Source organism: Pogona vitticeps, chromosome 2 (assembly GCF_051106095.1).
Source record: "Pogona vitticeps strain Pit_001003342236 chromosome 2, PviZW2.1, whole genome shotgun sequence".
In the NCBI taxonomy this organism is placed as follows: domain Eukaryota; kingdom Metazoa; phylum Chordata; class Lepidosauria; order Squamata; family Agamidae; genus Pogona; species Pogona vitticeps.
Window position 1 is genome coordinate 110223421 of NC_135784.1, and position 245357 is coordinate 110468777.

A 245357-nucleotide genomic window follows, 5' to 3' on the forward strand; every position below is an offset into this window, starting at 1 on the left:
TTGAGAGGTGTCCTGGCACTTTATCCATTAGCTAGAATTAGTCGCAGCAAAGTACAAAAATATTATTTAAGCACCAATAGAATTCCAGCCACAGACCTTGAAATCCTTCTGTTTCTTTGTCCCAGCAAAGTACATGAGAGGCCAACCAGCAGCAGAAATGTCACCAGTAGTGTGACTCACTTACTAACTTTTTAAAAATTATTTAATTTATTTATTACAGTTACACATCACCTATCTAGTGGCAACCCACTGCTCTGGGTAATTTGCAGGATATACCCACACCACCAAGTCAAAAGACACAAAGAACATCAACAGAAAAATAAATGTAATCCCCTTGATGGACAGAAGGGACAAAGCTTGGTGTACATCAACAGGAAGCAATTTCGAAAACGTCACACCAAGAAGGCTGTGTTCCGGCCAGTCATTTCTGGGCCTCTCTCAGTGTAGCCACCTGCACAATAATAATGCCTGGAATGATTAAATGGTCCTGGTAAGACCTTCAGGTGAGATGTTCCAACAAGTACCATAATCCCAAAATATTTAGGCCCTTACAAGTTAATATCAGCACCTCGAATTTGTCATGGAAGCAGACAGGAGCCAATCCAGGTGTTCCAGAATTGTGGATATGTGTTCATATTTAGAAGCTCCCAAAATCAACTTTGGCAGCTGCCTTTTGCCCCTGCTGCAACCTCCGTATCGCCTTCAAAGGCAGCTCCACATAGAGAGCATTGCAGTAATAGATCCCTCTTTCATATCTGACTTTTTTCCACTTTAAAACATATGTATAGGCTTTTGCTCACTTTACCTAATACGTGCACTTCCCCCTGAATTACTAGAGCTAATCTGTGCACATTTTTTTTCAGTTATTTACATTTTAGCCATTTGCATTTTTTGTTTTTTTACTGCTTTGTACTTCATTTTGTGTATGTTTTATTTCTCAAAGCCTTCCTATAAGTCTTGGAAATTCTCAAGTCACATTGTATGTTTTCCTTTCCCAACAAGTGTCAGGAGATATGGAAATACTATTTTTACTGGAACCGTCTAATCCAACCAAATTCTTTTCCATCTCTCATCCAGCACCATCCAATGCAGAAAGAGCATTGATGCAACCTGGGATGCAACCCTTACAACAGATGGCCTATGATCTCAGGCTATCCGTAAAATGTCAGACAAGGCCTTACTCATTAAACTGGGTTCTTGATGCAGGAGCTGATTCTACATGTGCAGGAGGAAGTGGCTCTCCATGCCACTCCATCAGAGTGACAGCAGTCTCAACAAATTTGCTATCGCCATGTTGCATGGCTACTGACCTTTCCTAAATATACTGGAGGCACTTGGAGAATCAGTCTTCACAGAGGCTAGTTCTACATACATATTATTCACATGGTTCGAATAATGCTGCAACAGTGTTCCTGTTCCACCATTCATCATTTAACACTGAAGGGGTCATTAAAAAATCTTGTCCTGGATTGAGCAGAAAGGGTGCAATACATGCTTCCATTTGAAGGGCTGCCCATCCTTTTTCCTGAAGGCATAACTTACACCTGCACTGAGCCATCATCATTGTTTGGTGGTTATAGTTTGCATGTTATGGTTGCCTTGTAGGCCGATAAATTATCCTCATAGTTATTAAAACTAAGTTGACGTATTGAAATAGTTAGATATATTGTATACCTTGGTTCAGTCATCAATCCTAATGCAGACTGCAGCCAAGAAATCAGAAGACTCAGATTAGGAAGGGCAGCAATGAAAGAATTAGAAAAGATCATCAAGTGTAAGGATCTGTACCTGGAGACCAACACCAAGATCATCCACACTCTTGTACTTCCAATCACCATGTATTGGTGTGAAAGCTGGACAGTAAAGACAGCTGACAGGAAAAGAACTGATTTATTTGAAATGTGGTTCCTGAAGGAGAGCTTTGTGGATACCCTGGACTGCCCGAAAGACAAAGAAATGGGTCCTAGTTCAAATCAAGCCTGAACTATCTCTGGAGGCAAAAATGTTGACACTAAGGATGCCCTACTTTGGTCACATCATGAGAATAATAACCTTTGAACTGCAGGGCTCGAAGGGACCTTATGGATGATGTAATCCAGCCCCTCTCAAGGAGGCACAGTGGGGAATTGAACTCCAAACCTCTGACTCTGTAGCCAGAGACCTAAGCCACTGAGCTATCCGGCAGAATTATCTGGAAAAGATAATGATGTTGGGAAAGGTGGAAAGAAGCAGGAAAATAAGAAGCTCAAATATGAGATGGGCAAATTCCACAAAGCAGTGTTTCCCAACTTGGGGGGGTTGAGACTCCTAAGGAGGTCACAAAGTGTTTTCTGGGGGATCATGGGTTGCCTTATACATGTATAAGGCAACCCATTAAATAATTTCTTCCTTGACCTTTCAAAGTGGGATATTAAAGTTAGTGTGTATGTGTATATATAAGAAATAGGCCCTTTGTGGGAAAAAGAACCCTCTAGTTCCTGAGAAGGGATTACTTTAACCCATTAAAAATGCTTTTTATGCAAATATGGAGGGAGCTCATAAGTTACTTGGCTATTATAAAAAGAGGTTGCAACTCAGAAAAGGTTGGGAAACACTGCCCTAAAGAAAGACAGAGGATTGAATCTGCAAGAGCTGAGCAAGGACATTTTGGAGAGCACTCATCCATAGGGGTCACCATACATCGAGGCGACTTGATGGCACATAGCAACAACAACAAACCTGTTCTCTTCAGCAATTCTGTTTCTAAGCACACATAATTGGTTTAATCCCTCACATGCTAAATCCTCACATGCTATCACATGAATGCCAAGGACTGAAAGTACTAATGGCACTCGGGGCTTAATCACACCTGCCAAAAGAACCCCAGTGACATGGATTCTTTCCAAACTTCTGTGTACCAATACATTTATTTTCATGGTCATGTGGCATGTATATGAATGGGAACATTCCCACTGGCTGTAACAATATCATTTCATTTCTTCCTGTTTGAAACATTATTGTTAGATACAACGTGGGATTGATTTATTTTCTCTGATGTTTCCTGGGGCAGTGCCAAGCCTTACTTTTATTTTTTTTTAAAAGATCTCTGTTGCAATAGAGAGGTCCAAGCCATCTCTCTTCATCCTCTTTCCCTTTGCAAGGGAGCAGAATACTTTGCAAGAAGAGAGGGTTTAAAAAAAAGACAGAGGAGAAGCAACCCTCCTTTCTTTACAGTTTAAAGCAGGAAATGTCCGTGCTGAAGCCCTCATTCAAAGGGAGAAAGAAAGCACGCAGAAACTCGAGCCCTTTGTAAAGGAACACAGTACTTCGGAAGAAGTGAGTGTTTTTAAAAAAAAAGACAGAAGAGAAGCAACTTTCCTCACCTCCACCCCAAACATCTTGGACAAGCCTGTCCAGAACAGATTGCAGACAAGAGATGGAACTTGTAAGATCTGGGGCAAGGGTGGATGGGACATAAGGACAAGATTGAGATTGTGACTCCTTCTTCTCTGATTTGTGGCCTCTGGAACAGCCTGGACAAGATTCTCCCTCCCCTGGTCTCCACGACTCATCTGCCACTTTCCATCCAACAAAGGAGCAAAGGGGGTGACCAGGGAGAAGCCGGACAGTGCCTGACAGTTGTAGTGATTATACTGTGATTCACACAGGCTGTCCACATTAATCTACTCTGGTTCCCCCTCCCCACAGTGCCCAGAAACACAAGTCTTTTGCAAAAGAAATAAATTGATAGGAGCGTGCACACGTGCTAAATGTACAGTATAAGGAATGAATCAATACATAATTTGTACAATTTAAAATAATCCTCTCAGCAATTGGAAAATATACCAGAAATGAACTGCTGGCTGGGAAAATGAATCAATGTTGGCCATGCATTGTGAGCTCAGGAATTTATGAAATGTTCTTTAAAAAATGGCCAGAAAGATATAACTAGGGCTCTTTTGTGTGATCTGGCCCTCAATTATGGTGGGTGAGACTATGCATGCCTGGTCTAAGATTCTTGTCGAGTTAGGATCACTCAAGAGAAAAGGATCCCAGGGAAATTGGCTTCCCTTACCATTAGGGAACTAGCTGGTTGGATAACTAAAGCATTCATTGAAGATCAGCAAATCAAGCTGTAGGTGTTTTTAAACTCAACCCATGTGTCTTCATTGCTGTGTCTTGGGATAGACATTAATATTTTTCTTAGCATTGTTGTGACTGGTTTCTTCTAAATGTTTCCCCTGGGACCTTGGACTGCACATTTAGTTATGTAAGCTTTTAATAAATGTTCCCATTTCAAACTATCTGCTGTCAAATCTGAAAGCCAATTTGAATTTTAGAAAACATCCTTTTGGAGGAGGCTTTTAACTAACTCAGGGTCATCAAAGAAAGGCTGGTTTCACAGAAAAATGCTTAAACCCATTAGGTGTTCAATAGACCTCCCTGTAGGGGTGGATTCAAGGCCTCTTATTCTGACTAAAAAGCTCCTCTCTTCTTCTGTTTTTCCTAACAAGGGTCAACATACATCTAAATGATTTAACAAAAATGAAGTAAGCACTGTTGTGTGGGTTTTTTGGAGGACATTAAGGACATTAGGCTAGTATTGCCATATTCCAGTTCTTTAAATCACACTTGCAAATTATGCAAAGTATCAGGTAACCATATTTGCATATCATACAAGCTTGTATAATATGCACACTTGCAAGTTGTACAAATTTGCATGTTATGAAAATACAGATTTTCTCATAACGTGCAAGTTAATCACATTAACCATTGCATTGTTTTCCACCAGTATATTTCAGCCCTAGCATCATTTACATAGTAACCATTGTTCTGAGATGAGCATAATCTAATGCTTAGAATTTGGAATTTTGAACAGGACGACCCAAGTTCAAATCCTGAAATAGTCACATAGCCAACCCTACAATACAGGATTGTTTGGGGCATAAAAAAGGGAGATGGGAACCATATAAAGCAGCTATATGTATTAAAGGGGGGGGGTATTTGCCAAGTACATGAGATTCTAGTGGTATTGCCATCAGTTTTTATCTATTAAGCAGCAACAACAAAAACCTACAAATACATGAGACTACCACAGGAATGCCTAGACAGCATCTTAAAAAGCAGAGACATAACCTTACCAATAAAGGTCTGCATAGTCAAAGCTATGGTTTTTCCAATAGCGATGTATGGAAGTGAGAGCTGGACCATAAAGAAGGCTGACCTCTGAAGAATTGATGCTTTTGAATTGTGGTGCTGGAGGAGGCTCTTGAGAGTCCCCTGGACTACAAGGAGATCAAATCTGAAGGGCAGATCCTGAAGCTGAGGCTCCAGTACTTTGGCCATCTCATGAGAAGAGGAATCTCCCTGGAAAAGATGTTGGGAAAGAGTGAAGGCAAGAGGAGAAAGGGACGACAGAGGACGAGATGGTTGGACAGTGTCACCAAAGCTACCAATATGAATTTGACCAAACTCCGGGAGCAGTGAAAGACAGGAGGGCCTGGTGTGCTCTAGTCCATGGAGTCACAAAGAATTGGTTACGATGTAATGACTAAACAACAACCACAGGAATCCTCCACAAGTCACACAACTGATTTGCAGGTGAAAATGCTAGGGATACTGAAGACAAATTGCTATGGGCCATACTATAGTATGGAATGAGATTCACGGCAGAACTTGAAATTTTATTTCTTTGGACCATGGCATCCAGAATCTTGACTATACTGGGAAGAATTCTTGTTGAGAGTTCTGGGAACTTGTGTAAGTTCCAGTAACATGCACAGTGGAAGGCCAGCTACTTCAGGTTAGATGTAGGTAAATAAGTTCCCTTTGTTTATCCACCCTCACCAGAGCCTAGCACTTTTTGGAAAAACCACACTTAGGAGGCGATTTTTAAGTGTAAAATGGTTTTGTATATTTAACTCAATTGAATAGGCACTCAGTAGATTTCAGGTTGATACAGAAGGAAAAGTAGTAAAAGCAAAGGTTTCTTTCCTCAGCCCATGTAGCTGGGAGGATCTCTGGGGTTCAGAGATCCTGCCTGGAGGTCTAGCATCTTGCAAGGTGAAAAAGTATCTGTGTTACAAAATGGAGTTTCTCAAACCGCATGGTGAGAAAGGGAGTGACAGGGGGTGGAGCTTATCTAGCCCAGGAAATAACAAATCCCTCTGATTGGTTAGCATGTAAACAAGCAGGCAAAACAAGTTAGTCTGTGATGCAGGCCCCTTCCTCCCACACCTTGAAATTTGCATCTGGATTGCTGATTAGTCAAAAATTCTGGGAGTTGTCGCCCAAGGATGCAACTTTGCCAATCTCTGATTCCAAGTAAGTGCAAATAGATCAATTTCCTATGCACCTTTACCAAGGTGTAAATCCCATTTAATTTAGTAGGAAAATGAATATAAAACCTACATGTGAGTATACAGTATGAAAATCTCTACAACACCATACTCCCAAGACAAATACATGGAGAATTAGTTCTTCAAAAAGTTCATCATCATTTCTTTATCATTGTTTAAAACTCTTTTTAGTGATTTAATATTCATAGCAGCCAAGACTGAACTTCAACAAGAGCTTGTTTTGTCATCTCTGTCTTTTCTACCTAAACTCCTAGCTAAACTTCTAGAAGCCTGTAACAGATAAGATGCAATTGATGTTTCTGGAACATATTGAATCACTGATTTACAAAATGATAAAATGGTAGACCCCTAAGAATCAATGTATCCAATCCCCCTGCCAAAGCAGAAAATGTTGCTAGAGACATACTAACAAAGCTTGGGAAAGGGTTGTTGTCGTTTTTTTTTCCTGAACTTTAGCTCTTATAATTGCATAGTTAGAATCCATTGCTATAGGTTACCTACTTTCTGTAAACTGCTTGGCAGGCGGCTCTGCAAAGTCCAGGCACTCCCAGAATTGTAAAATCTACCTACTAGTCTTTGGTTCATGCATCTCTGAGCTCCTTTTAAATACTGAGTTCATTTATTGACTATTTCTTCTAGTACTTAAAAATAACCCAAATGGTGACCCATTCTATTGCCTTGCATCTCTGTTTCTATGAAGGCCAGAAATTTATTTTAATTATAACAACAAATGCAAATACAAACAAAACTTAGAATCTGGTCAACTGATCGGCTAAATGGGCACAAGGTGGCCTGTCTAAAATCTGAGCAAAACCCAGAGAAATGTACACATTTTAGCCCTTCTCAATTTTTTTTACAACATCCACATAATTTTGTGCACCTTCTGTTTCTCCAAAACTGGATGTGAGACTTATACATATCTTGCAGAAGTGCAGATTTCTGAGGGAAAGGGCAGTTTGCCTCACATGGATCCTTAGGACATGTTAAAATGGATGTTTACCTCAGTAATCTGAGCCCCAGTTGAACCGTTTTTCTTCTACAGATGAATGGCCTTGCCAGGAAACTTCCATGAAGAAAAAGTCTGTTGTTATATGATGCACCAAAACAAAAGCAGACAAGATCTGGTAAAAAAAATTTACCACTGTGCAGGTACTTTTATATAAAATTCAGTACAGTAGGTACTGGAAATACCAAAGAGAAAGAAGTTTCTCGCATTTAATAATAATTTTTAACAAAAGCTACCCTCTGACAAATCTGAAATTAGCACAAAAGGCCAGGAAGGCAGCTCTCTTAACAATCTGTATGTGGCACGAAAGTTCAGGCAGGCAAAGGGCCCTCAGGTAACCTTTTCAGTTCACTCCACCTCTGGAGCTGCCTCTTGTGGGTGGCTTTCTCTTCAGAATGCACTGGGAGGTCAAACTATCCCTGTGTTCTTCAGCCAAGCAGCTTCCCTTCTCTCTTGTAGGCGCTGTGACAGAACAATAAATTGTTAACGCTGACTTGAGCCCACAGTCATCCTTAGGCAATGCAAAGAGCAATTACGAAGGAAGGTGATGCTGATAGCCTTGTTAAAATAGAGACACAAGCGCAGAGTGGGGTAGTGGGGTGGACCCTTTTCCATCCTCCCCCCCAGGTATTGTCCTTCATTAGGGCAATCATGCATCCTGCTTTGCAGAGGGCAGCCCTTTATTTCCAAGTGTCCTCTGCATGAAGGGCTGTTTGTTCCAATTCTGGTTTAATGATAAAGAAGTAGAAGGAAGGAGAACAGTGGCTTCAGACATTAACACCTGGGCTGCAAAATGAGTAGATGTATAGGTTTCCTCCCCATTACAATGTGATGCATTTTAAATTTCTTTTTAAATTGCAGTGTTTCTCAATCTGCATTTATACCTATAAATTGGCTCAAGCACATTCTAAGCAAATCCATTTTTTTCAAGACGCACAGGTATTGCAGCAGAGCTAATCCCAGGTAATCCACTGTTCCACCAACAGTCATAATTCCACACCAATGGGATACGCAACAGAAACATTTTATGCAACATGGCATGCAGTCCTGATTACACTACTATTTTCATGGGGAGGATAATTTTTCCCTTCCCAGTCAGGCTAATTTGCATAGCATGCAACTCCAAGAGCTCATTATGCAAACCAAGCATGCTAAATCAGCATACCGCATTTCTATTACTTCCAGCAGGTGCTTCAGCTCTGCTTTTCCCAAGGACTAGAAATAGGAAGCAGGGAAGGAAAGGGGGGTGGGGTATCTAAGCCTTTTGATCTGGTATCTGGAAATCAGCTTGAGTTGCAATCTCTGGTTTGATGCAATCTGGTCATTAAGTTATTTATGACACGAGAGAGCAGTTTATTTCAAAGATTTCCTTCACACTATACAGGTTCATGAAAAAAGACAGTCAAATTCAAATTCTCCCTCCTGTCATATAAATAACATTCAAGAACTGCAACTGTGCTAGGTGCAATGGAGAGAAAGGTATTTGCTGTGCGAATTTGTACCAATATGTTTACTGTCTGCAAAGAAGGGCAGAATAATTAGCTTGCTTCAGGGCCACATCACTTTCACATGCGTACCTCTGAGGACACATCTTTCCATTTCTACAACAGCCCACATTAAAATTTGCATTTAAATATGTGTTTTAAAAATATGCTTGTAAAACATTGTTTCTCTTTTTCCTCCTTGAAAATGTGCATTTATAAACATATTTTTTTAATGTAATTTTGAGCTGGATCCCTAAGCGTTGATACATTACACTGGGGACTGGGTCAGTTCAAGGCAACATTCAGGAGGACCAAGTTCCTCAAGCCAGGTATTTCAACAAACTGGACAGTGTGCTTAAAATCAAGCATTCCGGCAAACCTATTTAGAGACTTAATTTGTGCTTCCATTGCAGATCCTCTGTATGTAAAGCCCCTATCCCTATCCCTCAAGGCTTCTGGCTAAACAAACGAGGGAAGGAATCTCCAGTCATGCCTACAACGGTTGTACAGTAAACCTTGTCAGACAAAAGGTCACAATGCATATGTCAGATCAGTGTATTCGTTACACTGAGAAAGCTTGAGGAAAAACATGCTTATCACCGGCTACTTCGGTTTCTGAGAAAAAGCAATTGCATGGAGCTTGACTCTAGGTTGGGGCCATGGGGAAAAAGGGGAGAAGAGATTTAATTGGATTTGTATCCAAGAGAGAGAAAGAGAAAGTGAGAAATGCTGATTGGGGCAATAGTCGCAAATAGGTTCAGCAGCAAAGCATGACTGAGGGGAATGGCTAAACCCCACAAGCCATAGCACCAGTCTAGACTGGATCATAATATTACAGCTGCTTATTCTTTGGAGGGGGGGAAATAGTCAGCATTAAGCACATTTTTAAAAAGCATATTTAATGTAATGTTTGATTTGACCCTTATACCCAAACATATTTGAAGGAGGCTCACCTAAGCTTAAAATAAACTAATAGATATGAACCTTTCCAAGTCTGTGTAGTTTGGGGCAATGAACAGAGACGCTATGATTTAAATTTGTGTGAAGCATTTTGTTTTGTTTTTACTATTAAGCTATTCAGTTGCACTTAAGAAAGTTGTTGGTTCCTACAATAGACACTTCTGACTGTGGAAGCAGGCATGTACATATTGTGACGCCTTCCGTTAAGGATACTTCTTTAGCAGATAAATAACTGAAGGTGGTTTCACTGGTGCTGGCTGAAGGCATTTAGGCTAAAAACAAGATGGTGGTCTTCCTTCTGTTTTCATGATCATAAATGCTTGGACTGAGCATGGAATCCTATTTAAATGCAGATGATGGTCACAGCATAGCCTGGGGAGTAAATACAGGTCATGTGACACATACACCTGTGCCCGCCCATCCAACAGCTTGCTCCGACTCTCCATTCTTCAGCATCTGTCACATGAGGCAGCTGCCTCAATATACCTAATAGTAAAGTCATTCCCAGGATAGAGATTGACAGAATTAATGACAAAATGCATCTATAGCAATCCCTCTAAAATGAGGGATTTTCTACGGAAGAATAACAAGTAGTTTTAATCCAAAACTTTTCAGAAGGCATTTTTCATTCTTAGAAACCTTGAGAGATTGTTCTTTTTCTTGTTCTCTAGCAAAACAAAACCAGCTTTCAGAACTCCCAAAACATAAGCACTATTTGGGGTGGGGGGGGATGGGGCTGCCTTCCTGCCATCTTCACCACGTTGCCCTAGAATGAGAAAAGCTCTTATGAGGAGCCACCATGGCATCTAAGCTGGCAACACAGATCCTTTTGTAACTGTTTATGGTGGCAGGGCAAAACCCAAACATCTTGGGGGGGGGGGGGAATGAACAAACCTGTACTAAAACCATAGCTAATGGTTGTAACTGACCCCACAGAGACTTTTTGTTGTTGTTACATGCCATGAAGTCACATCCAATTTGGGGGGGGGGCTAAAAATTAGTGACCTCCAAAATGTCCTGCAAACTCAAGGATGTGGCTTCCTTTATGACATCAAAGTCAACCCATCTCAAATTTGGTTTTTCTCTTTTCCTGATGCCTTCAACTTTTCTTAGCAATATTGCCATTTCCAGCCAATCTTGTCTTCTCATAGTGTGCCAAAAGTATGACAGTCTCAGCTTTGTCATTCTTATTTCTACAGAGATTTCAGTTCTGTCCCAGAACCCCCTTGTTCCTTTTATTGGCAGTCCAGGATATCCGCAAAGCTCTCCTTCAGCATCACATTTTGAACAAATTAATCTTTTTTCCTGTCATCTTTCTTCACTGACCAGGGAGACTATTACAATAATTTTAAAATCTAAGAATCTAGTAAACTAATAATCTTAAAATGGCAATGGTTCCCTTCCCCCCAAAGAAAGATTTAAAAGAAGCCAACTAGTATGGATCTAGTCAGCCTACAAATCTGGATCCCTCTTCCACTTCCCTAGCAGGTCGTTTCTCTTATTTGCAAATGTACCTGATTGAACCATGATAACCCCTGCTTGAGCTCTTGAGCTTTCAAAGGCAGGTGAAAATGCATCAACAAGCAGGAAAGAAGCCTGGATCAAGAGGTACATGTTAAATAATAAGTTCAATATGGAGCCCACATCTCTAAGAAGCCTGTTTGTGACTGTTCCTCATTACAGGCAAATGACATAAATGTTTGCCTCTGTTCTCTTGGGATGCCACCATAACTATCTGTGACATTATTTATCTTTTTCTCTTCTTTCTCTTCTTTTTTCTTTCATTTTTTCAGTGAACCCTCCCAGATAATATGTAGGCAGCTTTGACATTCACCACACCAGTATGGTGAGAGAGAGAGAGAGAGAGAGAGAGAGAGAGTTGCATTGTACAATTACAACAATATTGCCCTTTCTGTAATACATACATACATACATACATACATACATACATACATACATACATACATACATACATACATACATACATACATACATACATACATACATACATACATACATACATACATACATACATACATACATACATACATACATACATACATACATACATACATACAGGGGGGGGAGGGAGAGAGAGCACATTATGCTATACAATAACAACAAACCCAGACAGGGGCCTGAGCATTTGTATGCTTCTTCATTAACTCTCTTTACCTAAATTGCATCCCAATTTCACAGAATGCCGCTATGCTTCAAGTGTTTTTATTTTCCTCCCACACATGCTTGAAGGCACAGATTAGCAAAGGGCACAGTTTCAAAGAGATCCTGCAGTGTGCCATGGCAAGTAGACTGAGTCCCATGAAACAGGAAGCCACCAGTTGGAATCCTGCCTTTGCTAGGAGCTCAGTCACTGACCTTAGGCAAGCCTTGGCCCATCATCCCCACCTCACCAGTTTTGATAACTAGGTGAAAAGAGTTGTTGCAGCGAAAGCAACAAAACTGTATATGTTGGCACAATTTGAACCTTCAAATGCACTGCATCAATCCCAAGGCTTTTGCACTAATAAAAATCAATATCCAACTGGAGCACTTTTGCTGGGCATTCAGTAACTTTGCCAGTAGCCTCTTGCCCAACCAAAAGTGGGAGAATGGAAAGATAATCTCCCATGTGACTGAGGATGAGAACTCAGGATACGTATGGGTGTGTATGTCATTTAGCTAGCTAGTTTGGTACACTTATCTGGTATTTTACTGCATCCTAGCACAACCTCACCTCCGCAATGTGTGAAGTGTGTGATGCATAAACATGAACCTCCATTGTGGAGTCATGCTCAGTTCACTAACTTCAGACAGACCAATGAGCTGAATGCTGGAGAGGGCAAAATGCTTCACCATCCCCAAGCATTGTGGCTTACATACGGAGAGATTTGTTTTGCTGGGCAGCACAAATCCCCAAGTGTCTATGAGAGCTTTTGTAGCTCTTGGTCCGCTTTTCTGATTTCAAGGCGGATGGTGCTTTCTTTTGAATTATCACAACACATTGTTGTTTTTAATTTTATTATATTGTTTTTATTTTATCTATTATTGTTAGCCACCCAGAATAGACTTCGCTCTAGATGGGCGGGGTATAAATTTAATAAATAAATAAACACATGTCACGGTTTGCACACTCATTCATGTATTTTTATGTTTATAGGTAAAGGTAAAGGTTCCCCTTGACATTTAGTCCAGTCGTGTCTGACTCTAGGGGGTGGTGCTCATCCCTGTTTCTAAGCCATTGAACCAGCATTTGTCTGTAGACTGTTTCCATGGTCACATGGCCAGTGCGACTAGATACGGAACACCATTACCGTCCCACCGAGGTGGTACCTATTTATCTATTTGCATTTTTAAATGCTTTCGAACTGCTAGGTTGGCAGGAGCTGGGACAAGCGACGGGAGCTCACTTCGTCGCGTGGATTCAATCTAACGACTGCTGGTCTTCCAACACTGCAACACAGAGGCTTCTACGGTTTACCCCATAGTGCTGCCACATCCCATCTTTAGGTCTCCATAATTCTTGGTGATTTGCAACTATACTGCACTTTTATCTGCGAAACCAGAGACTATACAACTGCTGCTGTGGCTTGTATATGCACCCATCAGAACACTCATGGCCATTCCCTTCGTAGTTGTTAGAAGGATGCACTCACTTCCTTACAACATGAATGTCAAATAAATATACAATTCCATTCAGCACATCTCAAAGATACTGTGGTGCCTCGCAAGATGATGGTAAATTGTTCCAAAAAACCCCTCATCTTGTGAAAACATTGTCTTGTGAAACGCGGTTCCCCATTGGAATGCATTGAAATCTAATTAATGCATTCCAATGGGAAAAATCATCTTGTGAAAATCATCCATAGAAAACATCATCTTGCGAAACGCAGTTCCCCATTGAAATGCATTGAAATCTAGTTAATGCGTTCCAATGGGGAAAAATCGTTGTCTTGCAAAAATTGTCCATAGAAAACATAGTCTTGTGAAGCGCCACAGCAATCACAAAAGCCAATCATCTTGCGGATTAATCATCCCGTGAGACAATCGTCTTGTGAGGCACCACTGTATTTCTCACTCAGAACAGCAACCTCTTGATTATGAATTTAAACTGGAGAAGAATATAGGAATATGTGAAGAGATCCTTGGAGACATCTCTGACAGACTGTCTGGCCTTAGCCCAGGGCCTCAAGAAGGTGCCATATTAAGCTCTTTTAGGGGATGTTGAACAGGAAGGACCAAGGCTGCAAGACATGGTGACACAGACAGAAGCTAACCCCCAAGAGGAAAAGGAGGAGTCCCATTATTCTGCGCATATTCCTAAGGACAGTGCAACTCAAGCAGAGAATCCTCCTGTCAAAATCCAAGAGAATGTAACAGGCCCTATCCCAATGACCCAAGACAGAGCAACACAAACAGACTTCCACAACCAAACCCCAGAGATTGCAGCTGGCTTAGCCCTAACAGAATGCCAGTACAGGAGGGAGACAGGGCCAGAAGGAGTTGGGAACTTGGGAAGTTGGAAGGGAAGGGAGTCTTCAGATCTGATTGTGGAGGAGAAGGAAGCGATTTGGGAAGACACCAAGGGAAGTAGGGGAATGCTCTCCAGGCCAAAGGACTATGAGGGATAGTCACCTGAGTTTCCCAGGGAATGGGATGAGGTGGTAAAAGTGGACCCCTAGACAGGAGAACTGGTGGTTGAGGGTTCATAAGGGAAAGGGCCCCAAACATCAGCACCCTAGTCTCTTCCCCAGGTCTATTGCAGCTTTGAGGTATTTTTTGGATAGGCGAGGAAACATCCATGGTTATGCAACTATAGCTTAAACAACTTCTCCAGGGAAATTTTTTGCCCTACAAAGAATACACTATTTACATCAAGTGCAAACACCTCTCAGCCACCTGGAGGTAAGTGCAAGAACCACATACCATGGCCACAAGAAATTTACCAAAATTTTATTTTATTTCAAACATTTTAGGAAAACAATCAGTTTTCTATCAAACAAAATTAGGATTTTTTTTAAAAAAATACAGAACAACATTTTAAGACATCAGGACCATTAACAGGTTTTCAGCTAATTTGCCTTCTTTAAATATATGCTTCTAGAACTCTACCTCAACTGGATCACACAATGGAGTTAATTAACTTTCACCAAGGCCTGATTTATTGTTGTTTGGAAGCACTTTTTAACTCTCCCCCCTCCCCAAGCTGTTCCACTTCTTTTCTTTTGTCTTATTGTACAATAAAACAACAAATTGAATGGCATTGATTTCCCATTTCATATGACATGGCTGCAAATTATTACATGCACATAGTAAGGAAGACTAATAATGCTTTAAAAATCATTGTGAAGTAAACTAGCCATCTGGGAATAATGTGCTCCACCTTTTCTTCTTCCCCCATCTCTCCCTCTCTCACACAAGCACACAATCCTTAGGCAAACAAGGGCCCTCTGAGAAACATGAGCCATAATGTGACTGAAAAGGAATGAGGGTACCAAAGGGGAAGGAAGCAGTCAATCTGAGGACTCAACTCTTTCCATTGCCTTGCTTACCTCAGCTTCTGAGGAGATGAAAATAACAGAGACAATGACTGAGTCTCTGAGGAGCCAAAGCTAAGAATATTAGCAGTAGAGCTTTTTAAACCCTGATTGGTGATGTGTCAATTTGACGAAGCTGACAAAGTGAAATTAATATCCAAGGCTTTGGAGAAGAGCATGGTAGCATTCCCCCCACCCCCGTGGTACAGAACAACAACTTTAAAAGGCCATGAAAGAATGGTATTTTGCCCTCTGTATAGATTTTCCTCCCTACATTTATGCACACTTCACTGTCCATCACAGGTAAGGAACATAAATGAAAAGGTGGGATTTCCTGAGGAAGAAGGCGTAGAGTGCAATCACATGGGAATTTGTCCAATCATTTGGTCCACTTTGGGGACAGGCTGGTTTGCTTCTATTTCTGGCAACCACATGATGTGTGGACAGTTGTGAACCAGCTTGTCCCCTGCCTTTGCCCATCTGCATCTTTTGGTGTCTCCGCGTCAGGGGCTTTGTGTGTGGGGTGGTGGTGGTAGTTTGGGCAGGATAGCTTCACTTGGATTGCTGCCTCCCCTTCATGGATTGCTGCCTTGTCGTGGCGAGGGGGCTTGAGTAACTTAGAGAAGCTATGGGCTATGCCGTGCAGGGCCACCCAAGACGGACAGGTCATAGTGGAGAGTTCTGATTAAACGCAATCCACCTGGGGTAGGAACTGGCAATTCCACTCCAGTATCTTTGCCAAGAATGCCCCATGATCAGAAACAAAAGGCTAAAAGATATGACTCTGGAAGATGGGACCCTCAGGTCAAAAGGCGTCCAACATGCTACTGAGGAAGAGTGGAGGACAAGTACAAGTAGCTCCAGAGCTGATGAAGTGGATGGGCCAAAGCCGAAAGGACGCTCAGCTGTGGACGTGCCTGGAAGTGAAAGGAAAGTCCGATGCTGGAAAGAAAAATACTGCATAGGAACCTGGAATGTAAGATCTATGAACCTTGGGAAGCTGGAGGTGGTCAAACAGGAGATGGCAAGAATAAACATCGACATTCTGGGCATCAGTGAACTAAAATGGATGGGAATGGGTGATTTCAACTCAGATGATTATCATGTCTACTATTGTGGGCAAGAATCCTGTAGAAGGAATGGAGTAGCCCTCATAGTCAACAAAAGAGTGGGAAAAGCCGTAATGGGATATAATCTCAAAAATGATAGAATGATGTCAATACGTATCCAAGGCAGACCTTTCAACATCACAATAATCCAAGTTTATGCACCAACCTCCATTGCTGAGGAGACTGAAATTGAACAATTTTATGAAGATTTACAACACCTTCTAGAACTGACACCGAAGAAGGATGTTCTTCTCATTCTGGGGGACTGGAATGCTAAGGTAGGGAGTCAAGAGATAAAAGGAACAACAGGGAAGTTTGGCCTTGGACTTCAAAACGAAGCAGGGCAAAGGCTAATAGAGTTTTGTCAAGAGAACAAGCTGGTCATCACAAACACCCTTTTCCAACAACACAAGAGGCGACTCTACACATGGAAATCACCAGATGGGCAACATCGAAATCAGATTGACTATATTCTCTGCAGCCAAAGATGGAGAAGCTCCATACAGTCAGCAAAAACAAGACCTGGAGCTGATTGTGGCTCTGATCATCAGCTTCTCATAGCAAAATTCAAGCTTAAACTGAAGAGAGTAGGAAAAACCACTGGGCCACTCAGGTATAATCTAAACCAAATCCCTTACGAATACACAGTGGAAGTGAAGAACAGATTTAAGGAACTAGATTTGGTGGACAGAGTGCCTGAAGAACTTTGGATAGAGGCTCGTAACATTGTACAGGAGGCAGCAACAAAAACCATCCCGAAGAAAAGGAAATGCAAGAAAGCAAAGTGGCTGTCCAACGAGGCCTTACAAATAGCAGAAAAGAGAAGGGAAACAAAATGCAGGGGAGATAGGGAAAGTTACAGAAAATTGAATGCAGACTTCCAAAGAATAGCAAGGAGAGACAAGAGGGCCTTCTTAAATGAACAATGCAAAGAAATAGAGGAAGATAACAGAAAAGGAAAAACCAGAGATCTGTTCAGGAAAATTGGAGATATTAGAGGAAAATTTTGTGCAAAGATGGACATGATAAAAGACAAAAATGGAAGGGACCTCACAGAAGCAGAAGACATCAAGAAGAGGTGTCAAGAATACACAGAGGAATTATATCAGAAAGTTTTGGATATCCCGGACAACCCAGACAATATAGTTGCTGACCTAGAGCCAGACATCCTGGAGAGTGAGGTCAAGTGGGCCTTAGAAAGCCTGGCTAACAACCAGGCCAGTGGAGGTGATAGCATTCCAGTCGAACTATTTAAAATCCTAAAGGATGATGCTGTTAAGGTGCTACATTCAATATGCAAACAAGTTTGGAAAACTCAACAGTGGCCAGAGGACTGGAAAAGATCAGTCTACATCCCAATACCAAAGAAGGGCAGTGCCAAAGAATGCTCCGAAGGGGCAGAGGAACTCGAGACCAAATTGCCAACATGAGCTGGATTATGGAGAAAGCCAGAAAGTTCCAGAAAAACATCTACTTCTGCTTCATTGACTATGCAAAAGCCTTTGACTGTGTGGACCACAGCAAACTATGGCAAGTCCTAAAAGAAATGGGCGTGCCTGACCACCTTATCCATCTCCTGAGAAACCTATATGTGGGACAGGAAGCAACAGTTAGAACTGGATATGGAACAACGGATTGGTTCAAAATTGGGAAAGGAGTACGACAAGGCTGTATATTGTCACCCTGCTTATTTAACTTATATGCTGAATACATCATGCGGAAGGCTGGACTGGAGGAATCCCAAACTGGAATTAAGATTGCAGGAAGAAATATCAACAACCTCCGATATGCAGATGATACCACTCTGATGGCGGAAAGTGAGGAGGAACTAAAGAACCTTGTAATGAGGGTGAAAGACGAGAGTGCAAAAAACGGTCTGAAACTCAACATCAAAAAGACTAAGATCATGGCCACTGGTCCCATCACCTCCTGGGAAATAGAAGGGGAAGATATGGAGGCAGTGACAGATGTTACTTTCTTGGGCTCCATGATCACTGCAGATGGAGACAGCAGCCCCGAAATTAAAAGACGCCTGCTTCTTGAGAGGAAAGCAATGACAAACCTTGACAGCATCTTAAAAAGCAGAGACATCACCTTGCCAACAAAAGTCCGAATAGTCAAAGCTATGGTTTTTCCTGTAGTGTTGTATGGAAGTGAGAGCTGGACCATAAAGAAAGCTGACCGTCGAAGAATTGATGCCTTTGAATTGTGGTGCTGGAGGAGACTCTTGAGAGTTCCCTGGACTGCAAAGAGAACAAACCTATCAATTCTAAAGGAAATCAACCCCGAGTGCTCATTGGAAGGACAGATCCTGAAGCTGAGGCTCCAGTACTTTGGCCATCTCGTGAGAAGAGAAGACTCCTTGAAAAAGACTTTGATGTTGGGAAAGTGTGAAGGCAAGAGGAGAAGGGGATGACAGAGGATGAGATGGTTGGACAGTGTCATCGAAGCAACCAACATGAATTTGACACAACTCCGGGAGGCGGTGGAAGATAGGAGGGCCTGGCGTGCTCTGGTCCATGGGGTCACGAAGAGTCGGACACAACTAAACGACTGAACACACAGCTTCACTTGGGTCCTGTTCCAGCTTGTGTGATCAGTGAGATCAAATCAGAGCAGACGGCTGGTTGTTCTTTTCTTTCTTTCTATAGAACTCTCGTCATCCAGCACTCAATTGCTTGCTGAACAAGTTAATTCAGTGTATTCCATTTGGATTTTTTTTAATTTAGAAAATGAAAGCTTCCTCCCACTGCCTCATGAAGGGGCAGACAGGAAAGTACAAGCAGGGAAATATGTCTTTGTTTGTTTGTTTGTTTTTGCATTTGGAAAGAGCAATGGGCTAAATAGTGTTGCTTGAGGAGCATTTCTGCCCTGAAATGCAAAGATTGGCCCCAAATGACATGCCACACCTCAAGGCAACTCTTCTTAGGATGATTTAGCCTGGAACAATGTGGCCATCTAATTTGTCTAGCAGCCAATCAGAATTTCGAATTATTACTTTTGGACTGCAAAAGCTAGACTCCACCAGTCAACATGGCTGGCAATCATCCCAAAAAGCGAGTCTCCTGAAAACTGGGATCAATAATGTTTCTTTTCTGAGCAAGTGAACATTAAAGCATTGGGTTAAATGCAGTTAAAACAATATTATTTTCACACATTCTCAGTTTAAACTGAAGGTGTCAACTTGCCTTGCATGGCAGCAACTTTGTAGACACAGCAGTGATATTGGTCAATGAGATTGGCAATTGTACCAAGTTCAAAAGATAATGAGCCTAACCACTGAAAGCAAGTGCTCAGTAAATAAATATGCACTTTCTTCTTCTTCCAGTGATTTGAGACAATTAGGGACCAGGTGTTCAAAGTGATGGCATTAGAAAGCTACATAGTGGAATACGTCTACATGTTGGTAGTGCTGAAAGAAAAATGAAGCAATCTTCAGTGTTTGATTTCCACTCTAAGCATGGAAAGCAAATTCACATCAACTGAACATGATTACAAATTTATCCAGGCACTGGTCTGTGAACCTATCAGCAAAAGCACATCTCCATACTCTCCTATGACTTGGAAGAAACTTTTTAAACAATATTTTCATTAACTTTCAAACAAAAGGAAAGAACAATCCATATACAAAACACTACTAGTAAATCAACTTTTAAATAGACAAAAGCAAAATTATCAAGCTTGTGCTACCCGCCCCCCTTGGGACTAGCTTTCATCTTTATTTTTTATTATATTTTGTACCACCCCATTTCTCTCCAGAAATACATTCATTTTTCCCAACCCATTCCCTTACTGAAACACATGTATACCAAAAATGAATTCCATATTTCTTTAAAATCCTTGGTTTTCAATATTCCTTTTCTAATGTTGGTTCACAGGTTTATTTATAATGAATGGCAAAATTCCATATTTCTTTATACCAGTATAAAGTAAAAAGGCTTGGAAGAAACTACACGTAACAGAGCCTGCCCTACTTTCTGAATTATATGTAAACACAACTTGGGCTGTGTGTCTTTGAAAAATTGGTATAAACACAGTTTAGTCACCCAGGTAAATGCATACAGGAATGTGTAAATTAAGGAACTGTGTTTAAAAATGCATAGGAAACAGGTCTAAAAATTCAGGAACTTCCATGAAGTTGGGGAGAGGGACAAAGCGTTATTACCTGATGCAGAACAAGTGACAGGAAGAAAAGTCAGGTGGTGTTCAGAGAAATGCAACCAAAGCAAGACTGCAAAATTTTCACATCTGCATTCTGTACTTGTTTCCTTTTTTCATTACATCTCCACCCAGCCATTGAAAAATGACAAAGAAAAGCCACTTCTCGCCCTAGTTGCCATGGCCCTAGCTTAATATCAGAAAGGGATTTTTCCATAATTTACTTTCTGATAGCAAACTAGCGCTATTGAAGCTAGGGCATTTTTATTAAATGAAATACTTCCAGATCTACATAAAATGTACACATTCTGATGCAATCTGGTAATAATAATAACAGCAGCAACAGCAATACTGATAGCATACTGTCAAGCTGATTCCGACTGATGGCAACTCTTTCCAGAGTTTTCTAGGCAGAGAATACACAAAGTGGTTTAGAATTCCCTTCTGCTGGGGGCAGCTCTGACACTGTGCAGCATGCCCATAACTACAGAGGCTGGCTCTTTTCCTAGGAGGCACAGTGGGGAACTGAACTCCCAACCTCTGGCTCTACAACCAGATACTTAACCTACTGTGCTATCCAGTCAGCTTATAATGCTATAGTAGCTATAAAAAAGGGCATCTTTAAACTTTGAGGAGTCTCTTAGGTAAGTTTCTCAGATGTAGACTGGTAAATTAAGCTTAGGGTAAATGGGTATACTGCAGCTGCACACAGGAAGGTCTGATTTTGCCCACTGATCTCCAACTATTTGAAAAAAAAGTCCTAATACCACCTTCTGTCATCATACCTAATGATAATAGAAGGTGGAAAGTTCAATGGCACAGTTTAACAGCAATAGCATATGACAAAGAAGAGAGTTTACTGTAAATGGTGGTGGTGGTGCCAACTTGTGAACAACAGCTAGCTTTTAGCAAAAGCAATGCCACACCCCAAAGGCCAGCAAATCCAAGTACGTTGTGAAGCCATCCAAACCTATGCCTTCTCGGCTTTTGAGGGGTCAAGTATGCTGAAGAAATTTCAATAGCAGGCTCACATCTTTGGGTTGCCTTCTTCCGTACTCCATCCCACAACTTATACAGAGATGGCTGATGCTGTACAATAGTCCGACATCTACAAACCTGGAACAAAATATTTCACTTTGTATGCATGAGGAAGGTTATTGTAATCTATAAAAGCTTGCCTATATTTGTTGGCATTTAAGGTGCGATAAAGGTTCTATTTTTTCTGTTTTGTTTTTGTGAAACATATTTGAGAAAATGTTCTTCTATGAGGGTCACTGGGTTAGTGACCACCTGCTAGCTAGAGGTCTGAAAGCCAAAACTTGAAACCAAGGGGTGAGATGGGCACTTGTTATGCCATGGAAGGTGTCACTATGATATCCCAAGGGGATATCAGACCTTCCTACCACAATTACAAAATTGTGTGTGTGTGTGTGTGTGTGTGTGTGTGTGTGTGTGTGTGTGTGTGTGTGTGTGTGTGTGTGTGTGTGTGTGTGTGTGTGTGTGTGTGTGTGTGTGTGTGTGTGTGTGTGTGTGTACACTCAAGCCCAAGTGTGGCAAAGCTCTCTGCACCAAAGTAACTGCTTGTCTGGGGTGATGTTAAGATATGAATCCTCTAGGGCAGTGGTCCCCAACCATGGGCCTCCAGGTGTTCTCGGACTACAACTCCCAGAAGCCTTTACCACCACCTCTGCTGGCCAGGATTTCTGGGAGTTGAAGTCCAAGAACATCTGGAGGTCCAAGTTGGGGACCACTGCTCTAGAGCATGCAAGAGAGTGAAAAAGACAAGGGTACTTCCGAACAACATGGCCTGAGTGAAGGCCATGAAAAGGAACCACAGAATCTAGAGGTTATCTGCTCAAGTGTGTCATATACGTTGAGACTTCATGGCCAAGCCTATGACCTGAAGCAGAAATGTCAACATTTGAGTCACAGGGCCAAAGCCTGATACTTGACACCTGATACCTACTGTGCTAGCCCTTGTGAGGCATTCAGTGGAACGCATGTGAGTGTAAACTGGGGGATAACTTGCATTCAGGGCCCTACTTAGGCCCCACCCTTTTCTGTCCCACTTTCATTTCTTCTCTTTATGCATTTATTGTGACAGTCTGAAAGGAGGCTCACACCAGATTCAGCTTAATGCACTGAGAATCTCCTCTCTGATCAGGGACCATGATAAGTAAGGCTCCCATGTACAGGAACGTTTCTAAGGATATTTGGTTGAATACACAGAGGTTCTCCTTTCAGATCTTTTCACTGAGCAGGCAAACCGTTAGAACTTCCTTGCACTGGGTGAGGTCCTTGCAGGCAGGGCTAAATATATGCATGCATCGTGTTCCCTCCACTACTGTGCCTTCATTGAGACCGGCTGAAAGGCATATGATGTCTGCACGTAGAAACACAAAGGAGACATAGGTAAATATGCAAATTATACCTGAAAAAGATTGCATTATCAACTGGTGCATTTGAGACAGAGGAAGGGAAGGAGAAAGAGAGAAAGAAATATTCCCTAGCTAGTCTGTAATCTCCAATGAGAGATCACTTACAAAGCTCAGATTTTCCCTAAGTGGAGACAAGACAGCAAAGATTAATAAGCATTTGGTACATAATGTAATTGCATCATTCTTCAGTCAGACTGAAAAGTTTCCTTTTTAATTTAATTTTGTTTATTATTATAGGATCTGCAACTCCAAAGGGAGAAAGATCCAATAAAAGAGCCTGTTTCTTTGAACATCATGCAAAGAATCAATGTAGGCCTCTCTCTTTTTTTCTTTTTGTGATGTTTCTTCTCTTGCAGAAGTTATTTAAAAAAAGAATTGTTCTTCTGATTACAGTCCACCTTTCTTTCATATGTATTGTTCTTCTTGCTGAATCTATAACAAACAAGGTGACTGATGCTTGGTTTAACTATCATCCACATTATGTGAATAATCCTATTAATACAGCTTATCAAAAACCAGGAGGAAGAAAAGAGATGGAATGAGAGTCAAATCTGAAAAACAAATCAAAGGAACATGTAATAAACGTTTACAGCGTCGCAAGGACCATTCCACAGAACCAACAGGAATAACTCATACAGAGAAACTATTTGTATCTACCACTTCTAAAAAAAAGAATGTGTAATATCGACACCTATTTCTTTCTTTGCCTATGTTATACATTGCTTTGCAAATTACTCAGTTCCTGTCCCAACACTCCTGAAGGCTTCCCCAGTTCAAAAGGGTGTGCTAAGGGAGCCTTGGAACCTGAAAGTGGGGCAGGAGGAATCTTTCAATTAATTTCAATTAATTAATTCCAGTGCCAGTTTACATGGCATAACTTGACACCAACAGAATTTTGTCCATTTTGTGTGTGTACATGTGTGTGTGCAGGCAGTGTTTAAGACAGTCACACTGTACACACCTTATCCATCACCAAAATACTAACTGTGAAAAAATATATTATAGATATTATGTTACATGTTATTGAAGCTAGTATGACATTAATGTTCCAGAGATATGGTACAATTTGAGTGGCCCATCCTGTCTGAGCAAATATATTTGCAAAGTCCATGTTTACCTTTTGATGACCAATCACAAGACAAAGAAAGCTAATTTACAAGCTACAGGTGGTAGGAAAAGCTTATTCTGACAATCAGATATTTTTCATCACTAAGGAAATTCCTTCTTCTAGTGGCATGCAATAAATTGCTTGGCCTTATAGTAATGACATTTTAATGTAACACCACTATCCAGAAAGCCAAAGCACACACAACAGTCAGAGGTAGCAGAAAAGTATGAGAAAATTAGAGGAGCAGGAGAGAGCATGAGGTCGCAGAGTGAAACAGATAGCCCATGAGACATAACAGAATAAATAGGAGCGTGGGAGGAAGGAGTGTGAGAAAGCACTGTGAGCTGGATGAAAGTTTGGATTATTACACAGTGAAGTCTTATGGAAGTAATGGGGAAATGGGCAGAGCATCCGGAGGAGGAAAGCAAGCTGGATCCCAACTGATTTTTCCATCTCACCAATCCAAAAGTAAATAAATCAATCCACAAAAAGAGAGAGAGAGAGAGAGAGAGAGAGAGAGAGATTTATGGTGTTGAGAATGCACAAATATATTTGTCTGGAATTCAGCAGGCTTCATCCCTCAAACAGGGGTAACAAGTGCATCATGCCAATTCTGCTTTAAAAAAAAAACATTTATAGGCTCTGAATTTGTTGATCTTCTCATTTTGGTCAGCGCAGAAAATGTCCTCGACTTCAGGAAAAGCCTGCTTGTTGGATCAGAGATGAACTGCATTATTATTATTATTAGATTCCAAGATAAGGGATCTCTCATGTGAGCCAGTGAAATAGGTTCTGAACATGTTTTCTGCACATAGCCTATTATTATTATTATTATTATTATTATTATTATTATTATTATTATTATTATTATTATTATTATTATTATTATTATTATTATTATTATTTGGCCTGCCTCCCACTCACCCACCCTGCAGCCTTTCCTATGGCAAAATACAAACTGCAGACTGCTTGGAAGAGAGATCTGACTTAGGATTTGTTACTCCAAAAATGCCTGCCCAATGGTGCATCTATAAAATTGAATAAGGTCAATTACGGTCTTTCATAAGCTAAAGAAAATAAGCTGGTATAAGTGGTCTGTCTTGACAACACCCCTCTCAGCAGGTCCTCCACTCCATAGTTTGAGTGCATGCATGTGAAGGTGTGTGCTGCCACAGAACAGCCATGATAGAACCCTCCTGCACAGCAGCCTCTTTTCTTGACAGCCAAGTTGGACTCAAAGGTGGTGCCGAAGTTTCCTCAGTTTTATGGATTAGGATCCTTCAACATCAACACTAAGACCACCTTATGGGGAGCGGCTCAAGACTACATATCCTCCCTGATGACCACACATCTAACCCAGTCGGTATCTGGCCCATTCATGCTGCAGGGCATACCCAGGGCATGGTTTTCTTTGCTAGTGGAGTGATGGTGATCTTGGTGTGGAGAAACAATCTGCGATTTCATTGTTACATATCTATTAGGTTTTAATACTCACTGAAATTTGGGACCTCTGCAGGTATGGGGAACTGACTGATCTTGTCCACCCCAGGAAGCTGATAGATGAGAATGACTTCCTTGTGGCTTTCTCTCACTTTGTTAGGTGGTCCTATTGAAGCCCAGTTTTATTTTTGGGATGGATAAAGCACAAGGGCAGTGAGTATAAATTGCTTCTATACATCTCTCCCAAGAGATGGAGCCAAACTAGCCCCCAGTTAACTGAAGCTGCTGTAATGAAGCAAGCAAGACTCGGTACTGTTTGAACCAATCGGTACTGTGGAAACTCGGTACTGTTTGAACCAATCACAGGCAAAAGTTTCTGTTTAGGTGCCATCACCATAACCCTATAGTAATCAGTCTATACAAATGGCTACAATTCTTTTGGACTTTACGCTTACACCAGGGAATTCACTTAAGACTTGGAGGCAAATCACCTCTAATTAGTAAGCTGCTGGTTGCACAACTGGGTGTGCACCTGGCTGCATGAAGAGGTGCACGCCCAAAGAACACAATCCGCATCTCATTACTGAGCAGCACTTTGACAACATTACACAAACATAAATTGCCATTGTGATTCTGGCCAGTGTCTATAAAATTCTAGTGCTAATTTTGCAACATATTTGGTTTGTGGCGGAAGCAGAAGAGAGCTGAAGATATTCTGCTTTCATACTAATTTATTTTTTTCTGTTGTCTGTCTCTCATTAGAGATGCCAACATCTTCATTTAGTTTTGACCATTTCTTAGCTGGTTCCTGAGAAGTAATTTTTCAAAATAAAATAAAAATCTGTCCACTCTTTGCAGACATAAGCAAGATAAAACTTTATCACAAATCACCTCCAAATTTTATCATCTGATGTTAATTAGGGAGCCAAAAAATTCAGTCTGAAGGCACACATCCCTCTGTACGTACGTACATATACATACACAGAGAGAGAGAGAGAGAGAGAGAGACAGACAGACAGACAGACAGACAGACAGACACACACACACACACACACACACACACACACACACATTAAATGCATGCATACCACCATCTATGGGCAAAAGAATCTTGACATTCAGAGTGAAGAAAGCATCATCTTCCCCTTCTGCTTATCTAAAAATAGTACAAAATGGGATCTGCAATTTAATGTTAGCTTACTATAACTTACACTGTGGTTTGCAGAACACAGATTGGTTGCCTAGCAACAGGGTGCAGCTATTCCAAGCAGTCCCGGTGGAAGAAAGAGAGAAGAATAGGTAGGCAGGCAGGCCTACTTACTAAGGGGCATCTGTAAAATCACCCCCTTTGATCCTGACTTATTATTCCCCTCCCTGCTTCTAGTTTGGGTACAATTTCTTTAATAATAGAGCTCAATTCTTCCCTACACACTACTCAGAAATGCCACTCAATTCAAGATCCCCACAAGCACTATTTTTCCATCCAGTGAGTTGAACCCTGTTGTGCAAGGAAATGTTGCCCCACTGGGCGGAACTGTTTGTGCAAAGTGGTTGTGGATATCTTCTTGAACAAGCTCAGTGAAAGCTGAACTTGCTTGCACAAGAGACTGTTGTGTGACTGATTCAAACAATAAGGATTCTCCCTTTTTATTTCCCTATCAGTTCCCTGGAAATTTGCATAAACTTGCAAAAGAAAGAAAGAAAGAAAGAAAGAAAGAAAGAAAGAAAGAAAGAAAGAAAGAAAGAAAGAAAGAAAGAAAGAAAGAAAGAAAGAATGAATGAATGAATGAATGAATGAATGAATGAATGAATGAATGATGCTAGTAAATTTGAAAAGCTAATTGGAAAAGGAATGGTCACAGAAACTGTAGTCACAGACTTACTGTATTTTTTTGTGTATAAGACTACACTTTTGTCTAAAATCTTTAGACTAAAAATTGAGGGTCGTCTTATACATGAAAGTAAGGTGAGGAGAGAACAAACACAAGTGGATCCTGCACGGCTTTGATCCCTGCTTTCCTCTCCACTTGCTAAGCCTTACCAAAAGGAAAGCAGGGATCAAAGCACTGCAGGATGGCTTTGATCTCTGCTTTCCCCTCTGCTTACTAAGTCCCAATGGGGATTAGCAAAAGGAGGGGGGAAAGGATCAATGCAATCCCGTGGCTGTATAAAGGGAAAAGGGATCAAAATGATCGTGCAGTGGCAGGATTGCTTTGATTCCTTTCCCCCTCCTTTTGCTAAGCCCCACGGGCTTAACATGAAGGGAGAAAGCAGGGATCAAAGTGATCCTGCAGGGCATTGATCCCTTGCCTCCCTACACTTGCTAAGCCCCACTTAGATTTCTTAATTTGGGGTTAGAAAAGTGGGGGGCATCTTATATATGGGGGCATCTTATACATGGAAAAATACAGTATTATGACTGTATCACTGGTAATGTGGTTCATGGTTGTGGTAAGCTTATATATGAACAACTCAACCACTGTAGGTTGGGGGGAATTAACTATTTTTATACTATTGTCTTTCCTCAGTATTATTGCAGAGAATAAAATGTGTGACTAAAAGGAGACTACCATGCTGACAGGACATTTGTACAACTATGGACAGCTGACATAGGATGGCTTCACATGCATGTAGGATTCCATGGGCTCTTATTGGGAACCAAAAGAAGGACAGATGTCAACAATCTAAATGTACCTACAGTTATGTATCCACACAGACACCACAAAATCTATCCAAGCGAGACATGAGTTGTCAGCCACAATGGCAGGAATGGGCATCCATGGAGGGTCTGGAGGCCTTTTCTACCATCCCCAGAGGCCACACTTCTAGGGTTTGTTTGTTTTTAAAGTGGTTTCACAGCTAAAACAAGGTGTTGTAAGCTATCTTTTGATTTGGCTGAGAATTACTGTTAAATCTTAACAGATTCTCTGTTTTTCTCAAATATATATAGAGGGGGGGGGCGGGGGAAGTCGGACCTGGGGACACCAGTGGCTGTGGGATGCATAGGAATGGCCTCAGCAGCCTGCAGGGTGCACTGTCCCCATCTCTGATGTAAGGTCTTACTGCAGAATACTTTGAAAGGGCTGACAAGTGTATTTTTGAAGTGTTTTTCTCAAGGAGAAGAAAGAAAGAAATGCAACTGGCAAGAAGCCAAGAGCAAGAAAGCCCTAACATTTCCCTTATTCACTAATTTGGCCTGATATCTGTAAGGCTCTCTGAAATGAACTTTTACTGCCTTATTATACTGACTCTCAGAAGAAAAGGATGGGAAGAAGACTGTGCGAAAAGTATTCCCTTCCTGATGCCTAAAGGATCAGGAATGTTCCATCGTGATCAGCGGATTTATTTACTGCGGGCCTGATATGTCACTGTAATAAAATATAGAATAAAATATAAAATAAGGTGTGGGCTATTTGTTCCGGATGCACTTCCTTTGTTCTTTCATCAATTCCTCTCCATGAGTTAGTTTTTGTTGAGCTCTCAGGGCTCTTTGTCTGCCTTTGCACTAATTTAACACAATTCACTGCCTGCATCAGAGGGGGAATGATTCACTTTCGTCTTGTTTGGGGGCATGGGCAGAGGAACATAAAGACAGATTCCTAAACTTAGCTAGAATTGATCAACTTGCATGTCCATCATGCAGGCCTATAGTTCATTATTTGGTTTGCTTTTGGTATGGTTTAGTTTGCTCTGTTTTCCAGCAACCAAATATATTTTCAGTAAGAGTGATCCATCGCTTTTACAAGCTCCTTTCTGGCATAGCACTAGGACTACAGTTTATTTGGTGTGATGGGGAGTGCTTCTAATTATCTGTTTCTGTAACCCGTGTAGTTGACCAATTCACATCCAAATTGAGCTGCGGGTGGTGTTATCAGAGTTGACAATTTTGTGACATATTCAGTGGGCTGTGATTTGAAAAGGGAAGACAGAGAAACCTCCTCCTCTATTTTGTCTCTTTTTGTATTTTAATATTTCCCTAACTAACACAGCACAATTTTAATATACTGGAGATGTATTTTGGTACATTATATATAATATGTATACAGTGCTAGGCTGGTGTATTGCTGTAGTGCTATGTCACTTTATTTAAACCAAAAGAGAAAGAGAGAGAGAGAGAGAGAACATTGCTGATCCCACAGAATGATGGCCACACAAAAAGCCAGGGGAGGGGATAAGGAGGGGGGAGTCAATAATTGAAAGGGGGACAGATTGGAGCTCTCGGAAGAACTGTCAGGATCTTTCTCACAGAAGAAAAAAGTTTCCCATGTGAATGGAAGGATCACTCAAGTGTAGGATAAAACAGATCACACCAAAGATAAGAACCTTTTAAGTCCAAACTGGATTCTTCAGCTTACTGTCTAGCTGAACACTTGGATTGCCTTTTAAAGGTGAATACTGTACCTATAGGCAGATTATATTTCTCTTTGTCATAGAAGGATGAAGTCACATCCGGTCCAGAGGTTAGCAAATGAGAATACCTTTTTTAAAAACAAAATGTTATTGCTGCTTAAGCAAAAACCAGTCATAAGGCTCCTTAATGACTACAACATTTTATCTGGAATAAGCCTTCACGAACTGTTTCACAAATCATAGGAACTGAACTGCAATACTACCCATAGATTTTCCTTTGGTGGCCATTGCAGCTCTTTATAAGGATACCTCCCACATCCTAGTATTGAGCAAACATTGCTTGTCTTCTGAAGCTGGAAAAGTAGGGATTTTTTCATGATAATACGTAGAGAGGGAGAAACTACTATATCATCTACAGTGATAACTTCTTGGATGAGTTTCACAACACATAAAAAGCCTAACGAGGGTCACAACTGTTAAAAGGTGTAAAATTGGGGAAGGGGGGAAGTCCATATGTGGCTGAAATTTAATTCAGCATAGATGTCTATAAAGGCCTTAAACTCCACACTAATATGATCAGTCCATAATCTTTTTGAGGATCACTTACAGGCTGTTTTCTCATGTAAATTCTTCATAGCTCATCCTCCTTGCTATAATCTCTCCCCTCCCTCCCCAGAAGGAACATCTGTGACCCTGCCATATATTTATTATTGTGGAAACTTTCCATTTAAATCTCTTCCTTGCTTTGCAAAAAGCATACATCTCTTTGTATGATTTCTCTTTTTAATATAACTCTATAAGAGGATGTAAGAATACTTTTTCACTCTCTGAAATTTTACCCTTTCCTATCCCCCCCCTTTATCTGGTCCCTCTATTTGTACCTTAAACCCTATCCCTATGGGAAAAAAAATTAAAAAATGCTTACTGAAAGCATAAGACAATCACAACTGTATTGTGCTTTTGTAATGCAGAAATACACTGAATATGCTTTACAAAACTGCATGCTAATTCTCTGGCAAAATGTCGCTTTCTGAAGAACTGTCAGTGTGTAATTTTCTTTAAAGCAAACCTGGGTTTTTTCCACTTAAAAAAAGTCTTCTGACTGTTTCTGTGACCTTCCATTGCCCTCCAAACATCTCCCTTCTCAGTCCATGAAATTGCAACAATGTATATACTTTGCAATGCTCTTGCTGGTAAGCCTCTTCTGCACCTACTCAGCTCATAAAAAGTTGTTTTTTTCTCCCTTTGAAAGGCTTTTTTGGAAGATCAATGTTTCAGTCCCTACAGCTTGTATTCTTTCCAGATGTAATGCAGAAATACTCTGATTTACAAAATTGTTTGCTAAATCTCTGGAGATACTTGGCAAAATGTCCCTTTCTGGAGCACTTTCACTCTACTACTTGTTTTATTTTTGTTTTTTTGGTTGTTTGTGGGTTGTTGTTTTTTACTCTTCAAAGAAAACTTATCTTTTGACTGTTTTTGTGACCTTTTATTGCATCTTCCTTCCTGGGCCAAAAAACTGCAAAAAATGTATCTATTTTGGACCTGTCTTGTGGGTAAGCCTATTCCATGCATGCTCACTTTACAAGAAATTCACTGCTTTACTCTTTTTTGAAAGGTCTTTTTTGAATATCAATGTTTCAGTCCCTGCAGCTCAGATTCTTTCCAAATAAAAAAGTGGATGGGGCCAATCATTCTCTTTCAAGGTAAACAAGATTAGTCTTTTCAGTTCATTTGATCTATTTTAAATCTAAGGATATTTATGGTCACTTTTTTCTGCAAGGGGCAGGGCAAACTGTTTTACTTTCAAATAATCATATTTTGAAATCTCTATCCCCAAATCTGGCACAGAGCAAGACCAGACTATTTTGAGAGAAGTACAACATGTTGTAAATCACAAAAATTAAAGCAAGCAGCAAGATAGGGTACTGAGACAATAAAACATCCTGTGTGTGACTGGCACATGTTACACCCTACATATTTATTATTTTTATTTGTTTTACATCTTACCTTTCCACTAGAAGTAGCACTTTAAAAGGCTAACAATAAAATGCAGCTATAATGATGAAACCACAATTAAAATTTTAAAATGTATCAAGATAAGTACATTCAATATAAGCACAAATAAAAACACATCAGTAAGAAATATATAAAGGCTGGTACCAGATTAAAGCCTAGTTCAGCACCACATAATCATAGATGCCAAAAGTTATCTGAATAAAAATGCAGAAGAACATCATAGATGGTATTACTGTGGCCTCCCCTAGGATAAAGTCTGGAAGCAGCCACCCAAAAGGCCCTCTTATGTCTTCCAGCTAAATCTTCCTTTTATAAGAGTAGCCATGCAATTTGGATGCTTTATCTCATAAAGAAAGACCATGCTAAATGGAAAATCTTCCATTAAATTCTGGGGCATGCTTACCATGTAAACCAAAAGGGGGTAGGAATTCAATGCCTGCTTAATCATTGACTGGATGAGGAACTCCATTGACTTCAAATATTAAGAAGCTAATTCTGCATGTTAAGTAAGTTTAGTGTTTTGCTCTAATATCACTTTGTGGAAGACTTTAATTGCTGCTGCTCAAATCAAGGCACAGCATAAATATAACATTATCCTGCTTTACCCTGCAGTCACTGCATTAGTTCCATTCATTTTGGTCCTGCTGTTAAGAGACTATTCAGTGCCCTTGTTATGTGTTAATTTTTCTTTCAGTCATTATTGCACTGGATAAAGCCCTTTTCACATATGCACATGGTAATTCAAATCAAGTAAGTGTACTATGAAGCCAGAACTTTCACTTAGGCTACTGGAGATGAACATCTTAAATACAGGCATTCACTGAGGGAAACATTGTGCAGCAAATATCAAGGCAGTTGCCAGTTCTTGCTAACCTAATGTTGACTAGGCAATCAACTGTTACCTACTATGCTGAAGTTTGCAATAGAATTTTTCACGAACAGAATAGGGAATACTTGATTGGGTCCAGACACTCACAATGGCTGAAACCCAGTTGCCGAGTTGCACAAATGTTGTAACCTTTTGAAGAGAATTGTTAAGAAACCTCCACAGACATTGTAGCTGAAATCCAGTAATAAGTCACAGCTAGGGTAGTTCCATCGACTCAGTGGGGATTTGATGAGTCAATTTCTCCATAAATTCCATTGATTCAATGGTCGTACTCTAGCCATGAATTACTACTGGCCAATGTGTTGCCTACTGAGTTGTGCAACTGGGCATGCAAAAGGCAATACCTACAAAGATTTCTTTGTCGTCGTTGTTTAGTCGTTTAGTCGTGTCCGACTCTTCGAGACCCCATGGACAAGAGCACGTCAGGCCCTCCTATCTTCCACTGCCTCCCGGAGTTTGGTCAAATTCATGTTGGTTGCTTCGCAGACACTGTCCAGCCATCTCATCCTCTGTCATCCCCTTCTCCTCTTGCCGACACACATTCCCAACATTAAGGTCTTTTCCAAGGAGTCTTCTCTTCTCATGAGATGGCCAAAGTACTGGAGCCTCAGCTTCAGGATCTGTCCTTCCAGTGAGCACTAAGGGTTGATTTCCTTTAGAATGGATAGGTTTGTTCTCCTTGCAGTCCAGGGGACTCTCAAGAGTCGCCTCCAGCACCACAATTCAAAGGCATCAATTCTTCAGCAGTCAGCTTTCTTTATGGTCCAGCTCTTACTTCCGTACATCACTACAGGAAAAACCATAGCTTTGACTATTCGGACTTTTGTTGGCAAGGTGATGTCTCTGCTTTTTAAGATGCTGTCAATGTTTGTCATCGCTTTCCTCCCAAGAAGCAGGTGTCTTTTAATTTCGTGGCTGCTGTCACCATCTGCAGTGATCATGGAGCCCAAGAAAGTAAAATCTGTCACTGCCTCCATAGCTTCCCCTTCTATTTGCCAGGAGGAGACGGGATCAGTGGCCATGATCTTAGTTTTTTTTATGTTGAGCTTCAGACCATTTTTTGTGCTCTCCTCTTTCCCCTTCATTAAGAGGTTCTTTAATTCTCTCCACTTTCTGCCATCAGAGTGGGATCATCTGCATATCGGAGGTTGTTGCTATTTCTTCCAGCAATCTTAATTCCAGTTTGGGATTGATCCAGTCCTGCCTTTCACATGATATATTCCGCATATATGTTAAATAAGCAGGGAGACAATATACAGCCTTGTCGTACTCCTTGCCAATGAACAGTTGTGGCAAACTTCCACATGACTTTTACTTCTTCCAGCCAGCCTCCACCTCCTACTCTCTTGTGCATGATCTGCACAGACATGGGGAGGGAGGGAAAGAGGGGTAAGTTGCTAAGTAGAACGAGCCCCTTGCCTTGTTTTGCTTTCAATCTGGACTAATTTCCACTAAAAGCAGAGGGCACATAACTTTTAGCATTGTTCCCATGATTGACACAGCTGTCTGTTTTTCTTTCCATTTTGTGTCTTTTGATAACCATGATAACCTTGAGGCATACAAGAACCCATGCTCATACCCTGTTGATGCAATTCCTTTGCATCCCTTATTCCCAGGTAAGTGGGTAATAAAAGAGAAGCCTTCCTTATCCCCACCCCATGACAACTAAAAGTGTTTTTTTCTCATTAAGATAATAAAACAACCTGAAGTCCATACTTCAGTAGAAAAGGCAGTGGTGTCTACACAGGGATGAAAGTCCAAAACACATGATAATGCATGAAGATTTATAGCTGTTCCTTGAGCAGGGGATATTCTCTCCCCCTCTCCATATCCAAACTGCACCAATATGTCCATGTAAGGATTCAGATCTCTCACTTGTAACACAGTCTTTTCTCATGAGGATCCAGTAGTCATTCAGAGTGTGTGACATCTGGGGTTGGATGAGAAACACACACACACACACACACACACACACACACACACACACACACACACACACACACACACTCATCTGCTCTTCCATTTAAGCATTTTTATATGTATTTTTCTATTGATGCAGCACTATACTAGATAAATGAGTTAGATTGGCGGTATTATCTGTACCATGCCAGGTAAATGCAATGTTGTTTCGCTAAGTCACTTACTTTATTTCACCCCAAAAAAGAGGGAAACTTGATGTGGCCCAATGAATAACAACTGCAGGAAAAGGTGGGGAAGGAGAATGGAAGGAGCATTTCATTAACTGAAAGGGGGACAAGTTGGAGTGATCCAGAGACCTGTCTGGACCCTTCCACCGGGAGAAAAAATATCCATAAGTGTGAACAAAGGGATTGCTCATGTAAGAGATAAAATAGGTTGTGCTAACGATAAGAATTTTTTGAGCATGAACCAGACTGCTTCACCTTCCCCTGTCTGGATGTGCCTCCAGTGTGATAAATGTTACAGTCACAATATCCCGTGTGTTCAGCATTAAACATTGCCACAGCACTTTTCAGGGTTCAGAGAGGCTTACTTGCATTCTCTAGCGGAAATCCTCAGAGGAACCTTCTTGGTAGATCCCTCCCCATATTGTATTGCAGGGTGGAGGAGGGCTAGTACCGAGTGATGGGGCTTGCCTAATTCTAGCCAGTAAATTCACAGCAGAGGCAACATTCAGACCAGAGACATCCGGGTTTGCGGTTCCGTCTCTTAGCCACGACATCACACCAGCTCCATTATGCTACAACATCACCACTGTAATCCCTCTTCAAACATTTTACTTCTCGTCAGTATATTTAATGGGTTTTACTATGACTCATTTGAGGCAGTTCTCTGATAGTCTTGGGAGGTGAGGCCAGAGGGTACAGTAATTAGTGCTCATTCTGTGATATAATGAATGAATGTTCAGAAAGGAGAATTCTGAAAGCCAAGTATCAGTCGCTTGCTTCTGTGACTCACAAACGCTATAGTTCATTACAATGCTGGTCATTCCCTCCCCCCCCCCTTTTTTTTTCCTTTTTAAAATTTTCTTGTATGTTCCAGGATGGAGGAAAGAATACAGTTCTTCACACACCACCTTATAAACTTTGTTATGTACATAACCCTGATTCTTCCTATATTTCTTTCTTATTGTGTTTATGGCCATGGCCAAAAGGAGGTTCAGAATGGCTGGTGTAGACTATGCACATTTAGAATAGGGCCAGTGCAACCTGTTTACACACGTGAAGTCTGAAGAGATGGATATCTACACAGCATGCCTGAAAACTATCGTTCATAGGATACCACAGAAAAGAAGGAACAGTGAAGTGTACATATAGGATGAGCTCTAAGCATTTTCTACCAGGATAGAGAATGTGTTGTCCTCCAGATGTTGTTGGACTGCCGCACCCAGTCAGTATGTCCAATGGTCAGGTGATGAGCATTATAACTTGGAACATCTGCATATGACTTTTTAAATGTGCAGTGTGTTGTTGCACATACGTCGGGCAATTCAAATGAGACACTATGAGACTGGAATGATAATGGTGGGCAGAGGTTGAACTCCGTCTTTGGCTCCTTATACCCATTTTGCCACAGTGTTGTAGCTCCCTGAAGAAGAATGTGAAGAGCTGAATGGGGCTACATTCAACAGCAATGCCCAATCACGGCAGATGACCTTTAAACATGCTGTGGTGGCTGTGGTAGAACCATGAGAAATCTGCTTACATGTAGAGTCAAACTAGATAATAGTTGTGGCGATCTCCTCTGAAGCCCCTATTCCCCCAGGCCTTCACAAGGTTCTCGCTCTTCTTCCTTCTTCGCTGCCACCAGGTATTGCTGTCTCAATACAGTACCATTCACTCAAGGAGACGTGTACTTTTGAAACTTAATTTCTTTATTTGATCAGGGAGGTTAACATCTGATTAATATACAGTAGGTAAATCACAGGTTGCTAATCACTTGAATCTGAATCAGTTTTATTTTAACTTTAAAGCTCTATCAACTCTCTGTTCCAGTCAGTGTCCTCACAGATCTCTATCTCACTCTCAGTTCACTCTTAAGTTTCACACAGTCTCTCACTACCAGAATCTCTCTCACTCACAGAATCTCTCAGAATCTTCTTCTCTCACCATACACCAGCCTTTTATATCCAAACCCCTCCTCCCTTGGCACCGCCTTCCGTCCACTCATTGGCTCCTTCTCCATTGCTCAGCTGTGATAGACAGGTGAGGGCAGGGCTGTTCTCTACAATAGTTTTTTTTTCTTTTTCTGTCTCGCTGTCTTTTAAATTGAAATGCTCTTCAAGTAGTAAAAGGCATCTGATTTTCCTCACCTACATATCTTGCATTTAATGTGCTTTTCTTTGTGACTGCTCATCTGAAAGCACAAGCACGCTTTAAAAGTCTCTTCCAAGGCACACGCTTTTAAGGAAATTCTGTTGTGTGAGTGAAAATGGGTTAATTATAGGAAATACACTTTCCCCTTAGCCTCTGTGTTGGCCCTTAATAAAACTGGCTAGCACATGTTCACAAGTTCACATGAAGAGGCCCCAATGTAATTCTGAGTTAAATTGAAGTCATACTTTACTGTATGGCAAAATGAACCTTAAATCCATGTCTCCATTCAGAGCACTTTCTGGAGCAACTCTGAAATACAAAGATCTAATGTGAGAGGTTTGAAAGGTTAGGCCATCATAGTCCCTTGTTTCAAGATTTATCTTCCATCCCTGGACTCGATTTCCTGTTTGGCAGCACAAATGTCTTGTTCCTTCCTTTCAAAGCTCTTCACTCCTTCACCTGGCAAAGCCATCTCTCTCTCTCTCTCTCTCTCTCTCTCTCTCTTGACCCAGCCTCTGACATGTGGATTAGTCAATGGCTATAAATAAAAGGTCCCAAGCTTTGCTGTGCTGGAAGAGACAGGCTTGGCTTTCAAAGGACTGTCAAAACCAAGAATGGAGGAGAACCCCTTCAGTGCCTCTGCAGTTTTGGCCTTTTCTTCTTTGATTTCGGGGTCAGGGATAAAGACAAGAGCCAATTCACTAGAACAATGATAACACCACTTGCACCACTGGCTGCTGCAAGCCAGACAATGGTAATTATTTGCTCATCGAGAACGCAGAAAGGGACTGGAAAAGGTGGAAGCATCAAATTTACATGACTCACAACAATGGCCTTTAAAAGCCTTACCATGAAAAATGCATGATCAACCATGCATTATTTATTCTGCAATGAATAGAATTTTATGAAGATGAGACTCCTGGGTCACAGCTGACAAATTTGATGTATTTAAACCTCATATCTCTCTGTACACTAGCAACCATTACCAGTATAGAAAAGCATCATAGTTTGGGGTCTGTATGCTGTCTTCATGCCCTCTGTTCACTCACATGCCTTCACCAGCTTTTGTGCCTTGTCTTTATAAATCCTTGAGCATTTACAGTGAAGCTAAATTCCTCTTTCCGAAATGAAAGGCCTCTTTAAATCAAAGGTTTAGGGAAGGATGTGCCTCAACAGCCACCCCCCTTCCACCTGCCTGGATGCCTGCCCATCCCTCCCCATCATCTCTTTTGTTTCAGGATTCTTAATGCTGCGACTGAATTGGATTAGGAGCTGAGGTAGTGGATTATGAGCTAGTGGGCACAGTCCCTCAAGCAATGCTGCTGATAAATGCTCTAAAGTTCTTTCTTTCTCATTCCCTCCATCTATCGTATTGTAATTCTTATTAGAAATTAATTTGGTGCAGTCTATGCTCCAGCTGTGTTCTGAATGCTAATGAAGGACATCAACCGTGTCAGCTGTTCTCTCACATGCTGCTGTATTACTGCATGAGGCAAAAGGCTCTGTCTGCAGTGTCATGTACATCTGTTTTCTGCCTTTTCCTTCTCCCAAACACACACACACAGAGAGAGAGAGAGAGAGAGAGAGAGAGAGAGAAAGAAAGAGAGAGAGCAGTTCTGCACTTAAAACATACATCAATGCCATACAAGGGATGGGACATGAGAGGTCCTCCAGATGTTAGGTGATACCTCCCATCATCCTTGATCATTAATGTTGGTGCAGGCTGATGGAATCTAACAATACCTGGAGAGTGTTGTGTTCCCTATTCCTCTGCTAAAGGCTCAATGGCAACAGCCACATTTTCCAAGGTCATGTGAGAAACAAACTCAAACGGATCTCCAATAAGAAACGAGTGCTTATAGCCCCAAAATTCTTTGCAAACTAGTGGAAATCTAAGACAAAGGATGGCAGCTGTTTCTCACTCAGTGTCTTGCATTGTCCACATAGGAAATTGTCCCATTTTCCTTTTCGGGAAATGCCATCCTTGCCATCCCCCTGCCGAAACACCTTCAGCTGGTGTCATGCCAGAAATTCATTTACCATTAACTACACTACCTGGAGCTGATGGGAGCTGTAGTTCAGCAACACTTGGAAAGCTGCATGTTCCCTCTGTTTTTGTTCCCTCCATGTTTTAATGCAAAGCAGCCTGAGCGATTGCTATGCCTGAGTGGAAGAAAAATTGGAAGGATGTTATTCTTATTGTTATTGTTGTAGTTATTATTGCAGGGACTAGTAACTGGGTAGCCTGTGTTCATGTGAAAAAGCATTTTCTGCCTAGGATCAAAAGTGATAAAGAGAGAGGAAGAGATTGAAGCTTGGCACCAAAGGCATCTAAATAATTGGGGAGGGGGCTGAATAAGGGTTATAAACGTAAGATTCTGGGAGAACAAGCACCCACTACGTGCCTGCCCACAGATGTCCACACATGGAACTCCATTAGCATGTCACTTGCTCCTGCTTAACTCTCAGCCAGTAAATAACAGGATAATAATAAGTCAATAAAAGCAAATGGCAAGAGGACGCACGGACAGAAGGAAGGAAAGATGTTTTCTTCAAATTGCAGTCTCCAATCTCACTCCCGGACCTCTTATTTTTGTATCTGTCCCTGTGTTTTTCTCTCCTCTGATAACGTACTCACAGTTTGATCTGAAGCCTAGAGCTAAGATCTGCAACTTGGTTCAGATTTGTACTGGATGTTTGGATTAGTGTAACATTTTTGAGGACTGGCCTGAGAGGAGCAAATTAGAGAATTTACAAGCAAGGTGAGAAAAGTGTCTCAACTTAAGGGCCTCAAAGTGAGAGAAAAGCAAATGAGAACGATGCAGGGATTGTTATTCGCTTGCCCTCTGCTTAAAACTGAATGGTGGAGGGTAAGGAGCACAATGGTTGTTCTTCCTTGCTCAAGCAGACAAGATGTACGTGGGGAGCATCACCATGTGGAGGCTCCAACCCATATGGCTGCTCATCAGGACAGCAAGTGGGAATGGCTCCTGAGAGCAGCTCCTCCTCTTGAGGTTGCTGTTCTGGGCTGTCCCAGGCGTCCTGTTAGAGGTGGAGAAATGTACAGTAGCACTGGCAGAAGTGTCTGACAGAAGTGTCCAGTCTCTTTCCTGCCTTACAGAAACACACAGACACAGACAGGTACGGTCAAACTAGATATTAAGGGGAATGTTTATCCTCCTGCTATTTATTAACCTGTTTTCCCTCCTACTATCTGCAAATTACAACTTTATTTCACTTCTAATGGCCAATCACAAAATAATGCACGCTATATGCAACCTATGTAGATGAGGAAAATCACATGGGCATGGGAAACTGTATGTTACTAAGTGTGCTGTCAAAGCTGAACCTTAGCCAGGTAGTCAGTGGTATTGGAGCCCAGCTCTTCTTCCCTCTAGATACGTAGTTCACAACTCGCTTTTCACTAAAGGTGGTACTCCAAACACCAAACGCCATGCACTTTAACAACTCTTCCGCTAGGAAGTCCATTCCAGAGTGAATGAAAGGAGAGGAGCTTGTGACTATCACCACAACCTTTCCTTCCTTTCACAGTGCATTTAGTCATAAAGACTTTAGCGCTATACTTTGGAAATGAGTTTTGTCTTACAGGGCTGAAAGCCTAAATCAGACAGATTGTATTGAACTGTAGCAGTGTAAGATTACAGGAGAAGCAAATGTAACAAAATAGCACAGAAGGCAAAGATCTCATGAGTGGGGCTTGCAAAAGCTTCCGGTGGAAACTTCATGAAACATTAACATATAAGCTGAGGGGAAAATAATCATATCAGGAAATATGTATTTATTCCATTGCTATTCAAAGACAGAACTACATTAGCTAATAAAGTAGGAAATGCTCTGGGATTGGGATGGTCTGATTTGCATTATTTTTCATTGACTGCATGACATAAAAGTCAATGCTAGTCAGCCCATTTTTCCCCCTTATCTGCAGATTTTCTCTCCTCTCCTGGTACTTCTAGTTTTTTAAAAGAATCAAACGAATTTACATTGCTTCAGGCAGAGTGATCACTTGAACCAATACAACAGTTGACCAGACTCTGGCTCTCCCGTCATCTTAGTTTAATGTGGAGGAAGCAAATCAGTCACACCCTGTTATTCTAAGCATTTTATTCTATGCACTTTCAATACAATTCTGATCTTTGTTTGTTATCTCAAAGAAATGCAAACTCTTCCAGCAACATTCCCCTGGAAATGCAGAGCAGAAACTACACAGCTCTCCCTCCTGTCTGTAGGACCAAACCAATGGATGGATTCATGTATGAGATGGGATGCAGAACTCTTCCATTACAATCCAATAGAAAACCTCAGATATTACATTATGGTAACATTCTATAAAGAAAGCTCATGTGCCTCAAGAAATGAAGAAAATGGGGATTTTTAGAAAAAGCTAGCAAAGTGAGAGGAAGGTAGGTTAGACTTGATAGTAAAAAATTATACCGGAGTCTGCTGTTTAGAAGTACATCTGTGTTGCACTTAAGTAGGCATAGAAAAACTGCACTGACAATGCTCATTCTTGGCAAACATAATATTTTGTTTTCCCTTCCTCCTTCCTTGATTTCAAAAAAATAATATCATACAGTGCATGAATCTTACAACACATATTTGTCTCAGTGCTCAGTGATGCTGCAGGAGCAATCTATTCTCACAATTGTTTTGAAATTGCTGCTGTTTGGAATGAATCCACAGGAGTTCTGTGTATGAATATTTATTTAAGGCCGAGTGATTTTTTGAAGCCTCCACTTTTGTACATGCAGGTAAGTTTCCAAAATGCTACGCAGAAAATTCATTCTATGAAGTGATTGATGGGAAATTACTGTATCTCTTTCTCTTCTCTCCCACCGCCAGTAAGAAAAAGAGAGGGAGAAAGACAGATTGCACCACTAGATCAAACAAAGTGCAAGAAATGTCTGTGCAAGAGAAGAAACAATTGTTGTGTCCAGATCATGAAGAAAAGCCAACGTATTAAATCAAACTTACATTAAAACAGACAAGCTTCGTCGTATGTTTGATTGGGCTTACACAGAGACATCCATCCTTTGATATTACCAGCATCAAGAGGCAGATGACTTGCATGTGAAGAAGGTGTCACAGGTCATGTCATAGACAGATCTTTTATGTCACTTTCCATTACCTGACTTGGCCAGAATGGCTGATCTTTCCCTTTTATCTGACTGATATGATGGGAGAGGAGTGATATAACACCTGCCCTTCTTGCACACCTGATCCCCGTGTCCTGCCTCTGATATTCCTTGACATCAACCTGGCCCTGTAATTGTCACACACTTTACATGCAGAATATAACATGCATGTATACCCAGATCACGTTGCTAATTACTAGATTTTATTTGGGGAACCAAACATGCAAAATTGACCTACACAAGTTGACATAGTCCATGTTGGAACATTTATAGAAATACATGTTGACTCAACCTTCAAACATGAAATCTCTTTGAGTTCTACTAAATCATCATCCTCATGTGTTGTCAAGTCAATTCTGACCCATGGCAACCCTTTTCAATGTTTTTCAAGTATAAGATCCTTAGAAGTGACTTACTGTTCCCTTCTTCTGGGAGCACCCTGGGACTGTGCAGCCTGCCCAAGGCCACACAGGCTGACTCTGCTCACAGGAGGCACCGGGGGGGAATCTAAACTCCAGATATCTAACTCACTGAGCTATCCAGCCAGCCCCTACAAAGAGCTAAATCAATTTGCTACTCCCAACTAGAGAAGAGCCACAGAATAAATGGGGCCTGTCAACATTTATGTAAGTTTCAGTGATCCAATGAGTCTTTTCTAGTTGGAATTAACAACTGGATTTAGTTTAAAGGTAAAGGTTCCCCTTAACATTTTTTCCAGTCGTGTCCGACTCTAGGGTGCGGTGCTCATCCTCGTCTCCAAGCCGTAGAGCCAGCGTTTGTCTGTAGACAGTTTCCGTGGTCACGTGGCCAGCGCATGTAGACACAGAATGCCGTGACCTTCCCACCATGGTGGTACCTATTTATCTACTCACATTTACATGCTTTCGAACTGCTAGGTTGGCAGGAGCTGGGACAAAGCGACGGGAGCTAACTCTGCTGCATGGAATCGCTCTTACGACTGCTGGTCTTCTCACACACACACACACACACACACACACACACACACACACACACACACACACACACACACACCCTTGCTGCAGCAATTTGCTGGAGGCAGCAGCAGCAGTTCCAAATTCTATAGCAGGAGCAGATGTGGTGGTGGTGCACCTCTCTAAAAGTTCTCAAGTGCCCAGTACAGCCCTCTGTCTCCAGAAAATTTCCCACACCTGCGATGTAAAGCAGCATGCAGCATAAGCCTGCTCACTTTCACTCATATGTAAGTCCCACTGTATTCAAAGGGGGTTACTCCCTAATACATTTGTTTAGCTTTGCAGCCACATGCTTCCAATAAAGCTGATAATGTGAACTTTCTCAAATCCTGTTTTTACCACTACAGGAGTAGAAAGCTGGTAGAAGCAGTATCTTAAAATGCCAGTTCTGTCAGGGCAAACATTTCTCCTTCTAATCAACATAAACTTTTGCTTTCACGGTTCTGCTGTTTCCCCCGTTATATACAAACTGCCACCTGGCATCATTATTTCAGTGGAGGTATCCAGATATATTTACACATTGACAACATTTCTGACACACAGCTGGTTCTGTATTTCATACGTTGCCACCTGCAGTGTCGCAACTAATGTCAAGGCAACAAAGATTCCGAACTGACATGGTAATTTCTGCTCCAGGGTCCTTGTGCTCTGAACATGTCTCGGAAGCACAGAGTCCATCTCCTGGCTCAGGATGACCTGACTCTTGCCTAATGATGGTCCTATAAGAATGATCCTTATTAAAGTATCAGAAGTGTGTCGGGAAAGCTACCGAATATTCACATATCCTGCTGAACATGGACTGTAATCATGCTGTCACTTTTGTGTACATTTTTGCTTGTTGACCTACACCAGTGTTTCCCAAACTTGGGATCATGATTTTCAAGTGGGTCACAAAGTCTTTTCTAGGGAGGGGGGACGTCACTGGTCACCTTATACTGTATATGTTGTAGCCCTTAAAAAATTTATTCCTTGACCTTTTGGAGCGAGTACTGTATTAAAGTGAGTGTGTATGTGTATTTATGAGAAATAAACCCTCTGAGGGAGAAAGAAACCTTTATTTTCTGAGAAGGGATGGCTTTACCCCATTAAAATGCCTTTTTTATGCAAACGTGGTGGTAGTGGGTCTTAGCTTACTTTGTTATTATAAAAGGGGGCTGCGACTCAAAAACGGTTGGGGACCACTTATCTTCATTTTCTCTCTCTGTCTGTCTCTCTCTCTCTGTGTACGCATGTGTGTGTGCATGTGTGCATGTGCGTGTGTGCAAGACACATACAAGCATAGTGCACACAAGCATCCAAAGGGATAAAGAAGACAATACAGAAAAGAATGTCAAATGCAGTTTTTCAATGACAGTTTTCTTTATTTACTTTGGTTTTAAATGATGCATTTTTGGTGCAGTATCTCAGCTCTATTACACTATTTATATTTTGTTTCCTTTGCAGAGCGGTACTGCACCTCTGGACTTGGAAGGCGCTCTCAGTCAGGACCTATAGCAGTGCTTCCCAATCTTGGCTCCCCAAATGTTCTTGGGCTGCAACTCCCAGAAGCCCTTGCTAGCACAGCTAGTGGTGAAGGCTTCTGGAAGTTGCCACCCAAGAACATCTGGGGACTATAGCTGGTCTATAGCTGTGGTCCCCAACCTTGGGCCTCCAGATGTTTTTGGACTTTGAGAAATCCTGGCCAGCAGAGGCGGTGGTGAAGGCTTCTGGGAGTTGTAGTCCAAGAACATCTGGAGGCCCAAGGTTGGGGACCATTGGTCTATAGCATGCTGCCTCCAACTCTAGGAAGACTGTGTCACGACCAAGGCAGCATGAACTGCCGGGGGAGAGCACTGCACTGACTATGTGTCTTCCAACAGTTTTATCCCTTTTTTTCTTTAACCTTTGAGCTATGGAGGTAGGGGTGGAGGAAACTGATTCTTTGTGTGTGCAATTTGTCAGGTTTATCTGCTATGAAGAGATCACCAAGACTCCCAAATGCCATGCACTTGTGTGGAAAAACAAAAGTGATCATGGCCATTTTGATTTACCAATGAAAGCAAAGTGCAAAGATTTCTGAATTTCCATTTAGATACAGAATCCAAATCAGGGCAGGATCTGACTGGCTCAACTGAGCCTTGATTCAGATCAAAGGTCTCTTGTGCAGCCCTTCTGAATACTATCTTTTTACTGCTGTAGCAGCATATAGCAAAGTACAATGTTTTGTATTTATCAGTCATCAGACACATTTCCAAAGCTGTACAAAAGGATTAGAATCACACTCCTTGGAACAGCTCTCAGTTGGCAATGGGGGAGGAGAAATCCTGGCTATTGTTATTTCTATAAAACATTGATACATTCATTATTAGCAAAAGTGTTCCACAAAATAGCTGTGTGTGCATGCATATATATATATATAGAAAGAGAGAGCACCATTTCCATAATTCACTCCTGATATATGTCTAGACTGTTGCATTTATAGTGGACGGTTGTTTCTTGCTGTTTATCATTTTGGTCCTGTATTTCATGTCTATGCATATTCCACACTGTATTCTTGGTGAGATAGACAGGCGGTGTCTATAGTTCAGAAACTATTATGTGCTATTCCTTGATTGTTTATCCCTTTGTGTTGCGAAGCAAATGGGGATGACTTCAGACTGAGCAATAACTCCTTGGGAGGGAAAGGGACTATTTCATTATACTGGCATTTATCTGCTCGGAATTGACTGACCACTTTCTTTCTCTTTGTTTACTACTGGCCTTTCTCCAGACACATTTCGAAGTGAGGGTCATGGTAACCTACAAAGCTTGATATGGCTTGGTTCCATATTATTTGAGGACTGTGTTTTCCCATCTGAACTTGGCTGGGCTTTGAGATCTTCAGGTGAAGCCCCTCGCACATTCTTACCTCCTTCTGAGAGACATTGTGTGGATACAGGAAAGGACCTTCTTTGTGGCTGCCCCTCTTGAGGAAGGCTAGACTGGTCACCTTCCTATTGTCCTTTTGTGGGATGACAACATCCTTTTCAGTTCAGTGAGGCCTTTCAGAGCTGTTCTCACTTGCTTGAGGAAAGGAGTGCTTAACCCAAGAGTAGGCAAAATGCAACCCACAATGCCTCTCTCCAAAGCGCACACCAAAAACTGAAAATTTGTTCTGGGGCAGAAAAATACTCCTCAGGCCCGCTAAGAGGCATGAGGGCAACCTGGCATGTTTTAAGGGCCCAGGAACCCCCTGGAACAGTAGACACTGAGCAGATTCTTTCAGTTGAAACACTGTAAGAGAAATATTTTGGTATAGGGCTGGTGGGAGCAGGTACAGCCTGTCAAGGTCCAAGAATAGGCACTTGGGGCTCCCAGACTTCTGGCAATTGTCTGCCCCTATTTTAGCTGGAGGGATGCCATGTTTTCATCTATTGGTTTACTTTTAATTGGGTTTACATCTTTTCTTTGTACTTATTTGTGTTTTAAGTATATTTGTTTCAATCAATTTATTGTAAGTGTTCTTGATTCCCATTTTTGGGAGAAAGATACAATACAAATCTAATGTATAATAAAAGAAGACTATCTGTGGTCACTTGGCATGAGGATTATATAGGCACTATGCCTTCTCCAAACAGCAGTTGCTGGAGAACACCAGCAGTCAGTGTCTTGTTGCTTTAGTGTCCCTCTTGCTGTGGGCTTCCTATTGGAACATCTGGGCTGCCACGATGGGAACTGAAAGTTGGACTAGACAAGTCTCTGGTCTGATCCAGGATGGCCTCTTTATGTTCTTAATATCTGCATTAGCTCACTGTAGGAAATTCAAGAATGAGACTGGAACTCTTTCACAGTACATTTATAGTGTGACACTTTAGGAACATACTGCAGTACCTGATAATGTACTAGAGGAAGGAAATAAGTACAGAGGTTTTTTTATAGTGCATTGTTATCACTCTTCCCAGTATGTTCCCTGCTGAGAGTTTGAGCACACCAAAACTTCAGTGTTACTACAAAGGTACCATCAAGATTATATTTTCTTCCTGGATGTTCTTCTTCTTGTTGCTCTCTTCTACCAGAGGTTAGACATCATCATATTTATACTGCAGTGAATCTTCTGTCCAATATACCTAAATTCTATGACTGGGAAGCTGAGGAGCAGAGCTGTCTATTCAGGATGGTCCTCGAAACTGGCATGATAAAGAAACCACATTATAGGAATATAAAATTCTGAGAACTACAAGGAAAAGTAGATGTCTAGGAAAGAAGGACAAATGTTTGAAGATGGAAATATAACTTTGCTTATATCATTAACAACTAATGTGACTCCCCAATGTTCTGTGCAACCTGGAATTGAATATACTAATTCTATGTATCAATATAATATTTAAAGGGAAACTCAGCAGGCATACTAACTGGCTTCTAAAATAAACAAAAGAAATGAAAGACTGAATAAAACATTGAATTAAATTGAAAGAACATTTTTTAAAAGAAAGATAGTGTTTAATTTTAAGTTTATTGGATGCCACTGAATTATTTGCCTAGAGTAGCTAAACAATTTAGTAGCCCTCCCTACCAGGGAAGGCAATCATCCAGGGTGACATTTAACAGAAATTCAGGCAGATTTTAGTCACCTAAGAAATCTCTAAGGAAAGGAGAATGGTGAAAGCTGATACTTTTTATCTAACTATTAAAGGCATGTCTTATATTTCCAGCTTTTAATAACATGCTCATGGTAGTTATCGATATTAAAGTAAACCCATCAACATGAAGATATACAGAATATAACAGAAGGAGAGGGAAAGGAGGAGGAGGTGGAAGGCATCAAAAACATATTTTTGGGAAAAGATCTTCTAAGACAGAACACCCTACAGAGATAAGGTCATCTTGACTTTCCCCATAGCTAACTAGTCACCACAATGGAAGAAGCCAGGCAGCTTACCTGCCATGGGTATTATCATAAAGACAGTTCTGAACTACAAATGTTGAACTACAAACTGCCTATGACTGTCACTCAGAACTTGAGATGTAAATTTCATCCTTGCAAATGAAGACGAACTATATTTGAGAAGCCTTCTCCCTACTGGCAAGATTATGAGAGCTTTTGTGCTTTTGTGCTTGTGTTTTCCATTTCAGTATTTCTTTGTGAAAATATCTGCAAAGGGATTTCTTTTTCTTGCACAAAACACAAGGTGTTGTTGTTGGTGTTCTACACAAAATCCAAGTTTTCTGCATCGTGGTACTGCAGATAGAAGAAAGTGCTAGTCTTTTCACTCTTGTCTTTGAGTGCAAAGTTTCCTAACAGTTGCCCATTTTTGGGAGGAGAGCAACAGTGGGTTCAAGGCCACTTTTTGAATCATGGATAAGAAACCTGTGAGTATTCATTACATCCTCATTAAAAGGATAAATTACAGCATCTTCTGCTGCTCTCTTTCAGCCCATAGGGTAATATGAAAAGGAGAAAGCCCTGAGAGAACATATGAAGCTATTGTACTCCATGCCAGACCACTGACCCAGGTAGCCTAGTGTTGCCTGCTCTGACTGGCAGACACTTCCTAATGTTTCAGGTGGCGTTTCTCCCTAGCCCTACCTAAAGATGGCAGGGACTGAAGTGAGGACCTTCTCCATGCAAAGCACAAGCTCATTGAAATCTCCATTTTGATTGGTGATTGAATCAAGACATAAAAGATAAATTCAATTTCACATTTTCTGCTTTCACAGTCATCAAGAGTCATTTCAAGTCACTGCAGCTTTCTGCTCATAATATGATACCATCTGCATATTTTAAATTATTGATCTTTTCCCATAATTTTTCATCTGTTCCTCTGAATATAATCCAGCTAATCTAATCCAGTTTTCTGTACAAAATGTTCTGCGTACAGGTTGAACAGATAGAGAAATAAAATATTCTGTTGTCTGACACATTTGCCTATAGGAAATCATTGTGTTTCTCCATATTCTAACAGTAGCTTATTCTCTACAATACAGGTTATACATCAAATCAAGTAAATGTTAAGGTACACTTTATTAAAAAAAACTGTCTATAGCTTTTCATGATCCAGCCAAAGTTTCACTGTAATCTACAATGAATGGACTTATCTTTCTCGGAAATTATTTGGTACATCCCAGTTTCCAATGTATATTTGCAATATGATCTCTAGTGCTTATTTCTTTCTGGAATCCAGCTCAAACACTTTACATTTGCTGCTCCATATAGAGTAAAAGTCTGTGGTGCAACACCTGGAGAATCACTTTAATTCCATGGGAAATTAATGCAGTTCTGCTATAGATATTGCTTTCCTTAGCATCTCCTTTCTTGGAGAGTGGAATGTATATTGAACATTTGTACTCTGGGCCATTGTCTTGTTTTCACATATTCTTGTAAAGATTTTGACACATTCAGTCTCTGGGGTATGTGATAATGCTATCAGTATCCTATTTACTTTTGGTGATTCAGCTCTTCCAAGTGCTTTGAAAGCAGCTTTTATTTCACTTTCTAAAAATTCAAATTCTTCATCACAGGATTCTCCCTCAAATGAATTTGCCAGTTCTGTATCTCTCCTGAATAGTTCTTTGGTAGATTGTTTCCACCTTTATTTCATCTTCGTCAGATAATATGTTTCCCTGTTGATCTTTCAGTGCATCCAAGATAAGTCTTTTCTGATTACCCGCATTCAATTTTGCTTTGCATTCTTCTCTTTAGGCATTAACCTGTGAGTCTTGACATCACCTTGTACATAGAAAGCAGGGCCAGTCATAGAAACAAAGGACAGTTTTCAAACATGACAACTAAGACAGAAAGTCTCCTCTGAGATATTTATGGATCCCAGTTACTCTCTAATGCTCTGCCACATTTGCACTATCAAAGAATTAACTCTTATTTTGAAGGTTTTGGACATAATATGATTTGAAAGGGCAAGATAGACAATAATAATTACAATTTTTTACTTTAAAGAAGTATTCTTGAAATCATTCCTCAGCACTTGGACTGTTTGGGGACTGTTGCATATGAAAGCAGAGACCATCAATTTACCCATGAAATTTCTAAACTTCAAATGCCATGTTTTTTTAAAATTGTTGGGGAGTGGGTGACATCTCTATTGAGAAAGAGAAAGGGGAGAGGATTTAAAGGGACATCTCTTTCAAAGCTGAGACAATTTAATCTCAGGCAGAAGCCCAAATCAAGCTGCCTGGCAGCACTCAGGCAGCTCTCCGCCCATAATGAAGTGTGAGAGTTTCACAGCAGCAGCTCTTGCTTCCCTGGCGACAGAGCTCAATCTGCTAGACTCATTATATTTATGACCTCGGGATGAACTACAAGCAAGGTCTTGCTAGTCTGAAACCAGCACTTTTTAATGCATAGCAATGATGAACCCTGTGAATTACATCTCCGGGCATATGCGCCAATATATCTGCCCCTCCAAGATATAACAGATGTGCCATATGTTGGCACAAAGAAAACACAAAATGCTGTCCTGTAGCCACTGCAAGCAGGGCTGGTTGTGGACCCAGGGTGAGATAATCGGGTCACCTCCCAACCCTCTTCCACAAATAGTCATGCATGCTTTGATACCAACTAACATTGTATTACTAAAGATAAGTAGTTAGTAGTGGGTAAAGATAAGTAGAAAAAAGTGGGTTTAAAAGGCCACTGTTTGGGTTCATTGCTGCAGCACAATATTGGTGCAGAATACGAAGCAGATCCTCAGGTCGGACAACCCGCCTGTCATTCAATCTCTGCCCATCCCAGTGCATCACTGGGTAACCACGGAGTTGTTGAGCAACAATGTGCACATACGACCCGGTTGCAACTCCATTAGGGTGAAGGGAGACCCCTTGGTTTCAGTGTGGGGAATTCTGGCAGCCTGTCCAAGCTGGGCCTGCATCTGTCAGTTGCCCACCTGCCGCTGTACCCCATCATAACTGAGGATGCGGGGGTGGGGGATTCACTTGTCTGATGCAGGGCCAAATGCCCATCTCCCTTTCTGCAGATCTGCTTCTCTGTGTCAAATCATCCCTTTTAGCTACCAACCAAATAGTGACAATCATATAAGGCATGTAATGTTGCCTTTTGGTCAAGTACTTTAGGCTGCACAGCAGAAGTGCAGGGATTCACAGAGCAGAAAAAAAACTCACGTTCCCCAGAGTAGTCCATGCCTTTTCTCATTAATTCGCACTTACTGTCTGAATAACTCAGTCTGAAACATTAATAGTAAGAGAAAGAATGAAAACTATTTTCTTTACTTATGGTTGTGAGCAGACCAAGCAACAGATTAAAAACATCACTGCTTTCAACAACAGACACTAGAGATGGGGAGAAGCACTGAGCAGAAAAGTGGAGCTCTCTTTCAATGCATTAACTGTTGGCTAGTGCTAGACAGACTGACAGTTACCACAGACCAGAAAGGTCCCTCCCAGCCACAACAACTAGAGACAACCTGTGAGGTTTCAAAAAAACAAACAAACAAACAAAAAAACTCCACCACTTCTTCCCTCCTGTAGACTCCTAAGTCACTATCCTTCCAGATGAATATCTGGTCTCTTCCTTCCTTTTCCTGCTACTTTTAACTGCTATTATGTACCATCCACTGTCCTTGACAGCCCTGTTGAGCTCTTGTTAAACACAAGGCTATGGATTCCTTGATGTAATCAATCCATCTCAGATTTGGCCTTCCTCTTTTCTGATCCAAAGATCACTGAAATAATAGGCAGATTACAGTTATGTGGGATGCTATGATATCAGCCTCTTTCAAGTGAGTGTTCTCTCTCTCTCTCTCTCTCTCTCTCTCTCTCTCTCTCTCAGTCTGACATATATGTATACTGCACATTTACAGTTAATATTGACACGTGCAATGGATTCACCTGAAACATGATGCCTTGTGATAAAGTGGCCAGATTCCCTTTATATCAGTCTTTTCTGTCAAATAGGAAATGGGCAAAACTGCATTGATGAGAATAAGAAATTTACTTCTCTCCAAAGCATGTTCTCAAAGTTAGTAGAATTTGGTTGTTTTGGTTTTTTCGGGCACTTTGGCTGTGTTCTGAAGGTTGTTCTTCCTGATGTTTCGCCAGTCTCTGTGGCCGGCATCTTCAGAGGACAGCAACCTGTACTCTGGTGTAGTTGGCTTGGGAGTGCAGTATTTATGGCTGTGAGATAGGCTTTTGTCTTTTCCTGTAGATGGGTGATTAGGGTGTATTGTTGTGCTAAGTGTGACACCCGTTCCCCGGGTCGTGAAGTGATGTTAGGAGTGCTGTCTCGCCCTAGAGCCTCCGTGGGCACCCAGACCGCACCCAAGCCTTTTCCACCACGGATGCTGCACCAGGCAGTGGATACCTTTGATCTAGACAAGGGCATGAAAGGGTTAAGCATAGCGACCCAGACTCCTCTAGTCTGGGCAGGGAGGGGAACGAAAGATCCAGAAGAGGGAGCTGTGGGGGAGGTCAGTCAGAGACAGGCAGGGAAAGAAGGCGAATGGGAATGGGTCTCAATCCAGGATCCCTGGTCGGGCAAGTGGGAACAGGTGTGTATGACCAAGCAAGAAGCGGAGGAGAGAAGGAGGAATGAGGCTCGGGTCCGTCCCTCTTACTGGGGAGAAAGAGAGACCCGTGAGTGGAGGCGAAAGCTAGCTGAAGAAAAGAAACGGGTAGAGAGGGAGAGAGAGGAAAAGACCCGATGGCATCTGGAGGAGCTGAGGAGGCTGGGGTATCATCCGGACCCTGGGAGACCCTCGGGGCAACAGCATCTTCACCCTGGGGATATGCAGGGCTCGAGGAGACGACCCCATTATTGACGATGGAGCGAGATGACTTCGATCCCGAAGAACCTTCCCAGGTTCAGGCCGGTCCATGGGCATCGAAGTCCAGTAACCCTTTTGACGAAGATTGGGTGCCCCTGTATGAACCGTTACTTCAACAGGAGAAGTTTATCCCCAACCTAATTGACGTTTCTATTCCGTTACCACAGTTAAATAAAGAAGACAAGTTATTAGGTTTAAATGCGTCTGAGGCTTTATTTGGGAAGGGGGAGGCGAAGAATAACGGACCCTCACATACTGGCGCCCAGCACGTGGGGCCTCCCCCGCAACCCACAGACGCAGAAAAATGGATGCAACGTATAACAGAAGGGCAGGAGGTCTTGTTGAAACAACTAGCAGATCAGCAGCGGATGATAATCGAACAGTTAAAATCACCTCAGGGAAATCAGCCTTCAGAGAGCATAGGACTGAAACAACCCATAGCAACACGGCCCCCGGTTAAGTTACAGAAAATGGGCCCCCAGGATGACCCGGCAGCGTTCTTACACACGTTTGAGAGGATCGCCATCTCCGCGCAGTGGCCAAAGGATCAGTGGGCACTCATACTGACCCCATACCTCACTGGGTTACCTCAAGAAATAGTAGATACCCTAGACCCAGAAGACGCGGGAGATTACGACGTGGTAAGGACGGCCATTTTGAATACCCTCAACTTAAACGAGGAGGCCTACCGGAGGAAATTTCGGGGACTAAAGTTGAAGCCCGGGTTACACCCCAGGACACTAGCGCAAAAGTTGAGGGTAAACGCCACGAGATGGATACAACCAAAGGGGAAGACAGCAGAGCAGGTCTTAGAAATCGTGATTATGGAACAGTTAATATCAACGCTCAACAGCGGAGCTAGGAACTGGGTCATCAAGAACAAACCTTCCAGCCTAGAGGGCGCTGTGACGCTGCTGGAAGACTACTTAGAAGCAGAGGACACGTGGCAAACTAGAAGTGCGCCACAAGGAGAAGGAGCCAAACTGAGAGAGAAAATGGCGGACGCTAACAAACAGGCGGATTTTCGCGGAGCAGCGCAGACGGGGACCAAAAAGAACAGACCCGACCGCATTGAATACGCAAACCCAGTCGGAACGAGGGTACCCAGGCCAACGGTGACAAACGACCCGGCAGCCTCCAAACAAGCGGCGACCTGGAACCTGGGGAAGGAGAAGATGACCGCTTGCTTCGGCTGCGGCCAGTTCGGACATATCCGGAAGTATTGCCCAGTGACTGAGTGTGCGTGGGCTGAGGCTTGCACCGGGATGACCAAGGTGGGTGAGGAGAATCACCCGAGTTGGGTAGTAGAAGCGAGAGTAAATGGACATCCTAAGAAGGCTTTAGTGGACACAGGATGCAGCAAAACGCTGGTAAAAGAGCTAGAGGGAGAACTCTTACCTGAGATTACTGTAATCCGGTGTATCCATGGGGATGTGAAGGAATATGCGACTACCATGGCAGAGGTCGAGGTAGATGGCCTTAAAAGGGACATGGAAGTGGGAATAGTACCCGGTATGACCCGGGAAATGCTACTAGGGAGAGACTGGCCTGGACTGAGCAATTTGGCTAAGGAGCCCGGGGAAATAGGCTGGGCCCAGGAAGAAACAGAGGCCAGAGAGTTAGAAGTGATGAATTTGTCTAGAGACCAGATACGATGCCTCCAACAAGATGATGCGGGACTTAACAGCTGTTTACAGCAAGCGATGACTGAAGGGACTACCCCAGAAGGGGGGCAAGGCTTTGAATTGAGGGGAGGTTTGCTGTATCGCGTAACCAAGGCTGGCAACGAAGAAGAAGCCCAACTGGTAACCCCAGAGGGCCTGCAGTTCTGGGTAATGCATTGGGCTCATGACTTACCGGTAGCAGGACACCTAGCCACCCAAAAGACTCTGGATAGAGTAAAACAGCGGTTCTGGTGGCCCAGTATGGCTCACGACGTAGAAGAGTTCTGTAGATCCTGTGCCAAGTGCCAGATAACTCAACCCAAGTCGGGACCAGGGGCAGAGCTCATACCTATGCCTCTGGTAGATAGGCCCTTTGACAGAATCGCTTTGGATATTGTAGGTCCGCTAACCAAATCAGCGGGGGGGCATCAGTACATCCTGGTTGTCATTGATTATGCCACTCGGTACCCGGAGGCAGTGGCCCTGAGATCCACTACAGCTAAGGTCTTAGCCAAAGAATTGTTAGAAATGTTCTCCCGGGTGGGTTTTCCAAAAGAGGTCTTAACAGATCAGGGTTCTAATTTTATGAGCCTGACCTTCAAGCAGATGTGGGACCTATTAGGGGTTAAGCCTTTACGAACTTCGGTTTATCATCCTCAAGCCAATGGGCTGGTCGAAAGATTTAACCGAACTTTGAAGGGTATGCTCAGGAAATTATCAATAGAAAAACCCAAGATGTGGCATACATTCCTCGCCCCGTTAATGTTTGCAGTTAGGGAGGCCCCCCAAGCTTCCACGGGTTTCTCCCCCTTTGAGTTGTTATATGGTCGAAGACCCAGGGGGATACTAGATTTAATACGAGAGAAATGGGAAGAAGGGGAAGATCATTCCCAGGGGGCCCTCCAACAGATAGTTGAGATGAGGAATAGCTTACAATTGGCGTGGGAGATGGCTAAAGAGAACCTGGGGCAAACGCAGATTAAACAAAGGGGTTACTATAATAAAAAGGTTCGTCCTAGGAAATTCGAACCTCAACAAAAGGTACTAGTGCTCTTACCCACAGAGACTTCCAAGTTCTTGGCTAAGTGGCACGGGCCTTACAAAGTACTAAGAAAATTGAATGAAGTGGACTATGAAATAGAGACCCCTGATAGAAAAAAGAAAACCCAAGTGTTCCACGTAAATTTGTTAAAAGAGTGGATAGACAGAGAAGTGTTGTTTGGGACCGAGGTCGATGACGAGTTGGGCCCCGAAAGGGAAGACTTGACCTCCGGAGGAGATATAGTGGTAGGAGACCTCTTGTCAGAGGAACAAAAATTACAAGCAGGGCAGTTGAAGGAAGACTTTCCCCAAGTATTCTCCCCAGTACCTGGGTGCACCCAGTTGGTGGAACACAGTATAGAAACACCCCCTGGCAATGTTGTAAGGGTGAGTGGTAGGTCTTGGCCCAGACACATAATTGGGGTAATTAACCAAGAAGTTGATGAGATGCTTAAACTGGGGGTCATAGAACCATCCAATGGGCCTTGGAGAAGCTTCCCTGTAATGGTTCCAAAACCTGATGGGTCGCTTAGGTTCTGTATTGACTTTAGAAAGGTTAATGCCATATCCAGGTTCGATGCTTACCCCATGCCCAAAGTAGGGGACTTGTTAGATAAGCTGGGAGGGGCCAAATATCTCAGTTCGATCGATTTAACAAAGGGATATTGGCAGATCCCCTTGAGACCCCAAGATAAGGAGAAAACGGCTTTCTGTACCCCTAAGGGTTTATTCCAGTTCAAGAAGATGCCGTTTGGGCTCCATGGGGCAGCTGCTACGTTCCAACGATTAATGGACCGGGTGTTGGAACCCTTACAAGATTGCGCAGCCGCCTATATCGACGACATTATAATTTTTAGCAGTTCCTGGGAAGAACACCTAGCCCACCTTAGGAGGGTGCTAGAAAGGCTGCACGAAGCAGGTTTGACGGTTAATCCCAAGAAGTGCAAAATTGGGCTACCCAAAGTAGATTACCTGGGTTACAAAGTCGGACAAGGAGAAATCCAACCCCAGGAGGAAAAAGTGACTAAAATATCCAAGTGGTACCAACCCAGGACAAAGAAGGAAGTCCAGCAATTTTTAGGTTTAGTAGGTTATTACCGCCAGTTTGTGCCTAACTTTGCTTCTATAGCTGCGCCACTAACTGATTTAACAAGGAAAAAAGCCCCGGTAAAAGTAATATGGGGTCCTTCCCAAAAGGAAGCATTCGAGACGTTAAAAGAAATCATTTGTGAGTTACCGGTTAGGTTTGCGCCCGATTTTGATATACCCTTCACCCTTTTTACTGATGCATCAGATCGGGGTATAGGGGCTGTCTTATCACAGGTTAAAGACGGGGTAGAATACCCGGTGTTGTATTTGAGTCGTAAGCTGTCACCCCGAGAACAAAGATATGCTGTCATCGAGAGAGAAGCTTTAGCCATCAAGTGGGCCACACATAGTCTTAAATACTATTTGCTAGGAGCTCCCTTTGACCTGGTCACCGATCATGCCCCTCTACAGTGGTTGGAACGCATGAAAGAGACCAACCCACGCTTAACTCGGTGGTATTTAGCTCTACAACCGTTCTCTTTTCAAGTAAGATATAGAAAAGGCAAAGAGCATACTAATGTCGACTATTTTTCTCGGCAGGGTCCGTGGGCGCGCAGCGAGGAAGAGCGGACGGCACTCTTGGAGGGGGGGATGTGTGACACCCGTTCCCCTGGTCGTGAAGTGATGTTAGGAGTGCCGTCTCGCCCTAGAGCCTCCGTGGGCACCCAGACCGCACCCAAGCCTTTTCCACCACGGATGCTGCACCAGGCAGTGGATACCTTTGATCTAGACAAGGGCATGAAAGGGTTAAGCATAGCGACCCAGACTCCTCTAGTCTGGGCAGGGAGGGGAACGAAAGATCCAGAAGAGGGAGCTGTGGGGGAGGTCAGTCAGAGACAGGCAGGGAAAGAAGGCGAATGGGAATGGGTCTCAATCCAGGATCCCTGGTCGGGCAAGTGGGAACAGGTGTGTATGACCAAGCAAGAAGCGGAGGAGAGAAGGAGGAATGAGGCTCGGGTCCGTCCCTCTTACTGGGGAGAAAGAGAGACCCGTGAGTGGAGGCGAAAGCTAGCTGAAGAAAAGAAACGGGTAGAGAGGGAGAGAGAGGAAAAGACCCGATGGCATCTGGAGGAGCTGAGGAGGCTGGGGTATCATCCGGACCCTGGGAGACCCTCGGGGCAACAGCATCTTCACCCTGGGGATATGCAGGGCTCGAGGAGACGACCCCATTATTGACGATGGAGCGAGATGACTTCGATCCCGAAGAACCTTCCCAGGTTCAGGCCGGTCCATGGGCATCGAAGTCCAGTAACCCTTTTGACGAAGATTGGGTGCCCCTGTATGAACCGTTACTTCAACAGGAGAAGTTTATCCCCAACCTAATTGACGTTTCTATTCCGTTACCACAGTTAAATAAAGAAGACAAGTTATTAGGTTTAAATGCGTCTGAGGCTTTATTTGGGAAGGGGGAGGCGAAGAATAACGGACCCTCACACTAAGGGGAAGAGATTATCTGTTCCTGTGGTTGATGGGTGTCTTTAGCTGGTCTTTTGTGTGTAGTGATCCCCTGTCCTTGTGGGCAGGTAGAGTTCGTTGACCTTTTGCACATAGTATGTTTGATAGCTGGGAGCCAAGTTTTGTTGAGCTTCATACTTTCCTCTTTTTTGTTGAAACTGTGCTTGTGTTTGTGGATTTCAATGGCTTCCCTGTGCAGTCTGACGTAATGATTGCTGGTGTTGTCCAGTATTTCAGTATTTTGAAATAGAATTTCATGCCCAGTTTGCTTCAGGGCATATTCAGTTACTGCAGATTTTTCTGGTTGTTTTAGTCTGCAGTGTCTCTCATGTTCTTTGATTCTGGTGTGGATGCTTCGTTTTGTGGTTCCAATATATACCTGGCCACAACTGCAAGGTATCCAGTATACTCCTGTGGTGGTGAGGGGGTCACTTCTGTCCTTTGCTGACCGTAACATTTGTTGTATTTTTGTGGTGGGCTTGAATACTGTTTGTAGGTTGTGTTTTTGTAAAAGTTTCCCCATGCAGTCCGTGACCCCATTGATGTATGGCAGAAATACTTTATTTGTGGGTGGCTGTTTTTCTTCTTCAGTTCGGTGTTGTTTTCTAGGTTTGATGGCTCTTGTGATTTCATTTTTGGAGTAGCCATTTGCCTGTAGGGCCCAGTTCAGATGATTGAGTTCAGTGCCGAGAAACTGAGCTTCACAGTTCCGATTTGCCCGGTCTACCAGTGTTTTGATTATGCCTCTTTTTTGCTGTGGATGGTGGTTGGAGTTCTTGTGTAGGTACCGGTCTGTGTGGGTGGGTTTTCTGTAGACCTTGTGTCCAAGTCAGAGGTCAGTTTTGCGTAGGACCATGACATCTAAGAATGGGAGTTGGCCCTCTATTTCTTTTTCCATGGTGAATTGTATATTTGGGTGGATGCTGTTGAGATGGTTGAGAAATTCTTCCAACTTTTCTTCACCGTGACTCCAAATTGCAAAGGTGTCATCCACATATTGGAACCAGACTGTGGGTGCGAGGGGTGCCGAAGCCAGGGCAAGTTTTTCAAAATGTTCCATGTAGAGGTTTGCTATAACCGGGCTGAGGGGGCTGCCCATGGCCACTTCTTCTGTCTGTTCATAGAATTCATTATCCCACTGAAAATAGCTGGTCGTTAGGCAGTGTTGGAAGAGGGCCTTGATGTCTTCTGGAAATATCTGCTGGATGAGTGTCAGGGTGTCCTTTATCGGTACCTTAGTGAACAGGGATACTACATCAAAGCTGATCAGTCTGTCCCCAGGGTTGAGTTTTAGGGTGCTGATCTTGCTTATGAAATGTCCTGAGTCTTTGATGTAGGATGAGTTTTGTCCAATGTGGGTCTGTAGGAGGGTCGCTAGGTGTTTGGCTAATTCATATGTTGTGGAGCTGATGGCACTTACAACGGGTCTGAGTGGGATTGAGTCCTTGTGGATTTTGGGGAGTCCGTATAGTCTTGGTGGGAGAGCTTCTGTCTTGCAGATGCGTTGGAGGACATTGGGGTGCAGGGAGGAACTCCTGATCAGCATGTTTGTTCGTTTTGTAATTTTGTTGGTTGGGTCCCTTCAGTTTTCTGTAGGTGGTGGGGTCTAGAAGTTCTCTGATTTTGTCCTTGTATTTTTCTGTTTCCATGATTACTGTGGCGTTGCCTTTGTCTGCTGGCAGGATGATGATGTCCGGGTCTGAGTTCAGGGACTTGATGGCATTTCTCTCCTTTCTTGTTATGTTGCTTTTGGGGGTTTTTGCTTTCCGTAGGATCCTAGTCACTTCCCCTCTTATTTCCTCTGCTGTTTCTTCTGGAAGATGATATAATGCTGATTCCACGTTGGCAATTATGTCTTCCACAGGAATTTTACTGGGTGTGATTGCAAAATTTCCTCCTTTGCTTAAGACTGAGGTTTCTTCTGCGGAGAGGTGGCGTCCCGATAGTAGACGGGATAGTAGAATTTGTCTTTAGAAATGGCCCTATGATAAACCTCATGAAAAGTGAGGTATAGCATAATATTTAGTATGTGCATATGGTTAAAAAAAATTAAACTAGAAAATTGAATAGATTGCAAAATTCTAGATTTTTTTCTTAAGGTGCAAATGCAAGATACAGGTGTGAACACATGACACTTCATAGTATAGCAATTCTCAACAATGAGTAAATTCTGTACAGAAGGTATGGTTAATTTAAATGTTTTCCAGACATATTCTTCATATTTTGCAATTGCTGATCACACTGGTTGATTCCCTTTTTCAATAGCATCCTTTGTAAGAACTCAGACCTAAATGGAATTTACAAAAAGTTAACTGGTTTTGTACTGATAGACATGACCCACTGAAAATTGTGGATGGGCATGTTGTTGCTATTTCACTGAAGATTTGTCTTGTATACTAAATTTCCAAATCCGGAAAATAGCTACATCCAAAGAGGCTGTTAATCCTCAACTTCCACTGTCATGTTCAGACATGAGGCTAGCTGCAAGCTACAGAGAGAGAGACAATCTCTCCTTCCTGGATTTACGGAGCGCATGTGAATGTAAACTCTTGTCCATACAGAGCATACTTATGAAAGAAATGCTGATGTTATTCAAATTGCAAGTCATTTTAGCCCACTGGTACACTAACATACATTATGCACTATCATAGTACTCCCAGTTAGACCATAGGTATCATTATGGATGTTCAAGAGCATCCATAATGTTCAAGAGCATCTCTGCTGTTGCTTTTTGTCTAGTGATTTTCCTACTGAAGTGCAAGGGACATTAAGAACATAGAAAAATGCCCTACAATATGTTATATATTTATTCCATCTATTCATATATTATTGCCTACACTGTCCAGCAGCAGGTCTTCCACCACTGAGCTATATTAGTTGGCAATTACTATAATGCCTCTACAAGAACACCCCTTTCATTCATAGACCATTGGGTGGGCTGCTAAATGAATTCTGAGAGAATGGCTATATTTCTTTTTCTTTTTCTTCTTTATTTTATTTTATTTTTATATTTTTTTATTCCCCAGAGGAGAAAACCAATCTCAGCATACATGGGTCTGGAGGAAATAAAAGTTTGGTGTGTGAGCGAAATGTGTCCTTAAAGCCTGGCCATCCACCTCTAGCCATTCCTGGCAGGTCTGGGCACTCACTGGCTAAGTAGAAAAGTGTTGTGCCTGTGCAACTGTGTAAATAGTCAACAACAGGGAGAGGGGAGCAGGGAGAGCTAACAGGGTGCTAGCACTTCGGCCCATCTGATTTCACTTCTTTGATATCACTGAACCCACTCTGTGACAAGACAACAACCCATCACAAGGCCTCGATTCCTGGGCTCAGGTTTGTGCCCTGAAATCACAGAGACTAGGATGCTCTAGTATGTCCACTCTATGCTATTTGAGGCAAGGCACAAAGTGGAGGGCCCTCTCCTGTTTCCATAGTTACCTGGTCCTGAAAGTAATTCCAACAGAGATGGGAAAGTTAGTAGAAAAGAGTAAACATTTTATTGAATTGTTAGTGAGGAGATGGAGGGAGAGAAAGCCTGATTTTTGTGTGTAAAGTGTCCTTGAAGCTTGGGCACCTCTCTCCATCCATTTAGTTAATTCTTAAGGAGCTCAAAATCTCATTCAATTGTGTTCAAGTTGACTTTTTGATGAGAACATCCTGTTTAAGATTCAGGGCTACAATAAAGTCTTACCAGAAAAAAAAATTAAAAATAAAAATACCATCCATTATTTCACTTTGCTCCCCACCATCCCTGGTTTTAGCTTTGAAGAGAAGAAAATAACTACATGCATTTGTGGAGGGCCCATATCCTACCTACCACACCAAAACACTTTTTGTTTGCTCTTTCCTTCTCACTTATTATCTCCATTTCTTATCTTCTCTCAATTTACTTATTCTCAAGTCAATCCCAGAAATACTCCTAGCAAATACAAATTTAGTTTCGCAGGACAAAGGAGTCACCTAGTGTAAAACACAACACTGTCCTGATGCAAGGAAAACCATTACCTTCTTCCTATGGAATACAAGGACTGTGAGGACAAAATTATTTGGTGAACAGGTAAGTCATCCCTCTTCCCAGCAACCCATCTTAAAAGTCCAGCCACATCTAATCTCCAATTAAAAACAAATCATAATAGCACCAGATTTTAGGAAATTTACTTTTCTGAATTGTGACTTACATAACTCACCGGCAAACATAGCTAAAGGAATGTGAAATTGTGGCCCCAAAGAAATAAAATTTCCGAGCTTGGAACAGCATACTGCATGTTTCATGAGGAAATTCTGCTGCCTAAGCAGTTGTGTTTTCAGGCACCTTTGTTGTCATTGCCTGACAGCTTATCTCCTCTGGCCACATGTAGTAGAAGCTGCCTAATCTGGCCACAGTTAAGGACAGCCACTGTGAGTAGTGCTCAGTAATATTTCTTTTATTCTTAAAACAATGTCTTCTTTTTCATCGGAACAATTTTATGTGCATGAAACATTATATCTAAAGCTTCTGCTGCAATTCACTAATTATTTAATTTGTAATCATTTCAGAGATTCCCCACTGAAATCTGTGGGTACATATTAATTTGGTTTAGAACATGGACACAGAAAAGCTTGCCCTAGGTTAATGAGAACATCTCTGTACTATACTTTGACATTTAAATCACTGCCACGATTGATGTATTTTTTTATTTGTACTGTACAAAAAGGTGCACTTCAGGTGTGTCTACACATCACACAGCCCCCTTATCGCTGACTGCTCTATGCCATTCTCACCCCATTACCAACTGCTTTTCCTGGCATTCAGATCCCTCCCCTTTTTTTAAATGTTTAGCAAGTAAAATAGCACTGAAGTGAGGAGACACAGTAAGCATTTGAATTACTGCTGTATCAATTTAGTGCTAAGTTTAAAAAGCTAAAGAGCTGAACTGGAGGGAGGGATTAAAAATGCAGTTTACAAATTGCACTGCTGTTGTAGTTTATTCCAAGATGAGCAGAAGATGGCAAGAGGGGGAGGGTTCACTTCCACACCATGCCCCACTATGAGCATCAGTTTTAAAAATTCCTAATAATGGCTACCAATATAATCACACAAGGCAAAATCAGGACAAAGGAATGCAAGTGGAAAAGCTAGATAAAAACATAGTCCCTGCTGGCCTAAAAAATATACACCACATACTCATGCCAAAAGATGGAATCTGCTTGCACTTAATATTTAAGTTGCATAGTCAACAGAATAAATATCTAAAGGAATGGTGAGAAGCACAGAACAAACAGAAGGACAAACATCCATCTAGTAGCTACCTTAGTTTGAACTAAAGGTCTCTATATTGTGAGCATCAAGTGCTGCTGCTACAACCACCTTAAGATACTTGCTACACCCGGGCTATACATTAACGCTGGCAAACAAGTGATGCATTACATTGATCAGTTTAAAACACTTCAATAAGTTAGAGCTTGCCAAAAATGTGGAGTCTAAAAATTATTGAATTTAGGCATTGATTCAGCCGTTGCCTCCTTTGATGGTGGCAATGAGTTACAGGAAGAGTTGAATGGGCCCAGAAACGTTTTGTTTCTTCAGAATTAGTAAACAAAATGTTGGTACCAGGCTGCTGGAGTTCTCCCTTTTTGAATCGAATTCTCCTCCACAAGAGAAATCAGAAAAATATGAACAGAATGTTCTGAGTCAGCAAACCACTCTTTCTGAATTTTGAGGACACCTTGCAGGAAAGAGAATTGTGCTACATCACCAATTTGTATCACTGCCAAGGCATTCCTCTTTGCTCAGCATACCTCTTGTTATGATGACAAAAATCAGGACTTATTACTGTCCAATTCTACAAGTCTCTGCCCAAACAATGTTTGATTGGTTTGGCCACTTACCAGTTCCTTACCAGAGGTGTAAATTTAGCAGCTTCTTATTCTTGGTGATAGACCAAAGATAGAAAGTCCCTTCTCCTCACCCTGAGATTTCTCTCCTTGAGATTCCACCATTTCCTGCCCAGAAATCTCACAAGAAACATTGTTGTGTTTTCCAGGAGTGTGATGGTCCTTTTTATCAGAAGAAATGCCAAAGTGTGCATGATTGTTATAATCCCTGTGCAAAATGGCTTCTTTCCTGAGCAGAATTCTGCGGGATGGCAGAAGAAACAACAAAATACACAGGATTTTTTTTCAGTTCCTGCAAAGAATAGCATCTTTTTTTACACAGGATTCATGAGAATGGACTTTAAGCTTCACTGAATTTGGCAATTTTCTATGCAAGAGAGAAGCTCAAATTAGAACAAAAAAAGGAAGGGTGGGGGTGGGGTGGAGAAAAGACAAACACCAAAGTCTCATATTCACAGAAACTGGGAAAAATTGGACTTCCAGCTTGATGCTGCGATAAGACGGCAGCAGAAGGACAGGGCTCCATCTCCTGGGCTGAATTCTGACCTGTTCGGGACCCCTCAGGGAGTAAAAACTACTCCAAAGAGGTGGTGAAACAGGGTAGAAGCCTGTTGATCACGGGGAACGGCAGTTACCCACATTTAATCCAGGAAACTCCCCAATCGAGCAGCGGAGAGAAACAAGCAGCTGAACTAGCTTGCTTGCAAGTCATCGGCAACCAGGTATGAAGAAGCAATAAAGCAGCCTAATTAAGATTGTGCTACAAACGGTTGAGAAACATCTTTAAAAACTGTATCTATTTATTATCCATGGACAAGACAACTTCTACGGCAGAAATAGCATACCCTGCTTCTCCGAAAATAAGACCTAACCTGAAAATAAGCCCTAGTATGATTAAGTGAAACCCTGACCTCCACAAGAATGGTTTGAATGATCAGAAGATGTGTGGAATTTGGGGGGGACAATTGGGAAGACACCAAGATGCAAAACACAAATAATTGTAAATAACACGATGTTTGATAAGCATGAATCAAATGTAGATAGATTGACAAACCAATAAAATGTATTTTTTTAAAAAAGAAACTGGGAAAAATTGGTGCAGGGCCAAGAGTCTTTGCATGATGAGAACCAGGTCACTTAGAACAAGATTATTATTTTTTACAATCCATTATATCTTAACTTTTTACAAAGCAGGATATTGATTGTTTAAAGCAAAAACAAATAATTCTGTCCTCTGGGGAATTAGCAACCCCTGCCAATTTGGTATTATCTGCACATTTATTCAAAATACTCTCTATTTCTTCATCCAAGTCATTGATAAAGATATTGAATAACACAGGACCCAAAACAGAAGCCTGGGGTACCCCACTAGTCACCTCTTTCCAGGACGAAGGGGAGCCATTTGTGATCATCCTTTGGGTTTGGTCAGTCAACCAATTACAAATCCACCTAACAGTAGCACCATCTATTCCACATTTTACTAGCTTCTTTGCAAGAATATTGTGAGGAACCTTGTCGAAGGCCTTACTGAAATCAAGATATGCTACATCCACAGCATTCCCTTCATCTACCAGACCTGTAACTCTATCAAAAAAAAAAAGAAATCAAATTAGTCTGGCATGACTTGTTTTTGAAAAACCTGTGTTGACTTCTCGTAATGACAGCATTGCTTTCGAAGTACAGTAATTACAAACTATCTGCTTAATGATCTTCTCTAGAATCTTTCCAGGAATTGATGTAAGACTGACAGGGCGATAATTATTTGGGTCTTCTTTTTTCTTCTTTTTGAAGATAGGGACAACATTTGCTCTCCTCCAATCTGTGGGGACTTCCCCTGTTCTCCAAGAATTCTCAAAGATTATTTCCAAGTAATAATCATCAAACATTCAACTACTCATCTTAATACTGTAGCATAAAGAACGTGTCCTTAGCAGTACCATTCAAGGCTTCTGTACGGTCTTTACCACATGGGAAAATAACCAGAAAATCAACGCAGAATAAGATATATTTTGCTATCTTCCTCTGCTAGTTTCCAGAATAGATGCACTTCATTGTGTGAAAACGTGTCTTTCTGCAGGACATCTGTGACTCTATCACATACATACTTTCAGCACACACTTATCTAGAGTGATCTGAAAAGCAGCATCATTAAGAATGCAGGCAGAATGTCACATAAAGGTCTCATTTGAAGACAATATCAGATGTCATAAGCTTGGTTTCACCATAAATATGACAGAGTCCAAGATGCAGAGCCAAAGAAGGCAGCCCATTTTTATGCACTCTCCATCAAAGAAAAGGAGTCTAAAGTTATGATTTGCCAAAGGCAGCAAAAGAACACAAGTGCCAACTTTGCCCTTGGCTGTAAACTTGTGGTCACTCTGAAACACTTCAAGAAAGAGAAAGCAAGAATTCTGCGTGGCTCAAAGGCACAACCAGAGCTGAGATAGGTTCCCTTTTGCTTTCAAGCTACTGAGAATAATACAGCATGACTGCTTCTTCTAATCCTCTCTTGATGTAAAGAAACAGCCCTATAATGGGCTGTTTCCTTCTAAAGCCCTCATGACCCACTGAATCAGCCAGCTGTAGTAGGAGTCAAACATGCACATCTTTCCAATTGAATTTAATTGGGCAAGACAGTCAGTCCAAGCATAATTTGTGCCTCCTGTACTTAGTGGGGGCACAAATGCTTTATAATAGCTTGTAAACCATTTGTTGGATCCGCTGTTGAGCTTACCTTCAGCAGCGTGGGTCCCTTTTGCCTACTTCCCAGAATAACGCGAGACACTTGGAGTCTCGCAAGAGCCTCCCTGGAGGGAAGGGGGCAATGAGTGAGCTACTTAATGGATGTCCCTCCCTCACTCCATCGTCTTCCTTGCTGGCAACAGGAGGAGGACGGAGCTGGGTGGCTGGCCTGCTCCTTTCAAGCTGCGGAGCTGCTTTTCGAGGCCTGCTTGTGTTGGCTTCAAGGAAGGGAGGGTTGCATTGGCCCCCTCCCACGGTTTGCTTTGCGTTTCTACAGCTCTGCAATGTAAGAGCTGTGACCAGCAGTATAATTAATCTCTTTTACATTTATAATTTAGTTTCTTAATTTTGTCATTGGTGGGGTAATAGGAGACAGCGCAAGGCGGAGGGGGCACCACCACTCGGGCCTTGCCAGGCGGAGGCCTGCACGCCCCTTTTGCCTTGTCAACAGTACGCAGGGGGATTCCTCAATCAATTTAATATTTAATCAATAGGAGAATATGATTTAATTAAGTGTAATTAATAAATAAATAAATAAATAAATAAATAAATAAATAAATACATACATACATACATACATACATACATACATACATACATACATACATACATACATACATACATACGTTGGAAGTTAGCTCAAATGAATAAGTAAATAAATAAATAGAGAACATATATATGATATGCAAAAATTATTAATAAATAGTATAGCATATTTATATACAATAAATAAATAAATAAATAAAATTAAGTTAATACATAAATAATACATGAATAAATAAGGAGAGGTTGTAGCTGTGTATATACATTAGCCTGCATAGTGAGCACTTGTCGCCTGGCACCAATTGGGGTGGTACTAGAATTTTAGAGTTTAGTTCATGGTAAGAGTGCAGGAGGCTAGACTAACTGTTTGTATGAGTGGGGCGTGCAGAGGCTCGAACTAGGTGGTAGCAATGGCTTCCCAGAAGGGCCAAATTAACAGAAAGGACAAACAGCTTGCTAAGAAGCATTCAGCTGCTCAAGTTATGCCACAGTCAACAAGCCCAGCAGCTTAGCGGACTGCAACCACACCATTCGACTAGGGAGGCAAAGAGTCATAGAAGGGCTAAGCTCAAGGCGATGGCAGATAACCTGATCTCTCAATTTGCTGCTCTAGCAGCAGATTGGCCGGCCCCTGGGTCATCCAGGAGGGAATCAGAGGAGTCTGCAGTAACGTCATGACATCAGAGCGAGGATGAGGAGAGAGAGGCGCAGACTCCGGAGGTATCTCTACCATTGGCAGCAGCTGGGAGCTGTCAGGAGGCCATGGGAGTGGCGGTACCGGGTTGCCAGCAGGGCAGGAAGGAACACGATGCAATGCTGCCTATGTCAGGTAAGCTAGCAGTGGCACCAGACACAACATTTGCCTGCATGGCCATGGCCTGCCTATGGTGTACGTTGCTCACCATTCAATATAGCATCTGAAAGGCAGGGGTTTAGGGCTCCAAGCAACCCTTGGCCCAATACAAGTACACAGATAGGTGGCTGGTCAATGCCATATCTGCAAATTTCGTTTCCTGTTCCGATGAGCTCGACTGCAGGTGTGGGAGTGTGGCCTTACCCATCAGTACCTGATACTGGGTATGGCTCGGCCCCTTTGAAGGCTTTGCCATTTGGCGACCATGCTATGCCTTCGGGTGATCACCTCCCCCCTGCAACCAAGGAAAAAAATGAGGATATAATATGTTGGCCTTTTTGAACTTTTGAATAAAGATGTAAAAAAGAAGGACTTTGATAAAAAAAGAAGGACCTTAATAGTGAGGATGAAAAAGCTAAGAAGAGGTGTAGGAGACACAGACCTGAGAGGACATGAGCTAATTAGCTTCCTGGTTTCCTGATTTATGCTGGGGTGGTAGTGAGGGCACAGCCCTGGAGGGCACTGTCATTATTCCAGTAGCTTGATTTGTTATACAGGGTATATGTAGACTTTGTTGGGCAAGTATGGTTGATCTATGATGAATCATTTTGTAGGAGAAATGTGATTCATCTGAATTCAAGATGGGATGAGCCTTTACCACGGCTTTGGTTACAGTCTATGATGCCTGCTAGGCCAAATTTAGCTGACACGTTCAATAGTGGACATCTTATATACAAGGTGGGCCAGAATCAGGACGCCCTTGTAGGCACGGGCCAGGTGGAACAACCCTGCCTGCTCTGCTAGGACTACAATGTGAGAGGTGCATGCAGGTGAAAAGCATGCATTTTCAGGCATGAATGCTCTTTGTGCAGAGGTCAACATCCCAGCTCATCCTGTTTTAAGGCCAGAGCTCAAAGAGGCAATAAAGACCCTGGTGGTGGCAAGAAGTTCAATGGTGGAGGGGGTAATCCTAACAAAGGGCCCCAGTCCAATTAAGCTTTCTGTGTTGGAAACATGGCTGCATGAATAACCTTAAGTGGGAAGATGCTGAATACGTTTTATAGGGTTTTCAGTGTGGTTTCAGGATACCAGCGGTGGGAAATCATGAGGCGTTTTTTCGCAAACAACCTGAAATCTAAAAGGGATGGAAAATATAGTTTGGGAAAAGGTAGAGAAGGAGGTTAAGGAAGGCAGAGTGTTGGGACTTTTTCAAATATTCCCCTGAAGAATCTGAGGATTTCGCCACTGGGTGTGGTGCCCAAAAAAGAACCAAGGGGAGTTTCCGCTCATCTGTCACTTGTCATACCCGCAGGGAGAGTCGGTGAACAATGCCATCCCTCAGGAGTTGTGCACCGTGCATTACGCCTCTTTCAACGAGGAAGTATGTGTGGTCTGGATGTGCAGCATAGGGGCCCAGCTCACAAAAAGTGTTGCAGAAAAAGGGAGCCGGGGCTCCCCTTAGATGAAGAGAAGACGGAGGGACCAGTTATGTCCCTTACGTTATTGGGAATAGAATTAAAACACTAGCAGCAGACATCCAGATTGCCTGATGGTAAACTAAGCGACCTTTAGGCTAGGATTGCCTTGACATCCAAAAGGGATAGGTGTCATTGAAAGAATTGGAGGAAAAACTCAGGCTTCTGAACATGGCATGCAGGGGGGTGGTACCAGATTGTGCACTCTGGCGCAGGTTAGGTGATACATTGAAAGGTATTCTTTGTCCTTTTCATACGACAAGAGTCAAACAGGGTATGAGGCAGGACATACAAGTTTGGAGCCAGTTTCTAGATGAGTTTAGGGGAATTTCCTTTCATAGGTCCAAGACAAGTCTTAAGGTTGAGTTCCAGGTACAGACAGATGCATCTCTTTTCCTAGGTTTGGGATCTATTGTAAGGGCAAAGGGTGTGCCAAGTGTTGGCCTGAGAATTAGCTCCCACTGGGAATTACTAAGGATTGGACATTTATGGAATTTCCCCCCATAGTCGGGACCCTATGGCTGTTGGCTCATGAATGGGCTAATTCAGTGGTACGTTCTGGTGCAATACTCAGTTAGTGGTGTGCATAATAAACAGCCTCACCTCGCACTTCGAATGCGTTGTGGCATTGGTGCATGCATTTACACTGCTCACCCTGAAATACAATATTTTAGTTCAGGCGAAACACATTCCAGGCTTAGATAACACTTTAGCTGATGCACTCTCATGCCACCAGATCAACTGGTTCGGGGAGTTAGATCCAGGAGCAAATGAATTCCCAGCGACCCCAGAGGTCTGACAAATTGGTGTGATGATGCTGTAAGAGCAATAAGTTTTGCCCTTGGCTCCAAGGACATGGAAAGGGTACTCGGCAGTGAGCATAGAGTTTCAGGAATTTAGAAACTCAGTGGATTTAGAGCTGTTCTGGCCTGTCCCAGTAGAGCACCTGCAGCAGTTCATCATATACTTACAAAGGAAGGAACTTGTGCCAGGTTCCATACAAGGCTAGATGTCGGTGTTAGCATTTTTGCTAGGGTTCAAGGGTATCAGGACTATACCTCCTCTTTCTGTACACAGAAAATGCTTGAAGGTTGGGGTGAAGAGTAAGGTCGGGTTAAGACATAGGGTGCTCATATCCCCAGTATTATTAGAAAAAATTACAAACAGTGGGCTGCCACCTGCAGGGATGATTATGAGGCGGTGCTATTTAGCACGGCATCATTGTTGGCAATTTTGGCGCCTCAAGAATTAGTGAAGTAATAGCTGCAGGAAAGGGCGATGTGACTAAAGTTGCATTGCAAAGACAGGATGGGAGGATAGTGGACGAGACGATTCGGATTCATATATGCAGATCCAAGGCTTATCTCAGATATATCAGGACACTCCCTCACATCTAATCAGGCACCTGACTCTGTTTTGTCATTGCAGGTTCAGTGGCAATGGCGAAGAGGTGACACATCATGATTATCGGCCACAGTTATGTTCTGGGAAGCTCGATAGGGAGCCAGGTCAGCCTGAGGCTGTAATCTGGGTCTTTCAGGGCGAGTCTAGATAACCTCAAAGGGGATCTGATGAATTCAATGGGACCAATTTGGTAGAACTGCTGCATTCGGACTGCATTCCCCAGATGTGTTACTAATACATTTGGGTGGTAACGATCCAGCCAGACACGAGGAATGGCTTTGATCTTGGACATAATTTGTGACCTAAAATGGCTGAGGGTGGCATGCCCTGCTATTGAGCATTTTATGGACTACAATCATCCTGTGGCATGCTTGGATGGCAGTGAAATGTGTCCAGCGAGTTAACACGGCATGGAGGTGTGTTAACATGGCAGCATGCCGAGCTGTTTGAAATTGCCTTAGATTGGTGATTGGTCACCAGGAGATCCACGTGGATAGGCCTGAGCTCTTTTGGAGTATTGGCGTACTCTCTGATGGAGGCCTGGATGTCTTTATTAAAGACATCCAGGGAGGCCTGCTTTTGGAGCTTATGAAGGTGGATAGCAGGCATGGGACTTAGCATCACTAGTCCCTATGCTGTGGCGGGTAGTGTGGATAGAACAGGTTTTGGTGAGTCCTATTGCAATCACAGGTAATATATAGTTCATCTGACCTCCCAGCACTGCGGATTGTGCGATTACAGTGGTCGGGGGGAAAATGCACTGGGGCCACACCCGGACCAACAGTCAACAAGCAGAAGGTGGCTAGAGGTCTGGGGGTGGTCAAATTTGGGCTGGCCAGTTCTCACTGTCTTCATGACCACAAGAACTTTGGGCTAGAGACTCGCCCATTTGTTTTGTAGGGGGTCCGTTGAGACCTGTGTGCTTAAACCGGAATTTCGCACCATGGCAGGACCCCCTTTTACAGAGGGCAAGAATGATTATTTAATAAAGTGTGGCCCATGTTTATCCCATAATAGTCTCACATCATTATTTCGGGGTAAGGGGGCAATGTGATTAATAACTGGAAGACATTAAGAGCATGTATCACTCTCCATGTGGCCCATTGGGTGGAATGAGAAAACTGTTATTGATTCTCTTCTTAATTATGCTTTTTCTCCCTTTGCCAGAATGCTCACAATCCTAGAGAAGAGTCCACCATGTTGGACTCCTGAAGACTGGATGTATCACTCACAGTTACGGACAGATGTCAAATGGTGGTAGAACGTCTGACCACCAGATGTCCTTCTGGGACTCTCTAACTATTGGTAGTCACCAAAGTATGTTTGGCCATCTGGCTTCCCAGTGCTTTGGGTAGCAGCACAGCCTCTCCTCTTTCCCCATTTAAGATTAATTCAAGACATACACCTAAATTCATTGAATCACTTACTAAATGGCAAATCAACAATTATCTAAAATTCCACTGATTCAGTGAGTCTCTTCTATTTGGGATTACTGATAGGATTCTGGCCATCTTTTGTCTTCTTCACTGGAAATTCTAGCATTACTTAAAACACATTCTGTGGTTCACCCTATCGTATGTGTACTGATTCAAAGTTCTGTGCCATTGCATTAATGGAGAAAATGAAGCTATCAAATTGAACTGAATATTGATTTCCATTGTAAGCCACTGTTGAAGTGGAAATCCCTCAGTTATCCCTCTTGAGGTCCAGTTGTCCAAAGAGAGACTACTCCCTTGTCTTAGAGAACTGAATTGTGTGTATCACACAGATTGTCTTGCATGCTTAAATGGATGGATGGATGCATTGTCTATTATCTGAAGCAGCAAAGTTTCTTTAGCTGCCTGGCTCCACCCACCTCAAGCTATTTAATGCTTTAAAGGTTCTGATCTGCTGCTGTGTGACTTATGCTGAGAAACACAAGTTAGCTACAAATGAAAAGGGGGGTGGAATTCATATTCCTTGCATTGTATTGCAATTAATATTCCAGGATCTGAGAGCTGATTTCTGAGTCAGATGCAAGTTTTCAAATTTCTTCAAAGGCAGCCCCGCATACAGTGTATTATGCTAGTCCAATCCAAATGATACTAAACCATGAAAACATGGAAAGTTCTGTATGAGACCTTATCTCTCACATTGCCATCATGCCTTTTAATGGTGGCTCACCATCAGCACAAGAAAAATAGCTGCCATGTTTGCCATAGTATGTAAAACTTCACTGAGAGAAATAGCCTTGATTGAGAACCCACCTCAGAGAGCTCATAGTTAGGTGGGAATCTGAACCTGGGTTTTTGAACACACTACCCTAGATTTCCAACTGTAATAACTTCTGCCTCTTAACCGATATACCCTCAAGTGGTTGTTTAGTGCCTCAGTTCTCCTGAACATAGTATTAATAATACCAGTAACAATAACATCAGCAAAACGTCAATTTAATCACTAAAGCCGTTGGCTTCTTTTCCAAGCTTTTTCCCTAGAAAGTGATTCAGTCTAATAATTGCGAATTCTAATGATTGCTGCTCCCATGGGGCTAACTTTCCCCTTCACAGAAGCATCACTGGAGCAGCACCATGTAAAACCATTGCTTAGCCAAGTGTTAAATAAGCCTCTGAATTTGAGCTTGAGCCCTTTTAATGTTTAATTGGCATTATGTATGCATTTTACCCCCTTCATGGCGAAGGGGCTTGAGTAATTCAGAGACGCTATGGACTAGGCCGTAAAGGGACAGCCAAGACAGACTAGGTCATAGTGGAGAGTTCAGACTAAACGCAACCCACCTGGAGCAGGAACTGGCAAGCCACTCCAGTATCTTTCCGAAGAAATCTCCATGGACAGAAACAAAAGGCTAAAAGATATGATGCTGGAAGATGAACCCCTCAGGTTGGAAGGCGTCCAACATGCTACTGAGGAAAAGCGGAGGACAAGGACAAGTAGCTCTAGAGCTAATGAAGTGGTTGAGCCAAAGCCGAAAGGATGCTCAGCTGCAGTGAGCAGTGGAAGTGAAAGAAAAGTCTGATGCTGCAAAGAAAAATACTGCATAGGAACCTGGAATGTAAGATCTATGAACCCTGGTAAGCTGGATGTGGTTAAACAGGAGATGGCAAGAATAAACATTGACATCCTGTGCATCAGTGAACTAAAATGGACAGGAATGGGTGAATTCAAGTCAGGCAATTATCATATCTACTATTAAGGGCAAGAATCCCATAGAAGAAATTGAGTAGCCCTCATAGTCAACAAAAGAGTGGGAAAAGCTGTACTAAGATACAATCTCAAAAATAATTTCATTACTAATCCAAGGCAGACCTTTCAACATCATAGTAATCCAAGTTTATGCACCAACCACCGATGCTGAAGAGGCTGAAATTGACCACTTCTATGAAGACTTACAACACCTTCTAGAACTGACACCAAAGAAACGAAGCAGGGCAAAGGCAAATGGGGCTTTGTCAGGAGAACAAGCTTGTCATCACAAACACTCTTTTCCAACAACACAAGAAGCGATTCTACACATAGACATCACCAGATGGGCAATAACAAAATCAGATTGATTATGTTCTCTGCAGCCAAAGATGGAGAAGTTCTATACCGTCAGCAAAAACAAGACCTGGAGCTGATTGTGGCTCTGATCATCAACTTCTCATAACAAAACTCAAGCTTAAATTGAAGAAAGTAGGAAAACCCACTGGGCTAGTCAGGTATAATCTAAACCAAATCCCTTACGAATACACAGTGGAGGTGAAAAACAGATTTAAGGAACTAGATTTGGTGGACAGAGTGCCTGAAGAACTATGAATGGAGGTTTGTAACACTGTACAGAAGGCATCAACATAAACCATCCCAATGAAAAGGAAATACAAGAAAGCAAAGTGCCTGTCCAACGAGGCCTTACAAATAGCAGAGAAGAGAAGGGAAACAAAATGCAAGGGAGACAGGGAAAGTTATATAAAACTGAATGCAGACTTCCAAAGAATAGCAAGGAGAGACAAGAGGGCCTTCTTAAATGAACAATGCAAAGAAATACAGGAAAATAATAGAAAGGGAAAACCAGAGATCTGTTCAAGAAAAGTGGAGATATGAAAGGAACATTTTGTGCAAAGATGGACATGATAAAGGAAAAAATGGTAGGGACCTAACAGAAACAGAAGACATCAAGAAGACTGGCAAGAATACACAGAGGAATTATAACAGAAAGATCGGGATGTCCCAGACAACCCAGATAGTGTGGTTGTTGACCTAGAGCCAGACATCCTGGAGAGTGAACTCATGTGGGCTTTAGATAGCACGGCTAACAACAAGGCCAGTGGAGGTGATGGCATTCCAGTCGAACTATTTAAAATCTTAAAAGATGATGCTGTTAAGGTGTTACACTCAATATGCCAGCAAGTTTGGAAAACTCAGCAGTGGCCAGAGGATTGGAAAAGATCAGTCTACATCCCAATCCCAAAGAAGGGCAGTGCCAAAGAATGCTCCAACTACCGTACAGTTGCACTCATTTCCCACGCTAGCAAGGTTATGCTCAAAATCCTCCAAGGTAAGCTTCAGCAGTATGTGGATCAAGAACATACTGGCCACTGGTCCCATCACCTCCTGGCATATAGAAGGGGAAGATATGGAGGCAGTGATAGATTTTACTTTCTTGGGCTCCCTGATCACGGCAGATGGTGACAGCAGCCACAAAATCAAACGACACTTGCTTCTTGGGAGAAAAGCGATGGCAAACCTCGACAGCATCTTTAAAAACAGATATCACCTTGCCAACAAAGGTCCGCATAGTGAAAAGTGTGGTTTTCCCTGTAGTAATGTACAGAAGTGAGAGCTGGACCATAAAGAAAGCTGACCGCTGAAGAAATGATGCTTTTGAATTGTGGTGCTGGAGGAGGATTTTGAGAGTCCCCTGGACTGCAAGGAGAACAAACCTATCCATTCTAAAGGAAATCAACCCTGAGTATTCACTGGGAGGAAAGATCCTAAAGCTGAGGCTCCAATACTTTGGCCAGCTCATGAGAAAAGGAAAAGACCTTAATGTTGGGAAAGTGTGAAGGCAAAAGTAGTAGTAGACAACAGAGGATGAGATGGTTGGACAGTGTCATCGAAGCGACCAACATGAATTTGACCCAACTCCGGGAGGCAGTGGAAGACAGGAGGGACTGGTGTGCTGTGGTCCATGGGGTCGTGAAGAGTAGGGCATGACTTAACAACTGAACAACAACAAATGGATTTTACATCTTTGGGTTGAGATGGCCCCTGGAAGAAGGTATTGAGAAACACTACCCATTCAATTGACATAGAAGCTAGAAACAAATGACCGTTAAACTTCTTAGTGGCTTGGCAGTGAGTGCTGATGATCTGTAAACTCCAGCCATGCAGGAGAAGAGTGTTAGGAAGCAGCCTTAGCTTTGTGGCCCATACTTCAAATGCAAATATCCCCTGTCCCGGGATATACTGGACTCCTGAAAACCTGCTGTCAATAAATTCAGTGCACACCCTAGGGCAGACTATAGGTTCTTAGTGTTTGCTGATTTGTGCTGTCTAGTTAATTCTAACCTACGGCAAACCTAATAGGATGTTCAAGGCATGTGAGATGTTCAAGGTGTTCCCATTGCCAACACTCCCTGTGAGTTTCCGTGTCCAAGTGGGGATTTGAACCAAGGTGTCCTTGATATTAAGAACTAACCATTGGACCATCTGGTTGGGGCTTCTGGGAGTTAAAGACAAAAACACCTGAATGGCCAAAGGCTGGGAACCACTGTACAAACTATACTGAGCCAGACAGACCAAATGTTCTAATTTGATAGAAGCCAGTTCCTGTGTTCTCGAGTTTCCCCAAGTCACAGAAGAAGGAGAATGCTTGACTTATCTCCTAGCCAAAGGCTACAGAGAGTCATCTCACCAAACACCCATTATGACCATATGGGATACTGTTGAAGAAATTGCTGATCAATAATTGACTTGCTTTGTTCTGCCTGTAGAAAGGAATTTTAGGGGTGGACGTTACATTTGTAGTTTACCTGCACCACTGAGAAGAACATTCGCTGATCCAGCAGTGTACATATGTCTAGCCCATATTATTCACCTGAGTGTTTGCTACAAGCAGAAGACAGCAGGGGCTAAAGTGCATTATGCTGGAAGTGTTGCAATAAAAACTGGCCCAGATGGCTCGTGCATATGCCATTTCCATGGATGGGCAAGAAGGAAAGAAGGATAATTTAGTAAATATCCCTGTGAAGATCAAAATGCTGTAAAGGCTATGGACTGTGTTCCATAATGACTTCATTTTCCAACCTTATTAATTTCTGTTTCATATTGATTGAAAAGATAGCCTTCTGCTTTTGAAAGACAAATGGCAAAAGTAACTCCTAATTTGCATTTACAATTAAGACTACAGAAGTTTCAGAGATTGTCAAGTTACAACTGTTGGCTGAATGAACAAACAATACTAGCATTCAATTCTTCAAACAAACAAACAAACAAACCTCTCTGGTTTATGAATGTGGGATATTGTGTTTCTCTAGCCATGATTCAAAACACCAGGAAACAACCTTATATTGTTGCACAATATCGTACCCACGTTGCCAGTAGGAAAAAGAATGTCAAGGTTCACCTAGCATAGGGCAAACCAAATGTTGACAACACCAATTGCAGTTGTCAAGATAGACTACAGGATATCCTCTTATGATCATTTCAATTTGCAAAGTGATCCCAAGCAAGAGAAAACCCCAGAAACTGACTCCTTCAAACAAACCAGTTAACCACTTCTCACTCAAAAACAAAGTGATTGTTTTATTGGTTTTTCAGCAAGTGTGAATGGCTGGGGGAGGACAGAAGTAAGAACAACTGGGATGTGGCTGTAGTCTGTCTGTGTTAAAATATTTTGAAGGGCTGCTTTGGAGTTAACTTGTCAAACCTTAACAAAATCCTCTTTGCCTCTTGAGTCCCCCTGCTATGGCAACATTTCAGTGTTACAGTGTTAAACACATATTCAATTTCCAAGTAATACTGTATAACTTTACAGTTTCCTTCTGCAGAATATGTCTATTTGCCTGGTTTAGAAGTGAGTGACTTACTGAGAGGAATATCAGCATCCCCACCTCTCCACTTTCTTCAGTGAGCCTCCTCCTCCTTTGCATAAATAATTCTTCCTGTGGGGAATCCTCAAGGAACATCACATATCTGAAGAAACAAAGTCTTCACATAGGCTGAATAATCAGTGCCTTATTGATGGAGACAGGCATACTCCTTTATGATAATTTCCCTTGCTGATTGCTGATTAGATGGTGATCAGTGGTGACATTTGGTGATAGACTCAATATGGTTGGTTACCTACAACTGTTCTTTTAAAAAAAAGCACCAATCCAATTATATTTTCACGCATTGACAGAATCTGAAGGATAACACCGAGGTGAAGTAACAGTCTCTACACAGAAGCATCTAAACTCCTGTGGCAGATGAAGGTGTTATCTGCAATTTCTCAAATTGTTTGTGTATTTGTCACCTTACTTCATCTAAAGTAGCATTGGTGGGAAGTAGGAGCTGAAGATTTATTACCCCAAGGTAGCGCTCCCTTAAAAGGTAAAAGCTGTACATTTATCCTACCAGTAGCTTTCAATTCATAACCCTGCAGCTTGCAAATTAGCTTGCACTTGCTTTGTGATTGATTCCAGAGAGTTAATGTGAGTTTCCATTTCTGCTTGCTTTGGTATGGAGTTTTGAAGAAACTGTGTGCCAGGAGGGATAATGTTGTACAGTAATTGGTTTTGGTACTCTCTCTCTCTTTATGCCCCTCGAACTCAATTGTGTTGCTCTTTAGGAGCATCTTATTACTATTAATGAGGGAAAACTGGTAGTCCCTTTACCTCTGATTTAGTAGCTCAGGGAAGACTCTGCTAAAGCCCTGTTTCATTTCTATTCACAGTGGGAACTGGGGCTGAGAGGAACCTTCCTCTCACCCTTAGCTTGCATGGGAGAAAGCTACCGGATGGCGACAACAATGCATGATAAGCCTTTAAGTATTCCCTCAGTTCAAAATGTGTCCATTGTCAGGGGAGCATCCACAGTGCCACTGTTTCCTGCACAAAATGCAAAGATATTGCAGAAACAAGATTTTGTGCATTTTTCAGAGAAAAAGTGCTGAAATGGAAAAACAACAACAACCCCAAACTCTCCCAGTCTTGCCAGTAGGGAGATCCGTGCAGGACAAGCTTCTCTGTGTTCACATTGTCTCTTGGACTACTTGTTGCAGTCCAGAGATCCCCCACGCTTGCTTTCTAGGTCTGACCATTCTGTTTCACAGAATCAGAGTCTAAAACACCATTTTGTCTTCCTTCAAAGGGTTTTAGTACAAAATTTTAGACTACAAATGGGATGCCAGAGACCTGCAACGTGTGCATTATTTTAGAAGAAAGGGGGTCTCGTGCTTTTCTACCATTGCTGTCTAGTTAGTGATTTGTCCACCAAACAATACTCTATTATGTAAGCAAATATGTTTGTTTGTTTACTGAAATGCCTTGTATGTATTTATAAAGGAAGAAGCTGAAGCAACAGTTGAACCTGATATGTTGATTGGACTGTTGGTTTGGTTCAAGTCTTTTTGTATTTGTCAGGACTCCTTTACTTCCACAAAAGGCAACTCAAAACTGCATAACCTAATGCTCAGCATTTGTTTCTACACCCAAATGATGTGAAATGAAGGGTTTTTCTGAAGGAAAAAAAAAAGGAAAAGAGTATCCTCAGGAACTGGTAACAAATGACCCATTCATTGGTTTGCATCCTGACTGACCATTTAGATAGCTACTGATCTATATGAGTTTTGAGAGTATCAGAGAAACAGCTATAATCAAGAAGCTATGATCCAAAAATCTGTTAGGCAGCTGAGGCTGCAATCTTAGACTCATTTCACTAAAAGGAAGTTCCATTGAACCCAGTGAAATTTATGAAATAAATGAGGCTGGAAGTCTTATCTTCCCTCCCTGATGGTAAAGGAAACATTGAAATGAGATTGTCCATGTAATCTGGAGATTTTTGACTAGTGTGGGACTCTTCCTTTTCCAATTACCTTTGTGGCTTTATTAATATTTTTGTCAGGAACTCACTACATTGTCAGTACTTATTACACAGAGATGGTCCCCTCTTCTGCTTTCAGGTTTACGTCAACTCTGAAGGCTCTTTTCTTTGCGGCATCGCAATCTAGTCTGCAGAAACCACCAAGCAAACTAATTTAAAAGCTCTTCTTTTTGTGGTACTACCTATCCTTACCATTGCCTGACCTTGCTTCCAGAACTTGGAAGCTCTTAACTTGCTCTTTCTTTCATGGCACTTACCTGGTTCTCTCAATGACGCAACCTTTCCTGAATTAGCTCAGCCCATACTCTCCCTGAACCCATTCTGCACCCATGTGCCTTAATCCTCTGAATGAACTGACACATAACATCATTAGTAAGTGGTAGCATGACCTTCTTTCCTAAAACAGCAGCTGCCTGCCTTTCCTTTGCTTCCCTTAATTTGCATGTGTGTGCCGTGCACATAGACACACATTAAAATAAACACCTGTCTCCTCTTTAGGATGGTTGAACAGAAAATGCAACACATATGTTCATCAGCCAGGCGCTGCTCAGCAAACATGTTCCTGTTTTTGAGCCAAGTCCTCCCAAGGTACTCTTGTAGTTTTTACAATCTCGCATGCTGTCTGTGGTATGTTTAACTGGGAGGGGCTTTTCTGGGCTGGAGTAATTGTCAATCTCTGAATTCCGAGATAGCCCTGCTTCTCTGCTGAGTGTTTTCTTATGTTTGTTGAAGTCGGTTGTTAGTTTGCTGTTATCTGTTCACAACGGCAACAGATATAAGCTAATTGAATGGAACAGAGAGATGATGATGAGCAGAAGCAGGGACTTCTTTAGGGTTCACAGAGATGTGACTGACATTCTTCAAATTTAATTCAGATATGGATTAAATGGTTTTCAATACATTCCTATGGAAAGATTTGCCTCGACTTACAAACTTTTTGACATACGAACGCCATTCCAATACGGATTAAGTTCGTAAGTCGAGGTACCACTATATATCCTTGTCATACTCCTTTCCCAATTTTGAACCAATCAGTTGTTCCATGTCCAGGTCTAACTCTTGCTTCCTGTCCCGCATATAGGTTTCTTAGGAGACAGATAAGGTGGTCAGGCACTCCCATTTCTTTAAGAACTTGCCATAGTTTGCTGTAGTCCACACAGTTAAAGGCATAGTCAATGAAGCAGAAGTAGGTGTTTTTCTGGAACTCTCTGGCTTTCTCCATAATCCAGTGCATGTTAGCAATTTGGTCTCTAGTTCTTCTGCTCCTTTGAAATCCAGCTTGTACTTCTGGGAGTTCTCGGTCGACATACTGCTGAAGCCTACCTTGTAGGATTTTGAGCATAATTACAAGACAAGTTCTATTTTGCATACGTTTTCATGGATCTTGGCTCTCTTCTTTAAGCAACTGCATTTAGGGACATAGGCTGCAGGGCATGAAAGTTTATCCCACATTACTCTTTATTGGTTTTGCTGAAACAAACTGCAGTTGACTACAGGTATGCTACTTAAAATTCTTTAATCTGCTTGTTTCATTGAAGTGTGAATTTGATCCAATGCAATTTTTTATATTCCATTGTACTGTGACAAACTGTCCTTCCATAATAATATAAGTGCATGCTGTCAAGTTGATTCTGACTTATGGTGACCCTTTCCAGGGTTTTCTCAGTAAAGAATAAACAAAAATGGTTTATCATTCCCTTTTTCTGGGGGTGACCTGGGAGTTTGCAGCTTGCTTAAAGTTACACGAGGAAGCTGTTATTCTAGGAGGCACTGTGGGGAATTGAACTCCCAACCTCTAGCTCTGCAGCCAGTTATCTAAACCACTGAGCTATTCAGCCAGCTCTTTCCATAATACTTCCCTCTTAATGTCTGGAGGTGCAGGAGTCTGAGCTTCCTTTTTATCTGGCTATCTCAGGGATATATCTTCAAAACCTTCTTTGGAACCTTGAACACAGAGGCACTCAAGTAATTCTGCTCAAACTGCTGGCAGAATTTTAAGAAGTTGGATGCCACCAGCATTCCCATCAGAGTCCCACAGCTAGGTTTGCATGAGGAAATTCTTTTTGATCCTTTAAGAAGACATGCTATACAGAATGATCAACAGATCAGACAGTGTTTCTCACAAGTTTAGGGCCAGCTCTGAATCCAAAGACACAGTTGTTTGTCATTGACAGGCAAGCTGTGTGTGCTTATATTACAGTACTGTACATCAATTTAGTGATTATCACTTGAAACCACAGAGCTGCTGAAGAACTTCATTTCTGTGAGTGCCTCCTTCCCTCAGAGATAATGTTCTGTGGCCATATACTAGAGAGGCCAAGCACAGGCTAAATTTCTCTTACTATCACCATTAATTATCTGGGGTAGTCTGGGACAGACTTGAGGAGGTTATTTTTCAAAGCAATTAGCAGAGGCATGTACGAACCTAAAAAATTGTGGTTTGTGATGGTTCATGGTTAGTCACAACCCATCACAACCCAACCAGAAAATCAAATTTTCCAAGATGGTGCCAGAAGCAGGCAGTGAGCGTTTCTCCGCTCCTCCTCACTCTTTTCCGCCGCACCGGCTTCCCTCTTGGCTTTATTTTTATTCTTTTCTCTCTTCTTTTCTCTTTCTTTTTTTTCTCTTTTTCCCCTCTCCCTGGGTCTGCCTTTCTTCCATCTCTCCCCCCTCGTTCCCTTGAAAACCGGCTGCCGGGCTGAGTGCAGGACTGCGGGGCTAGAGCCGGAGTTCGAACGCGGGGCTGGAGGTGGAGTTTTTCTCCGGTTCTCCGGCTTCCGTGGAGGTTGGTGGCTCGGGGAGCCTTTGCCTGCCACAGGAAGTGGCATTCGAGCCCTGGGGAACCACCACCAGCTGACCGTGCCATCCGAAGGGGGAAGACCTGCTGGCGCACCGCCCCCCCTTGACGAGACCTGGAGGCTGTTGGCATGGCGTCCTCCCTCCCTGACGATATCTGGAGGCAGCTGGTGCAGCGCCCCCCTCTAAGACGAGACCTGGAGGTTGCTGGTACGGCGCCCCTTCTCCCTGATGACATCTGGAGGCTGCTGGTACGGTGCCCCCCCTGACGACATCTGGAGGCTGTTGATGCGGCGCCCCCCTCCCTGATGACACCTGGAGATTGTTGGTGCGGCGCCCCCCTTTCTGACGAGCTATCCTGAGCCTATTGAGTCTGGGGCTGTGATTGCTAGGTCCTTGTGGCTGCTGGCAGGGTCTGGGTGGTCCGGGAAAGCAGTCCACCTCAAGCTTGGGAGACCACCTTTGAGACCAGACTGCAGGAGGAAGATCTTGGGCAGCTGCGAAGAGGAAAGAGCTAATTCACAGGGCGCCCGCCATGTTGGCCTCCCTAAACGCAGCCTCCTTACTAAGACTGGTCTGCTCACCTGGTTCTTGTGCCATTTACAAAGATGCTTCATTTCCCTTACAAGAAAGGGAAAGGGAAAAGCCAGGGAGTGAACAAGCCTTTGCCTGGACCTCAATATTTTTGATGCTGCCCATGCTCATTATTAAGAACTATGTGAGGCAATCTGTGAGTAACATCCTCAACCTGGCACTGTCCCTGTTACTAATATTAAGCTTAACATCCTTCGAAATAACATCGGTACCATCAAGATTAGTAAAACGTAAAAGGACAAGGTTGCGAGGAGGGAGAAGACAGACCTGGACTATATGTGGGACTCTTGGGGATTTTGTTTGTTTGTTTGTTTGTTTAAGTTAATTTTATACATGGTTTCTGTATTGTGATTTTTAATTATACATTGTATGTGGGTTTATTTTTTTTTTCAATTTTTCTTATAATATTGTATTATGCTGTATTTGTCTTTGCACCTTTATTTAAGTTGTTATTATTTTAGGGTTCTGCTTTTCTGTTTTTCTTTTCTTTCTTTTTTGACATGGAGTGGAAGGCCTGTTTTCCCAGCAAGGGGCCTTTTAATATTCTGGTGATCATGGGTAGAGGAAGATATGGCATTGGCACAGTCCCCACTCGTGTCAGTAGAACGATGAACAGATGCTTGAAGGCTGTTCATTGTTCTGAGACCGTGACCAACCCTCAGTATCGAGGTAGCCAGCTCGGCCAGCCCTCCACTCTAACCCTGGTACTCCTGAACACTAGGTCTGCATCCAACAAAACCCAGTTGATTTATGATCTTATCCTGGAGGAGGATGCAGACCTGGCATGCATAACCGAAATGTGGATAGGAGGAGAGGGGGGTTCTCCCCTTGCTCTCATCTGTCCACCCGGTTATGCCGTTCAGCACCAGGGTAGACTGGAGGGGCAGGGGGGAGTAGCCATTGTTTATAAATCCAGCTTGGAGGTTACTAGGCACTCCGCGGTGGTGAAGCCAGGCCTAGAGGCACTCCACGTGTTGCTTGGGGCCAGGGATGGTATTAGGATTTTGCTGGGTTACCGCGCTTCCTGCAACCCAGCCACTTCCCTTCCGGAGCTGGCCGACTTTGTCTCCACGGCACTGTTGGGATCCCCGAGACTCCTGGTCTTAGGTGATTTCAATGTGCATGCGGCGGCAGAGGTATCGGGGCCAGCTCTTGAGTTCCTGGAAACCATGGCTTCCTTGAACATGTCCCAACATGTCAACAGCCCTACCCACGTGAGTTGCCATACTCTGGACCTGATTTTTTCCACCAGTTGGAGTGAGTGTGGTCTGATGGTGACTGACCTTGTGTCGGTCCCCTTGTCATAGTCAGACCACCACCTGATAAAATGTAACCTCACAGTGGCTCTCCCCCCCTCACAGGGAGCAGGGACCTATTGTCATGGTCCGCCCTCGAAAGCTACTGGATCCGGTTGGATTCCAGGATGCCATGAGAGGTGTTACGGCTGACCTGGCTAGTGCTCCTGTTGAGGCTCTGGTTGACAGCTGATCCACCGCTGCCACCAGGGCCATAGACACGATCGCGCCTAAACGCCCTCTCCATCATAGAGTTTGCCCTGCACCCTGGTTCAACCAGGACCTTCGGGTGCTGAAGTGTATGAGGACAAAGGCTAGAGCGTAGATGGAGGAAGAACCCAACAGATTGTAATTGGATAGCTGTTAAGGTCGCAACTAACCTTTACCTGAATAAGGTAAAGGCTGCATGTCGATCCTTCTTCGCTAAACGGATAAGCGAAGCATCCAACCAGCAGGTGGAGTTATTCTGTATAGTGTGCGACCTATCCGGAACTGGTTTGGGCGACAGGCCTCCCCCTAGTTTTTCACCTGACCAGTTTGCAGCCTTTTAAAAATCTAAAGTGAAGGCCATCCGCCGGGAGCTCTCTCCTTATTTGAACACAGTGAGTCGAGCGGAGATGTCCAGTGCTCCATCTTGCCCGGTAACTTTTGACACCTTTTAGCCTGTCACGCCTGACTCTGTGGCCAGGGTGCTTGATCGCTGTCGAGCCACCACCTCCTCCTTGGACCCTTGCCCAACCTGGCTAATCAAAGCAGCCAGGCCGATAACAACAGAATGGGCCACTGCAATAATAAATGGGTCTTTCCTTGAAAGCACGTTTCCTTCTGCCCTCAAGGAGACACTCATTAGGCCCATTAGAAAGAAACCTAGTTTGGCAGCGGACAAAATTGGCAATTATAAGCCCATTGCCAACGTTTCTTTCATGAGCAAAGTGGTCGAGAGGGTGGTAGCTGACCAGCTTCAAGCACATTTGGATGAAACAGATAACCTGGATCCATTTCAGTCAGGCTTCAGGCTGCGCCACGGTACAGAGACGGCATTGGTCGCCCTGTACGATGACCTGTTGAGGGAGGCCGACAGGGGTAAAATGTCTCTGTTGGTCCTCCTTGACATCTCAGCAGCCTTCAATACCGTCGACCACAGTATCCTCCTGGGGAGGCTCTCCGAGTTAGGTATCGGTGGCCTGGCTTTTGCCTGTCTCCGTTCCTTCTTGGGGGGCTGCCCCCAGAGAGTGCAGCTTGGGGAGAGCACTTCAGCCCCGTGGAGTCTCAGTTGTGGGGTTCCACAGGGGTTGATCATCTCTCCAATGTTGTTTAATATCTATATCTATTATTGCATGTATCACAGTTGGTTTGTTAAATTTTGTGGTTCATTGTATACTCCTCATTGTAAGCCGCCCAGAGTGGTCGAGCAGATCAGATGGGCGGGATATAAATCAAATAGATAGATAGATAGATAGATAGATAGATAGATAGATAGATAGATAGATAGATAGATAGATAGATAGATAGATAGATAGATAGATAGATAGATAGATAGATAGATAGATAGATAGATAGATAGATAGATAGATAGATAGATAGATAGATAGATAGATAGATAGATTTATTTGCAGTTTTGTTTTTGGTTCATCTCTGGGGCAGGGCTATCTGCTCCTGTTGGGAAGGAAAAGCGGGCCCACTGTCTCTGACAGGGGCAGTGGTGATGGCACAGGTAGGTAGGAAGGCAATGAGGGTAGCGGGAAGGGAAGCAGGTGGGCCTTTGATGGGGAAGAAAGTTCAGCACTCCGTTCTGCTTTGGCAAAACAGGATTCCAAAACTGAATTGCAAACTGAGCCACAAACCAACCCAATTCATCAATTTTTCTGGTTCATGGTTCGGTTCATGCCCATCTCTAGTAATTAGCTAATATTATTGTTCCAATGTCTAGAAATAGCTAGTTGTCTTCACAGTTATAATTTTAATGTCATTGAACACTACATTTTAGTGGTTTTAACTCAATATTTGGCCCAATTCAAAGGTTCTAAGTTTTCATTTTAGTTTTTTTCATGCCTTGGAAAATAAATGAGCAAGGTTTATTTGTTGTTATGTGCTATCAAGACACATCAGATTTATGGCTACTTCAATAGGGCCTCCAAGGTTTGTGAGACATTTAAGAACTGGTTTTACCAGTGGTACCCCCTTCCATGACCTTCTGTGATCAAGGAGGATTTGAACTCAGGTTTCCTGAGTCCTAGTCTGACCTTTGATCCACTATATCACTACTATCTCTCAAACATTCAAAGTAAATTTTGAATTATGTTTGAAACATCTGAATGCTAAAAGCCTTTGGTACAAAACACGTACAGTAATTCTTCCTACATTTATCACATGGAGACAAATTAAGCTAGGATTTATATCTCTATATATGGTTCTTTGTTTCTTTTTATAGAACAAATAGCTTAAGGCAAAGATACAAGGAACAAAATCCTGTCTGAGGGTGCCAGAAAATAGGTACCAATGTCCTTTAGTTTCTTGCCCCCAGTTCCTTTCATCAGGAGGGACTCTCTTCTGAAAGTCCAGTTCAAACTAATGGATTCTTGAACAGTCCAGCTGGCTTAGCCCTAGTATCTGGGTGCCTGGAGCTCTGTCATGCTCCCCAGAGCACAGGCCAGCATGCCTGCAGTGAGGGCAAGTATGTTGGGGTTTTCTTTTCACCAGCTCATGCCTATCCTGCCCCCACATTCGCTCTCCTCTCATTCCTCTCAGTGCTGATGGTTCCATTGGCATATCGTCAGTCAGTGTCAGATGGGGGATCAGGGCTCCATCTTTCACTCTATTTCTCTCTCATTTTCCCCAGTAAGAGGGTTGGAGGAGTAGCTTAGGATACTTGTATTTCTCCACCTTCTCTTTAGGAACTTAAAATTGGGCCAAGACCCCTCAAAAGGGATCCTTTGCATAAGTGTAGCCAATTCCCTGAGGGTTCTGGCTCCTCTTCAGGGGATTTTTTTTCACTCAGAATGTCCCAGACCTCTCTCTTCTGGGTGTTCCCTGGGCTGCTTCTCCCAGGTATTCCTTGTCTTTCTGCTCCTCACTCGATAGGCTCATTTGTCTGACAGCCAGTCTCTTTCTTCTCAGGGTTACTACTAACAGCTTTTACTACCATCATCTGCCAAAGGTATACCAATTCTTTCCTATCTCTAGACGTCATCTCATAAATCTCAGGCCAACATTTATTTATTTATTTATTTATTTATTTATTTATTTATTTATTTATTTATTTATTTATTTATTTATTTATTTATTTATTTATTTATTTATTTATTTATTGAATTTGTACCCTACACCATCTACCAACTAGGCCACTCTAGGTGGCTACAACAGCATGAGCAACAATATTAAAACACTATAAAAATAAATTAATACAATAGGTTAAATTAAAACAAATGGCAATGAAGGTGGTAAAAAAGGGTGAGGGAGAGGATGACAAAAAGGACGGTAAAAGGGAGGCTGAGAACTTAACGCTCAGGGAAAGCCTGGCGGAAGAGCCAAGTCTTCAGTGCTTGTTTGAACCGATCCAGGGAGGATGCCAGGTGGATCTCCATGGGCAGGTTGTTCCACAGGCGGGGGACAACTGCTGAGAAGGCCCGATTTCTTGTTCTTTCCCTCCAGGCCTCCTTCGGGGTCAAGGTCCTCAACCACCCTGCCTGTGAAGAATGGATATTATGGACAAATCTGGTTGGGAGCAGGCGTTCTGATAGGTACTGAGGTCCTAAACCATTTAGGGCTTTGAATGTTATCATCATAACCTTGAAGTTGATGCGGAAATGAACCAGTAGCCAATGAAGGGTGGCCAGAGTGGGGGAGATGTGCTGGAATTTCTTCACCCCAGTTATTAATCTGGCCACCGAATTTTGGACCAGTTGAACATGACAACCAGGGTCTGTGCCTCGATCCCAGTTTCCCAGGAGGAACTTGGTTTGGTGGCCACTATTCCCTTCTCTGGATCCCCAGTTCCCTCAGTAGTCTCCAGTGCTGGCTGGTCAAGAGTCTGGGATCCAGAGTTGGAACACGATTGTATGCCAAAAAGGGCATCGATAGTCTTGCCTTGATGCAGTGGATAACACATTTATGCAGTGGATAACACTCACCAAGTTCGTAAGTGTTCCTTCTCCTTTTTGTGTGTTATCTGAGCTGGAGGTGGACAAGTAATTCTGCCAGAAATAATTCTGGTAAAGCTATGTTAACACCTCTTCCCCTCATTACAGCTATTTGTATTTCTTCATTCTTTGACATTGAGTGTTTCCATGGAGATCTAAAAAAACCCCACAAATACTGGTAGGAGATATAGACAAGTGTCAAGGTCAAAAGTATGCTATTTGAACAATTACCTCAGAGGGCTATACAACTTTATAACACCCCTTGGTAGTTTGAGTCTGTGGTGGTCTGTCACAGCTAACATTTATCTCTGAAGGGGTTAAATATCAGTATGAAACAAATTATCATGACAATCATGTCAAGGTGAATGTCATTTACTTGTTCATGCCACAGTTTACTGCATTATAAATTTTTTAAAAGGAAACAGTTTGCACAGCAGACGTAATTGCTGACTTCATGATGGGACAGCATCACCCACTACCACAAACACATCACAAAAATGTCAGCACAGGGAACATCCCTGAACAAAGAATACAACAACACAGCTGTTTTCACAACCAAAAACAAGTCAAAAGCTGTGCAATGTCCAGCAATTTAAAATAAACAGCCTCACAATGGGTGTTCAATAAAAGAAAAAAAAGATTCCTCAAAGAAAAGTCGAAGTTTCTACTGTGCTCACAACAACATTGTGTAGTCGGGGAAACTTTAATCAATTTGCATCACACTAAACCATAGTAATTGGAGGAGTATATTGCAATGTCGTCATCATTGTTTAGTCGTTTAGTCATGTCCGACTCTTCATGACCACATGGACCAGCGCACGCCAGGCCCTCCTGTCTTCCACTGCATCCCAGAGTTGGGTCAAATTCATGTTGGTTGCTTCGATGACAATATCCAACCATCTACATCCAGAGTAGCTCCTCTCAATATTTCAGATACAATTATCTTGAAGATGCTAAGCACAGACAAGGCAAAGTCCCTAATCTTGTGTCAGATTCATGTTGGTTGCTTCGATGACACTGTCCCACCATCTCATCCTCTGTCATCTCCTTCTCCTCTTGCCCTCACACTTTCCCGACATCAGGGTCATTTCCAGGGAGTCTTCTCTTATTTATTATTTATTTATTTAATTAATTTATATGCCGCCCACACTACCCAAAGGTCTCTGGGCAGCTTCTCATGAGATGGCCAAAGTATTGGAGCCTCAGCTTCAGGATCTGACCTTCCAGTGAGCACTCAGGGTTGATTTCCTTTAGAATTGATAGGTTTGTTCTCCTTGCAGTCCAGGGGACTCTCAGGAGCCTCCTCCAGCACCACAATTCAAAAGCATCAATTATTCGGTGGTCAGCCTTCTTTATGGTCCAGCTCTCACTTCCATACATCACTACAGGGAAAACCATAGCTTTGACTATGCAGACTTTTGTTGGCAAGGTGATGTTTCTGCTTTTTAAGATACTGTCAAAGTTTGTCATCGCTTTCCTCCCGAGAAGCAGGTGTCTTTTAATTTCGTGGCTGCTGCCACCATCTGCAGTGATCCTGGAGCCCAAGAAAGTAAAATCTGTCACTGCCTCCATATCTTCCCCTTCTGTTTCCCAGGACGTGATGGGACCAGTGGCCATGATCTTAGTTTTTTGAGCTTCAGACCATTTTTTGCACTCTCTTCTTTCACCCTCATTAAGAAGTTCTTTAATTCCTCCTCACTTTCTGCCATCAGAGTGGTATCATCTGCATATCGGAGGTTGTTGATATTTCTTCCGGCAATCTTAATTCCGGTTTGGGATTCCTCCAGCCTTTTGCATGATGTATTCTGCATATAAGTTAAATAAGCTGGGGGACAATATACAGCCTTGTCGTACTCCTTTCCCAATTTTGAACCAATCAGTTGTTCCATATCCAGTCCTCATACCCTAACAAAAATTTTAAAAAGAATAAAATGAAGCAAAACCCAGACAATGTGCTACAGTGACAGAGCAGATGGCATACTGATTTCAGTGGGAAACATTAAATATATATACAGTACTCAGAACCATTTGCCTTGTGAGGTGATGAAACTTGCTCTTTGGCACTTGGTTTTCTTAGCGTATTTTTTCATATTAATAATCAAGATAACAATAACATTAAATGCTTGAAAAACAGAAAAAATATTGGAGGATACCTTTATTATATAGCTGAAGTCTCAAAACCAGACATTCATTCATCCATTGATATAACAAAGGTATGACCCACTCTGGTTTCTGGGTTTTGTACGAGGACCACACAACTTTTTTTCCTTTGTGTTTCAAAGAATAGCTGCAACAGTTTCTTTCCATATACTAATTGCACTGTAAACAATTAAATTTAACATTTTTAATGTTTGATATCCTTTGATCATTTTGTAATTTTTACATCCCTAGTAGTCCAAGGTGCTTGTAATTAATTTTCAATTATATTTGACTTTCAGATACGTTGCATAAATCCTTTTTGTAGTTCTGTACTTTCTATATGCAATGTTGTTTTCTATTTAATGAATGTATTTCTTAAAAATAAGCAAACACTTCTGGACTTAAAAAGAACATTTGTTACTCAGTTTCTACATTTCTGGTGCTAACAATTCAAAGGCATCTCAATCAATACAATATTAGCCAAGGTGTCTTAGGGCACTACCAAATATAAAACACTACAATAATTCTACTTGACCTGTGTATCACCAAGCTATATTTCCCTCCTAACTACCAGGTCCATCTTAAAAGCTTCAATGGTAATTCTTAATCTATTACCATATTGTTCATTCTAAGCCAATGTTCCCTCTAAGCCACAGAGGCACACAGGCACAGCAGCGCTGCATTGGGTATATACAGCCAACCCAGTGTTGCCACCCATTTGCTTCCAGTTGCAGCCAGACCCTGCGTACATGGGACAGAGCCTCTGTGCGGCACTCCAGAAAATTAGAGGGAATGTTGGCCTGAGGTAAATGAACCACCTACCATTGCCATTGTTTACTGAATAAAACTTCCTAAAAAGAACTGACTATCAAACAGGGGTCTTAAAAGTCATTACCAGATGTGAAATGCCCGTCTCCTTATTTTTGGCCATGTATGTTTCTGCTTTGTTATTCTATGCCAAGGGTCCCATCACCCACTAACCACGGTCACATTTTACAGTACAGTACAAAGATCTGAATATCAAACAAAGTCATTGCGAGGTGTGAAATACTACAGTGGCTCACACAACTTGCAAATTATGTATACTAACCAACCAACCACTGTCTCTTTGTTTTGGTGCCATGTGTAAGTGCATTAAAATGTTCCATGTAATCTCGTTCTTATGTCTGAGGAAATGGATTTGATCCAGAAAAATTCACATTAAAATATAACAGTTAGTCTTTAAGGTGCCACAATGTTGTCATCTTTTTAAATTTATTTTTTAATTGTTCTTTTGTTTTTGCCTGATATCGTTGCACAGATTACGACAGCTACCTCATCTAAAACTTCAGACAGTTACCACACACACACAAACATATACACACACATAAACCTGGGCTTGTTCGTAGACAAAAATAAGTTTCTGAAATACCTTATTGTCATATTTTATTTATTTCTTTGTTTTACTTCACTTTATTTGGATGTATATTTAAGTATTTATAGCATGCCCTATTATCAAATAAAAGCCAAATCAGCTGATAATAAGAAACAGTGTGTGCATGTTTGCTTATTCCCATGTGTAAACCAAAGAGTCAGTATATATACACTTTTTTCTTCTTCGTAGCAGATTTAGTTTCTTTCCAACAAAGCAGGATAAATATAGTATAGTGCCCAACTAAAAATGAAGAACAAAGAGTAAATAGATTTAACTTGGCCTTCAGGGCTGTTACTATCACATGGCAACTTTTTACAATAGAGATTCCAAACACCGAGCCCATCTTAAATATACACCGATAAACGCAACAAATTGCACGTCAGATACCATCTGTGACGAAGGACAGACAGCAACCTTGTGATGCGAACAGCATGGAGCACACCTTTCTCAGCATCTGCCACCACCCTTCAATTACCCTCTTGTTAATGGGGTGAAGGCATACTGCGGAAGCACATGGGCTGCTAACTTGCAGAAGGAGCACTGAATGTAATGTCACCTATTTCCCCATTTTCTTTTAGACCACGGATACTGAGTTTCTCAGCCCCAGAGCCACAGAGAGTGTCCGTCAAGGCCAAAGGCCACCTATAGGCATGGATGTAGGCATGCCTCTTCCCCACAGAGGCCCAGAAACAGTTTGTTAGCAAAAGAAATGAAAGAAAGTTTTTGAGGAAAATATTAACACATGAATGGGATTCTCAAGAAACATCTAATATCGCTCCTCCTCATTGCCACAGACAGTGCTTGGAAAAGCATTGAAGAGAAACCAAGGGAGACTTAAACTGTAATTATGCTTTGGAGGGGAAACAATTGGTATTCCCTGCACATGACCCAAGCCCTGCTGCAGTTTTGAAATGGCACCAGTGTTCACCTTTTAAAACCATATTAGGTATCCGTTCCAGCCAGCCATTGCTAGGAGGCATCCTGCTGACTGACAGCACCAGGGTCCGGGCAGCAGATAATGCTCCTGCTTGTCCTGCAGCAAAAAGAGAGCTGTTGGAGCGGCTTCCTCTTGCCCTCTCCCCCAGCGAGAACAACACCACCAGCAGTAAATGGGTAGCCTCCTAGCACTGGTGGGCTGGCGGAGGCTCCATGCCTCCTGCTTTAATGCTTCCTGTGGTTTTCACCCGTTTGCTGATCACCCCCAGCAAAAAGCTTCCCGTGGGTTCCCTGCAAATGTTTGGCCCCTGCCAAAATCACTCTTTTCTCCTCACAGCAAGATTTCTCTGCACAAGAATCCACCCTCCATTCCCACTGGAAATCTGGCAGGAAGTGTTGCAGGATTTCTCAGATGTTTCATCCTCTTTTCGGAAGAAATGTCAAACTTCACACAATTGTTATACTTCCTGCATAGAATTATCTCTTCTCTGGGAGGGATTCACTGGGAGGAGCATTAAGCTGCACAGAAACACACACATGTCAAAAAATGAGATGTAGATGGATGAATATGTTCTTTCTCATGCGGGCTTTGATTGGATAGGCTGCAATGGTGTTACAACACCTTTTTTGCATGCATTGGGTTGTTACTAATTAAAGAGTCACTGTTTCAATTTGAGGTTTCATGTCAAGCCACCTATTTCACACACAGCCCGGAATCTAATTCACCGAAGTAAAAAGAAGGCTCTTTAATTAGCAGCAATCTAGAACTGTTTGTGATATCATTTCACAAGAGATTTTCTGGCTGTAGTCTTTGCTAAACAATTATAAAGTTGGGCTCTCTAATAATAATAATAATAATAATATAATTTATTGTCATTGTAAGTATATACACAGTATATCATACAACGAAATTCACAGACACCCAGAGACCAGACACATGCACACACATAACATTCCCCAAACACTCCCCACCCACTAGAAATCCCCCACTAACAATACAAACATCTACACCTCAGGCCAAGTAACACAGTCCAACTGATTATTCACTACTGGTGGTCTTTAAGCTCATTATTAATTGCAATTATAGCTCTAGGATAAAAACTATTGAGAAAACGTGTGGTCCGAGTCTTAATTGTTCTATATCTTCTGCCAGACGGTAACAGTTCAAAAAAGTTATAAGCAGGATGGGAAGAGTCTCTCAGGATGCTGTGTGACTTCCTCAGGCAGCGGGATGTGAAGATGTCATCCAGGGTTGGTAGCTGGAGCCCGATGATATTCTGGGCAATTTTAATGGTTCTCTGTAGAGCTTTTTTGTCCGCTACAGAGCTACTCCCAAACCATGCCAGAATGCCATAAGTTAGGACACTCTCAATGGTGCTACGGTAGTAGGACAGAAGCAAATGCTGTGATAAATTTAACTTCCCGAGCATTCTCAGGAAATACAGCCTCTTCTGTGCCTTCTTTATTAGCATGTTGGCATTTATAGTCCATGAGAGGTCCTCTGAGATGTAAGTGCCCAGAAATTTAAAACTACCAACTCTCTCCACTTCCTCACCGTTTATGTACAGTGGTAAATGTACATTTCTCTTCCTCCTAAAATCAATTATGAGTTCTTTAGTTTTTTTGATGTTAAGTGTGAGATGATTTTCTTTACACCATAGTATCAATCTTTGTACTTCCTTTCTATAAGCAGACTCATTGTTCTTATTTATGAGTCCCACCACTGTTGTATCATCCGCAAATTTAATAATTGCATTGGTGTTATATAGTGGGGTGCAATCATGTGTGTACAGGGAATAGAGGAAAGGACTTAGCACGCAGCCCTGGGGAGCTCCTGTACTTAGTACCAGGGTAGAAGAATGGTGGGATCCCATCCTTACTGACTGTGGCCTATCTGTCAGAAAATCCTTTATCCACATGCAGATCTCCTGAGGTAATCCCAGGTTGATCATTTTTAAAAACAACCTATTTGGTAGAATGGTGTTAAAAGCAGAGCTATAATCCACAAACAACAGCCTCGCATAAGTTCCCTGTTGTTCTAAGTGGCTCAATACAGTATGGAGTACGATGGACACAGCATCATCAGTAGATCTATTTCTCCTGTATGCAAATTGCCATGGATCCAAAGAAGGTGGAAGACTAGCCTTAATGTAATCCAGCACCAATCTCTCAAAACATTTCATAATAACAGATGTTAAAGCTACTGGTCTATAATCATTGAGAGATACCACAGCTGACTGCTTGGGGACTGGCACTATAATAGATGTCTTCAGGCAAGTGGGGACAGAACACTGCAACAAAAAACATAAAAGCTAACAGCATGGCTTCTTCATGGATGTCCAGCTGAAGACCAAAAGGCATAAAATCGTGCTGCTTTTGCTCTGTGTAGTCAGCAAGTGGAGGATTGACAGGTGGAGAGAATTCCTTCATTCAAAAGGCCTTGGGACAGAGAACTGATTGCCAATTTTCACCTCCCATTGCAGGAAAGCACGTCTAGTGATATTTTCTTTCTCCCAGTGCTAGGTAGTTTTGTCCACAGAACAATTCATCCCGTAAATCTGGGAGAAAGAATAGAAATTATATGCTCAGAATTGGCATGTTTTCTGAGCAAGACAGCCCCTCCCCAATCAGTCCACAGGCCTCCACTGGGAGGAGAATCATCTTTCATTTCTCCATCACAGAATGTGAAGGGATTTTCAAATGGTCATTCACTGTAGGCCCAGCCAGGTGTACTATTATCACTTTAAAACCACCAGCAGTTAATGCTTTTTCTACACACAGCACATTCATACAAAACACAGAATGGACCTCTTTAAAAATGGAGAGAGGGAGTCACTCCTAAATCTTTGAGGAAGGGTTTCCAAAGCTGAGGGTCCACCAGTAAAAAGGCCGTTTCAGAACTTAACAAGAAGTCAGAGAGCAGTTGTCGGAAGCTTCGCTTAGAATTTAGGCAGGGCCAGACAGGGACATGTGATGTTTCTTCAGATTATCGGGTCCCAAATCTTTTAGGGCTTTAACAGCAAATAACAAGATATCTTGTTGTTGATCTTGCCCAGAAGCAAGCAGGCAGGCAGCATAACTGGCACAGGCCTGGCACCATCGATACAAATATATGGCTCCCACAAGCATATGAAGGCAACAGTAGAACCATACTTTGGGAGGGAAGAAAAATCAACTCAGCAGGTCTCTGGAAGAGAAGTTGATCAATATCTGGTTGAAGATGAAGAGAGTACAGGTCTGCCTGTTTCCATCTCAGGTGGATTGCTCAGCTGCATCCCTATCTTGATGTTAGGGCACTCACCACTCTGGGCCATGTGCTTATAGTCTTGAGATTAGACTACAGTGGCGCCTCGACTTATGAACATCCCTACTTACAACCATTTCAAGTTATGACCAGCTCTGGCCACAAAATTTTGCTTCTACTTGCGACCAGAGCTTCCACCTATGAACAGAAAAAGGCAGGGGAAAAAGGCAGGGAATTCAAATTGCTAACTGGAGGTGGCGGCGAGGCTGCTTTTTTTTAGTTCTTTTGCCCCAGCAGTTAGAAAGTGTGCGTCGGAGGACTGCCTCCTTCTGCTTCTGAGTGAGCATGTGTGTGTATGTTTGCAGGGAGGCTTTGGCCTGCCTGGTAAGGTAAGGTGCTTTTTCTGCTTTTTAAAAACTGTTCTGGGTGGTTTTGCAGCGTGGTTTTGAGCTGGGGGGTTATGCATTTGTGTTATGATGGGTCTTGGGGCTTTGTTTGTTTGTTTGGTTTCCCCCTCCCCATTTCCGATGGGTCTTGGGGGGTTTGGTTGCTTTGGGGGGGTTACCCCTTTTCCTATGGGTCTTGGGGGGTTGCTTGTTTTTTGGCTCCCCCCCATTTCTGATGGGTCTTGAGGGGAGTTGTTTGTTTTTTGGCTTTTCTTCCCATTTCTGATGGATCTTGGGGGGTTGTTTGCTTTTGGGGGAGTTTCCCCATTTCCAATGGGTCTTGCATGCTTCCCTTGCTTTTTCCTTTGTTTTCTTTACATTTCCAACCTGCCCCCTTTGTTCTCTGTGCATTTCCAATCTGCTCCATTTGTTTTCTGTGCATTTCCAATGGTTCTTGCATGCTTGATTGCATTTCTCCCCGCTCCCCCACTTTGGCCAGAAGAGATTAATCATGTTTCCAATAAGTCTTGCAGTGATTTTTTTGCTGTTCATTTTTACAGTTTTTTTTATTTTAACTGTAACATAAACATAAACCAAAATACATATTAACTGTGTTCCCCACCACCATAGACGGGACCTCTTCCAATAATCCTCTTCTTCCTCGATCTATATTCTTCTTCTTTTATTGTCCTCTTCTCCAGAACTGCATTGATTCTTGATTTGGAGCTTTCTCTTTTCCTCTTTTTAACACATATTCCAAAAATCTGCCCCATATATCATACAAATTATTCTTTTTCATCTCTCCTTTCTTAACCTTTAAATTACAAGTTAGCTTATCATTTATAGCAATATTCCATATTTCGTTATACCATTTTCCATTTGAAATTCAGATTCTGATTTCCATTGCCTAGCTATTATTAATCTAGCTGCTGTTAATAAATTAATAATAAATTCTTTAGTCATCTTATCATATGCCACATTTTCAAATATCAATAACAGAGCAATATCAGGATTAAATTCTATATCTTTTTCACGTATATCATTTAGTTCTTTAGAAAATAGTTTCCAAAATCTTTGTACTTTTTCACATTCCCACCACATATGAAAGTATGTACCGATTTCCTTCACACATTTCCAACAGACATTCAGATAACTAGCATTAATTTTATTCAATTTTATTGTTGTCAAATACCATCTTAAATTCAATTTTCTTCAAATGGAATGGATTAATTGCCTTTCAGTGCATTCCTATGCGAAATGGTGCTTCGACTTATAACCATTTCGAGTTATGTCCATCTTCTGGAATGGATTATAGTTGTAAGTCGAGGCAACACTGTACAGTAATGCGCTCTATGTGGGGCTACCTTTGAGACTGATGCGGAAGCTTCAAATGGTGCAGAATGCAGCAGCCAGACTTCTCACCGGAGTGAGAAAATATCAGCACTCTGGCTGCCCTGCACTGGCTGTCCATTTGCTTCCGCATTGATTTCAAAGTGTTAATGATGACATATAAAGCCCTAAATGGTTTAGGGCCTCGATATCTAGCGGAACGCCTCCTCCCACCTAGATCTACTCGAATCACTCATTCTAGCCAGGAAGGGCGGCTGAGGGGCCTAATGCTGAGGGGGGCCTGGAGAGAAAGAACAAGAAACCAGGCCTTCTTGGCCATGACCCCTTGCCTTTGGAACAGTCTGCTACCAGAGATCTGTCTGGTTCCCTTGCTGGGTGTTTTTAAGAACAAACTTAAGGCTGGCTCTTTAGGCAGGCTTTCCCTCCTGTCATCACCTAATGATTTTGCCACTTGGAATTATATTGTCACTGTTGTTTTTATTTTATTTTATTGCTTTTACTTTTATATCTTATTTTTAGTTCGGTCTAGATGGGTGGGGTATAAATCCATCCATCCACCCATCCATCCATCCAAACCCACCCATCCATCCATCCGTGCGTGCGTGCATGCGTGCGTGCGTGCGTACGTACGTGCGTACGTACGTGCGTACGTACAGACATACAGGTTGTATGGGCCTCTTTGGGCAGGAAGGAGACAGAGAGAAGGAACTGAGCCAACCCATAGCAACTAAAACTCACAAACACATTGGCTACAGCACTATGGTTATCATGTATAGTTATTTTCTATTGTTATTATGAAATTAATGCAACTAAATAAACTGCCTTCACCTATTTCTTAAATGTCTGAGAAAATGGTGTGGGAAACTGGTGATTATATAGTTAAATAATCAAGTGGGCTTTGGCAGCCGATGCCTGCAACAACAGCTAGTAAACTGGGTCAGCCATTTGTGTAAGCCTCTCTAGTGAGCAAGATCTGTCACCAGAATGGCAGTTACCAATACAGCTGATGTGGAATAAGAGTTGTGCCTTTATACTGGGCTTGTCCTCAGTGGAAGGCATTGGGCATTCAATATAAAATATGTTAATGAAAGCCAGCTATTCTTTGTTCCACTGCAGTTAAATAAGCCATTCTTTTTCTTTCTTTCATCAGCTTTCTATGTAGGTAAAAGATTCAAAGTGGGGAAGAGCCCTCTCGAACAGTAGCAGGCCAGAGGCTAATCAGGAAGGGCATGGCAGAGTGGTATCAGTATCATCAGCATAAATGCTTGTACAGACACTGCACAGTCTAAAGCTTTGCAAAGAGTGTGATTAGAAAACAGAAAATATATGATGTGGGACATAGAGAATACAAAGAACTAGGAAGAAATCAAGAAGTCAGTGATGTGGATTGAAAAGATAAATATATGCTTGCCAATGCAGTAGGAAAACAAGGTAGAATTCTGGATGAATGGATCATGGGAAACATATAGTTGAACTGTCAATTTTTATTTATTTATTTTTTAAAATATTGTTCTCGGGATAGTCCAGTCCCAGAAGGAAGGCATTCTATGGCTGACCTTGGTGGAGCCTAAGTTGATCCAATTAAATGAAGGCCAGATTCTGCGGATTCCCCTATGGAGGAGTCTGCCCTTTGTGTCATATCTCACCATATTTCCCAAGGGTCCACCAACCCAAAGTATCAACTGTAGTATGCAAAGGGGATGCAGAAGAAAAGAGGTGGTGATGGTGGGGGGCTCCCTCCCAGAGAGCAATTACAAAACAATGCAAGGTGATTTTTTAAAAAATACAGATCATGCTGGGATAAGGAAGATGTTGTCAGTCACTTAACAAGACTGTGCTTCTGAGTGCAGAGTTCAAGTACTTCTACTGAGTCAGAGAAGCTGGGGAAGTTCTAGTTCCTCTTTGATAGACACTCACCGGCACTGCTACTGTCTCAGAATTTTCTAGTAAATTAGCAAATAAATTTCTTGCTAGCCTGGCCTTTCTCATGAATACGGAGCCTGTTAGAAATGAGTCAGGTGCCTTCAATGTTGGAAGGCCTGTCTCTAACAAAATTAGAAAATAAGCTTTGTAAAGTCTGGGCTCTAGAAAAACTGCCATTGGTGTTATAGTGAATGTTTCTGCTGCTTGCTTGCTTATGTGCTTGCTTCCTGGCTTGTTTGTTTATTACAGGAACGCTCATGAAGGAAGTTCAGGTAAGAAGAAAATTGAATTTGGATAGCCTGAAGTAAGGATCAGAATTCCAGGACCATATTTTCTTGAGCAACTGCCATTGCTCATGCTTCAGAAATGCTGGGCAGCAGCAAAAAAAAAAAAAAAGTTCTCTTCTCTCAGTTTTCAGCTTCTAAACTTGGTCATACTGGCTAGATGATACAGGGACTGGTAGCCCAAAATAACCTTTCTAAGCGGTCTTGTGAAACAGGTAGCCCTCTGGTCTGATCCAGCCTTGCTCCTTCTTATCTTCTTAGCAAGCAACCTGTCTTCATAAAATATAGATCAGAAGTTTTACTGCCTCCCCAGAGAATGTTCAGTGATTCTGCCCCAGAACAGATACTGTAAGCTGAGGTTTGAAGCTTTCTTGAGCACAGTTCTTCAGATTCCCAACCAAGCTTTAGAGGGTTTGTTGCTGCTGCTGCTACTGTAGTTGTTGTTTCCACATCCAAACTTTATGTGATCCAAATTCATCATATCCTGATGTAAATTAGATGAGTAGTAGACAGTAAAGGTGACAACATCTGTTTAGATCTAAAAGTATACTGGATGAATTTCATTTTTCAAGTCAAGTGAAACGCTGAAGGAACTTTCTGCTATTTCACTTAGCAGTTTGCAAAATTGTGTGTCTCTTCACCTGATCCTGAGGCTCTATTTTCTTCTACCTATGTACTGTTCAGTATCAGTAATATTGGTGTTTTTGCCTCTGGACTTTTCTGAAAATATTTTTTTTCCCTGTTCGTTTTCTGTAGGGGAGACAGGGTGAAATAGTGCTTACTGCAAAAGCAAACAAAATGGTTTCTAGCAAGGGCAATTTAACACAGTCAGGAGGAAACATGGAGGGATATTTAATCTCAGTGATAGTGCTGTCCTTTGAGCAGGTGCTGAATCTAGTATTTTTCAGGCCATACCTGGAGGGGAGTTCAAATTGAATTCTTATACCATTCACCAACTTCCTGTTGGCTACAGAGAAAGCAAGAAGAGATGTTGCTATGAATTAGGGTGGAGTCTCTGGAAGAAGCCATACAGGATGCCTTTTCTGGATTCTCCCAGTGTCTCCCCATACGTAACGTTCAAATGGGCACATCTGTTGAAGGATTTCCTTGATGTTTGACAGGTTTTATCATTAGCAGTATATAATGAGCTATCAATATTTATTAAGCATTTTTTAAAACTGTTAACTCAGCAACTATTATATCCTGATGCTGATTTTTCAAATTATGCTGTCTCTGCCATTCTGGTTTGCAAATAACCCAATATGAGCAGGGTCATCATAGCAAGCCACTGAAACTGTCTGCATTCGGGCTGGCTTAAATTGTTTCAGTACAAGGAATGGAACAAGTCTTGGCCAAAGTTCAGCCTTTCAAGACTCATGGATTTAAAGTAGAGAATTAAACAGAATGCTTAATGTCCATCCACTAATGGGACTCATTAAAAGTGGCCAGGCCTTCACCTGTATTATGTTCTATTCATTTCCGAGCATGAAGAAACCGGGTATGATATTCATTACTTCTTTTCACAAGTTACTCACCCAAAGGACCAAAAGGTTTTCAAAGGAAAAGCAAGCTTGCATTTCTAAAGACACTGCTAGCTTAACACAGTTCCCATCTTAGCCCTTCTGCTCTTAAATTTGCATGTATGTTTAATTTGTAAAACTATATACTGTATGTACGTCCCTGTCACAGAGAGGCTTTTAAAAACTGTGCTCTCCTTTTTCAGCTGCTGGATCTGTCTTCCCCCAACCTCATGTCCTCCAGAAGTGGGCTGCAATTCCCAGCATACTTGTACATGTCTACTGTGGACTGGACTGAGCTGATGCCGGGAGCTGAAGTCCAGTACTTTTGAAGACCATCTTTTTCGAGGAAACATATTGACCTGTGGTTTTCTGTAATCCATCTGCCAAAGTCACTACCTACATTGTATTACAGAAAAAACTAATGAATTCTACATCAGTGGACTACACTATTTTCTACTCCCCCCTCACCAGGAAACAAACAAACAGAGAAGATGCCATTTGGAACCTTTCTTTATAATAGTCCAGTGACTGCAAACATAATTAATTGATTTTATTCATGATTCTTCTAAAGTACATTTATAATGTTAATGGATTATTCAGAATTAGATGTCTCTGCTCATAGCCAATAAGAGGCTTATTATACTGTTGTTGCAATACAACATTTCAGTAACTAATAAATAGTACGAAATAGTATGAAAGGTCACAGACAAATGCTGATGGATTAAAGGGCAGAGGATTCCAGAGGAGGGATGGGACCTTCATGTTTACACGAAAGACCCAAAATACAAATGAACCTTGCTTTTGTGCAGTTTCTGTGTTCTTCTGGCAATTGGCAAAAGAGAGCCTCTAAAATATGAATGATTCATGTATCCAAAAGTGGGGTACATGAATACTTTGTTTCTTTCCTATTCTCTCTTCCATGTAATTTTCAATGCCTTTTTGTTTACAAGGGCTGTCATCAGCCAAGCCAAGCATCCAAGGGAAATTGGAATTTTGAATCTGTAAAATGACCTGCAAACAAATAAGGAGGGATCTTTTTGCCTTCAGTCTTTCCTCATAGGATTACTGCGCGCTGAGCTCCTAGTGCTCCCCATATTGGTTTGCTGCCTCCTGCTTTTCTACTTCCATCTTGAATCCTTTCCTTTCTCCACCCCCTTTCTTTCCCCCCCCCATTTTTTCTTGAATGTGGCACGACCTTTTCCCCATTTATTTGGATTTTTTTTCTGCCATGCAGCCTGCCTCCTCAGGATTAGTTTATGGACCTGCCACCACATTTCTTTGGAGATTTTTATTTACCTTCTTCCCCCCCCCCCAAATACACACTTTCATTACTAAGATTATTTGTACTCCTTCCTGGCCGGCCTGTTGATGTCTGCTTGAGTCAAAGGCAAGAAAAGAAGGCTTAAAGTGGTGGGGGAAGAGAAATCTTCTCATATTCCCATTATCATTTTATGTTTTGGGGGGAGGAACTTTGATTGTAACTTTATTCCTTTGTTTGCTTGCTTTACTTGGTTGGTTTTTGTTGGTTATTTTTTTAGAGGGGCTGTATGTTGGAGTGTGCAATATGTGTGTGAGCTTCCTTCCTTTCTTTTACACAGGGGGGCAGTTGTTTCCGTGTTTGAGTTTTTTTTTAAAAAATGTCTTTTATTCATGTGCTGTATATTTATTCTGTTAAAGATGTATATTTTGGTGGGTTTGTAGGGAGGGGCTGTTTCATTTAAATTGGGGGGACTCTGCGACTGTGCTGATGTGTTACTGGGTTGTGTGAATGTGGTGATGTAATTTACTGCTTGTGCAGGTCTGGTAATGATTTTTCTTTCTGAAGTACTGTTGTCTGCTTTTGGAATAGATTGATTCTCTGTTGCCTCTCCTCTGCCTTTTTTGGAGTAACTTTTAAGAGTTCTTTAGGGCTTTGGAGTACCAGAGAGCATGAAAGGGGAAATATGAATGGTAAACTCAAAAGAGGAATTCCCTTTCATGTAAAACAAAAAGATATGAAAAATACAAAATCAAAACAGGCATGCCCCAAAAGAAGGTAAAACAAAAGAACTATGAAAAAATGTCATATACATCCCAAGTCTGGTGAAGATTCCTTAGTGGAGAAATCCCTTCCTAAGCCCTGCCAATTTGCTTCAGGAAGTGCAAAAGATAAAACGATGGACTTTCCCTTTTATTTATTTTCCTCATTCTGCACACACACACACACACACACACACACACACACACACACACACACACACACACACACACACACACACACACACACACACACACACACACACACACACACACACACACACACACACACACACACACACTCTAACGGAAGGGGAAATATGGATATCTCTCTCTGTCTCTCTCTCTCTCTCTCTCTCTCTGATTGCACTTTATGAAGGAGTGTCAATGAAACAAAAGGCTCTGGATTTTTTCAGATCTATGATCTCACTGATTTCTCCTTCTTATCCCCTGCTATCATGGGAACACAACCAGCAATCTATCAAGCCCATCAGATCTGGAGGGCTCCTCTGTCAGCCTCAGTGGCACACCACTGGCACCAGTGGAGCCAGCACTTCCACAAAATCTTATGGCCCACAGGCAGCCAGCTGATGGACTGCAGAGCTGCAGCCTTAAGTAGGTTACCCTATGTCTTTGGAGGGCAATCAGTGCACCACTGACTATGTGAGTGCGAATGGATCCTAACTGACTCAGTAACAGATTGTTACACATAGGATTGTGTCTTTCTTTCTGAATTACTACATGGGGCATGAGAAATCAGCCTCAGCATTCATCAGCTTATTTATGTGTTTGCTATTTTCAGGTGCCAACACTGAAGTACCTAGGTGAATTAAAGGGCTATACATTTGTTCAAATTGGGTGGTGTTGTCATCCAATCATCTATGTCAAGTCAGTTCCATGCAGCTCAAACCCATTAGCAAGCTACTCATCTCAGTTGCTTCCCCATTTATTTGTTTTCAGGAACAGTGTTGTTGTTGTTTAGTTGTTTAGTCATGCCCGACTCTTTGTGACCGCATGGACCAGAGCACGCCAGACCCTCCTGTCTTCCACTGCCTCCCGGAGTTGTGTCAAATTCATGTTGGTTGCTTCAATGACACTGTCCAACCATCTCATCCTCTGTCGTCCCCTTCTCCTCTTGCCCTCACACTTTCCTAACTTCAGCGTCTTTTCCAAGGAGTCTTCTCTTCTCATGAGATGGCCAAAGTACTGGAGCCTCAGCTTCAGGATCTGTCCTTCCAGTGAGCACTCAGGCTTGATTTCCTTTAGAATGGATAGGTTTGTTCTCTTTGCAGTCCAGGGGACCCTCAAGAGTCTCAACCAGCATCACAATTCAAAAGCATCAATTCTTCGGCGGGCAACCTTCTTTATGGTCCAGCTCTCACTTCCATACATCATTACAGGAAAAACCATACCTTTGACTATGCGGACTTTTGTTGGCAAGGTGATGTCTCTGCTTTTTAAGATGCTGTCGAGGCTTGTCATCGCTTTCCTCCCAAGAAACAGGTGTCTTTTGATTTTGTGGCTGTTATCACCATCTGCAGTGATAAGGGAGCCCAAGAAAGTAAAATCTGTCACTGTCTCCATATCTTCCCCTTCTATTTCCCAGGAGGTGATGGGACCAGTGGCCATGATCTTAGTGGGTTGTTTTTTTTTTTTTTTTGAGCTTCAGACCATTTTTTGCACTCTCCTCTTTCACCCTCATTAAGAGGTTCTTTAATTCCTCCACACTTTCTGCCAGCAAAGTGGTCTCATCTGCATATTGGAGGTTGTTGATATTTCTTCCAACAATCTTAATTCCGGCTTGAGATTCATCCAATCCAGCCTTTCACATGATCTATTCTGCATATAAGTTAAATAAGCAGGGAGACAATATACAGCCTTGTCATACTCCTTTCCCAATTTTGAACCAATCAGTTGTTCCATATCCAGTTCTAACTGTTGCTTCCTGTCCCACATACAGGTTTCTCAGGAGACAGATAAAGTCGTCAGGCACTCCCATTTCTTTAAGAACTTGCCGTAGTTTGCTGTGATCCACACAGTCAAAGTCTTTTGCATAGTCAGTGAAGCAGAAGTAGATGTTCTTCTGGAACTCTCTGGCTTTCGCCATAATCCAGCACATGTTAGCAATTTGGTCTCTAGTTCCTCTGCCCCTTCGAAATCCAGCTTGTACTTCTGAGATTTCTTGGTCCACATACTGCTGAAGCCTACCTTGGAGGATTTTGAGCATAACCTTGCTAGTGTGTGAAATGAGTGCAATTGTAGGGTAGTTGGAGCATTCTTTGACACTTCCCTTATTTGGGATTGGGATGTAGACTGATCTTTTCCAATTCTCTGGCCACTGCTGAGTTTTCCAAACTTGCTGGCATATTCAGTGTAGCACCTTAACAGCATCATCTTTTAAGATTTTAAATAGTTCCACTGGAATCCCATCACCTCCACTGGCCTTGTTGTTAGCCATGCTATCTAAGGCCCGCATGACTTCAGTGTCCAGGATGTCTGGCTCAAGGTCAGGAACCACACTCTCTGGGTTGTCAAGGACATCCAGATTTTTCTGGTATCATTCCTCTGTGTATTTTTGCCACCTCTTCCTGATGTCTTCTGCTTCGGTTAGGTCCCTCCCATTTTTGTCCTTTATCATGTCCATCTTTGTACAAAATGTTCCTTTCATATCTCCAATTTTATTGAACAGATCTCTGGTTTTTCCCTTTCTATTCTTTTCCTCTATTTCTTTGCACTGTTCATTTAAGAAGGCCGTCTTGTATCTCCTTGCTATTCTTTGGAAGTCTGCATTCAATTTTCTGTAACTTTTCCTATCTCCCTTGCATTTTGTTTCCGTTCTCTCCCCCACTCTTTGTAAGGCCTCGTTGGACAGCCACTTTGCTTTCTTGCATTTCTTTTTCTTTGGGATGGTTTTTGTTGCTGCCTCCTGTACAATGTGATGAGCCTCTATCCATAGTTCTTCAGGCACTCTGTCCACCAAATCTAGGTCCTTAAATCTGTTTTTCACTTCCACTGTGTAAGGGATTTGGTTTAGATTATACATGATTAGCCCAGTGTTTTTTTCTACTTTTTTCATTTTAAGCTTGAGTTTTTCTATAAGAAGCTGATGATCAGAGCCACAATCAGCTCCAGGTCTTGTTTTTGCTGACTGTGTAAAGCTTCTCCATCTTTGGCTGCAGAGAATATAATCAATCTGATTTTGGTATTGCCCATCTGGTGATGTCCATGTGTAGAGTCGCCTCTTGTGCTATTGGAAAAGAGTGTTTGCGATTACCAGCTTGTTCTTTTGACAAAACTCTATTAGCCTTTGCCCTGTTTCATTTTGAACTCCAAGATCATACTTGCCTGTTGTTCCTTTTATCTCACGACTCTCTACTTTAGCATTCCATAATAGACTACAAATACCTGTTGCTTTTTATCACTTGCTTTCACCCTATTGCTGTTCTGCTCTCTTGTGACCAGCTCTGATGTTAGGGTTCAGTTCAGGGTTTGCCTTATGAAGTCACGGTCTTCTTTAGGCACCCTATTTCTTCTGATTTCTTTTTCAAAGGTTAAGGATTAAAAAATGTGGTAGAGAACCTTGGAGTGGGAGCTCCAAGGAATGTTTCAAAGGTTCAGAAAAGGTACTTTAACATATCACTTCAGTATAATCCCCAATTCTGCCCTTACCAGTCTGTATTATGTTGTACCTGTCAACCTCTCTAGACAGCATGCCCAATGGTTGTTGTGGCTGTAGTAGAACTTAACTGGAGGACACCAGATCAGAGAAGGTTATTCTACATGATAGGATCTCAGTAACTGTAAAAAGTATGGAGTGTGTGTTCTTCCAGTGACATTAACGTTGCATGAACTGTTTTTATTAAAATGTCACAACAGGAGTCTACACCTCCACATACATTGGTGATATGATTTTTGGGGTATAAAAAAGAATGTTTGCTTAGAATTTCTTTTCAAAGACAGGGGAGAAAGTTCTAGGATCATATCATTGAGTGCAGGACTGCGGTATAGACCAGCATTTCTAATGTAACGACAGCCACAGGATTAAAAAAATTTTAATGGGCACTATGGGTGGGGGGGAGGTTGGAACAGAGGAAATCTCAAACAAATCTAGGGTTCCCCATCCAGTCTTGTGGTAGAGAGAACTTTATTCACTAAAAAAAGATACAGTGAACACTTCAGTGTATGGTAGCCACAGGAAAATCCTTTACATGGTAGATCCTAAGCTTAGCCACCATGCACCACTTGAAATTCATTGCAAGGTTTCAGCTGATTTTTAGAAATACATCTGAAGAAAAAGTTGCAACGGTGCACTGAAGGCTCAGTCTGTTTCAGAGGAAGAGAGGAAGAATAAAACGTCATGGTCAGTTGACCATGATACAGAAGTCAATATTCTGAGGCACATGCTGAGCTCCTTGCCCAGGAGGGGTCCACCTCTCTACCTGATCCCAATATTGGAAAGCACTGTGGAGGAAGGAAGGCGCAAGCACATGAAGACAGCAGTGCCAGTGAGAGGGAGGAGAGATGGAGGCAGACTGATAGCATTTTTTCCCAAATTCCCTTTAAATTCCCTACAACGTGGAACAGGAACTGAACTTGGCAACATGGTGGGTGCAGGATACCCTTCTTAACCCAATAAGCCACAGCTAAATCACCAGGGTCATAAACATGCCCTTGAAGTAAAACATCTGTCACTCTAATGAGGTCTGCTCCTGTCATTTTGGGAACATAAAGCTGGGGTGAGATATGTTTTTCTTTGATTCAAGCTTCCCTTATTTTTTGTGCAATGGTTTATCCAAGATGAATCGATGAATAATAGACTGCTCCTGCAGTTTGCTGCAGCAAAGAAAGTGGATGCAGAGAAATCCAGCCGCCACAGCTTTGACTCAAGGGAACCCAATTATTCTGCATTTTGAATGGACTAAACACATCACAGAAACAGCTCCTGACAGTAATATCAGTTATTGCAAGGACCTCAGTTCCTCCGCTCTTCCCATTTCTGACTCCTTGTTGTCAGATTATTATTAATACTCAATACGAAAGTCAGAAGCATCACACTTAAAGAATCTCAAGTGCTACTGAAAATAGAAAAACCTTCCCTCTGAACAATGTCATAGCGAGTCACCGTGAGGCCAGAGAAACCTGCTGCTGGAAAGGCCACATAAATGTCTGGCAGAATAAGGCAAACGAAAAGCCTCAAGGGAGCCTAAGAAGACTCATTTGGCTACTTGGGAGGATTAGGAAGAGGGGGCTGGCTGGAGGCTACTTTTGTATTGGAGTAGACATGCCAGGTGTAGAGTGGAGGGCCTCCTCACAGCTGTCAAGCTGGCCCAGATGGGTCACCCATTCCCCAGTCCAGGGTGCAGAAGACTAGTGGTCATTTCTCCAGAGACTCCAACTAGTCCCCCTCTTCCTCTTGCTTTATTCCTCCTCCTCCCAACTAGCCACAGCTGCTCCTTCCTGTCCACTGCATCTATGGCTTCCTCCCTGCCCCGGTACTGCCACTTGTTGCCTTGCCTTTGGGCTGCCCTGCAGTGGATAGTCCACAGGAGGGCTCATGGATGAAGTGGACAGTCCACTCGGAATGGCAGAGGTTCATGTTAATGAGTCTACTGTTAAACATCATCCTGCTTTATTCATGGAAGTGGGGAGCAGACGGCATCCATTTGTAGCACTCCCATATTTCACCTCTGTTTTCATGTTCTTAACAGAAAAAAAGGCATTCAGGAGAAAGTTTAGATGAATGCCCAAATATTTGGACATGCAAGTGTATGGAAGGAATGGTCTGCCTGGAAGGACTCTTACATTTTACCCACAGTATCACAAAACTTTAATAATGATTTGTTCTGCAGTCCTATCCACATACACCTGGGAATAAGGGACTTACCTCAGAGTAGGCAGACCTAATGGTACTGTTAGGCTGCAGACCTGCCCCCACTGATTTAACATAAACTTGATTGAAATGAGTGGTGAGCAGGGAGCAAATTAACATGCAGAAGAAGAATGGGTTGCCTATGCATCTCTTTGTGAAGACAATGATTATATTTTCAGGATTATACATCTCCATTGTGACAAACATCCACATTTTAGCATTCCAACTATACTCCCAATTAGTGCTGTACAACACCTCACAACCAATTGATACCATTGATATTTTTAAAAATTATAATGCCTAGCCCTGAAAAAAAGGTAAGGTAAGCACCAGTAATTTCAGACACTGAGTGATGGGCTAGGTTGCTAGAGACCAGGGCTTGAATCCCCACTTGGCCATAGAAACTCACTGAGGGAGTGAAACTGGTACCCCCGCTCCTTAAATATCTCAACTTGAAAGCCGTAACTAGGGTCACTATAAATAAATTCTGACTTGACGGCATGTAAGTAACTAACTCATTTCTTACACAAATTAATAACAGCTCCTAATTTCCCCCATGACCCAGGTTCCAAGAGTGGTCAAAATGGAGCAGATGATTCATCATCAAGGCAGAAATGCTTGCTGTGCAACTAACCCTGTTTATGAGCTCATGCAAACAGAGAGTGTTTTGAAGGGACAATTGATAGCTGAGAAGAGGAGGTCCCTAACAGTAACTGTGCTCTTCACATCTCCCTCTACTCTGCGAACCCTCTTCCTTCAATGGCAGCAGGACCTCTGGACAAAGAGTCAGAAGAATGTAAGAAGAGGAGATATGGCAGGTCCAGCCCAAGGCTCATCTGTCCCCATTGTGACAACCAAATGCCCCTGGGAAGCTCCAAAACAAGACACCAGGGCCAGGTAGGGGCAGCCCAACCCCACACCACTTGAAGTGAACAGCAAGGTGCTGCACCTATATTTGCCAGGTCTCAAAGTAGCAACTGAAATCTCAGAAATTTGCTCCGTTTCTCTGGTTTTTGAGACAGAGTAATGCGTATATTTCTCTCTGATGGCGAGCAGTGGTAAAGCAGAAAAGGGTTTGATTTGCGTGGGTGGGTGGTGTCTTGAAACCAAGACACCCATGTCTCTTTACTCCTAGTTTGGGCTCACTGACTCAGTGTAAAAACATTCCGTGTGTTTCTTGCCTCAAATACCATGATGGACTCAACTGCATGCTCCCCTTGTCTCTCTCCCCAGTCCCCTCCCGGCACTCCTAGCTTTTCATTGGTTCCATTGTGCCTTTCACAGCAAGGCAGGGGGAAAGTATACTTTCCTCACAAATCACTATCCTTCTTGTTGCTCAAGCACAGCCAAGAGCATCACAAAGCCTGGAACCCTCCCTGTCTCACCAGACTTGTTTGCCCCCCCCCTCCTGACATCTCAAGGGCATCCCCATCTTATCCCAGCACAAGCTTAATACCTCCCATCTTGCCTCCACAACTGTGTGAGCATGGACTCCTTCATGTGTGCCAATAGACACAGATGTGTGTGTACGCGCACACACATACACACACACTCACACCTTTACTGAAGAGGGAGACATTCACAAGATAGAAACAGTGATTGCCCTCAATGCAGAAGGAGGGGGGATCTCCAGGAGAAAGAGGGGAAAGTGGCCAATGCCTTCAACAGATCTGTACATGCACAAGCCTAGGAAGAGAAAGAAAAGACAGCCAGCTCAGGAGAAGGAGAAGGAGAAGAAGCAAGAGGAAGGGAAGGCATGTGGTGGTAGTGGGAGGGACACCTTTGCCATGATCAGAAACGTACGAAGGCAGCAGGACCCAGAGGCCTGCCCTTCAGAGCTGCCTCTTCCTCCAGTTTTCCAAGGCTCCAAAGGGTCCTTTGAGCCAACGCACTATGGAAGCATCAGGCGATCAGAAATATTGGCTGTGCAGTCCTATGGGGAAATTTGGGGCTACAGAGCCTTCCTGGCATGAATTGGGGGGGGGGAGAGACACAGTTGTGGCGGCATGATAGTCCTGGGGCACCTGGAATGGGGATGAGTGGCAAATCTGTGGCCTTTTGTAACTTGTCACCCCAGGCAGATGCCTCGCCCAGAGTAATGTCAGGACTGGCCGAAGTGCCAGAGTGGATCTATCATTAGGCAGTGCAGGGGAGTTTCTTCAGGCATCAGGTAGTGAAGTGGAGAGTGCCACATGGTCTACAGTGCCTTGTGGCTCTCAAGCAGGCTCCTGCCCTCAGGTCAAGCGGAGGACACAATCCTGTTGCCCATGCTGGATTAAAATTTAGGTGCCAGTCCAGTCAGCTTGTGTAGATGGAGCTGGGGGAGTCACCATCATGTCCTATGCCTTAGGCCAGTGGTTCTTAACCTTTGTTACTCGGATGTTTTTGAACTGCAATTCCCAGAAACCCCAGTCAGGACAGCTGGTGGTGAAGGCTTCGGGGAGTTGCAGTCCAAAACTCCTGAGTAACCCAAGGTTAAGAACCAGTGCCTTAGGCAACCCACAGCCCTGGCCCGGCTTTAATAAGTGCTGTGGCATCGTCCCACACTGCTACTCCACAGGAAATATTATTTGCAAACACGTTGGCTATGATCATGACTAATACTGATAGCCTTGTCCTCTATAGCCAGCTGCGGGGAAATAGTGCTTGAAAAAGAAGACCGCTGAGGGAAGGGAGCATTTGTAGGGAATTCTTGGCAAGCAGGAAGATGGTTATAAATTCTCTTCCTCCTCTTAATCCTCCCCAGCAAATGCCTAGCCCTGCACTTGCATTATAAGGGGAAAGGCAAGAGCCCACGCATGTTGCTCCTAAAGAGCCTTTTCTTTGTATAAATGGAGTCCAGTGCAGAAATGGTGACATGCAGCTTCGGCAGAAGAATCAAACTAGAAAGCCAGCTACATGGGAGTCTTCTTTCAAATTTGAAAGGACTGTTTTTCACATTGGCTACCATGACAACCATGTTTCAAATGGGGTTTACTAGTTTCCACAGGTGATTCACGGTGTCGCACGTCTACAAGCAGTTATGCCACAGACAGAAGAGGGTATCCCACTCCATAGCTGAAATGTCACTCGTCTACAAAGCTCTGCTTTGCTATTGCTATTAATTTTCATTCTATGGTTATCTGTCCCATCGCCACTAATAGCAACAAATCTACGGAGTTTTCAGTGTCACCTTTTGACTGGCCCAAATCCTAGATTTAGCAGTTCTCCGTGTTCTGAATGAAGTCTTCGGCAACTGTTATGTTTCTCCTGGTCTCCTCCAGGCAGAGAAACAAATCTGAAGGCGAGCAGTGATGAATAAGGATTAAGTTCTATTCTTACATGTGAGGTGCATTTAAAGCTTTGGGACTCCTTGCCAACTGATGCCAGGGCTCACTGGCTCAACTTGAAGGCTGTGTATAAGGTATGTGTTGTGCTTACACCATGCCAAGGCACCAGGAAGCCAGGAGGGAGGGAAGGGGAGGGGGGAAAGAGCCAGCTGTTGCATGCACTTAGGGCCATTGTATTCTCTCAAGGAAGGGAGTGGAGAGCCAGTATTGCAGCTCATAATTAAGAAAAATCTCCCCGTGGGCCAGCAGCGAACCTTCTGTAAGGCCCAGCATCATAGAAACATTTCCCATGTGTCATGTGTGCTGATAATGTCTTAGAGCAAATGGCAGGAACCACTGGCAATGTTTTGCTATTGGCCCAGTAACAAAACAATACAAAACAAATCAAAAATTCTGTAAGGTGTCTCTCCATCAGGCAAAACTCCCAGAATGAAGAATTATGGGATTTCTCATCCAAAAAATCCAAAAATCTCATTCAGAGTGGACAGACTGGCCAAAAGTCGTGGGCATCTTCAGTGTGTTTAATTTAGGGATGTAATGAGCACTCTGCATTTTTTTTCAAAAGCAGCTATTGGTGACATTTTGCCTTGACAGGTAATCTCTCTGGGACCACCACAGAGACTGGGAGATTTCCTGGAGCAGCAGAGAGAAATGCTGGGCTTTGCAGGGGGTGGGGGTTGCCCTTCCAGACAATTTTCTGCAGAAGGCAACAGTCCTAGGCTGGCGTGTGTCTATCTTTGTCCCTCTTGCTAATCCCGGGCTCTTTTACTGCTCAGTTTCAAATAGTTCTGTTGGGTCAGTGCATAATACTGAACACAACCATTTGAAACTGTTCATTGTTTTAAAAAAAAGCTGTAATTGACAAGAACAACAGAAATACAAAAAGGTGGTAGAGGATAATACTTCAGACATCATTTATCTAAACAATGATAGTGAATTCTACCCAAAAAAATAGCATCAAATCTTGCACAGTATCTACAGAATTATGCATAGGATTTCACGGGAAGAAAGAGATGACATCTTGCTGTCTAGGAAACCCCCCGGGAGAAAGAAGAAAAATACAGAAAACCCCATAGCAATTTGTGAGTCTCAGAAGCTTCTGGATCATAGCCCTAGATTATTTATTACCAGGCTGCCCATTAGACTTTGCTTTCATTCCCAACTCTTAATGCAGGCTTTTTTTTTTCTTTCAGTTACTCCAAAATGAAGTTTTTAAAAAATCAGTAAGATTTTCTCATATTTTTAGAATAAGGTTATTTATAAGTAAGAAGTTTCACAGAATGTTTTTTCCCCCCTCCCTTGTTAAAATGGCCCCACATATTCGCTTTGCCAGGGGTAAGGCTTGCAAACTAGCAAGCTGCCTGACATGGTAAATACTAGCTGTCATTGCACAAGGAATACATTCACAAAGAAAGTTCGCTGTGTAAAACTGAAAAGGTCACATTGTGATGGGCTGGTCCACGCAAGAAACATGGGAGCAGATTTCCTTTCCATGTTGATGTTGGAGGAAGGAATACACAACGGAAGGAATACACATGTGCACTCAATTTCATGACACCTGCAATGTGATACTCAGTCCTATGCACATTTACTTGGATTGAGTGCCACCATACTCAATAAGTATATCTTCCAATTAAGTGTCCATAGGTATTCACTTCCTTAGTGGGCCATAAGCCATAGTGAGTATCTGCTATTCTAGATCTTGCAACTTGGGAATGAAACATTCAAATGAAACATTCATCTGCCTTATTCAGTGTGACTCTTCCTTGTTTGTTCAGTCTTTTTCCTGACTATGGAAAACCCATTAAGGTAAAATGAAAGGAGTTATGAGCAAGGAGCCCTTCTGCCTAGAAACATTCTAGGAGATGCAGCTGTGGTTCCACATGCAGAACTGTGGGAATCGGACCTCAGAATCTACCAAGCTATTATTACTAAATTTCCTGCTTTATATTGGGCTGTACACCCTGCTGGTCCAAAACTGAAAAATGGTATAATTCTCAAAATGCTGTTGCAGTCTTGTCTGTTATTTCAATCACACTTAATGAAAATAAATGGCAGTATGCAGAAGGAAGAATGTAATAGTATTTGACAGGAGCATAAAGTAATGTACATTTCAAATAGGGGTGAGATACAGAACTAAGTACAGCTATTTAATATTTTATTTTTTATTTATTTTATTTTTGGACTTATATACCGCCCCATAGTGCTACAAGCACTCTCTGGGAGGTTTACAATTTAATTATACAGGCTACACATTGCCCCCCCCCCCAGCAAGCTGGGTACTCATTTTACCGACCTCAGAAGGATAGAAGGCTGAGTCAACCTTGAGCCGGCTACCTGGGATTTGAACCCCAGGTCGTGAGCACAGTTTTAGCTGCAGTACAGCGTTTTAACCAAATTTCACTTAACTGAAATTCCATGTGATGCTCTATTTCTTATCGTGAAAACAGTAACATCTTTAATTTTGCTAAACAAAATCATATTAACTGTGCTATGACCATGATTAAGTCTGAGGGGTTTTGCTTTGTTTTTTCAGAAGAGAGGAGAGAGAATAAGATGCATTTAAAACATAGATTAAAAATCATGCTGTTTGAAGCATCAGCCTTGCCAGTTCTCTGTATCCTAAATCTAGTTTCTGACACCCCCCCAAGACACCTTTCTCTTTTATTCTTAACACATTCATCAAAAGTAACTCCTTTGTAAAGGGACAATATTGTTGAGACACATAGAAGGGCTGCAATAATATCCTTTCTTATAGTTCTAGTTTACTGATGTACAGGTATGATATGCATGTGATCAGAGCAGCATTTAAAAGTCCTTATATGTCTTGGTTGATGATGGGGGCGGTGTCTAATTGAATCACCATTTTATTGCTCATTCATTTTGGGTTGTAATTCAGTCACGGTCCTGTTGATTTTACCAGAGAAGTGGTGACTCAAGTCCTGAAGAACATATTTTAGGAATAATATTTCTCTCATCCATCCATGACCACTCCCAGGAGTGATAGAAAGGGGGAAAGAGAGGACAGAAGCAAATAACTCTATCACAACAGTTGAGACGCTCAGACACATCTAGCTTTATTTGTCCTGTCAGAAAAGGTCAAGAACTACACCAAAAAATACTTCAGTCTCTTCTACCTACTGACATACAATACACCACAAAATTATAAATTGTCCAGTAATTGTTCTGGGCATTGTTTTCTTTTTCTGATGTATTTTTACATTTCCAGTGAGAAATGGATTTACAGGTGAAGCATGAAGAGGGAACGGGTAGAGACAGGGATAAAAAGTCAGACAATGAGATTTGGCACTACAGTTTTGGCTACATTATACAACCATTTATCATTATGCCTTTTGAGACTCCAGCTCCAACTCAATGAGCTTTGCCTCCTCCCCCCTCCCCCACCGTCCCCCCGGCCCTTTTGGCAAACAACACAGAAGCATTTGACTTAAATCAGATATCTGACTCTGTAGTCTATTCTCTAGGACTCTCACTTCCAGACAGTAATCATCTGATTGGCTTTAATCTAGCTCTGCTTTGCTATGTCTTTCTTTAAATTCAGTCCAAATTTTAATTCAACAACTGCTCTCCCTAACCATGCCCAAGTACATCCCATTAATGCAAGTAAAATGTGGATGGGAGTCAGGCTTGGTGGATTATGCCCTTGATTCTTCATGAAACTGAGGGCAAAATGGACACAAACCAATTTTGCAGCCGGAAGAAGAAACAAACGCCCCATTTAAACCCATCCAAGACCCTAGCAAAGTCTGAAATCTTGCCAATCAGACATTAGGCAACAAATTCAGAGGTTCATTGCACCTGGAGATGATCTCCCACTTGATCAGCTACATGATTTGTGCATCCCAATAAAATTCACCATTCTCAATGGCTCTGCTAACATCATAAAGGAACTTTACCATAAGAATTATAGATTTTTAGAGCTGGAATTGAGCTGAGGCCCATCTGATACAAACCTTTCCCAGTGCAGGAAATTCACTCCTAAAGCATCCTTGACAGATGGCAATCCAGTTCCTGTTTAAAAATGTCCATGAAGGAGATCTGAGTGAGAACTTCCAGACTGTCCAACCTACAGTATATTAATTCACAGCAGGCATAATATTTATCTATTCAGTATATTGCATCTCACTTGACTTATGTGTTTGGACTCAGGGCAGATCCATCTTGTTTCTAACTCCATTTCCATCCAGACCCAGGCCAATTCAGTTTCTCACAAATGGCTTCTCCATGTGTCTTCAGACACTGTCCCGGGACTTCCTGTGTCAACAGTTCTCATTGCAGCCACTGCCATGGAAAGCATCCATGTGATCTGGGAAATAATTCATGAGAGAGTACCATAAAGAAAGAGCCCACCCGGCTCCAAATTTTGGAAAGCCACAGCTCAGTAGCAAAACAACACCTTGGGGTTCAGCGCTTGACACTGATTTATAAGTCACAAACAAGTGCCTTATAAATATGAGTTCTGTGTCATGCCTTTTTTTTCCCTTGGTCTCTGGGACTGTACTGACCCAGAGTACTCTGTGCCATTGCATGCAAGCTCTTATAGTAAAATAATACCTGTGGAAAACAGTTTTTTTTTTGTTTGTTGTTATTACTGTGTTTCCCTGAAAATAAGACAGGGTCTTATATTAATTTTTGCTCCAAAAAAACGCATTAGGGCTTATTTTCAGGGGATGTTTTATTTTACAATCATGTCATCTTCTAGTGGCTGCACAATGGTGGAGGGCAGGGTTTCACTTAACTGGGGCTTATTTTTGGGGTAGGGCTTATATTACGAGCATCGTGAAAAGTCATACTAGGGCTTATTTTCAGGTTAGATCTTATTTTCGGAGAAACAGGGTATTACTTTTAACGATTTCTAACAGGTGGGCAGGGGAAGTCTGAATGGGATGATAAACAGCTGGAGAGGAACAGCTTAGAGATCTCAGATGGCTATGCTAATTTTGTGAAAATATAGATCTGGATTATTATTATTTTCTTTTGGTAAGCTACCTGCAAAGAAAGCTAATTAGAGGGTTTGTCCAGCCAGAGTGTTTGTTTTTTCTTGCTTTGTGATGTTTTGTGCCACTTATTTCTATCCACGCTATTCCACTTCTCTTCCATTCCCTCTTCGAAGACTGGATTAACAATCTTTCAAAAACTGTGAAGACATCCTTGGAGATCTCCTTTATGGTTTTGTCTGCTTGGTGTATTGTTTTCTTTTTCTTTAGTAGATTAGTGCTAGCGGCAGCAGATGTCTGCTGTTAATTCATCTTGGAAGTCAATCATCTTCAAGAACCACTCTTAAAAATGTGGAGAAATCCTTAGAATTGATCTTCTGCTGGACTTTTGGGAAGAAGGGTTGGTTTAATGAACTGAGGGAGTGCTAAATTGAAAGCTTCTAACCCAGTGGATATCTCCTGCTATTCCACTTTGGAAATCAGCTGTCTTAAAAAGCAAAAACAAAACACTATTTATAAATCTGTAGGAAACTCTTAAATTTCTGTTGGGTTTTTTGGGAGAATGGGGGAAAGTTATATAACCAAAATAGTGCTAAATGGAATACTTCCAATTAGAGAAGCTCCTGCTATCTGAACTCTGCTGTTTTTATATTGTGAAACAAAAAGAAAACTATTCAACTCCCTACAAGTGGTTAGAAAATCACAGGTAACAAGTTTTTGTTACATTTTGTCATAGTTGGCACTAGTTTAAGCTTTGTTTCTACTTGATGGCAGAACAAATACTGGTACCATCAATGGATATAAAGTGCAACAAATGTTTTGTCATCTATGTTTTGTCAACCCTAAATAGCTTACGCCTCTTAAAAATAATGTACAATGCATGGGAAAATTCACCTTGTTAAAAAGAAAGTGAAAGTTATTTCAGATAATCCTGCTCCAGTTTTTGTTCAGTCTAATTGAACAACTGAATTTTTGTAGCTCACAAGCTGAATATGAGCAAACAGTATGGTGCGACTTCAAAAAAGGCAAATTTTAGGCTGCATTAATAGTACAGTGGTGCCTCGCTTAACAACGATAATCCGTTCCAGGAAAATTGCCATTAAGCGAAAATATTGTAAAGTGAAAATAAAAACCCCACTGAAACGCATTGAAACCCATTCAATGTGTTCCAATGAGGTAAAAACTCACCATCCAGCGAAGATCCTCCATACAGCGGCCATTTTCACTGTCTGTATAGCAAGGAATCCATCCCTAAACACAGCAGGGAGCCATTTTAATCACCCAGTGATCCATTTTGAAACCGCCAATCAGCTGTTCGAAAAACGTCATTTTGCGAAGAATCAGTTCCCGAAGCAGGGAACTGATCATCCCAAAGCGAAATTCCCCCATTCAGACCATCGTTTTGCAATTGCAATTGCGATCGCAAAAAGATCGTCGTTATGCGGTTTTCTTGTAATGCAGGGCAATCGTAAAGTGTGGCACCACTGTATAGTTTCCAAATCCTGTGAAGTACTAACTCTCCTCTATTCAGCACATCTTGAGTGCTGTGTCCAGTTCTGGACACTGCACTTTTAAGAAGGATGCTGACAAACTGGAACAAGTTCAGAGGAGGGCATCAAGGATGGTCAGGGGGCTGGAAAACAAGCCCTGTGAATAAAGACTGGAAGAACTGGTCATGTTTGGCCTTGAGAAAAGAAGACTGATGGGAGATATGATACCACATTCCAAATACTTGAAAGGCTATCATACAGGAGGGGCAGGATCTGTTCTCAATCATCCCAGAGTGTGGGATATGTAATAATGGGTTCAAGTTACAGGAAGCCAGATTTTGGTTGAATATCAGCAAAAGTATAATTGTAGAACAGTACAACAATGGAGCCAGTTTCCTAGGGAGTTGGTGAGTGCTGCAACACTGGTGGCGTTCAAGAGAAGATTAGACAACTGTCAGATGTACTTTAATTTGGATTCCTGCACTGAGAATGGTTTGGACTCTTATATAGGCCTCTCCCAACTCCATTATTCTGGGCTTTTTAATATATTCTAGAGCACGTATTAGGAAAAAAGAGAATTATTTGCCACCTGATTGGCTGTAACTTGGTATCTGCTTTCTGGGCTCTGATGTTTGAGATTGTGGGGAAAGACTCTATTCAAAATTGTTGGCAGTCAATAGATACATGTTACATGCATGCACTTATACAGAGTTGTTTCCCTTTCCGGAATGGAACAGACAACCACAGAGGAATAGCCAGGATGCAACATTCCACAACATGATCCAACAGTTTTGCCACATGTTCAGGAGCTCCATGATGGACACCATCTTCCTTGTATGTTAGGGTTTTCCCATTCACTTTAATGGCAGCAACCGCACTATGGACATCCAAACAAAGCACTGAGTGACTAGACTAAGAATGTGCACATACAGACACCTTTAAGGGTTTTTTCCAGCTCATTGAGTATTACCTTTGGGTATCATAATCATCTATCATAAAGTCTGTCACAACTAACATTAGTTTGCCTATTTTATCATATTCTGATAATCAAACCCCATAACATATTTTGTGTGGTTTTGGAGCTCCAATTCCCTTTCCCATTTCTTCCATTTCTTTGCAAATGTTCTCTGGATTTGCTTTTATTTTTGCTTGGTTGGTTTTTTTTTAATTTTTATTTTCTTAACAAATATTAAGCAATGATTTTAAAAATATTTGTACATTGTAGGATATAGTCAACACCTAACATGCCTTTGTACAAGATCTTGACTTAGTTACAAATGAACTAGAACAACGCACCAAAGGAGGGAGAAGGGAGGGGGAGAGAGAGAGAGAGAGACAGAAGCAGAGAGAGAATTATCCATTAAGGGGACACCTGGACTTAAAGTTGGTTTATTTTTGTTACAATGAAAGCATGGTGCCCTCTCTGAATCAGAGCAATGCTTTAGAGACAAAATGCTTCCCTCCCCCCAATTCCCTTCCATCCTTGGCCCACCAAATAGCTTTAATGGCCTTCTGTCTTGGTGGCCTTCGTTTCGTGGTTTACCGATCCTGAAGAAAGCCAGGGAGATACGGACCGTGAGCTGGTTTGCTTGGCCATGCTGTAATGGCTGATGACAGTGTAGAATCTGCCCCGGGAGTTGGAATCCTGAGCTGAATAGTAAGCATCCAAGGAGGCTGGAATGCACCGCTTATGCTACAGATAATGGGAAAGCAAGAGCTGTCAGTTACATGCAGGCACAAAAGAGCAGCACCATGAATCATCTCGTATCTGTTTGCAAAACTGAGAACATTTTGCTTGGAATCCATTATATACCTAGATGGCTGTAAGTCCCACTGACCAGACATCCATTGAGGCAATGAATACTTTCCAGTCAACCATGAAACTTCTTTGATGACATGTATCTACACTACACAGTTATCATCATCATCATCATCTTAGAACTGCAGACCTGGAAGGGACCCTATGGATCATCAAGTAGAGGTTTGATGCCACTTTAACTGCTATGGACCCACCCTACAGAATCTTGGGATGTTTCATTGATAGTCTCTTGGCATCTGAGCGGTTTAGCTCTGCTCCAGAGCTATAGTGCTGCAGTTCAGGGGAGTGACTTTGAGCTCTCTAGCAGTGAACTCTGTCACAAAACCTCAGATTGCAGGATTGTACAGGATGGAGTCATGACAGTTATTGGTATCATCAAGAAAAGGGGGGGTTTCTCCTCCACGCAAATAGCATATCATCCCAAAGTCTCAGAAACTGGTCCTTTTGCTATTAAAGGCTCTGTCAGATTCTTTGTAATATCCAGACAGGATCAGTCCATAATTATTCAGTATCAAGCAATTTCCATGCTTCTCAAGACCCGATTTTCCCTTAAACTCACTCCACAACTCCAGTTTTTTCCCATTGTGAGACTTTGAACTGGGTTCTTCCACCTTGCTTTACCCAGAAACTTGTACAACAAAATGTATCACCTACTCAGTTTTTCTCTTTCTGTGAAACCAATTCTTCCTTTACATAGCCTTCATTGAACCATCAACAATTAAAATGTCCTCCTTCTCTGTATGGGCACAAATTTAGTATCTGTGGAAACTTGCTAGAAAACCTCCAAAATGTAACATTGATCCATGGCTAATAGTGAAAGCAAGTTAACTCAAAACCGTCTGTGTGAGATTGTTCAGAAATGTACTGGGTTGGTTACAGTCATAATGCAAATTTATTCCCATCACATTCAGATGACTGCAGCTGGAAGACCGTGCCATGAACCCCACTTTCCTAAAACACTAACCACTTTTCATCACATATTTGACAAATAATGTCTTTGATTCTGATGGGGAAAAGCACTATTAAACTGTAGCCACGCAGCCAAGGTTATCCATCTCAGACTCCTTACCTTATAGACAAATCCATCTGGGCAACTGTGGTCATAAGTAAAAGCTTTGTACACCACAAGAAACACTATGCAGGCAAGGAAAGCCAGAGCCAGGCTGATGAGAATCGTGACCTGCAAAACAAGGAGAACATGAGTCCACTGACACGTGTACCACCCTAGAATTTAATAACTTATATGACAGACTCCAGTGTTTGTAACAGATTAATAGACTCCTGCGTTTATTACAACACAAAGGTTGGCACTGTTTATTACACTAAATTAAGCATGAACCTTAAAGGAATATCAGATTTAATATTCCTATGATTTTATTTACATTTTTCTATTAAAAATCCTGAGAATGTGAAGTTTTCTGTGCATTATCTATAGAATCCCCCCCTCTCCCTCCCTCTCTCTCTCTTTTTCTTCCTGTATGAAAACAATGCTGAAATTGTTTTCTTGTTAAAAAATAGACATTGATGCTACGTCATCTCCTTTAGTAACAAGTGCAATTCCAGATTGCAAAAGGGTTTAGAAGATTTTGCTGAAGGTATTCTAACACTTACTTTATTTCCCTTCTCCTGGCTCTTGTTAGTAAGAATCTGTGTTCACCCAAACATGCAACAATTAGCAACATTATGGAAAGAAAGAGGTAATCCATTGCTCATTCAAAAGCAACCATGTGTGTCTTGTAATTCTTCTCAACTTACTCTTGTGTTTTATGTTTACTGACCAGGGAAAGTGAGTATGTATTTGTAGATGTAGTACATGTTTTGAATGTTCCTTAGAATTCAGCCAGTTTATCTCTGTCTTTGTCAATGGCATTCACCTATCACATTCATGCCCACCTGTTCATTACATAGATACAGTGGTTACAGCACAAAAAGGAGACAACCAGCAATTAGCATTTTAAAAACTGAGTGAAAAGAGAAAAGGTACTAGGTGTTAAAATTACAAAACTTCCAGGGAGGGTAAAACTATCAGCAAGCAGAAAGCTTGTAAAAATAAAAAGCTCTTAGCCAAATCTCAGAAGCCAATCATTAAGGGGGCAAAGTGGGCCACCCTAGACAGCAAGTTCCGGTGGCTGAAACAGTCACAAGAGATGCCTATTGTCATGTCTCAGTCAAACATATTGTAGATGTTATATGTGGAGATTTCTCTAGCATCTTAATGAATAAGGACATGAGGAGGAGGTCTTTGGATATCTCTGTCCTCGACTAATGCACAATTCACAGATTTTGAAACCCAGAACTTTGAAGTGGACTGAAAAACAGGCCAGAAGAAGTTACTGCCGAGAGGAAATCACATGCATCCAATAATTGGCTCCAGCCATCATTCAAGCTGGACACGTTTTTGAAAGGACTTTGCTGTATCTCAACCTTAGTGCTAGTAACATATGGGTAGGTCTTCCTTGTCTAGGAACAGGCACCATTGGCAAGCCCCCCTGAGCTCGTACGCTTGCCTTGTGTAATACATATTTGGGAGCAATTTTCAAAACCACTTTATAAGTAATACAGAAACTAGAACCCTTCCAGCTGACATGCTCAATGCCTACAGACAGGATGTTTCATTTTAGCTATTTCTTTTTCATCACAGGGACCGCTAAATCAGATGATTCCCACCACCACCTCCCTTCCAGACTCGTACTATCCCACCAGAATTTCCCTTCATCCTTTTTCTGAAGCTGTTCATTGGTCTTAAGAATGCAGCTCAGTGCTGAAATTATACAGAGAAGCTGCTGAGGAGATTGAAAGTAAGAAGAAAAGAGTTGGAACAACCAGCAAGTATTCAAGGAGAAATGTCAGAGTTATTAACATTTTGAAGTTATGAGCTCCTTGAGTCTCTAGTGTATATGAAGTGGGCAAGGCTAGTCAGGAGTGACATAGAGGATATAAGTGGAAAAGCGCCAAATGCAGAAAACCATAAAAGGCACTGCTCAGCATCTGGATGCATAATAACACTGATTATGACACAGAGCTGAACGCTGCATACTGCATGGTTGTGCTGTGATCCTGAATCCAGGATGGATGGAGGGAGGGAGGGAAACCCCACCCAACTAGTGGCAAGCCATTACTCTGGGCTCTACAAAATCTAACACAAGAAACAAATTAAAGCAATAATCATATGAAAAATACTACCCCAACATAACCCATCATCTAATTAAGTCACAAGATGGCAGAAACAAAACAGTTGCTTAAACATGTAACAATAAACAATCAATGCAGGGCCGTTGCAAAAATAACCCAGCAAAAATAAATAAATTTAAAAACAGAGAGGCTTTCAGTCCTAGGTATAAAGCCAGGTTATGATTTATTTCCTAAAGCTAAGGAGACTGGGTGCCTAGCGTATCTCAATCGGAAGAGAATTCCAAAGTGAGGTGACCACTACTGAGAAGGCCTGGTTATTGGATGACAATCTCAGGGTCTCTCTTGGAGTGGCCACCCACATCAAGAATTGGGAGATGCAGTTGGGACAGGAACTCGATCCGAGGAAGAGGCGCACTGACAGCACCCAGCAAATTGAAGATCAACATGAAATGTGATCCTTTGCCTGAGCTTAAAGTGATGGCTCTGAGAATTGATCAGAGAGAACTCGACCTTCTCGGACAGTCAATGTGTCAAAAAGACATGACATGATAAAAAATATCCCTCTACAATTGGAAACGAAAAAGATAAAACAATGGCAAAACATATTGGAAAATTTTATTGCAGGGAAAAGTAAATCCCTGAGATTTATAAACACCGTTAAGTATGGCCCGAGTAGAAATAGAGGACTAGCAATACCATATTTACTAAAATATGATGAAGCTTTTCAAAGCTTACGTAATCAAACTTACACAAGATTGCAAGACTCCTGAATGGGCAAGAATGGAGAAAGAAGAACAAGGAAAGTCATTGGACGTATATTTATATAAAGAAAGAATCTTGACAAATGAGAAACAAATATGGAATCTTTTTACTAAAGAATTACTCCAGATATAATCTTCGCTCCCTAAATTTAAATTTCAAGATAAATACACACAATTTAAACAATGGAAAGAGAGAGAAATGTATAGAATAAGAGACTTGTTTATACAAGGAAAACCTATTACAATCGGACAACTCCAGGAGAAAACTAGGTATATAGCAACTAATTGGTATCAGTTAACCCACATCAGAAATTTGTCAACTCAACTGCATAAAACACCAGGCTCAAATAGACCATTAACAGAAATAGAGAAATATTGTATAGAGATAGGGAATAAAAGGAAAACAGGGTTAATTTTAACAATTTATAAAAATATTATGGATAAACAATTTGGAGACAAACTTAAAAATTTAAATATTAGAAAACACATAGAAAAGAATATGGACCTCTCAACCTTACAAATCAGTTTCATCTCAAGCTAAAGATACAGTGTTAAAAGTAGTGCACAGATAGCACTTATACCCTGCAAAATTAAACAGAATAAATAAAGGAATATCAGATATGTGTTGGAGGAAGTGCAGGAATAAAAGAACTTTGGAACATATGTGGTTAACATGCCCAAGAGGGGAAATTTTCTGGTCTGAGGTAATTAAGTGGTTGGAAAGTATAACAAAAGAAAAAAAAATCTCAAATGAAATGTTGCTACTTTTTTTGTTATTTACGCGGACGGAACGAAAACATTGTGAATAAAGAACTAATTACAATTATATTAGGAGGAGCCCGTAATGAAATTGACCAAAACTGGAAGGACACTCAGGACTTGCCCTTGCAAAGATTTCAAAATAGAATAAGGAGGCTGGCTCTGATGGAAAAACTGACCTATCGCATTAAACTCTATAGAAGTGAAATAAAACAAGATAAATTTATGGAAGTACAGAATCCCTCGTTGGCCTCTGGTTCCAGGAGATCAATTGGAAAAATGGGCTGAAATGCTGGTTAGTTTGAATAACTGTAAGGTTAGAAGTAGAACATATATAAATGTTTAAAAATTATTAGTATACTATAGGTAAGACAATTATTGGAAGTGTCACTGTATAGGTTATTACTTTTTTCTTTTCTGATATGTGACTAGAGGATTGTAACTTATTAATAATAATAATTTTAAAAGAAAGATATGACATGGGGTGCTCTGCAATCCAAATATTATGTGCCTCAGGCGCATTAGCCCTAGTCAGTCATTACTGAATCCAGCATTGTGAACAGTTACAAGACAGTACCTACTAATGGGAACTTCTCCTCCTCAGACCTGTCATCGCTCTCATGCAGCAAGCAATCATGGGGCTAGGAGCAACCCTCAAAGGTGCTGACAATGCTGGATTCTATAATAGTTAAATAAAAACAATTGTCCTAGGTATAATTTATAAATTCATTACCAAAGCTTCAGTTGGCCAAGTCCCATTTCTCCTGCCATCTGAAGCTTTGGCCATGAAGTTTAACCTTTCCTTAACAGTCTCCATTTCTTCCTCTCTGGGGGATATCCTATAAAAACTGACCTATTTTTTCACTGCCTCTGAACATCTCTGCTGTTTCTGAGAAGAACAGGTGAAGAGCCCTGCTTGATCAAAACAAAGGCTGGCCTATTCCAGCATCCTGTTCCCTCAGTGGCCAACAAGATGCCTCTGGGAAGCTCACAAACAAGACAAGAGAGCAACAGCCAGCTCCTGTGGGTGTTTCCCCAGCAACCGTTCGATTCAGCAGCATTCTCAGTCTTTCACTACTCTCCATTTTGTTGCTTCTGCTAGCTTCCTATCTTTAGTGCCCTTTTCTAGTCTTTCTTAGTGAGAAACAGTGTGAGAAAAGAGCAAATTATTACTGCCTCCTCAGTGAACATATGTTGTACCCATAAGTATGTGGGACAGCCTGCAGACCATTTGGATGGAGTCTAAACCACTGGGTATAAAAGTCCAGGTCCATCCATCACTGCCACTGAATTTTAAGAGATTTCAGCAGACTGCCATACTCTGTGTGAGTTTATACATTCCCTTTAGAGACACTAACATTATTGGATCCATCTTTGAACATCTCATATTTTAAACCATATTCAAAGCCATCTCCCTATTTTTAGCTGCCTCCTCTGATTTTCTTCTCAGTCACAGACCTATGTCATGACTGAAAATGCATCACTCCAAATTCATCTGGGATAAAATGTCAGCAGACATTTAAATCCACTAAGGAAATAAAAAGTTGCTGATGGATTGGGAGGGTGACAAGCTTGAGTTACAGCTCTCTGAATACCACAGAAAATGCAGAACTCCATTAACATTCAAATGCCGTACAGCCCAGCAACTGACTGCTTCATAAAACTGAGGTGATTTTTTTCCAGAAAAGAACAACATGAACCTATGCAAGTCTGAAAGCAATATAAATCCCCACAAAAGAGAAATAAAAAATTAGGAGGCTGATAAAAATTTCAGGCCCTATAGACAAAATAAGTCCTTTAGTGAGCTGCCTCTCCCTATCCTCAAAGATTTATCAAAGATGGAAGTTCCTACATTGGACCATTAGAGAAACTACAGTACTTCCCTCATCTCTATCTCTGAAGTCAGGGGCTGCCTCACCTGGCTTTGGATTTGGCCCCATCTCTCGAAATTATATCATGTGCTTCAGTCCATGTTTAAAACCTTGGTTGCTTATATACTACGTATGCTGCAGCCTGTGCTTTCTTGGTTTCTGTGATTCCAAGCTGAAATTTGTTGGACTCCATTTTACTACTCTGATGTCCAGATAAATTTACTGGATAAATAAATATAAGGGCCAGCATCCTGTTGTATTAGAGGGTTGTGAAATGATACTCATGTAAGCATTTTCTCCACTCCAGCAGGATCTCAGTCTTGTACCATTTGCAAGACTGGTTGTGCATGGTACAATGGGCAGAGGCCCTTCCATTTTGAATAGGATACTGGTGGATAACCCATGATTATCATTTCACAACAGGATACTGGCCCTTATACACAAAATGTTTATTTACCATGAATAGTGGATTTATGAGACAAAGCTACATGGATGATGTTGGTCATGAATGACAATTCCAAGCATCTTTATGTCTTGCCAATTTCCATTGTTTTATAGCTGACCCATTTTTTTTTACTTTTTAAAACTTAATTTTAAAAAATATATTCACCCACTCTCAACCTTAGTGGAATCCTTGATGAAAAGAAAACTATCACACTAATTCATTGATTCACACAGGGAGATGGGCTTTGAACAACCATTTAAAATTCAACATTTTCTTTATCCCTCATGTTCTCTCCCACAAGATACATTTGAGAAGGGGAGTTGGCCGTGAGGAACCTTGAGGAGACTTGACTCAACTTGGGCAGTTCCTCAGCAGAGAACTTTCCAGTTTGCCAATCTGAATTTCCTATTTGATAGCATGAGTTACCATTGGAGAATCAGCAACGATGCTGCCATTTACAGACTTCAAAGGAGAACAGCAAGGTCTACTCAGTGGATCTGTATAATATGGAGGTGGACTTTCTTCCCTCAAAGTCACAAAGTGCTGCTGGTTAGTGGGCTCTCACCACCCCTTTTCTAGAACTTTCCTGTGGCATGTGTCTTGACTGGAGTAAGGAGGAAGTGAAGAAAGACAAGGACTCTGCCTCGCCACCATCACCATAGTTGGGGGGAAAACAGGAGGCGGAGCCTTCTTTCCCCACTGACCTTAAGAATTCAAATGGCTTTTTAAAATTATTATTTTGTACCTTTAAAATGGGTCCTGACCAACTTGCATTCATGCCTGTAATCTGGGGCTACTCCGTACACTGTAAGTGATCCCATGACACCAATGCCCTATTTCTTCAGAACATTTTATAATTAAGTAAGAGTTCATCTACTGAGGTGGCCTCTTTGCTGCTAATTCCGACTGCCTTAATCTCCCATGAGCACTGCAAAAGCACAGTACATCATGTTTCCAAGTGGTTTGTCAAATAATTAAATCAAGGAGCTGGTTAAATTGGATGGGCAAATCTCCATCACATGATATAATCTGCAGTTGCCGTTTGGGCTGAAATGGATGCAATGTCTTAAAATGTTTCTGGAGCCAAGGTACAAGACACATGATACATTTTCACTGCTGAGTCCCAAACCTACAATAAACAAACAGGCAAAAAAGTCAAGCTGTTTTGCAAATATAGGATAAATCTGACAGTGCTGTTTCTCGCTGGATGCTTTGAAATTCTAAATTGGGGTGGCCAAAAAGGTTGTCTGGACTTCAAAACCCCCCCCCCCCACTAATCCCTCAACATCAGCTATGCTGGCAGGTGTAGGCTAGAAATCTCAGGGGAGGCATCGGTGCCTGTTTTAAATGTTGATGTTGCAGTTTGGAGAGGAGAAAATTTACTGGAGGCTGTATGACTATAAATGTTCTTTTATCATTCCACTGCAAATGTTGTTAACTTTTTCTTCAGAAAACTACAGGTGATGTGCTTCCATGGCAACTAATGGTTAGACATGTTCTTTAATTCTTCTGAATGAAGGGAAAGCAGACCTCTTTCCCACCATTCAGCCCAGGTTAATGTGACTCAGGTGTCGGAGAACAAGGAGAAACAAGAGTGCAATTGTCATGTTTGTGAGACAAATTATCATCAGAGAAAAAGGTATGAAGAACTGAGTTCACCTTCTACAACCTAAGAGCATTTTGGGGTGCTGGCAGCTGCTCTCTCTCAGTACCTGATGTTGGATTCATGGGCTTTGGCATGCTGCTGGAGTGTTTCAGCTACGCCAGTTACTAGAAACTAATTTGTTTTCCCCAATAACAAGATATACTCAGACTATTTATGATTGTAAAGTAACAATGGGTGACATCAATCCTTTTTTGTGGTGTAACTCTCACTTTTAAAGTTACTTTCATATATATCTGCAAGTGTGGCCTCATTAATTATTACCTATAATAGCTAATACCTTGGAAGACAGAAACAAAGCTGAAAAGGATCTAGATAGCACCAGGCTGAAAAGAGCAGAATGAAATTCAAGAGGGATAAGTGCAAAGTACTGCACCTCAGAAAAAGAAACCAAACACACAGTTACAAGATGGGAGATACCTAGCTCAGCAATATCACAAATGAGAAGGATCTTGGAACTGTTGTAGATCACAAGCTGAATATTAGCCAACAGGGTGATGTGGTTACAAAAAAGGAAAATGCTATTTTAGGCTGCATTAATAGAAGTATAATCTCCAGATCCTGTGAGGTACTAGTTTCCTTCTATTCAGTACACATTAGGCCTCACCTTGTGTACTGTGTCCAGTTCTGGACACCTCACTTCAAGAAAGATGCCAACTGGAACAAGTTCAGAGGACAGCAACAAGGATGGTCAGGGGGCTGGAAACCAAACCTTTTGAGGCAAGATTGAAAGAACTGGGCATGTTTAGCTGTGAGAAAATAAGACTGAGGGGAGATATGATTGTTGTTGTTTAGTCATTAAATCGTATCCGACTCTTCGTGACCCCATGGACCAGAGCACGCCAGGCCCTCCTGTCTTCCACTGCCTCCCGGATTTGGGTCAAATTCATGTTGGTAGCTTCAATGACACTGTCCAACCATCTCATCCTCTGTCGTCCCCTTCTCCTCCTGCCTTCACACTTTCCTAACATCAGCGTCTTTTCCAGGGAGTCTTCTCTTCTCATGAGATGGCCAAAGTACTGGAGCCTCAGCTTCATGATCTGTCCTTCCAGTGAGCACTCAGGGTTGATTTCCTTCAGAATGGATAGGTTTGTTCTCCTTGCAGTCCAGGGGACTCTCAAGAGCCTCCTCCAGCTTAACTATGAAAAATGTCTCAAGGTTGTCCTTAGCTTTAAGCGATCCTGTGGATCGCTAACTCCGAAAGCAAACATCCTAACACAAACACAGGGGCTAGTTAGTTCATTACAGTATTTAGCATTCTCTATAACATTGATTGAGGATCTTTAGACAACGTATTCTGCTGGTTTCTGACTAGAGCATAGCAATTTTCATACGTTTAAGCATACAGAATGCACAAGGTTATCTTATTCAAGTTTTCGTATCCCTTCCAGCCCAGCTGGCTCAAGCATAAAGGAAGAATAACCACCACACAGACACCCTTGATTGTATGCTTCAAAATGAATTCCGCCAAGACAGAATTGTAGTTAATGTCTTGCACCCTACTGCTTTGTGGGTTTCTCTTCTTGAAGCAACAGCAACAGCTTCGTTTTGGTATGATGAAACTAGAACGATTTTTTTTCTCCAAACAGTAGCATCTTGTTTCAATCAGGTGGCTATCCCAAACATATACCTGCCTTCCATTATACTTTCTTGTGTCAGCAAATAAATTTGCAACTCTAGCATAAGCAAACATCCAACTAAGCTTACATTATTAATCACAAAGAGCAATCAAAGTCAAAGGAAATGTCCAAACTGAGCTTCTACACTAAGGCAAGCTTGTCTTCATGAACACAAAGAGAAAATGGAGGGGAAAGTCCCCTCATGGTTAGAGAGTGTGCCTTTTCTTGTTGTTGGCCTCAAAATAAGCTGTGCATTTCTGAAATTGATTTTTGTGCAGTTGCAATTGCACAAAAATGAAAAGAACCATAATTGCTGCAAAAATCAGCATTGCTTCCATTGCTGCTTGGACTACTGAAAGGTAAAAGCAATGGATAGGTTATCTGAATCTTTGTGAGCAATCGGCTTGCTCTTCTGCACCTGCTATATATGTACACTTAGCTTCAGAAAGAGAAAAGACATTGGAAACATTTTGTGCCAAAAATGCAAACCATACTCTTTTTTAAGGTTATTAGTTTGTCTTGTACTGGCAATGTAATACTGTATTTCTTACACTGCTTGGAAGAACAACATAACAAGACAGCCTATCCTCACCACAAATGAGATTTCCTCACATCCTTATTATTAGCCAAAGTTCAACTTTTATTCTATGTTCAGCAAAACGAATAGGATGCATCCAATGTGAGGCTACTGGAAAGAGTTTGAGAGGAAACAGAGGTCTGCTAATGGCTGCACAAGTACTACTGGTACATCCAATTCAACAAGCACAAGCAAGAGATGAAAGCCATCTTAATGAGCTCTGTAACATGCCATGGAATGACCTGAGGAACAGCACAAACAAATGGAAGCCAAGTGTTTGGGTTTGACCCCTATGCAAAGATGAATATAGGCTTCTGCAAGTGGCAGAACTTTTTACTGATAGAATGACAATACAATCCACTGGACCTCTTTTTTTAAAAGGTTTCATTAGATCTACTTCTAGCTCTAACAGATATCATACCTGGACGTCTTTGGATTTGTCCATGCAGTACATGAATCTATGGTGAAGTTTATTAATATGATTACTTTATCTCTGTGAAACTGTAATCTTTCTCAAGCAGAAAGCATTATTTTTGCAACAGCAGTCTGTGGAATAGTACTGCTAAACTGTGAAAAAGAGAAGCACTGGTACTGGGAAGTATTATCCAAATGGTGTTGTTGCTTTTCTTCCTTTGTTGTTTATTTTGCTTTTCTATCTATACGTTAAGAATATATTCCTAACCCATCCTCATATTGTAAAAATAATGCTCAGGATGGCTTGTGCAATATATTAATTATCACCATAAAGAAAGTGAGTATACATTCAGTGGGCTTCAGTTTCATAGACTGCATAACAATGGCATCTTTTATACTGAATTGATCAGATGGTCAAACGCACTATAAGAATATCATTTTTAAAAGAGAGAGAGAGAGAGAGAAAGTTTCTATAGTAAGTACCAGTGGGAAGAATCAGAGCAACAGCTGAAGTTCTCAAAAGCAGAATTCACTTCTGGCTTTCCCACCCACTGGTTTTCCAATTACATTTTGTTCTCTTATGGTAGGTTCTGCACAAGAATTGTGGCTCTGGATCATCACCACAATGCAGGTGCTACAAAAGATCACTGGAACGGTATGTGTTGGGAATATGGAACAAGTGGCCCTCTGTATGTTATTGGATGGCAGCTCCCATAATTCCTTACTGTTCACTGCACTGCGCTGGCTAGAATTGACTGGAGTCACAATCTAACCATATCCGAAGGGCTACGAGCTGCCCACATCTGCTATACACCCTCAGTATTTAATGAAAACTACAATCTGGTAGTGAACTGTTCATAAGTGCACAAGAAAGGCTGGGGATATCTCCCTCACTCCCCCACTCTGTAGTAAGGTCAGATTTTTTTAAAGAGATCCTAGCAAAAAACAAACAAACAAACAAACAAAAACAAACAAACTAAGAGCATGAAGAAGAGCCTTTAATTTTTAGCCGGTGTTCCTAACTGATGTCTAGTTAAAAGTGAATAATCAGAATTTTTTTAAAAAAATGTTTAGGGAGGAAAAAAAATCAGAACTGACTTAACGTTTGAATCACTAATGTAAGCAGGTGGTTCAATTAAGAGGACTCCCATACAGGGGCATCTCATCCAGCTCCTGACCTTTTGTAAATGACATCTCATTTAACCATCAGACTGTGCAATATTTCATCCGTGGCACTTCAGCACCCTCCTTAAATGTTGGATTTTGCACTAACAGAATCATCAAAACTGTAAGACCTCTTCTTACAACAACATTGTATATACCTTACCAATGAAACCTTTATCCAAGGAAGGTGGATTCTCTATGGGCAAAAATGGAAACACATGACTTCATTTATATCTGGTTTGTAGTTGGCTTCCTGATGCATTGTATCAAACTCACAATGAGCAATTCAGTTTTTTCTGGGAAAGGGCTTGGGTTATATGTTATGAAAGTTAAAATGAGTAGCTGTCACTAAAAAATAGCTGCCTCCTTCATCGCTCATGGTGGGAGGCATCATCACAGTGGAAAGCAGTTGGGTGTCTACAGAAAAGTATCTTTGCCCCTAGCATTACATGTAAGCTGATACACCTCTAAAGAAGAGAGGTAAGAGTTAGGAAAAATTTGTTATGTGGACTCCATTTCCCATTACTCCCCAGGCCAGACAGCTACAAACCTAAATCTGCTAGGCTATGGGAAAGAAGGATACCCAATATACAAGGACTAATCTCCACCAAACCTGGTGCCAATCCTGAGAGAGATAGCTCAGCAAAGGGTAATCTCTGAACAACACTGTGATTCATAGGGGGGAAAAATCCATGTGACAGAAAATATGGGGTGGCATTCATATTTGGTACATTTACCAATTATTTGGTACATTCACCAATTATTTCATATAATATACATTCTTAAATAGAGCCTCGTGGCGCAGTAGTTAAACTCTGCACTGCAGCCAAAACTGCTGGGGTTCAATCCCAGGTAGCCAGCTCAAGGTTCACTCAGCCTTCCATCCCTCCAAAGTCAGTAAAATGAGTACCCAGCTCACTGGCGGGGGGGGGGGGAGCAATGTGTAGCCTGCATTATTAACTTGTAGACTGCCCAGAGGGTGCTTTAAATGCTTTGAACGCTACAAGCAGCACACTTTGCTTTGCTTTGTTTTGTGACAGCTCAAAAAGCAAAGTAGAAAACTTAAAATAATTACACAGTGAAGGAGAAATAAGGAAGAGAGAAAGATGAGAGTGAGCCATCCCCTCAAATCGAAGTCTGTTTAGTGGAGGAAGGAAGAGAGGAAAAAGGAGGAGGAGTTAACTCTACCAATGTGGGAGGAAGATATAAAAGATCAGAGAAGAGGAGGAGTGTTCAGTATATCCAGGGGAGAGAGAAGGAAAGAGGAGAAAAGCAGAGAAAGAGAGAGAGAAAGGAGAACAGAGATATGAAAGAGCATGCGGGTTATTAGAAGATTTCCCTAATTTGAAGGTAGAAGGATTACTACCTGATCCCGACTTGTGAAAGGGAAAGGGAACATCGACAGTGGCACTAAAATGGACAGTTGTGGTTTTTCTGTGGGGACCAGGTCATTCGAGGAAGGTGATCCGACCAGACCAATCCTACAGCCAACCACCACTGGAGGGGGGGTTGGGCCAGACACCCTTGTTATGGGACAAATTACGAGGTTCAGAGTGCTCCCATGAGGAAACCAACGGAGAATGTTCTGGACCAGCCCCTCAATGAACCTTGCCAATTTACAGACGGAGTCCTCGTCTTCATACTTTGGACAGTTGCCAGATCTCACTTATTATGAACCTATAGAAGCTGTTGTGGAACCACCAAGTGTTAATCCAAATAAATATGTTAATATTTTAAAAGCGGCTCAGTCATCATTTCCCACCAAAAGAGTGGACCTGCTTCAAATTTCTAACTAACCCAATCACATACACATATAACACTAAAAGGCAGAACGTAAAACACAGCCAGTTTTAAAAACTCACACCAAAAAGAACACCTTTAAAAATAAAAGTAAAGAACTTCAGGGTACTAAATCAGTTACAACCAAGGTGTGAGGAGGGTGGAAATCTAATGAACACACAAGAAGGCTTGGCTTCTTCTCCCCTTCATATACCATCTTCATTTTAGTTGTGATAAAGGCTCTGAATAGATGCACTGATTTGCCAAGTCCTGCACTGATTCACCAGTAGAATGAGCTACAAACACATGCCTGAGCTTAATTTTCTGCAGCTTTGGTTTTGTGTCCTCAGATCACTTTTTCACATTTCAGTTTTGCGTGAGGCTCTGAATGACATTTGATACAACATCCCTCAACAAGAAGACCTCAGGACTGAATGCCTTGTGAAGAATGAAATGCTTTTACAAATAAATTAAAAGAAATAACTGTCCCACCTCAAACCCACTGAACTTTTCAGATGAAACGAAATCAAAGGCAGCATTTGAGTTTTTAAAAATACATTTTTGGATATCTTTTTCCCCCTTTACCTTTTGAGATACCTAAGGTAATAGGAATGCACTTCAGAAGATACGCCATGGTGGGTCATGAAAGAAAACTATTACAGAAGAACTAGCATTCACATGTAACACACTGATTTCTCCTGTGCACAGCCTGTTATTGTATCTAGAATGAAAGTGACCTGAAGGCCATTGAGTCTAATTGACCACACTGTGACAACAGCCTCCAGTGCATTTCCAGACAAAGATGTCTCTCTGTATCCAGACTATGGCCTGTCACACAATGGGGATCCCCACATGAAGGATGACTATACCTGTGTATATATTTATACTATACAGAATATTTATATAACAATAATGGAAGGCTATAAAGCAGCAGTAGGCCTATTTTTTTAACCAATCAAAACAGTGACAGGTGTGTCTTCACATTCTATTGTGACTTGGCCTCCCCTTCAATGTTTTCAGTTTTATTTTCTATGTCCACTGCCACTTAAAAGAAAGCGGGAGGGGAGGGGAGGTATTGATCAACATGGAAGTAAAATAGAAGATAATACAATATGAAACAGAAGGATGAGGAAAGGATCCACAATGTAATTCAATATTCTACAAGTGGAATGAAGAGTTCTATCTGGACAGCAAGTCACAAAAACAAAAGCAAGAGAAAGTTAGCAAGAAGACATCTGGGAAAGGAAGGAAACCCTCTTAGCTTTCCTTCAAAGCCTGCTACTTGGTTTCATGGGCACGGATCTTTTCACTCAGCCATGGTTTCAGAAACTGACTGACTGCTGAGAAAAGGACATTTAACAGATTAGTTAAAGTGTTTTTAATTGCTTTTAAACTCAATAGTCTTTGAATACTACAATTCGTTTAACTGCATTTTAGCTAAAACTTTTCTTCTTGTTTAACCTACGTTTATGTCTCTTTTTTTAATCTTCCATGATCTGGCCCAGTGGTTCTTAACCTTGGGTTACTCGGGTGTTTTTGGACTGCAACTCCCAGAAGCCTTCACCACCAGCCATGCTGGCTGGGGTTTTTGGGAGTTGCAGTTCAAAAACACCTGAGTAACCCAAGGTTAAGAACCACTGAATTCTGGCCAACTGCAGACCTTAAGAAGCTTGTAAGAATGTCCCAGTGGTACCACTATCTGTCTACAGCTAGTAGGAGAGCATCAGAAAATATCTCTTGTCAGGGCCCTGGAAATGATGCTCTTTTGTTAAAAAAATGTGTCTCTTAAACACATGTTTTAAATGCCTGCTGCTTATGGTATTTGCTACTAAAGCATCTCTATGAGTTTCCCTCATGTAAGTAAACACAATGCTTTGTGGCATCAAGTCACATTCCCTGAATTGAGAAGCTTATAGAATGGTTCAGCACTGATCATATGACATCACTAATGCAGAGAAGGATTCAAACTTCACACAGAAAGACATCATGAATGACAAGAGATTTTATTTAGTATGAGAAGGCCCAATGCATTCACCTTGTCAAACATCACCTAGACAGGGCTTTCAGTGTGAGATATGAAAGCACTGTGCCTAGCAAGCCTATCCTTTCTCTCAAGACCAGCCATCTCATTACTAAAAGCACAAACACAGACAAGTGGTCCCCCGTCTTCCTCCTCCACATATATTCTGCAAGAGCAGCAGAAAACCTTTTCCTAGAAATTCAATATTCCAACCAGCAACCAAATGCTACAGAAGCATCCTTCTCGATCTCCATCTTTAGATCTGGCTTAGTGGTGCTTGGATGCATTCGTGCAGGCTCTTGGCTGCCTACACCCAGGTGTAGGTGGCCCATGAGATCCAGGTCCAGGCAGACCATGAGATCCAATAGAAGCAATGGAATGAACATGTGCGACAGCTGGGGGTGGTCTTTGGCTCTGAAGCGGCAGCACAAGAATTCAGGACTAGGTCAAAACTCAAACAGAATGAAATGGAGCAGGGAAGACTTAATTAAAAATGGATGCCAAAAACAGTGGGATGTGCTGGACAAACATCCACACCATATTTAAACCTCAAACCCAATGAATACGGCTCTTTTATTAACTCTTTATTAGTCAAAATCCACCAGAAGGGAACACAATGGCTCAGAACAGCAACTTCCAAGTAAGATAAACCAACGAAATTCACAATACACGTGGCTAGATGAGACAGATGCAGCAAGCCATAAATCATCTCCATAAAATCATTACTGGAAAAAAAAACATTCTGGAACAGTGACCTCTGAGTAGACCAGCCCAACCAAATTCACCTGCCCCCATCTAGTGAGTTGACTGATGCAACCAGTCCTGAAACATCCCTGGGATCCACATCCCAGCACCCATTCTGGGCAGAAAATTGAAGCAGCAACTCCTGAGTAGGCCATCTCAACCAAACTGGCCTGCCCCATCCAGCTAGAGGAGATTCATGGAACCAGCAACAAAACAGAAGGGCTGGTTCCATGAATCTCCCAGGATGTCCCAGCTTTAAAAAAATCCACAAAGAGCCCCTGCATAAACACCTACAGTAAAGGAGAGTCCTCCACCTTCAAAGGCAGTCAGTCCACTCCACTGCCAAACAGCTCTTACCACCAAGATGTCCCTCTTAACATTCAGTGAAAATCTCCTTTCTTGTGATTTGAATCCATTGTTTCAAACAGAATCAAGACATTCAGTATCACCTGAATCTGTAACAGCTTTGTTTTAATGAGTCTAGCTAAACTGAAAATACACACACCCATACGCGAGAGATAGATATACATATATACATACAGTAGGATCCACTTATCGATGGGATCAGTATCCACTATTCACTTATCCACACTCTGAAAATATTTTTTAAAAATCCAGAAAAATACCTGTTTTCACATATATTTCCAGACCAGACCACTAGAGGGAGCCAGAGAACAAGCAATGAATACATAGCATAGTCTCTGGCACCCTCTAGTGGCCCATTCTGACAATGCACATGTAAAACTATTGTTTTTTTTCTTTTTACTGTGTGTGTGTGTGTGTGTGTGTGTGTGTGTGTGTGTGTGTGTGTGTGTGTGTGTGTGTGTGTGTGTGTGTGTGTGTGTGTTGGAGATAACTGGGTCATTTGGTTCATCAGGATTTTTTAGTCCTTGAAAGGTGACTTAAGAATACCAGCATTGCATACAGAAAAAGGCAGGAGGACAATATCATTGATTCGAAAGACAGAAAAGCCTGCTTGGGTATCATGTTGGTAAGTCCCCTACTCTTCTTTGATCAAGCATGGTTTTAGAAAAAGATTAATTTCAGAAGAGATAATTCATTGATATCAGTAAATTTCTGTTCTTTTGTTTATGTCTGAAGAAAAACCAGCATATCAAAGTTAACATGGTATTTTAGCCCCATTTTAGATGGCTAAAGGTGCGCTGAATTCTGAATTCGATCACACTTTTAACAGACATGCATTTAAACAGATGCTTTGATCTAGAGTGATGACCATAATGAGAAGGAAAAGTCTGATACAGCGTTGTGACTCTTAATAGACAGAGAAAGGATGATGCCTATGCACTAGAGTGAAGATCAAGCCACATATTTTATTTCCCCCACCCACCGAAATATACCTATTTTTCTCCTCCACTACTTCCTTCCTTCCAGGACTCTATGTTCATTACATGTGATTCAGAGGCAAAATTAATTATTTGGCTTCCACCAAAAAAAAAAAAAACAAGATGGGGGGAGGGGGCAAAGGCTAAGGTAGGTCCTGTGAAAGATGGAATTTTCAATCTATCATCCCTAAAGTGAAAGAAACACGGAATTGGGTAGACCACACATAACAAAACACATTCAGTATGGTTTAGTGGTTACCAACATTATATTAGACTAGTAAAACAGCACAGTCGGCAGTATGTTGAGGGGAAGGAAATCACAGACTTTTGGTGACTCCTCTATTAATTGTAAGATTGGTTGCAAAACTAATAGAAATTGCTGGTTCAAATGAATAAAAAATATTCTTTTTTGGCTTCCTTATAGTGTCTTCTTTAGTTTTACTCTGTTCTTCATATTAACAGCTCTGGGAATATGCCACTGCTTCCACTTAAGTCTTCTTTTTGCAGGGACAATAGGGCTTCTCTGTACTTTACTTCCAATATTGGCTGTATTGGCCGTTGAATGATATTCATGTGTATGGTTCTCTGTTTGGTTGCCTGAAGCATGTATTTGTAATAAGAGAACCATTACCTTTGCAGAATTTTAAGAGTAATTTCATTTCCTCATTTCTGCATTCTAATCAAAATGCAAAAGGCAGAGCAGAACGTTACCAATTCTCTTATAAGATGTTTCTGTTATACACTCTCTGCCTGCCACAGCAGTTTCAAGGTATCAGGTTTCTAAAGTTCTTAATCCCCAAAAGAAACTAGGAGCAACCACAGAATGCGTACACCGTATTACATTGGGTTGTACACTGTATATCCCACTGATGTCACTCCTTACAGAATGTTCTTTCAACCAGCAAAGAGCTGCACCATTGGAACAGTGAATCAGATGATTTTTGGTGATATTCCCTCCTACCAATGGTTTCTGTATCATCTTCAAAGGACTGCTCAATGTTTCTAAGAAGGTGAAGGACTTTATGAAGGACTAGGCCTCCTCCTTCCACATTCCACAGACAGAAGCCTACACTGGATCACAGACTCATCCAACAACAACAGCAGTGAACCATGCTATCTGCCACCTGAGGCAGGCAAAGAGCCACCCCCCCACATCTCATCCTCGTCACCATTTCCTCAGGATGGGGTGCAATTTGCCCCTCCTGGCAGTCTGCTACCAAAGGTGGACACCTCACTCCAACTAAGAGTCCTGATCAGCAGAGTGGCAAGGTCAGGATCCGGACGAGTCCGCTCAATGCATTTTGGGATCCCAAGTTGTGAGAGGAGGGCAATTTTCTTGAGGAAGAAAAGACTTCTAGAAGAGCCCCTCCGACTCCCATTTTGTATCACCAGACTAAAACTTCAAAATTGAGAACATTTTGACATGTCTCCTCTGTGAAGAAAAACACCAGAATGAAAGAAATTACTTTGGGGCATCGGTGGCTACGCTTTAATGCTGTTTTAACATCATTTTCTTTTACTCCGCCTACGCAGAGTGGCTGAGGTATTTGTCATTATGTATGTACAGGATGAGTCATGGAGTTGAAGAACAATTGGTCAAACTGCCAGAATACTCTGTAATTGAGCTGCGCTACAAGGAAATGTAGGATCATATTTCAGAAGTGCCAAGCTCTAGAAATCGTCCAAGATTTCCACACAAGGAACAGGGTACGAACAGCAGTTGATTGCAAACAACAGTTCCAGTTGCTTGTTTCCATCATCAACACAATCAAATCAGGGCTATCCAAGACGAATCACAGAATCGTTAACATTAACTTCCCTTTCACAACCTACCCATAAAAGCAAATGTCTCATGTGATGTACTAGAGGGTGTTGTGGCGATCCAGTGGAACGGGCTGTCCTTCTCTCTCAGCTTCACTTACCTCACAGGGTTGGTATGTGGGGGAGGGGATGCTCCTTGCCTTGAATTCACTACAGGAAAGGTGAGTTAGAAATGTAGTAGCTAAAAAATAAATAATTACCCATTGGCACAGAATAAACGGTGCCTTTAGACGTGGGTATAAACACAACATTCCAGAACATCAACCAAGCCTCTCCTTCCCCAACCCCAGTGAATTTTAACAGTTGTGGCACCACGTAGGGGTGGGGGTGGGTGGGAATTGAATATGTCCACTCTTAAGCAGCCATATTAAAATAAAAAGTTCATAGCTCTCATATTGGCTTTCCAGCACTTGCATGGCTGAGAGCAGCAGAAGAAAAAAACTTCACAAGAAACAAAAGGCTGGTTGGTTGGTTGGTTGGTTGGTTGGTTGGTTGGTTGGTTGGTTGGTTGGTTGGTTGGTTGGTTGGTTGGTTGGTTGGTTGGTTGGTTGGTTGGTTGGTTGGTTGGTTGGTTGGTTGGTTGGTTGGTTATTTATTTGATTTGATTTGATTTGATTTGATTTGATTTGATTTATACCTCGCCTATCTGGTCTACTCGACCACTCTAGGCGGCTTCCAGTATAGGATAAAACAATAAAACAAAAGAACATTACATAATCATTTGATACAGTTACAATAAAATAGAATGAGAATAAAATAAGAAGGAATAGAAAAGAAATCAGGTATTAACTGGAGGGAAGGTCTGGATGTACAACCATGTTTTTCATTGGGTTTTAAAGATTCCCAGCATAGGGGCCGCATTAATCTCTGAAGGGAGGTTGTTCCAGAGGTGAGGAGCCACCACCGAGAAGGCCCAGTTTCGTGTCTTTTCCTTCCAGGCCTCTCTCAGCATCAGGCTCCTCAGCCTCACCTCCTGGCTCGCACAGGTGATCCGGGTAGACCTTGGTGGGAGCAGGCGTTCCGCCAAATATCGAGGTCCTAAACCATTTAGGGCCTTGTAAGTAAGCATTAAGACTTTGAAGTTGACGCAGAAATGAATGGGCAGCCAATGCAATGCAGCCAGAGTTGGAGAAATACGTTGGTATTTTCTCACTCCAGCGAGGAGTCTGGCCGCCACATTCTGCACCACCTGAAGTTTCCACATCAGCCTCAAAGGCAGCCCCACGTAAAGCGTGTTACAGTGGTCTAATCTTGAGATTATGAGCGCATGCACCAAGGTAGTGAGTGCCCCCGTGTCGAGATAGGGCCACAGCTGAGCGATCCGCCAGAGGTGAAAAAAGGTGGTGCAGACTACCGACGCCACCTGCGTTTCCATGGTGAGTGTCGGGTCTAGATGTACGCTCCGGCTGCGGACCCCACTCTTCGCGGCCAGGGTCATGCCCCCAAATGTGAGAGAGTCACCCAAGCCGCCAACCACGGGGCCACCCACCCTCAGAACCTCTGTTTTGTCTGGATTCAGCCTCAGCCCATTTTCCTGCATCCATTTAATTACGGCCCCCAGGCAGCGCTGTAGAGTCAGGACGGCATCACCTGCAGTTGGTGAAAAGGAGATGTAGAGCTGGGTGCCACTGGCATATTGATGACACGAAGCCCCACACCCCCTGATGACCCCTCCCAGAGGCCTCATATAGATGTTAAACAGCATTGGGGAGATAATCGACCCCTGTGGAACCCCACAATTGAGACTCCACGGGACTGAAACATTCTCCACAAGCTGCATTCTCTGGGGACCGTTCCCCTAAGAAGGAGCGGAGCCAGGCTAACGCCAAGCCACCAATTCCCAACTCGGAGAGCCTCCCCAGGAGGATACCGTGGTCAACGGTATCAAAGGCCGCCAAGATATCGAGGAGGACCAACAGAGACATTTTGCCCCGTCAAGTCTCCCTCAACAGGTCATCGTACAGGGCGACCAATACCGTCTCTGTACCGTGGTGCGGCCTGAAGCCCGACTGAAATGGATTCAGGGCATCTGTTTCATCCAAGTGAGCCTGAAGCTGGTTGGCCACCATACTCTCGACCACTTTGCTCATGAAAGAAACATTGGCGACGGGCCTATAATTGCCAATTTCGTCCGTCGCCATATTGTTTCTTTCTTATGGGCTTAATGAGTGTCTCCTTCAGGACAGATGGAAATCTTCCCTCAAAGAAAGACCCATTTATTATTGCTGTAGCCCATTCTGTTATGTTAATTAGCTTGCCTCTTCTTCTCCATATGACAATGGAAACCCTGTCCCAATGTCATCTCATATATCTTTCTCAATTCACCCCAGGACAGTGGGCTGTCTGATGAGATAAAACATATTTACATTAATACAGGGGTAAGTTATATGAGGCATTGAATATAATTTGGTCAGAAAAACTATGTAAGAGAAGGTGAAGGTCTTTCATTGCCAAAAGCAATGTAGGTGATGCCATCATCCTTCCGCAGGCATAGTTATATCAACAGGATTTCAGCTTATGTCCAATACAACTAGAGAAAAACATTTCATAGGGAGCTCACTTCTTATAATGCTTTGTTCTTCCATGTTTTACTTTACATCGAAATTGGAATACTGCAATGTTCAGGATGCAAGATGTCTTTAGAGACAATTTGGAACGTGCAACACCATCAAAAGGTGGTGGGATTTTTTAAGTTATATGTCCATCCATGCCTGGAATGTACAAGATCTTACTGTAGTAACCTTCGAGTGCCACCACCCCGTCAAGTGTTGGAGTGATGGGCAAAACCTCCTCAGACATGATCTCCATGAATCCCAGAACTGCCCAAACTCAATTTTATTGACTCCAGAGAGTGGTGTACAGAATGGGAAGGAGAAGCAAAATCCCCAAGCCCGTCCATCCACTGGGGGTGGGGATAGTAAGTTCCCAGTGCTAGCCCCCCCTCACACAATCCTGTCCCTTTGAGACCCCTAGATATCTGGAGCTAGTATGTTCAGAATCCATTGCTGGTGTGGCTTACATAATTCTTCTAGTCAGCTAACGCCCCACAATGACAGCCTATGTTGATGGACCCTGCTACAACTCCTCCTGGAAGTGCCCCTGACACTCCTTTAGTCTCTTGCACCTCCAACACTTACTCTGGGTTTGTGTGTGAGTTGATGGCCAAGGTGTCTAGTGGGCAGTGGGGTGTGCGTGTAGCTGACCAGGTAGAAGTTCAAAACTACCTCTGCTATTCCCCCCTTCCATGGGGCAGGTACACATGGACACCTGCCCAGGGGTCCTCAATGTAGGCATAATCCACTATCTCCTCAGTGCAAAGGACCAGCTCTGGTTCTTCAACAATGTCACCCCCAGGTCTGCTCCTCCTCTTTATTCAGTATTTTCTTCTGCCCTGCCACAACCTCCTCTTCTATCTCCGTCTCTCCCTCCCTTATTCCCCACAGTTGCCTCCTCAGGCCCACTACCCCACCACCTCAGCACACAGGTGGGTCCTATTGGCTATCTCCTCCTCCTCCCCATCCCAAGCTGGCCAAGGTGCTTCTTCACCCACCAGAGGCCTGACAAGCATTGATTTTGATGGGCCTCCAGGGGAATGGGGTGAGGGCAGGCCCGCCAGGGGCTCTGGAAGCAATCCCCCAATGCTGACACATCTAGTAGTACAAACACACGCATAGAAACTTGGCATGCCATGATGGCTGCTTCACATTGGCTGAAAAAAAATCCAGAGATGATGCTACTCTTTACTTCCAAGTCAGGACACACCGCTTTAACTGGCAGAACAGCAGTGACAACCCAATACATCTTGCTATTCAAAGCAGTGCAGGAGATGCTTACCTCGCCTCTCCTCATGTGGAGGTGGGGCCCAGAAAAGCTGAAACAGAGGGTGGCCAAGTTTTTTTTTTTAAGGGGGTTGCTCATTTAATAATTGTTTAAAGGAATTGTTTAAAGCAATTTCAGCACAAGGCCCATCTGTGATCAGTGACAGCCCCTGAAATTCCCCCATCTACCCAGCTATCGGAGATACAAGAGCCTTCCCCCCCCACACACACACACCCTTTTGGTCGTACTAGTAAAATGAAGACTGGAAAGAAACAATTATTCTACTAGAGGATCATGAATTTTGACCTGTAATTTAAGCAAAAACAAAACAGTGAATTCCTCACACATCTTTATTTTACTGGCTGAATTCCTGTTTGCTTCTCTACTTCTGTGCAGCATCTTCATACTGCCAGACAACTATGGCCCTGCTCACATGAGGGAAATGTTCTCTAGTCCTTCCAATAATTTCCACACCTCTGTTGCATTGATTCTCAGCTACGTGCTATATATATAGGGGCGAATGTCCCAAGAACTTTTAGTGGTAATGATTTATTTCCTCCTATTTGAATCATTATACACCATGGTACCAGTTTATTTTCTCTCTTGCTTCAAGGGGCAATTCATCCCCTTGATTCCCCACCATCTCCTCTGCCTTTCAGCTTAATATGCCTTTTCTTTTTTTTCCCCTGCAACCCCCCCATGACTGTCTTCTCGCAATGACTGGTGAAAAGCGGCATGTCAAAATGTCCGTACTGCAGCAACGACTCAAATTGCTCTGTGACATACTTTTACCAATGTATCAGCTGTGACAAATTATATATATAAATTACATACATACACATACACATACACACACACACACACACACATACACACATACATATGTATATATATATGTATACACACACACATATGTGTGTATATGTGTGTGTGTGTATCTATATACATACATACATACATACATACATACATACATACATACATACATACATACATACACACGTATGTATGTATGTATGTATGTATGTATGTATGTATGTATGTATGTTTGTATGTATGTATGTATGTATGTATGTATGTATGTATGTATGTATGTATGTATGTATATGGAAGACCGCCTTCTTCCATATGAGCCTGCCTGTCTTCTAAGATCAAGCCAAGAGGCCCTTCTGAAGGGGCCATCCCTGAAAGAGGTGAGGGGGATGGCATGCCGAAACAGGGCCTTCTCAGCTGTTGCCCCCCCAACTTTGGAATGGCCTCCCTATAGAGATCCGCCTGGCTCCAACACTTTTGGCTTTTCGGCGCCAGGCAAGGACCTTTCTGTTTAGCCAGCATTTTAATTAAACAGTATTCTCTAGCTGGCCACATGAGCAGCAGGACTTATTAATATTAATGTTTTAAGAATTGTTTTAATATAGGATATTTTATATTGTCTTTTTAATGTTTTTAATGTTTTTAAGTTTTAATATTGTTGAACGCCACCCAGAAGCCACTGGTAATGGTGTGGCTAAAAAAATACTGTAGCTAGCTAGCTAGCTAGCTAGCTAGACAGACAGACAGACAGACAGACAGATAGACAGACAGACAGACAGATATACACACACACATGCATACGTGTGTGTGTGTGTGTGTGTGTGTGTGTGTGTGTGTGTGTGTGTGTGTGTGTGTGTGTGTGTGTGTGTGTGTGTGTGTGTGTGTGTGTGTGTGTGTGTGTGTGTGTGTGTGTGTGTGTGTGTGTGTGTAGTCATTAGTTCCAAATGCCAAATGGCTGGCTGATATTTCACTCGGGTGAGCCACGTAGATAGGAAAACACCCCATGAATCTGAATGGTGCTCTAATTCAGTTCTCCTGCCCTCCAAAATATACCAAAAACAAAAGAGCAACAATTATTCCTTTTTGGCATATTTTGCCAAGAGCAATCCGTAAACAGAGGGAAGCAAGCATCCTCAGATCCTCAGCTGAGAGACTGAGATAACTTTGAACCCAAATGCATCTTCAGAGATTTGCATGTCTAACCAAGTGACATGCAAACCTCTGAAGATGCATTTGGGTTCTAAATTACATCAAAAGCAGAATCACTGTTTCTAAATATGAATTCAAAACAAAACAAATAAGCAGGTTTTTGGGTGGGATGGGCAATTTTCAGAAGTCTGGGAGGCACACATGGCCAAACATGAAATTTTGAGGAGTGTGCCTGCTCCCACATTGCCCACCACCTAAAAGAATTTCCTTACAAAAACAGGAGAGATTAAAAAACAAAAACAAAACCAAAATCATTGGGATCACCACTGGCTATTTTTATTTGATCTTATAGTTGTTCTTTACTGATGAGAGTTGAGAGGCAGGGGTACTTGGAGCCCTCAGCACATGACAGATTTGCTTTAAAAGTTCAGGAATGGAGGGGATAGTGGAAAAAGAAAGTGTAAATGTTATTGATGGCCTGTACTCTGAGCAGGGAGTCTCTCACCCTGAAATTCTGAGGCAAGGTGCCACAAGCCATCCCAGCCAATGTCATGGAGAGCTCACATTCTTCCAGTGTGACGAGATAGCCAGAATGCATTATGCAAAAGAAGAACATTTCAATCTTTCTTTATTTGCATAATACAGATAGGTCTAAATTCAACTTTTCGTTCTACGGATTTTTACAGAGTACACATTAGCCTGCTAATCCTTTTACCAAAATATGCAACAAAATAGCTTTAGGAGCTGACTGGGGAAACACAATCATAGCATGGAATATCAGCTGCTATTTTCTGTTCATACCAATTGGTGACGATAAAATTCACTTTCCCCCTCTGCTACAACATCATTGCCCTAGAAAAAGTAATGCTGACTTGCTAATGTGGTGGGAAAAAGCAGAAGCAGTGTTAGGATATTACAGGTTGACAAGCTTGTTTTCATTTATTAGCCCTTTTACCTATCTAAAATCAACTGTATAACCTCAGTGTTGTGTGGCGTGGTGTAGCTATGTATTGTGGTTGAGAACATTTATTTTATTTTATTTTATTTTACTTATAAACCACCCCAATAGTGCAAGAGCATTAACCTGAGTGGTTTAGACAAGGTTGAAACTGAGTACTCAGCATGCTGAGGTGGTGGCAATGTGTATCCTGCATAATTAAACTGTAAACTACCAAATGCTTTAAGCACTTAGGACTGTATATAAGTAGCACTCTTTGCCTTTTTTGTTTGTTGAAACTCACAAACCCTAAATACACCACAATAACAAAAAAATGGTTCAAAACATTACAGTAATACAGCATATAATAATTAAACCATCGTCATGAATAGTTGTAGAAAAATCTAAAATTGATTAAAACATTAAATATATATATTATTGACAGAATTCAGGAGACTAGTTGTTAAAGGCAGCTCTAAATAGGTTGGTCTGTAGCATCCTTCTCAACAGAAGGAGGGAAGGGGCATGGCATATCTCTGTCAACATTTTAATCCAGAAATTAGGGGCTACCATCAAAAAGGCATGATTTCTCGTATTCACCTTTTTTTGGCCTCCCTCAGTGTTACAACTGTTAACAACATGGATTCATATAGATATTAAAGACCACTGGGGAGACAGTCAAACCCTGTGGGGTCCCATACTAGAGGTCCCAAATGGTGGACATTGCATCCCCAAGCTGTATCATTTGGGATCAGCCATCAAGAAAGGTCTGAAACCACAAAAGTAAGAAACCTCCAATCCCTCCGCTCAATGGCCACCACAGAAGGATACAGTACCTAGTTGACAGTATCAAAGACCACAGAAAGATCCAAGAGGAGCAGCAGAGCTACACTCTCCTTGTTTGCCTTCCTTGGGAGGTCATCTTGCAGGTCAACCAATACTTTTGACAGTCTGCTCATGATCTGAGTTTGATCCTGACAGGTTCAGGTACCAAGCTCAAGGTTGACTATCTAGAGCAGTAAAATGAGTACCCACAACTTGCTGGGGAGCAAAGTATTGTTTGCATAATTATGTCAAAAACCACCCAGAACATGCTCTAAGCGCGAAGGGGCAATATATGTCAAAGCAACACTAAATATACTGTTTCAATAGCATGTCACAGCCTAAACCCTGACTGAAATGGATTCAGATTTTCCATTTCTTCCATGAACACCTGAAAATGGTCAGCTACTGCCCTCTATCAATGCCTGTTCTGAGATGCTTTTTGGATGTTTGGAAATTCAGAATGGCTGCCACCTTGAACATGGTAACCTCCTCTGCTGTCCAGAAGGAGCCACCATTGCGAGGAATAGCAACTAAGCATTTACATTATTGTTTTAACAGAGTGAATGTATCATTTCTTCAGAATCTCCTTTTATTTTATTTGAAAGTGTTATGTTAAATATAATGGTTGAAACTGTCAAAAATATAAAGTCACAGAGTGCTGTTCTACCTTATTTCAATCTGATTTCTGTTCTGTCCCTCTGTTCTGACCTTCCTGTTGCAGGAATACCTTGAAAAACACAGCACAACACAGCAACCCAAAAGATGCTTGATTTGAAAGCAGATCCAAAGCATCAAAAAGTCACAGCAAGCTTTTTGAGAGCAGGATTGCTAACAATGCTATGTCTAATCCAAAGTAATCCCCACCGAGTTCAGTGGGGTTTACCCAATTTGAGGGGATAAAATTATTATTAAAGGTGCCGAAGAATCAGCAAAAAGATTAGGAGAAACAAAGATGGAGATACCATTGTGTCACAAACCCAATTTGGTAAACACTTACCTTGGAGTATGTCCCACTGAGCATATGGGGAATAGCTTTCTGAATAAACATGTATAGTATTCCACAATATTTCCCTAATCAAATCCAGAACCACATAAATACAATGACAGTGCAATTTCCCTGTTATTAAATTTTTTTCTCATGGTTCCCTCCAAAGAGCTGGATTATTTCTCCTCCTATTTCAGTCAAATGGGATGATGAACCATTAGGACTAGAATATGTCTATAAAGCCAAATCACAAACCAATTTAGAAAAGATGAAAATGTAGCCTATCTGTATGTCTACATGCTTCATTGTTGTCAATTGTTTTTCCCCACAACTGCACCATTGCAGGAAGGTGAAAATGAAATTTCTAGCACATTGCTCACTGGAGAGTTATAGCAAGCATCCACCCAGCAATAGAAAAATATGATGATCTCATTTATAATGCCTCTCTGCCTTCCTTTATTTTTCTTCTCCACCCCCATCCCCAATACATATATACAGTATATCAACAAAAAATGAGCTAATAATGCTTAAGCATTTACTCTGCCTTACTGTTACAAAAACACAAATGCAGGAGGATTTCATCAGCTCCAGATAATAGATTATGCACATAACCAGAGGGAGGTATCTTTAATAACTTCCCTAAAATATGCACTGGAAGCAAAATGAAGAGTAATAAAAAGAAATTCCAGAAGTAGGGAAGGCAATAAAATATAATCTATTATCTCAACCCATTTTGGTCAGGAAATAATACCACAAAGTTAATATGATGCATGTGAGCCTTTATGAAAAACAGTCAGGAGAGCCCTAAAACATTGTCCGCTTTCTGTTGTGATGATGGGCGATTAATAAGTGACATTGAGAAGCACACAATCAAAATCATATGGACTTGGGAGCAAGAGAGTGGCTTGGAAATCAAGCTATCAGACTGAGGAAGAACAGTTGATCCCTCCCTTCCTCCATCCAAATTCATAAAGAAGGGAAGGAAGAGTTTGTTTCCATAGTGATGTACCCTTGATCCCAGCAGTCACTCTTGCTTCCTCTCAGACTGACTGTTTAATGCTTTCATTTGATGCCCCAGCAGACAATGTGTGTGAGAAGACGAATGAATGTCAAAGAGAAAAGGAGCAGAAAGCAGCTAGGTGTCAGGGAGAACTGGGGAAGTGTTGTTCTTCCTAATCTTATTGTCTACAAGTCCCATCATCCTCATTTAGGCAAGAGCAAGGGACTATGAGAAATGTAGTCCAAAGCATCTGGAGGACCAAAGGTTCCACATTATGTGGATGAAGAGAAATTGGGAAAAGAGCCAAAATGGCTATGGGATCAAGAATCTTAATTTGGAAAGGTATGATACAGTTGCCATGATCTACCAGCCAGTACACTATGTCAGAGTTTGCAAGGGGATTCAGGGAGTTGTAGTACAAAAAAAAAATTCAAGCTCTTTTGATATACCGTGTTAGTGCAAGCGAAGATAAGAGAAATCATGGTCATTAGACATGAAGCAAGATAATGTGGAGAAATATTTCTATATATGTGTTACTTACAAATAGCACACCCTTTATATTTTAGGTTGTTAAAATTCTAAGAACAAAACTAATACCCTGATTTGAGTATGCATGAAACCTGATATCTCAGGGATTCTTGGAGCCTTCTTAAAGCACTGCAGTCTGTCCTTTGCAATTGAATTCTCCGTAATTCTAATTATGCAGGAAGAACATCGTTCAAATGGGTCACTTATCTGAACTGTATGATGATGACACATTATTGTTACTGGAATTATGACCATACCTTCATTTCTTAATCATTGTTTGCCTCATTTAGATATTTCTCAAAATGCAGATTTACTCCTCTTCTGGGTAAATGATGCACATATTTATTCCTCCCCATTTCTGCCTTGCAAACTATTCAAATAGAGTTACATATACTGCTTTTTTTACAACAGGAATAGAAAAAAAAAATCAAACCCTCCCTCCTTCTTTCATTATAGCACTAGTAATTCCAATGGGGAATTCTGCTTAGCCATCATTAAGAGCGCAACACTTCAGAATAATATTCAGCATAATATTCAGGGCTGCAGATTTTGGGGGTTTTTGGACCAACACTTGGGCACTGCATCAACTTTATCCCAGATTCAAAGCACAGTCCAAGGCATGTAACTGGCTTTGCTCCTCCCCTTCCAGAAAAGAGAGGAGGAGGAAAACCAGGAGGGGAATCTCTGGTGAGTGATTGGAAATAAGATCAGAAGAATCTCAGAGTTTGGAAAATAAGTTGTTTGTATGACAACAATCAGATATCCCCCTTTTGGCTTTCCTCTTCCCAGCTCTGAACTACAAGGCTTGAACACTACAGGATGAATAACGAATGTCCATGGGCCCAATTAGACCACATGGGACCAAATAGCAGTGTTGAGCTTACACCCACAAGTGGGCATTTCTGATCTCCTTGCTGCAGGCATGAAGGAGGGAGAGGCAAAAGGGGAAGCAAGTGAGCTAAGAACCATCTTAATAAGAAACCATGGTGCCATCATACTACCTCTGAATTGGGACTAAGGTAGCAAACTTCTCTGCACACTTCAAAGTAAATCCTCTTATGAACACAATGGGTTTTCCTTACAAAGAATTGTACACAAGGAAGAATAGGCTGCACATAGAAGACAAGTTTGGAAAAAGGAAGGAAGGAAGGAAGGAAGGAAGGAAGGAAGGAAGGAAGGAAGGAAGGAAGGAAGGAAGGAAGGAAGGAAAGAAAGAAAGAAAGAAAGAAAGAAAGAAAGAAAGAAAGAAAGAAAGAAAGAAAGAAAGAAAGAAAGAAAGAAAGAAAGAAAGAAAGAAAGAAAGAAAGAAAGAAGCACACTTGTTCCTGCTACCTAATACAAACAACAGTGTGTGGTCATCGCTCCTCAACATCACTGCATTGTTAACATCATTATGCATCATTGACATTATTGTGCACTTCAGCACAGGATCAGCACATGCAGTTCTTCTTCCTCTTCTGCTCTCTTGAGGCTTTTATGATCAGCTTGTGTTCAAAACCCATGCACCAAAAAGACATGGAAGGGCCAAGATCTCAGTTTAATTTAAAGTTTACTTGCTGACAAATGAACAAAATAACTCCCTTAACTTCAGGGTCATGGAGGAAAACAGATTTTCTGCAACCGTGTGGGCTGGTGTAAGTACCAAGAAGCTAATGCCATGTTCTTTCACAAGCTAATTTAATTCAATCTTTTTTGGGGGGGAGGGGGGAAATGAAGCTCAGTTCAACGTACATGACCAGGAACTGGAAAGCAGGTCAGATCAGCACTAAGGGCTAAATTACATGTTGTGCTGGGGGTCTGCGGTTGGATCTCTCAATGCAATTTGGTTCCTCAGAAAACATGGCAAAGCAGGGGATGATTTAGAACTGGTATTTGGTGTGGGGAGAAGGGGCAGTTAACCCCTTGTCCTGTGCTCATACCTTCCTCCATGACTCATGCCAGCAGAAGAGGAATTTTGTCAGGGCTGTCGTTCAGGGAAGGGAGAGGGGCTGAGCCCCTCCTCTCTCATGCCATGGCTCTAATCCAGATCTAATCCAAAGGTCATTCTGCCCTGAAGCTGTGTTGTTTTTCTTTTCTTTTTTGAAGGAAAAGGAGAGAGTTCTAATCCCTAATCACCAATATGTACTTTTGTCTTGAGTTATTTTAGCACCTGAATCATGACAGCTGTAGCCTATTAATTATTCTGTGAAAATTAGCACAGAATATAGCTAGCTAGCAATTAGCATTTCTTACCTTTAATCTTTCTGTTACACCATCAGTGAAACTGACTGTGAATTCAGCAATTTTGGGCACTCTGAGTTTTCCTTTGTTCTTCTGGTCTGGCTGATATTCTGTTCTTGTTTTCACAATCACCTAGGAACAAATGTTGACATCTTTACTTTTTGAACAAAGCAAGCATCTTTTTTGTCTTAAATGTTACTTTTCCATGAGTCATCGCTTCCATAAATACCCTCCTGTATTCACAAATTATTTACCTTAGCAGCAGCAGCAGGAGCAAGGTAAAACAAACCTGTCATAAAAACTTGCAACAACTGTGGTGGATTGACATCTCTCTTTTAAGAAGACAAATGCATCACGTATATGACCTTTGTATGATAGCTGTACAAATAAACACACTTCTAAATGTTATATTTTGCATACTCTTTCAATCTAGATGACTGTGCACTCATATATCATTGACTTATTTTAAAATCCATAAAATACCTGAATTCTGAGATTTACAGCCTGAAAAACGTCCTTCTGTTAATAACACACTTTGGCATCTATGACTGAGAAGACATGTGACCAGTTGCTGATTCTTTTCATTTTTTAAAACAAAGAGTCCCTCAAGTCAGAGTTGATATTGAGTGAATGACTTCTAAGAGTCATCAGTGAGCTTGTAGTTTTCAGCTTCTTTCCTTAGCAAAAGAAGTTAAAAACAAATGTGATAAAACAGTACTTGTCCTGAGAGATTTACAGAAAACAGCCTGTTCAGAACCTCTTCTTTCCCATTCCCGTTAGTCCTGCTCCTTTACTCTCCCTTCCTGCCACTCGGGGAAAGTTCTTTATTTATCAGCAACACAACACTATGCAAGTCTACTTAAAAGGAAACCCAGCTGAGCTAAGTAAGACTTATTCCTAGATCAGCATCCAAAGGATTACAGCCTGAAAATGCTTGCTTCAGCATACCTTTCTTCAGACATCATACAGTTAACAAAAACCAATCACAGTCCATTAAAAATGTGGGAATTTAAAAAAACTAAAGACAATTAAAGTCATGCAGACAACTACAAATCTTCTGTCTAGAGAAGGGCATGAATTAAAAAACAAATCACCAAATCCATTCAAAAACTGATAATTCTTTGATTTGTTTCTATATGGGCCAATGTCCCTGATGAATACGAATCAATTTTTTTTTTGCAATTTTTGATTCATCAATTTGTTTGGCTATAAAATGTGCCCCCTAGGCACCTAGAGGCATGAAAATCACAGAGAAGCTTCCCATGATTCTCCTCTACAATCCCTCCAAGTTTGGTGAATTTTGGGCTCTCCCAAGTCAGGTGCTGAAGGGCACTTTCCTGGAGGGAGCCACTTTGGGGGTGTAAAATCCGGATGTCTGAAACCCAGTCTTCACCAAACTTGGAGAGATTGTAGAGGAGAGTTAGTAGAAGCTTCCCTGTGATTTTGGTATCCCCTGGGGGGAACCCTCCTCAGGGGACCGTCCTTGTGGTTGTATAACTCAGACTTCCAAAACCCAAACTTCACCAAACTTGTAGAGTTTGTAGAGAAGAGTCAGAGGAAGTGGCCCTGTGAATTTGGTGTCTCTCGTGCGGGGGCGGATTTTATAGAGTTTTAAAATAAAACATGAATTGACAAATTGATTCATCAGTTCATCAGGAAAAAAATCGTAAATTCATAATTCATGATTTGTCAACCATGATGAATCACAAATCAAAACACATTTTTTCTGATCTGTGCCCATCTCTACTTCTATCCATTGTAAGACAGTACAAATGTACTACCAGACACTAATCATCCAAAGTGGACACAGCAAATAGATGGGGGGAGTAGATTTCTTTCTCACACACAAAACTCAACTGGAGTTCATATGTAAATACATATTTAATAGAACTTTTATCTAAGCAAGTTCTGAAGTGGCCATGTATTCTATTTTGCAATTCCCAGTTTGAAAGCTGCTCCAGTCCAAGTCTCATTTAGAGATAAAGACCCATAAGAGGAGTTAGCAAAGGCCTGGAAGTTTTTGCCTAACAAAAAAATAAAATAATTTTAAACATTTGCACCTGGGGAGCAAACTGAGCAAGTGCATAGATCACCTAGTCACTGTCATCCCCTACTATAAAGAAATATATGGTCTTTCTATTTAAATTGTAACAGTCTATATTTTCTATTTAAATTATAGTCCATTTAAAATATATTATATTTTCTAATTAAAAGTTCCTATTTAAATTAAATTAGAGTGGGCCTGAACATGAACCATGTTTTTAAATTTGTAATGCTGCCCAGAGTAGACCTTTGGTCTAGATGGGTGGGGTATAAATAAATAAATAAATAAATAAATAAATAAATAAATAAATAAATAAATAAATAAATAAATAAATGAATGAATGAATGAATGAATGAATGAATGAATGAATGAATGAATGAATCCGACCCCTGAAATGGGAAATTGTTTGACAGGCAATCATCGGTTTCTTTAAAGGGGGAATGTGGGGCAAGGCCTTACCAGTAGAACTTTGAGGATGGCGGAAGCTCTGCAGAAAGAGAAGCATTCTCAGAGTATTTTGGTCTGAAGCTGCAAGACTTTATGGAGTCCTGATTTGGGCTCCCACACATGATGTTTTTGCTACATTGAAGCCTATTGATGGGATACACCTCCAACCTTCTCTACACAATCAAAAACCCGTCCAAGCAACATTCTGAAGGCTCCCCGATCCTCACTTGTTGTGGGTTGGAAGTATGAATGGAGGGCCATTGGGGAGAACGGCCATTTTCTCCCAGTAAAAAGGAAAAACAGTTTCAGAAATTGCCTTGAGAACAAACATGGCTGCCAGGGAAAGGACCCATACACTGCCAATCTCTTCTTTCAAACTTGCTGGACCATTTCCTTTTTTCCAGAGGCAATTCTGCCCTTAGAAAAAGGAAAACTATGTAAAGAATGCACAAAGGGAACATCCAGAGTTGTTGTTGTTGTTTAGTCGTTAAATTGTGTCCGACTCTTCGTGACCTCATGGACCAGAGCATGCCAGGCACTCCTGTCTTCCACTGCCTCCCAGAGTTGGGTTAAATTCATGTTTATGAAATACATTTATGTATCTTGAAGATGCTAAGCACAGACAAGGCAAAGTCCCCAATCTTTTCTCCCCAATGCCAGCTAAAGTCCATCAGTCCTCAACAGCTGAACTGCAGCACACTATGGGCAGACGTGATCTGCTTTGTGGCAGGTCAGTGTCCCTCACATCCCTAGGGCATCATTCTGCAGCACAACACCAAGCCTCACCTAGACTGAGCCACTGAGTCTAATGTGGATCCTGCTGCTCCACTGCATTCATCTGATCTGCTCTCCTCACCCTCAGTGGTAATCCCTCTGCCCTGTCTTGATGCTCCATGCAATGCTCACCTCTGACCTCCAACTTTTTGTGTCCTGATTTAGCATGATAATCCTCTCTCTGCTGTGCCCTGCCTGGCCACCACCCCCATGCCCTTTTAGTCTTGATGACAGTCTTTTGAGTTCATTGTTTCTACTAACTTAAAGTACAGCTGTTCTTGCTATGGATTAGAAAGGCACATATAGTGAAACTGACTGCTATCAAAAAGAAAAGGGGGGGGAGGAAAGAACTCACCTGAATTTCTTCAGGCAGAAGTACAGTTCACACACTCAGAATGCAAGCAAGAATCAAAGCTATATCCAAGGATTATCAGGCAAGCAGATAGCTATAGTGCAGGATTTTCTGAGTGTTGCCTATCATATGCTCTGAGGTGTGCAAATTTAAAGGGTTTTTGTGTAGGAAGAGGGAGGTATTTGGGCTGAGACAAGTCTATGTCTCCCCATGCAGAAACTGCTGTTCCCAGAGACCTCCAGAGTCAGAACCCCCTATTTTGTTATAAATTAAAATAAAATAAAAATATGAAAAATAAACCCTCCTGGCTGATGGGGTAACTGGGGACTTTATGGGCTTCGAAAATGCAGTCCTGGGAGCTGGAGTAGGCCCATTGAATCAGTGGAGATTTGGTGAGTCACGCTGATTCAAATGGGCCTAACTCTAGTTGTTACTTGCTGTAGAGTAGTTTTTGTAACTAAAATAGGCTTGTTTCAATCAATGGATTTTATGGAGCGTTGACTCACTAAATCCTTAGGGAATCAATGGGTCTACTCTAATTGTGACTTACTACTCTAAGTATAGTAATAGTATTTGAGCCAAGGTGCTATGACCCAGCTGAGGGCAGCCAAACAGCTTCACTGGAGATCCACTGACTACCAAGAGTGAAGCACATACTTAAATCTCTCACACAAAAATCAATATGACTTTAATAGTACCTAGCTTCTCCTGGATCATGTCCAATGTCTCTTACAAAAGGCATTTCTCCAAGATGTTGTAAGAATAAAATATGGGCCAATGTTTTGACAGATAGCTATATAAAATGAGACAGAACTATGCTGGCAAACTCCGTAACATGACGTGAAAAAGACAGTTCATTTAAGCAGGTGAACAATTCAACAAATCAAGCAATTTCATGCTTCTGATTGTGTGCAGAGGTTGTGGACAATGCACTGGAGAATCCACAACACAAAATCGGGCTTTAGAAAACCAAAACCACCCACACGTTTAGAAAAAAAAAACACTGGGCCATTTTATATACAAATGCTACTGAAATACCATCAAGTTCTATAAGCTTTGCCGTCATGCCTGCTGCATTTTAATGCAGGCTGTGCAAGCTGAAAATAAACCTAGCAAAGCAGCACTAACACCTCCCTATTTCTCTGTTGTTCACTGCAGTGCTTACGCTGTTGCCTGGGCCTTAATGCAGTACCATGCCCTTTTGTCAAACCTGGGCCATTAATTATAGAATGTTACCCATTAGCATCCGCTAATAATGCTCAGAAAATGCATTTGTGTTCTATTTATAAACCAGGCAAGCAGGCTTTGCTCTGCAGCTTGTGGCTGAACATTCTTCACTATCTAATCACAAAATGCAATGCAGAAGCCCTGCCAGCGCATCCATTTTCCCTCTGCAGTCTCTGATTTATTTCCCATTTTAATCTCTTCTGTCTCTTTCTCAAGGTTTTTTTTTCCTGCTAAGCTATACTGTGTCTGGTGTGTAGACAGCCTTTTGAAATCTATGCAGGAGGGCTTCCAACATCATATGAAACAGCAATTACTGGTTTAGTTTATATGCTGCTGTTCCAAAGTGGTCTCTCTATGCCTACCATGCTTATAACAAACATTAATATATTATCAAATTACATATTGGTGAGGGGAGCAATTACTTCCATATACGAACTATGAAATCAAATGAGACAAAATCTGTTGTTCAATAAACATAGGATAAATTCAGTAATATAACGAAATCATTTAGATCAGCCATTCACAATGGGGGCCATATGGACCCCTGTGGGACTCTGGCACATTCAAAGGGAGCTACAGACTGGAAACATTTCTTTACACATTACCTTATAAGGCTTGTTATGTGACTTATACAATCCTGATTCAGCCTACGTTTCTTTCATATTACATTTATGACCATGACCCTCCCACACACAAAAAAAAGTTCGGAATGGCTGCTTTAGATTTAATAAGAGTCTGGAAGAAACTAGTCACAAACAATTACTGGTAATTGATGAAAAAGGTCTTTAATTAATTTGAATAACATACTGCAAGAGGATTTTTTTTTTACTTTTAAAAACATGTAATTATGAGAGCAAGTAATTACATTTGTTTCTCAGAAATGAAACTATTTTTCAAGTAACTTCTCAGCCTCTAGCCCAAAACCTTTCCCTTGTTATGTGCTGCCAACTTGGAACTGCTTTACAGCAACCGATAATAGATCTTTCAAGTTAAGTGAGATATTTAGTTTTACCACCTTCTTGCTCTTCTGGCCAATCCAGCCAGTGGGTGGGAAGATGAGTCTCCCCGCTCAGCTGCTGAGCAGCCAGAAGAGCAAGAAGGCAGAGAAGCAGCAACAGGGCTTTGTCAAGAGTTTGGCCCAACGAGCAGGACGTTGGCTGCACCACTGAGCAGTGACCCCTAAGTAGACAGGTCGATTCAGGGAGCCCAGCCCCCTGAAGGCCGGGAATTTTGTATTCATTTACAAATATGAAAATCCCATCTCTGCTCCTCTCTACAGTATAGCCATGCTGGTTCCATGATGGAAGTTGGAATCCACTAACATTTGGAAGGCCACACACACACCTCATCCCAAGTAAATAGGATGTGATATGTTTGGACTGTGAATTCACCAGGTCAATGGCACAAATCTGCCATGATGTACACTGCTGTGTGCTAACCAACAAAACAGTGGAGTGTGGGAAAAATTAGACTACATTTCCCAAAATCTGGAAAGTTGGAGGCACTGCAGAAGACAGTGTGGTATGCATAGGCAATCAGTCATAGAGCTCATATTTTTGTTTAATTAAAGTGCTAACTTTGCTGCTGATTAGTTTTGTTCACTAATTGTGAGCTTTGGATCCTTGCATTTTTGTCTTTGTGGCTACCTCTAGCTTGTTATGTGTTTTAATCATTGGGTATAGTTTTTATGCTATTTGTATGTTTTGAAAACCTCTTTTTGAAGAGTGGAAAAACAGTATGACAAGCAAGTATATTCTTGCCCCTGCTTTTCAATTTGTACTTGGTGAATATCTTTAGAATATCTTTAGAAAAGCACTTGCTGATTCAAATAATGACATGATTCTCAGTGAAGAGGATCTTATCAATATCCAATGCAAACAATACAGTATTGCTAGCTGACACTATAGCTGATTTGCAAAGATAGCTCAGTAATGAATTAAGTAATGAACACAGACTAAAAATGCATGTGAGGAAAACCAGGTTCATAGTACAGTAATAGTAAAGAACAGGCAGCTCAGGAAATACATTAAAATGAAAGTTTGGAGCATGTTGTCAAGTACTTGACAAATCTCCCTCCGTTTTGCAGGACTGAGCCCTGCTACTCCTGATTGCCTCACCCCCGGACAAGATGGAGGTTCTGAGGATGGGTGGCCCCGTGGTTGGTGGCTTGGGTGACTCTCTCACATTTGGGGGGGTGACCCTGGCTGCGAAGAGTGGGGTCCGCAGCCTGGGCGTACATCTGGACCCCACACTCACCATGGAAACGCAGGTGGCATCGGTAGTCCGCACCGTCTTTTTCCACCTCTGGCGGATCGCCCGGCTGCGGCCCTATCTCGACATGGGGGCACTCACTACCTTAGTGCATGCGCTCGTAATCTCAAGATTAGACCACTGTAACACGCTTTATGTAGAGCTGCCTTTGAGGCTGATGCGGAAACTTCAGGTGGTGAAGAATGTGGCAGCCAGACTCCTCACTGGAGTGAGAAAATACCAACGTATTTCTCCAACTCTGGCTGCATTGCATTGGCTGCCCATTCGGTGTTGCGTCAACTTCAAAGTCTTAATGCTTACTTACAAGGCCCTAAACGGTTTAGGACCTTAATATTTGGTGGAACGCCTGCTCCCACCAAGGTCTACCCGGATCACCCGTGCGAGTCAGGAGCTGAGGCTGAGGAGCCTGATGCTGAGGGAGGCCCGGAAGGAAAAGACACGAAACTGGGCCTTCTCGGTGGTGGCTCCTCGCCTCAGGAACAACCTCCCTTCCGAGATTTGTGCGGCCCCTATGCTGGGAATCTTTAAAACCCAATTAGAAACATGGCTGTACATCCAGGCCTTCCCTCCAGTTAATACCTGATTTCTTTTCTATTCCTTCTTATTTTATTCTCATTCTATTTTACTGTAACTGTATCAAATGATTATGTAATGTTCTTGTGTTTTATTGTTTTATCCTATACTGGAAGCCGCCTAGAGTGGTCACGTAGGTATAAATCAAATCAAATCAAATCAATCTATCAATCAATCAATCAATCAATCAATCAATCAATCAATAAATAAATAAATACTTTTCATTGAACAAACACCAAGAGCATAATCATTCAATGAAAACCAGAAGAAATAGCCTAAAGCATCATCCTTACAATAATAATAATAATTAAAGTAACATCTAACAGTACACAGAATGTGCACTGTAAGGTACTGTGTGTTTTTAGTTCTACCACATGGCATCGAACTGTGTCCTTTAACACAGGCAATTATAAAGACAATAAAAGCATTTCCAATGCACATTTATTGCAGAATGCTAAAAAAAATCTCTTGGATCAAGAAGTGACCAAGTACTAGGCGGAATGAATAAAGACCATGAGAAAATAAAAGTACAGATCGTTATGGCGAATAATTCATAGTAGAATAAATGGGAGAAAATGCATAGGAAAGTGAAGAAAGTCTTGGCTGAAAGAAAGCTGGTTTTAGATGTAGCCAAAACCATGGTTTAAAATGAGCCAATTCTAAATCAAAACACCCAGTTCTATGACATCCAGTTTCTGACAGGAGAGGAGCAAGTTGATAATAACAAAATGGGGCCTTCTGTCTTGAGAGCCTTCAGTATTTCTGTTTGAGACATTGAATTCTTGTGGACTTAACTTCAGCCAGCTGACAGATTACTTGCATCCACTTCTTCTCCATGCCCAAACATGAAGGGCTAAGTTGTGCCTTATTTTTCCCTTCTTACAATTCAAAACCATGGGAAAAGATCATGTAAACCAGTAACACATGCAGCATCTGGCATGGCTGGAAAAAAGATGCTGCTAGCTCATTCCTTTTATACCTGGTTCACACAGATTTCAAGCTGAGTGCCTGTGGACACATTCTCCCCAGATGGAAGAATGCACATGGCAATGCCTTTGAAAATGGTTTGGAAGCTCCAGAAATTCAAAGTATTGATATGTTGAAACTCCTAAAGAGCTTAGGTACCTGCAGGGCCACTCCTTATCTGTATCTACCTGTCTGAACTTTCAAGGTCATCTTCTGAAAAGACAGGTAGTTCTAAGTGGTGGTGAGATGATGATGATCCATTCCCCCCCCCTTTTTGGATCCAAGGCAAATAACTTTTTCTTTGCAGTTGCATCTCGGGTATAGTTTGTAATCTCTAATCTGCTAATTTTATTTGAGGGCTGGGGTTCTGTGTTTTTTAATATATATATCTATAGGATTTCTGCAAGCATGCCTAGGATTAATTTTCACTGCAGTAGAAATGTATTAATGTTTTGGGTAATAATAAAATAATGGCTGAAATTCCTGTTTCTTACTGAAGAAAGCCACACTAGAACAGACCCCTGGAATTAGTGCAGATTTGGTGAGTCAAATCTCCTGTAGCACAGGAAATCACAACTAGAATAGCCCCGTTTGAATTAATAGAGCCTATGGAGGAGTTGACTCACCAAATCCACAGTCATTCAATGGGCATACTTTAGTGCAAGTTACGACACTAAGCAACAGGATTTCAGTCAATGCCTCCTCCTATATGTGCTTGCCTGAAATTTAATGTCTGTTTCAGGGACTCATCTCATCATGATCACACTAATTCATTTAAGCAATTTGTATACCATCTGATCTAGTGCAAAGGATTACTCTGGACAGTTGATGATAGTATAAATACTGTAACCCTATAGGATCTAAGTACAGGGCCTTTTAAGTGGGAAACCCTCTCCTACCGTGTTTCCCTGAAAATGAGAAAGGGTCTTATATTAATTTTTGCTTCAAAAAATGCAGTAGAGCTTATTTTCAGGGGATGTTTCATTTTTTTCATGTACAACCATCTACATTTATTCAAATACAGTCACGTCATCTTCTGGTTGCTGCACAATGGTGGAAGGTGGGGTTTCACTTAACTGGGGCTCATTTGGGGGGTAGGTCTTATATTACGAGCATTCTGAAAAATCATCGTCGTCATTTCGTCGTTTAGTTGTTTCCGATTCTTCGTGACCCCATGGACCAGAGCACGCCAGGCCCTCCTATCTTCCACTGCCTCCCGGAGTTGTGTCAAATTCATTCTGGTAGATTCAATGACACTGTCCAACCATCTCATCCTGTGTCATCCCCTTCTCCTCTTGCCTTCACACTTTCCCATGGGATGGCCAAAGTACTGGAGCCTCAGCTTCAGGATCTGTCCTTCCAGTGAGCACTCAGGGTTGATTTCCTTTAGAATTGATAGGTTTGTTCTCCTTGCAGTCCAGGGGACTCTCAAGAGCCTCCTCCAGCACCACAATTCAAAAGCATCAATTCTTCAGCGGTCAGCTTTCTTTATGGTCCTGCTCTCACTTCCATACATCACGACAGGGAAAACCACAGGTTTGACTATGCGGACTTTTGTTGGCAAGGTGAGGTCTCTGCTTTTTAGGATGCTGTCAAGGTTTGTCATCGCTTTCCTCCCCAGAAGCAGGTGTCTTTTAATTTCGTGGCTGCTGTCTCCATCTGCAGTTATCATGGAGCCCAAGAAAGAAAATCTGTCACTGCCTCCATATCTTCCCCTCCTATTTCCCAGGAGGTGATGGGACCAGTGGCCATGATCTTAGTTTTTTTGATGTTCAGCTTTTGACCATTTTTTGCACTCTCCTCTTTCACCCGCATTACAAGGTTCCTTAATTCCTCCTCACTTTCTGCCATCAGAGTGGTATCATCTGCATAATGGAGGTTGTTGATATTTCTTCCGGCAATCTTAATTCCGGCTTGGCATTCCTCCAGTCCAGCCTTCCGCATGATGTATTCTGCATATAAGTTAAATAAGCTGAGGGACAATATACAGCCTTGTCATACTCCTTTCCCAATTTTGAATCAATCAGTTGTTCCATATCCTGTTCTAACTGTTGCTTCCTGTCCCACGTATAGGTTTCTCAGGAGATAGATAAGGTTTTGAGGCACTCCCATTTCTTTAAGGACTTGCCATAGTTTGCTGTGGTCCACACAGTCAAAGGCTTTTGCATAGTCAATGAAGCAGAAGTAGATGTTTTTCTGGAACTCTCTGGCTTTCTCTATAATCCAGCGCATGTTTGCAATTTGGTCTCTAGTTCCTCTGCCCCTTCGGAATCCAGCTTGTACTCCTGGGATTTCACGGTCCACATACTGCTGAAGCCTACTTTGTAGGATTTTGAGCATAACCTTGCTAGTGTGTGAAATGAAAAATGACACTAGGGCTTATTTTCAAATTAGGTCTTATTTTCAGGGAAACAGGGTACAAAATGCCTTCTCCCAACAAGGGAGAAAATTGTAACTTTTTTCCTCCATCAAGGCCCTTTTAGCAGATTTTTAAAAACATTTTATTAATTTTTCAATCTATCTGCATTGGTTTGTGCTTGTCAAACATTGTGTTACGTGCTTTGCTTACAATTCTTTGTTTTTTACATCTCAGTGTCTTCCCGGTTGTCCCCCCCAAATTCCAGAAATCTTTCAGACATTCAAACCATTCATGTACATATTTTAGTATATAATATGGCTACTATCATAATATTACTCTCATAGTATACAATATTCTCAAGGTCTTCTAATAACGTTCTTATTGAAAGTGGCTCCAGATCCATGCCCCAGCTTTATATCTAGTTTAGTTTACCCAAAAAGGAAAACCCACAATATTACATCTTTACACTTTAATTCTCCTTTTTAATATAAAGGATATACCCCTTTATAATTCCCGATGTTAAATATATACATGTTTTTCAACATTAAGGGGCCCCTTCTTGTTTTCCCCTTTTTCATCTAAGTAATTCCCTCTCTCATTTCTTTTTTTTTTCATTTTGTATTTCTGTGTCTCTAAGCATTCTGCTATCTTTCATGCCCTCTGAAACCATTTTTGCATCTGATTTATGTCCACTAGCTCTTTATGCACTTGGTGTATCTTCAATAGATCTTCCAGGCTTTTTGTTTTGTTTTGTTTTGTTAATTTTGCTGATTTTCTCCCCTTGTCTTCCCTTAGTACTCTCCTCTGATCCAAGATTGATGTTGTTTCTCTTAGGTTTTCCCCATTAATTCCCTCCAGCTCTTCTTTTGATTGGCATACATCATCCGACACACTCTCATTTCCTTCTTCGCTGTTCCCTGTCGCTTGTTGTCTATAATTCTTCAGATGTTGATTGAATAATCCAAGCTTTAAGCAGCAGTAGAGTACTCAAGGTTACTGTCCCGGGCTTTATGCCAAAAGACTTCAAGTAGACAAAACAAAGTCCAGACTTATCAAGTATAACTTATGAGAAAATTTCTTAATATTTATAATATCAAATTATATTTATATATATATATATTATATTAAATATATTTTAAATGTATTTGAATGAGTAGTTAATGTCCCATTAATCTTTAAATTATTTTCTTGGCATCAGCTATCCCTCTCTCCAGATTTTCTGCCACTTTATGATTGCTGAGATTGATAGCAGGTGCTTTTTTCTGTATATAGGAATTGTCTTCTCCAGGGGTAATCATAAGCAATTAGTTGTAAAAATATATCTCACCTGGTAGTAACACTGATGCCAGGTAGCTGATTATTGCTTCTCTTAGCCGGCTGCCGACGACTTGCAAGCGAGCTTTCAAGCTGCTTGTTTCTGCCCGTTGGCTGATTAGGGAGTTTCCTGGATCAAACGGGGATGACCACCGTCCCCCCTGTGATCAACAGGCTTCCCCCCCCCCCCAGTTCACCCCCTCATCAGGGTGGTTTTGACACTCTGGGGTGTCCCAAACAGGTCAGAATTTAGCCCAGGGGACAGAGCTCTGTCCTCCTGCTGCTGTCTCGTCGCGGCGTCAAGCCGGAAGTCTCCCTTTTAGCAGATTTTAATAGCTTTTATAGATTGTTTTACTGCTGCTTATGTTTATCCTACTGCCATACTGTTTTCAAGTTGTTAAGATGTTTATTAATCATAGTTTGTATATTTTCTTCTGCATACATTTTAAAGTAATCTGAAACAGAAAAGTATCTAGAATTGTGGTGTTTTTTTAAAAAAATATTCTGAATATCTGTGGCTACTCTCTAATATTCGGGCTACATTCTGTACAGATTGAGGAGTAACATATAGACATACAGAACTGCAAGATCAAAACTAAGTTATTAAATCCTTCACTCGTGTTTCTCTTATGTATAAAATATAAAATGAAGAAAAAGATTATTCTACTTTTCAAAGTCCTTTAAAAAATTCAGTGCCACTGTAATTGCTAATAACCATCTTCATTAATACATGGCAGAAGACCCCTCATAAAATTGTACATAATAAATTTCAAACAGCAACTCAGAAGGAAACACAAAACAGGTGGGTTGAAGGAAGCCCCCATGCATACATTCTGCCTCATGCATTCTGCCTCAAGCACTCCTCCTCCTTCCTCCTTCCTCTCCCTGTGAATGCCAATCTTCTGTGATTCAGACTTAACAAGGAAAGAGTGAAGCTTCAGGCATCCAAATTGCTAATTTTGACTCTGCCAAGCTTTTCCAAACTTTGGTCAACTTCCATTGTACTTATGTCCTGTTAGTGGGCTTCCCATAGATGTTTTTGTTGATCATCATGGGAACAGCACACTAAACTAGACTGGAGTGTTGTGGGGTGGAGTTGGTCTGACTGAATATGGTTCATCTCATCTTATTAAGCTTTAATTGTATCATTGACTGAATTTTCACAACAAGACAGGACAAAGGTATTGCTAGTCATTAAGGATGAAGCAAGACTAAGGAAATACAGATGTGTTCTGCTTCACCTTTTTATGTTTCTAATGTAATGTCTGGAACTGGAACTCAAACAGTTGTCCTGTGTATGCATCTGATATAGCTATAGCATCACAAATCTTATAACAAAGAGGATGCATGAGATCCTACATGATATGCTACACCCAGATGGAAGAGGAAGTACAGGCCCCTGCTTCTGAATGACATGGGAAAGAACTCAGTTCTGAGACAGTTTCATTGGGCGCACCGAGATTTGCATGAACATATGGCATTTTATCGCCTAGTGCAGCCTCTTTGGAATGCTCTGCAAAATTTCCTTTAGCGAACGATGGGGCAGCTCTAAGCAGCAAGAATAGGCCATTAACAAAAACAAATCTGAACGTAATGAAGGCTTACTGTAGATGAAGCTCTTCCCTCCTTTTACAAGAGCATTAACTACCACTATCCAGAGCTTTGAAAATTAATTCGTCTAGACTAAAATTCCCAGGGTTCTCAGTTAAATGGACATATTAGCTGGGAAATTGTGGCAATTTTGGCCCAAATTACTTAAGTTCTGCTGCTTCTCCTGTAACCTCTGCCCATTAGTATTGTTCCCCCCCCATTGTTTTTAATGTAACTATCAGCATAATATGCGAGTGCTTCATTATTTTGTTTCAATAAGGCCAGACATCCCACCCCACCTTTTGTAAGGGCAGAGTGGAGGTTTAGACAGAACCTGGTTTGTACCATAAAGGAGTCTGCATTACAGCCAAGAAATGGACCTGTGCACCATTTGTATGGGAGCCAATGCTCCATACACACTAGATCAAAGTAATACTATTAGGAAAACATGTTCCTAAATAGCTATAACGGGAATTAACTGATACATTCATTCCCCCTTGATACCATCTTCTGGGCCCTCCAATGCTCTTCTCTGAATCAAGGCAACTCACTATTGTGCAACGATCTAAGTCTTTGCCTTACACTGTAAAATACTCTGGAGAAAATGTGCATCATATTTATTAGGAATCCTAAAGTTGGATTGTCACGTTACCCAGTTGGCTGAGTTTTACCTGGACTCTGGATTGCCCCCTCATCCCTTTTGGACCTCCAACTCACGCAAATTCTCAACTTCCGTTTTGAAAAATACTAAATCTCTAGCCCCTATGAAATACATGGATATAAAGCAAAGAATCCACTGACTAGTCGGCCCATAGTTTTGGCTTCGCCTCTCTAGTCTCTCCCATAGGTTCATGCAAATCAGCTCATGAATATGAATAGCATGAGTGATGTAGGCGATCGTCACAAGGACTAATTCTGGTTTTACTCATCTTGGAAGTCTGGTATGGCATTTTGTTTAAACAGAAGTCCTATTAAGCTGAACAGTTCTTACACCTAAGTAAATGTACATCAGAGGCTGAGGCAGAAGGTAAAACATTTTTCTTTATATTAATTATGGTCACTGACAAACACTACATGAGCAGTAATACAGCTGTGCTGGCATTCATGAACTGATTAACACATGTATTCTGATTAAATGTTAAATTAAACAAGTTTGAATATTTTTTAAAAAAATAATGAAATATTTAGTCTGTATCATTGAAGGAAAGCAGTATATATTTTGTCCTGTGATTCCTGCAATGTAACATGATCTTTCACTATAATTCCCCCTACCAATCAGATAGTACTAGGTCACATATGGGGCTCAGTAAGAATGCTTTGTGATCAAGTAGGAGATTTGCATGTGGGTCCCCCTGCTCCATGTCCATCACTTCAATCATTGCTCTACATTGGCTCTCTCAAATCAGTTCTTACTATGTAAGCAAGGCCAAGGATGAAGCATATTGGTAGAAAAATATAGCAACTAATATGCTTCATTTGCATAGCACCCAAATACTGATAATAATTTGCATATTATATAAATTAGGCTATCTGGATCTGGAGCACTGGAATATAGCTACCCTGCTGTAAGGCAAATGTTGAAGGCATACCTTGGAACTAGTTCATGTTTGCTCACAATTCTCGCCCTCAGAAAGAAAGCTACTGCTGACAAGTGACTGTGAGACCCAAAGACTGCAAATCAGACTCTTAAACTGTTTTCCTCTTTCTCTGCTCCAGCAATTGCAACTCCACTGGTGAGGCTGGCTGGGGGATTCTAGGACCGTTGGCTTAAAATAACTCAGTCAAAAGAGTCCAAGCTAAATTAGGTGGGCCACTGCTCTAGTTTAATACAAGGCAGTTCTTTATATCTCCTCAAAATAGGGATGTAATGAATATCCTTTTCTATTTTTAAAAGCAAAATTTGAGGTTTTGTCCCAATGGGGATTTTTTCTGGAACAAACATATCCTATGCTGGGACTTCTCTGTCAGCTGCAGAGATAGATGTGATTTTCCACACAGAAGATTGACAAATCCATCTCCTTAAGCAAATGTGTCCTCTGAGGGAAATAGGATTCCAGTCCTACCCACCCACCTCACTCCCAGAGACTTCTCTGGCTTGCAGAGTTTCTCAATCTGTGGGTCTTTTTCACATTTTTATTTGGCCTGCAGTAGTTTGGGTGCAATTTCTTTTTTACTGTGCAAAATGATATGTCACCAGAGATCAGTAATTCTTGCATGTGTTACTTGAAAGCAAGGGACAGGAGTAATAGATGGGTGGTTGGAAGGGGTGGTCCCAATATGGAATCATTCTGAGTTGTGAATTATGATGTAATTTGAAAAAAATAATTACTGTTCAGACTGTGAACAGTAATTCCATGTTATTTTTTTCTATAGAAAAGTTTTTCAGAAACGTAGTAGTCTGAGAAGCTTTAAATGAAAAAGAAGTTTCACAGCAAACAATTCGCACAGTGCTTTGCTCTTGCATCCTCATCTACCCTGGTCCTGTGAACATCATGCCCCAACTGATTATGTCACTGAAACACCATCTACAGACATGGCCCGTATCTTTACAAGAATGTATCACAATTAGATGCATGGGGGAAAGTCCATTCAAATCCTTCCAGCTTGAAAAAGTAGAAGCCCTTCAGCAGCAGAGACAAAAACTCACTTTGGGAACAAAAAGGGCTGGACCAATCTAAAGCAGCCTTTGCATTGTATGGTCAATAAAAATACTTTGAATTCACCCATTTTATCAACTGAGCAAATTCCACAGTATTTGACAATGTGGTTGCACTTTTACTACTAAATTTATGGAAGGGAATAAGGCAAGAGGTCTAAATCTCAGCTGAAGAAAAACTGAGTGGGGTTGCAATATTTTTCTTTTCTCCAAGGGGAGCATTGCAAGCCCCTGGTGCTCATATTCCTGCCTGAGTGATGGGAGCTTTGACAGTCCTTTTAGTGGAAATCTACTTAAGTGAGTGAAACAGGAAATCATGAATGAGCAATAGAAAAGAGTAAGATGTAATATGTTACTTCATTGCAGTAATATTAGATACTGACTTGCAGCTGAAGGGATAAAGCAATCCAGCATCCTAACTTGTGTAGATTCAAAAGCCTTCATTTTGGAGAACCCAGTATCACTTAATGGCCCTTTGCACATCCACTGCAAACTCTCCCTTCACCAAAGATAGAGTGATAACATTTAACATAACTGGGCATAGCCAGAAAGGCATAGCCTTTCTTCATTTGAAGAAAGGACATGTAGCCCTGATGTAATTCCCACTTTGCAGCTGAGCAGTATATAATGTATTGCAGGTCAGGTGGTGTAAAAAGTGCAGATCATGAAATTTTAAAATACTGCTTCTCGGGATTATTAATAATAGAAAGTCCCACTCGCTGCAGGAGTCCCTCAGATTGGCAGGACTGATAAATAAAACATGTTGTTCCTGCCAAGGAGAATGATTGCTTCCAGGTTCATAGATGGCCTATGCGCTCTTGCAAGGCTCACGGCCAGGGCATTCCCTGAATTCGAGGGAACAAGAAAGGCAAATGGGTTTTTTATTTTCTCTCTCCTCCATTTGTGTTCAGGAGGTGACTCCTGACTCATCTAAATCTGCAACCCACTTCATACTGACTTCATGAAGAGCCAGGCGGTTCTCTGTTTTGTCATCTGTATTACCTAACATAATAACAACTATTGTGATCACATGGGGTACTAGGTTTTAAAGCACCCAGCTAAGGGCCAGTTGAATTTTGCCTTCAAAATCTCAGAGAATGATGCCACAAGGCTGCAATCCTATGCATACTTTCCTGGGAGTAACATCTATTCAGTTTAATAGAATCTTTATTTGCACATACATGGGTAGGATTACGCAATCTCCTAAACACTGTATGCGCAATTCACTTTAGCCCAACATTTTCCCCCATTAATACATTTCTCAATCCCCATATATCTCTCCAGCAACTTTACTCTTCTATTTTCAGCCTTCTTTCCATGTGTTTTAAAATTTGCTTCAGTCTGTCCTATATCCTAAAATGGTCAGGGAATAAAAATGGGGATGAATCCAAAAAAATGCTGCTTTGTCAGGATTCATCATTCATGACAAAACACCATGTTTTAGCAACGAATTGATGAATATTTGTCAATTTGTCATTGAAACACCATGTCCCACCGAACAGCCAATCGGAGGGTCATTGACAAGCAGGATGGCTGTGGGAAGGCACACCCTATTTCCATTCCCACAGCCAGCCTGCACAAAGGGACAAATAAAACTGAGTAAATATTCATCCCTTCATATTTGTCAGGGTCTCCGGACCTGGCGAATACGAAGGGATGAATATCCCACAAATATTGTGAATATTTTGGTGGCAAATATTGTGAATCTTTCTCTTTTTTATTCATCCATGTGTCTATTTAGAGAACCGTTGATCCTCACTATGCTTTTGATTTCAACTTCAAAAGTTCTATGAAACAGAAATAAATTGTAAGGGGTTAAGGAATGGTCTCTGACCATTCATTCTGTTGTTTTTGAGGACTTCTGCCCTCATGTTTCTTCTTTGTTGAAGGACCTCACATGGCTCAATTCTGGTCCCTATCGTCCACTCTTCACAGCTCCATATGACTTGATTCTTTCCTTTTGCTTCTTATGGTTTTATTATGAGAACAAATACCAAATATCTCTGTGTACACTTTCTTCCCTCACCATGTACTTCCTGTCCAGTCCTTTATCTCTGTCTCTAAGATATCATTTTTCATATTCCATTCAATATCCCAAGTTGCTTATGATTCATATGAGGTTTACAATTTTCCTAACCAAGCCCTCCCTCTTCCTACATTCTTGTTTATGAGATGTTGTTGTCTCCCTTGTCTCTGAGACAAACAACTCATGTTTCATCTTTGAAACCTCACCATTATCTCCAAGCATCTCCAAGATCCACAATTCTTTAATGCTATTCCTAGGACGCATGCCCATGTTCTGCCTACCTTGATTACTAGAACTTATAGCCCTATCTCTCCTGCCAAATTTCTACACTATAGATGGTTGAGGTCACTGCTAATACTTCCCCCTCCCCATTCTATTATGATGCCAGCCATCTTCTTAAGTCCCTTCACAGGCTTCTTGTAACACTTTCATCACACAACCTCCTTAATCTTCTTTCATTCCCATGTCATCTATCATGCTGCTGCCTTTGTTTGTAAGCCTTCATGCCCCTACCTTCCCTTTTTATGACTGTTTATCTTTGAACCATACTTGGACTGAACAGCTCTTCAAACAAAGGATTCTCCTTTGAAGACGCTTCAAATGAAGAACTTTGCTCTGCAGAATAATACAGATGGCTACCCTGTCCCTGGCACCTTCTTCAGTTGTGTCTCTCAAAGGGTCGTGTTCAGGTTTCTTAGCAGAGACTATGGAAACTTCTGCATTACAAGTAGCACCAACCAGCATGGTCTTGTTGCTAGATTAAGATACATAATATTTAAAGTAGCTGGTCAGAATCCTATTGTCGATTTACACTTGTATAAGGGAAACTGTATACACTTTGGTGGCAAAATGCTGCTCGTTAAGAAGCCCCTGGTTTTATTCTTGGCCCTGTGTCTCATTGTGTGATAGGCTGCATGCCAAGGAACACAACCAGCACCCTTTTAATGAGCAGCAATTTACTACCACAGATTGCCCAGTTTCCCTTATACAAGTGTAAATTAACAATACAATTCTGGCCAGTAGTTCTAGAACTCTGTTGGGAAACGACTACATCTAGCCGCCTAGAGTGGTCTAATACGATCAGATGGGCGGGATAGAAATAAAATAAATAAATAAATAAAATAAAAATAAATTTAATTTTTCTCTCCTCCTGTTTCCCATATCAAAGTAGGTTATTTTTAAAAATAAAAACCTACAATTGACTCCTTTCCTTTCTGAGAACAAACAACAGTCTTTTCTTTTTCTGATAATGTGCGATGTTTGGCAAGGCTGGACTCTTCACAATAGTTAGTTCACATCACCGTCATGAAGGACTGGTTGCAGAAAGATAAATAAATCCTCTCTTATGGGAGAACAATGGTTTTATGCAGCTGTTCTTACTCTCAATCAGAACCAGATTTATTGAAACACACTACACAACCCACAGATATTCCCTGGTCAACATGCCTTCATGGATTGATGTGCTTGCTGTTCTTTTTAAGAATGACTGTCACTACACCTTTATAATATAATATTATAATAATCTTAGAACTGCAGAGGTGGGAGGGACTCTATGGATCATCAAGTCTAGCCCCCGTTAAGGAGGTATGAGTTTTCTTTCTGTAAATAACTGACACATCAAGAAAGAGAAAGGACAAGAAGGTCGAACCCCACTGTTGTTATTCATCTTCTGAAATGGGAAGCTTTCTCTATTCATTTTAAATAAAAAAGTGTTTACACCATTCAGGGAGCCTACACAAACTGAGAATGCTGTAGTTTCAGGAATTATACCCCCAGGTCACAAAGGGTGATAAAAGTACCATCAACCAGGATGAAACTACCATGCTCATTCTTGTCCTCCTCTCCTCCATGCACATATATTGATTATTCAAGGAAGTAACATGCCTGAGTAAGGCTTTTTTCAAGGTTAACAGCTTGTATCACCAGACAGCAGTTCCTATCATTCTTTGTCATTTGCTACGTTGACAAGGGCAGAGGGAATCTGCAATTCAATTTGCTTTATATACAAGTACAAAGATAACTTATTTACTTGAGTATCTAACTCTTTGGAATAATTTACATAAGAGAATGAGGTTTAAATGCATCCGATCTGTAGAGGACGGTAACTGGAAGATGGACTGCCAACATCCTTTAACTCGACTGAAGATCTGGCTGTAAACAAGGAACTGAAATTCAGCAAAGCTAAATGCAAGGCAATGCATGAAGGGTGAACCTTTAGCAACAAAACGTAATGATACGTTTCAGTGTTATTGAGAAGGGAAAGGATGGCAAACTGAAATGGTTGCTGAATGAAACAAACATGCCGTTATCAGGATGCATTAATAGAAATGATGACTCTCACATTACACCACATGTTTGGCCATAGCTGGCTTAAGAGATAATACTCTGCAATCTTTGAAAAGCCTATTAAATACACAGCTCTAATCTCAAGTTAAAAGGATATTTATACATTAGATTGACCAGAATGTAGATGAGAATGTGTCTGCAGATGCACAGATCCCATGAAAACCAATTGCATGAGAGTAAACAGCATTCTAAGAGACACAACAAGGCGTGTATTAGGTCTCCCAGAGGTTCACTGAGCGTGGCCAATGGTAAAAGGTTATGGAAGTTGTGGTGCAAATCATCTGGGAGACCAAAGGTTCTTACTGTTGATCAATTGCTTCCTGATCATAGTCATGAGATGGAGTGATTCAATAAAAGAAGCCACAACCTTGAACTTGCAAAACCCGAGCAGGCCTGTTAATGACAGAATTCATAAGGTTGCCATAAGTCAAAAACACTGTGATGACATGTATGATGAAAACACCCATGGACACAATCCAGCAAGGTTTCAGGAGGGGAGATTTAAGTACACCCTACACTTTCACACTGAAATCGGTGGAATTTGGATCAAGCTTCATGACTGCAATTTCATATTTTTTACACCCCTGGAGGGTCTGTTTAAAAATAAAGTAGTGACTTCACAGAGGCTGACATGCAAAGGTGCAACCAATAAGAACAAATAGATGCAGCCTCATGTAGGTGCATAATTTTTAACTAAATAAGGGTTTTTTTTAAAAAAGGGGGGGAAAGTGCTACACATCTTGCAGCTACTGTGCAGCAATTTATGTTCTAGTGTAGGGAAGGAGACAAAGCATGAATCCTTAACTTACTCTGTGCTACAGCTGCCTTAGAATAAGTGAGCACTTTAAAGCCATAAGATGTCAATTCTAATACAGCACTCCTGGAAGGTGTTCACAACCAGACAGGTATGATGTATAAGCAATGCACTACTGCAATAAGCAGAAATAAATTAACTTGCATTATAGCCATAGCTTTAGACACTGTGCCCTATTTTCACATTGCATTATAATTCTCCTTCCACTCTCTAAATTCTCTGCTGAATAAAATGCTATAGGGCTGTTGTATTTCAGTCCCAAGAATAAAGCTTTATAGCTAGCAGTGTAGTGCAGCCAGACACAGCCTGCAGGATCAAAGCCCCAGGACTTTCATTTAGCAGTGACAGTGACATCATCTGCCACTCCCTCTCAAACGTTCCTGTTTCTTTTGAGTTTAGCTGAGACCTTAATAGCTGCCTTTTGGGTTGAGGAAGAGATGAATTCTTCCAGCATCAGTGTATAGTCTTGAGCTGCTCTTTTTGAATACAAAGCATTTTGGAATGGAACCCGCAACTGAAATGCATCTGCTCCCTGAAAATGCTATCAGTTGTTTGAGATGAAAACTGAAACAAATAGCTTGCTGAGATGGATCGAAACAGCTGCAGAAGTAGCTACACGAACTCTCAAAGTAAGTGTTTGCTCTTTGCAGTTTAATACAGTTTATTGCTTTGTCAGAAACATCTGACCTTAAGGAGAAGGAACAACATGAGAACAACATATATGCTTTTCATGGATCTGGGCAACACAGGATATATGAATTGATTTCAAAAATATTTATTAGCTTGTTGTGTATCCTAAGACTGGCCTAATATGAAGAAGAATCAAGGACAGACTCCTGATATAATTGAATGGACTCTATCTTTTACATTGCTGTGAGGGGAAATTCAAATGTTTAAATTCTGTAGCCCATTGCAGCAAAGAGTAGAATACGACAACTTCTCCTGCAAGGTAGTTACATTCCATTTCAATTAAAAAAACATTTGTTATGAAAAGGTATTATCCTGCTATTTCAAAATGTACAATCCTGTATTTTAAAATTTGTCCTCATTAGCATGAATGCTTGGATATTGGAAGCATTAATCCATTTTAAACTGTCTCAGTCATACAAACAGCTGAATGAGAGAACTACTGTATGGGCCCCCTTCCAATAACTCTTTCCTACCTGAGGCCAGTGCCATACACTATAAGGAAGCAAAGAAGTATAATCTGAAATGGTTGGCTCTGATATTCTGGTAATATTAATAATAATTGTGTGCCACCATGTCAATTCCAACGTATGGCGACCCTTTCCAAGATTGTCTATATAGATTCAGAAGCAGTCTACCATTCCTTTCTTCTAGGGATGTTCTAGGCTTCTGCAGCTTACCCAAGGCTACACAGGCTGGCTCTTCTCTAGGGAGCCACAGTGGGGAAATGATCTCCCAACCTTTGGCTTTGGCGAACTCACTAAGCTATCTAGACAGCCAATATTCCAGTAGGGTTTTTTTAAATGCAGATACCTTTTAAGCACAGAGATGTTCACCCTCCTCTACAGAACCAACTGTGCTCATAATTCCTGGCCATTTTCCTTTCTGGCTGGGACTGATGGGAGTTGGAGTCCAACAACATCTGGCATGCCAATGATTCCCCACTCTTGCAATAAAGCAACCACAACTCTTCTGCTCTTTTCCAGGCTTTCTATTTATAATCTGTTGTTCAATTTTTCTCATTTTGCTGTTTCTTATAACAATGAATTTAGTGGTCAACATTAGTTCTCCTTTGTTCAGATTTCTGTGTTTGGATTAGATAGTCCTTTGACCAAGGATGTGTCATTTCATGGCTGGAATTGTGGGGCGTGTCTCAGTAGAAGGCCCTGGAACCCCTGCTACTCCCTCCTCTCCACTTTCAGCATCTGAATCATCGAGTGGTGAGTTGAGCAGTGAGAAGGAGCAGTGACTTCCTCATCCCTTATCTTCTTCCTTTGGAAGGTGTAGATTGGACTCCACAGGGGAGATGAATGAACGGGCAGTAGACTGATGACAGCATTTTATGGGAAAGTCTGGCCTAATCACTAGCCATGCCAAGTAATTGCCTTGAGCAGCAGAGTGCTGGAGGGGCAGCAGAATGGCCACTCTACCATCCACTTCATGCTACCTGAGCCACCCAAAAAGAGCAGCCCTATCCTCTCCATCACAGCCGACTTGCACATGTTGGCTGCTCCCTGGCTGGCTATGAGAACAATGGCTTTGTCCCAAAGGTCCATAGGGCCAAAGGCTTCTTGCAGGGGGAGAGGTCACCCAACAAACTGCCTCTACAGAAACCAGATTTGGCCACTCTCCCCATAATAACGTGGCCATGGAGACCCTCAAGGCCATGGCATAATTGTCATAGACAGCCAAAGAGTGGCTGGAGTAAGCAAGTGGGCTGTTGTCAAGGGGGGAAAGGTGCCACTGCCCTGTCATCCTCCCCTCTCACATCCAGTGCGTTTTCTGGAGCTCAGGGGACGGGGGTGGCAGAGTGCAGTGCAGCACTTTTTCTCTCACCTCAGTTGGAGGAAGAACTCGTGCCAGGGCTGCTAGCAGGCAGGCTTCAAATGGAAGACAAGATGGCACCTTACTGTAGCTTACATACATATGGAAGGCAACCTGGCAGCTGAATGTGACTTCAACGCTGGTGAGAGGACAAGATTCTCCACAGCACCTCAGTTGGGTTCCCAGGTCAGCAGCATCCCTTTTCTTGAGATTCCAGGGCCAAAACCTGAGATCAGGAGGCACAAGGCACTCTCCCTCCTGCCTTGCTTCAAATAGCTTGATGAACACAAGTGCTTGCAACCACCAGCTCTCTCTTTCGTCCCCCTTTCAGGCTTTTGGTGTACTGATGCTGTGTAGCAGATTGAATGGCACCTTGAAAGCCCTGTTAGAGTCACCATAAGTCAGATGTGACTTGATGATGCATAACATAACACAATATTGCACATATACAGTGCAGATTAAAATATTTTCCACTGAGCCTATCCTTCCTCCAGCATCTATCAGGGCCAACTTTGCCTAGGTAAAGGTAAAGGTTCCCCTTGACAATTTTTGTCCAGTCGTGTTCGACTCTAGGGGGCGGTGCTCATCCCCGTTTCCAAGCCGCAGAGCCAGCGTTTTGTCCGAAGACAATCTTCCGTGGTCACATGGCCAGTGCGACTTAGACACGGAACGCTATTACCTTCCCACCGAGGTGGTCCCTATTGATCTACTCGCATTTGCATGCTTTCGAACCGCTAGGTTGGCGGGAGCTGGGACAAGCGACGGGAGCTCACTCCGTCACATGGATTCGATCTTACGACTGCTGGTCCTCTGACCCTGCAGCACAGGCTTCTGCGGTTTAGCCCGCTGCACCACCACGTCCCTTGCCTAACCACCTCCCTAATGGAATTTGCCTCAGTGAAGTAAAGGAAAGCTTCGAAATAGGGAGCAGTAGTTCCCTCCTATAATCTGTCATGAATTCATGAGCAGCCCACATTTCCAATAGAAACTAAAGAGATTTAAGAGTGTTTAATGTTGCTCTTTTAGTGTACCATATTTATTTGGAAATTCCGTTAATTTCAGTAAGATTTATTTCCCAACTGAAGATAAACCTATACCAAGTAAGCCCCATTAAATGTAGGATCATTTATTTCTGAGTAGAAATCTGGGATGCTTGCCTCTATATTTAATGCTTAAGTGCCATGAATTTGATTGGAAAATTCTGGAAGTCCTTTACAAGAAGAAAATGATCTTAGGTTTGCAATAATTTCCCTGGGAGATATACAACTGGTTGGGTGGTGGGGAGCTCCACTATGACAAGCTGAAATATGAATTCATGAGCTTAAATCCATTTTTAGACATTTCTCAGGGATAACATTCAGCACAGTGCTGTTAATACTTGTTTTTTAAAAATTAAAAAAAAGCTTATAAGGTGTTCAGTTTCATACACAAGTTATCCTCATGTTCCTGAGAATGCAATCCTACATATGTCTACTCTGGAGCAGGTCTTACTGAGTTCAGCTAAGTTTACTCCCTGGAAAATGGGAACAGGAAACACCATTTTAAAGAACCAGTACAAGGAAATGAAAAGACAGAGACTCCTTGTTTATACAGAAAATCAAGACAACTGAGACAAATTCACTTTCTCCCTACATTTTCTTTCCCCATAACTTACGTTCATCCTTTACTGACTGCCCCCCCTTTTTTCTCCCATAATTGTCTCCGAGTTGACAAAATGTCGACCTAAGGCTACTCCGTTGCCCTTCATAGAAGGGTAAGCAAAACCTTGGCCTACTGGGCCTAAAAGAAGGATTTTAATTTAATTTTTCTCCCCAAGTTCTGGGTTTTCTAAAACTCTAGGGTGGGCGGGCAAGAACTGAGGAGGTGGGGAGGGAAAAAGGCAGGAGACAGAGAAGGGTCACTGAAGAGCAGGAGCCTTTGTTACAGCAACAATGGGGACAAGGTGGGAACATAAGAAGGAGCCTTTTATCAGTCCACCTACTTTGACTGGATGTGGCTCTCAGATTAAGGCTTCTACTGCTCATTGGTCTTCCCAACCGAAAGGGCCAGGAACTGAACCTGAATGAGCTTGCACAGGCAAAGGATGTGTCTTACACAGAGTCATACTCTGGCTTCAAGGAAGCAAGCAGGTTAATTTAAACTGTATCCCTTGCCATCGGGGACTATTGCCCAGACCTCTTTTATTGTCTGCCGTTCCACTTGAAAGGAACCTGCACATAACAAGCTCTCAACTCCAGCATGCTGGGAAAGCAGACAAAAGCTAATGATAGTCTTAACAAAAAATATTCTCTTTATATGTGACTAGAGATGGACGCAAACTGCTCCAGTGGGCACCCACTCAGCACCTTGGCTTCACTGTCCCACCTGCTCTGAGTGGGCGCCCAACAGAGGAGGCAAGGCGGCAAAGCACCAAACACCTATTCAGCCGATAAATGAACTGGCAAGAAACACTGAGGTGGCAGTTCATGCCCATCTCTATATGTGACCATTCCATGCTCTTACAGCAAAACACTCTGCCAATAAGGTGGTGCTAGGCTTGCAAAGCAGCAGGCTGATATACATTAGCATAGCTAGCTAACTTTCTTGCTTCCTTCCTTCCTTCAATAAATGTCATTTATAGGCAAACTTTCTCCCAATGAGGGATTCAAGTTCAAGTGTACCTTTCAGAGTATATCTATCCCACGCAGAATGGCTGATCCTAAGTCTAAATTGCTTTTTTTTCTTAAGGAGCAATATAATCTTCTTTCCATGCATGGAAAAATACATTTCTTAATCGTATATGTTTTTATTTGCATTTTTAAAAATTAAGGTTAATGTAGAATGTTTCAGAGACTAAAAGTGTCCAGGAACTGAAGCTAGTGGGATCTAACATTTTTGAAGTATTTTCAAACAACACAATCCACAGCAGGTATGTTTCAGATCCATCTGGGTGAAGCTAGTGTTAATAAAAGACTTGCTCCCAGCTATCATTTCAAGAGACCATGTCCAATACCTTCTTATTACTATATCAAAGGTCTGGGGAAAACCTTATGGTGCAACGTCTGCTTGAACAAATACTGATTTGTGAGTTAGGGAACTCTGCCCTCATCATTTGATCTGTTTTTAAACAAAGCTATCATTAATTACTAGGAACTTATCCAAGATGTGTCTCTTGAGTAACTGATGCCCCTCAAGACTCAGTACAGAAACAAACTAATCTATTCCCAAACATTCAAAATTTCTGGATGAAAGTGTGGTAAGCATCACATTGAGCTGAGACTGCTTAGATTAGCACCATGTCTTCATCAGTAGCCAATCTCAGATCTATCAAGAAAAAAAGGACACTAGATTAAGTTTCTCTCCATTCCCATTTTCAGGCATTTGCTATTCTTCATTACTCGTGCGCTATTCTTCATTATTCATGTGCCTGTCTTTTATGATAAGAACATGGGATCTTAATTTGAATGAATCCCCTTGTACCACAGTGGGACATTTCTGTCCACTGGGGTTTTGCTTTCTAGTGGAATTAATTTAAAAATAAAACTAGACCAATGTAGGCATTCCACCACATTGTCTTCTGAAGAATTGTAAACTATTCCCACAGATCCTGGACAACTGCCATGTACCTTTTGGTTTCAGGTTACAATCCTTTCCATTTAAAAAGAAGGAGAAAAAAGAGCAACAATGGGATATAATGTCTCCCCAAAAAATCTATTGCTTTTTGTCATTCAAGGTTCTCCCCCCCACTTTGGCCCAGCCAGTGTAACATATGGGTACAAAAATATCCTGTGCCATTTTTGGGGTAAACCAGAGTGCTGAGTATCAGGAGTCATTGACACTAGTTGTCAACAGGTTGGATCAATTTGAGGGAGCAGAACAATGGAATTCTCTCTAGGATCAGAAAATAAAGGAAGTGTATATGAAATCCATAACCCACCCTTCATGTCCATCTTCAATACACTGGACATCTCACTGGGTCAGAAAATACCTCACAAGTCAATCAATGAAAGTTTTTTTTTAACCCTTATGGTACTTCTGCTGGTAAATCTCTGTAAGAAAGCCACCTCCACTGGCTATCATCAACATGAAATCTTTAGCTAGACATATAGGGCATAAGAATGGTATGCTTATTTTTAAAAGGAAAACTCTGTAAGGATTAATTGATATATCATGGTTCAAAATATTTTTCTCCAGCATTGTATTTTTTTCATATCTTTGTCCAATGTATTACAACCTTCTGTCATCTTCAAAAATATCTTTTCTTCCAATAACACCTTTCTTTTTAAAGGAGCACCTGCTAATTTGTGTTAAATGATACAAACAGATCTTATTTGCCTTATTTGCTTTTTGATGTCCTTATAACATTTTTTTCTCTAAAAGCTTCTTAGGTAGAAGACCACATTTCCATATGAAAAACAATAAAATAATAACATGCTATTGGTTGACATCACGTAGAAAGCAATTTCTCCTCTAGTCCAGAATTCTAAACGTACTCCCAAGTGCACAAAAATACCGTCCAGAAAGGCTATAATTCTCTGCTCCTCCTAGTGGATGAGTCATCTTCATGGGTTATCTTTTTCCACAGATAGATCTTTTCCCCATGCCACCAGAAGGAAATATTTGATGCCCTTACAGATGACTTGGCTCTCTCTGCATGTTGATGCTTTCTGGCCCTGAAGAAACTACCACAGAGAGAGAAGTGGTATTTAACTAGTGTTTGGGAAGGTAACCATAAAATCATTCTGTGCGATGTCTGTCTTAAATGACTTCACTGAAGAGCCAAAATGCCTATCTGAAATATTTAGCTTGTTTAATATGAAGACCAAGTGAAACAATTTCATAAGCTGGCCTCCTTTTCTAAGACATAGCTCCAGAAGCACCTATCAAAACTAAGATGTTTGCCTCTTCAAACATCTACTTTAGTAGGATGTTTGCCACATGATAACAGTTCAGGTGTATTGTTTTGTAGATTATTCTCCATTGTTGCACCCCACTTGACAAATAAGAAAACGAGCCTCTGAACAGTAAGCCTTAAATTGGGAAGGGCACTGTGGAGCCTCTGGGCCTTCTGCATGATTCCTGGAACTCTACCAGACCCCATTACCAAAAAGAAAACGAAAAAAAAAAAACCCACCAAAAATGAACAACTACATTTACAGAGACCTCTAAGGGCACAACTGTAATCTTGCTTTTCATCCACCCTCACAGTACTTCATTTAAAATAACGATTTTGAAAAACTGGAAGTGATCTGATAACTTGTGGTTACCAGAGGGGGAGAGAGAGAGAGAGAACACAAGACAAGAAAGAGAGAAGAGAAGAGAAAGGAGAGGAGAGGAGAGGAGAGGAGAGGAGAGGAGAGGAGAGGAGAGGAGAGAAGAGAAGAGAAAAATGGGCACAACTTGCCATGATTGCCCATCTAACCCATTCACCATATGGCTGAAGAGCAACCCACCTCTCTGTGTTCCATACAAGCTATTTATTCAACCAACTGGCTAGGTTGACTTAGAACGATTATAAATTCATTTTGTACACAACACTTCCTGTATCAGGTATATGACGTGGTCAGGACCCACTTACTGACCAGCTTATGCATCCGGTAGAACGGTCTGTTGTCTACTATACTACAACCAATAGACTAGATTTTAAGGTGACCTGGGGCCATTTTTCTGGAGTTCAGAAGAAAGATGATTTGCTTTGCCAAGTCCACATTTGTGTTTCCCTGGAAATGTTTAATTTTTCAATAGAGCATATACAGCTTGGCAAAGATAACTGCAACTGTATGTAATGTTGTTTTTGTTTTGTTTTGGGGGTTTGGGTTTTTTTGTTTTTTGCATTTATTCTAGGGAGGAAACAAACTCCAGAAAACTAGCACTTAGGAAGCAACACAGCTTTAAAAGGAAAAACAGGAGAAAAGAATTATCCATTTCAAATATTTCAAAATGCTAGAAGCTCCCCATTACCCAAGAAATAACCAGACTGTGCAGCCTTTGCTTCTGAACATTAATTTGATTATATCACTTTGCAATAGAAATGGAGGTGCACAGCATGTCTCTGTCTCTTACTTATACTAGTGTCGTCATCCCTCAATATCTGCATCTCTAAATTACATTAGCAGAATATCTTCTAGTGATGCAATGGTGAGAGGAATTCTTCCATTTTGATATTTGTGTGCGGATTTTGCTGAGGTGAGCTAATTAAGCCCAGTCACCTGTTACCTTTTCCTCTCTATTCACCTATAGATGAATTAGCATCATATCCCCGTAATGGGGGTGGGAGGCTTAATATATTCTTATCTGTGCCATTTGAAAACTGAACAGATTTACTTTGTAGGTGCAGCACTGCAGTAATTTTCTTTTTCCACAAAGCTCTATATTGCATAGAAGTTCTGGGCACATAATTTTATGGTGAGACATGTTTATGGAACCACAGTGTCTCTCTCAGTGGTTATATTGATGGGAGTTAACAATGTGTGTGGAATAGACAATAGGCTATATAAATAAAACAGATCAATGATGCCAATCAATGACACCCATTTATGAGCATGTCACTTGAAATCTGTGAGTCTGACTGAAGCTTTTTTATCCCTTCCCATAAGCCTGTTCTTGGGGTGGTGACAATAATGAAGATACAGAATCTCTATCTCCATCATTTTACACAGAATTCACTTATTTTATACATCTGTAGAAGGCTAATTAGATATTAAATAACCAATCCAGATTGCACTTACAGAACACTATTTTGAGGATTGTGAAATAAAATATCAAATCATCACAATCTCAGTTAGGGGTTCAGAAGGCAATGATTAAAAAAAAAAAGATGCTAGTGGCTCTGTTGCAGCTTAATCTGACCCTCACTAAACTATAGTGAGTAACAGGGTGAACAAATTCTACCATTTTGCAACTCTCTGCCATGAATCATTTATTGAGTTTTATATGCTGGTCTCTTGTGCATTGTATCTGAACACACAGAGAACCACACAGTAAAGGACAGGCCTTTTTAATACTGTTGGATTTGAATGGAATAGATATTTTTTAAAAATGCTTTAGAGAGACAATTGAACAAAAAAGAAAGATGATCTGTTGTTTTCTTTCTTCCTGTTGTTACTGCTGTTCTGCTTTGGTTTTTTGCTCTCCTTTGTTTTGTTTAATTTTTCCCCCTATTTACCTTTTCCGGAGCTGGGAACTGCAAATGATTTACTTCCAAAGGTGTTATCAAAGGAACTGTCTGAAAACCATCTTCGCTGGACGGCTGCGGCTTGTTCTTGTCATTCAAATTGCTCCCCAGTTTCACCATCCTTAGACCTCAGTTTCCAGACCTAAAAACGGATTGAGACAGCCCGTGTGAAAGAGATGAAAGGATAGGGAAGGGGAACCGGAGATTAAGAAGGAGAGGCTGCTTTGTGACACTTCAGTCAGACCCATGGCTCCTAAACCATTCCCATTTGAAGCTCTCTGCTAGATATTTTTTTGGGGGGGGACCTCATATTTTGTACCACTCCATTTCTAGGCACCCTTTAAAAAAAGATGTAAGATCAAGGCTGCTTCTTGAGCCACCTTCCTGGAGACTTCGCATCCCCTCTCCCTTTGTTTCGATCCAACCACAACAAGAACTGTGACAAACCCAGATGCCTGCCATAAGAGCGAACCCCGCCTTGCTGCTTTGTTGCACATCCATGGAAGCCAGTGAGGCTTGTTCAAGAGAGAGGAGGTTTGGCCCAGGTTCGGGGAGTTTTGTGTGCTTTGCGGTGTGCCGGGTGTGCACGGACGTGTGGGTGTCCTTGTGCATTTTAAATCACGGCCGCTGCATCAACCCCCTCGTGTGATTAAGAAGGGTCATTATTTAACAAACCCACCCACCCTGGTTCTTCAGCTATGGATAGAGCAGAGTAGCAAAAAAAGAAATTATTTTATCCTCTGGGATGGCTTCCTGGCTCCCCCCCCCCCCAAAATGTAGGGTGATCATTTCCCTTTTCCTCTCTCTCTCTCTCACAGCCGGTAAACCTGTACCGGTAAAAGGGAGTGGGAGAGGACACAATGCATCCTGCTTCACGGATCAAGAGGGAGCAGAACAGCCGACCCCAGCAGCCCACCCACCCACGCACCCACCCTCCCTTCGTCGCCCGCTGCTGCGCACTTACTTTAGGACACCCCACGCTCGAAGAGGGCGGCGGCTCAGGTAGGGCTGCGCAAAGAAGCGGGCTCTTTCCCCCTCTCCCCTCCTTCTCCTCGGTGGTGCTGAACGGACAGCGCTACGCCCTCCAGCCGGCTGGCTCCAGACGCTCCTGAAAGCGAATCAAGGACCGAATGCAGAGCGAGCGAGAGCAGCTCGAGTCTGCGGCAGGCAGGCAGGCAGAAACACTCCCAGGCTGGGGCGGCGGCTTCTGTTGTGGGATCTGGCACCACCTGCTGTTGCCGAGCATGGCCACAAGCGCCGGGAAGGGAGGGAAAGGAGGCGGCCGGCAGAACGGGCGAGGCGTCTACCCTCGACGCCACCTACCGTCGGCTCAGAGAATGGCGGGCTAGGGGCTTCTTCCGCGTTGGCCGGCGTGGCTGGCGTCGTCGTCGCCGCCACTGGCTTCCCCGGTCTGGGTGTGTGTCGCCTGACTGCGTGGGATGTCATTGACACAGAAGCACCAGTCTGGTAAGAAGGAGGCCAGGCAATAGCTGTAAGCAAGGGCGAACCTTATTGCTAAGAAATTCTAAACGGGGTTTTCCCTTGCACTCACTTTTCCTAGTGGGGCTGGTTTGGTGGCCTGATCTCCAGTTAGAGTCTACTCGAGTCAACTCACATTAAGTAAAATCAACTTAGAAACTAACAGATGGGGTTTAAGATGCACAGCTTTTGCAGAAATACCGCATCTGTAAAACGTTGCCCACCAGCAGTCATGGGATGGCAACTCTGGTCAGTCCTAGCCAGCAAGACCAATGGTGAGGAATTCTGGGGGTTGCAGTCCAGCTAATACCTTTGCCCACCAGCTGTAGCCTGCAAAGAATATGTGGCCTGTTTGATAGGAGTGTCCTAGCTGTAAAGCAACACCTGCTGATGCAACCCTACACACACTTGTCATTTATTTTTTGTTTTATTTTATTTTATTTGATGTTTATACCACCCATCTGGCTACCAAGGCTACTCTCAACAATTTACAAATTCAGCAACATCATAAAACTAGAAGAACAAGAAAAAAATAACTGAAAGTCAAAATTAAAGACAAAAATACGACAACATAATAAAATAATGAAAGTAATGTTTGTTAGGATGAAGAGTGCAATGACTCCCGATGCGTTTAGGATCAGAGTGTAAGACCTGCAGGCTCCCTGTACGACAACAACTTACTGCCATTCCCCCAAGGAAAAGCCAGTAATGGCACAGACATAAAGACGTCAGGGACTATATTTGCTCTGACACATTTGCTCCTTCCTGCTATTTACCTGTCTTGTTGGACCACATTGTAGCCTAACTCCAACCTAAGAAGTGTTTAATCAGTAAACAATATGTCCACTAGCATAGAAGGTTTTGGGAAACAATCTGGATCAGGGTGCTGATTCTCAAACCAATTTCCCTGTGGAGAAAAATGTGACAGCCCATTTACCCCCTTCCAGCAGAAAATGTTTTCCTCCCTATAGCAACAGAGAACCCCAGAGAAATGATTAACCAAAGCTGTTTCCATAGGTGACATCAACTATTTCTCTTGAACCTCTCTCACAGTATTCATATCCTTGTGAATGGACTTGATTTAGTATCTAAGTAAGACATAGGAAAGGAACAGCATGTGCTGTTTCGCCTGTGCAGGCGTCATGTTTGCATTACACTGCAGTATTATAGGAAAGAGAGAAATGAAATATGAACAAATCAATTGCTTCTCCCTCTTTAAATCCTCTTCAGCAACATTATGTTTCCAATAGAACAGTGAAGATTTGCTTTTTAAGAGTGGAGCCACCAAGGTAAAGTAGGAGTGAGCACTTGTAGTCCAGCAGCTGTTGAACTGCAACTTCCATCATCCTCACCATTGGCTATGATGGCTAGGCTGATGGGAATTGCAGTCTACGAACACCTGGAGCCCCTTCTCCCCCACATGAGACCAAGCCACCAAATGCTTTTTCTCCCAGTTCTCCATGCACAAAAATTGTCTCTAGCCCAGTTTTGGCTGTCTGTGAGCACATACACACAGCAAAATACAGGCTGACTGATCACAAAGACACAAACAAGCCATGCTACTGGTTGTACTAATTTGTGCAACAAGACAAGCTAGCATATTTTCCAGTTTTTGCAGAAATGCACAAAATGCAGCCTCAAGAATGGTCTGTCAGAGTCCATTATCCAACCTCAAGACCTCTCCTTTTTTACAGCAAGGTGATGGTGATAATGATTTTGCATTATTACATCTTGGAAGGAGCAAGTCATGATTTGTATTCCTCAATACAGCTTCATTTTACTAGCTTGTGGAGGAATGGAGTGGGCTGGCTGGCAAGACCAGTTAAAGGACTGCCACACTTCAAGTTGAGCAAGTTTGTGAATTTTCATTAGAAATGCTCCCAGACTTTATAGTGATATATTGAAGGGGCATTGTACAGGCTGAAATCCTGTTGTGCAGTTACCAAAATGGCATAATTTTTAGGTGCAGATTACCATAAATTAAGAAATCTGCATGGTCATTATCCATTGCACAGAGTCATGCAACAGATAACGTCTATGGACATTTCTTATGGCAGTTTGCTTCCCAAAGTTATGCTCTTTGCATAACTGTACGACAGGATTTCAGCCGTTGTTATTTTAGTTTAGACCCAATATGCAGAATCACAACTGAAAAGACAATGGGTCCTCTACATTAGTCATACTTTGATGCTACTGTATTTCCTTTTGTGAACACTTGGAAATCAAGAAGTAAAATAAAGGAACTCGGAGGAACAGGAAATGAGTAAAACAAGAGGTGACAGGTTACAAGCCTACTCTTTTATTTCTTGCCGTCATGAAGTCTGAATGCATGTAATGTATGAAATAACAGGAAAAGGTAAGAAAAAAAAATCATTTTGGCTACCCCTTGGAAGACAAAACAGCCATTTTATCAAGCTTGAGGTGAGAATCCAAGTTTGTGAGTCAAAAACAAGACAAAGCAAAATTAGCATTATTATCTAATATGATAAGAACCACACATGAAGCAACATCCCTTATTTCCATCCCTTTTGGGAAGAAAACAAGAGTGTAGCAGCCACTCAAGAGAAATTTAATTTGGGTTTTTCTCCTCAAGGCAAAGGAAACCCTGCAGCTACATTAGAAAGTTTAAAAGGTTGATTTTAGGGTTGAAAAAACCTCCTCTTTGAAACTTGCCAAATCAATTCTTTGTACATTTATATGATGTAGCAGTAATGAGTTTATATAAACTGGGCGCTTCATGTTTAAAACTGCGAGACATGCCCAGAGACTGAGAACAAGTGAAATCTCAGTAGGGATGCCATTAAGACAGCAGAAGGCAAAGCAACAACAAATCAAGGGAAACTTTCCGATTTTATTGCACATTAGATATAGTCTGACATATCCACCCACAGAGGACCGATGTAAGCAACAAAAGAACTTCCACCTCTACTTTTTGCCAACAGAACTTGTGTCCTTGTTTTATTCTTGTAATAGAAGTCCAACAGTATATCCCTCTTGCAGACTAACCAGATCAAAATCCAAGTTCTGCTTTCACCATGACCCCTAACAATCCCATTTATTTAGAGGGACAGGCTACACATTTCAGGTGCCCTTTGCCTTGCGTATTCAGAGGAACATCTGGTGGTGGTATTTTGCTGACAGGATAGGGGGATCTAGTGGAACTGGGACACAGGCAGTTCCCTGTTCCTCCGCAACTCTCAAAAAACCCCACAATCAGTTTTGGAAGGCTTGGAAGCCCTCCAGTTTGGGGACAATATGGAGGGCTGAAAGGAGAAACAAGAGGAAAATCTGATGTTGCACTTGGCAGCAAAAGAATAGGTTTAGGCCTCAATAGCTGCAGTGTACATAAGTTAACTGCCTGGACAAGCATAATGCTGACCACCTGCTCTGTTTTGTATTCCAGTATAAATTCTTTAATCTCTTGAGAGCAAAGACCAAAGTCCAGCTGAAATGCATGCGGGACTTCCTCTTCGCCAATGATGCAGCCATTGTTGCCCACTCTGCTGAAGACCTCCAACAACACATGAACTGTTTTGGCAAGGCCTGCCAAGACTTTGGACTAACAATCAGCCTGAAGAAAACACAAGTCATGGGCCAGGGCGTGGACTCACCTCCCTCTATTACCATCTCCACACAAGAATTGGAGGTTGTTCATGACTTTGTGTACCTTGGCTCAATGATCTTTGACACTCTCTCCCTAGATGTCGAGCTGGATAAATGCATTGGCAAAGCAGCTACCATGTTATCAAGACTCACAGAGAGTCTATGGCTCAATAAGAAGCTGACAGCATATACCAAGATCCAGGTCTATAGACCCTGTGTCCTGAGCACACTCCTGTACTGCAGTGAGTACTGGACCCTTTGTGCACAGCAGGAGAGGAAGCTGAACATGTTCCATATGTGTTTTCTCCAACACATTTTTGGTATCACCTGGCAGGACAAAGTTCCAAATAGAGTAGACCTAGATCAAGCTGAAATTTTTAGCATGTATACATTACTGAAACCGCAACGTCTACATTGGCTTGGGCATGTTGTGAGAATGGCTGATGGTTAGATTCCAAAAGATCTTTTGTAAGGAGAATTAGTGCAGGGAAATTGCCCCAGAGGGAGACCACAGCTGCGATACAAGGATACAGTGGTGCCTCGCTAGACGATTACCTCGCAAAACAGTTAATTCGCAAGAAGATGGGTTTTTGCAATCGCTATAGCACTTCGCAAAACGGTTTTCCCTATAGGCGATTTTCGCTAGACGATGTTTCGGTCTGTGCTTTGCAAGCCGGGTTTTTTTGGGACAGTTTTTCGCAAGACGATGATTTTGACAGCTGGGTCCACGCTTTGCAAAACGGTTTTCCTATGGGTGGTTTTTGTAACACGATGATTTTTCCTAATTGGAACACATTAAATAGATTTAAATGCATTCCAATGGGGAACCGCATTTCGGAAGACGATGTTCTCGTAAGACAGCAATTTTCGCGGAACAAATTAACATCGTCTTGCAAGGCACCACTGTATCTGCAAGCGGGATCTGAATGTCTTAGGAATGGACTTCAACAGATAGGAAACCCTAACATCTGAGCGTTCAGCCTGGAGGCAGGCGGTGCATCATGGCCTCTCCCAATTTGAAGAGATCCTTGTCAAGCAGGCTGAGGCAAAGAGGCAGTCCCGAAAGCAGCAAAATCAGGGAGCTGGACAGGGGACAGATTGTATTTGTCTTCATTGTGAAAGGGATTGTCACTCTCGAATTGGTCTTCTCAGCCACACTAGATGCTGTTCCAAGTCGTCCATACAGAGCACGTTACCATAGTCTCTCGAGACTGAAGGATGCCTAGTCTAAAAATCTAATCTAATAAATTTGCATGTATATGGATACCCATATAGTGGCCAAAACAGTAAAACAGAGCTAGATGTACAGGGCTTGATAGTCACAAGCCACTCACCCATTCCCTATTGCTGAGATTGTCAACTCCTGGTCCGTGGCCTGAGCCCAACTGGGCCATGAAGAAAGACTTCCCGCCCCACCCCTGCATGCACTCACCCCCGCAAAGGCTGTTTGCACCAGCACACACACTTGTGTGCATGCGTGAATGGTGGCACAGCGCTTGTGTGGGCGGGCACTCTCATGCGCATGTGTGAATGGCAGCACTTCTGTTCATGCATGAGCATGAGAGAAAGCACACCCGCACAAGCCCCACACTGCCATTCATGCATGTGCACGAGTGTGCACAAGTGTACAAGCATGCTTGTTCACGCATGCACACAAGTGCAGGGGGTGCCCCGCCTTCCCCAGCTAGTCCGCAGACCGAAAAAGGTTGGGGAGCACTGCCCTATTTTATCTGTTATATCTCTCTAGAACAATCAAGCCATTGTACCCTGTGCCTACAGTGACTGACAGCACTTCTGCAGTGTTTCACTCTTTCCAAGCCCTATTTTGAAGAGGTGAGAAGTTAGTTGAAACTCGTGCTGCAAGTATGTTCTCTGACCCACAACCATCACACAATGTTTGAGTGCCCCAACAGAAAAAAAGGAAGCATGGATGGCAAAATTCACTGCATGCTGTCCCTAACTTATGCAGAGCATTGAACTGGAACATTGTTGTTGGTATCTACATGTGCAGGGCTCATAAAAGCAAAAATACTGATTGCCACCAGCCCAGTTCAGCCAATTCTATCTCAGGTTTATATACTAAGATGCATAAGCTCTGGAGACAGCACTTAATAAGGAATCTCCTAGATCAAAAGTTCCCAACCTCCGGTCTGTCACCCGGTGCCAGTCCATGGCCTGAGCCGAACCGGGCCGCGGAGACAGACCTCCCGCACCCCTGCACATGAACTTAGCTAGCACAGCTGTTTTGTGCATGTGCACATGTTCCAGCACACCTGTGTGAGCGCCATGCTGCCATTTGTGCATGCACACAAGTGACCCATGTGACTGCCATGCTGCCATTTTCACATGAACATGACTGCACAGGTGCGTGCACAAGTGCCACACCATCATTTGCGCCTGCAAGCTCATTCACACGTGAGAGAACAGGTGCTCGTTCGCCCATGCACACGAGCGTGTGGGTCCCCTGCCTTCCCCAGACTGTCTGTGGGGTGTAAAAGGTTGGGGGATCCTGTCCTAGATTACAGAAACCTGCCACAAGCAAAAAGGGTTTCTGTGCTTGGGCAGAAGCCCTGTTCATATCTTGGCTTATTAAATCAAGACACTGTAACCCAAATGTGGCTATATTAAATGTAACAAGTACAGCTGTTCACACACTGTAGCTGCAGCAAAGGTCAATCATCAGAAGCCATTTCTGGCAGTATTCATTCACACAGTAAGTGACATGTACTCCACCTGCAGCAGTCCATAAGATGCATGTGAATGCTCAGCATTTCTGCTCAGTTCTTTGGTCCTTCCTGCACTTATGATTATTTATATCCCACTGACTGTGATCAATATGAATAGGCTATGATTACAGCAAATTATTATGAGCTACCACTTAGGTAGAAATTAGTGGCAACAGTTATGAAGGAAGGAATGTACAGTAACTAATCAAACAGTCCAAAAACAAAATCGCAGTACATTCAGAAAACAGCTCAAGGAAGTAAACATACCAGATTTCATTTGATGACTGGGATGCAAACAGTTTCATCCAAGCAAGAGTATCAGGACTGAAAGGAATTTTTTTTTCTAGAAGTAACAAATATCTAAATGTGCTTTCATAACATTAGGTGAAGAGATGATAACATCTATCTGTATAGACTTTTTCTCCCAAGAACTTTGCACATTGATCATGGTTTTGCTTTTGTTTCTCTCTCCTTTTTTCCCCTTTACACACATATTTTCTGTTATTCATTCCAAGAATTTCAGCCTGTACACTGGACAAATGTAATTCATTCCATCATGATGAATCCCTTCTAGACAAATCAGTCCTGTTCATCTCCAACTCAGTAACATGCTTGTCTCAGAAAATGCATTGTTTGATATTCAGATTTTAAATGAGGATCTAGGGTCTAAGAATCTCATTTGCACTCCATGTGCAAAATATAATGAATGAAAGATTTCAGTCCTGGGAAATGCCAAAAAGAAGAAAGGACAATAGCAATCAGCATCTCCTACACAGTCTATGTAACTCTCCCAGGAGTTGTTCTATTTTTCTTTTTTCTTATCATTTACTGGTCTCTAATGAAAATGTAAGTTAACAAACTGATTATGGCAAGATGCAAATGTCCCAATCCAGAGCCCCACATGAACTGTGTTTTGCAGACAGAATTCTTTAGCACACAGACTTCCCAGTTAAGTAAAGGGTGCATTCCTGAAACTACTCCACCCACTGACAGGAGCAGCAAGGAAAATCATGGGCATATTCTCACCCTTGTAGAAAATGGGGAAGGCTGGATCTTATGCAATATGCCTGATTTTTGAGGTGAAAGAGAGGAGTGGTTGTTCTTTTAAACATAGTTCTTTTCATATTTGGTTTTTGGATTCCAACAGCATATTGTAGGTGGATGTCATTAATAAGGAAGCATACAAATCACTCAAGCAGTTAAGATATTCTTACATAGACCAGCTGGTGCTATTAAGTCTTATTTAATTTGTTTGAGCTCACTCACAAGTAAGTGTACTTTGCATTATGTCTTCATGGTGAAAAATACATCCTACGTGGGATAGTCAGCAGACTTATCTCTCCAAGCAATCTGCACAGTATGGACTAGACAGATGCCATCACCCATTGTAATGGGCCCAGGGACATTCCATTAAGTTCTTTCAGAGCTCTGTAATGGATTAAGTAATTTGTTTTTTCACAGACAAGTTAAGTTGATGCTGATATCTATAAACCCAAGAGCTACTGGGGCCAATCAAAGTCATTGACAGATCCCTAATACTCCCCATATCTGCATGAAGCTCTGGTGTAGCTAGGAATGGATTATGATAACTAAACTTTTTGTTCTGCTACACTTTTGTTGTTTTGCTTATGACAAGAAATCAGTGCAACAGTTCTCAAAACTGTCAGTTTATTTGGGGTACCAAAAGCTGTATTCATAAATTATCAAATCCTGGTACAAGGATTTAAAACAAACAACAACAAAGTAAAATGGTGATGTGCTTATCCAGGATTTAAACAGGTTATACAACTTCATCAAACTTGCACCGAAAATGAAGCCGTTACACTAAAGAGGCAAAAAGAAGTATGTTCCACATTACTTGCATGGAATTTGTACTCCAGTCTTTCTGATGTCAACAATTTGTTCCTTTTGAATGGTCAAAGGTCACTGGATTACAGATTTTTAAAAACAAAATCTAATTTGTAACATGACAGTAAATCTTCATTTCCTTGCTACTTCATTTCTTATACCCATCCAAAAATGGCTTCATCCTAATGGGGAAAAAAGATGTAAAAACATTGATATAAACTGTATGTCTTGTTTGAAATAAGCAACCACATTAAAATATTCATTTTTCTTATATTCCATGACCAAAAGTATTATTTCTGCTTGGAGTAACTGAAACGCAGCATGCGTAATGGTTAGATTAGAATACTGGGGAGATGATCATAAAGCCCCACTAAAAGGCAGAATAAATATGGCATTAAAGATGCCATAGGAGGCATATCAAAATTTTGCAGGGGCAGACAAATCTGCCATGTCTGAGGGCCAGTTTTGCCCCTAGAATTCTAGGGATCACAAGGAACGTTCACAAAATAGCCAAAAAGTGAAAGCAGAAGTTACCCACAGTCCACTTCTGATTATGAGAAATGGATGAAAATTTTGTGCTAAATGGTACCTCTCCAACCTATTTAAAATGTGATTCATGAACCTACTATGTTTAGAAATTTGTCTATTTTTACTGGGGAGGAAAATTGGAGAGCGATGAGGTTCAGGAGAGTGTGGAAGGATAAGGACTACAAAAACAACTTTGGGGCTACTTGGTACCCCAATCACATTTTGGCTACTCTGTTTTAATTAATAGCAGGACAAGACTTATCATTGGGACTCCAATGCATGTGGGAGGTTTAATTATATCCTCTGTAGCCACAGTCCTAACAAAAGCACATGCACCCCAGCTGCAGTTATTTTCTAACTTCAGCCTCATCTACCTCACAGGTTTATGAGGATAACATGTGAAGGGGATGTGCTGAGTTCCTTAGGAAACATAAACATTTATATAGGCTAGAGGATAGACAGCATATACCATATTTTTTGCTCTATAAGATGCACTTCCCCCACCAAAAAAAGTGGTGGGGGAAAATGTTTGCATCTTATGGAGCGAGTACTGTAAAACAGCGCTCCCCAGGGCCCAATGGGGGTGGGGGAGCCTCAGAAAGGTTCCAAGAGTGCCTTCCAGGACCCTTTGGAGGCTCCCCCCACCCCCGCGGGGCCAGCGAGGAGTGAACCCGCCAGCTTCCAGGACCCTTCTGAGGCTTGGGAAGCTGGTGATTTTGCCCCCACTGGCCCCACGAGGGGGCAGGGGGAGCCTCCAAAGGGTCCAAGAGTGCCTTCCAGGACCCTTTGGAGGCTCCCCCCACCCCCCACGGGGCCAGCAGGGGTGAACCCACAAGCTTCCAGGACCCTTCTGAGGCTTGGGAAGCTGGTGATTTGACCCCCGCTGGCCCCATGGGGGGGAGCTTTCAAAGAGTCCTGGAAGGCATTCTCAGACCCTTCTGGGGCTCCATCCACCCACCCACCCACCCGCGGGCTCAGTAGGCTGAAATTGCCAGAATATTTTTTCCTGTTTTCTCCTAAAAATGAGTTGCATCTTATGGAGAGGTGCGTCTTATGGAGCGAAAAATACAGTAATTTAGAGTTGTTTTCTCAGATGAATGTCATCCAGGAGTCGAAATAAATTATAATTTTTCCATATTTATTTAATCTTGCAGGCACTATGGACTGTTAATTACTCGCGAGTGGCCCTTTTGTAGAATTGCCATCCTTTTCGACTCACTTCCTGTCACTTTAACAGCAGTCTGAGCTATCAAATTGGAAGAGGTGAAGCCGTTCCCCATCCCTGTTACTTGAAAAAGCTTTGCTTTCTCTCCATGGTGAAGAACTATCCAGTGTCTATGCACAGAACCTCTGCAGTTAAGTGGCCTGACAGTATGAGAGGGGCAAATGGACACAAGCTGCTGTGGTCTGTCAACTACCCGTTTTTTTGGATGGCTGCTGATCAAACTGTAGTGAGGACTAATTTAAGCAAGAAACATCTGCATTAACTGGGGCACATCTACAGCTTAGATATGGGATAGAACCATCTAGATTTCCAACATGTTGGACAATGACTATAATAGAGAAAAGAAGAAACTACAGTGGTACCTCGGCTTACAAACGCCTCAGTTAATGTAATTTTTGATTTTCGAATGAAAATTCAGTGGTGCCCCACTTGACGACAATAATCCGTTCCATTAAAATCGCTGTTAAGCAATATCATCGTCAAGCAAAAATTAAAAAACCCCATTGAAATGCATTGAAAACCGGTCAATGCATTCCAATGGGCGAAATACCTCACCGTAAAGCGAAGATCCTCCATAGGGGAAGCCATTTTCGATCGCTGTTTTCCAGAAATATGTCCTGAAAAAGCGGGAGGCCATTTTGAAAGCCCGACAATCAGCTGTTTTTACTTGTCGTGAAGTGAAAAATCGGTTCCTGAAGCAGGGACCGATTCAACGTAAAGTGAAAAAACTCCACTGAATCGTCATTTTGCGATCGCTATAGCGATTGCAAAAAACTATTCATAAAGTGATTTCATGGGGTTGTCGTGAAGCAGGGCACACTGTACATTGAAAATAATGCCTTGGTTTACATTTTTTGCAATACGAAGCAAGTTTCCCCAGGATGCATTGTGTCTGGGAGGTTTACAGAGCCGCCCCCATGCATGCTGGAGTCTGTGGGTAGCATGTGGCGTTGAATGTGGAGGTGGTTGGAGCGGTTTTTTGCATTGAGTTTTGGAGCCATTCTGGGAAAAAATTGCATTGGTTTTGGGACTTTTTGGAACTTTTTTGGTGCATTTCTCAAGCGGTGAAAAGATAGGGAACTGACCTTTGTCATTTGCATGCCTTTTACTGTGTGTTCTGTATTGTGAGTTGGTTTCCATGCCAGCTTATGTGGACAGATTGATCTGTGATGTTTTAAGAGTTGATGTTGGATGTTTGAAATGTTATTGCTTGATTAATTATGTTCCTGTACAGTATTTATGCCTTTAAAGTGCATTTTATAAAGAGTTTTGAACAGATTAAAGACTTTTTAAAAAAACTTTTTTCTGACCTCCAGAATGGATTAATTGGTTTTCAATGCGTTCCTATGGGAAACCGTGTTTTGGTTTATGAATTTTTCACAATACAAAACATCCCAGAAAATGCATTAAATTCGTAAACTAAGGTACCACTGTATTTCTTTTCTTTTCTTGGATCCTTTATCATCTGGCAGATTTATTTCTTGTGCTTTGCAACTTATTCTATTTTTATTTTATGCAGAATATTGATATCATAGTATTTACAAATATTTAGGTCTTTATTAAGAATATTTCACTCTGAAAAACAGTGTGAGAGTGTCCTACTGGCAGTAAACCAAAAACTAAAATATGGTAAATACAGACTCTGCATACCTTTGGCAGCTGCAGTTCCATTATACATTTAGGTGTATCCATGAATCAGTTGGTTTCCAAAGCATAAAAACTTTTTTTCTTGTTATGAATAAGCCAAATTTATTGTAGAAATTATTGTGAAAAAAATCAATTTAAAATCAGAGAATTTCACAGGAATATCACTCATTGTATTACATAGCCCACTGGTGGGCAAATGCTGAGCATTTGGGTGCCACATTCAAATCAACAGCCCTCCCCACTGCACCAGGCCTGGCAAAGGCCAGAAAAGAAAAACAACCAAACAAGAAATTTCCCAGATGGGCACTTCCAATTCATTTAGAGGATGTTAAGGCATCTTGGGGGAATGCCCCCCACTCAAGAAAGAAGCAGAAAACCACTACTTCTAGAGGCTTTGGTGTTTCTCTATTTCTTCCAGGACTCTAGGAAGGGCCTGCGAGGGGCATAAATGACTCCAGAGTAGGGTTGCCAGACGTCCAGAAAAGGGAGGACATGTCCTGCTTTTTAAGCGAAAATCCTGCATCCGGCAGGCAAAGCTAAAAAGCTTTAAAATGTCCGGCATTTCTACCTGAAAATGTAAATCACCTCTCCCTCCCTCCTTGGTTGTAAGGCATTTGTAAATCCTCCCGGCAGCGGCTTGTAAATCCTCCGTTCTGATGGTTCTGATCGGAGATAAGCCAGTTTAATTGGTCCCCCGCTGTGCAACAGAGCCGGGGCAATCAGTGACTGCTTCCGGGGGAGGTGACTGAGAGCAGGAGGGAAACTTCAATCAAGGAGGGAAGAAAGGTGCGAGAGAGCTTGACAGAGGCTTGTTTAAAAGTAAGATTGGGGAAAATTTAGGGAGGGAGGGAGGATGTATGTGAGTGAGAAAGAGACAGTTTTATAAAACCATGAAAAAAAGGTTGTGACTGCAAGGGAGAGACGGCTCAAAGGTGTGAGGGAGGAATGGGTAGAAATGGACATGAGAGGAAATGGACATAGTGAACTGAAGCAACTGATTGTTTGAACATTGAGGAAGGGTTTGTGTGTCAGAGAGAGAGGGAGGGAGAGGGAGAGGGAGAGAGAGACTCTCACACACAGAGACTTGACTTTTCCATAAAACCATGAAAAAAGGAACATTGCAAAATTTAATCTCCATTGCATTTAGCTCTTCTGAGAACAGCAAATATTTCAAGGTAGTAATTGTACAATTAGCTGTTTAAATAATGTTCTTTGGTATTTTGAAAAAAGCCTCCATTGAATTTATTTTTATTTTTTTAACATGACTGGTTCTTGGTCAGTTCACTAAGAGACGTTTATTGGCAGGAATTGTAATAAAATTGTATTGATTGCGGGTTTAATGTGGATTCAAATGAAACATTCAATATGTCCTCCTTTGTCCTCCTTTTTGTCTTTCTATGTCCTCCTTTGTCCTCCTTTTTGTCTTTCTATGTCCTCCTTTTGGTATCAATGTATCTGGCAACCCTACTCCAGAGTGACATGTAGTTTGCCCATTTCTGATTTATACATACTGTACATCTCTGTGAAGGTTTCACTTACCCTTTATCAAGTAAACATGTTTGGTTTAGGAAGAATGTTTCAAACAGAAGTTTTAAATTTAAGTTAGAATAATGAAATACTTTCACAGGTACTGTAAATCCACACCATGCATTATGTAAAGTGTGTGATTCTCCTTTGTTTCTTAAGAAAGAAGAGGAGGAGGAGCTACCACTACCATGAGGAAGATGTTGACTGGGACTGTAGCAACAGCAGGGGACAGGGGTGACAGTAGCGGGGGGGGGGAGGGAAATCTCACTAGGGACAGGAATCACTGCTTGTCTCATCCACATACATGAGAATGAGAAAGCATATAAATATACTTCTCACATTAGAGAGGACAAGACATTTTTGTATATATTTCTTCTGTTATAATCTTATCACTTTATTTCAATAGATTTTTTGTAATTTGTATTGGAAACTTACGCTACTGTGTTTTTCTGGGGATCTCCTGTTTTTCCCTTATTCTCTCTCTCTCTCTTCACATGCCTAGAGTCAGGCTTTCTCCTCAGCACCTCAAATGGACCAAAGCTCCCACCCACCCACTCTTCTAAAATGATGTTATCTAAAGTGGAAGGGCTCCATATGTGTAAGGGGTGAAACTTGGCTATTGATATTTGTGCCATAAAAAATCAATTCTAAAAGAGATGCATTACAAATCCCAGTAAGACCCTTATTGTACTAAACAAATAAAGGCAAATATGAGACCATTTATTTCTAAATGGTGATTTCATACCACTATTTCTTCATTGACCCAGAGTTGTTTAACTTACTGTGCCAATGCATGAAGCCCCAGTTTGTATGTTCTCACTGGTATTTCTGCCTGTGGAACAAGTTCATAAGAGGAAACAATGCATCACTTTCATTTGTACTGAAAAGGAGTATCATTTTCTCTCCTGGAAGCAATGTATATGATTAAAATTGCAGTGTATTATCATTTTTGAAGAAAACACTTTATATAAATAAAATGTGGCATATTTAAAAACAGCCTTGATGCAAAACAAAGATGTATGAATTCAAGTTTGTTGCTCGTATCTGCAATCCATTTAAGATTACTCCGAAGTATTTTTACTACTTATCTGATAATAGATTCAGATCAATAGGAGACTTATCTCCTTGGTGCAATATTGTGCAAAATCTGCTAATTAGGAAGAAGGCATTAGAATCAAGTGCTTTCAGCTAAATAGAGTTTAATAAGTGAGCCACAATTAAAGCTATGAAAGAATGAGCTACAATTAGCACTGAGGGTAGTGTAATGGTGCCTTTCAAAAAGTTGCAAATTATAGCCAAAGATAATTGCCATTATGCAATTCCTAATGGATGATAACAGAAATAAGCATCAGAAACCACATCTGAGGAGGAAAAATACCAGTGTCCATCCTCTCTCCTAATGCATGACAAGGGCAGTGCTTAATATCAACAGACAGTGGCAACGAGATAATTTTAAAGTAAAAGCATGGCATGTCTGTCAAGAGAGTGGATTTTGTTCAGTTTAAGTTAAATAAAATGCCCTCAAAAGTGTCAGAACTCTGTCTGCAATGCTGTGAGAAGGTAAGGCAGGAAAGGTTGTAAGGGAACCTCTACTTTATGTGCTTTCTTACCGTCTCTGGTTGCTCTCCATAGGCCCCTCCTAGCCCATTTGCTCTACTTCCTCCCCACTGTATGTTGGGATATTCTCTCAACCTTCTCTATGTGCAGTTCTGTTCTCCCACATCTCTTCATCTCATCCCACAGAGTCAGCCCAGCTATTTCTGCACTGCCTTTATCAGATACCAGCAATAAGATCTGCATCTTCCTTCCTATCTCTTACTTATCTGCAGCCAATCTGAACCTCTATAAATCATGGGTAGGCAAAGTGTAGCCTGTAGACTTCACAAAAACCCTCAGGTATTTTTGTGGCTCCCAAAAGTGCCCAAGAGCCCCCCCGTAGACAAAAAGTAAACAACAAAATCATGATTTTCTGCTCCTGGAGATCTGCAGGAGCGTCAGTTTTTACTTTATGGTATTTGGGAGATCCATAAGAACCCACTATGATCACTAAAAGGAAAAAAAAACAATAAAAGAAGGCTGTACATGTGCATGTAGAAAATCCCTCACTCAACAGGGGTGGAGGCATCCTGCCATCTCTGCAGTAGTAGAGATGATATTTTCACTTAGATATCGCCATGCTTGGTTCCTCTAAGAAAGAGAGGTGCAGGTTTAACATTCTAAGCCTATTCTGAGGCAGCAATCTTGTGCACACTTACTTGAACTAAGTCCCTCTGAACACAGAGGGATTTTTTGTTGTTGTTTAGTTGTTAAGTCATGTATGACTCTTCGTGACCCCATGGACCAGAGCACGCCAGGCCCTCCTGTCATCCACTGCCTCCCGGAGTTGGGTCAAATTCATGTTGGTCGTTTCTCATCCTCTGTTGTCCCCTTCTCCTCTTTACTTCACACCTTCCTAACATCAGGGTCTTTTCCAGTGAGTCTTCTCTTCTCATGAGATGGCCAAAATATTGGAGCTTCAGCTTCAGGTGTGATGAGATGGGTTTTTGAGTTAAAATCTTTTAAGGCATATGGGTTTTGTAATTAAGAAATGAGCCAGAGAGGTTCCATCTTGTTTCTTTGTATAAAGTATCTTTGCTATGCTGACAAGTTGTTTTCTAGGCGAGCCGAGGGAATGTTATTCTGAGAGCCTGAGAAAGGACTCTGTGTGATTAGATAGATGGGAATTGTTGTGACTCTTTGATAAACCACCGTAACCCAAATAACATCTGGTGTGTATGAGAAATAAGTCATGTGGTGCAACAGGACTGTTTGCCTAGTAACGAACTCTGATTGGATGACATCGTGGGAAGATGCATTAAGCCCTTGCCAGTTACTCTTGAAAAAGGAACTTTTTGCCTATGGACATTGTCTTTCCAAGACCGACCTTTCAGTCATTCGTGACCTACTCTTCAGCCATTTGGGACTCACCCTAATGTCTTTCGAGACGGACTGGTGGCCTACCTACATGGACTGGTTCCTATGCTTTGCTGGATTACTTTTGGACTTATGGGGTTTTTCCTAAGGACTGTGCATGGACTATTTTCTATGGACTGTTCTATGGAATATTCTTTATGGACTTCTTTTCTTGGAATACTCCATATGGACTATGCTCTTGTAATTTTGTAAGGACTATGGTAATTTACTGGATTTTTCTTTTCTAAGGACTATGGGACATATAATGGATTTTTACTTTTGTTATGGGATTTTTATTCTACAGTATCACTGAGGACTATAGCCTTTTTATAACCTACTTGGATTATTTTGTTTTACTAATGATTTCCTAAACTGGAACTGTTTTTATTCTTTTTAATGTCCTTTTGGATTTTTGTAAGGTTTTTGAACACTTTTCTATTTTTCATGTTTCTTTGCCTCACTACATCTGTGTAACTAAACAGCACAATGCTAGTTTATTTGTTTTGATTTAATTTGGCTTTGATACTTAGTAACATGCTTATTTTTTTAATAAAATTAAGATTATAAAACTCATTTGGTTTCCTGAACAGTACACTTGTCATAGGGTCATCTGAGAGTGCTGCCTCGGCCTAGCTTACTTAGAGTCCTGTCAGTGGTGCAAGTTAAGTCTAAGGACTACAAAGCCCACTTGACCTTTTCATAATAATATCTGAGAGTACAAGGGTGTTCTTATGTGGACAGACCTGTGAGAAGGAGTGTTGTAGCATGGCTAGCTGAATTTGGACTCATCCAGCCCATTTTAGCATGTGCAAACTCCTGATTGCTCTCTGTCCAGGCTTACACGTGTGTTCTTGGACCCGTGTTTGCTGACATCAGGATCTGTCCTTCCAGTGAGCACTCAGGGTTGATTTCCTTTAGAATTGACAGGTTTGTTCTACTTGCAATCCAGGGGACTCTCAAGAGCCTCCTCCAGCACTACAATTCAAAAGCATCAATTCTTCAGTGGTTAGCTTTCTTTATGGTCCAGCTCTCATTTCCATACCAGCTCTCATTTCCAAACCATAGTTTTGACTATGTGGACCTTTGTCAGCAAGATGATGTCTTTGCTTTTTAAGATACTATCTAGGTTTGTCATCACTTTCCTCCCAAGAAACATGCATCTTTTAATTTCGTGGCTGCTGTCTCCATCTGCAATTATCATGGAGCCCAAGAAAGTAAAATCTGTCACTGCCTCGATATCTTCCCCTTCTATTTGCCAGCAGGTGATGGGGCCAGTGACCATGATCTTAGTTTTTTTGATGTTCAGCTTCAGACCATTTTTATGCTCTCTTTCACTTTTATTAAGAGGTTTTTAAATTCCTCCTCACTTTCTGACATCGGAGTGGTATCATCGGCATATCTGAGGTTGTTGATATTTCTTCCGACAATCTTAATTCCGGTTTGGGATGCTTCCAGTCGTGCCTTTCGCATGACGTTTTCTACATATAAGTTAAATAAGCAGGAGGACAATATACAGCCTTGTCGTACTCCTTTCCAAATTTTGAACCAATCAGTTGTTCCATATCCAGTTCTACCTGTTGCTTCCTGTCCCACATATAGGTTTCTCAGGAGATAGATAAGGTGGTCAGGCACTCCCATTTCTTTAAGGACTTGCCATAGTTTGCTGTAGTCCACACAGTCAAAGGCTTTTGCATAGTCAATGAAGCAAAAGTAGATGTTTTTCTGGAACTCTCTGGCTTTCTCCATAATCCAGTGCATGTTAGCAATTTGGTTTCTAGTTTCTCTGTCCCTTCAAAATCCAGCTTGTACTTCTGGGAGTTCTCGGTCCACATACTGCTGAAGCCTACCTTGGAGGATTTTGTGCATAACCTTGCTAGTGTGTGAAATAAGTGCAATTGTATGGTAATGGAGCATTCTTTGGAACTGTACTTCTTTGGGATTGGGATGTAGACTAATCTTTTCTAATCCTCTGTCCAGTTCCTGAGTTTTCCAAACTTGCTGGCACCTTAACAGCATCATCTTTTAATATTTTAAATAGTTCAACTGGAATGCCATCACCTCCATTGGCCTTTTTGTTAGCCATGCTTTCTAAGGCCCACTTGACTTCACTCTCCAGGATGTCTGGCTCAAGGTCAACAACCACACTATCTAGGTTGTCCAGGACATCCAGCTCTTTCTGGTATCTTTCCTTTGTGTATTCTTGCCACCTCTTCTTGATGTCTTCTGCTTCTGTTAGGTTCCTCCCATTTTTGTCCTTTATCATGTCCATCTTTACACAAAAGGTTCCTCTAATAGCTCCAGTTTTCTTGAACAGATCTCTGGTTTTCCCCCTTCTATTATTTTCCTCTATTTCTTTGCACCGTTTGTTTAAGAAGGCCCTCTTGTCTCTCCTTGCTATTCTTCGGAAGTCTGCATTCAATTTTCTGTAACTTTCCCTATCTCCCTTGCATTTTGTTTTCCTTCTTTTCTCTGCTATTTGTAAGGCCTCGTTGGACAGCCAGTTTGCTTTCTTGCATTTCCTTTTCTTTGGGACGGTTTTTGTTGGTGCCTCCTGTACAGTGTTACGAGCCTCCATCCATAGTATTTCAGGCATCTCCTGTTTGACCACCTCCAGCTTACCAAGGTTCATAGATCTTACATTCCAGGTTCTTATGCAGTATTCTTCTTTGCAGCATCAGACTTTCCTTTCACTTCCAGGTGCGTCCACAGCTGAGCATCCTTTCGGCTTCGGTCCAACCACTTCATTAGCTCTGGAGCTACTTGTACTTGTCCTCTACTCTTCCTCAGTAGCATGTTGGATGCTGTCCGGCCTGAGGGGCTCATCTTCCAGCATCATATCTTTTAGCCTTTTGTTTCTGTCCATGGAGTTTTCTTGGCAAAGATACTGGAGTGGCTTGCCAGTTCCTGCTCCGGGTGGATTGCGTTTAGTCAGAACTCTCCACTATGACCTGTTTGTCTTGAGTGGCCCTGCACGGCCCTGCTCATAGCTTCTCTGAATTACTCAAGCCCTTTGCCATGACAGGGCAGCAATCCATGGGATTTACGTCTGAGTAAACATATCTAGGCTTTTGTTTTAAATGAACTGGTATAGCATTAGAATAAAGGATGGGCAACATAATTGTCTGTGCCTGTACAAGTAAAGCTAATCTATAATACCACACTTCTTTAATCTATAAGAAAAATTTTGGTTAACATGTTTTTTTTGGGGGGGGGGTGTTACATGGTGCCTGAATCCTCTTGTATTACTTATGTACACTGGTGTAGGTCAAACTGTGTAAATCACTGTGGCAACTTGTCAATAGTTAAAAAGTTGAAATAGTTAAAAACATGCATTGCTCATCCACACCGATAAGTGTGACCTAGTATGCAACACTGAATATGAGCCTCAGCTTCCTAACTAGTGGTATTCCACCACTGCAACTTACTCTGTTTCACTCATTCCAGCATACATAAATCATAGGGTTCTGGCCTCAACGGAAAAAAAGAAGTATTACTAAAATAAGCTTTTGCCAGTGTTTTGCATGATCCTGATATATTTTCTGGACTTACATAGTTTGCAAGCTGCTAACACAAATGTGAGCTAAACAGACAGAGTGTGGGGGATAATATGCCACTTTAAGTTTAACAGATAGTATTGAATGGATTGATAAATCTGTTTCCTAGAACTAATTAAATGGTGATGCAGAAATTCCAATTATGTCGCTAAGCATAATATGGTGTTATTCTGAATTGTGCAGCAGCTACAAAGCTCTAATGACAACTACATCAATAGAATGTCACTTTTAATTCATGCTTCATTTTCCCATAATGAAATTGCTGCACCCAGGCATTGAGTGGACAGCAAATATTCTGAAATTATATTACCACAAGCCACAGCTGACCTATATGGAGAGCTACTTTATTTTGTAGGCAGATTATCTTCTTCCCAATTTTACAAATGAAGATAAATTTTTCTTAGATTTGGTATCAGATATTGGCCATTCAACAGCCATTCCTTTGTGCCTCTTTGAGCCACACTGAATATGCAGACAGCAAAGGGATAATGGAGCCCAGTGTCCCATGCTTTATTGACCTAATGGCCATGGCAAACGTGGCAAGTATCTCATCCTTTAAGGAAGTTCCAGGTATATGCTGAAGACACCTGTAAATATGAGTGCTGTTTTAACAAAAAAATCATGCTTTTCTCTCCACCTCCATTCCACCCCATTGTTCCCCCCTTTATCTATCTATCTATCTATCTATCTATCTATCTATCTATCTATCTATCTATCTATCTATCTATCTATCTATCTATCTATCTATCTATCTATCTATCTATCTATCTATCTATCTATCTATCTATCTATCTATCTATCTATCTATCTATCTGCTGCAGCAATTGAAATCTAGTTGTCAACAGGACTGGACCTTAGACCTGAAGTCCAAGGAAGCCCAAAATGAGGAGAATAGCCACCCCAGAGGGTAGGAGGTAATGGGGATGGTGGCAACAGTTTCAGTGTCAGCATTTGAACTGGCATAGGATCACAAGGCCATTAGGATGAAGCAAGACTCACGTTGTTTGCCAACCATCCTATTTGGGTCCCCCTCCCCTTATTTTAAAATATACAGTATATACATTTCTAGACTGGCCAGGTATATACATGGGCAGAGAAGATCATTTCTTAATATTTTTCTAATACCCTGTTTTCCCCAAAATAAGACCTAACCTGAAAATAAGCCCTAGTTGCCTAGTATGATTTTTCAGGATGCTCATAATATAAGCCCTACCCCCAAAATAAGCCCTAGTTAAGTGAAACCCTGCCCTCCACCATTGTGCAGCAACCAGAAGATGATAGGACTGTATTTGAATAAATGTAGATTGTTGTACATGGAAAAAATTAAAACATGCCCTCAAAATAAGCCCTATTGCATTTTTTGGAGCAAAAATTAATATAAGACCCTGTCTTATTTTTGGGGAAACACAGTATATATATATATATATGAGGCTTATTCCCAAGTATATGTGCTTAATCTGTCAGCAGCAGCAACAACAAATTCTAGAATATTTTAATCCAATAATCATAGTGTGTGAAAAATGCTAAACTGAATTGTTTGAAGTATTTCCTTTTTTATGTTTGGCAAAAAAGTTCTAGGGAGTTTTTTTTTTCTAATGTGAAAGTAGTTGTAAAATATGGATGGCAGTGGGGTGCAGGAGGGTGATAGAAGATAAATGGTAACTGTGTGCTTTGAAGGCAAAATAACACACATGGCTGTCTAAAACTATCCATGGCTGGACAGCTCAGTTAGGTATCTGGCTGCAGAGTGAGAGGCTGAGAGTTCTATTCCCCACTGTGCCTCCTGAGAGAAGAACAAGCCTGTGTGGCCTTGGGCAAGATGCCCCTGGAAGAAGGAAATGGTAAACCACTTCCGAGTATTCACTCCCTGGAAAACCCTGAAAAGGGTCACTATAAACAAGCATTAACTTGACGGTGCACATCCGTGTGCACACACAAACATCTAAAACACACAGAGACAGAGACAAGAACATTAAAACTCAAATCTGAAATTACCCAGCTGAGGGCACTGCTGGGTCTCTGTGTGAAAAGAAGACACACCACAATTGTCAGACCAAAGAGGAGGCAAAGGGAAAGAGAATGAGAATCATACTGGGCTATGTAAGCATCTTATGAATTGAATGTCTTCTTGAGATCTGATCTGGAGGTAGTGGCTTTTGGCTGTCCTCTGGTATGCTTAATAAGCTGATCCCCCATCTGTACCCACTGTTTATGTTTATAAGTGAATGTAAATATTACAAAACATCAAACAATGCTAGTGATCCCCTTCCAAAGGAAACTATAGCTAGGAAAGTACTGTGCTTCTAAAGCTTTTCACCACTTGGAGGAAGGAGGTGATCATAATAATAACGTGAAACAAACCCAGCATTTTTGTTCATTTCTAAATTACATGCAAAGCTTAAAAGCCTCCACAGGCACCAACACTTTACTCAGAGCTTCTTTTAGAATACAAATAACAGCTTTGCAGATTTTTGTACAAACTACATCATGGAGAGCATTTCCTGAACTTCCAGGCATGATCCAAGGTTCAGGTTTCTCTGTGACTGCTTTTAAGTAAGAAAAGGATAATTGTTAACTGCCTTTCCACTATTAACCTCATGTGGTTGAATCCAATTTTAGTCAGGCTGAAACAAACCCATTGAAATTGAAGGGATTTAGGACGAAAAACATTTTTCACTTAGCCTATGGTACAGTTTTGTATTTAGACTGACAAAGGATTCTGGAAGGTAAAGGTAAAGGTTCCCCTTGACAATTTTTTTTTTGTCCAGTCGTCTTCGACTCTAGGGGGCGGTGCTCATCCCCGTTTCCAAGCCATAGAGCCAGCGTTTTGTCCGAAGACAATCTTCTGGAAGGTACTTCTTCACATATGGGATTTCTCACCTTAATACGTGATGGTGGCAACTAACTTAAATTGCTTTAAAATGAGACTAGGCAAATGCCTGAAATATAAAATTATCAATGGATGCTAGTCAGGATGACTATATGGAGCCTGTGTTTTATGCACATCATTGGCTGAAATCAAGCAATAAGCCACCTAGAGTGGTCTTATAGACCATATGGAGAGGGTACAAATAAAATAAAATAAAATAAAATAAAATAAAATAAAATAAAATAAAATAAATAAATAAAATAGAATAGGCGCACTGCATCAGTGGAACTTCCTCACCAAGCCCCCAATGATTCAATGGGCCTACTGTAGTTGCAACTTACTACTGGGTATCTGCCATTGAATACTAGGTGCTGAGAAGCAACAATTAACAGAGAGCTATTGCTTCCAATAGATTTTTGGAGCTGGTGCATTGGGTTACTATGGGAAACAGAATGTTGGAGGAAATGCTGGCCTTTGGTCTGATTCATCACGGCTTTTCTTACACCGCTCAAAAACATTAAGATCAGCAACTGAAACCTGGGCATTTTAAAGCAAACTATATAGTGTATACATTCTGAACCGATCTACGTTTATTTACTATGAAAAACAGACTATTTTAACACATATTGATGTGTGTGCTAATCCCTCCTAGAGGCTTGGTTGAAAAGAAGATGGTATTATTATAATATCAATTTAAAACTGAAACATGGTGATTTTAAGAGAAACTGTTACCACCATATGTCAAGGCACAAAAAGTAATGATTTTATTGGTTGTTGTAGGCTTTTCGAGCTCTTTGGCCGTGTTCTGAAGGTTGTTGCCAAAGAGCCCGAAAAACCCACAACAACCATTAGATCCCAGTCGTGAAAGCCTTCGTGAATACAATGATTTTATTGCTTCCAAACCTTGAGACACAGAGTGCTATAAATAAGAATAAATACCAAGAATGATTAATATGTATTGGCTGATAATGAAATGTAGTTTTTATAGAAAGCTATTCTGGAAGTTCTGGGATAATATTTGACAAGTGCTTATGGCAAACCTTACATTTCATTTACCTCTCATTAGAAGTTCTAAGAATCTCCGATCATTACAACAGGAACTTTTCACATCTCCCACTAGACTTTACAAATTAGCTTGCTCCGTTTTGTGTCTGGTCATCAAAACATAAACACAGACCTTGCTTGCAAACATGATACAAGTACTGATGGCTCAGCCATGAAGGTTTGCAAGAAGCATGTCTCTGGAATACCAGTGGATTACAGCTTCCAATGAGAGGTAACTGGAATGTAAGCTTTGCCATAAACACCTGTCAAATCTCTTCCCAGAACTTCACTTTGAACTCTTCTTTTCACATGAAAGCCATAACACCGCATTCTGCATTAGTTGTGTAGAACTTTTTCATAGGAATCTACCATAGAACAAGCAAATTAGAACCCAATCCAAATGATTTTTTCTTAAAATCAATAGGGACTGATTAATAATATCAACCTTATTATTTTGATCTCCATGGTATTAAAGCACAACTGATGTACATTGGAATGACAACAGTCTGCAGATCTCAAAGAACAAAGGATTAAATGGTGTTCACCAAAATGGAGGGCAAAATCCTGCGTATCAAATGTTGTTTGTAAGTGCTATATCCAGTGAGTACCAGAGCTTTATATTTCAGGCACGTTGGAACAATGAGCACTGTGAGGAGCTACCTTACTACCTACCTTCACTTGAGAACTGGCTACAGGATATCAGTCTATCTCTAAAGTGACTGTTTTCCTCTACCATCTTAGAAATTACTTTATATACTCCAGACCACACTGCAGACTAGAAAGAAAGATATGTGAGATATATTGGCATAACAATGTTGCTTTAATATTCAGAATCTTCTACAGATGAGAAAACTAGAACAAAGAAGGTCCTCTTGGCAATTGCAGTTAAGTGGAACTGGCTTAAAAATTATTCTCTGTTTATTTTTTTGAAGTGCAAGCCAATTAAAGACAGTTTCAAAAGGATGTTTTCTAATCATTCTTTTTCACTTTGACTTCACAATGTTTTTCATGAACTAGCATTTCTGAACCTGCTTGTTCAGTAGGTGAAGTCATAACTAGATTGAAATCCCTAGAAAGAACAGTATCTTTTGATGCAAAGTATTATAGGTCTGGTATAAAAGTGCTAGAGGGATCTTCTTTATGCTTCTATTGAAACAAACCTTTTTCCTTTCTAACAATATTTTCCAGAGCTATTCAGAACTAGTTATTAGAGCATGACCTTGTAATCTAAAACAATTATACTGACTGTAATCTAAAACGATTGCTCACTACCTTAGTGCATGCGCTCGTAATCTCAAGATTAGATCACTGTAATGTGCTCTACGTGGGGCTGCCTTTGAGGCTGACACGGAAACTTCAGATGGTGCAGAATGCGGCAGCCAGGCTCCTTACAGGAGTGAGGAAATCACATCTCTCCTATTCTGGCCAAGCTGCACTGGCTGCCCATCCATTTCCACGTCGACTTCAAAGTGTTAATGCTTACCTATAAGGCCCTAAACGGTTTAGGACCCCGATACTTGGCGGAACGCCTGCTCCCACCTAGATCTACCCGGATCACCCGCACGAGCCAGGAGGTGAGGCTGGGGAGCCTAATGCCGAGGGAGGCCCGGAAGGAGCGAACATGAAATCAGACCTTCTCGGCGGTGGCTCCTCACCTCTGGAACAACCTTCCTCCAGCGATTCGTGCAGCCCCTACGCTGGGCACATTTAAGAACCAGCTAAAAACATGGTTATATGTTCAGGCCTTCCCTCCTGTCAATACTTAATTTCCTTTCTCTTTCTATTTGTTTTATTATATGTGGTGTTGTTTACTTGTAATAATTTTTATGCTTTATTGCATATTTTTTATGGAAGCCGCTCAGAGTGGTCAATCTGACCAGATGAGCGGGATATAAATCAAATAAATAATAATAATATATCAAATACTGATGGTTTCTTTGTTTCCTGCTAACCTTTGCAGATTCTTTGCATCTAATTTCTGCTTACCAGTCTTTGTACACTTTTCATTCATGCTTGCTTCTTCTCAAAACTGCAGCATTAGTCTTGTTGTTTACTGTTTTAAAGAAACATTGTCCCCACCTTAAGGTTTGTTCCCTCCATGTGTGTATATCAGAATAAATTTTATGAAGCGTGTTACAAAGGTGAAACAAGAACCATGGAACTGGACTATGAAGCAGAAAAAAAATTGGGAAGACTACAAGTCCCCAAATTCCCAAGCCAGCAAGACCACTGGGGAATCCTGGAAGTTATAGTATGAATAAGTAGATTTACAAGTTTTACTGCAAAACAGCTGAGCTTTGGAACTCTCTGCCAAGGAATGAAATTACCACAAGTCATTCTGCTTCTAATTTAACCTACTATACAAAAGTTATTTCAAGAATAAAATGAAGATCCCTTTTGCACCACCCTGATCTCTCTTGACGAAGAGCAAGATGCACAGACAGAATGACATGGCTAAATTTGGCTTCTGCTAAATGAGCTCAGCAGACACAATTATCAGTGTTTAATTGCACAGGAGCTAAAAGAAAAAATCCAGTAATGAACGACACATGGCATAAGAGCATCAGGGATATCAACAGTGGAAGATTTATGTCTAATCATGCAAGAACAAGAAAGTATGCATCTTTAACAGCTTGTTTTGTATCTGAACGAAATGCAAGCTTTTGCATGCAAAAAAGTAAGGGAAAGATATATCAGAAGATGTGATGTTGACTGCACAACTTCTGAATAGTAACCATCAGTCACAGTTTGCTAGATGTTCAGCCACCCCCATACGTTATGGCAGGCAAATGCATATTTCTGCGTACATGATAAAGAGCCCTGGAGCTCCCAGGAACATGTACATCTCTGTCACAAGGCAGAGGTGGGAACACAGTTTACAGCACTGTAGCAAACTCTTCTTTGGGTTCTCTTTGGCTGCCAGGGACTTCTGGCAGCTTCCATAGCTGTACGGGTCCTCCTGCTCCAGCCAACCAGTGAGGCTTGGACCTGGCCAGCTGGAAGATGGGAAGTCTGGTCCATCTGTGTAGGATAATTTAAACTCCCTGATGCTCTCCAGCTCAGTTGTCTTTTGGACTTCTCCATCGATCCTTCCCCACAAATGGATGTCATTTATGAGCTTGATCCTCAGAAATTAAAATGAAGGTGGCAAGGAAAAACATATGTGGCAGTATTCTTGAGCACGTTTCTGTACATAATATAGCATTTTTCTTTTGTCACAGATTTTTTACAATTGAGGTGTTGTAGTTATGCACACCCCCTTCATGGATTGCTGCCTTGTCATGGCGAAGGGGCTTGAGTAACTCAGAGAAGCTATGGGCTATGCCGTGCAGGGACACTCAAGACAGAGAGGTCATAGTGGACAGTTCCGACTAAACGCAATCCACCTGGAGTAGGAAATGGCAATGCCACCCCAGTATCTTTGCCAAGAATGCCCCATGATCAGAAACAAAAGGCTAAAAGATATGACGCTGGAAGATGGGCCCCTCAGGTCGAAAGACGTCCAACATGCTACTGAGGAAGAGCAGAGGACAAGTACAAGTAGCTCCAGAGCTAATGAAGTGGTTGGGCCAAAGCCGAAAGGACGCTCAGCTGTGGACGTGCCTGGAAGTGAAAGGAAAGTCCAATGCTGCAAAGAAAAATACTGCATAGGAACCTGGAATGTAAGATGTATGAACCTTGGGAAGCTTGAGGTGGTCAAACAGGAGATGGCAAGAATAAACATTGACATCCTGGGCATCAGTGAACTAAAATGGACAGGAATGGGCGAATTCAGCTCAGATGATTATCATATCTACTATTGTGGGTAAGAATCCCGTAGAAGGAATGGAGTAGCCCTCATAGTCAATAAAAGAGTGGGAAAAGCTGTAATGGGATGCAATCTAAAAATGATAGAATTTTGTCAATACGAATCCAAGGCAGACCATTCAACATCACAAAAATCCAAGTTTATGCACCAACCAACATTGCTGAGGAGACTGAAATTGAACAATTTTATGAAGATTTACAACACCTTCTAGAACTGACACTAAAGAAAGATGTTCTTCTCATTATAGGGGCTTGGAATGCTAAAGTAGGGAGTCAACAGATAAAAGGAACAACAGGAAAGTTTGGCCTGGGAGTTCAAAATGAAGCAGGACAATGGCTAATAAAGTTTTGTCAAAAGAACAAGCTGGTCATCACAAACACTCTTTTCCAACAACACAAGAGGTGACTTTATATATGGAAATCACCAGATGGGCAATACCGAAATCAGATTGATTATATTCTCTGCAGACAAAGATGGAGAAGCTCTATACAGTCAGGAAAAACAAGACCTGGAGCTGATTGTGGCTCTGATCATCAGCTTCTCATAGAAAAATTCAAGCTTAAACTGAAGAGAGTAGGAAAAACCACAGATATAATCTGAACCAAATATAGTCAGGTATAATCTAAACCAAATCCCTTGTGAATACATAGTGGAAGTAAAGAACAGATTTAAGGAACTAGATTTGGTGGACAGAGTGCCTGAAGAACTTTGGATAGAGGCTCGTAATATTGTACAGGAGGCAGCAACAAAAACCATCCCAAAGTAAAGGAAATGCAAGAAAGCAAAGTGGCTGTCCAACGAGGCCTTAGAAATAGCAGAGAGGAGAAGGGAAAAAAATGCAAGGGTGATAGGGAAAGTTACAGAAAATTGAATGCATACTTCCAAAGAATAGCAAGGAGAGACAAGAGGGCCTTCTTAAATGAACAATGCAAAGAAATAGAGGAAAATAACAGAAAAGGAAAAACAAGAGATCTGTTCAGGAAAATTGGAGCTATTAGAGGAACCTTTTGTGTAAAGATGGACATGATCAAGGACAAAAACAGTAGGGACCTAACAGAAGCAGAAGACATCAAGAAGCGGTGGCAAGAATACACAGAGGAATTCTATCAGAAAGATTTGGATATCCCAGACAACCCAGATAGTGTGGTTGTTGACCTTGAGCCAGACATCCTGGAGAGTGAAGTCAAGTTGGGCCTTAGAAAGCTTGGCTAACAACAAGGCCAATGGAGGTGATGGCATTCCAGTTGAACTATTTAAAATCTTAAAATATGATGCTGTTAAGGTGCTACATTCAATATGCTAACAAGTTTGGAAAACTCAACAGTGGCCAGAGGATTGGAAAAGATCAGTCTACATCCCAATCCCAAAGAAAGGCAGTGCCAAAGAATGCTCTAACTACCGTACAATTGCACTCATTTCACACACTAGCAAGGATATGCTCAAAATCCTCCAAGGTAGGCTTCAGCAGTATGTGGACCGAGAACTCCCAGAAGTACAAGCTGGATTCCGAAGGGGCAGAGGAACTAGAAACCAAATTGCTAACATCCGCTGGATTATAGAGAAAGCCAGAGAGTTCAAGAAAAATATCTACTTCTGCTTCATTGACTATGCAAAAGCCTTTGACTGTGTGGACTACAGCAAACTATGGCAAGTCCTTAAAGAAATGGGAGTGCCTCACCACCTTATGTATCTTGTGAGAAACCTATATGTGGGACAGGAAGCAACAGTTAGAACAGGATATGGAACAACTGATTGGTTCAAAATTGGGAAAGGATCACGACAAGGCTGTATATTGTCCCTCAGCTTATTTAACTTATATGCAGAATACATCATGCGGAAGGCTGGACTGGAGGAATGCCAAGCCGGAATTAAGATTGCCAGAAGAAATATCAACAACCTCCAATATGCAGATGATACCACTCTGATAGCAGAAAGTGAGGAGGAATTAAGGAAGCTTGTAATGAGGGTGAAAGAGGAGAGTGCAAAAAACGGCCTGAAACTCAACATCAAAAAAACTAAGATCATGGCCACTGGTCCCATCATCTCCTGGGAAATAGAAGGGGAAGATATAGAGGCAGTGACAGATTTTACTTTCTTGGGCTCCATGATAACTGTAGATGGAGACAGCAGCCACGTAATTAAAAGACGCCTGCTTCTTGGGAGGAAAGCGATGACAAACCTTGACAGCATCTTAAAAAGCAGAGACATCACTTTGCTGACAAAGGTCCACATAGTCAAAGCTATGGTTTTTCTTGTTGTGATGTATGGAAGTGAGAGCTGGACCATGAAGAAAGCTGACGGCCGAAGAATTGATGTCTTTGAATTGTGTTGCTGGAGGAGGCACTTGAGAGTCCCCTGGACTGCAAGGAGAACAAACCTATCAATTCTAAAGGAAATCAACCCTGGGTGCTCACTGGAAGGGCAGATCCTGAAGCTGAGGCTCCAGTACTTTGGCCATCTCATGAGAAGAGAAGACTCCTTGGAAAAGACCTTGATGTTAGGAAAGTGTGACGGCAAGAGGAGAAGGGGACGACCGAGGATGAGATGGCTGGACAGTGTCATAGAAGCAACCAACATGAATTTGACACAACTCCGGGAGGCAGTGGAAGACAGGAGGGCCTGGTGTGCTCTGGTCCATGGGATCACGAAGAGTCGGACACGACTAAATGAGTAAACAACGGTTATGCACATAGAACAGAATCAAATTTTGGAGACAGGATAGGAAGGTCTCTAATCCAGGTTGGTTGAGGATCCCTACTGGGGCTCTTGTAGTAAAGACCACCAAGAGTGTGACCAACTTAGGGGGGAGGGTATTTGCAGCAAATTGTACAGGGTCAATTCAGTGATCTTGCACCTGGAGGGTACCCACATCAGATGCCAGTCAGGTTGCCCAGTGTTTGAATCTGGTGTCTTCCACACCAAAACTATTTCTGTTGCAACCAATAAAATTGTTTCCATCACTTCATCCACCTTTCCAAAAATTGTATTGTGTCATTTCTTTGGAGATTGGGAAGTTACATGTCCAAGTACACCAGCTAAGTGGAAAACATGTATGTTAATTCACTTTGACACATGCATCTATCCATATAATTCATAAAGCTATCCCCAATGGTAAAACTACAACATTCTCTCAAGCAACAGAAGTGAAAAAAGGTCCCGAGTTGACTTCAAATATGAACACATAATTCATCTGTACTCAAAAGTACTGTAGGACATTAAACCATTTAAAATTGTTATTCTGTGATACATTCAAAAACTTTTTTTTAATCGCCATCAGAGTCAACAGTCTACTGCGCCAGCAGAGAAAATGGATGAAGCCTTATAATGAGAGCTACAACTATGCCACACTTTGAAATTAAATTATGAGACATATATCTTTGATTTTTTGCAAAATAGATATTGTGTCAAAAGGAGTTAAAATATCCCTCTGAAGGAAATAGTTGTTTTCCTTCTTCATGAACATTCATTTGTAACATTTGAAAGCATTAAATTTGAGCTGATTATTTTGCATATAATAAAACTAATAAAGAGTCATCAATTTAATAAACATGCCTGGTTTTACCTTTAGGCACTAGGTGAGCTTTTCAGAGAGCACAGAAACACATTTATAGTGCAGAATGAAATGTGTCTTTCTACTAATATAGTCTGCTCCCTTCCCTAAGCAAGAAATCCTACAATGTTCACAGTTTCCTAAACTTTTTGACAGAAATGTCCCTTCTTTAAAAAACAAAACAAAACATTGTTAGCCATCTTGCTTCATGACGCAGAAAAAAACTTAAATCCACAACCTAGCTATACCTTAGTTAGAACTAACCAAAAGTCAATACATGTGGGAAAGCTTTCTAAGGTTTGAGAACTGTTCTTCAGACTTGATGGCAAAGTAGGAAATGGAAAGCAAACCGAAAAGTCCATCGATTAGGCCATAACATCCAGTTAATTGCTGGCCCCCTACCAAATGGGTCTCCCTCGAAGGTGAATCCAAAGAAGGGCCTCCTCCAAAGACCAATAAGCTCATAAGGGAAGTACAGTTTTTCAGATGGTCTGTTCCCTAGTCATACAGTATTTACAGATCACAACCAGCACTTTGAACTGTACCTGTGTGTTTAGTCGTTTAGTCGTGTCCGACTCTTCGTGACCCCATGGACCAGAGCACGCCAGGCCCTCCTGTCTTCTACTGCCTCCCGGAGTTGTGTCAGGTTCATGTTGGTTGCTTCGCAGACACTGTCCAGCCATCTCATCCTCGGTCGTCCCCTTCTCCTCTTGCCATCACACTTTCCCAACATCAGGGTCTTTTCCAGGGAGTCTTTTCTTCTCATTAGATGGCCAAAGTACTGGAGCCTCAGCTTCAGGATCTGTCCTTCCAGTGAGCACTCAGGATTGATTTCCTTCAGAATGGATAGGTTTGTTCTCCTTGCAGTCCAGGGGATTCTCAAGAGCCTCCTCCAGCACCACAATTCAAAGGCATCAATTCTTCGGCGGTCTGCTTTCTTTATGGTCCAGCTCTCACTTCCATACATCACAACAGGAAAAACCATAGCTTTGACTATTCGGACTTTTGTTGGCAAGGTGATGTCTCTGCTTTTCAAGATGCTGTCCAGATTTGTCATCGCTTTCCTCCCAAGAAGAAGGCGCCTTTTAATTTCAGGGCTGCTGTCTCCATCTGCAGTGATCATGGAGCCCAGGAAGATAAAATTTGACACTGCCTCCATATCTTCCCCTTGTATTTCCCAGGAGGTGATGGGACCAGTGGCCATGATCTTAGTTTTTTTGATGTTGAGTTTCAGACCGTTTTTTGCACTCTCCTCTTTCACTCTCATTACAAGGTTCTTTAATTCCTCCTCACTTTCTGCCATCAGAGTGGTATCATCTGCATATCGGAGGTTGCTGATATTTCTTCCGGCAATCTTAATTCCGGCTTGGGTTTCTTCCAGTCCAGCCTTCCGCATGATGTATTCTGCATATAAGTTAAATAAGCTGGGGGACAATATACAGCCTTGCCGTACTCCTTTCCCAATTTTGAACCACTCAGTTGTTCCATGACCAGTTCTAACTGTTGCTTCCTGTCCCACATATAGGTTTCTCAGGAGACAGATAAAGTGGTCAGGCACTCCCATTTCTTTAAGAACTTGCCATAGTTTGCTGTGGTCCACACAGTCAAAGGCTTTCGCATAGTCAATGAAGCAGAAGTAGATATTTTTCTGGAACTCTCTGGCTTTCTCCATAATCCAGCGCAAGTTAGCAATTTGGTCTCGAGTTCCTCTGCCTCTTCGGAATCCAGCTTGTACTTCTGGGAGTTCTCGGTCCACATACTGCTGAAGCCTACCTTGGAGGATTTTGAGCATAACCTTGCTAGCGTGCGAAATGAGTGCAATTGTACGGTAGTTGGAGCATTCTTTGGCACTGCCTTTCTTTGGGATTGGGATGTAGACTGATCTTTTCCAATCCTCTGGCCACTGTTGAGTTTTCCAAACTTGCTGGCATATTGAATGTAGCACCTTAACAGCATCATCTTTCAAGATTTTAAATAGTTCAACTGGAATGCCATCACCTCCACTGGCCTTGTTGTTAGCCAGGCTTTCTAAGGCCCACTTGACTTCGCTCTCCAGGATGTCTGGCTCAAGGTCAGCAACTACATTGTCTGGGTTGTCCGGGATATCCTCATCTTTCTGATATAATTCCTCTGTGTATTCTTGCCACCTCTTCTTGACGTCATCTGCTTCTGTTAGGTCCCTCCCATTTTTGTCTTTTATCATGTTCATCTCTGCACAAAATGTTCCTCTAATATGTCCAATTTTCCTGAACAGATCTCTGGTCTTTCCTTTTCTGTTATCTTCCTCTATTTCTTTGCATTGTTCATTTAAGAAGGCCCTCTTGTCTCTCCTTGCTATTCTTTGGAAGTCTGAATTCAAGTTTCTGTAACTTTCCCTATCTCCCTTGCATTTTGCTTCCCTTCTCCTCTCTGCTATTTCTATGGCCTCGTTGGACAGCCACTTTGCTTTCTTGCATTTCCTTTTCTTTGGGATGGTTTTCGTTGCTGCCTCCTGGACAATGTTACGAGCCTCTATCCAAAGTTCTTCAGGCACTCTGTCCACCAAATCTAGTTCCTTAAATCTGTTCTTTACTTCCACTGTGTATTCATAAGGGATTTGGTTTAGATTATACCTGAGTGGCCCAGTGGTTTTTCCTAATCTCTTCAGTCTAAGCTTGAATTTTGCTATGAGAAGCTGATGATCAGAACCGCAGTCAGCTCCAGGTCTTGTTTTTGCTGACTGTATAGAGCTTCTCCATCTTTGGCTGCAGAGAATATAATCAATCTGATTTCGATATTGCCCATCTGGTGATTTCCATGTATAGAGTCGCCTCTTGTGTTGTTGGAAAAGAGTGTTTGTGATGACCAGCTTATTCTCTTGACAAAACTCTATTAGCCTTTGTCCTGCTTCGTTCTGAACTCCAAGGCCAAACTTCCCTGTTGTTCCTTTTATCTCTTGGCTCCCTACTTTAGCATTCCAGTCCCCTAGAATGAGAAGAACATCTTTCTTTGGTGTCAGTTCTAGAAGGTGTTGTAAATCTTCATAGAATTGTTCAATTTCAGTCTCCTCAGCAATGCTGGTTGGTGCATAAACTTGGATTTTTGTGATGTTGAATGGTCTGCCTTGGATTCGTATTGACATCATTCTATCATTTTTGAGATTGTATCCCATTACAGCTTTTCCCACTCTTTTGTTGACTATGAGGGCTACTCCATTCCTTCTACGGGATTCTTGTCCACAATAGTAGATATGATAATCATCTGAGCTGAATTCGCCCATTCCTGTCCATTTTAGTTCACTGATGCCCAGGATGTCGATGTTTATTCTTGCCATCTCCTGTTTGACCACCTCCAGCTTCCCAATGTTCATAGATCTTACATTCCAGGTTCCTATGCAGTATTTTTCTTTGCAGCATTGGATTTTCCTTTCACTTCCAGGCACGTCCACAGCTGAGCGTCCTTTCGGCTTTGGCCCAACCACTTCATTAGCTCTGGAGCTACTTGTACTTGTCCTCCGCTCTTCCTCAGTAGCATGTTGGACGCCTTCCGACCTGAGGGGCCCATCTTCCAGCGTCATATCTTTTAGCCTTTTGTTTCTGATCATGGGGCGTTCTTGGCAAAGATACTGGAGTGGCTTGCCATTTCCTACTCCAGGTGGATTGCGTTTAGTCGGAACTCTCCACTATGTCCTGTCCGTCTTGGGTGTCCCTGCACGGCATAGCCCATAGTTTCTCTGAGTTACTCAAGCCCCTTCGCCACGACAAGGCAGCAATCCATGAAGAACTTCTCCCAGTGAACTGTACCTAGAAACAGACTAGTAGCCAATTAAGCTGCTGTAGAACAAAGTTCAATGTTCACTATAACCAACCATGATCCACAGTGTAGCCAAACCATTCCACAATGAGGAATCAAACTCCCAACCTTTAGCTCTGTAGCCAGATACCTAAACCACTGGGCTATCCAACAGTTCACGTGTCCACATCCAGCACAAATTGTGGTTCATTCTCAGAACAGCTTCCTTGGATTTCGTTAGAGTTGGATGTTGTCAACCTATCATCAGCATTGTATCACACCACACACACACCACAACTCAGAATAACTTCTCCCAGTGGTTTCAATAACATAGGTTCCAAGATAGAAGAATTTTGATGAACGTCATAGGCCAAAAACCAGTGACAAACAGGAACACCCCCCCCCAGCACTTTACTACTACAGAAAGAAATGGAACTACTATAAAATAGTGCCTCCACATCCTAAGGCAGACAGAAGACACATGATACCATGGCTGATGATACTGAAACTTGCTGAGACATTCAGCAGAAGAAAGAAAGAAGATAAGAAAGCACATTCCCCTGTCCTGTTCCCAGCACAGATTATCTGTCAAGTAAGGATGGGATGAATGCTTAGATTTTTTTTTTCTCATTGTTTTTGCTCTGGTGAAAAAAGCTCTCAGCTATTGCAAGATTTTTCACTATTGAATGGGGAGGGGAGAGCAAGGGTTTTCCTTCATCGATAGCAGCATTATGGTGGAAGGGTGGATGGAATTATTTTTGTGCAAAAGAAAACTGTTGTATTTCATGTTAAAAGTTTTATTTTGAACAAAATGCACATCCTGAAATAAAATGATGAAATGAAAAAATGACCCCAAACTCTGGGGATCTTGTTCAGTGAAGAGAAATTGGGTTGGTTGGTTGGTTTGTTTTTGTTTTGTTCTCACCTGCAAGAAGAAAACGAGCATGAATTTATACCCCTCCTGCTAAACAACCAAAGCAGACACAGTTCTATATTTAGTATGGAAAACAAATTCAAAGCAATTTGGCAATCCTTATCCAGAAACCACTTTACTATCTTTCTAAATGTGCTTTAAGGACATCAGAGCCTATTCCACCATCAGTTTAGCATGCCTCATGCAGAGGCATCCCACTGCTGTTTATAAGAATTTGTAGATGAGAGAGAGCAGACATTGTAAAACATTTAAATTGTCATCCTCAGCATCCACACGATGTCTCCTGGCAGCCAGGTTCATGTATGTATGTATGTATGTATGTATGTATGTATGTATGTATGTATGTATGTATGTATGTATGTATGTATGTATGTATGTATGTATGTATGTATGTATGTATGTATGTATGTATGTATGTATGTATTTATTTATTTATTTATTTATTTATTTATTTATTTATTTATTTAATTTATACCCCACCCATCTAGACTGAAGTCTACCCTGGGCAGCTAAAAATTAAAAATGGTATAAAAACAATATAATTAAATTAAAAACAATAGTAATATAGTTCAAGATGGGGTGGGGGAATTCCAGTGATGACAGGAGGGAAAGCCTGCCTAAAGAGCCAGTTCTTTAGTTTGCTCTTAAAAACATCCACTGAGGGAGCCAGACAGATCTCTGCGGGCAGAGCGTTCCAATGGCAAGGGGCCACTGCCAAGAAGGCCTGGTTTCTTGTTCTTTCTCTCTGGGCCTCCCTCAGCATTAGGCCCCTCAGCCACCCTTCCTGGCTAGAATGAGTGGTTTGGGTAGATCTAGGTGGGAGGAGGCGTTCCACTAGATTTTGAGGTCCTAAACCATTTAGGGCTTTATATGTCATCATTAACACTTTGAAATCAATGTGGAAACAAACAGGCAGCCAATGCAAGGCAGCCACAGTGAGGCAAATGTGCTGATATTTTCTCATCCCACTGAGAAGTCTGGCCGCCGCATTCTACACCATTTGAAGCTTCCACATGAATCTCAAAGGTAGCACCACGTAGAGTGCATTACAGTAGTCTAATCTTGAGATTACAAGCGCATGGACCAGAGTGGTGAGTGCCCCAACATCAAGATACTGTAGGGACGCAGCTGGACAATCCACCACAGATGGAAATACGCAGAGCAGACCACTGAAGCCCATTCTCCTCTTTCCTTCACACTTTCCTAATATCAGGGTGTTTTCCAGGGAGTCTTCTCTTCTCATGTGATGGCCAAAGTATTGGAGCCTCAGCTTCAGGATCTGTCCTTCCAGTGAGCACTTAGGATTGATTTCCTTCAGAATTGATAGGTTTGTTCTCTTTGCATTCCAGGGGACTCTCAAGAACCTCCTCCATCACCACAATTCAAAAGCATCAGTTCTTCAGTGGTCAGCCTTCTTTATGGTCCAGCTCTCACTTCCATACATCTCTACTGGAAAAACTATAGCTTTGATTATGTGGACCTTTGTTGGCAAGGTAATGTCTCTGCTTTTTAAGATGCAATCTAGGTTTGTCATCGCTTTCCTCCCAATGAGCAGGCGTCTTTTAATTTCGTGGCTGCTGTCACCATCTGCAGTGATCATGGAGCCCAAGAAAGTAAAATCTGTCACTGAAACATAATCTGAAACATTATGAACTTGGTAGAGGTATCCACTGAACTGGCAGAACGGTGCTGTGCCATCCAAGAGAACATACTGGTGAACAGCAGATTTTAAAAATATACATGAAAATGCTCAGAAATGTCTCCACTCCATACAGTTTTATAACCAAGATTATTCTGGATCACAGAGGTGCCTGGCCATGCTAAGACAGAACTATTTAAAGTTAAGATATGTGATTAATATCTTCAGGATGATGAAGAAGCCTTTCATAGTGGAAAATCACTACCAGATCACTGCTGCTGATTCCAATCAGGCAACAGGACCGGTAGTGATGATTTTACAATATTAAAGGCTTCCCTCCATTCTGAGGATCTGAAAACCTTTCCCAGGACAAAAGGGTTCCCTAGGGAGCCCCAGAACCTGAAAAAGGGTGGGGCAGAGTTAGGAACATTTAAATTAAACTAAACCAAAGGGCATCATTGCTGAGTGATCACATCATCACTATTTACATGGTGGAGTTGTACCGACTACATTTCAACCACAGAGTTGCTGTTCTGAGGGAATAAATGAAGAAGAAAAGCAGACTCAGTACACTGCCCTTGACCTATGAGGGATAAAAATTAACACATAAATAAATAACCACAATAATGAATGTGCTTGCCCCTTCATACCAGTTACCTTTTGACCAGTGGAGGCTGGGAAAATTAAATCTCCTCTCTTCCTGTTCCACTCTTGATTCAGAGAGGGTAGTAATTCTTCTGTCCTGGCCCTTCGGCCTTCAGGAAGCTTTCTGGCTTTGAACCTCTTGGCCTGGCCTGCTTTGCTCAGCGCCCCCCTCTCACAAGCACCTTCCACTTGCTTAGCCGAAGTGGCTCGAAGCAAGTGTGGGCCCCGTGGGTCCTTTGAGGAAGGAGAAGGGGCTGCTGCACCTCCTGAACCTGTCCCGTCAGAAATGGCTGAGGGCACCTCAGCTGTGAGACAGGAGGCCTGGGCGCTTGTCAGAGCCACTTTCTCTTGCTCCCTGAGGTGGTGGCAGCTGTTGCTGCCACTATAGTGAATCACATTGCCAGAGCGGTGGTGGCCAAAACTATTGACGTAAACGATCTGGAATCTCTCTCGGCCAAAGCGAGACCCAGAAGCAGGCTTCATGCTAGTGGGCCGCACCCGTGGCATTACACAGGAGGGACTCAAAAGTTTCCTCCCCCTCCTTAGCACCACAGGGAGGTGTTAGGGCTGATCCAAAAGCACAGGGGAGAGCAGTGGGAGAGGCTACAAGCTGAGAAATAGCGTTTGTGGATGAGAAAATGGTAGGGTTTTTTTTTCCACATTTGGTGCATGGGAAATAAGCACTTACATAGACATCTTGTACTAAGATGATGCATGAATGACTCATACTGCAGCTGCAAGGAGTAAGCAGCTTGTTTCTTGTGAAAAAGAGAGAGGAAGATAGGGAATGTAGCATCAAAATATTCCAGCTTCTTGCCTTGAAAAAAAAACACCCATTTACACTTACCCTGCTTCCCCGTAATAAGACCTAACCTGAAAATAAGCCCTAGTATGATTTTTCAGGATGCCATAATATAAACCCTAAACCAAAAAATAATCCCCAGTTAAATGAAAGCCCACCCTCCACCATTGTGCAGCAACCAGAAGAAGATCACACAACTGTATTTGAATAAATGTAAAATGTACATCAATTTTTTAAAAAAACACACAGGTAGGGTATGTATGAATGAATGAATGAATGAATGAATGAATGAATAAATAAATAAATAAATAAATAAATAAATAAATAAATAAATAAATAAATAAATAAATAAAAGCCTTTATGCATTTTTTGGAGCAAAGATTAATGTAAGACCCTGTCTTGTTTTCGGGAAAACACAGTAGATCATCACTTGACTGGTTTTTAAACAGGAATCTGAAGCAACACAGACAGATCATGCACCGAGTTCATTGGAGCAGTAGGACCTGGACTGTAATGCAGATTTTCCCTGCCCCACACCAGATCTAGTCAGCTCGGTTTGGAAAGAAAAGTTATCAATATCTTGCTATAATGATCAGGACCTCCTTTTGTTAGATCAGAAGAGAAGATATATTAGACAGAATAGGAACAGTGCTGATAAATTTAATAATCATGTTCTGTGAGGGTTGGCTGCAGTAAGGCAGTGATTTGGTGCTGCTAGGCTGGAAAAAATCCCCACATAGCCCTTTTCTTCTGCTGCTAGTTTATATATACTTCAGAGAGAAAGCAATCACATAATTGCTTTATATGCAGTTCTGAGATTTGAAAAGTGTTACTTTAATGAAAAAAATCCAGCTTATCAGGTTCATGAAGGGAGGGGCAGAAGAGCCTGTAATGGCTACTGCAGACGGTAGGAAAAGCTAGATATTCTGGGATCCAAAGAGATATGTCTGAGGCAAGCCTAGCATTTGGCAGAGTGAGGAAAGTACATCAAGTGACAGATGGAGGGATGCCCCCTTCCCCCAATGTTCCTCTAGAATTGCTGCTATATTAACCATGTTCTGCCTAGATTCTAGTCTTGTCACCTGCTGCCCGCTTACATCATTAGCTGCCCTAAAAGCCAGCAGGACACGAAGAAACAGAAACATAGAGTAAAATATATAATCACTGATCTGCTCAGCAGGTTTGCAGGAAATGAATCTGCTTCTGCTTTTCATGCTGCTCAGCCAATTAGCGAAGTTACACAGCTATGATCAAAAATTTCAGACAGGGCCTATGAGATTTAAATTGTACTGTAGAGCGACCATCCATTTCTGCATTGTACATGCACGTACAGCAAGAAACTGCAAAGCAGCATTGCTATCAAATGGTTAAAGGCTTAAAGAGGCAATCCTCAGCCCTTCGTGCTAGATGTGGTAAGACAAGGTAGAAAAAGCATTTTGTGACCTAATTGTAACCCAGGGACATCCAGCTGCACATTTTATTTTATTTTATTTTATTTATATACCACCCATCTGGCAGCCAGGGCCACTCTTGCGATTTACAACAAAGGGACACGTAGTCTGGGCAGTTTCCAAATAATGGAAAGTCACAATGTAGATTTGGCAAGAAGTCATTTTCTATTCATTGTATGGAGTGAATAAAAATAGAGAATGCTTATTTTTAAAACCAAAAAGCATTGCATCTTCTTAATTAATTTTTAGGTCACAATCTTAAGTGTATGGCTCTAGCAGGGAAAAGCTTTCCCTTTTCCTTATAAAAAGAGCTGCAAATACACACAGATGTAGATATACCCCAGTATTTTTTCCCAAGTAGTTTTACAACTCTAATGAGGCAAAGGCTGTAAAAGGGATATTATTACTTCCAAAGTAACAAAATCACTGTGATCTGCCTTTGCTGAAAGCAGATAGCTGGTATGTTAAAGTGTATGTGCATATATGTGTATGCCAGACACAAAATACGGTAGAGTAATTTTGTCTTTCAGGCTATAAGTCATCCTAAATCTATTTACCCAGGAATACATCTTATTAAACTCAGTGCTCATTTACTTCTGACCAGACATGTATAGTACAGGCCTGCAATGTTAACTGACTTTTAAAAGGGCGCATTCTGCTCAGAGACCAGCAGTCGTAAGATCGAATCCATGCGACGGAGTGAGCTCCTGTCACTTGTCCCAGCTCCTGCCAACCTAACAGTTCTAAAGCATGTAAATGCGAGTAGATAAATAGGTACCACCACGGTGGGAAGGTAACGGCATTCCATGTCTAGTCACGCTGGCCACGTCACCACAAAAATGTCTACGGACACACGCTGGCTCTACATGAGCACTGCACCCTAGAGTCGGACACAACTGGACTAAATGTCAAGGGGAACCTTTACCTTTACCTTACACCTTATTGAACTCAGTGTTCACTTACCCGGCAGAACACCTTCTCCTACCTAGATCTACTCGAGTCACTTGACAGAGCCAGGAAAGACGGCTGAGGGGCCTGACACCGTGAGAGGCCCGGAAAGAAAGAACAAGAAACTGGGCCTTCTCAGCAGGGGCCCCTCGACTTTGGAACAGCTTGCCGCCAGAGATCTGCCTGGCACCCTCGCTGAGTGTTTTTAAGAGTCAATTAAAAATTTGGCTCTTTAGGCAGGTCTTCCCTCCGGCCAATTCTTGATACATTCTTGCTTTTGTTGTTTATTCTTCCATCTTGATCATATTATTATAGTAGATATTAATTGTTCTATTTGTTTGTGCACAATATGTTGTGAGCTGCCCTGAGTAGACTCCTGTCTAGAAGGGCGGGATATAAATCCATTAATTAATTAATTAATAGGTAAGGAAGTGGTAAAAGAACACCTAGCTGCTTTGAATTAGTTCACGTCTCCTGGACTGGATGGTTTACATCTTAGGGTACTAAAAGAACTGGCAGATGTTATCTTAGAACCATTGTGGAGAAGTCCTGGAGCACAGGCAAACTGCCAGAGGACTGGAAAAGAGCTGATGTGGTTCCAGTCTTCAAAAAGGGGAAAAAGTGGATCCAGGAAACTACAGACCAATCATCTTGACATCAATACCTGGGAAAATCCTGGAAAAAATAATCAAGCAGCAGATTTCAGGGGGTGTTTTATTTTTTCCTGTAAATAAATAAAAAATTTACGTTTATTCAAATACAGTCATGTCATCTTCTTCTGGTTGCTGCACAATGGTGGAAGGTAGGGTTTCACTTCACTGGGGATTATTTTTGGGGTAGAGCTTATATTACAAGCATCCTGAAAACTCATACTAGGACTTATTTTCAGGTTAGGTCTTATTTTCAGGGAAACAGGGTAGAAAATAACAGGGTGATTACTAGAAGCCAACATGGGTTTGTTAAGAACTGGTCATGCCAAACAAATCTTATTGCCTTCTTTGATAAAGTGACTAAATTAGTGGACCAAGCAAACACAATAGATATAGTAGACTTAGACTTCAGCAAGGCATTTGATAAGGTAGACCACAACCTACTTCTGCATGAGATAGAACAAAGTGGGATAGACAGCACAGTTACCAGATGGATTTGCAGCTGGCTAACCAACCTCACCCAACGTGTGGTCCTCAATAGAACCACATCTATGTGGAGGGAAGTGTGCAGTGGGGTCCCTCCAGGTTCTATCTTGGGCCCAGTGCTCTTCCACATCTTCTTAAATGACCTGGATGAGGGGATTGAAGGAGCACTCATCAAATTTGCTGATGACACAAAGCTGGGGGGAATTGCTAGTATTTTGGAAGATAGACTGAATATTTAGACGATCTAGACAGACTTGAACATTGGGCCCTATCCAATAAGATGCAGTTCAGTGGTGGGAAAAGTAATGTCCTGCACTTAGGCAGGAGAAACCAGATGGACAGGTATAGGATAGGTGGTACCTGGCTCGACAGCAGTACAGTGGTGCCTCGCATTGCGATATTAATTCGTTCCGCAAAAATCGCTGTTGAACGAAAACATCGCTATGCGATATTTAAAAGCCCATAGAAACGCATTAAAACCTGATTAATGCATTCCTAGGGGTTTAAAACTCACCGTTCAGTGAAGATCCTCCACAGCGCGGCCATTTTCGGTGCCTTTTAAGCGAGGAATCCATCCCAGAAAACAGCAGGCGGCCATTTTGAAACCGCCGATCAACTGTGCAAAAATGGTCGCTTTATGATGATCGGTTCCCAAAGCAGGGAACCGATCATCGCAAAGTGAAATTCCCCCATAGGGAACATCGCAAAGCACTCGCTTTTGCAATCGCAAAAAGTTCATCGCAAAGCGATTTCATCGCTAACCGGAGTGCTTGCTAAGCGAGGCACCACTGTACCTGTGAGAGGGATTTAGGTGTCCTGGCAGCCTAAGGATGAATCAGCAATGTGCTGCAGCTGCCAAGAAAGCCAACACAGTCCTAGGCTGCATCCACAGGGGGATAGTATCAAGATCAGGGGAAGTGATAGTACCACTCTATACCGCATTGGTGAGGCCGCACTTGGAGTGCTGTGTCCAGTTCTGGTCACCACAATACAAAAAAGATGCTGAGGCCCTGGAAGAGGTGCAGAGAAGAGCAACAACGATGATCAAGGGACTGGAGGCTAAATCCTCTGAAGAATGACTCAAAGAACTAGGTCTGTTTAGCTTAACAAAGAGAAGACTGAGGGAAGACATGACAGCACTCTTCCAATATCTTAAGGGTTGCCGCAGGGAAGAGGGCATTGATTTATTCTCCATTGCGTCTGAGGGTAGGACAAGAACCAATGGGTCGCAACTTGTCAGAGGGAGCTACAACCTGGAAATAATGAGGAATTTCCTAACAGTCAGAACCATTAAGCAGTGGAATAGCTTGCCTCCTGATGTTGTGGGTGCCCCATCACTGGAGGTTTTCAAGAAAAGATTGGACAGCCATCTGTCTGGGATGGTATGAGCTCTCCTGCCTTGGGCAGGGGGTTGGACTAGAAGACCTCCAAGGTCTCTTCCAATTCTATGATGATTCTATGACATTAGAGCATTAGTCTGTGTGCTTGAATTATAATGAAATGACTCTCTAATTAACAGTGGCTGAAATTCTATTTGTATAAATTATGTCATGTAAGGCTTTTTTAAAGAAGTCAGTTTTAATGAACTTGGAACAAGAATAAGTAAAGTCCCATGGAAGGAGATCCTTAAAAAAAGGAGTCCAGGAAGGGTGGAGCTCCTAAAAAAACGAAATTCTAAAGGCACAACTATAAACAATTCCACCAAGAAAAAAAGGTGAAGGATATAAAAAAAAAGGCCAGTGTAGCTTCACAAAAATACTCAGAGAGGGCCTGAGAACAAAAAAAAGACACATATAAGAAGGAAGGCCAGGTCACAAAGAAAGAGTACAGACCAAGGAACTGCAGAGATGGTATTAGGAGGGCAAAAGCAGAGAATGAGATGAGGCTAGCCAGAGACATTAAAAACAACAAAAAAGCCTTCTTCAGGTATGTGCGTAGCAAAAGACAAAGAAAACAGTGGCTCAGCTACTCAATGGAGATGGAAAAATCATAACAGAAGACAAAGAAAAGGCAGAAGCTTTCTATTTTAGCCCAAAGGACAGACTAGGATTCTCCATACAAATGTGAAGTACAGGTGGAGGGGACAAGATTGCAGCTGGAGATTGATAAACAAATAGTCAAGGAATACCTTATTAGCTTCAATGAATTCAAATCTCCAAGGCCAGATGAACTGCATCCAGGAGGATGAAGGAACTGGCTGAAGAATGCTCAGAAACACCATCCATTATTTTCTTGAAATCATGGGAAATGGGTGAGGTGCCAAATAGAATCATAGAGTTAGAAGAGACCACTGAGGTCATCCGGTCCAACCCTCTGGCATGCGGGAACATCCATCAGAGTACTCCCAACAGATGGCCATCCAACCTCTGCTTAAAAACCTCCAAAGGAGGAGACTCCACCACCCTTCGAGGGAGCCTATTCCACTGCTGGACAGCTGTGACTATCAGGAAGTTCTTCCTAATGTTCAGATCGAATCTCTTTTCCTGTTGTTTGAAACCATTGCTCCGTGTCCTAGTCTCTGGAGCCCTGGAAAACAAACCTGTCCCCTTCTCAACATGACATCCTTTCAAATATTTAAACATTATTTATTTAACTTATATGCTGCCCACATTACCCAAAGGTCTCTTGGGTATCATGTCCCCTCTTAACCTTCTTTTTTGTACGGCTAAACATTCCCAACTCCCTAAGTCGCTCCTCATAGGACATGGCTTCCAGACTTTTAACCATTTTAGTCGCCCTACTCTAGACACATTCCAGGTTGTCTACATCTTTTTTGAATTGAGGTGCCCAGAATTGAACACAATACTCCAGGTGAGGTCTGACCAAATGATTGGGGTAGGGCTAATGTTATCTATAAAAAGGGGCAAAAAGGAGGAGCCTGTGAACTACAGACCAATCAGCCTGACACCAATCCAAGGGAAAATTCTGGAAGAGATTATAAAGTGGTTACAATACAAACAACTAGAAAACAACACAGTAATAACTAGAAGCCAACACAGATTTGTCAAGAACAAATCCTGCCAGACTAATCTGATCTCATTTTTTGATTGGGTAACCTCCCTGACAGACAGAAGGAATGCTGTAGACGTCATATATTTTGACTTCAGCAAGGCTTTTGACAAAGTGCCCCATGATACTCTGATTAACAAGTTAACTAAGTGTGGGCTGGATAGAACAACTGTTAGATGGATACACAGTTGGCTACAGAATCACACTCAGAGGCTGATGATTAATGGCTCCATCTCAAATTGGGAGGAGGTAACAAGTGGGGTACCCCAGGACTTAGTCCTGGGCGCAGTGCTATTCAATATTTTTTATTAATGACCTGGAGCAGGTGATACAGAGAATGCTAATCAGATTTGCAGATGACACAAAATTGGGTGGAATAACTAACACCCTGGAAGTCAAAAACAAAATTCAAAATGATCTGGATAGGCTTGAGCACAGGGCTGAAAATAACAATGAACTTCAACAGGGATAAGTGCAAAGTACTGCATCTAGGAAAAAGAAACCAAACACAAAACTACAAGATGTGGGCTACCTGGCTCAGTGATACTACAAGCGAGGAGGATCTTGGAGTTGTAGATCACAAACTGAATATAAGCCAGCAGTGTGATGTGGCTATAAAAAAAGGCAAATGCTATTTTACACTGCATTAAAAGAAGTATAGTCTCCAAATACTGCAAGGTACTAGTTCCCCTCTGTTTGGCACTGGTTAGGCCTCATCTTGAGTATTTCATCCAGTTCTGGACACCGCACTTCAAGAAGGATGCTGACAAATCGAAACAAGTTCAGTGAAAAGCAACAAGGAGGATCAGGGGGCTGGAAACCCATCCTTATGAGGAAATCCTGAAAGAACTGGCCATGTCTAGCCTTGAGAAAAGAAGTCTGAGGGGTGATATGATAGCACTTTTCAAATATTTGAAAGGCTCTCATACAGAGGAGGGGCAAGATCTGTTCTGGGTCATCCCAGAGTGCAGGACATGCAACAGTGGGCTCAGATTTCAGCTGCATATCAAGAAACACTTCCCAACTGTTAGAGCAGTAAGGCAGTGGAACCAATTACCTTGAGAGGTGGTGAGTGCTCCAACACTGGAGGCATTCAAGAGAAATGTAGACAACTGCATGTCAGATCTACTTTGATTTGTATTCTTGAACTGAGCAGGGGGTTGGATTCAATGGCCTTACAGGCCTCTTCTAACTTCATGATACTATGATTCTATGTCAGTAACTTTATTTATTTTATTTAAACAAATCACCACTGCTGGGATGACTTTAGTCTGCAGGGACTTTAGGTAATTAAATAACTTCCTCCATCCATGCTGTGGACCCAATGGGATCCTGACAACAAAAAGAATAATACAGGAGCCATGGTTTCCTAAATATTTAATTGGGAAGTATTTAATTTCTTTTTTTAAAAAAAAATCATCCTGGCAGATAATATCATCTGCTTCATACTTTGCAATTCATATGAAAAGATTTCAGCATTATTTTAACCCATTTCAAATGTAGCCCTTTCCTTGTTGACCCGTTTACACACTTTGTTTGGACATGAAATGTACAATGATTTTCTTGGAAATCTTCTCAGCTTTAAATGTATTGCCGTTTCTTACTTACCTGAACAATCTATGAGTGCCTTTTCGACTATGCTTCCCAGTAGTGGGCAAGGGGATGCACTCGTATGGGGCAGCAGGAGGGGGGTGCCTAGATAGGGTTGCTAGGTCTCTGGGTGCTGGTTTAGTCTCAGGGAATTGCTATGGTTCTCCAGGTCTACAGAAACAGAGTAGGCAGCTCTAGAGGGGAAGGTATGGTTTCATTACTCTCCTGTAGACTGCCAATTCATGTCAGCATAAAGGAGATTATGCATGTCTTTTGTGCATATTTCTTCAGGACACAGTGTAGGAAATCCACATTGTCTGTCCTCCATGCACACATATTATTTCACAATTGTTACACAAGAGACGCCCCACAAGTTTCATGATTTGGCACTGAAGTCTCAGGGATGCTGCCAACCCTACCCTGGATCATCTTGCAACATAGCAGAAACCCTGTGTTCACTTTGGGTGCGCTGCATGAAGAAACTACGGGCTTGCTCTGTCTAGCCCAAGCAAGTCATTGGAGGGCTTCAGCAGGTGGGGCTTTGTTGGATGGACAAGCAAAATATCTAACAGGGCCCACCATGTGTTTCAGCCTCTTTTTCCTGGGCTTCTCACCCTCCTTAGAGGCTTTGTCGTCTGGTATTTGTTACAGAACTTTACAAACTGCCAGCTTCCTGGGGGTGGGAAGGAATTTTATTTAAGACTGGATTGGCCACAGGCTCAGCGTTCTCCCCTTGTCCTTACTAACCAATGTTTACCTGCCACATTTGAAACTTTGTTAATGTATGCACAATTCAGTGTCACAGCTTGCTTTAATGGAGGCAATTGGACATTGTCCAGGATCTACCATATTTCTGGGGTAAGTGAAAGGTAGGCTTATCTGCTCACCACAAAAGGAGATCCCCATAAGAGGCCCCAGGACAGCACCAGCATGACTCAGGGGTTAGAGTACCTCTCAAAGGGAACAGAAGGTACCCAAAAGTAGATCTGCATCCTTTATTTATTTATTTATTTATTTATTTATTTATTTAATTTATATGCCGCCCACTCTACCCAAAGGTCTCTGGGCGGCTTACAACAATTAAAATTCAATGCAATAAAATAAAATGATTAAAATACAATTAAAATACAATTAAAATTGCCATCATTTAAGACCCACAGTTAATGTTATTTCAATTAAAAGCCTTCTGGAACAAGAAGGTTTTGACCTGGCGCCGAAATATCATCAGTGTCGGCGCCAGGCGAATTTCAGTTGGGAGGGCGTTCCATAGTCTGGGGGCAGCTGCCGAGAAGGCCCTTTGTCTACAAGCCATCCCTCTTACCTCCTTGAGGGATGGCTCTTTCAAAAGGGCCCCCTGGCTAGATCTTAACAGCCGGGTAGGCTCATATGGAAGGAGGCGGTCCTTCAAGTATCCAGGGCCCGAGCCATTTATTATGGATCTCTCATCCTGCCCTTTCATTATGGCTTCCCCAAGCACTGGCCCAGGATGGGAAAACTCAATGACAGGCAGATGGATTCTTTGCTTTGGGCAACAAAATGTCTTGGACCAGTCTTGAATATATCAGACAGGGCCTCCAAACCACCAACACTACTTTAAATTCCACCTTAAACAACCCCACTTTGGAAAACTCACTTGCAGTTTTCTCAGTCATACTCATCCTGCCATCCACCACACACACAGCACCACAATAATCTAACCATTTAATTGCAAACTTTGTAATCATCAGGGAAAATACTGATTTGTGAAAGGGCCTGAACTGCAGAAGAGTATTGATATAGAGCCCTCCGTAATGTAATGGTCTAGCTCAGGGGTCTCCAAACTAAGACCCGCAGACCACATCCGGCCTGTCTTTCTGTTTTATCTGGTCCATTCCCTTCAGCCTGTGTGTGCAGGCGGGGTCGGGGTGAGTGTGGGCATCCATGCTGGGGTGTATGTGGGGTGTGTGCAGGTGTGCATGTGGGTGTCCGTGGGGGTGCATGCATGTGTACACATGCACGCACACATTCTTGTTCCTTCAGCCCTCAAAAATGTTGAAAATATCCAGTGTGACCCTCACGGTCAAAAGTTTGGAGACCCCTGGTCTAGCTAATCCTTCAGGCACACAAGTATTGAGGCAAGAAACAGGAATATCATATTCATTGCACTGGTCCACTGGGAAAGCTTAACTTGACTATTGAGTTCCAACAAAAGATTAGAGGAAGGTAAAGCATAGAAAGCTTCTTAGTTAAACAGACTACAGTTTGGCTATCTTCACAAATCATAAGCCAAAGTAATGTATAAATCAGATGTTTCCTGAATACCAACTGAATTTTATGCTCTTCCTCTATTGGCCATATATTTATTCTCTGTTACTGTAACATGCAGGACTAGAACCAATAGGTTGAAACTTTGGGGATACAGATTTTGGCTAAACCTAGGAAGAAATATCCAAACTCAATAGCTGTTGAACAGTAAAGAAACTGAAATGGGGAGCTTTCTGTTTCTGGAGGTATAAAGCAGATGACCATTTGTCAGGGATGCTGAAGTTGCATCCTGCAACTTCATGCGCTGAGCATCTGGCTGAGTGAGATAGCCTTATGATGATGATCCTGTATTAGTTCCCATATCAGAAGCACTCTGCATCTGTGTACTAAGGCATATTGCTAGGGCACATAAGCTTTAGCATTAATGACCTACTGGAGGGCTTCCCAAATACAACTGGCTGGCCACTGTGTGTGCAAAACACTGATGTAGATGTAATTTTGGTTTGATCCTGCAACATTTTTCTTAGTCCCTTCTATCTCTTGGGATTCCTGGGGGAGGGGGGGCAAAAGAGGAGAGACCAAAAATGTTGCAGTCAGTTCATAGTTGTAAAATGATACAACAGTTAATGTAATTTAACAAACCTGACCCAAGCACATTCTGAATCTGTATTTATTGCTTTTCACATAAACGAAAACTCAACAGCTGTAGTTTCGATTGCAATGAGCTATCAGAATGGGCTGTGCAGTGATCATATTTCATAATCACAGTGATATAGTTTATCCAGGTTTGTTTTTGTTTTAATGATAACATGAGCACTGCTTGGTGTGGGGCTCCCTTCAGTCTGAAGCTTTTCTTTACATATGCTTTCATGGGTTCAAAGTATAGCCGGAGAGTATTAAGTGTTGTTCAGAGATAAACCATAAGATGGCAGCCTTAGCTGTTGAACCACACACACACACACCTCTCTACATCTGTTAAATGAAGTATTTCAATAAAAATCTGTGAAAGAAATCATTATAAGAAATCTATCCCTATGGTATTCCAGTATAGCAACCGATTTTTACATTGTAGATCAAATGCCTTGCTGGCGCAAATACAACCCACAAAAACAAGGGGAACAGTTTGCTGTGAACGATAGGCAATTTGTTTTCAACACATGAACCTGGGCCCATTGCAGCAATTTAGGATATTCATCCAATAAAAATAGGACTGCATAGGGTGAGTATATTTGCCAATGAATGAATGAGAATAAACCTGCTTCTTAGTATTTTAAAATGAGTTCAGCACAACCCTTTCCTCCCTGGGAAATTACAGTAGACAGGGTGAAACAGAAAGTTAGGACTTGCTTGCTAATTCAGTGGGCTAAGAATTTGGTAATTCCACTTTGGGGGTGGGGGGGGAATAGAGATCCAAACAAGTTAGCTCAAAAGTACAACCCTGATGAGAGGCTGTTGGCAATTATATTCTTTTGCTAAGCATTATACAGTAGAGACTGATCAAGTAGAACAGTGTTACAATTCTAACCAGGAAATTCTGCTTATACACTACTGGGAATTCAAGCATTTTGAACATATCTATTTTTGTCCTGCTAGTGATTGTATTTTCATGGTTCAATTAAACATTGACTTGCGGTCATTCATCATCCCTCACCTACTACTGGCTGGCTTATCCACAGATCCTATTTGTTCCTGCTCAAGAGACGGTTCCGTCATCCATTGATTTGGGTTGGTCTTATAGATCCACATGATGTTACTGCAGACCTCAGTCCCTCCCCTTCCCTCTGAAACTGGATTATTTTCCCTCACTTGAGAACTGCCCCCCCCAATTTTGCAGCCTGCTTCATTCTGGACTGTCAGACCCATCTGTTCCTTTGTCCCAAGAAGGCAGCAAAGCCACTCACCTTCTCCCCTCCTCCTCCTCCAGTTCTTTCCCACATACACTCTTCAGCATGCCTACGACTGCTGCTCCCTGCTCTCTCTCTTCCCCTCTCTTTTTCAAACACAAACTCTCACCAGTGCGAGAATCCTGTAAGAGCTGAAACAGGACCAGCCCAGCCTGACACTGGAAGGGAGGTGAGGTGGACAGCAGCAGCAGCAGCAGCAGCACAAGGAAGCAGCTGTGGGACCAGGAGCACATGCCTCCTCATCTGCCCAAGGACACCAGTCAGCATTAGAAGTTGCAGAAGCTGTCTTTGACCTCCACTGTCTCCCAGCAGCATGATCACCACCAGATCTGGGATCCTTTTGTGCACTATTTCATGTGACAAAGCCAGGGAATCATGGGGGGGGGGGAGAGGAAATGTTCACTCCCTTCACTCACAGAAAGCACATATATTCAGGGGGAAGTTGAAGGACACTTCTATGGAAAGAGACAAGCAGTGAAGACAGGGCAGAGTGGCAAGGGCACAAGAGGGAAGTGGCGTGAAAGGTGGGTGGAGGAAGAGGGGATATCTTATGGGTGCAGACACTGAAATCAGAAAAATCTAGATAGGAAGCTATGGAAGTTTGGCATGAGTGGGAAAGTTTTCCAGACCTATGGGGAAAGGGGGCTACTCTTCCAACTTGCCTCAGTCTGAGCCACACACTTTTTCTGGATGGGATCTGGTTTCCTGATCAGGTGAAAGCAAATGAAATCTGCAGCATACCTGCAAGATTATTTGCAAATGTATAGACATCAAGCCCAAATACAGCTTTAGTGTAGACAGAAGTACCTGGACAATACATAAACAAATAGCTTTTGGAATCCCCATACTATTTGAAAAACAAAGGCTGTTTTTCTTAAGTATCTCTTCTTGGGCACTAATACAATCAGGCCAAAAGTCTCTCCCCAGCCTCTTAAGTGTATCTCTAGTGGAGCTTCTTATTCCAGGATACTTGCTGCCACCAAATGGCTGAACCAACTTGATTAGCCAGGCACTGTTAGTCTCACTAATGGAAATATTCTCTGTAACAGATACGGCTTTGTGATTGTTATTGCTATGTCCTGTTAGGTCACTTTCAACATGGAGGAAGATGGTTTTTAAGGTATGGGAGACGTCCAAGGGATTGTTTACTACTGCCACCCTGCCCCTGAATTTCCATATTTGAGCAGGGATTTCAGCTAGGTCACCCAAGTCCTAATGCAGCACTATATCCACTACATGGCACTGGCCCTCAGATTAGCCATGCTTACTGCCAATTGGATGCTACAGTTTTGAGCAGTGTTATCTGGAATGCTGAGTGCATACAAGAGGCAAAATGTGGCAGACAAAAAAAACTTACCTGCACATGAATACTGGCCCAGATTTAGACCAGAAAGTTGGACAGCAATGAAGACATACAAGTAGGATTAGGGCAGGCGAGCTCAGAAAAGCCTTTGCTAAAGAATTTGGCAAATAACTAACAGAAGAGAGAGAGAAGTGATGACTAATATCTGAAGGGAGACTCCCTTTTTGCCATGTTGTTTCTACACCTGGAAAAGGAATGGGAAACAGGGATGTACAAGCCATTTTTCTGCCTACACACCCAAGACCTTTGGAAACATCAAAGATACCTTGTAGAGCTTGATAGAAGTGTGGCAACATTCGTTATTTAAGAGGGAGATAGTACATATCATAAACCATGGTGAAACTTTTATATCATTGCAGTGAAGATGTTTAAGTCTAATTTAAAATCCATCACAAAATGAACTTCTTTAGTTAGAACGTTTTGTACGAGTGTAGGAAAGACCATCTGTAGCTGAGTCACAGTAGAAAGGCTTCAGTGAGAGACGACACAAAAGAAATTACCCACCTTCAGAGCTGGCATTTCAAGGCACCTTGGTTGCACATTTAGGCCATCCTCCAGGATGACATTTCATGCCCATCACTGAAATATGTTTATCTAGCTCTCAAATACCAGGCTTTCTGTCTGTGGAGAGGCTGGGATGCCTAATGCACCAGGGTGCTCCTCTCCCACACTCAATAGCTGCTCCAAGATTTAGTGTACAATATACGATAGTGTTCACCAACATGGTGGAAGTGCTGTAGTCCTGAACAGTGTAAACAGAAGTACCTAGACAATAAACAAATAGCTTTTGGGATGCAATTCTACCTTTGGAGAAGGGAATTCTCTAGCTTCTGAAACAATGCTTCTGATGTATCCCTCCCTCACAATTAGGCATATTTGGGTGTGTCTCTATACACATCAACACAGTATATGTTAGCTCCAGAAAATGTGTCTTGCTGATCTCCATGGAAGGAAAAGAAGATGCATAAGAACACGGAACCCGGACACCTGCATCTTGGTATGTGTACTAGGTGGGGACCAGGAGAGCACCACAAGCTTATTTAGTTGGTATTAATTTGTTTAATTGTGTCTGGGAGTTCAAAGCCAGCAGTGCCATGTAGTCTCCAGATGACTAATCACCACACAGATTTACAATAAGTACAGTTTGAAGATGGAGAGACTAATGCCCACCCTTCCCAAATGGAGGGGTGCTTCGCCTACTTATCCTTATAAGGTAGTCAGAGGTTGTGAAGTTCTTTGTCAGTTCATGAAGTTAAATAAAGCAAAAAATAATTCCACCATCATCATCACACACACAAAAAGCAATGCAGTTTTTCCTCCTCTCTCCCATCAACAGAAGTTCAGACCCATTTTCTCTGGGGAGAATATTTTCAGGAAACTGCAGGTTCGGTAAATGGGAAGATTTCAGCCCAGTCTCAACTCTCTACAAAAATAAAACTAAATTTAAAAAACATATTTCACCTTTAAAACTAGCAAATTTACTTCAGCACAAGCTTCTATGAACTGCAGTCCACTTCTTGAAATATAGAGCATAATGCATGGGCCATACCTACCATTTTCCCGAAAATAAGACAGGGTCTTAATATTAATTTTTGCTCCAAAAAATGCAGTAGGGCTTAATTTCAGGGGATGTTTTATTTTTGTCATATACAACCATCCACATTTATTCAAATGCAGTCATGTCATCTTTTAGTTGCTGCACAATGGTGGAGAGCAGGGTTTTACTTAACCGGCTTATTTTTGGAGAAGGACTTGTATTACGATCATCCTGAAAAATCATACAAGGGCTTATTTTTAGGTCAGGTCTTATTTTAGGGGAAACAGGGTATTTTTATATAATATATATAAAGCAAGGATGTTAATCTTGTATTCTCTTGCTCTCAGGGAAATACTGAGCAACATTTCAGCAACATTTCTTGGCACAGGTTTCCCTGGAAAATCTCATTGAGTTCCTTATAAATCTATGCAGAACAAGTAATATTCATTTACAAAATGGCACCTTTCCTGCACAAGATTCCCTGAGTTGGTCAAAATTTGATAGTTTCTGTGCAAAAGAAGAGCTGAAAAACGGAAACAAACAAAAGCAAAAAAGGAGAAAAATGCAAGATCGAGTTTCATTTTCATAGGAAGCAAAAAAAATTGCAGTGGTAGTGTGAGACTTGGAAAATTGCCAAGAAGAATAAAAATATTTTTCCTATCAGTTTAAACTGAAGAAATGAATTAGAACTCTCAAAAGCCCACGCTGAATAAATTTGTTGGTCTTACTGGAGTCATACTACTTTTGTTTTGTTTTGTTTAGTTTCTGTAGATGCCAAAGCAGACAAAGGGCTTGATTACACATAACACCAATTTTTGTGTTGGATTTAAAACACTTGAAACCAAATTAAAAATCTGCAAGCGCATGATAGAGATAAGCACTTTTTTTTTTCAGCTTGGAAACTGGGTTTTTTAACACCAACATAGGGACTGTTTGTTTTAAATTGATATTGGTCTTGCTTTAAAAAAAGGGTTTGGTATGTGGGATTGCCCGTGCTGGAGTACATAATGTATGGGGAGGGATTTGGGGGGTTTGCCAAGTTTTGTGAACCAAGTACAACAGGTTTTAGACTCTTCTTCTCCCCCCCCCAATCTCTTTCTATTTTAATACTGTATCAATCTCACATTGTGCCACTTCAAAACTTGTATTTAAAAAAATTAAATATTAAAAAAATGTGAATTAGACCAGACACGATTCTTAAAGGAAAAAGTAAATGGCAGTTACCATGGTTGTAGGCTATGTTGTAGACTGCTGGTGCTGGCTTTGCTAAATAAAAGTTGCTGAGTCTGGCATCAGCTGTTTCAAGGCATGCAAGTTTCAAGAAAGGCACAAGGTACGGCTGAGGTGAAGAATTGTTTCTAGTACAGAGGGAAAAACTAGGATCCAGAGTACTAAAGTGCCAATATATCACACAGCTAACAACCACACTAAAAGTTGTTCTGTGAGGACACACACAATGGCAGAAAAACCATGTGATGTTAAATAAATGTCTAAAACCCCAAACCAGCTCCTGATTTAATTCAGCAGTCACATTTTAATATGTTTACTTCTCTGAAAATCTCTGCAAGTGTGAATAGAATTCTACAGTAAGCCCAGCAGAGGGAGTACAACGCCATTGGTTTCTTGCAGACACAGGAGCACTAAAAACAAGATAACTCTCAATATATGATAGCAAAGAACAGTAACCCAATGGCCTGCCTTTTTAAAAAGGTAAATCTGACTATCATAACTACAGAATAACTACACAACTTTAACATTGACAATGAAGAAACTGAAATAGTTAAAGATTTTGTATATATTGGTTCAATTATCAATTCAAATGGAGACTGAAGCCAAGAAATCAGAAGGCTGAAATTCAGAAGGGCAACAATGAAGGAATGAGAAAAGTGTAAGGATGGAAACAAAGGCCAAGATCATCCCCACTCTTGTATTCCCGATCACCATGTATAGGTAAGAAAGCTGGACAGTAAATAAAGCTAACAGAAAAAAAATTGATTTGTTTGAAATTTGGTGCTGGAGGAGAGCTATGCAGGTACCCTAGACTGCCAGACAGCCTGAACTAAGGTGGACCCTCAACTTACGGAATTAATCCGTATTGGAACAGTGGCTGCAGGTCAAAAAGTCTGTAGGTCGAGTCTCCATTGACCTACAATGCATTGAAAACCGATTAATCCGTAACCTGCCGTTTTTGTTCCATTTTGGGGTTTTTTCTGGTCTGTAGGCCGATTCTCCGACTGCAAGTCAAACCTAAATTTTGCAGCCAGAGAAGTCTGTAACTCGAAAAGTCTGTAAGTGGAGCTGTCTGTAAGTCAAGGGTCCACTGTATCCCGAGGCAAAATGATGGAACTGAGGCTGTCTTACTTTGGGCACATGATGAGAAGGCAACATTCTCTGGTAAAGATAATGCTGGGAAAAGTTGTGGAAGGCAGGAAAAGATCCAATATGAGATGGATTGACTCCACCAAGGAATCCACAGGCTTGAGTTTATAAGACCTAAGCAGGGCTGTTGAGGACATGACAATTTGGAGATTTCTCATTCATAGAGTCACCATAAATCAGAGGCGACTTGACAGCATATAACAAGACTATCTTAATCACACAAATATGGTTATTATTTCACATTGTGATATTGTAAGTTAAAATGTGTTTATATAACTTAGTTGAATTTTTCCCAACCCTGGGGGAAAAAGGACCATACTCTTGAAAAGGACAGCTGTACACACAGATTCATTCCCAGATACTGGTTGTCATGCTGACTGTATCAGCTTATTTTACTGAAGAGACGTCAATGTTTTCTGCTCTGCTATCCTTTCTGCAGCGATTTCCTGTAGGCAGGTGTTGGGCCTTTGGAGTTCTTGTGAGAGGTGGCTTTCATAGTGCTGGAATAAAAAGCAGCTGAGGAATCACCTCACAGACTCTGGCTGAGCAATGATTTTTACTGAACCATCCATTTTAAAGCATGGGGGTGTATGTAAGTGCACATATGTGCAAATTCAGGACTTAAAATGGAAAACATCCACTGAAAAATCACAACTGTAGAATAAGGATTATTTCTATACATACTATGTTAGTATGGAGGAGGATGCCTAAGTACTATGTTAGTACAGAAACAAAGCAAATTAGCTATCAAGAGAATTCTACAGTCTTCTAAGATTTCTTGTTAAACATACACACACACACACACACATTCTAAACAGAATTAGTTCACCATCCATTGTATGGTTGATGAAAAAGACAAGCTTCAACCTGCACGAAAAAAAGCAACTCCTCCTAAACACATTTGCACAAACTCAAGATCTACTCCTGATAATTCACCAAAAAAAGCAGACCCATGAGTCCTCCTTATGAATAAACTACCATTTTTGCCAGCTCGCATTAAGGAGATATCAAGAGCAGCCCAAGGCATTTTTCCTATCTAAGGCAAAAAAGGACAAGAGGCCTCTCCCCTGTTCTATGTCCTGAAATTTAATTAGCACTTACATTTTACTTGAACCCTGGTAACAGGACAGTGTTGACTGTGAATCTGACAATAGCAAACTAGATCAACAGATGCAAGGCCAGCTATGTGGCACACAGGTCTGGCGCCCAACAGAAGATATGAGGTACTCAAGAGTAACAGGATGCTGGCACTGCTACCTCTACCACCAGTACCTGATGCCTGTGACTGTTTCCTCATTCTGCCTAATCACAGAGCCAGTGCTGGTGGTTCTAAATGCAGTGCTTGATATGGACAATCATTATTGTTTGTAGCTTGTCTTTCTCCCATAAGATACTCAACTCAAGCCAGAATATATAGGATTATCAACTAACCTCCCAGGCAAGTACTAGCCAGATGTAGTTCTCTTTGGCTTCAGCAGCATAACTGTTGTATCACATCTCCTCAAACTGCACTGTAAAACCACCAAATCTTCTTAAGCCAAAAATAAATGGCCAGGAAAGGCTATGCAGAGTGAACCATTGCTTGATATAACTGGGGTTAAAAAATATTTCTGTATAAACTGTACAGTTAACTTTTGAGGACAGTTAAAGCACTACCATAGTTGACTGAAATTGCCTAACATTACAAATTGTATGTTGATGCAATTGCTCTATTACCAGCATGGTAGAAAAGAAATAATACAGGTGATTGCAGAAGGAAGCTGCAATTCATCAGCTAGACCAGAAATTCTGCTAAGCTAACAAACAAACTTGACAAAACACAAGTTATAACTGTAACACTTTATATTTGTTTGCTTCCATTTCACTTTGTCCCACACCAACACTGAAATGCCCAATGACAACATACAGCGAAGCCCAATAAAATGACAAATCAACATGCATAAGTGAAGATTTCTCCTACAATTAACAAAACACCAAAAGCAACAGATAAAAAAAAATAACATCTAAGAACCAGAAAATTGATACAGTAGCAAAACTAAAAGGTTGTTGGAAAAGAACTGTCCTCAAGCACCAGCAGAGTGGAAGACAATCTGACCACCTGGAGG

The 245357-nt window shown here is 41.7% G+C and overlaps 2 protein-coding genes across 4 annotated transcripts; both read right to left on the reverse strand.

Moving 5' to 3' along the window:
- Positions 1-116518: 116518 nt before the first annotated feature.
- NSG2 (neuronal vesicle trafficking associated 2) lies at positions 116519-186756 on the reverse strand. Its single transcript, XM_020806703.3, has 5 exons — positions 186505-186756; positions 185532-185682; positions 154130-154249; positions 122799-122909; positions 116519-121603 (listed from the first exon to the last, which is right to left on the reverse strand). The coding sequence occupies exons 2-5, from the start codon at positions 185658-185660 to the stop codon at positions 121412-121414; spliced, it is 552 nt and encodes a 183-aa protein (XP_020662362.1). The 5' UTR covers positions 185661-185682; positions 186505-186756; the 3' UTR covers positions 116519-121411.
- An 8243-nt stretch (positions 186757-194999) lies between these two features.
- C2H5orf47 (chromosome 2 C5orf47 homolog) lies at positions 195000-225452 on the reverse strand. Of its 3 annotated transcripts, XM_020807190.3 has the most exons (4): positions 224902-225439; positions 211215-211317; positions 200906-200955; positions 195000-195378 (listed from the first exon to the last, which is right to left on the reverse strand). In XM_020807190.3, exons 1-4 carry the CDS (start codon positions 225394-225396, stop codon positions 195352-195354), a joined length of 675 nt encoding a protein of 224 aa, XP_020662849.3. In that variant the 5' UTR covers positions 225397-225439; the 3' UTR covers positions 195000-195351. The 3 variants fall into 3 exon arrangements, with proteins under 3 accessions (XP_020662849.3, XP_072846328.2, XP_078241906.1); XM_072990227.2 differs by lacking the exon at positions 211215-211317 and having other exon boundaries at positions 224902-225451; XM_078385780.1 differs by lacking the exon at positions 200906-200955 and having other exon boundaries at positions 195266-195378; positions 224902-225452.
- Between the last annotated feature and the right edge of the window lie 19905 nt (positions 225453-245357).

Excerpts from the sequence above, each read along its gene's own strand:
- NSG2 (XM_020806703.3), bottom strand. The coding sequence starts at position 185,660 with ATGGTGAAACTGGGGAGCAATTTGAATGACAAGAACAAGCCGCAGCCG. Across the intron at positions 154,250-185,531 it reads AGTTCCCAGCTCCGGAAAAG|GTGATTGTGAAAACAAGAAC; the intron begins GTAAATAGGGGG and ends ATTTGTTCCTAG. Across the intron at positions 122,910-154,129 it reads GTGTAACAGAAAGATTAAAG|GTCACGATTCTCATCAGCCT; the intron begins GTAAGAAATGCT and ends CTTGTTTTGCAG.
- C2H5orf47 (XM_020807190.3), bottom strand. The coding sequence starts at position 225,396 with ATGCCACGGGTGCGGCCCACTAGCATGAAGCCTGCTTCTGGGTCTCGC. Across the intron at positions 200,956-211,214 it reads TAGCCAGTTCTCAAGTGAAG|GCAGAAATACCAGTGAGAAC; the intron begins GTAGGTAGTAAG and ends CTTGTTCCACAG. Across the intron at positions 195,379-200,905 it reads GGGCTTCATGCATTGGCACA|GATGAAGCCATTTTTGGATG; the intron begins GTAAGTTAAACA and ends TTTCCCCATTAG.